At 40.2% G+C, this 278,469-nt stretch overlaps 28 protein-coding genes across 55 annotated transcripts in view; 14 read left to right on the forward strand and 14 right to left on the reverse strand.

Annotated features, from left to right (window-relative positions):
- Nucleotides 1-4,917: 4,917 nt before the first annotated feature.
- Nucleotides 4,918-10,441, reverse strand: LOC104940155 (neuropeptide Y receptor type 4). Of its 3 annotated transcripts, none has more exons than XM_019259594.2 (2): nucleotides 10,291-10,441; nucleotides 4,918-6,414 (listed from the first exon to the last, which is right to left on the reverse strand). In XM_019259594.2, the coding sequence occupies exon 2, from the start codon at nucleotides 6,355-6,357 to the stop codon at nucleotides 4,999-5,001; it is 1,359 nt and encodes a 452-aa protein (XP_019115139.1). In that variant the 5' UTR covers nucleotides 6,358-6,414; nucleotides 10,291-10,441; the 3' UTR covers nucleotides 4,918-4,998. The 3 variants fall into 3 exon arrangements, with proteins under 3 accessions (XP_019115139.1, XP_027133155.1, XP_027133154.1); XM_027277354.1 differs by lacking the exon at nucleotides 10,291-10,441 and adding an exon at nucleotides 9,731-9,753; XM_027277353.1 differs by lacking the exon at nucleotides 10,291-10,441 and adding an exon at nucleotides 8,707-8,835.
- Nucleotides 10,442-10,592: 151 nt separating this feature from the next.
- Nucleotides 10,593-12,855, reverse strand: LOC104940147 (beta-microseminoprotein). Its single transcript, XM_019259595.2, has 4 exons — nucleotides 12,767-12,855; nucleotides 11,858-11,963; nucleotides 11,518-11,620; nucleotides 10,593-10,895 (listed from the first exon to the last, which is right to left on the reverse strand). Exons 1-4 carry the CDS (start codon nucleotides 12,767-12,769, stop codon nucleotides 10,772-10,774), a joined length of 336 nt encoding a protein of 111 aa, XP_019115140.1. The 5' UTR covers nucleotides 12,770-12,855; the 3' UTR covers nucleotides 10,593-10,771.
- A 149-nt stretch (nucleotides 12,856-13,004) lies between these two features.
- On the reverse strand, nucleotides 13,005-20,114 carry LOC104939637 (sphingomyelin synthase-related protein 1). 4 transcript variants are annotated; one of them, XR_003462227.1, is made up of 7 exons: nucleotides 20,000-20,114; nucleotides 16,184-16,810; nucleotides 16,002-16,097; nucleotides 15,797-15,914; nucleotides 15,476-15,626; nucleotides 14,370-14,765; nucleotides 13,005-14,221 (listed from the first exon to the last, which is right to left on the reverse strand). XR_003462227.1 is itself a non-coding variant. In XM_010756197.3 (7 exons), the coding sequence occupies exons 3-7, from the start codon at nucleotides 16,804-16,806 to the stop codon at nucleotides 14,461-14,463; spliced, it is 1,293 nt and encodes a 430-aa protein (XP_010754499.2). In that variant the 5' UTR covers nucleotides 16,807-16,810; nucleotides 19,536-19,738; nucleotides 20,000-20,098; the 3' UTR covers nucleotides 13,005-14,460. The 4 variants fall into 4 exon arrangements, 3 of the variants coding, with proteins under 3 accessions (XP_010754499.2, XP_010754507.2, XP_010754513.2); XM_010756197.3 differs by adding an exon at nucleotides 19,536-19,738 and having other exon boundaries at nucleotides 13,005-14,765; nucleotides 20,000-20,098; XM_010756205.3 differs by having other exon boundaries at nucleotides 13,005-14,765.
- A 130-nt stretch (nucleotides 20,115-20,244) lies between these two features.
- LOC104940137 (dual specificity protein phosphatase 13) lies at nucleotides 20,245-21,322 on the forward strand. The gene is made up of 3 exons (XM_019259597.2): nucleotides 20,245-20,731; nucleotides 20,806-21,020; nucleotides 21,095-21,322. The coding sequence occupies exons 1-3, from the start codon at nucleotides 20,508-20,510 to the stop codon at nucleotides 21,301-21,303; spliced, it is 648 nt and encodes a 215-aa protein (XP_019115142.2). The 5' UTR covers nucleotides 20,245-20,507; the 3' UTR covers nucleotides 21,304-21,322.
- Nucleotides 21,323-21,714: 392 nt separating this feature from the next.
- LOC104940126 (dual specificity protein phosphatase 13) lies at nucleotides 21,715-22,916 on the forward strand. The gene is made up of 3 exons (XM_010756686.3): nucleotides 21,715-21,871; nucleotides 22,042-22,259; nucleotides 22,345-22,916. Exons 1-3 carry the CDS (start codon nucleotides 21,747-21,749, stop codon nucleotides 22,554-22,556), a joined length of 555 nt encoding a protein of 184 aa, XP_010754988.3. The 5' UTR covers nucleotides 21,715-21,746; the 3' UTR covers nucleotides 22,557-22,916.
- A 901-nt stretch (nucleotides 22,917-23,817) lies between these two features.
- LOC104940116 (dual specificity protein phosphatase 13-like) lies at nucleotides 23,818-25,942 on the forward strand. The gene is made up of 4 exons (XM_010756677.3): nucleotides 23,818-23,884; nucleotides 25,134-25,259; nucleotides 25,370-25,605; nucleotides 25,705-25,942. Exons 2-4 carry the CDS (start codon nucleotides 25,135-25,137, stop codon nucleotides 25,926-25,928), a joined length of 585 nt encoding a protein of 194 aa, XP_010754979.2. The 5' UTR covers nucleotides 23,818-23,884; nucleotide 25,134; the 3' UTR covers nucleotides 25,929-25,942.
- Nucleotides 25,943-25,951: 9 nt separating this feature from the next.
- On the forward strand, nucleotides 25,952-27,004 carry LOC109138673 (dual specificity phosphatase DUPD1). The gene is made up of 3 exons (XM_019259602.2): nucleotides 25,952-26,132; nucleotides 26,219-26,436; nucleotides 26,550-27,004. Exons 1-3 carry the CDS (start codon nucleotides 25,969-25,971, stop codon nucleotides 26,768-26,770), a joined length of 603 nt encoding a protein of 200 aa, XP_019115147.2. The 5' UTR covers nucleotides 25,952-25,968; the 3' UTR covers nucleotides 26,771-27,004.
- A 265-nt stretch (nucleotides 27,005-27,269) lies between these two features.
- Nucleotides 27,270-28,962, forward strand: LOC104940110 (dual specificity phosphatase DUPD1). Of its 2 annotated transcripts, none has more exons than XM_027277364.1 (4): nucleotides 27,270-27,471; nucleotides 28,014-28,204; nucleotides 28,289-28,512; nucleotides 28,602-28,962. In XM_027277364.1, the coding sequence occupies exons 2-4, from the start codon at nucleotides 28,026-28,028 to the stop codon at nucleotides 28,823-28,825; spliced, it is 627 nt and encodes a 208-aa protein (XP_027133165.1). In that variant the 5' UTR covers nucleotides 27,270-27,471; nucleotides 28,014-28,025; the 3' UTR covers nucleotides 28,826-28,962. The 2 variants fall into 2 exon arrangements, with proteins under 2 accessions (XP_027133165.1, XP_027133164.1); XM_027277363.1 differs by having other exon boundaries at nucleotides 27,273-27,471; nucleotides 28,017-28,204.
- A 1,027-nt stretch (nucleotides 28,963-29,989) lies between these two features.
- adka (adenosine kinase a) lies at nucleotides 29,990-38,164 on the reverse strand. Of its 2 annotated transcripts, none has more exons than XM_010756177.3 (11): nucleotides 37,941-38,164; nucleotides 35,735-35,809; nucleotides 34,558-34,611; nucleotides 32,773-32,851; nucleotides 32,486-32,658; nucleotides 32,285-32,393; nucleotides 31,889-32,059; nucleotides 31,721-31,756; nucleotides 31,506-31,620; nucleotides 31,305-31,391; nucleotides 29,990-31,221 (listed from the first exon to the last, which is right to left on the reverse strand). In XM_010756177.3, exons 1-11 carry the CDS (start codon nucleotides 38,045-38,047, stop codon nucleotides 31,097-31,099), a joined length of 1,131 nt encoding a protein of 376 aa, XP_010754479.2. In that variant the 5' UTR covers nucleotides 38,048-38,164; the 3' UTR covers nucleotides 29,990-31,096. The 2 variants fall into 2 exon arrangements, with proteins under 2 accessions (XP_010754479.2, XP_010754488.2); XM_010756186.3 differs by lacking the exon at nucleotides 37,941-38,164 and adding an exon at nucleotides 37,024-37,177.
- Nucleotides 38,165-41,026: 2,862 nt separating this feature from the next.
- On the forward strand, nucleotides 41,027-46,031 carry ap3m1 (adaptor related protein complex 3 subunit mu 1). Of its 3 annotated transcripts, XM_027277357.1 has the most exons (10): nucleotides 41,027-41,114; nucleotides 41,215-41,287; nucleotides 41,654-41,931; nucleotides 42,805-42,976; nucleotides 43,117-43,254; nucleotides 43,346-43,431; nucleotides 43,523-43,656; nucleotides 43,953-44,160; nucleotides 44,252-44,396; nucleotides 44,942-46,031. In XM_027277357.1, exons 3-10 carry the CDS (start codon nucleotides 41,659-41,661, stop codon nucleotides 45,040-45,042), a joined length of 1,257 nt encoding a protein of 418 aa, XP_027133158.1. In that variant the 5' UTR covers nucleotides 41,027-41,114; nucleotides 41,215-41,287; nucleotides 41,654-41,658; the 3' UTR covers nucleotides 45,043-46,031. The 3 variants fall into 3 exon arrangements, with proteins under 3 accessions (XP_027133158.1, XP_027133157.1, XP_027133156.1); XM_027277356.1 differs by having other exon boundaries at nucleotides 41,030-41,287; XM_027277355.1 differs by lacking the exons at nucleotides 41,027-41,114; nucleotides 41,215-41,287 and adding an exon at nucleotides 41,315-41,497.
- Nucleotides 46,032-46,526: 495 nt separating this feature from the next.
- LOC104939608 (vinculin) lies at nucleotides 46,527-70,869 on the reverse strand. 10 transcript variants are annotated; one of them, XM_019259606.2, is made up of 25 exons: nucleotides 70,354-70,869; nucleotides 64,209-64,279; nucleotides 63,006-63,156; nucleotides 62,260-62,368; nucleotides 60,792-60,914; nucleotides 59,507-59,667; nucleotides 59,215-59,217; nucleotides 57,291-57,381; nucleotides 57,041-57,188; nucleotides 56,791-56,944; nucleotides 56,385-56,560; nucleotides 56,201-56,299; nucleotides 55,023-55,213; nucleotides 54,558-54,584; nucleotides 53,996-54,195; nucleotides 53,650-53,778; nucleotides 53,332-53,481; nucleotides 53,118-53,226; nucleotides 52,669-52,971; nucleotides 52,452-52,576; nucleotides 51,616-51,801; nucleotides 50,287-50,487; nucleotides 49,076-49,279; nucleotides 48,888-48,992; nucleotides 46,527-48,422 (listed from the first exon to the last, which is right to left on the reverse strand). In XM_019259606.2, the coding sequence occupies exons 1-25, from the start codon at nucleotides 70,519-70,521 to the stop codon at nucleotides 48,276-48,278; spliced, it is 3,531 nt and encodes a 1,176-aa protein (XP_019115151.1). In that variant the 5' UTR covers nucleotides 70,522-70,869; the 3' UTR covers nucleotides 46,527-48,275. The 10 variants fall into 10 exon arrangements, with proteins under 10 accessions (XP_019115151.1, XP_019115152.1, XP_019115158.1 ...); XM_019259607.2 differs by lacking the exon at nucleotides 59,215-59,217; XM_019259613.2 differs by lacking the exon at nucleotides 50,287-50,487.
- Nucleotides 70,870-74,433: 3,564 nt separating this feature from the next.
- On the reverse strand, nucleotides 74,434-78,106 carry LOC104930408 (tissue-type plasminogen activator). Its single transcript, XM_010745192.3, has 11 exons — nucleotides 77,962-78,106; nucleotides 76,914-77,016; nucleotides 76,763-76,829; nucleotides 76,528-76,666; nucleotides 76,363-76,445; nucleotides 76,227-76,268; nucleotides 75,951-76,134; nucleotides 75,705-75,850; nucleotides 75,440-75,580; nucleotides 75,200-75,348; nucleotides 74,434-74,961 (listed from the first exon to the last, which is right to left on the reverse strand). Exons 2-11 carry the CDS (start codon nucleotides 76,962-76,964, stop codon nucleotides 74,767-74,769), a joined length of 1,197 nt encoding a protein of 398 aa, XP_010743494.3. The 5' UTR covers nucleotides 76,965-77,016; nucleotides 77,962-78,106; the 3' UTR covers nucleotides 74,434-74,766.
- Nucleotides 78,107-82,037: 3,931 nt separating this feature from the next.
- Nucleotides 82,038-89,665, forward strand: LOC104930409 (inhibitor of nuclear factor kappa-B kinase subunit alpha). 3 transcript variants are annotated; one of them, XM_010745193.3, is made up of 22 exons: nucleotides 82,038-82,363; nucleotides 83,532-83,670; nucleotides 83,769-83,863; nucleotides 83,975-84,092; nucleotides 84,180-84,249; nucleotides 84,337-84,425; nucleotides 84,525-84,614; nucleotides 84,719-84,843; nucleotides 85,137-85,244; nucleotides 85,352-85,487; nucleotides 85,601-85,801; nucleotides 86,091-86,193; nucleotides 86,483-86,606; nucleotides 86,690-86,841; nucleotides 86,938-86,999; nucleotides 87,089-87,198; nucleotides 87,671-87,720; nucleotides 87,996-88,104; nucleotides 88,229-88,376; nucleotides 88,454-88,503; nucleotides 88,848-88,947; nucleotides 89,286-89,665. In XM_010745193.3, the coding sequence occupies exons 2-22, from the start codon at nucleotides 83,569-83,571 to the stop codon at nucleotides 89,343-89,345; spliced, it is 2,202 nt and encodes a 733-aa protein (XP_010743495.2). In that variant the 5' UTR covers nucleotides 82,038-82,363; nucleotides 83,532-83,568; the 3' UTR covers nucleotides 89,346-89,665. The 3 variants fall into 3 exon arrangements, with proteins under 3 accessions (XP_010743495.2, XP_019115130.1, XP_010743497.2); XM_019259585.2 differs by having other exon boundaries at nucleotides 83,535-83,670; XM_010745195.3 differs by lacking the exons at nucleotides 82,038-82,363; nucleotides 83,532-83,670 and having other exon boundaries at nucleotides 83,975-84,099.
- Nucleotides 89,666-91,710: 2,045 nt separating this feature from the next.
- erlin1 (ER lipid raft associated 1) lies at nucleotides 91,711-99,603 on the forward strand. 2 transcript variants are annotated; one of them, XM_010745196.3, is made up of 12 exons: nucleotides 91,711-91,881; nucleotides 92,787-92,905; nucleotides 93,371-93,452; nucleotides 94,579-94,625; nucleotides 94,726-94,787; nucleotides 94,881-95,006; nucleotides 95,163-95,236; nucleotides 95,553-95,611; nucleotides 95,737-95,828; nucleotides 96,009-96,098; nucleotides 96,198-96,277; nucleotides 97,021-99,603. In XM_010745196.3, exons 2-12 carry the CDS (start codon nucleotides 92,793-92,795, stop codon nucleotides 97,195-97,197), a joined length of 1,002 nt encoding a protein of 333 aa, XP_010743498.1. In that variant the 5' UTR covers nucleotides 91,711-91,881; nucleotides 92,787-92,792; the 3' UTR covers nucleotides 97,198-99,603. The 2 variants fall into 2 exon arrangements, with proteins under 2 accessions (XP_010743498.1, XP_010743499.1); XM_010745197.3 differs by having other exon boundaries at nucleotides 91,816-91,963.
- A 3,154-nt stretch (nucleotides 99,604-102,757) lies between these two features.
- spef1 (sperm flagellar 1) lies at nucleotides 102,758-106,977 on the reverse strand. Its single transcript, XM_010745210.3, has 7 exons — nucleotides 106,746-106,977; nucleotides 106,449-106,560; nucleotides 106,095-106,242; nucleotides 105,578-105,623; nucleotides 104,491-104,572; nucleotides 104,289-104,394; nucleotides 102,758-103,829 (listed from the first exon to the last, which is right to left on the reverse strand). Exons 1-7 carry the CDS (start codon nucleotides 106,855-106,857, stop codon nucleotides 103,716-103,718), a joined length of 720 nt encoding a protein of 239 aa, XP_010743512.2. The 5' UTR covers nucleotides 106,858-106,977; the 3' UTR covers nucleotides 102,758-103,715.
- Nucleotides 106,978-107,146: 169 nt separating this feature from the next.
- On the reverse strand, nucleotides 107,147-118,367 carry adam8a (ADAM metallopeptidase domain 8a). 3 transcript variants are annotated; one of them, XM_027277344.1, is made up of 26 exons: nucleotides 117,382-118,367; nucleotides 117,008-117,315; nucleotides 115,247-115,374; nucleotides 115,062-115,135; nucleotides 114,869-114,947; nucleotides 114,203-114,279; nucleotides 113,601-113,832; nucleotides 112,839-112,916; nucleotides 112,626-112,694; nucleotides 111,974-112,143; nucleotides 111,806-111,887; nucleotides 111,553-111,695; nucleotides 111,261-111,438; nucleotides 111,075-111,164; nucleotides 110,711-110,906; nucleotides 110,536-110,614; nucleotides 110,256-110,436; nucleotides 110,078-110,164; nucleotides 109,909-109,993; nucleotides 109,495-109,606; nucleotides 109,180-109,378; nucleotides 108,800-108,847; nucleotides 108,641-108,697; nucleotides 108,445-108,495; nucleotides 108,259-108,339; nucleotides 107,147-107,944 (listed from the first exon to the last, which is right to left on the reverse strand). In XM_027277344.1, the coding sequence occupies exons 1-26, from the start codon at nucleotides 117,480-117,482 to the stop codon at nucleotides 107,900-107,902; spliced, it is 3,030 nt and encodes a 1,009-aa protein (XP_027133145.1). In that variant the 5' UTR covers nucleotides 117,483-118,367; the 3' UTR covers nucleotides 107,147-107,899. The 3 variants fall into 3 exon arrangements, with proteins under 3 accessions (XP_027133145.1, XP_027133144.1, XP_010743500.3); XM_027277343.1 differs by having other exon boundaries at nucleotides 117,355-118,367; XM_010745198.3 differs by lacking the exons at nucleotides 117,008-117,315; nucleotides 117,382-118,367 and adding an exon at nucleotides 115,440-115,577 and having other exon boundaries at nucleotides 115,247-115,356.
- Nucleotides 118,368-123,004: 4,637 nt separating this feature from the next.
- znf511 (zinc finger protein 511) lies at nucleotides 123,005-126,498 on the forward strand. Its single transcript, XM_019259605.2, has 6 exons — nucleotides 123,005-123,215; nucleotides 124,487-124,560; nucleotides 124,958-125,159; nucleotides 125,262-125,386; nucleotides 125,738-126,004; nucleotides 126,334-126,498. The coding sequence occupies exons 1-6, from the start codon at nucleotides 123,060-123,062 to the stop codon at nucleotides 126,404-126,406; spliced, it is 897 nt and encodes a 298-aa protein (XP_019115150.2). The 5' UTR covers nucleotides 123,005-123,059; the 3' UTR covers nucleotides 126,407-126,498.
- Nucleotides 126,499-127,956: 1,458 nt separating this feature from the next.
- Nucleotides 127,957-129,820, reverse strand: msx3 (muscle segment homeobox 3). Its single transcript, XM_010737543.3, has 2 exons — nucleotides 129,030-129,820; nucleotides 127,957-128,694 (listed from the first exon to the last, which is right to left on the reverse strand). Exons 1-2 carry the CDS (start codon nucleotides 129,388-129,390, stop codon nucleotides 128,288-128,290), a joined length of 768 nt encoding a protein of 255 aa, XP_010735845.3. The 5' UTR covers nucleotides 129,391-129,820; the 3' UTR covers nucleotides 127,957-128,287.
- Nucleotides 129,821-138,475: 8,655 nt separating this feature from the next.
- si:ch211-217g15.3 (uncharacterized) lies at nucleotides 138,476-151,949 on the forward strand. Of its 2 annotated transcripts, none has more exons than XM_019259589.2 (5): nucleotides 138,476-139,080; nucleotides 150,440-150,513; nucleotides 150,693-150,756; nucleotides 150,895-150,932; nucleotides 151,026-151,949. In XM_019259589.2, exons 2-5 carry the CDS (start codon nucleotides 150,506-150,508, stop codon nucleotides 151,753-151,755), a joined length of 840 nt encoding a protein of 279 aa, XP_019115134.2. In that variant the 5' UTR covers nucleotides 138,476-139,080; nucleotides 150,440-150,505; the 3' UTR covers nucleotides 151,756-151,949. The 2 variants fall into 2 exon arrangements, with proteins under 2 accessions (XP_019115134.2, XP_027133163.1); XM_027277362.1 differs by lacking the exon at nucleotides 138,476-139,080 and adding an exon at nucleotides 150,142-150,160.
- fuom (fucose mutarotase) lies at nucleotides 151,950-153,491 on the reverse strand. Of its 2 annotated transcripts, XM_027277367.1 has the most exons (7): nucleotides 153,319-153,491; nucleotides 153,037-153,105; nucleotides 152,875-152,945; nucleotides 152,667-152,765; nucleotides 152,490-152,563; nucleotides 152,211-152,262; nucleotides 151,950-152,096 (listed from the first exon to the last, which is right to left on the reverse strand). In XM_027277367.1, exons 1-7 carry the CDS (start codon nucleotides 153,401-153,403, stop codon nucleotides 152,088-152,090), a joined length of 459 nt encoding a protein of 152 aa, XP_027133168.1. In that variant the 5' UTR covers nucleotides 153,404-153,491; the 3' UTR covers nucleotides 151,950-152,087. The 2 variants fall into 2 exon arrangements, with proteins under 2 accessions (XP_027133168.1, XP_010735847.2); XM_010737545.3 differs by lacking the exon at nucleotides 151,950-152,096 and having other exon boundaries at nucleotides 152,150-152,262; nucleotides 153,319-153,490.
- A 2,905-nt stretch (nucleotides 153,492-156,396) lies between these two features.
- Nucleotides 156,397-160,350, reverse strand: echs1 (enoyl CoA hydratase, short chain, 1, mitochondrial). Its single transcript, XM_019259592.2, has 8 exons — nucleotides 160,175-160,350; nucleotides 158,415-158,612; nucleotides 158,187-158,314; nucleotides 157,659-157,758; nucleotides 157,440-157,544; nucleotides 157,152-157,271; nucleotides 156,989-157,056; nucleotides 156,397-156,890 (listed from the first exon to the last, which is right to left on the reverse strand). The coding sequence occupies exons 1-8, from the start codon at nucleotides 160,263-160,265 to the stop codon at nucleotides 156,825-156,827; spliced, it is 876 nt and encodes a 291-aa protein (XP_019115137.1). The 5' UTR covers nucleotides 160,266-160,350; the 3' UTR covers nucleotides 156,397-156,824.
- Nucleotides 160,351-165,456: 5,106 nt separating this feature from the next.
- On the reverse strand, nucleotides 165,457-172,063 carry mtg1 (mitochondrial ribosome-associated GTPase 1). Its single transcript, XM_019259588.2, has 11 exons — nucleotides 171,808-172,063; nucleotides 171,656-171,720; nucleotides 170,830-170,934; nucleotides 167,260-167,346; nucleotides 167,115-167,171; nucleotides 166,804-166,894; nucleotides 166,636-166,697; nucleotides 166,448-166,544; nucleotides 166,249-166,330; nucleotides 166,026-166,138; nucleotides 165,457-165,775 (listed from the first exon to the last, which is right to left on the reverse strand). The coding sequence occupies exons 1-11, from the start codon at nucleotides 171,908-171,910 to the stop codon at nucleotides 165,678-165,680; spliced, it is 960 nt and encodes a 319-aa protein (XP_019115133.2). The 5' UTR covers nucleotides 171,911-172,063; the 3' UTR covers nucleotides 165,457-165,677.
- A 1,243-nt stretch (nucleotides 172,064-173,306) lies between these two features.
- paox (polyamine oxidase) lies at nucleotides 173,307-178,339 on the forward strand. Its single transcript, XM_010737548.3, has 10 exons — nucleotides 173,307-173,575; nucleotides 174,605-174,781; nucleotides 175,458-175,588; nucleotides 175,687-175,874; nucleotides 176,058-176,239; nucleotides 176,550-176,719; nucleotides 177,372-177,457; nucleotides 177,562-177,674; nucleotides 177,775-177,929; nucleotides 178,020-178,339. Exons 1-10 carry the CDS (start codon nucleotides 173,395-173,397, stop codon nucleotides 178,170-178,172), a joined length of 1,536 nt encoding a protein of 511 aa, XP_010735850.2. The 5' UTR covers nucleotides 173,307-173,394; the 3' UTR covers nucleotides 178,173-178,339.
- A 2,608-nt stretch (nucleotides 178,340-180,947) lies between these two features.
- rassf4a (Ras association domain family member 4a) lies at nucleotides 180,948-198,545 on the reverse strand. Of its 2 annotated transcripts, none has more exons than XM_027277360.1 (11): nucleotides 197,926-198,088; nucleotides 193,233-193,295; nucleotides 193,027-193,102; nucleotides 185,962-186,068; nucleotides 185,478-185,554; nucleotides 184,174-184,343; nucleotides 183,740-183,841; nucleotides 183,613-183,664; nucleotides 183,111-183,232; nucleotides 182,104-182,201; nucleotides 180,948-181,410 (listed from the first exon to the last, which is right to left on the reverse strand). In XM_027277360.1, exons 1-11 carry the CDS (start codon nucleotides 197,991-197,993, stop codon nucleotides 181,341-181,343), a joined length of 1,005 nt encoding a protein of 334 aa, XP_027133161.1. In that variant the 5' UTR covers nucleotides 197,994-198,088; the 3' UTR covers nucleotides 180,948-181,340. The 2 variants fall into 2 exon arrangements, with proteins under 2 accessions (XP_027133161.1, XP_019115126.2); XM_019259581.2 differs by lacking the exon at nucleotides 197,926-198,088 and adding an exon at nucleotides 198,446-198,545 and having other exon boundaries at nucleotides 180,949-181,410.
- LOC109138668 (hypothetical protein) lies at nucleotides 194,027-195,524 on the forward strand. The gene is made up of 4 exons (XM_019259582.2): nucleotides 194,027-194,171; nucleotides 194,365-194,494; nucleotides 194,587-194,670; nucleotides 194,950-195,524. The coding sequence occupies exons 1-4, from the start codon at nucleotides 194,105-194,107 to the stop codon at nucleotides 195,089-195,091; spliced, it is 423 nt and encodes a 140-aa protein (XP_019115127.2). The 5' UTR covers nucleotides 194,027-194,104; the 3' UTR covers nucleotides 195,092-195,524.
- Nucleotides 198,546-200,752: 2,207 nt separating the features above from the next.
- tmem72 (transmembrane protein 72) lies at nucleotides 200,753-205,890 on the reverse strand. Its single transcript, XM_019259591.2, has 5 exons — nucleotides 205,605-205,890; nucleotides 202,881-202,947; nucleotides 202,001-202,072; nucleotides 201,721-201,860; nucleotides 200,753-201,463 (listed from the first exon to the last, which is right to left on the reverse strand). Exons 1-5 carry the CDS (start codon nucleotides 205,678-205,680, stop codon nucleotides 201,027-201,029), a joined length of 792 nt encoding a protein of 263 aa, XP_019115136.2. The 5' UTR covers nucleotides 205,681-205,890; the 3' UTR covers nucleotides 200,753-201,026.
- Nucleotides 205,891-231,433: 25,543 nt separating this feature from the next.
- On the forward strand, nucleotides 231,434-238,365 carry cxcl12a (chemokine (C-X-C motif) ligand 12a (stromal cell-derived factor 1)). Its single transcript, XM_019259616.2, has 4 exons — nucleotides 231,434-231,578; nucleotides 233,149-233,266; nucleotides 234,317-234,400; nucleotides 236,026-238,365. Exons 1-4 carry the CDS (start codon nucleotides 231,515-231,517, stop codon nucleotides 236,051-236,053), a joined length of 294 nt encoding a protein of 97 aa, XP_019115161.2. The 5' UTR covers nucleotides 231,434-231,514; the 3' UTR covers nucleotides 236,054-238,365.
- A 27,262-nt stretch (nucleotides 238,366-265,627) lies between these two features.
- ercc6 (excision repair cross-complementation group 6) overlaps nucleotides 265,628-278,469 on the forward strand; it is a 15,752-nt gene continuing 2,910 nt past the window's right edge. Inside the window, exons 1-17 of one of the 2 annotated variants that reach the window (XM_027277341.1) lie at nucleotides 265,628-265,763; nucleotides 266,178-266,383; nucleotides 266,500-266,728; nucleotides 266,829-266,949; nucleotides 267,022-267,136; nucleotides 268,725-269,442; nucleotides 270,820-270,951; nucleotides 271,435-271,593; nucleotides 272,530-272,665; nucleotides 272,924-273,094; nucleotides 273,386-273,562; nucleotides 275,047-275,163; nucleotides 275,600-275,695; nucleotides 276,463-276,681; nucleotides 277,069-277,179; nucleotides 277,731-277,850; nucleotides 278,102-278,196. In XM_027277341.1, coding sequence (XP_027133142.1) covers nucleotides 266,188-266,383; nucleotides 266,500-266,728; nucleotides 266,829-266,949; nucleotides 267,022-267,136; nucleotides 268,725-269,442; nucleotides 270,820-270,951; nucleotides 271,435-271,593; nucleotides 272,530-272,665; nucleotides 272,924-273,094; nucleotides 273,386-273,562; nucleotides 275,047-275,163; nucleotides 275,600-275,695; nucleotides 276,463-276,681; nucleotides 277,069-277,179; nucleotides 277,731-277,850; nucleotides 278,102-278,196 — 2,912 coding nt within the window. In that variant the 5' untranslated portion in view covers nucleotides 265,628-265,763; nucleotides 266,178-266,187. Of the gene's footprint in view, nucleotides 265,768-266,177; nucleotides 266,384-266,499; nucleotides 266,729-266,828; nucleotides 266,950-267,021; nucleotides 267,137-268,724; nucleotides 269,443-270,819; nucleotides 270,952-271,434; nucleotides 271,594-272,529; nucleotides 272,666-272,923; nucleotides 273,095-273,385; nucleotides 273,563-275,046; nucleotides 275,164-275,599; nucleotides 275,696-276,462; nucleotides 276,682-277,068; nucleotides 277,180-277,730; nucleotides 277,851-278,101; nucleotides 278,197-278,469 lie in introns of both variants that reach the window. The other variant, XM_010737551.3, reaches the window with a different exon arrangement.

Consider the following 278,469-nt stretch of genomic DNA (forward strand, 5'->3'; position numbering starts at 1 on the left):
TCAATCCATAATTTAGGGACCCGCACTGACTAATCGACTAATTGTGGCAGCCCTAGCCCTAAGAAGTCTCCTTTAGACGTTGATGTTTCCTCTTTATCTTTTTTTATCTTATGAATATGATCTGTCAATACCCTTAAATGTCACACACTGCACCTTTAAACAATATAAGATACAAATTGTTGTCTTCGTTGCATGGCAAAAACACAATGAGACAAATTAAAATTAATTAATGCTTAGATAAATGTGTCTGCCAAATTAATGTAGCCTGGCTATCCGACCTAAAAGGTTACATTGCCATTAAAAAAAAGGGGGGAAAAAAAGATAATTATGACAATGAAAACAAAATTGTTACAGAACAGCACATTTGTATGTAACTTTTATTGGCCACATAGTTTGGACACCCATGGCTTAGGGCATCCGTACAAACTCATATTATGAAACCTTTTATTTTTTTATTTTTTTATTAATCAAATCAAATCAAGTTTATTTGTATAACCCTTTACAATAGCCAGATGGTACCCAAAGTGCTTTACAACAAAGCCATAGAAACAAAAACATAACAGATACAAAGATAGATAAATACAGTCAAATGAAAATACAATTAAAATACAAAAAAAAAAAATATTAGTCATTTTTTCATTTTTAATATGTTAATACTGGCCCCTGGCCACATAGTTTGGACACCCCTGGCTTGTCTATAATGAACAAGACCACCACCTTCAACCATAAATTAACTAATTTTTATAATGTAATGTGTTTGTCTGTGATGACACACCAAAAAAAGGCACTAATCCTTCAAAAAGATAAAAAGCAAACATTTAAAGGAGACTTCTTAGGGCCCTTCTTAGGGGACTACCATGATCCAAGGATTAGTGCGTTTTTTTTGGTCTGTCATGACAGACAAAACACATTACATTATAAAAATTAGTTAATTTATGAAGGTCGAAGGTGGTGGTCTTGTTCATTATAGACATTTGGTAATAAATAAAAGGTTTCATAATATGAGTTTGTACGGATGCCCTAAGCCATGGGTGTCCAAACTATGTGGCCAATAAAAGTTACATACAAATGTACTGTTCTGTAACAATTTTGTTTTCATTGTCATAATTATCTTTTTTTCCCCCCTTTTTTTTAATGGCAATGTAACTTTTTAGGTCGGATAGCCAGGCTACATTAATTTGGCAGACACATTTATCTAAGCATTAATTAATTTTAATTTGTCTCATTGTGTTTTTGCCATGCAACGAAGACAACAATTTGTATCTTATATTGTTTAAAGGTGCAGTGTGTGACATTTAAGGGTATTGACAGATCATATTCATAAGATAAAAAAAGATAAAGAGGAAACATCAACGTCTAAAGGAGACTTCTTAGGGCTAGGGCTGCCACAATTAGTCGATTAGTCACGATTATGTCGACGAACAAAATTGTCGACAACAAATTTAGTAGTCGACGCATCGTTTGTTTTTTTTTTTGTTTGTTTGCTTTTCTCTTGAAACTGCAGGCTGCAGCTTCCACTGCCGAATCTGCCTTTCTGTCACATACACACACACCCATGTACATGTGCAGTAGTGGTAATCGGCGTCAGGCCTGACTGTACCGTAAATGATACCATAACACAGACCCTCCAGGAATTCATGATGTTGCGATTCGCAACTTCAACGCAACTTCACCCAACGCAACTGAACCCCCGTGAATTCAGGGCAGTGTTGCAATTTTAACCAATCACCGCAAATTTTCCGCAACTTCCGTGCAGTCTGGATTCTGGATTCAACTCAGCGGGTCAGGGACAGCCGCACGGTGTGGGAGGATCCCCTCGTGGGACCTCTCCCCGGCGCTGGTGGCTCACGGCTCGTGCGCAAGGTTTACAGCGCCCGCCCATCCGCCCCTTTCCGGGACAGTGAATTTACACATGATCCGATTAGTCGACTAATCGAAAAAAATAATCAGTGATTAGTCGACTATCAAAATAATCTTTTGTGGCAGCCCTACTTAGGGCCCTTCTCAGGGGACTACCACGATCCAAGGATTAGTGCAGTTTTTTTGGTCTGTCATCACAGACAAACACATTACATTATAAAAATTAGTTAATTTATGGTCGAAGGTGGTGGTCTTGTTCATTATAGACATTTGGTAATAAATAAAAGGTTTCATAATATGTGTTTGTACGGATGCCCTAAGCCAGGGGTGTCCAAACTTTCACATATGAAGTGAGATAACTCAGAATAAATTGTATGGAATTCGTTAAACCTGCACGCAGTTGATACAAATCTTGACCTCATGTTCATTTTAAACATGACTTATTATGAGTAATGCAAAGTCTGATAACATTTAAGCTTAAAACATATCACTCTTGCTCTTGTCTTTAACAAAATCATTCAGAAAGTAATATTTACATCTACAGATATAACAACAGCAGTTATGTCCTTAAAGGTTCAAATGCTTCATTATGTCAACCAAGTATCTGACAATCCTAGCAGGCCATAAATAATATATTATAAAAATGAAGCTTCGGCCTTCATGAAATCTAACCGTGTGTCCTGATTGACCCCCGGGGCCGCACTTTGGTAATCCCTGGCTTAGGGCTTCCATATGTCTGGATTCTGTCATTCTGGATTCAAATCACAGGATCTCTCCAGTTCGCTTGTAGTGACTAGACAGGCAGAGACCTATGTCTTATATTCAACATTCATTAAGTCTGTCACATCGCCCATTTTAACAAAGGCTAAACCTTTGTTTGAGGTGACCTTTAAAATGAAAATTAGAGAGTTGCGGTATCTGGGGTACTGTCCTGGACTGAGGTTGGAGTGTTGCTGACATTATGTCACCATTCAGACTGTTTTTTGGTGTCCAGGTGCAATTCACACTCTCAAAATTAGGCTACAGGGTGTTACCAGTGAACACAGACTGGTCTTCAATTAGTCATGTATTAACCTAAAAACTATTTAAAATGTGTATGTTTTACTACATATTTCTCCAGACATTTCATTGTTTTTCATTGTTTTGTTCAGTCTTTTTAGGTCGGATAGCCAGGCTACATTAATTTGGCAGACAAATTTATCTAAGCATTAATTAAATTTGTCTCATTGTGTTTTTGCCATGCAATGAAGACAACAATTTGTATCTTATATTATTTAAAGGTCCAGTGTGTAACATTTAAGGGTATTGACAGAGATAGAATATCATATTCATAACTATGTTTTCATAATCACCAGAAAATAAGAATTGTTATGTTTATATCTATAAAGGGAGTCTGCCATTTTGAACCACTTTGTTTCTACAGCAGCCCAGAAGGGACAAACCAAACACAAGCTCTACATAGGACCTTTCACATTTTTTTTACAGTTTCACAGCCACTGTAGTTTCTCCTTCATGCTTGAACCTAGAGGGAGAGGTGATGTGTCTGACACTTCACCACTAGATGCCACTAAATTCTACATACTGGACCTTTAATATAGAAAAATAAGGCATTAAAGGTAATAGTTTTAGCTGAATCTACTTTTTTGTTTTTAAACTAAGCATAATCCTACATTGCCTACAGTCTCACACATAGATCCACAGTACACGCGCAGTCATAAGTAAACTTTTGAATTAAGTGGACAGACACTGGTATGTAATCTACATGTAAGAAGACATATGAGGACTTGTACATCTTTGTAATAACCCATTCCTGTACCAACAATGGAGACTAAACCATTTTAATATCTATTTTAATATCCAGTGAAAGCCATGTGTGAACACATTTGAGGTTATCTCTTTATTTATTAAGCTTATCCAAGGCTAATTTATAATTTAACAATTGAATAAACTGTGATATCTATAAATCACAGTAATCACAAAACAAAATACACCTTGTGTTTTTCTTCACTGTAGAAGCTCACGCACCAATTTCACAGCACAAATGCCATAAATACAAAAGATAAAAATGTAAGCAATACAACAGCAGCACTACATTCATAAAATTAATCAATTACATGTGTGTCTGGTTTATCACAAAATTAATCTGTGCTCTTTTTCAGTACAACATTTCCATGACAAATCAAATAAAAAATCAACATATAAGAAAGTCTTTGTATAGCATGTTGGTCCACTAGAAGCCTCGAGAACAGCTTCAGCACTCCCACTCCAACACTTTTAGTCTGAAAGATATTCCATCATTTGGTGTTTTGATGATTATGGTGGAGAGGGCTGTCAAGGACTTAGCTGTCATAGGACATACTGTAGCTATTCAGTTTTGTGATGGACACAAAAAATGTGTTATTACTTATCAGACAGGCATTTTTTACTGAAGATGTTCTGACATGTCACAGCAGAAAGAGCACAGGTGAAAATAAATTTTCAATTTTCAAGGTCCTGGTATTGTGCATGCTGGCTCACTGTCACGCTATCATCATAATGTTAGAAAGCATCTGTGCTTTTCCTACTATGTCTAGTCAAAATGTCTGCTGTGAAAAGAAAACTGTGCTGTAGAGAAACCCCTTGTGCTCTGTATGAATGCATCTGTATTTGTTATGTTCCTTCGTTCGTTTATTTAGTATCACAATATGCAGCTTAAATCGTAAATCGAGCATGGTTCCAATATACTTTGTATCAAATATTTAAATTTTTTGACCAATTGAATTAGCAGCAGCTCTCTAAAGTCATTGTATACTGTAATTTCTTGTTAGAATAAAATTCTAAAATATGTTGATTTCCTGTATACTTACTGCAAGAAAAGGCAGCACATACTGTATACTAGTATGAAACATCTAATTGGGACACAGCAACAGATTAAAATGGACTAAAATGATACATTCTTCTGATTCTTTTTTTTTTTTTTTTTTTTAGATTAAAACACTTAATAATTTCAGAGTTACTTCAGAATAAGATAAACCAACATAGTACTTCACACTTTACTTCAAACTACTGTCAAAAAAAAGTTGCACTATCATTAAAGGTAGAACAGTTTATGTGACTACACCCTACTACGGCAGTAACCTTTAGGTTGTAACATCAAAGTCAAACTGAGTTGCTCCTACAGTTGGGAGGCACAGATGTGCGGGACACTTCCATGTGGATGGTGGACATGGGGAAATGCTCACACTCTTCTTCTAGTGGGCTACAGCGGCAGTGCAAGAGCACCTCTCTCACCTCCTGTCGAAAATTGGAGTTGAGGAAGCCGTAGATGATGGGGTTGATGCAGGTGGAGGACATGGCCAGCAGGTGGCAGAGGGAGAAAAGCAGGTTGTGGTGGCAGATAGGTAAAGCTTCCTGGTTCCAGTCTGACACCACGTTGAAGATGGTGAGCGGCAGCCAGCAAAGAGCAAAAGCCGTTATAAGGGAGACCAGCATGAGGTTGATTCGGCGGCTGTGGGTCATGCGTTGGGTCTCTGGGGTCCTGGCGCGGTCCAGCATGTCTTTGCGGTGGCGAAGGCGCACAAAAACACGAACATAACAGAGTAGGACCAACAAAAGTGGACCACAGTACTGGAACAGCAGAAGCCATGTGGTGTAAGCGAGCCTATGCTGCTGGGATGGCCAGTGCTCCAGACAGGCCTCCAGATGTGGAGAGGCAGGCATGTAGGAAAAGAGGGTGCGGTATGGATTTGGAAGCACTGATGAATTTTTGTATGTGTAAGTAACAGGCTGAGGCGGAGATGCATTGAGATAAGCCTGAGGATAGGCTTGGTGATGGAGTGGAGACTGGGGGAGGATTGGTATTACATTAGCGTAGGGCTCATTTGTGAGGAGCTGAAAGGCCAAGAAAGGTGAAGAGGTGAAGCAGGCCAAAATCCAAATGAGGACAAGTGCAACGTAGGCCTGGGGAATGCTTGGTTTCCAGCCAGAGGGGTTAATGATGAGCTGATGCCTTTCCAGAGCGATGAACACCAGAGACAGGACAGACACAGTCACAGACATACACTGGATGAATGGCACCAGTCGACATAACAGTGACCCGAACACCCAATGGTCCATTAGCGTGTATATGACAGTAAACGGGAGGCAGAAGACACACACCAGAATGTCAGAGAATGACAGGTTGCAAATAAAAATGCTGGTGACATTGACTTTTTCTCTGCGACGGGTGATGATGCAAATGAGGCCGATGTTCCCCAGTAGCCCCAGCACCATTGTAATACTGTACCACACTACGAGACAGGCTGTGAGGACAGGAGACATAGGACATAGGTCATCATGCCCAAGAACAGCAAGGTCCGAGAGCAGCTGGGTTTGATTCCCCGGCCACTCCTGCATAGACTCTTGCCTGGTTCCTTTCTCCTCCCATGGTAGGGAATGTGGAGCGGTAGAGCTGTTGAAGGTTAGAGGCAGAGCTGTCGTTGATGGAGAAGACTGGCCCGTGTTGCCACTTAAGGACATCTCACCAGGACTTCAGTGTCACCAGCCTCTAGGATCAAACTGTCCATCCCCAGCCCTCTGAAAACATGCATCCAAGACAAAGAGAGAAGCATAGAAGGTTAGACAGATATATTCACTTGCAATGCAATTGCTCTTATAGGGCAAAGATCTGTTCATGTAGAAGTGATACTGTCATTAAGAGAGAAGCACAGAATGAAGGAAACATAGGAAGGGAATCTTAAAGTCATTGTAAGATTGGCTTAAAGTCTGTGTAAAGGCAATTCTGAGATTTCTTCCAAAATGCATTAAATATATTGGAAAATAGTTGCTGAAAACATGTGAAAGACTTTGAAAAATATATATCTGAAATGTGGAGTTAGAGGTTGAAACCAGTTTTCACCGGTTTTCAGTCCAGGATTTTGTGGGCGGTCCTTAAAGGGTGGCTCGATGACACACTGAGGCCACCCTGAGCATACCCCTGCACCCCTGGCAGAAAGATAGGGATGAATTCATCTCACTCAGAGTGTCTCAAAGTTAGTCATGTCATTTTCTGAACTCATCTGACATGTTTCAGTCGCTTCAAAACTGCTGCTTGACTGCTCCCACAAGTGTCCTGGAGCTGAGAATACTGCTTAACTTTACCAGATTTTAACACCTAATTTCATAAACGTCTCGACATTTTGATCATTAAAATTTGGCTGTGTGGTTAAGAACTCTTTCTTCTTTGTCTGACAGACTCAGAACACATATTTATCCTTACTTTACACAGACTTTAAAGAAAGCATTGTCACTCGAACTTCGTCCCTTTGTTCTACTTTTAGCCATGTTAGTGGCATGGCTCTTGAGATGGCAATGTCAGTTTGTCTGTTGGTCCACCACTTAGGTTCAGGTTGAAATATCTCGACAAATGTTTCATGGCCTGACACTCATGGTCCATTTCTGGTTTGGGAACACTGTAAATGTTAAACATCAGCCTGTTAGTACAGTCATTGTGACCATGTTAGCATGTTGATGTTAGCTGACCTAAGTACAAGTCCAAGTTCAAGTTCAAGTCAGCTTTATTGTCAATACTGCAATATGTACAAGACATACAGAGAATTGAAATTACGTTTCTCTCTGTCCAAACAGTGTGAAGATGTAAAAATATATATAAAATAAAATATGAAATAAAAATAAAATAAAAATGAAAATGAAAATATGAAAAAAAAATATATACAAGCTAAAAGACATCCGGGAATAGAAAAGTCTGGAGATATAAATAGTATGAACCGTATAAGCAGAATTATCAATCTAAATATAAGTATGGCAGTATGATATAAATATAAATAAAGCAGTATGGTAGAATTATAAATTGACAGAATTTCAGTATGAACAGGTCTATAAAAATGAAATATGTAAACAGGTGTACATAGTGCAAATTGCTTTCAAGTATTTTTGAGTCTGTAAAAGTGGCTGGTGCCTTTTGGGGGGGGGGGGGGGGTCAAGCAGTGCCAGAGTTTGTGGGGGAGCGGGCGGAGAAGGAAGGGGGGGGTTTTTCCCACTCACCACCCCCATTATCTGGCCCACCCCAGTCCTCCCCCTTATTCCCCCACCCTCCCCCTCCACTCCCTTCTCTTCCTCCCTTCCCATCCCGCCCCTCCCCCCCCTCTCCCCTCCCCCCCCCCCCATCATCCACCCCTATTTCCTTTACCCCTCCCCCCTTCTCCCCCATTTTTCCCCCCCCCACCCTCCCCCCCCCCCTCACATCCCTCCCCCCCTTTTTTTTCATCCCCCCACCCCCCCCCTTTTTATGGGAGGGAGTTCAGCATCCCCAAAGAGGACACATAACAGGTTTACTTTTAGTTGGTCTAATTTTGTGTGTTAGTTGTCCACAAAATATACTTATCCACAATGAACTAGATTATGAGAAACCCTCCACTCTTTTCACAGTTTGAACCGATTGAGGGAATGAATATAAGGTACCAAAGGTCTTTCTTTTTTTGTCATCAACATTTTGTATAAAGCAACACTGCAGTTACACGAAGCAGTTTCAGTTCTTGGTTCATCTTAAGAACTCAGACTTGTCAGCTCTCCTCCCACAAATTAATCCAGTCAGGTTTCAAGACTGAACATAATAGTTTAATGACAATAAAATTACTACACATGTATTTAAGCAGAGGTTTCTATTTGAGTACACAATAAATGATGTAGTGCATCAAAGTGAAAGGGCATGACATTGTCAGAATCCTAAAAATGGATTCTGTCTCTCTCCCCTGAAACCTCTGCCCTGTGCTGTGAAAACCAGCATCGCAAAAGAAAATGAGCCTGTCATTTCCCATTAACGACACACACACTGAGCTATCAGTCACTTCACACTGCATCATTACTAACCTACTCTGTCAGTGTGTTGAGTGAGCTGCAGGCAGGGTGGCACAGCATTGATCATCCTTTGTTCAGGAAGGAAAGGCAAGCGTAATGTCACCAGTAACCAGCTGAAACAAACAACTGTAGCACAGCGGAGGAGCTGTGAACACCAGCAGGGGGACAAAAAAGGAAAAATGTCCCATTAATAAGCAAATCTGGACCTGTCATGTTACAATGATGTGGCATTGTAGGGTGCATATGCAGCAAGAAGTCACTGTGAAAAATCTCTGCAGGATAAGGGGAACACTGTGACCTGACACCGCTCTGTCCATCAGATTTTTCTTTTCTGCCTCAGTGAAGTAGTCTGTGTCTGAGAAAATGCTGCTCTCTGACAGGGAAAATCAGACACAATCAGGACCAGATTCGCCTCTATTCTTCTATTCTATTCTATTCTTTCTACATATTTTAGCCCACATTATAATCAATGTTTCTCTCAAATGTCTTCTGTAGTAGCTTTAGATCAAACATTTTGTCACACTGCATAATAATTTAACATATTCTTTATCTGCCAAAGATTCTCTGAAGCAATATCATGCCACATTAAGATTATTTTATTTGCCTTTCATACAAGTTTCCTTCTGATTCACCATGAAATATTTGTAAAATATGCTTTAAAACTTCATGAGTTCAACTAAAATTTACTTTGTAGATATGAGCAATCATGGATGGCAGAGCAAGTGTGTTTTCAGCGTGTTTTGGGTTGTAATGAATTAGACAATTTTACTGTCACACGTGCTTGACAGAGAAACAAAGAATAGAAGTCCAACCTCCAAATTCTCCTCTCTGCAGTCACTGATTCATATCTTGTCAAATAAAATTCCTACTGCATCAGTAATGTTGCTTTTCCCCCTCTTATTACATTTTGAAAATAAAAATAACCTCCTCGCCTTTTTTATTTCAGCTTTACAACAGACCACCACTGAATATAATTACACTGGAATCTGTCTGTGAATTGATTTTGCACAAAACAAGCAAACAAAACAAAACCCACCATAAATCGTTTCCATATAGAGGCTCAGGGAGTGGGACTATTCAAAACAATTTTCATCCATTCCTCCTCCTGAATGTGGAGAAGCAGGATAAGAGGCAGCAACCGCTGTAGTGTACTCAACCTGTGATGATGATCCAAGCCTCATTATTCTCTGCTGGGGGTGATAAGGGTTGTGGGTGATGCCTCCCAAGACATTATTACTACAAATGCTGTTATGAAATGGGGTTTCTGTATAATTTCCACATAGAATATGAAACATTATTGCAAATTTATCTGCATATTCCCACTAGGTTCCTGTTATCTTTTTTTATTATTTTATTTGTTTTCCAGCTGAAATTGGGTGCATATTCTCAGAAATGCTGGCTATTGTTTGAATGCATCATTTAAAAACATTTGCAGTGGTACATGAGGCATACAGTACACCTACAAATCTGAGAATCTACAAGCTGACAGTGAAGGGAGTATACATTTTAGAGCTGATCAAAAAAAAGATTTTCCTTAACAAAGATAATTATTGTATGTAATAGAATAGATTATTGTGTGTAAAATTAAGCACTCACGTGATGGGTTGGCTGTCTCTGTGATGCCAAGATGAGAAAGAAACCGACGTTCTGAACAGGTGTGAATCCACAGAGATGAGAGTTGGAGAAGGAGCTGAACATCACAACAACCAGAACGCTTTTTTTTTTTTTATCAAAGACAGCCCCCGTATAATTGGGCTGTTCAAGCCCTTTAGGTGCCAGAGACCCTCTGAGCACTAAGCTCTGCTGTCACACAGTGGTGGATTTATTCAATTACATCCTGAAAATTGATGCTGTAAGTGCTGTTAGAGAGATGGAGAACATCAGCAGACAAAGGGAAGCAGAGTTGGAGCAGGTTTTTATTATCAGAGACATTTAAAACATTTATGTTAGACAAGACTAAGGAGTCTTGATTAATATTTGATTATTGGTAATTTACTGCAATCTTTTTTGATAAAATGTAATCCATGAAGAAAGACTTCAGTTGTCCCTGATGTGTAGGGGTGACTTGGTAGTGTGTTCAATTAAGTATACACTCTTTTGTCTTGTCCGACTTCAGGACCACTTTAGTAGAGCAGGTCGCCTTGTTTACAACCAGCTCGCACTCCTCGGGGACTTCGGGCACCTCGCCTTCATCAGGGATCCTGAGAGACCAAAACAAAGAATATTACCCTCAGATTAAAAGAAAAATCAAATGGGATTCAGAGAATGTTTTTTTCTCAAATTAGGAACTGTACAAAAATTATTAGGGTGTCAGAAAAGGGGGAGGTTATTGTAATTCTTTAGTATCTTTCTTTTCCATGGAAGGGTATTTTATTTTTATGTTTCTGCCTCACATTTATATTTTGTTTGTATTTGATTTTCCTTACAGGAGATTATGACCGTTTGTCATATGACAATATTGATTTTCCTCAGCACAACCACCTCGTAGCTAAATGCACCAATATGTCAGTTTGGTGAAACACAGAATTCACATTTATTGTATTTATTACCGACAGAGCAATGTTTCTATTTTTTTCACATATGATTTTAAGATTTTGCTGAGCAGTGTTTCCATTTTCTAAAAAGAAAAAAAGAAAAATGTATTATTAAAATAAATAAGAATAAAGAATATTAATGCTAAGGGACATATTTTCTTTAAAAAACATGAAACATAAGATTTAGCCTCACTTTCTTCCCCAATACTTTTTGTACAGTCCCTTATATTGTTTGAAAATAAACATGTAATGTGATAAAATGTAATAAATCAAAGCATGAAAATCTTACTTAGTACAGCAGCTCAAGCCCTCCTTTGTACAAGAGCATTCCACGCAGTCTCTCACCCACTCAGAGCCAAAATCATGCAGCTTTCCATCCTTATCCACACACCCTACATGTGAAAAAATAAAGCCACAGTTCAGAGGAGCTGTTGGAAAAAATGTAGGGCAGTGACTAATTGGGCGTGAGTGTGCATAGGTGTAGTTTTGATAAGTTTTGAATGATGTTAAACACACAACACCGATGGACCGAAACGCAAGGATTAAATGATTTGTTTGCCTGTCAAACAAAGCAGAGAAAAGTTTCCTGGATCTGCTGCTACACTATTGTTGTTGTAATGTCGGCTCACCGTTTGGAGGGTTATTCAAATCTTTAATCACTAACTCTTCGAAGGTGCACTGAGAGTGACACAGGACAACCAGTCCCAGCAGACAAAGAAACACGTGGAGAGAAGCCTGAAGGAGTAAATGACATGAACAATTACACTTCTTCATCCAAAACATCCTTTTAATATCTCCTGAACATTGAAAGTAAGGGTGGATATTTTTCATATATTTATGCTAACAGTCACATAAACAGCAAACAATCCTGTCCCAAAAGGAAGAAAAAAGGTTTTACTGTCAGTGTCATAGCATTGGAATTGTTTGTTATTTGTTTCTGTACATATATTTCATTGCAAAAGACATTTTATCTGCAACATGCTCCATGAAAAAATAAGATTTATTTAGTCTGCGGAAGATAAAGTTGTACAGATTCACAATTCAGGTTAAGCAACATAGGCTTAATTCATCTTTTAGATCACTTAAAATTATTTGCACCTTATCTACAGTATTTACATTTGTATAATAATCTGGTTAATTATGTGAAAGAATCATTGATGATATTAATTACCATATTTTGATTTCACTACCTGATACGTGCAGAGTTACATCAACTTCTCTTCTTTTTCTCCTTCATGCATCTGTTATTTGTTGTTGTAAGACAACTATGTACTACTACTACTAGTAGTATTAGTAGTAGTAACAATAATATTAACAATAATAAAGGAAATGCTGCAGCTGGGCTAGAATTTTATCTTGGTATTTGAAGGTAAGGATAAAATATACACATCTTTTTAGAGACTAATATATCTTCTGATTTCTAAATTTATATTTCTTTTTTTTAAATTGCAATCACAGTTTAAAAAAGAAAGATAGTTCTAAGCAGATTCATAATATACATTTATAGCATCTCTAATTATAATGTGTAAAGTACATACCATTGTCAGAGGCAAGCTGCTGTATGTGAGAACTCTCCAATCTGAACCTTATATAGTAGGTGTGCACCCCTGCATATTTTTATGGAAAATATTTGAATAGTGAGGTGACTGTTATCAGATATTTGTTTTAAGGTGGGGAAGATCAGTAGGCCAAAGTTATATCACTGGTTAAAGGCACGCCCTGTTGAATTTTTAATCACTGTATGTTTAGAGTGACGCACATAAAACAAAACAGGATTTAGATCATATTTATACTCGACTTTATTCACCGAATGCAAAAAGAAACACATTAGTGAAAAAGCAGCCAAGGAAGCAGTCAGGCTGACATATAAAATCTGTTTTCTGTTACTGCTATCTGTAAACTTTTATTGCTGAGCCAATAGGCAGAGATAGACAGAGCCACAAACTGTAAACAATTACTGAGAGGATATAGTTTTGATCAACCATGACATAGTAAACATTTCGAAACTTTGTTATCCGGCTGTCTGCTGTAATAACATCTTTGTACTGTGCAATAGAGAAGACAATATACTTCAGCAAAACCCAGCTCCATACATTTCTATAGTCATTACATAATTAACAATCTGTAAAAAATTAGAAAAGCATAACACATTATAAAATTAAGATAAAGAAATAATTATACTAAGGGCTGATTGGCAACACTGAACATTACAGTGAATGTTCAGATATTTGGTTGAGTTTAACTGTGAATGTAGGAAGCCATACAATCCAACAGAGCTGCAGAATTCACTTTATAAAGTGTAAATAAAACAAAACTATAAAAAAGGAGAGAACGGGAAGCATTTTTTCTGTTGAACATCAGAAGAAACAACTGCTCCTTTGGTAAGTTACCAAAGAGGATGTGTCACCAAACAGTCATTGAAACAACTCCCAAGAAATCACCCTGAATTACATTAAATGCTGACAACCCAACCCATTAGTGAACTTTAAACATCCCCAAAGTGGAACATGAACAACGAACATTATCATTTAAAGGCAAATTAAATCTCCAAGAAAATTATCTGCTCATGTGGCTTATAGGCTCCGTAATTAACCAGATGTCTGTTTTTTTTTTTGGCACTGTGACGTTAAATATAAAGAAAACTGTTCAGCATTTTGGAAAATACACTTAATTGCTTTCTTGCTAAGACTTGGATGAGTAGATCAACACCATTCTCAAATTTGTATGCTCAATATGATGCCACTGCCAGCAGCTGATTAACTTAGCTTATCATTAAAATGGGAAACAGCTAGCCTGTCTCTGTCCAATGGTAAAATAATTCACTACCAGCATCTTTAAAAATCTGTACAAATTTAAATAGTTAATTATTGAGCTTCAAAGGTGCTGGTACTGTAGGGGTTTTCTTCAAAACAGAGCCAGACTAGCTGTATCCCAGTTTCCAGTCTATATGCTAAGCTTTTACTTCATATATAAACCAACAGAGATGAGAGTTGTATCAATCGTCTCATACAACTTTTGGATATTTCTCAAAATGTCAAACTATTCCTTTGAGAACAAGATCAGTTGACAAAATAAAGATCATCTATTTATACAAATGAAGAGGGGGGGAAAAATCCCACGTAATAAAGTTATAACCATCCAAAGAAGCAGCATCTCAAGTAAAATGTTCTCCATTCAAGCTTTAATATGACAGTCCATGCACTTTGCAGCTGATGAGCTTTGAAAGAATATCCTATCCAATGAGAGACTTCATGAATGCGGGTTTGCTGAAGGGCCAGTGGTACTGGTTGGGGACAGGTCCGTTCACGTTGCATTCAAAAAAGGAGAACATGGGGAACCAAATGCGCGCTCTCCGGCTATGCTGGTAGGCACGGGTGTTGGCTAAGGTGTGATAGTAGAGGAAGAGGCGAGTGGTGATGTAGAAGGCGATGAATACATCGATGGAGTAGTGCTCATGAGCTGCCAGGATGAAGAAAATCCCAAACAGGTTTAACACCCAGGAGATGGTGTGAATCATATTCCAGGTTCGTGGAGTGTCTGCAAGTGAGAGAAATCATTAAAGTGTGAGATTTTTCATAGTGACAACAATACCATAAAAAAGACCAACAATGAACTGATCCTACGAAGTATCAGTATTTGTGTAACCAAAGTCTGATGTAGCATAAACATAAAGGATGAACTGTAGTTTCTGTGTAGATCATCCTGCTGATGTAAATACTGACTTACACATGCAAATGTGTATTAGTCTGCTGCTGAACGTAGTCAACAAAGGCATCATTTATTCCTGTTTCAGTGGTAAATGTTAGAAACTACGGTACCCAGCGTATCCAAAGTCTGATACAGCTTATTAGTTTTATAGAGCTCCACTAAAAAACAATTAAAAATACACCAGTGAGACACTGTTGCACTGGGTGACATCATCCTCCATTATGATGAACATGGGCACTATTTGTTCTGCTGCTGTGAATTCTGCTTAGTACACTAAATTGATCCACAGCAAAGTCCTCCAAAAATGCACTATTAACTCCTATTTAAGTGATGTTTGCTAAAAAAAACATAGTGCACAGCTGTTTATAGAAATTACTGAGCCATACTGAGATTTCCTCAACAGGAACCAACAGGCACAGGCAGAGGAGGGAAGTCAGGCTTGCACATTATTGGTTTTAAATATTTCATATGTTTTCTTGATGATAAGAAAAATAAAGAATAACATCTACCAAGCCAAGCCAAACAATATCAACACTCACATTCAGTGACAAAAAAGTTGAGCATTGTGATGACAACAGTGTGTCCACTGAACATGTAGTCTCCACACGTTTGGACGCCTGTCAGAGTCATCCCAAATCCACTCCAGATGGCTAGTGCCCTTTGTATCTTTCCCAAGGTATCGCCGTACGTCTAGGGAACAGAAGATCAGCTGTCAGTCGTGCTGTGATTCACGGCGGTTCATCAGTTATCACAGTGGGAAAACACTGCAACCAATAGCAACAAGAATCTAGCTAGACACTCCAGATCTGAAAGTGGCAATTCACATCTAATCTGCACCTAATCTCATGCGTGCTTCTCACCTTACTGGCGCACTTGAGGTGCTGCCCAGGCACAGAGAGAGAGGTGACAAACATAGTGCAGCATCGAAGTAAAAACACAGTTCCCATGAGAGAACACAGGCGTCTGAAGAGAATAGACCTAAAATAGAGGGAAAAACATCTCATTCCTTGTCCAGCACTTCATAACTTAGTTGCATGATGGGAATAGCTGGAACTGTGTGACTACCTGTGTTTGTGGAGGAGCAGGATTAACAGAAACATGTAACACAGGATGACACCACAGGCTTCAGCCATTGCAAAAGCCCAAGGGATTCTGGGAACACTGTCAGAGAACAGAACATGTATCAGTGTGTAGATTAGATATGTGTGCAGGAGAATGAACTATGAACTGGAAACATGCACTTATACCTGTCCAGAAAAATGTCAGGCAGTGGTGGGTATGTCCTTGTGTCTGGGACACGTTCGTGTACAAGGACCATGACAAAAGATGTGAATCCAAACACAAAAAAGACATATACGGAACTGATGACCGTCTTCCACACCTCCGGGTCCAATCTACCAGCCAGGTGCTGCCTACACCTCCCGTTGGAGTGTGTATGACACAGTGCCGCTCCTGAACCGTATCCAGATCTATCACCATTCCTCAGCCGCAGCTCAGTCCCATTACAGGAGCGCTCACTGCCGTTATACCTCCTATCAGCTCCGTCACAGCTCCACTCGATCCCTGCGCCAGCCAGCATAAGCCCAGCAGGGATACTGTCTGTAGGCCGGAGACCCAGCTCCTCTAGCTGGGCCTGGTTCTGTCTCTGGAGACGGCGGAGGGCTATGGTCAGCCTCTTGATGTCTCCCAGCACAGTGAGGCCCAGTGGAGGTCCACGCAGGTCGGCCTCAGTCAGAGCCAGCAGGCTGAGGCCATCCAGGCGGTGCTGGGTGCACAATAACTCCACATACTCCCCGAATCCTTCTTCCTGCAGCCACTGGGCGACCTGCTTACAGCTCCAGGTGCTCACACTGTCTTCTGACGGTGCCATGCCACTGCAGAAACAGACATGCACAGGGTTAATTCATAGAGGACTTGATTTCATCACTGCCTTTGTCACTTTAGGTCCTATTGTTTGAATGTAAAACTGCCTGAAACTCACCTAATGACCTTACAACTCAATTTGCATGCAACCAATTGCCCCACTGTATAAATGAGCTAAGGCTGCTATTAACAATCACTTTAATTAGCAGTTAATCTACTCATTACTCTCTCAGTTAATCAATTTATTATAGGTCAGAAAATAGCATGATCACAAAGAACACAAAAAAACAGAAAATCCTCACATTGGACGAGCAGGAAAAAACATATTCTTGGTGTTTTTACATGAAAACGTACTCCAGCAATTATTGGATTATCAAGATAGTTGCAGTCAATAGATAATCGACTTGTTGTTTCAGCTCTGAGGATGAGCTGCTCTGTCATTTGTTCTGTGAGTAGCTCACTTACTCAGAGCCACTCTGTGTGTGTTCAACCAAACACACCATGACCCAAACACCAACAAAAGATTTGAGTTATTTTGTCAACAGGCTGCAACTAATGACTGCTTCCATTATTTTATTTTAAACCAATCAATGTGTGCTCTGCCATTCAAACTACCCATCTCAATTTACCAGAGCCCAATCTGATGTCTTCATCTAATAGTCCTGAAACGGTAAAAATCTACAATATTACAGCTGAAATGATAAGCCGATTGGTCAACCTGCAAATTTATCGTCAACTATTCTGATAATTAATGAATCATTTCAGTCATTTTTCAAGCCAAACTCTCGATCTGGATTCTCAAAAACGTTCTGCCTTGATCTTTTATGTTATGACAAACTGAATATCTTTGGATTTTAGCCTGTTGATTGTAGTCAAAGAAACAAATCCTCACTCACTGTTGTTTCAGCACTGATATACTCTAATACTACTGTACTGTGAGGCAGGCGTGTGTACGTCGTTTGAGCTCTTACTTGACGTGACCCAGGTCTACACACTGCAGGAAACAAACATACGTGTCAATGCATAAGAATAAACAATGAGCCACTAACCATCCAGAGTTACACAAAACCAGCAGAGTAAGTTCCTCTCCCACAGACTGACTCAGGTACTGATGAAACACTCTTGTTTGCTCGTGTTTTTATCCTTTGACCCTCTGATAAGCTCACCACAGGGCTGCTCGCCCTGTACTCCCTGCTGCTCCAAAGGTCTGTTAAGGGCTGAATATGACCGATACGTGCTGATTGGACAACAGATACAGACTTAAAATTACCCAAGTAAGCAGCTTTCAGTTATCAGTAACGTATGAGGCAGCACTAAGGTCATAGGGAGTCATCAATAAATGCTCATACACAGCTGGTTAGTATTTAAAATGTTACAGTAATTGCATGAGCAGAATTATTCACTGGATCTGGGAACTGCTTCAATTTTAACAAATGATTATTTTCATTCAATCAATCTGATTATTTTCTCAGTTAACAAAATGTCAGAAAATGAACTTTTTTTTTCCAGTCCAAATATTCAGTTTACTATTAAGTAAAACAGAACAAACAGGTAATCCTCATGTGAGCTGATGCGATTATTTAATTAATCAGTTAGTAGACTAAATTAATCATCAGCTGTAACATATTTGACGTTTTCCCAGTGTGAGAGTTTGTTGCTTATATTATATATTATAATAAAGGGATGGTTAGACAATTCAAAACATCTGAAGACTTCACCGTGAGTCATGTCAGAGGTGGGATTCAAACCCTAAGAGCTATCAGAAGTCACGGTCTGATTAGACAGGAAACAGCATGAAGAGAGGTGCAAAGAGGACGGAGCACCACGAGGAGCCTGGCGATGGGGCGCCAGGTGATGCTGCCGACCAGCGAGGGGCCACGGCAGCCAGCAGTCCTGATAAGCTGGAGGAACTGACCAGTCTGGTTGAGTCTCTGGTCGACTCGCAGGCATCCAGAGATGACAGGATGGACAAAGAGACAACATGCCAGGAACAGAGGTAGAGAGTTGTGGAGTTGTATTGGAAGGAGATTGGAGTATTGGATTGCGAGTATTATCATTATTGTTGTAAAGTGTTTTGTATGTGTGGAATAAACACACCTCCAGACCGCTCGGGCAAGACCGCTCGGGCAAGTTGACAAGTCACATTTTCCACTTTTTTTCCACTTTTTTCTGATATTTAATAAAATAATAATTCATAATTAAAATATAATAATAATAATAATAATAACTATTAACAGATCAATCAAAAGATATTAGGGGATTAATCAATAAGAAAAAAAATTACTGTTAGTTGCAGCCCAAATGCATTTTTGCTTGAAAAATTACTTTTAATCTACTGAAGACTGTTTAAGCTCTATTTACAAACAAAAATGTCAGATGTTATTTTAATATAATATCATCATACAGCCCAAATCTTGCATCCTTGTCTCAAAGGCTGAGTTACAATTAAGTCAAACACTTCTTTGTGACTTCCCGGAATGCATTTGAGTGAATGGGTACGAGCGTCAGGTGTAGATTACCAATATTACATCACATTATTGCTGCTTCAAACACAGGAGGAAATTCATCGGTAAGCTTAGGTTGGTCATAACTCCTCCCAACAACTAAACTCTGTTGTATGCCATCAATAATGCACATTATATGGTAGCAGGCTGCCAGTGAAGGATCCATACAGAACAATACCAGATTCAGCTAATCAGCTGATCAGTATTAAATATTTACATGTCAGTAACTCACCTGGGTAGCTGCTGCTCCGTCTCCCTCCAGAGAGATACAAGTTATTTTTAAACTAGCCTCTAGATTTTACTGGCAACATCCTGTGGCTTCTCTGCCTGTGGCTTTACTTGGGGATTCATAAGTGCCATGTCAGCTTGTTTGGCTGGCTTACAGTGAGTCACAGTGACACACAGCTGTGTGAGAGAAAGCCTTTCAGTGTGGTGCTGTGTGACAGAGAGGGACACACAATTTGACAAAGGGCTCATAGTCTGTTCATCACAGGCTCACAATGCAGCACTAGACTGCTACATTTCATCTCCAGAGACTCACATGAATCATAAATTCATGATGGTGTGGAAAAGTTAAAAACATCTTGACATGAACAAAAAGTAGAAAGGAGAACACACAAACTCACAGAAAGTACATTTAGTCACTTTAAACTTACTTTAAAAGATCATAATAAACATTAAAGTCAGCTCTCTTACCATGAATCCACTGTCACTGTGCCGTCAGAGGGTGTGGATGAGCTATCTGTGTCAACTCGCAGGACTTTTTCATAGGCAACATGCTTCTGACAACTAGGCAACACCAAACAGGAAGAGGTAATAATACACAGCACCAGTAAAGAAGAGCTGGTGGCTCCATCCAAGGCTGCTACTTTAATCACACTGACATCTGCTGGTCACATTTAGAGAAAACTAGGATCTGTTTACAGGTTATTTTTCTCTAGATCCCCCCCAAAAAGATGTATTCCCTGGACTGCTTGATTTGAACTTGACAAAAAAAAGCACAAGCAGTGAGTTTTCAAAGCAGTGATGTAATTTTAAACACATCTCCATGTGTGAGGGTCCTGTCTGAGAGTCTGTGCCAAACTGCACCACCTGTTTTTGACAGTCAGAGTTTGAGTGATGCAGCAACCGAAGCGAGGGCGACAGACAGCAGCGTGACTTAGTTTGATGGCAATAACGAGAAGAGTTTCCTCCAAGCTTACAGATGACAGACAAGAAACCAACCCCAGATGCTGTAGATGTGGTGAGATGTCAACCACAAGTCAATGTCAGCAACACAGAAACAGAAGAAGAAGGAAAAAAGTGCCCATGTGCAAACAGGACGTGGAAGACCCCGTCTCTCCAGGAGCTGGAGGAGGTTTTACACTCAGCTCCACGCTCCTGTCGCCACGGAGATGAGGTGTGGCCGAATCTGTATCTGGGAGACATGTAAGTATCCTAAATTCACACACGTGTGCCTGAATTGTTACCTATGTATGAATAAAAAATGTGTTATTTGTCAGGTTTATGTCTCACGATAAGCTTGGGCTGTGGCAGCTGGGCGTCACTCACGTGTTGAATGCATCGCATGGAAAACTGTGCTGTAAGGGGAGTGATGATTTTTATGGAACCACAGTAAAATACTACGGAGTCCCAGCCAACGACCTGCCAACATTTGACCTTTCACCTTTTTTCTACCCTGCTGCTGAGTTCATTCACCAGGCTTTGACGTCAGGAGGTAAGCTGCCTCACACATTCCCCCAGAGGTGACACCACACAGAGACGCCCTGACGTGTCTTTTATGATTTCCAGGAAAGGTGTTTGCCCACTGCGCCGTGGGTGTGAGTCGCTCGGCTGCTTTGGTCCTAGCCTACCTGATGATTCATCACCACCTGAGTCTTCTGTCCTCTGTGCGCTGTGTGCAACAGAAACGCTGGATCTTTCCAAACAGAGGCTTCCTGCGACAGCTTATAGCTCTAGACCAAAAACTGCAGGGCGAAGGATTGCATGAGGGAAAGTGAACAACCCTGCAAAAGAAATCAACAGAATAATCCTCTCTTTGTCAGCAGAAGTCAATGTACTCTTTCACGCCACATGAGAATCTCCATTTGTACCATTTACTGTATGTATACACTGAACAATTCAACTATGTCCACCCCTCTCCTCCCTTGCCTGCTCCTGATATAACAGAGAGAGTCCCCATCGCTGCCATTCTCAACCCCACCGGACCTTTGCCATCAGAGAACAGACCAATCAATGCAATAGCAATGTTAAATAACTCTACATCCAGTTAGAGAGAACTCACTGAACACTGAGAGCTAATTTTGGAGCCAAGGGGCATTCAAACAACCACCTGCTCACGTCTCTCACTGAGCTGCAGAGTCTGGCGGTGAAGAGACAGTGGACACAAACAGCAGGAGCAGTGTTGGGGACTGTTTGGAGGAGCACTCCGTGTCCCGGGAGAATGTCAGAGAGTAATCAGCCACAGGACCTGGCACTCATTAAAGAGCTGGAGCTCATCTTGGATTCCTGCACACTGGAGCTCACACCAGTGGATGAAGTCTGGCCCAACCTGTACATAGGAAATGTGTGAGTGCCTTGTGTTTGTAGAATCTGTCTCAGGGAAGCCGTCATGACCTCTGCAAGAGAGAAATTGATCAGTTTTATAGTCCTGTTAAAGTGCAGTCCCTGTGTAAGTGTTACTGTCTTACATCTTTTCTCTTCGTTTCCTGTTTGTCTCCTTTTTGTGTGTTTTCCAGGGCTGTAGCACAGAATAGAAAGACATTACATAAGCTCGGCATCACTCATGTCCTCAACGCAGCGCACTCCAAGCAGGGAAGCATCGGTGACCAGAGTTTTTACGGGAACACCTGCGTTTATTACGGCATCTCAGCAGAGGATTCAGACCACTTTGATCTCAGCCAGTACTTCAAACCTGCAGCTGACTTCATACACAAAGCCCTGAAGAGCAAAGACGGTACAGTATATATATGTGTCATCCATTGTCCCATCAAAACTGTTATAGTTTAGTACATTTTCTCTACTTTCATCCTACTCTACAGGAAAAGTGCTGGTGCATTGCATCATGGGAATGAGTCGATCAGCCACTCTGGTCTTGGTGTACCTGATGCTGCGGCAGCGTCTCACCCTGAGAGATGCTCTGAGGCGCGTCATCAAAAAACGAGCCATTTACCCCAACCAGAACTTCCTGTCTCTCCTCCTCAAGCTGGATGAGCAGCTTACATTCAAACGGAGGATTTGTCCTCTTCTCTGACATCCCTCTTTCTCTCTTTTCCCACCTCCTTCATCACATTAGTCACTTTAAGACCTCTCTCCCTTTTCCATGTGTTACACTCTTCTCTCATCCGTACAGACAACATCTGTATAATAATGATTTGCTGTCAGAATGTGTATTTTGTAGTTAGAGGTGTGAGTTTGATGGTGGAGTGATTTTTAAATTCCATATTTCTATTTTTAAGTTTCACTCCTGGGTTCGTCATCGATTGTGTTGTGTTGATATTGTAAATATCCAAGTACAGTCTCATATTTCTCTGAGGTTTGTTTTTCATATTATTCAAACTGTATTCAAATGTTACCTGCCAATGTTGTCAGGCGCGCCTACGAGCTTTGTACATACAGCTTTATGTCTTGTTGTGAATGTTGATTAAAGACATTTTATGATATTCCATTGAAATATTTTGATTGGATGGATATAAAATGAGTGTTAAACTAACTAACCAACTTTTTTAATTTTATTTGAAACTATATGCACATTAGAGTTTTGAACAGGACCTTGCTGTTCTTCCATAATCTTTTAAACCTGAGAGTTTGTTTATGGTTTCAGCCAGATCATTTCACATTAACACGGACATGTCTTCTCTAATCTAGATGGATTTTAATGTATGGACTATCACAACTGAGAGTAATGTACTGTAACTAGAAATCAGTCATTTTATTTTGATGACAAAACAAATTAGAACAATATATTATGACTATGCAAAAAAAGAGAAAAGATTGCCTCCCCCCAAAAAAAGAAACAAGAGAAATGTGGCTTGAATTCTTTCAGGCTGTAGCTGACGTTATGTTAACTGTCTTTTCATATTCGTGACAGGAGTCACAATGTGCCTGTACTTGTTGCAACATGCTATGAGAATAACCTTTGGCAGATTAGATTTATGATAAATGATTCAGTATGACGTAATCAACAGAACAAATACAGCTGAAGTTAACACTGTTGAATGTTATTCACAGGCTGATCATGTTTCTTAAAGCAGCAGAGCAGCAGGCGTTTCTCTGCTCATGGGCAGCAGCATGGACACACATGCATTCAGCGGTGTATTACATAACAGTCTGTGGTCATGGAAAATACATAAGTGAGCTAAAGCTCACAGCATAGTAACATATTGTTTATAAGTATCAGACTTAAAAGTGCCCAAACTGCTGATAAACGCATTCTGCATGATGTTTTGATACTAATGAGTGTATGATTACACAGTTATAAAAGGAAACAGGCCACAGTTATATATGTGTGTTCATGTGCGTGTGTGTTTACAGAGAAACAGAGTGAGCACAGGAGAAGAGTTTGCGGTGCCTTAATGGGAGGTAAGTTCATATGATTCAGAGTTAAAACAGGTTAGTCCTCATTTAACCCTGAGGATCATGTAAACTAGAAAACTTTGTATATAATCTAACTAATCTGCAGAACATACTTTATACAAAGTCAAGGCTTTGTGTACATATGTGCTTTCTGTATGTCTGTGTCAGTGGTGGAACAGTGGAAATAAGTCAGTTTACTCAAGTACTGTACAAATTTGACTTGTACTCTGTTCTTTCTTTTCATGCCACTTTGTACGTCTACTCCTGTCCTCCACTACATATGAATAATAAAATCAAAATATTGTACTTTACCTGTACTACTTTACTTCACTACAAATATTTGACAGCTCTAGTTTATAGTTATTTTGCAATTTTGCATACAAAACATACAAACTAAATACATTAATAAATACATTTCCCATCAGTTTATACAGGTTGAGCTGAACTGATTAGTTGATTAATCTGTTGGCCAGCTGACAGAAAATTAACACTTTGATGAAATCATTTTTCCTTCAAAAACATTTCATGGTTCCTGCTTCACAAATATGAAGATTTGCTGCTTTACTTTTTCTTTTTCTTTTTTTTTAAAGATATTTTTGTTGGCCTTTTCAAGCTTTTTATTGGACAGAGACAGCTGAAGAGTGACGGGAATGTGGGGAGAGAGAGATGGGGAATGACATGCAGCAAAGGGCCGCAGGTCGGATTCAAACCCTGGGCCGCTGCAGCAGGGACTGAGCCTTCGTACACGGGGCGGATGCTCTTCCAACTAAGCTAAATGACACCCTGCTACTTTACCTTTTAATTATTCTAATATAAAAAAAGAATATTATTTATTTATATTTATTTATATTACTGTAATCATTTTACATTGTTGGTTGGACAAAACAAACACTGTGAAGGTGTCACTTTGGGTAATCGTGACGTTATTTTTCACGATTTTCAGTACGTTTGCAAAAAAAACACACAGTGAATCAATTAAAATAATCAGCAGATTAATACATAATGAAAATAATCATTAGTTCCAGTCCAAATCAAAAGAGTGAAAACAGCTTCACCTCAGCCAACAGTAAAATTCTGCTTCAACATAAATGTACTTTCATTTTTAATACGTTAAGCACATTTTCCTGATTATATTTGAATGAAGGACTTTTACTTGTTGTATATGTACTTTTACTTAATGTAAATAATCTGAATACTTCCTTCACCGCTGGTTTGTGTGTGTGTGTGTGTGTGTGTGTGTGTGTGTGTGTGTCAGTATGTCTCTTAGGAATCCACCATATGAACCCCCCTCTGTCTCAGAGCTGCAGGAGTTCCTGCTGGCAGACAGACGGCCCACCGGACATGTCAATCAAGTCTGGCCAAACCTGTACTTAGGCAACGAGTAGGTTCACGTACAGTAACACACACGCACACACACACACACACACACAAACACACACAAACACAAACATCCCTCACTCATACAGACATGAATGTGTGATCATGTTTCAGGGTGGCGGCTCGTGACAAGGGCACTCTCCAAAGTCTGGGCATAACTCACATTGTAAATGCTGCTCATGGACCCCACAACCCCGGCCCCTGTTTCTACGTCAACACAGGCCCACGTTTCTACAGAGACATGACGGTGGATTATTATGGGGTGGAGGCTGATGATGCAATAGAGTTCATCCTTAGTCCTTTCTTTTACCCGACAGCACGATACATCAGAGCTGCACTGACCATGGGAGGTCATGCTTGCATTTGATTTTGCATGTGTATAATAAAGTGGACAAAGAGAGTCTGTTTTTCTGCTTATCTGATTCTGACAACAAATTTCCCTGTACTAGGACGTGTGTTTGTCCACTGTCTGATGGGTGTGAGCCGCTCTGCAACACTGGTCCTGGCCTTCCTAATGATTATCGAGGGCCTGAGGCTGCAGGAGGCGGTGGCTGCCGTCAGGCCGCACAGAGACATCTGTCCTAACCCAGGCTTCCTGCAGCAGCTCCGACGCCTTGACATGAGCCTGGAGAGGGAAAGAAGGAGGAGGCAACAACAGGCCCAAATGCTGTAAAGACACAAACAGACACACACAAAGCCATAAACATCAACATATGCACACAGACACACACACACATGTTTATCAATACAGAGGTCACTCAGCCACTCAGGAGGAGGAAAAACCATCTCTGACAGAGCTGAGGCAAATTCTCTGGATGAACAGGAAGCCGGTGGCACCTGTCAACCAAGTTTGGCCCAATCTGTACATCGGAGATGAGTGAGTTGAAAAATCACAACCAGCAGCTTGAAATACTGTAGAAAGATATCACAATAAATCAGTTTACGTGTGCTGTGTGTCTGCAGGTCCGTGGCACGAGACAAAACCACACTCTCATCTATGGGTGTGACTCACATACTGAATGCTGCAGCAGGTCGACACCGGATTAATACAGGTCAGCAGTTCTACAGTGATCTTGAAGTGGAATACCACAGCGTCGAAGCTGCAGACCATCCGGAGTTTGACCTCCGACCTTTCTTCAATTCTGCTGCACAGTTCATTGACAGTGCTCTGAAGAAAGGCGGTCAGTGCTCTCCTTTTTGAGGGGACAAAAACAACTCAAACACATCTAAAATCTCTCTTCCTCCTTTACTCCAGTCAAGTGTTATTAAACACACCAATCGATATATCTTCCAGGGAAGGTGTTTGTGCACTGTGCCATGGGTGTCAGTCGCTCTGGAGCCTTGGTTCTCGCCTATCTGATGATCTGCTGGGGCTTGTCGTTATCAGAGGCCATCATCGCGGTGCGCCTGAACCGAGACATTGGACCCAACTCTGGTTTTCTGGAGCAGCTCAGGCAGCTGGAGCTGAGCCTTAGACAGGTCACAGAGGAAGACAACAGTGACACATCATCATGACAGTGAACCTGCTTGGGGACATGCTATTTCACCCTAGTCAGGCACCTGTTTTATTTAAACGCATTTCCTGTTATAACTCTGGCAAATGGAAAGGTCATCTGTTGGAAGAAAAGCTCAGTCATGTAGACTAAAATAAACAACTGAATACTTCATTTTACATCTCCGGAAATAACTCCTCACACCTGTCCACAAATTACTGACATGCTTATAACACATTATGACAATAATGCAACATGCCACTCTTATTAAACTTATTTCATTTATTTTTCTGCCATTGTTTCTCATGATTCAGTGTGTTTCTTTACCATACAGGCTAAAGGAAGAGCAATCAATGTCACATTAGAGGACTCAGATTACACAGAGAAAAGCTGTGAGAAAAGCATGTGTGTGTGTGTGTGTGTGTGTGTGTGTGTGTGTGTGTGTATGTGCGCGTGACTTGTTGAGGTCAGGTGTTGTAGCCCAGCTGCCTAAAAATATCAACTTAAACACAGAGCCTGAGAGAGCAGTTACCATTCCAGATCTGTCTTTCAGTATTCGTGTTGTAGTGTGGAAGGAAGTTTCTCTCGTTGACACACACACACACACACACACACACACACACACACGCACACATTTCACACATGTCCACTGAGGACGAGCGGAGGTGCTGGTCTGCGATCCCGCTGAAGAACTTTAAGGAAGGCTTTAAACACAAGAAAGAGGTAAGTCGTTTTTTTTCTATATGTTTTATTATCACTTTATTATAACGATCAACCTTATTTATTTATTTATTTATTTCCTGTGTTGTAAATTCTGCCATTTACTTCCCCAGTAAAACGTTGTAAAAATCTTTGTATGTAAGAACATTTTTTATTGATTTGTATGTATTGTTTTATATACTTATGTATAGGTAAGATACATTAATCTATGTCTAAATTTATTTCATAAGTCAGTGAAATGCATTAAATCCATTTGCTTCCTTCATCCTCCATACTTCTGCTATAGCTAGTTATCATACTGTATAGGGTTTTATGCAACCATTATTTTTCATTACTGAATAATCTTCTGATTGTTTTCTTCCATTGATTGTTAGATCTATAAAATGTCAAAAAAAAAAGTTTTGTCAAATTTCTCAAAGAAATTAATTTTAATGTCAGAGAAAGTAAATAACCAGCAGTGGTGTTCACAAATAAAAGGCTGTATTTTATCAGATTGTGACTTTAATAATTAACAATGTTTGTGTGTGTTTGTGTTTCCTGGACAGCAGAGGTGAGTCATGTCCTCCTGTGTGGTGAATTCCAGGAGCAAGAATCCATATGCAGCAGTGCGGGTGGACCCAGAAAGTGATTACATCACACCGGGAACATTAGACCTGGAGCAGCTGTTCTGGACCGGCACCGGGGCTCAGTATGCACATGTCAACCAGGTCTGGCCCAGGGTCTACATCGGGGACGAGTGAGTAAATGCACACAGAGACTACATGTGTATTGTATAAATTTGACAAAATTCACGATGACATCTTGAGTCTGTGTGTTGCAGGAAAACAGCTCTGGAGCGTGCGGGCCTGAAGAATCTGGGTGTTACACATATCCTTAATGCAGCAGAGGGAAAGTGGAATAATGTTCTGACTGGTGCTGATTACTACAGCGACATGGACATCCAGTACTATGGTGTAGAGGCTGATGACAAACCCACCTTCAACATCTCACAGTACTTCTGCCCTGCAACCCAGTTCATCCATGAGGCCCTCAGTCACCCTCAGAGTGAGTCTTGGAGGAAATCAAATCATTTTCTGGAGAAGGAGCTTCAATGTTTTCTCTTTCTAATGAATCTTTACTTCATTTTGTTCCAGACAAGGTGCTGGTGCACTGTGTGATGGGTCGAAGCAGATCAGCCACTCTAGTTTTGGCCTACCTGATGATGAAACACAGCTTATCTGTGGTGGACGCTATTGAGCATGTGCGACAGCGCCGCTGCATCCTTCCCAATCATGGCTTCCTGAAACAGCTCAGAGCTTTGGACATCACATTACAGGAGGAGAGGCTGAGACAAAAAAGAGAGATGCAAGACCAATAGTACATCATAGATAGATAGTATGCCTGTACCTCTTCAGTTTTAATTCTGAATTTATCTCAGTTCTACAAAAACATCCTTTATGTTTATTATTAACTATTGTGTCATTAAACTGTGTTTTGTTTTATACAACCATGTCATGTCAGTCTCACAAGTTCAAATGTGAAATTAAAGAATTAGTTGTTGTTGTTCTTGTTTTAAAGTTTTTATGTATTTAGACTCTTAAATTTAACTTAAATAAAAGTATGAATATCACACTAAAAAATAAAAAAAGATCCTGCAATGAAAATGTTACTTTTGTAAAAGAATGTATATTATAAACAGGAAAATATACAGAAAGTCAGAAAAGTAAAACTACTTGCAAAATGTTCCCTGTGACTGTTATACAGTTATATATCATAGGATTATAGTTTACTTTTAAATTAATTGTATATATACAAGCAGCAAATCTGTTTTGCTTGAAAATGACAGATGATTAATAGTCTGTCAGTTTACTAATTAAGTCTAATCTTATTAATACAATTTAATATATAATTTAAAGTCAATGTTGCCCTTAGAGGTAGCGTGTAGAATTTAGTGCCATCTTGTGGTGAACTGAAAAGCCCTCACCTCTCCGTCTTGATTCAAGCAAGGTGAAATTACAGTGGCCGTGAAAGGAAAAAAGGGTCCTATGTAGAGCCAGTGTTTGGTTTGTCCCTTCTGGGCTGCTGTAGAAACAAAGTGGTTCAAAATGGCAGACTCCATGGAAGAGGACCCGCTCTCTCTGTAGATATAAAAGTCTCATTTTAAGGTAACAATGAATGTAACAATTCTTATTTTCAAATCTCAATTTCTGTCAATAGATACCCTTAAATGTTACACACTGGACCTTTAAGTATTTTTTTCACAGAGTAGGCAGCAGGTTTTGAGCCATAGTAGAAAAGTTTTAGAGCAGCAATAGAGTGGATTTTAATGTTTCTACTCTAATCTATGAGGGACGCAGTGTACATCTTACTAAGAATACAGTTGATAAAAAGTAAATCTAAACATAATAAACAAATACTTCTGTTCATAATATGAGGTTATTGTGTGAACCACTTTGTGTTAGTCTATTTGCATGAAAAGTGCTATACACATAGTCTGATTGATTGATTGAAAACACCCAAAACAGAAAGATGAATAAGCAACAGGATCAACACTGAAAGTTTTATTTGTGAATTTTCAGAATCATCAGTTGCGCACAGAGATGGGCAACTTCAGTGCTGCTGAGAGCCAGGATAAAATGTCACATAAGGCATTTTGGTGTATTTGAACATAGAAAGAATCAGTCTACTGGAAGGACAATACACATACAAGATTCACATCATCTCTTGTAGTATTCAGAAAAAACAGCACATTCTTGCCTGTTATGATGAAACATTTAGAGAGTATGTCTATATTCAGGATAGTTGTATTCAAGTATTCAATGTTGTGCAGACCGCTATAACACAAACTCGGGTGAATAAAAATGAGCCTGAATAAAGCTCATATATCACGTCGAGGTAACTTATGAATTTCACTGACACAATACAGTTGACATTTGTATACAGTTGACATTTAACAGTGATCACTCACAGGACAGAGACTTTGACACATTTCAAACAAAGTGTGCACTTAAAAGAAAAAAAGCCCATTTGGTTTCATGACTGGCCTGTTAAATTAATTAAAACAAGTCAAAATTCATAATCTGGAATAATTAATCTTTAAAACAAAAAAGTTAAAAGAATCACTACTGCACATTTTACGGCAGTATCCAAACCTCCTTTGACAGTGGTGTCCTCTGTTGACGTGTTATGGGTCTTCCCAATGTGGAAGTAACTTCTTGTGCGTTGATTCAGTCTCCAAGGGGAAGACACTTTGTGAGATGTCAACACAGCAGTCTGATGGGTGTCTTAGAAACAAATCCCAAAATGACTGTCCATGAAAACATCAAAATTTAGATCCTTTAGGTAAAGCACAATTATCACATGCCCTGGTGTTATCATGATTTCTTCACGGTCATTTACACAGAAACATATCTTCCCTTGAGCGCTGATCGTCTAGTGGCCCCAAGTGGACAACATCAAGGAGACACGACAGGAGGTACCCAACTAAACATTGATAAGAAATTGTGCGTAGATGAAATGGACGGATTAAAAAAAATGATGAGGACTGAGAATTGCAGAAAATTGTTGAAAATTGTGGAAATTATAAGTCAGTCGTGTGCGGCAGGATGAGTATGAGGTTTCAGGGTGAAGGACAAGTTGTCCAGACTGCTCATTTGAAGTTGGGTTTTTCTGGGAAGGTGCAACCTGCTTGTCTGATGATGACGTTGGCGGCGTAGTGTGCCGCCTTCACGCACTGATCCAACGGTTTGTCCTGCACCAGTTCAGACAGGAATCCTGCATGACAGAGGGAAAACTTTAAACAGGTTTTCAAAGAAAAACACCGGAAAAACAACAAAGCGACCAAATTAAAGTCTTACCTCCGACAAAGGCATCGCCTGCACCGTTGGTGTCAACAATGTCCTTGGGGTCAATCTTCAGTACGGGGAATGTCTTGACCTTGTCGCCTGAACAGACACAAGAAGAACAATTATACATGTGTCTACACTATACCTCTAACAAGGGACAAGATATGCAGATACATAAAAGTAACATGAGGAAAGAAAAACAGAAAATCTTACTCATGGCCATGGTAGTTTCATCTTTCCCCTGGGTCAAAACAACAACCCGCTGCCTCTTTGTGTTGACTTTGGGCAAAGCCTGGGCTTTCTTGGCAATTTCCTTAATGTCCTTGGTCTACAGAGAAAACACACATCAAGACAACCGCCTGACAATGCACAAAATACATCAAATATGCAGCACTGAACTTGTACAAATGTTAAATGAGTTCACTCACCTCAAACTCTTGCTCTTTAGCAAATGCAGCTGCCTCCTGTGGAGCAACACAAAAATATTGTTTTACCCACAAAGACGTGCTCTTCATAAACATCTGGTGAACACTGCGTGACCATGTGCAGCCAATATATAGAGTATCTGGAGAATGTAAAGTGAAAGTCCCTATTACCGTTTCATTGCCGAAGAGCACGTCAACGTAGGGCATGACCTGCATGAGGTTATCCTTGAAGAACTGGCAGATGAAGGGCGCAGAGAGGTTCAGGCAAAACAGCTTGTTATTTTCAGACGCGTGCTTCGCCACTTTCAGGATGGACTCCAAGGAGACAGTCAGGAAGAAACCCTGGAAGCAAATGGTGACGTTTGGTCAGAACTGATCTGCTTTTTATATCTTGATGGGCTCTAATGAATCACACTAGGTACGGTCTTTGACAGAAACTTCCCCAGTAATGTCCTGTAATTCCCCTGCAGGTCCTCTAGTGGTTACCCATGGGTACAGAGGTGAAGAGACAGTACACAAGTTGACCTGAATATCACACCATAGAGTAGTTTAGTAACTACTACTTACAGCAATATAGTAGACTTTTGCTTTTTCCACCAGCTTCCAGTTTTCTTCCAGGTCTAGATGTTTATCCTTCTTATAACAGTTAGCAGCAGCTAAGTTAGCTACCAGGGACCTGAGAGAAGGAAGCAAAATAAGAGATGAAGACATACAGAGGAGATTATAATGAGTCAATATTCACTTATCATTATCATTATTATCATCTACCTGTTATCTCCGGTGATGCAAGCAGCGCATGTGCCTGTGGGCTCTTCATCTTGCTCATAGTAGTGGCTATCGATGTGGGCCTCCTCAGCCTTCTGCTTCAGGATCTCTCCAAACTTATCTTTGCCGATGCAGCCAAAGAACGTGCCCACATTATGAGGTTCTTGGATCATCCACTGCAGACAGTGACAACAGCTCTGATCAGTCTATGAACATTTCTCACTGAGGGCAACATTTACAGATTTTACAAAGCGTCGACGTGGTTAACGGTTTGTGTGTACGTCACTGACCTGAGCAACCTTTATGGAGTTCTGTGTGGCTCCCCCGGCGTGGTACTCAACTTTGAACTTCTTCACTATCTCCTCAAATCTACACATGGAGACAAACATGCAGTTCAGATTTCATAGCCAATAGATTCAAAGCCATGCATAAAGGCCTACAATCTTTCTGTAGGCTCGCTAGCTAAGAGCCGAACAAAGGAAAAGCTTCAAATATCACAAGTGTCAATTATGGCTGGGTACTGAACATAACACAGTATACTAAGTAACCAAATTGTTTGGCACTGAAGTCAGAGTTTTAAAAGGAACTGTTATATTTTTGAAATGTGCTCATCTGTTGTCTTGCCAAGAATTAGGTAAGAAGATAGTATGAAGCTGAAGTCAGTAGCTGGTCAGCCTGCTGGTCTTGTTCTGTCCCAATCAACACAGATTTGTATACATAACAAGTTAATGATCAACTGTAGACAAAACCAGACTAGCTGCTCTTCCATTTCCAAAAATAATGCTAAATTAAATTTCTTCAAACTGTGGCTTCATATTTAATAGAAAGTGTGAATGTGGTACCAACATTGTATAATTATAACTCCCAACAAAAAAGCAAATAAGTGTAATTCCCAAAATGTCCAACTACTCCTCCAAGTATTTTTTTTCCTCTTTTTTTTAGATTAAACATTGCCACATTTAAGTCATCAAACAACGAGCAAGGTGACAGTTACCTCCTCTGAGGTTGGACTGTACACTCTGCTGAAGGCTTATTTAGTAAAACATACAACGTATGCGTGACTGATCATTGATTATAATATTGCAACCATTTACGCATGTTATGTAACAGGAGGACAGAAGCAGCGCTTCAATGTTCCTCTTGGGGCTAAAGCATCTCTGCTTTGTCCTGTTACGGAGTCTAAATATAGCAGTCATGTCAACCTACACGCAAATATGTGCATGTGTGGTTTATGTGAGTGTTAGAGACAGTGTGTTCATTGGAAAGCATAACAAGCCGACTGCTGTTAAAGGTCCTGAGACTGAGCCAGAGGTTGCAGAGGGGGGGACATCTGGGAAAAGGATATAAAAATGGAGTGGTCTTGACTGTCTATTGCAGAAATGATCTCACTTTTTTGTTTTTTATTGCTCACGGTCTGTTGGGGGAAACATATTAGCACTACAACATGAAAGGCCTTCATATAGCACACATGAAAAGATCAGTGTGTTCACTAATAACCCATCCTCTTCTCATTGAACTCCTGACCACATTCTGGACTCTGACATTGTGAATTACGATGTTATTGTCTTTACTGGCTGCGTAGATTTGTTAATTTAAACATCTGGCGTAAACATTTATGAAACTAAATAGTGTAAATGTGAATATCTTGCATTACATAAGACTCTTTCCAATGAAAAACAGATGCGAGTACTACTCATCATACACGCAACTGTGGAGAGTCAGAATACATCAGTGCAATCCGGTTACACGCGACTTTCTTATCTCCTGCTATTAAATGTTTGCTTTCCAGCTCTTGTCTCAGAGGGACTGGGAGGTGAAGTGTCCTGGTTTGCTATTGGATGAGACTGACTCTCTGTGCTGGGTCTGCTGCTCTGCCATTGGCCTTCTCTAAAAGAACGGAGGTCAATAGTGGTGATTTCTGGTGTGCTCCTGTTTTGACTGGCCTGCTCCAGAGCAGAGAGGAGCAAACCTGGTATGAATGAGGACATATTCATTTTCTCCCTGTTCATGGAAGTGTAAGAGCTCAACCACAATCTATATTCTACAGAAAGTGTTGTAACGTCGGAGATACGAACAGTGCTTTGTGTTTGTCCTCTGCCAGGATCTGGTCATTGGGTTTCAGAGTGTACCTGCAAATCATTAAAAGAAGGGAAAAAGCACATTAGTTTCTCCAAGTCTGATGACTGCCATGCTAAATTCAACTATAATGTTTTTACCCATTTAGAAAAACAGCAGCTATTTCATTCAAACAAAAAGAAAAAACACACACAATAAGAATCTGGATTATGTCTATGTGGAAAAGCACTGCAGACACGGTGGTGTTGCTGCCAAAGGGATTGTTCACTCCTTTGGAAAATGTGATTAATGAATTCATTCAGCCATTAAATCAAAAGCAGAGGCTTACACTGCGAAAGTGCCTTTGTTACTACCTTGTACCGCTCAGTCTAAATCAATATTTTGTTCAATAATAAGAAACAAAGCGCATTTTCCTCAAAAGGCAAACGTAGCTTTGAAGATTACAGGGTCTGCTTTATTCTGTGTGGACTGAATTAGAGCTGTGGTTGGTTGGTCGGTCGGTTTTAGCTTTAATCCTGGAGTTTATGCAAGGGGTGAGAGTGGACTCTGAGCTGAGACTCTTTGACCTGGTCAACTCAGTGTGACCGAGCACGGACAAACCAGAAAACTGCTACACTGACATTGCAGACTTTGTAGAGATAAATAAATGTACATGTCTTATTTATTACAACATAAGTAAGAATCAGTGCTTTTACACAAAAGACATTTTAGGCTTACACAATGATATACATTGATAAATGATTACTACTCATGTGAACATAATGATAAAGCATTGATTGTTTGCTTCGGGCAGCTACAGAGGATATATTAAAGCAATATGTCTGCTGAACATACAGCTCTGCTGACTTTGATTAGTCAGCTCTGTTGTTTCCTGTGCTCTCCATTTATCAAATTACACCATAAAACCTCATCCTCTCATGGTCAGATTGTCTCTGGGCTGACTATGTCGCATTTGTTCTGTTGTTCTGTGACTGTGTTATGTTTCTTTGTCTGTATAACTCTAAAGGTCAACATATAGTTGCATTAATGCTTTCTTGTTTTTTTGATGAGTCACTCATGTGACTACTGGTTAGTAGTTTACAACCACTTTCTAAGCCAATCAGCAGTGAGGACTACAACCACTGATGAGAGTACTTTCTTTCTTTGAGTGACCAGGGCTTCAATTCTCTAACTTACTTGTCCAAGAAGTCTTTGTCCACTACAGCACAGATGTCCAATAAGGGGTTTCCCATTCCAAAGAGTGTGTTAGCGCTGAAAAAAATTAGATAAAATGAAGACTAAGAGTTAAAACAGAAACACTTGGTTTCAACATGAACACATCTACAAGCAGTCTTCCTTCTTTACCTCTGTGTAAGATCAGCATTGTTTCATTAAACGAACTGGAATGACAGCAAACAAACATCTTGCAGAGTGTCTCGTGACGTGTCCTGTTCGTCTCTGCTTTTCTTATGAGTGAAGTTGGATTAGACTGAAGGACTGATTCGATAAAAGAGCAGAAGGCGCTCGTTTCAACACAGTGTAGGGAGAAAATCCTAAGAGCTTTTTTTTGTGTGTTGACCATTTTGCAAAACCCACAGTTTCGCTCTCATGTGACTTCAATCATGTGACTTAAAACCTTTGATTCGCACAGAACAAGAAGCAGAAATGGCACACGTCGGGAGATTTTGGAAACATGCATGACTTACCAACAAACATTACAGAAAAAAAATGAAGTGTAGCAGGGAGGATCCAGTCTGTCATGCATGTAACCATGTTATGACATTCACAGTAAGGCAACATCAGGACAGGAGCAGGCTGCATATTGTCTGTGCAATCTGCTCTTTCCTGGGGCAAGCAGCTGAGCACAAGGCTCAAGTATCACCACAAATCATAGTCCTGTGATGCCAGAAACATTATCATTCAACAGCACAGCAACTTAGACACCTCTGCGCTTTGCGTCAACGCTTAACAATCCAGCTGGAACTTGTATTACAAGACGATTATAGCAAGGTTAGTCTGCAACTTTTTACAAAGCAAACACTGTGTGCAATACTGAAAAAAAACACACCAAGAAACTGTGGTAACGCGTTGATTATGTGTCTTGGTGTCCACTTCTCTCTCATGCACGCTATTCCTTTATGTCACCACGATCTTCAGTCAGTGTCTCTGGGAAAACCCCAGATGTAGCTGGTTTCTGAACGCAGCCTGTGACAGATGTCACCTCCACATGTGCATGTGCGCTCACATTTTCCCCCCCATCAAGCCTCCGTTTCTACAAAAACACAAGACGACGCAACGAGGAACGGCTTCTGAAGAGCAAAGCGTACAGAGATGTTGCTACCCTGCCACGGTGGGTTTCACAGATACCCCTCTTATCAACATATGTGCAGCCAATATGCAGCCATGTGATTACTGAGCTTGTACCACTAAAACCAGAGACCATGCCTGCCTTTAAAGTCAGTCTCTATACATCAACGCGGTCTTACCTCGCAGAAGACATCCTGTCCCTCTCTCTGTGCACTGGACAAATAGACAAACCTGTTGAGCAGCCTGGAAAACCAGCTCAGAAAGAGCAACAACTTCACAATTTCAATCCAGTGTGCGGGTAGATCGATTTTTTTCCCATGCAACCACAGCTCCTCCTCTTGGGGACTGACTGATTGGAGGCGTCTGAAGCAGGGCGGACTAAAGCGGGCTCAGTGTCTGGTGATTGGCTTGTCTGGACTCAATCCCACTCACTCTTTTTGAAGCTTAATTACATCGTGAGTAGCGTGCTGATGCTGGAGGAAAACTCAAACGCCATGATGCTGTGAAGTGATGCAGAGTCAGATTTCTTTAGTTACATATTCAAAAAAAAAACCACGTGACTGCTTCACAATTCATTGCTGGTACAAGATGGACCAGGCAAGCTTTGTCTCTGCAGAGGAGCAATGCTTGGCACTGGACAACCGTGCAAGATATTTCTCTATGCAGCTTTTAAACATGCAGGGGCAGCTGGTGATCAAGCTGGACCTAGATTAGACACTGGCACACTAACCCAAGAGACGCCATGCAAGAGGTAACGGGACGTTACATAACAGCAGTGTAACGTTAAGTAGATGTTAGTTAAACGTTAGCTGTGTTAAACGATAACCACATCAAAGGACTTTACACCGCTCCTGATAAACACCTCCACGCTGCTTCAACACACATCTAATTGCAACACGTTCAACCTTACAACCTCACCCACACACGTTTATAATGTGCTTATTAATTATTATTATTAATGTTAGCAGTGTAACTCAAACTCGAGGTTTTGATTTGTAGCATTCAAACAGCTCACATGGAGGAGGGGGCGTCGTGTGCCCTCGCGTACCCCCAGCACACATGTTGTGTTAGCTCCGTTTGTTTAGCTTCAGGTCACCTTAGTTTGACGGGAGTCTCTTCACTCGGAGTCTCTGTCTTCTTCTCCTCCTCCTTTTTCTCCTCCGAGAGTTTTTGTTTCTTTGCTTTAGGTTCGTCTGAGGCCATGGCTGACTGTGTGCACGCTGCAGTCACCGCAACCTGTGGGAATCAAAATGCGGGGCGTGAGCCTGTGTCCTGCCCTCAGTACAGCCTCACAGGTTCAAAGTGTGCCTCCCTCGGTAGAGCCTCGCAGGTTGCCGCTGTGTGAAGACATCGCAGAGTTCCACCAATCAAAAGCCGCTATTTATTTATTTCTATTATAGCTCACAACATCGGCTAGATAAAGATTTAAAACTGCAGGTGAAGTTACGATTGAATATGAAAGTTAAACAGGCGTCTCTAGAACATTAGTTATAATATAATACAAGTTAGAACATTCATGCTGTTTAGTTCCTCTGTTTTCTCTTGATAACTAATCACAGTATAAAGAATCAGAAATACTTTAATAATCCCAAGGGGGAAATTATTTTTGTTACAATACTCAAGTATATAAACAAACAAAAACAACATATGTAAAAAGAAACCATCTATTTAGAAGATTAGATTAGATTATACCTTATTTATCCTACAACGGGGAAATTCACTTGTTACAGCAGCAGAAAGTGTAATATACACTACAGAAGTAGAATCAAATAAAAGGGCAAAACCCCACAGAAATTAAACAGACAGAAATAGCTATAACCTACACAATAAAAACGAAAAACATTCAACCTTCACTACACAATAAACATGAACTATATATATTAAAGGTATATAAAAGATCAAATTTACAGTTAAATAATGTGCAAGAACTTCAACAAGTAATTGACCATATTTGTGTCAGATTACAGAAAGGGGTGAAGATGATGGTGTGTATGGTGCTGCAGGCAGATGTTTGCAGAGGGAGGGATGTACAGGACAATGGTGATGACATGCGGGATCTCAATCAGCAGCAGATATGGACGGGGTATGGACGGGGTCCAACGGCTAGCAGTTCAACAGTTCAGCATCCGGGCTACAGAGCTTCAGAGCATGGACATGACATCACCCTCACTGTTTTGAAGCCATTTGATGTTGGCTACTGCCTTTTCCACCTCCCAGTTAATCTAAATATCGGTAAAGACGTGGATCATCAGTGGACCTAAGGTGGGCTGAATGACACCTTTAATAAGCCATCTGTAATGACACTTATCAGTCACTCAAAGCGGCCACACTGTTAATTATACATAACTTTAAGCCTTAATGTAATTTGAACAGGTCACCCTCCGTACAGTTATCATGAACAGGGAAATTAGCTATAAAGACTAAAACTGTGTTTTAAACCAGGCTGTAAACATGTTTATTTCTGCTGTGAATTTGGACATTTTAGTATGGGAGGTTGAAATGTTTTGTAGCCAGCCTCAAGTGGTCACTCTGGGAATTACAGTTTTTAGCACTGGCTTCATTTCCCAGCCAAGGAGCTTGGTTAGAACATGGTTACCCAAAATTACAGAAGCCCTAAGCAGTCATACATTTATACATTTTATTTCCTCTGTTTACACGTGATAACAGGTTAATTTCATTTGTTTTCTGGAGATCTCAAGCTATTTATGTCATTATATCAAAATAACAAATGTGGTTATCCCGAGATAATTTTCTCAAGATCTCAAGATATTGAAACGTTGTTTTACCAAGATAATGACATAATTAATTTGAGATCTTGAGAAAACAAAAGGATAATCCAGTATATTAAATTATTGCCAGAAACATCGAGTGTAGCAGGGAGTCAGTGGAGCAGGAGTCACATCCATCAGTCAGCATGGCATGACATCACGTTTAATATAAATCTCAAGCCTATCACATTTGATTAATTATCTTGAGCTCTCATATAAATTATTTAGTCATCTTTGAAAAAAAAAGTCTCGTTATCTCAAGATCCTTAGAAAATTAGCCCGTTATCTTGGGATGACAAAGTTTCTTATTTTTAAGATACTGACATAAATAATTTGAGATTTTGAGAAAACAAATGAAATTAACATGAAATCATGAGAAAATGGAGGAAATATAATGCATGAATGTATGACTGCATGGGGCTTCTGTACAAAATACATATAAGATCAAGCGAATAACTTAATTAAGAAGTAAGATAAGTGGTATAAATAGTAAGATAAATAGTAAGTAATAATTCATTGTTTAGGAAATTGAACAATAAAGTGTCCCATAAAAGTAAGGTGGATTAGCCTACATAAAATACCTAAAAGGTTTGACTATAATGTCCTGGTTTTACAGGATGAGAATTTGAAAAAATCAACATTTGCTTTTGTATAAATTAGAGGAGTCCAAACAATGTGAAGATGCCTGGGGGGCAACACTAACATTTAAAAAATGAAAAAATTACCAGTAAAAGTTACATACAAATGCACTGTTCTCTAACAATTTTGTTTTCATTGTCACAACTATCATTTTTAAAAATGACAATGTCACCAAATCTAAACCAATCAGGCGTTCACATCTTAAGTCAGATAACACAGAATAAATTGTATGGAATATATTAAATTTGCATGAAGTTCTGAACCTCATCTTCATTTTAAACATGACTTTTTATGAGTAATGCAAAGTCTGTTAACATTTAAGTTTAAATGGTGTCACTCTTGCTCTTGTCTTTAACAAAATCATTCAGAAAGTAATACTTTGTATCACATCTACAGATGGTATAGGTACAAATGCTTCTTTATGACAACCAAAAAAGCCAAATCTTCCAGCCATACACTGTCTGACAATCCTAGCAGGCCATAAATAATATAGTATAAAAATGAAGCTTAGGGCCACATGAAATCTGACCACGGGCCATGATTGGCCCCCGGGCCGTACTTTGGACATCCCTGGTGCAAATAATACTTTGCTAGATAAATCATCATATTGTTCATATCATATAGTTTATCCTTTGTTGGTCAATAAACTATGATTTGCATGTTTACATCTGAAGTTACAGTTTATATAGTGCGTGGGCTGCGCGTGCACCTGACAGACCTCGCTCAGGGCGTCACGAGCTCCTTCAAACTAAACTGTGCACGCCAGCGATAGCTGCCCGCAAACTTTGCCTGATTTAAAAGTCCGAAACTTTTCTGTTAAAGCGACGAACGGGTTGACAGCCGGGTCGCTCGGTGTATAAATGGTCTGCAATATATTTTAATACGTTAATAGTAGCGTTTAGGCTGCGTGGATTTGATTTATCGACGTGCATTTGTGACCTCGTTGTGTTTACGTGTGCATAGCTCTACAGGCGTCCCCTCAGCTCACACCTCTGCCATATTGGCACCAAGTCTGCACGATCAACTGAGTAAACAGGTAAAAACTTTACAACATTTATGAAACTGTGCACTGCTGTCTCATGTTTGGAGCTTTTGTGTCGCTGTTAGGCCTCTCGCTCTGAAGTTTGTTTGGTTTTTGGATGGTAAAAATATCCAAAGTTGCTGCTCTGAGATTGCTGAGCAGCCGGTGTGTCAAGTTACCTGAAGTTAGTCTGACAGATTGACTGTAGGTAAATGTTGACACCAGGTAACACTGCTTTGATTTGCATTGTTTTGATTTGGGCACAATTAAATAATCTATAAGCAGTTAAGTTTTTCTTTTTCTTTTTTAAAACTGCTGATTTTATGTCAGAGCATATTAACAACAACAACAACAACAACAACAATCACCTCATTGTTGCAGCTGAGATGATCCACAGTCTGTTCCTGATTAATCACTCTGGAGACATCTTCCTGGAGAAACACTGGAAGAGTGTCATCAGCCGGAGCGTGTGTGATTACTTCTTCGAGGCGAAGGAGAAAGCAGTGGAGCCGGAGAATGTGCCCCCAGTCCTGCAGACCCCACACCACTATCTCATCAGCATATACAGGGGCAAGCTCTTCTTCCTGTCTGTCATCCAGACTGAAGTCCCTCCGCTGTTTGTCATCGAGTTCCTGCACAGGGTGGCAGACACAATTCAGGTGTGATTAAACTTCTGGAAAGTGGGGAGAGAGAGAGAGAGAGAGGAAGGGGGCAGGACATGCAGCAAAGGGACACACTGAGTACCTACTGAGCTAACTGGTGCCCTAAAAAAATATATATGTACAATATGTTTTTGAGATGAAACGAGCTGTACAGTTTTGTGTAGGAATATAGTAAAGTATTTGCCAGGTAATGTGCAAGGGTTCACAGCACTATTGTAGTACTTAAGATCAGTCTTGGTTTTATCAAGACCATTTTTTAAACGCTCCAGTCTCTCAGACAAAGAAGACTCTGAATTCATCTGCACAACTGCGGGGGTATCGCTTAATTGCCTGTGCATTGTCTGATTTATTTATCATGGAGGACACATCAGTCAAATTTTCTGGAATAAAATTTTATTTCCTACTCCACGAAGAGTTCATCTGCAAAACAGCATTCAAAATATCTCACAGCTGTTCAAGATACTTTAAGGCAGTGACTCACCCAAGGAGTTTTCGTGAATAGTAGCTGCCTAAGTATACTATATATTTTCTGGTCTTGGTCTTAACTCAGTCTCGCACTACCTTGGTCTTGGTCATGACTTTGTCTCAACCCCCGAAGTTTAACAAACATAAAATGTAAAAGGTGAGCGTTAATGTAACTCATGGTGTCAGTGGATCCTAATGTGTAGGGTCTGGGTGGGTGGAGGGTGAGGGTGAGTGTCAGTGGCGTAAAGTTTGGACTGATGGACTGCAGCTTCCTGCTAGAGGGGAGTGTCTCAAAATGTTTGTGATGTCTGAATGCATCTTAAGGGATCAAATTTCACTTCCCTGAACTGATTGTATTGGAAATTGTAGTGCTGCATACGTTAACCCGTTTATTTCTGTCAACAGGATTACTTTGGAGAGTGCTCAGAAGGTGTAATCAAGGACAATGTGGTGACAGTGTACGAGCTGTTGGAGGAAATGCTGGACAACGGCTTTCCACTAGCAACAGAGTCCAACGTCCTCAAAGAGATGATCCGGCCTCCCACCATCCTGCGATCGGTCGTCAATACGCTCACAGGTAAACAGAAGTTCCCCTGACTCTGGTGTTAAACGTCAGTCTGAACTGTACCAACCTCTGTCTGCCAATCTTTAAACCAAATAATATCTGTAATGTTTATTTATACATTTATGTTCACCTATGTTTTGTGTGTTTTCCAGGTGGCAGTAATGTTGGAGATACGTTGCCAACAGGTCAGTTGTCTAATGTCCCATGGAGGCGGGCTGGTGTTAAATACACCAATAATGAGGCATATTTTGATGTGATCGAGGAAATAGATGCCATTCTCGACAAATCAGGTACAAACAACCACTTGTTTTTTTTCCTGGATTATATAATTGGACCTGGTTACTCTTTAAACACACTTGTCTCTCAATCTTTCTTCTTCAGGTACGACAGTGTTTGCAGAGATCCAGGGTGTAATTGAAGCCTGTGTAAGGCTCACTGGGATGCCTGACCTGACTCTGTCCTTTATGGTGGGTTCATTTCTTTTCTGTTTTCATGGTGCGCTTGGGCGTCTGTGTCAAAGTGTGAAATTCACTCACCGCTGTTGTTTTTTGATGGCAGAATCCGCGTCTTCTCGACGACGTGAGTTTCCACCCATGTGTGCGGTTTAAGCGCTGGGAGGCAGAGCGTGTCCTTTCTTTCATCCCACCAGATGGAAACTTCACTCTCATGAACTATCATGTCAGCTCTCAAAAGTAAGCACAGGCACAGCTGTATGTCTAATTTATAATTAAATTATAAGCAACTCTCTTAACTCTGCCTGTTATGCATGAATAATCAGCAGGAATTTTAGTTTTGTGTAAATATGTGATCTGGTAAACAACATCTGCATCAACAGTAAAATCTTTGTGCTCGTTGGGTGTCAGTGTGGCGTGAGAGTGGATCGAAATTCTAGTTTTAATCTTGTTAAATTATAGACACAAGCTGGTTGCTGTCTGTCTGCTGACTGTTTATTGTCATCGTCGTCAATTCCTTCTGTGTTCTTCCTCAGTCTCGTGGCCATTCCAGTATACGTGAAGCAGAGCATCAGTTTCTTTGAGACGGGACCTTGTGGTCGCCTAGACATCACAATCGGACCCAAGCAGACCATGGGGAAGACGGTGGAGAACATGATGGTCACTATCCACATGCCTAAAGCTGTGCTCAGTGCCAACCTCACAGCCACACAGGGAAACTACACCTACGACATCGCTACCAAGGTAACTCTATCCTGAACAATAGTAGAGGTCAGAGTGGCTTTCACTTTTTGTTTTATTGTCCTCACTGGAAGCATGTCTTATGTTCTGGTAGGTGTTGGTTTGGGACATTGGGAAACTGAACCCCCAGAAGCTTCCTAACTTGCGAGGCAGTCTGAGTATACAGGCAGGAACCCCCAAACCTGAAGAAAACCCCTCACTCAACATTGACCTGAAGATACAGCAGGTGGCCATATCAGGTAATCGTCGCTACACGACCTCTTTTAAAGTTTAAAGGTCCAGTGTGTAGGATTTAGTGACACCTAGACCTAGCAGTGAAGTTGCAACCAAATGAATATTCTCCCACACCTCACCCTCTCCATCCAAGCATACAAAAAAAGCTGCCAAATTTACAATAAAAGCAAAAGTCCATATCTAGATCGGTGTTTGGTTTGTCTGTTCTGGGCTACTGACTCAATGGACGAGGACTCTCTCACTGTAGATGTAAAGGGCTCATTTGAGACAATGAAAACAATTCTTATTTTCAGGTGATTAAACACTATTTGAATCATACTAATGAATATTTTATTCCATTCCTGCTAATAATAACTTCTAAATCTCACACACTGGACCTTTTTTAAATTCCATAAATGTAACTTGTCAGTCAGCTCTCCAGCTTTTGTTGTTGAGAACGATAATGATTATGTTAGCAGTTGCAGTAGCATGTTTGTTTGTAATGGTATCCAGTGTCAAATTAATTTGCATTATCATTGCTCACTTTGCTCCTTCCCTCCCCTCCTTACAGGTCTTAAAGTGAGTCGCCTCGACATGTACGGAGAAAAGTACAAGCCGTTTAAAGGGGTCAAATATTTGACCAAAGCTGGGAAATTCCAAGTGCGGACCTGAGGAGTGATGGTCAACAATCCAATGTGCCAAATATGGGTCAAAGTTACCACCCTGCTGTGTTAGCGCTCCAATAAGTCTTACGTATCCTCATTGTAATTAATGAACGATTTTGCATTTTAATAGCTATTTATTATGTGTTTAACATTACTTATAAAGCATACGACTGGATGGTATTTGTGGCCTGTAAAGGGAAGCCTTAATAATCAATGTGACCTTGTTGAAGTGCTATTAGTTTCTATTCAGCTGAAATGTGCTGCGTTGTGTGCGACATTCCTCTTTCTTTTTTTTGGACTATTTCTGATTATCTTTTCTATTTTTTCTTCTGTCTAACACCTTTTTCTGAGTGTTGCCCGAGGGGAATATTTTGGTTTGAAAAGGCACACTCGCAGCTCGCCGCCTCCTCGCTCCTCACTACTTCAGCACATCTATGAAATCTTACTAGCATGTTGCGTGAAAGTAAGCAGCCATGCCTTTTGAAAACCTTTTTACATACTATAAGGTAGCAAGTTTTATACTTATATACTGTATATATAAATATATATATGTTTATTTTTGAAAAATCACATGTGTCTACATTCTGAATAGCTACAGTGTGCAGATGAGGCACTGTCTTTAGTACAGGTATATTTGCACACATTCACTCTTTCATGTGGCCTTGCAAGGGTATGTTAAGGTGCTTTGTAAAGCACACTATAGCACAACCTGTATTTGATACGTATAACTTCAAAATATATATATAAGGTACACAGTTAGATCTAAGGAGAGTGTGCAACTCTCTGCAGGGCCTATATACAAGTGAATGATTCAGGCAGTAGTCTGTTATGTAGAAAACACTCAGAAATCGACAAGATCCTTACATAATCTTGAATGCAACTTCTTTACTCCGCACAAGATTTGCACAATCAGTTGCCAACGTGAAGAAATACTACTTAAAGCTCTTGTATGAAGGTGAATCTGCATTTCAGTGTCTTATAAAAGCTTTAAAATGATCTGTTTATGTGTGTCTTTTTTTATTAGCCATGCAAGCAACAATGGCACTAAGGATGGACAGTTATTTGGTCCATGATTTTGGGCCAGACTAACAATAAATCAAAAACAATTGGATGGATTACCATGACGTTTTGAATGTATCCATGATGCCTAGAGGATTCATCTAAATTACTTTGAGTATCCACCTTTTCTTCTAGTGTTGTGGTGTTGAGTGAAAAGTCTTGGCAACTAGTGATGGATGATTACCATGAAATTTGGTACAGTGTCCCGCCTCAGAATTAGATTTGTAGATATAACATTGGTAACATTTGGTTGCACCACCACAGAAACAAACTGATAAACATTGTACGTGTTAAAATGATGCATGCTGGTATTGTGGTTGTAAGCGTGTTAGCATTCATCTTAAAGCTTCTCTTTAGTACAGCCTCACAGAGCTGTTAGCAGGGCTGTACACTCTTGTTGTAAAGAATACTAATTAACAGACGACTCCCGACGTCATTATAGTCTTTTATTCTTCCAAGGCACAGCAGATGTGTTGGCAGGGCTAGAAGCTATCAGAATACATTCAGGGTGTAAATGAACACATCAAGTACACACAGAAGAACACCCTGTCGCTCTCAGTGAGGGGGTCAGTGACTGCTACATGCTCAGTAGGCCCAAAAAAGATGAAAATGCAGTTAACATTCTGTGCTGCTGTTTAAAGAGCTCTCTAATACTGTTCAAGTGAAGAGGCTTCACACATACACAAACAAATTCTCCATTTAACAGTTTAATTTGCCCAGCCATTGTAAAAATATGCCTGAAAGGTTGTTTTAGGAATGAAAATATGCATTCACTGATCTGATTGCATATAATATTAAGTTACCAATCATGAATCGTTAAACTGCTGTGTAATTCTTCCAAACAAAAATTCTCTAAACCTAAAAAAAAAAAAAAAATCCTGCCAGACTGGCATCAATGATTAATATCATTAAAAGGTTGTTTTTGTTCTCAAACCACCGGGGTTGTTTAGAAAATCTGAGTTAAAATTATGTGTCAGAGCATTCAGTGGGACTACTGAGCTCACACATGGAGAAAAGTCTAAAAATAGGTTGAAGGCGGTCTAATGTCATTGGTTTTGATCGGTTTTGAAAAGAAAAATCCAAACAGTTCAACTGTTACAGAGATAGTGCAGAAACAAAGCACTACAATTAGTAAAAAAAAAAAAAAAAAAAAAAGCAGAAACAAAAAACAAATATATAATAACAGTACTTAAAAAGTATTTCAGGGTCTCTAAAGAAAATAATCTGTTGTTTTGTGATAACCTGGATTTTAAGTGAACTTCATGAAGCATACAGTAATGTAAAACAAATCCTTTGGCATTGTTCACTGTGAAAGTTAAATAAAGTCCAGCAAAGAATTCAAAAACACACATTAAAAACATCTCACTCTGACTTACTGTCACTCATACCGCAACAGTCAATCTTATCTATTACGAGTCAACCTTCCTGCAATCAACAATTTTTCAAATTATACAATCACTTTTGAAAACTGTACCATTTACCTATAAGTCCTAACACTTTTAATCCAGAAGACCGTTTAGTTCTTCAAGTATAAACATCACCAGACAGCGGCGATGATGTATCATCTTTGAATTCATAGATCTTCAGTGAAGAACATCGTTATAACTAAAAGTAAACATGAAGAGAGAGCTCATCGGCCCACACAAGACTCCACACTTTAGTGTCAGTGTATAAAGCTCATATCTGAGTGTTGTCCATAAAACAAATAATTACTGTATATACAATAGACATTAAGAAACTCCCACTGAAAAAGAACTGAATTAAAAGTAAATATCCTCTAGGAGACACGTATCTTATTGTCATCATTTGCCTTTAGAAAATAGAAAAAATTCTCATGCAAAAAATATATACCTGGGATTTGGATAAACTCTTGTAACACAACATACCAAAAATATATATTAAAAACTGTCTCCGATTAGCCTGCGTGATTCCACACATACAGATAAAGGGAACTGGAGAGCAAAGCTTAACTCACTCCAATAAATGAAACCTGCTTATCTAATGCTTCCTGCTAGACACACCCAAACTACAGCAGAGGATGGATCAAAATCACCTGTAGTCTCCTCCCTGAGAAAGTGCACATGTTTACTCATCATGATTAGACACATTGCTACTTTTACTCAAGGTGTGTGCGATCGGTGCCAAGTTAACAATGTTGCTAGTTTCGGTTACCAGGTTTGTTTATTGGTACCAGGGGGTCTTGCGCACCCAGCGAAGGGTGAATCCTGCATCTGTGCGGATCTTGATGGAGGCTGCTTCTGCCTCTCTGACAGTCTCCTTCACTGACTGCATCAGATTCTGGGCATTATGGACCAACATCTCTGTGGCCTGGTGACGGAAACATTTGGAAATGAAGCAGTTAGTTGTGAAATAACAACAGTGATAGGACAAAAATTAAGCCAAGTGGAAGTAGCAGTGCACATTTATTTAAATACCGTACCATTCCAAGTACTATTTTGAGGTACTTTACCTAAATATTTACATTTTCTGCTACTTTATAGTATAATACATGGGGAAATATTGTACTTTTTGTTTTGTTGATTCAAATTAAAAACACAAATACAGTCTATATAGTCTTTGGTATTGTTTGGTAGTGTTCTGAATTAGTCTCTTTTTTTTACCAGCAACATCAAAGTGATGTGCACATTAATGGATCAATAATTAGAATTCAGATATAGCTTTTATAATTGGTGATCAGTATCAGTAGACACTCTGAGCTGAGGTGTCTGTCTCTGGAGAGAGAAAGTTGGATCAGTGCACCACTTCAAATTATGTGTGGTTTTGTGAGTTTACCTGCTCTGACTCCTCTTCACTAATGTTTGTCCGTCCCAGCATGGTGGCTTTAACAGTAGAGAGGATCTTCAGCTGAGTGCTGATGGTGGGGATTCGTTCACACACCTTTGGAAGGAGAGAAGTATATAAATAATATTACATAGGGGACTTTTCCGTAGGTGTTTGTGCCTGTATGAGTTTGTCCTTACCTGTAGCAGATTAGTTCTGATGCGTCTGTCGGTGCACTGCTTGGCCACTTCTTTAGCCAGTCTTGTCACCTCATCCGAGGCCTTGGCAATGTCCTTTGCGCACTGAATCAGGGCTCGTTTGTTCCCACTTCCACCACGCACCAGCCGAGACATTTCTGCCATTAGCAGAGCCATCCGCTTGGCTGCTGCAATGATGTCGTTACCCTGTGAAGAGGGGTGAAGAGGGTGGAGAAGGAAGTAGTAAGAGCTGTGATCAGGATACTGTAGAGAAGCACGGCTTTGGATAAGAGATGGGAATGCAAAGGAAACGTACTGAGTCATGTTTCCACTTATTTTTCTGATAATACTGATGATAATCAAGGTGTAAGGAGCGGAAAATGGTGTTATCAAGCACCAAATGGATGCTAGTGGTTTATATGAATGAATGAGAATTACAAAAGCAAAACAGGCACTAAATTTAAAAGCAGAGGAATGCATGCAGTGTCAGTTAGCATGTTCTTCAACCCTCATGGAAGAAGATTATTCAGAAATAGTAGTTTTGGAGGGAAACAGTGTTGAGGTCCTCACCGTCTCCCTCACATCACAGTCAACTTGAGGTTAGTAACCATGAGGTGATGTTCACAGCGATCAGTACACATCCTGAGACTACGAAGCAGAAGCAGGTGATTATATCAGGCAAGCAGGCACTCTAATGTCAAAACTACATCACCCAGAAATCTTTGGGAAACTGTCATCCATGGCTTCACAGGTGGGCCAGACAACAAGTGATTGACAACAGCGATAACAGCGCGACAGAGCGCCTGGCTCCTCCTTTAAACCACTTTACCTAATCGTGAACATAAGGGAGGGACGTGTGAAGCCAGTACCAGTTTATCCATGTGGTGCAACAAACAAACTTGCCATTCCAACAATCCTCGACCTTTAGTACAACCTTAGCATGACATCAGCATAACCGTGTGTCAACCATGTCTGAATGTGATGTAAAGAGTGTGAAGAGTAAAAAAACAAAACAGCAGCCACAGCTGGTTGGAGGTTTCCATGGTAGTGGCAAATGCAGAGCTCATCACAGCCACAGTGACTCAGCTAGTGCTCCAAAGGGTGTTTCTTTGTCCTGCAGGGCTTCCCTGTGTGTGTGTGTGTGTGTGTGTGTGTGTGTGTGGTCGGTCAAACACTGGTTGTGTGTGCACTCATGTGCATGTATGTGTGCAGACCTTGCTGGACCACTTGCGCGCCTCCTGGTGGAGAGACTGGGCAGCTGCCAGAATGGGTTGATTGACAGGCTGGTTGGAGGGCATCATCAGCAGTTCTGGCTCATAGTCATCCTCACCATCAGTAAACTCATCTTCATCATCTACCTCCCTCTCCTCTACTGCCTCCTCATCCTCAGGCTGGGTGGGGCAAGGGGGCTGGGGCTGGGGTTGTTGGTGGTTGGAGGAATAGGGAGGGAGGCAAAGGAGGGTGGAGGAGGAGGAGGAGGAGGAGGAGGAGGAAAAAAGGAGGAGTATGGAGAAAAAGGGGAAAGCCAAGGATGGCATGAGGGAAGGAAGCATGGGAAAAGGAGGCATTTAGTACAGTATGAGAGGCACTGGGTGGAAGAACAGAGGACAGGAGATTTACAGGAGGGAGGAGGAGCGAATACAAGCACTGTGAAGGAGCAGGGAGAGGGGAGGTGAAACTGCACACACAAAGATGGGGGAAAAAAAGAGGAAAGAGGAGCTGGTTCGGGTTGGTAGCAGGTGGATGATGGGCCTACTCTTGACTCTGGCAGTGGCTGAGTTGACAGTTTCTAAAGCTTTTTGCACAGTCAAAGAAGGTGTAACCAGCAGTTGGTATCCTTCTTGTGTATTTAGGTTTTTGTCTAGCAGTGTGACAGGAAACTGAGTGCCATTACAAGAGATATTTTGTGCCTGGTTTCCAAAGACACCTCTGATGCAAAGATCATTAAACAGGTGTGGAAAAAACTGCCAGGAGAGCTATAGAGGGGAGAACGGTTATGAGCTTCACAAAGAGAGCCAGAGGGCATTATTCCTGAGTAATCAAAGGTTATTTACACAGAATAATTGTTCCCATACACGGTTCCTCCACACACAAAAAACTGGACACACACATACATATAAAACATAGACACCAATAGGGATGCAAAGAAGTCAACTGCAAATATAGTGCACATGTTCTCTACTTTTGCAATAGATGGGAGGCTCGATTGTCTCCACAGATGACTCTTTCTCTTATATTTACATTGTGTATGTGCATGTACATGCAAACACCTCAAACAGATGACAGTTTCCAGTTTCCCTCTGAAATTGGAATCGAGCCACTGATCTCCACATTTCAGCATCAATCAACATCAATTCAAACGAGTGTCAACCGAGAGAAAAATGTACATATTGTGAGTCACATCTACTAATGTGACATGAATACATGACCACCGTGACTAGTTTATTTTTTAGTGTATGTATGCCACTGATTTTGAAACAATAAGCAGTTGATGGGGTGAATATGCGAGCTGTATATTTCTCTGTGTGCTTGTGTGAACTGACCTTGCTTGACCACTTGCGTGCCTCATCGTGCAGCTGCCTGGCGGCCACCATCATGGGCTCACTGAGCACCTCTCCAGCCTTCTGCTCTGGGAACTCTTCATCTTTCTCCTCAGGAGGAGGGGGCCGTGGTGGAGGCACTTCGCCCTCTGGCAATGGGGGCTTGGGTGGTGCCTGCTCATCACTAACCTGGAGAAAACACACAGAGTTATATGTTATATATATGTATATATAGCTATGTAGATCAGGAAGATCAGGGGATGTGAGGGGTAAATATTGAGATCATTTCGTGTGTATGACTTTTGTACCATCCAGTAGTACCAAAAAAGTCTACACACTGGGGCTTTGCTTAGTAACTTAACACTAGGCTGAAAAAACGTTTGTCCCTGGTTAAAAGTTTGAGGCCTTTTATCTCAACAGTCAGTATCACTGTGGTATCAGGACTGTGTGTGTGTGGTTTGATCAGATTTGAACAATGTATGTCAACTGTCAACTGTCATCGCCTATCTCTCATGTGAAATGACCCAAACTGTTGTTTGTTTATTCAAGAATTACTCATAGTAAAAAGCCGAGTGGGAAAATAGGTTTTTGGGAGCTGTAGATTCAGATATTTGATTACATTTTATCCAGTCTTAACCTTTTATTGAATCTACAGAAATGTATCTACATCTAGATTCACATTTACAGTTACACCCAAGGGTTGCAGCTCCACTGGAGCAGTATGAGGTTCAAGGTCACTGCTACCAAAAGAAAAGACATTTTCACTTACACCATCTGTATTAATGTGTTCATTTTTATGAAGTGCTTGATCATTTAAAATTTTACTTGAATGTGCTTACATGGAGCTGGTCCAGGTCAGGTGGTGGAGGAGGGAAGTCGGGCTCTTGGGGTTGGAAGGCTTCTCTAACTTTTCCGACTGCAGCCAGGATCCTCAGACACGAGTCCAAGTAGGCCTTTTGCAAAGCTGTGGAGGAGAGGATGACAAATAGACAGATAATTATGTAAATAATGTCATACAGCATCTTGAACTCTTGTTTGCACAGTGTGTTCCCGTACCCTTATCTTGTATGTTCCCAGCCACCGCCTTAGCATCCATCACCATGGGTGAGATGGTGTGTGAGAGGATGTCTGACGCGTGTTTCACCGTGTCTCTGAAACGCGGATCTTCAGAGTTCTCCACTTCTCTCTTAGCCACCAACAGGACCCGATTAGCTCGTCTTGCTATGCTTGTTGCCCCGGCAACAAGCATTTGGGGCTGAACATTCGCCATGGCAACACGGCACTTATCAATGTCTTTCTTTATAGCCTCCTCAGAGGCATCTAACAGAGATTTGGTGTCGATGGCCTCATCCACCAGGCCTGAGAGACACAAACACACACACACACAAATGTTAATGTAATGTGGGAGATCTATTTGTTGCAGGCTGCAACTGCTACAACTACTTTACAAATATAAAATCTATCAATAATTTAGGTAACTCAAGAAATGTTGAGAAAATCCTCACCAGTGAGTTTCTCCACATTGTCAATCCACTGGTTCTTCATCGTGTCAAAATGCTCATATGCTGCTTTATTCCCAGGATTCTTCAACAAGATCCGAGCAGCAGAGGTCACCTGGTGCATTAACAAACACGTCAGACTGCGTAAGCTCAGTCAGCTACATGTTTCATCCACGTATGCAAGAAATTAAATCAGAGACAGCAAAACAAACATTAGTACCTGTGGCGTGAGCTCTCTGGCATGTTTCACAGCAGCGTGTATGCCTTCTACTGTGCTCTTATTGCCTGTTCCCACGGCAGCAGCCTTCTCTGCAGTCGATCCCAACCGACCGGCGTGGGTCTCGAAGTTCCCTGCACGCTCTTCAAAAACCTATAACAAACATAAAATGATAATATGAGTTTAGTGAGACAATAGACGTGAACATCTTTGATTGGGGTCTCATTCTTTGTGCACATCTGGATGGTAATCACGAGAAATAAAGCTTAGAGGATTCATTGCTGTAAACACATTTGTCACCAGATGTCACAGATTACTGACCTCTCCCCTGTTGGGGGCATCGGGGGGAGCAGTTGCAGCCACAGCCAGCAGTTTGATAGGGGTGGTGGTGTCACTGAAAACATCAGATACTTCTTGGGTCATCACCTCCTGCATGTGCTGCCTCAGGTCCTGGTATAAGCAGAAGATGTCAGTCCACTAGGTGGAGCTCTGCACCAATAGTTTTCAAAATCATGCATCTCACACACACAGCCCAATTTATTTGTTGCTGCAAATGGATGTGTATCATTTCATTCAAATTTAGCCTGACATTTGTGGTATATTTGGAAAGATCTTCTCGATCTTTATGATATATATAGTATGCATGTTTGTGAGACTACTAAGATACCTTGAGGCTGTCCTGCAGTTGTGCGGCTGTAGCCCGTGCATGAGGAGCCTCAGCCTCGCCCCTGCTGGCCATGTCTGCCAAAGATGTCATTAGAGCCTCCGTTCGATCGCAGCGTCCGATCATATCCTGACGGTACGGGCCTAACAGGCCTCCTGCCAGCCTCTTCCCCTCTCCAACCATTCCTCTGATTGCTGCCTGACCTGAGGAGAGACACAGGGCAGAAGTCATTGTCACATCAAATCTAGATACCCATATCTCCTCATCAATATAAACCCATATTTCTTTCTTCATGTCTAAATAAGGACATGTAATTGTTACATGTCCTTATTTGAACATGGAGCATCTCTAAACTGTGACGCAGTGTGTTTGTGGTTGTTGGTAACATGGTCTGAGTACTGAGAATAAAAAGGTGAGAAATGACTTCATATATGTTTTCTTGTAAATTAGATAGGAGGAGGCTCTATTTTACGGTAAATGCTCGCCTCTATAGGGTGGTTTAGAGGAATTATAATTTTAATATCTAAAGAGTGATCTTCTAAGAAAGTACATGGTAGGAGGGTACCTGTGTTCCACTGTAGTATCTCACACTCTGCTCCCAAAAGGAAGCATGCAAGAAGATAAGAAACAATACAATGACAAAACAGGAACAGGAACAGGCATCAAACAAAGCATTAAAAACATTACAATTGCCCCTAAATGACTAGTTATCCAGGTTAGTCATTCGGTGATTCATGCATGAGATACCTCACTGTGGGCATTTAAGGAAATGGCATCAGTCACCAGCCCTGTCATTTTTGCACCACATTCATAACGAGACACTTTGCAGTCTCCTAACGGACCACAAACACCTCACATATTTCAGGATCCCTTAACTGCCGGCTCGAATCCCAGGTGCTGCCATAACCACTTTCACACACTCTCCATCATCCACATCGGCTGACAAAAGGCATGGAAGGTCAGAGCGTTTATTTTTTAACCAAACTAGTACATCATCCCTCCCTAGAGCCGTCATCCAACCCACGCTCACCTACTCCTCTGTCGTCCACTCCGGGGTTGTTCACCCAGCGCAGGGCCTGCTCCATCTTGCCCTCCAGAGTGACGGCAGGTTTAGCTGGTCTCATGTTGGCTACGGCTCGGTTGGTTTTGGACTGCAGGGTCAGCAGCGCTGCCCCAATCTGCTTTGCCAGTGCACGGGCCTCCGGGCTGTCACCTTTACCCCTGAGACAGTAACAGAGACATAATTTGAGGAAGGAAACAGAATAGGTAGTGCTGGAATTAGCCATTAAATACAGAATCCAAACCCAACACTGTTTAACCTCTTAAGCCCGAGCCTCTTTTTTTCAGCCTCTGGTCGAAAATGACATACCCAAAGAGTATATCTCTGCAACTGCTAATTTGCCTTGTGTTGAAGTTGTTTTCGGTGTTTGTGAATATGTCTTATATGTGCTTGTAGCAGAGTGTCTCCTGTTTAATTTAATGTGCGATATGACTGTATTGTTACATGATTAGTACAGTGTTTCTTGCTTTTTGTTGTGGAGTGACTCCAGGGTCCCCCAATTGAGGTTAAGAGGTTAAAGTCAAACCCCTGTTAGACATCACCATAAAGGGAAATACCACTGTCAACATACATTTTGGAAATAAAGATAAAAAGTGTTTATCAAGGAAATATATAATGATTCGTTATTATTTACATATTTAAGACCAGAAGAGTGAAATATTATTTACACACATCAAAATATTTCACATTTTATACGTGTAGCATTTCTTTTGTGGCCTTGTACAGTCAGTACAGTCCTTATAAGATCACACAGTGTTTATAAATCTTAATAGCCACATATTATAAATGTCTTCTCTCCTAGACATGAAAATGTACGATGATCCCTAAAATCTTCTTGTGTACTAGCACAGTCACATTTTTCTCCTTTTAAAGTTTCATCGTTTTTGTGTGAATCTGGAAAACAGCTGGGTCGTTTTACGTTTGCATGTTTATCTCTTGTTTCCTTTTATGGTCAGTACATGCAGTGGAAGTGAAACACGGAAAATATATATTCCTAACGGTGACTCATCTTGCTGTGATTTACTGAGCTACAGTACCAGATATGAAACTCAGTGACAGGAACCTTGAATTTTGTGGTATTTTCCTTTAGGCACTACTAAGCTTTGACCCTCCACCGTGACCCCATCACACCATATTCAAACAGAAACCTTATTGTAGGACTGATGCCCAGGGTTGACAGGCAACAACACATTTTCCAGGCAGGAAACATATGCCAGCCTTTGGTGACATTATGATTCAGTTTGAGCCTACAAAAAGAGGGTCTAAGAATTACATTAAGCATTCACAAAGCATCATCATGGTCATGCACATGCTGGAGGAAGGAAAGCGTACTGTCTGCGTAGCTCCATAAGTCTAGCAGTGAGGCCTGCGATCTCACTGATGGAGCGCAGGATGTCATCCCTCTCTCTGGGGTCTTCACATAGATCTGCGATGCGTTTGGCCTCTGCTAGTAGTGCTCTGATGTTTTCTTCACCCTCAGGACCGCCGTTAGGATCAGCAAGCCAGGCCTAAAAAAATGCCATGTCATCTGATTAAATAGATTTAACATTAATCCACCACAAGACAATATCAAGGTTGGGAAAATGTTACTAAACATTATATATTTTAAGCATTTAGCAGTTACTCTTATCCACATAGCTTTGAGAACAAGAGACAGCAATATACTGTGAGGAGGTGTCATTCACTGGGGAGAGGGTTAACATGGATTACTGTGTTTGAAGCTGTTATTTTATCTGACCTGTGCAGCATCCAGCCTTCTGGCAATGGCCTGCTTGGCATTGATTAGAGCCTCCAGTCTGCGAGCAGCACCATCCACCTTGCCAAATAACAAGTCTAAGCCCTGTGAGCACTGGCCTGCACGCTGCACACACCCTGGGGTCGGGCCCTGGCCTCTGCCATGAATGAAAGACACACAGGGATGACACATAAGGACAAAAATGCATTACATGAACACAGGGAAGTAAAGAACTCTCGTACAAATACACTACCTGGCTCGTAGATCCGCGATCTGGTCAGTCATTTGTCCCAGAGCTTTAGCAGTTGCCAGTATGTCTTTTCTCTCCTTCCCAGCACACAGCTCTCCAACTTTACCAGCTTCATCCAGTATCACACGCAGGGCGACCTCACCGGGGTCTCCTGGGGACACATGTTAGATGTTAGACTACAGGATCACTTTGTGGTTCTAACATCTAAAAACCTGATTGAGTGTCTCAGCAGAAGGCGTAAAAAAACTATTACCTGGCTGTCCATGGGGGTCTTTGAGCCAGGTTTTAGCTTGTGCCATCTTTGACTCAATCAAAGCCAGAGATCTCTTCAAAGCCTCCATATCCTGAGATAAAGACAAAACACAGCATTGTGTATAGCTTTGTCACAACAGCAGCAGCGAGTGTACAGCTTTAAATGATGCCATGATAAAGAATTGTCTGTGACGACTTGAGTAGTTTTTTATTATTTAGTGTTCTTACAATTGATATGTTGGCTTGGTAGGTTGTGAGCCCACATTCAAGGAAAAAGTGTTACACCAATAAAAATACCTAAAACAATGCATTAGTCTGTGTCTTAATAGTTGGCACTCTAAGCCCTGAGGCCTTTTTTTTTTGCCTCCAAAAATTGCATCACAATCACTAAAAATGCTAAGTAATTTTCTCATAACAGCTCAGCCCTGTAAGCAAACACTCCACAAACAGGTGGGGACTACTTTCACCTGCGGATTAATACACATTTGCTGTGTAAATCAGTATTTACAGCAAGAGGGCTGTAGATGGTTATATCAATGTCTATAGTATGTCAACCTTTGGCTGCACAAGTAATCCTTGTTGGATCAATTGATTGTTGGTTTTCATCTTTTTGTGTGATTTATTGACAACAAAAAGAAATCTAAAATATCACCAGCTTTAACTAATGGAAATTTGGGATTTAATTATCAATTTATTGATAATCTATAAACATTATAGCTGAAAACTTTGTAAGGTTTACACTGTGTGTTAGTCGGCCATGGTCACTGTGTTAAAAGTGTTGCAGCCAAATGTACCTACTTAATTGTGGGCTCACAATCTATCCCGGAAGTTACTTTTATAAATGTTTATTATCAATCTGTAAAGCAGTGTTCATTTAAGCATAAATAAAGCCATTAGTAACAACACAAGCCTATAAGTTGTAAAGCAGCTTTCAACAATTCTATATCGGACGATTAATTAAAAGACATGTTGTTAAAAATAATATTAATTACGATAAAGGGGAAAATTAGATATTTAAGGGAGGATGACGACTTCACATCTAAAATGTCACAAACTCTTTTATTGCTTTGTAATTGACGGAGGGAAAAAAAAGACCTTTTCCAGCTCAGAGGAGAATGAACCGCTTAAATGGAACCGTTCAATACAGCCCCTCTATTATGGATGTGCCTGGACACCAACCAGCTTATTTCTATAATTCATGACCTGAGAGGAGGGCAGTCATCGTGCGCCAGCAGTTTCCCCACACACCGACAGTAAGTGCTTATCACAGCTTATACACAGAGTATGCGGTATGTCCACAGCAAAAAAACACACACACACACACACACACACACACACTCACACAAGAACACAAACAAACAGATCATTATCTGAGGTAGCTGTGTGCAGAGAAACATGCAGGGTTACAGGTTAGACTAGTGAAACAGATCTTAACTTTAATGGTAAGTGATCTCATGACACAATGTGCCCAAAATATTTCCAACAATTGTCCTGCCAAAAACAACATCTTATTGTGCTCCTGACAGCTCTATGATACTGTAAACATCAGCAACACGAGAAGGAAAATACCACAATTGAAGATGTACTGAATTTCTGAAGCAGTTATTGTTAAAAAATAAAAGTTATTTAGCTTAAAAAACTTAAATAACTGTCATCTGTTTCAAGCCATTTGACTCAAATGGACATTTAGAGACAAACAGATGCACATATAACAATATAGTGATGAAGTATGTGTACTGAACATCATCACGTCAGGTAACAGTCAGTGGAATAAAACACATGACGCACTTATTTTTAAAAAAGCAGCATGACAGATACGTATGTAAGCATGAGGACATGTTTCCTTCTTCCTCTTTCTCTCACACACACACACACACACACACTTGCATGCTGGAAACTGCAGAGGTGGAGAGAAACAGGCTTACCTTCTACAGGGAGGAAAAGAATGGAGGAGGAAGGTAAAGAAAGAAAAGAAAAAAGAAAAAACCAGGAGTTATACTACCGAGCGAAAAGAAAAGTGGAGACAGAAAGTAAAGAGTGAATTTTTTGGAGATGCTCTCTGCAGCACAGAGGGATGTGTGGATAGAGTGTGTGGCTATGTGTGTGTGTGCAAACAGGCACTCCAAAGCAAAAGTGATTATCTGAGTTGTTGTTTTTTTGGGGGGGTGGGATATAAAATGGAGAAAATCAGAGTTTGAATGTGCAGTCTGGTCGTACCTTATTAGCCCAGGCGTCTTCATCCCATGTGGTGAGCTGTAAGACTCTTATGATTTCGCTGATTTCAGCGCTCATCTTTTCAAACGTGAACCTTCTGTTCCTCTCCGCCTCCTCCACGCCGGCTCCTCGACTGCTCTTGGTTGCCACAAAAATCTTTATAGCTGAGGACAGAAACATGATTACTATCAAAGTAACATGTTCTGCCATCAGTCTTTAAAGCTGCATTAGCTCAATTTTTGGCCACTTGGGGGCAGCCAAGCAGATACAAACCAATATAAGTTTTCACTGGAGTGGTGTTTCTGACCACTTGATGAATGTAAGTCCAATATTAACTCTCCTTTTAGCTCTGTTTTGGTCTCCACCAACTCCTAAAGGAAATATTTGGCTCTTAAGCTACTAAATACGCCACCACTGCTGTGTTTCCACTGCATAGTACAGCTCGACTCAACTCGACTCAACTCGAAATAATACCTGGTACTTTTTTTGGCATCATCTCGGTTGAGTTTCCAGGTGAGCTGAGCCAATTGTAAACAGTGGAGTGAAAACACTGCATTCCACTCATTGCGTCTCATTGTTTGCACTCTTGATCTAGGATTTTCCAAACTTTTTTTCAGAAGTTGGTCCTTGCTGTGACAAACACCTACGCCTTCAACAGTCTCTATGTTACTGTGTTTGTGTCGTGCTGAAGTTATGTCACAGCAGTTTATGATGATGACTATGACCATCAAGTAAGAATCACGCCTAGATTGAGCAGAAAAAAGGAAACAAGGCTTATGCCCACCAGGCGGTGACTAACTTGCTTAGCATGTAGTGCACAGTGTACAGTTTGTCAGAGCTTTTCACTAAAAAAAAGGCAAAATACTGGGGCCAGAAATGTGAGAGTGAACCAAAACACAAAAGTTTCAGGCTGAAAAACAAAAAGATAATAAGAGAAACTATGCTGAAATGTTACACAGTGCTAGGTGAACGACCGGCGACCCTTCTCACATTATAAAAATATTGATTATAGCAATTTGTTCGTGATCTTGCCAGATCAAAAAGTTTCTGACATTACATCCATTATAATGTACAGCCTACAAAAGCTGCGACAGTGTTTCTCTTCTCTTCTCTGGTGCAGCATACAGTATGAGAGAGAGCAGCTAGTGGGCGATGTGTGTATAGTCAGTCTGACATCCGTGGCAACTAATGACTGTAATTATCAGCGTTGCCATAACAACTGGTGGATGCTCAGTGACCTGCACTGTCATTTGCACACAGTCACACAGACACAGTCACACATACACACCTGATATAAGAACAGGCAGCAGCTCTTTGACAGTGTTCATGGAGTTGATTAGCATCTGTCTGTGCTCTTGGTGCGTCAGCTCCTGCTGCCTCTCCTCAATCATCTTTGACATTTTGGTCATCCCTGAGGAAAAGAAACACTTTATTGTTCTGCAAAAGTTAGTGGTTACCAAACTCAAACCAAACAGCGGGTCTGAGCAGCAGCAAATGGTAGTGACCTTGGGTTTAGCATCACAATTTTAACTACACTTGAACAATCAGAGGCCAAGGGCGTCCTCCAGCGTATTCATCGGTTGAGTAGTTCCAACACATCAAAACAGATTCATTACTTCATGAATGACCAATCTCGTACAATGACGGCATCGGTCAAGTGTGAGAAAACCTTGGCATCAGATTTCTACCAGCTCATTATGCCATCGTGCACTGACAACACAATTGACCTTTTACCTCTGATGATAAATAGTCTGCTTATGGTCCCGCTCTCTGCCAGTGAAAACACTCTGATCTTTAATCACAGCATCTCAGTGTCAGAGGAGCGCTCATTTAATTTAGTTTTTCATCCTGAGAGATGAATATTTTAACCCAGAGAACAGTCCAAAACAAAGGTTGATTGCACAGTTCATGTTTTAGTGGTGGCCCTCTATAAAGCATCATCACAAATGGCTAATAGTGTGATGCATTTGTAGAGTAAGAGTAATTATCTGGACAGCTTACTGAATGCATACTGATTTTAAGACACAAATAGTTTCATTGTCAAATAATCTGATGATTATTTGCTTCATTCATTGATGTTTTAGTGTATAAATGGCCAGAAAATTGTGAAATATGTCCTTCACAAGTCCATGGTGACATCTTCTAATTGCCTGTTTTGTCCGACCAACAGTCTAAAACAGATATTTATTTTACTATCACATAAATTATCACAATTTAGAAGATGGAATATTTTACTATCACATAAATTATCACAATTTAGAAGATGGAATGAGGAAATGTTTGGCATTTTTTCTTGAAATCTTTTCTTGTTTTACCAATTTCTTTTCAATTTTTGTTTTGACTAAGTGTTAGTGCCCTGCCCATGCTCATAACAGATATTTTTCAGATTTACTGTAAACTGGACATTAAATATAGGATTTCTAAATATAATTTGAGTCCATTTATTGCTCACTTGGTTTGTTAGCAGTAAAACACACCTGTTTAGTGAGATACTTTATATAAAAGATTTAATTTACCTGCAACATTTCCTGGTTTGATTCTGGCTGAGGACTCTCTTACCATATTATATCTCTCTTACCATATACTGTATTCCCAAATACATTTTGGATAAGGGCGCCGTGATTATCTGTGTCAAACTGTATGAAACTTCACCCATAAGTGGCATTTTATAAACCACATGGAGTTGTCCTAACTGAGCAGCAGCTTTAAAGTAGTAGTTTTCTTTCTTTAAAAAGAAAAGGAAAACTCCTGCTGACCTGGTCCCAGGTTCTTGGTGTAAGTGATGAGGTCCTCCATGGTCTCCACCACCTCAGCTACTGCCAGATACTCTAGGATACCTTTACACACACGTATTATCTTACGCACCTGCGACACAACACACACATAATCATAAGCAGATGAGAGCATGTATACGGGCGTAAAACAGGCTGATTACGATGATTAGAGACAAACTACTTTAATGAGAACAAAAATTCAATGTGTGCATGAGCTTTTTTTCATTTCCTGATGTTTGTGTGGTGTTTTTGTTTGTGTGGTATGTGTGTGTGTGTGTGTACAGTCTTGTGATGTACGTCTTGTGACTGTGAGAAGATGTTCAAAAATGAAGCCAGTGGTGAGACGTGGTGAGCATTATCACGTGCCCAATGTGACTCCACTTATGGAGCTGCCGTCAAACATTCAACACACACACCATCCAGGCTGGTGCATAGCATATCCTCATACACACACATACACACACAGCCAGTCACACACACAAACACACATCCTGAGTTATGACAGAGGGAAGTCATTTGATCTCAGTGATTAGATCTGGCTGCATTTGAGACTCCATTACAGACTTGCTCTAAGCTGAGTTCCTCCTTCCTCTGTGCAGCTATATAAAGCTTTATTTCCCTGAAAGATGCCACACCTCTGAAGTAAGAGTGATTCTCAGGACACACACATGGATATAAAGACACAAATAACACAACACACACACAGGCATACACACAAACATACACACCTCGGCCTCGTCAAAGGTAAGGAGCAGGTCCGACGTTCCGGACAGTATCCCTCTGGATCCATCGATCAGGTAATCCCGTGCAGGCACAGAGTATGGATCTGCCTTTAGCATCTGAGCCGCCTGGACGAGCTTAGAGCTCGAATTCTCCACCCTGAAAAAAAAACACAGCTTTAAAACACAACATATACATTTAACAATAACAATTTACCACTTTGTAAATCACATAAATCAGATCTTATATGTGCCAAAGAAAGCCATCTGCCACTCGGTTAAAGAAACTGCTCTCGTGCTAACAACAGATGGTTTCAGGGCTTACAATATTCAAGGAGATTTTTCTGTTATTTCTGCATTTTAAAGGTCATATAAAGCTCCACATAAAGAGCTGTTAAACGGCTTTGAACGTCCTGTAATTAAACCTGGTATTCACAGTTTTAATCTGCCAATATCTCATTAACTATGCCAAAGCATGGTCAAAGTTTTGGGCTTTAATGTCTAGATGAATGATTAGTTTAACCTGAAGAGGGTGATGGATTTTAAAAGCACTCGAATAAAACCAAGTCCCTCCTCTTTCTGACCCCCATTGGTCAGGGTATCAATGGCTGCTGGTTCATCTATATTTAGGCTGGTTCACATTCCCACACGCCCCCCTTCTAAGCCCCGTGAGTGAGATTTATGGTGTAATGCCGTGTGTATGTGCGAGTGGGCCCGAGAGAGCAGTGTGTGTGTGGATCTGCTTGAGGTCTTCAAACTAATTGGAAAATTAAAAGACAAGCAACAACAGACAAAGCAATCACGCAGAGGCGGATTATATCAAACGCACAGTAAAAGTACGAACATACACACAAATGCAACACACACAGAGTGAGCAAACACAGCCTGATGTCTGAGTCCAGGAACTGCTGAGTAGCAGCTCTCTGTCGACAGTTCAGCTCTTTGGATGCAAGCTGGAAAACAACAAACAGCCTCTCAGAGGCCTGGATGCTGGAGTCTGACAGTCACCCGGGCCCAGCCTCAGAAGTGGCTCTTTGTTGCAGCTGGGAACGCAGCCACGTTTCCTGACATTAAATCGGCTGGAATCCTCTTTTTAACAAGTGCTCTGTCTGCTGAGATAAAGTGGATCATTTCCATGATTTTGTCTCTGGGTATTTCTGTGAGTGGCTGTGGGTGAGAGAGGGACAAAGAAGCACTAAGAGACAGACTTACTTGATAAACGCAGGAGGCATGTCTCTCTTCATCACCTGGTCCTCGGTGGTTTGAACTGTCTCCTTCCCCACCTGCAACACACACGGATGGACCATTTATTTTATTATCATTAGCTGCAGCGAGACAGTAAATGGTATTCAAGCGAGCCCTATTAATAGTCTAAAGGGTGAATGGGTATGTATCAATTCACACCTATTTCAACCATGCGTGCATGTCATATCTTTAAAGCTTTAGGGGATGCAGTTCGAGCTGAGGTCGACTCATCTGTTTTTCTACATGAGGGCACATTGGAGTAAAAACTTTAGAACTAATTTGATGTAACTTTACAGACCAAACACTTGTGTGTGGCCGTGAAGTGGAGAAGTTTAGTGCTGATAAACACAGCGCCAGTGATGCAGAAGATGTTTGTTAGCAGTGTAATAATCATTAAATCAGGCACAAATGATATTTGGGACTCTGTAACAAGGTTGGTTTATTTTTACTGAGCAAATTGAACCTGATAGTCATGACTGTAAGTATTGATTTTTCTATTACAGCTACTTTATTTTCTCTTTCTTCTGTATCCCCGAATGTTTTCTTCCTGAATGTGACTCGAACTCCAACCTTTGACATTTTTATGCCCTCATGTGCACTGAGGAAGCTGATTATATATTCTGTATATTTCATTAGCACAAATTTAATATTCACATGTATGTGTAATCGATATGATACATACCAGTTTCTAACAAACAAAAATAAGCGTTTATGTCCTAATGTGCATATTATTGTATATATAATATCTACTTTTTAATTTTATTTTTTAAATTTTCCACATCTTGACATTGCTGACTATCACTTTAACGTTAACGTTAATTGTTTTTCATCTAAATATTTCTGTTATTTTCTGTGCGGCCTAGATTTTGGTTTTATGTCTTTGGAAGTTAGATCTTTTGAAAACTCTGAGAGTTTATTAGCTGCAAATTCATATCTGATATAAAATCCGGCTCGTGGAAGTAGAGTAAGAGCGGTGCACTGTCATAAAGTCAGTAATGAGACGTTCATCAAAGAAACAATTTCATCTCTCTCATAGTTTCCCAGTTTTGTCATAGAAATTGTATAAATCACTTGTAAACAGACAGTGGGTTAAAAATGTAAACACAGACACACGTCAAGGTTACATTACTCATTTCTTCTGCAGATGTTTGAATAGTGACGCGGGTAAACGAAAAAAAAAAGCATGTCTCACACAACACACAAACATGCACCTACACACACACTTGAGATGCGATTTCGCTGAGATGATGTCTGTTTCTGCTGCGTGGATGAAAGTCTGTTAATAGACTTTCTGGCTCCAGAGACTCAGGAGGCAGCCATCGCAGTGTGCGTTCAAAACAACACAGTTTCACCTACTGCGATCCAACCAGTCTGCTCTTCACGTGTGATTTATTTTCAGTTTTTACAGACCATTTTGCAATTAAAGACTCTGCTGACTTCCTATTCACTGTGGCTGGTAACATAGCAAGAAACCCAATTACAGTTGCTCCTCTTTGCCAGTATTACATAAAAAATGAATGTCATTATCAGTAATAGTATTTTATTTACTAAAGAAACAAGAAATATAGTGTAATAAATGTTTCTATCTTTGTTGAAGCAGTGTAAGCAACACAAAATAAGTATGAAAGGATCAGTCTACTGTAGCTCAAGTTTTAAGCCTGAACTTGAACTAAACACCAGTAAACCTTTAATCCTCTAAACAACGAGGACACTGACCACATGCAGGGATAGTACTGAACGTCTATTTTGTCACCTTTCTCATTTCTTTGTATGATACTGTATCTCTGCTTTGTCACTGTGACTGTTCATACACACTGATGATGTGTTTTAAGGGATAAAATATGTTTTTCTGCAAATTTCCTTGTTTAAAAGAAGCAGGGAGATTCCCAAGTCTAAAATGTGAGGAATGCAGTTCTACAAGTCGAGCATACACTGATGAAACTCTCCAGATGAGCTCGCCAAATCACATCAGGTGACTGATCAAAGAACTGTGTGAGTTTCCTGTAAGCAGCAACGCTTGGCATCAATAATACATAATTAATGAAAAGTTAAGTGGTTTGCCGGACACACTGACAGCGTGATGTATGTGTGTGGTGGCACAGACCGAAAGGTGTGCCTGCTTCAGCAGGAAAACAGACGACTGTCAGTCAAAGCTGGCACAATACAACCTGGTCTCATCTCAGATCTGCAGGCGTCAGCTGTGATGTGGGTACTTTTAGAAAACTAACCTCCTTTTAAAAAATCTTCTCCTGCAAGTAATTACGCATTATTTTTATTAGAGAAGGTGGCTTTGGGCTCAGAGACAATGACCACACATTCACAATATCAGAGGTTCAAATTTAGCTGTTGCATGCCATCCCTCTTCTCCTCATTTCGACTTTCTAGTTCAAGTTCGCTATCAGTTCAAGGAAGAAATCCTCCAAAAATACATTAATATAAAAAATCATGGATATATCAAGGATGTTTACGATTAGGATAAGTAAATTATTTATAACATATAAGAACCAGAGCCTGAACTCGAGACCAATTACTATTCGTCTTGTGTCGCATTTGAGTTGTCCATAAAATGAACGTAAGTCAATATTCACTCTCTCTTTTTATCTCTGTTTTGGTCTCTTCCAACTGTTCAGGGAAAATGCTTTAATGTTAAATGCTTCAATATGTTCTCAGCTACGTGTAAACCTTGTCTTTCTGCTGTTTGGTGCGTATAGTACAGTATATCAGATGTATGTCCACTGCTGCTGTGAAAGAGAGGGAACAAAAACATTAAAGTTGCAGGCTGTGGGGCTGACACATAGTGATTTGATACATTAGTGTAGTGTAGTACAGCTTTAACTATGATTATACACTAACCATTTCAACACTAGAAACCACAATAAAATGTAAAATAAATGATACAATTCTGCTCTATAATACAAGCCAGGAGTAGATTTAAGGCAGACTGAGAAGCAGAGGGGATGTGTGAACACACAGCCAGAAACTCATCCTGGGTCTGCCAATGAACAAGAAGAGATGGAACGTATTTACATGGTGGAGCAGGCTGAGAGCAGTTGGTGTGTGTGTGTGTGTGTGTGTGTGTGTGTGTGTGTGTGTGTGTGTGTGTGTGTGTGTGTGTGTGTGTGTGTGTGTTCATGGGGGGTGGAGGTGGGTGGACTATGAGGCTTGGCAGAGTCTGGTCTGAAGACGCCAGAGATACTTTCCCTCCCTCACAGGGTGCCGGCGTCCAACTGAAAGTGGCTGTTTCTCTTCCTCTCTCCATCTTCTTTCCTCATTCTGCATCACGCTGTTCGACAGTTTTAGCTGACAGACCTCGCATCCCTCCTCTCCCTCTCTCTCTCTCTCTCTCTTTCTCTGCTCTGTTCTGTCAGTGTGTGGTTACTTCACTCAACAGTAAATCTATTTATTCCTTCCTTCCCATCCCCCTTCTCAGACATGCTCAGGATCTATGTTGACTCCTTCAGGAGCAGATACTTCACAAACACCACTGTGGCAGCTCTGTCATCAGCACAACTTCTGCAAGCTCACACTTTCAACCAAATACACCAGCAGCATCTTTCAGACCTTTAGTTGAAAAGGCGTCAACCCATGTGCAACCATTGACAGATTTAAACTGACACCATCTTGCATGTGTGAGTGTCTAAGTGTCTCAGTGACCTAGATTTTAAGTACCCCCCACAGCCAGCCCACCCTGGATGGGGTTAACAGTGTAATTGTATCAGTGTGCAGTGGGACTCTTGGGGTGATGTTGGCATCTTGCTGTATACTGTGTTATATCTTAGCTCAAACTGCACAGGTGTAGAAATGAATCAGCTTTCTAAAATAAAGCATGCATGCTCAGAAGTGTGTGTATTTTGGCTTTAAGTGTCCTTTACATCCAATTAAGTTTATCTACCCAGCAACCAACCACTGCTGATTTTTACAGGCTATGTTCTCAAGCACCTTTTGTGCTCTCTTTCAGCACCTTCTTGTCACCCACTTATTAACTTTCACTCCTCTGTCAGTGAACTACGCTACATAACCATTCATCATGTCTTCTTCAGCTGCATATGTATGCATTTAGCTGTCGGGGAATACAATAAGCTTCAAATCTTCTAGGAAATGCTCGCAGCTGACGGCATTTTAAACTTCTTATTGCATCCAACTTTTCCTCTGTTGTTTCATTCCTCTGCTTTATACTAGAATCTCTCCACACTAATAACATTTCCTTTGTCCAGCACCTTCCAGTGTCACTGTGTCCTCAGCCCTTATCTCTCCCTGTAGCCTTGCGTCTCCATCATCAGAGACCCTGCGACATGCCCGAGGCTGCTATTAGCCTCCTTCTGCTTACCGTCTGGATGGATCAACTGAATGGATCAACGAGGACAAGCAGAGAAAGAGAGAGAGGTGTGCCCTGTGATAGCAGTGGGATATCAAGGACAGCTGGATCGTATCGCACGAAAAAGGGGATTTTTCCACAAAGACGCACAACTGAGTAGTCATTATCAGTTAATGGGATATTTATCAAAACGATCTTATGTGACCTTGCAAAGGAAAGCAGGAGACTTCATTTACTGCAAGTGGTTTTAAAGCAACAATTCACACAACAAACACTATAAAATATCTTTTCCTCTTACAAATGGCAGACTATCCATTCATATAGTTTCCATAGGACGTCTTCAAACTGCTGAAAATCCATTTAAATGGATGGACTGCACTCTGATTAAGAGGAAAACAAAACGTTGGTGTGTTTAGATGAGCAGTCCCTTTAAAAAATTATGACTAATAATGTGCAGTTTGTCCTCTTTATGTTGTAAAATGCCAAAATTGATGCCATGAATCTTTTTCCACACTTACAATGTCAGAGACCACTTTAACTAAGAAAATAATGGAAGATATTCCAGTCACTGATGCGCAACAGATGGACACTGACAATAAGATAAAATGACATTTTTCACAGCTGAAATGTATTTGTTCCACTTGAAAATCCTTCTGACTATCCTATCTACATGTTGAGTAATATCACAGAATGCATTTAGCCAAGACTTGCGGGTCCAGCCAACAGCTTTAGTCCTTTTCCAGCACTAATGCAATGCAGCAACAAAGAAGTAGACTAAGCCTGTTTAAACCTTGATAAAACAGAACATAGACAGCTCCATGGTTTGCCAAACCAGCGTCCTGATGAAGTCTGCTCCACCAAGTGTGGCCTCCCACACTTGGAGATAAAGTCTAAAATTAACAACTTCAAACATCTTTCTTTTCTCCCTTTTCAGACTCAATAATTAAAGCCAGTGTTTCTTTCTGTTGCTGCTTTCTTATGAGTGAGTGAAGCCCAGTCGCCCCTGCATCGATTAAAAACGACCCCATGCAGCATTAATGATGTGGTCCGTATTGATTTTTCCAGTCAGTGCATACAGAGCATGCATCAGTGTCTGACTGAAGTTTTGCTATACAAAATGACCATTTAGACTCAAGATGACAGAGAAGAAACGAGACTGAGGAGTTGGGGAAAAGAGAGAGCAGGGAGGAAAGTGTGGGAGTTATAGATGAAGGGAAGAAGTGGGGTGTGTGTTAGATGAGTGTATTTATTCTCTGTGTCATCTGTGCATTTGCTTGTGTGTGTGTGTGTGTGTGTGTGTGTGTGTGTGTGTGTGTGTGTGCAGGAAAGAGAGAAAGATGGGGGGGGCACGCATCCTGTTAATTCAATCAACACTCATTTTCTTCCGCCCCACAAACTTCATTAAGGTCAGCGGCCATCTGATTATCAGTGGGGTCAAAGTTTTTTGTCATGTTGTGGTTGTGTTGCGTGCGCACAGACGCGCACCGAGGCGCACAAAAAAAAAAAAAAACTACTGCAGGAGCTCGTGAATCACGCATGAGCGTCAGCTGGGTGCATGGCAGTTTTATATCATTTTAATGGCGAGCAAAGATCAAGATGAGGGTTGCCATAAATCCAGCAGGACTGCCCCACAGAAAAATAATGAACTGCACCATGTGTGGTGACCTAACATTTTTAATAATTTATGATATTAATTAAATGCAATCCATGATCAGTCATTGCATCAGTGTGTCTCCACATATGTTGGGAAGTTTGCATGATAAATGTCACCGGTTGGAGTGAGAACTCGGGACTCACCCGCACAAGGTTGCTGACTGCCGCCTGCACCGCGGCCACCGGCACCGTCAGATCTGGGATGGCTTTACCGTCCACCTCCCCCTCCTCGTGCATGATGACCAGGTGGGAGATCTGCTGGGCCACCGGCTCCAGGATACTCTCGATGGTCTTGGTGTGAAACACCGGCATCGTGAACGACTTTTACCGCAGACCCCAATAGAAGAAAAGCGACTGGTCGCTCCAGCACTGAAGATCCCCCCTCTCTCCTCTCCTCTCCTCTCCTCTCCTCACCGACACAGGCAGGAGGACAAAATCCCCAGTTATCAGTCCAGCTCCTGAGACGAAACCTTCATGCGTATCTCTCCCCTCCCGGTGTGCACCGTCTCTTCGGTAAAGGCTGGACTCAGACGGTCGGTGTCCTCCGGTGGGAGCGACCCAAATCGTGACAGAAGGAATCACCGCCCTCCGCCCAATCACAGCCAAGGAATACAGCTGCCAAGCGGGTTGGTGCTGGTGTGCACTGACGCCCCCCCACACCCACACCTACACACACACCCACACACACACACACACACACACACACACACACACACACACATTGCAAGTGAGAGCGCTTCCCAAATTACGTCATGCGTGCCAGTGGCCCCAAAAGGGAAAGTGCTGGGGTAACATAATGAGAAGAGATTGTGATAAGATATGGGAGAAGGCGTGTGTGATGAGGAGGGGGCTAACATCTACAACAAGGCAAACATGATTGTGTTTGGGAGCTGCTCCTTGCTGCCAGGTAAAGATCAGCTTCACATCTGTGAAACCACAGAGGACACTGCTGGAGATTGGACGAGGAGCTGCTCCAGAGCCTGTTATATTGAAGAAAAATGGGGTTGTGTGTGTGTGTGTGTGTGTGTTTTAATGAATCTTTAAACCTGCATCTGACACATGATCTATGTTCATTAAACGGTGGGTCAGGAGTTCATGTGTCCAGGCCTAAATGTCCAGGTCTAAATAAAGACCAAGGATTCAACTTGCTGCTGGCTGCAGCTGAGGGAAGGAGTCTCTTCAACAGACGGAGACTCACGGATCCTGTCCTGCACCGCACCCATGCACTGTTTCTCCAACTTCTTTGCTTTGAGGCTGTCCCGCTGGTTTTAACACCTACCAGACAGGTTGCACTTGCACTTAAAAACGAGTGTGCATTAAAGCAGTTCTTTTGCTGTCAAACGCATTAAAAAGAGAAAGAATCTGATTTGTCCTGTGTTATCTGTAACCTTTGTGTGTGTGTGTGTGTGTGTGTGGGTGTGGGTGTGGGTGTGGTTGCTGGTAGGGTTGTCCCTGCTCCTCAGATCTCCTCAGATGTGTTGGGGAAACCAGAGACCCCAGCAGAAAAAACAGCAGTATTTATACCCCTGAGACCTGGTGTTGACCAAAGAGCCTGCAGCCAAGAGATCCCTCTGTGTGTGTGTGTGTGTGTGTGTGTGTGTGTGTGTGTGTGTGTGTGTGTGTGTGTGTGTGTGTGTGTAGATAAGCGTCTGCAATCCAAACCAGAGTGACTGGACACTCCTCTCGTCTTCTCTCCTCTCCTCTCCTCTCCTCTCCTCTCCTCTCCTAAGGAATTGTCCTTAAAGAGGAGTAAGACTCATACATGCAGCATCTCAAATCCATATATGGGTTGAGGCAGAGTAGAGGAGCAGTAAAGTAAACTGGTCTCTGTGATGAATTGAGGGGGGATAGAATGAACTGTGATTGGCTCCAGTGGCGTTGCTGTGAACCATCTGTATATGTGGACTTGTCCAAACAGACTTTGATAGAAAACACTGCAGCAGGTTGCTTGGAGAGTTTTTGAAGTGGCCTTTCAATAATGACGTGATGACCAGTTGGATTGTGGTTGCTCAGTGCAACAAAGTGTACTCAGATGATTGCACCACAGTTTATCTTGGATCTCTCCACGATGTATTTGCATTGATTGATTGTTTGTCATTATTGGGGCGCCGGTGCTTAGCGTTCTCATGGCATGTTTCTTTTCTGGCAGGGGGTGCTGAGTGTTGGAGGTATGGGGTATTAGACAGAGAGGTGTGAGTCAGTGGACAACTGAACATGTAAACACTCCACACTGAGACTTTCCTGGGAGTCATAAGTTGTCTGACAAGATGTGATGATCTGCAAGAGAACCATATTTAGTAGAACTATACTGTCATTTGTATGATGCTGCATATGACCAATCGGTTCTTGTTGAATCCCACAGTAAATATTCTTCCTTGAAACAACACAGCTGATGTTTACATACCCAAAGTAATGTCATACATTGTATACATTAGCTCTAATATACTGTACCACTATTGCATTGAGACAGTACAGTAAAACAGCGATGATTATGATTAAATTAACTGCCTGGGTTTTTATGCCTTGTCTGCATCATGGGTCACCCGACAACTTTGGTCCAGACTGAAATATTTTCACCACTAGTTGATGGACATTCATGAATCCTAATGACTTTGATGACCCCCTGACCCTTCTTCTATTGACACCATGATGTTCCCCTAGAAAGAAAGAAAAGAAGAAAGTTTCCCTCATGATGGATTGTAACTTGGATTGTGACTTTTCATCTATAGTAATGAATAGCATGAATGATGATATATTTCATAATCATATTCAATGCATTGCAATAACAGCACAGAACAACTGATAAACTGTACATTTAACCCAAATAGTGAATATATTGACTGTAGAAAGTTTGTGTAAAAATTAGTGATTTGGGTGCATTTTAAGCAGATTATTTCCTGTGAATATTGCATCAGAGATTAGTTTTCCTCATATTTTTAGGGGATGAAGGTTGTGTGTTCAGCTCTGCACTGTGCCCTTAAGATTATATCTTTAACAATCATCTAAACTGTAACTCCTAGGACCCTCAGGTTGGGAACCAGTGATCTGAACTATAAAAATAACACTTTCGATTTAGTTTTTCTTCACAGAAATGAGTGAAATGCAGCTATATGGGACTGCTGAATATATTTTGTGAAAATTTTCTTACACCGCTTAAAGTCCAGAAGGCCTCGTGACCCCCTGTGAAGCTTTGGCGACCCTTACTGAAGGGTTCGGACCCCTAGGTTGGGAACCAGTAATCTAAAGCACGATCATCAGGTAAAGTTGTCCAGTACTTTGGTTTATGATTAAATATATACAAACCTATTGACAATCCCATCAACCACAGCTGTACTTTGCCTTTAGTGCTGCTGTTAGCATGCTAACTCGCATAACTAAGATATTGAACATGGTAAATGTTTTGCCTTCATAACATGAGCTCGCTAGCATGCTAAACCTAAACTTTATTCGTTAATTCATCTTCATATTCACTCTGTCTTGCTGAAATAGCTTTTGTGAAAAGTACACTGATTACACTGACACTGTAATCCTGAGCGCTTTAGTCGATGAACAACGTCGTTTATTTATGACCTGAACTTTATCCCAGTCTCTATCTCTCCAGCACAATCAGATGAGGAAACATTTTGACAATGCAGGGGGCAGAGAAAAAGATGTAGAGCAGTTTATTCAGCAGAAGAAATAGGAGATAAAAATGACAAAAGATTCCCGAGGTTTCACTCCACCAACACCTTCTGTAGGTTTTAAACAATGGTGACAATTATTTGCAGCTCTTTGCTGGGCCCATAAAATGCAAATAGAGTAGAAGTCTAGATAGATGTTTAGTGGGACAATTCAAAGGATTTGAAAAAAGCAATGGAACAAAACTCAACGAAATGCTTTTGAGGAATCAACAACATGACATGTGGTAATTGAAGAAATAAGTTCCAAATTTCATATTTAGTATCTCTAGGTTCTGGTAACTTACTGAAAAGTCCCCAGATTTGCCACACCCTGACCCATTCACTGTTTCGAAGTGTGGATTAAACTCTATGAAGATACTGACTCAGTTTGTACCACCATTGTTTATACTATAATACTTCATGTAATGTTCAGTATGTTTGAAGCTACTGAGCTGACTGAATGTCATTTTTACACAGCACTGCCCCCAAGTGTCTGATTATATTCATGCACTGGGTTCCTGCGAGTGTTGGTGTGCTTGCAAGAAGGAGAAAATAATGAGCATGATGAATAGTCAATATAAAATCTTTATTAATTATAAAAAATACATAACAGCAGGGCCAGCCTTCTTTAATAGGAAATGCTTATATTAAATAAAATTAGATAAATAAACTTAAACTTAAACTTATATTAACTTCTTTCAGACATCCAGCATGAAAAGGTTTGTGCACAAGTAATAAACATTATTACACACTATATACAATACAAGACATTTAAATAAACATTTGCTTTGCACTGTTACTGTAAATCTTCACTGAACCGACAGCATGATTACATTCACAAAGACGCTAAAAAGCTGCAACTAATGAAATGCCCAACAGGTGACTTTGTGCCAAAGCTTCATTTCATGGGATACATTATTCCGCTGGTGAACTTGGAGAGCCCTGCATTTTCTGCGATCCACTTGTTGTAGTTTGTGACCTGCGTGTAGACTCCTGGCTTGTTCTCCCTGGCACAGCCATCACCCCAGCTCACCACCCCGAAGAGAAACATCCGACCTGACACTTCACACACCAATGGACCACCAGAGTCACCCTGTGACGAGGAGACACATCAGTCAGTCACAGCTCACAACATGAAGCAAGAAATAGTCTGAACCAACATTTATATAATAAAAATTAATTTCTCTGTACAACGAATCTAACAGGAAATAGAGTACTCTTCAGATCTGCTTTTAAGCTGATATCTTTAAAGGAGAAGATTGTTGGCAGACAGACATGACTTTTGAACATCCTCTTTCTCAATGCACACATGCACACATATTCATGCTCACCGAGCAGGCATCGGTGCTCCAGTCAGGGCTCCCAGCACAGAACATGTTCTTAGTGATGAGATCTCCATAGTACGATTCACTTTTACAGTCAGCCTGAGAGATCAGTTTCACATTGGTCTGTTTCAGGCTGTTCGAAAAATGCCACGCCACTACAGAAAACACAGTGTCAGTTATGAGAAACCCTGAAATACCTGGAAGATCAGTCATGAATCTGTAGGTTAGAAGTTTTGCAGTACATACTTTGTCTCTCCATCCCAAATCCTGCGATGCTGCACTGAAATCCTGCAGGAAGCTGAGTGTGAAGTGGCGGGAGGCACACGGTCCGTGCAGATGCTGACTTCATCGCACATTCTCCATTTTTACTTCTGATCTTCAACAGTGCTGAAAAGACAAACACAACCATGAGTCCTGGACACAATGCACCCTTCTTTATCTTTCTTACTTACACATGCACACAAACACACACACACACACACACACACACACAAAGTACGAGTGTATGCACCTATGTCATGGTTGAAGTTGCCATCTTTGTATTCTTGGTGGATGATCAGTTTTTCCACAGTGAAGCGCTGTTCCTTCTCAGCGTCCTCTTCTTTGATGTTCGTCTTCCCCAGGTACACAGACAGCTGCTCGATGTTAGTCTCATTACTGAACAAAAAAACACAAATGGTTAAAGCATGTAAACAAAAGCTTCATTATAGCATGAGAATTGCAGTGGAGGAAATGAGTGTTTTGTGTTTTTCCTCACCCATCAGGGAAGCAGTGTGCAGCCGTGACAACCCAGCATGGCGAGATGAGAGAGCCACCGCAGTTGAAACGTTTACCCTTCTGTAAAAATATAGCAGCTATCCATGGCTGTGACTCTATAGGTGTGAAAGAACCACCCACGATTTTATTCAGCCTCCGCTCAGACCTCTGACCACAAGTCAGCTCTGCAGAGACACACAGTAAGAGTCAGTGAGCATCGATGAAGGGACACACGACACATCATTGAGTTGGAAGTGTATTTGAACAACAAAACTACCTGTATCCACAGCAGTTAGTGGTTTCGCTGTTGGTGTAGAACCTGCGTGGGAGCAAAAAACAGAGTTTATTAGAAATAATCCACATCAAACAAACAATATTTTGAATGATTTTTAAATTCCCAATGTCAGCCTTACATGTGGGAATATGACAGAATTCCCTCACAATCCTCTTTCCTCTTTGGACACGGCACCATGGCTTCAAGCTCTGGTCAGGATTCCTAGAATTCAAGTAAAATAATATTTAAAAAATGACACCTCTGCCGTTCTTATCTACATTCCAGCCGGTGACTCAAAGTATACCTGCAGTAATTATGGTTGCCCAGTCCCTTTGAAGCTCCTTGAGGTTCAGAAAACCAGCTCCAATTGAGACATCTTCTGTTGCGTGCTGACTTGGAAACAGATCCTCTGTAACTGCTCCCATCCCCAGACAGACAATTCACTGAAGATAATGCAACAAAAGAGACGAGAACATTTAATGTCTTTGTTACCAGATACAGCAGATGGAGATTATTAAGAATATGCATTGGTGTCTTACGTTCGGTTGTTTCCTGGGACTTAAGGGACAAATTCTTTCTCGACCACGACTTTTTTCGTGAAAAAGCCTGAGAGGAGGACAGACAAACTCAGCTTGAGACAGACTCCCAAAGGTGTGAATCTTAAACTTACTTCTTCTTATTGTTACTTACCACATCAACGCTAAGTGCTGCAAGCAAGGCGGCGATGACTAACAGCTTCATCTTCACTTCTGCTTTTACTTCTCCTTATTGAGATATTTTTGTCTGTGATGAACTACAAAAAAAGAAACAGGAATTACAGAAAAGGAACAACACAACATATCTTATGTTAGAAGTTAGAGCTCCTTTGCCCTAATATGGAGTTTATCTTGTAGTGCATCACACGACATATAACAACCACGTGGTTGGACATGTGGTTTCTGTGTCAGTTCTCACAGTGTTACACTTCTGCTGTTTGCACATGCACATCTTCTGATGAGAAGAAGAACTGTGCTGTGAAGCGCAACAGATAGAGCATGCACCCTGTGTGCACTCTGTACTGTTAACATCATCTCTATCTGTACAGTGAGTGCAATATCAATTTAGGTTAGCTGATTACTGCAAAGCATGTGCACAGCATTACATCACATTTGTTTTGCGATGCATACAGTTCAAACACTGAATTTCAAGATATTTCTGGGACACGATATCAATTTGATAATGACTAAATAAAATAGTTGCATAGATAAAACTTTTAAAATTTCACTTTCATGTCCACTGCATGAATTTTGTGGACATGCTTTTGTCTTTTTTAGTTGAATACATTTTGTTTGCATTGAAATATTAATTCCTCTGTGTTTGTGTCCTTTCCCCTATCTGTGTGAATCCAGTCTTCCTATATGTTTACCATCTATATATAGTTTGGTCACCCAGTTTTCCTGTACTTGAATTATAGGCTATGTTAATCTAGACACAACATGTATTGCATTTCTGTCTGTCCTGGGAGAGGGATTTCTTCCCTACCCATTAAAGGTGTTTGGGGTAGTTTCCTCCATCTAAATCAAGGGTCTAAGGATAGAGCGTGTTGCGTGCATTACAAATTGTAAAACCCCTCAAGGCAAATTTGTGATATTGAACTATGCAAATAAAAATGACCTCAAAGTATTCACAAATTAAACTAAAACAACCTATATTTTGCTGAATTTCACAGTCTAGGCAGCTTTGTTGGAGATATATTTACCTTTCTGTCCAAGCTTGCAATCCTGAAGAAGCTCGTTGTTATGTCTTCCAGCTGAGATGTTGTTATCTCCTTCGTATCCTCTGATATGTGCCTGAGCTGTCGCAGGGCTCTTGCTTCTAGTTGTTCTGGTGTTGCAGTGCTGACACTCCACCAGATTCCCTTCCTTTTAAAAACACACAGCCTACAAGTGGGAGGGCAAATGCTGCTCAGCATAGACCATAGAATTTGTCATGTCCTGTGACACATACAACCCCCCACCCCTCCTTCCACTCAAACCGCAGAAATACAGCTAAAATGAAAACAATGCAGAAGAGAATGATGGGCTTCAAATTCATAATACATAAATTGACAAAAATTTATTTCGAACAAAAAACTGGATTGTAGACACTACAACACATGTTCAGAAGAAAATATACTTTGTCATAGGCTTAACATGATGTCTCAACTGAAGTATCTTAATCTAAACACACTGAAGTGGTTTCGATGGCATCAGCTCCCCGTTAAGTGTCCCCTTTAAATATCCTCTCAAGAAGACGTGGAATAATATAATTTGTTTCCACAGTATATGTCGATGTTACACATATATTTACACATATTCTGTATTTCCTGGTCCAATTCTCCATTTAAACACTAATTGAGTAAGGACCCTGATTTCTTCATGTCTTTTACATCATTAGACAAATCTGTGGTGAATTTTCCAACAAATTTTAAGAGTCATGAATTGAGTTATTTCCTCTGTTGAATTTATGACAGCAGTAACACTACAAGTGACCACATTTTACGCTCTACAATGACTAAGCTCTGTTCATTAGAAGTAAAGTAAGATTAAATCGTAAAAGCTGATGCAAAACACAGCTGCAAAGCTTTCAACCACATCAAGTAAAATTCTTACTCGCTTACAAACTGTTTTTTTTCCCTCTAACAATATATGTAAGTCTTTACAGTCCACGGTATATTGCAATCTCCTTCAACCATAACTTTACAGAGGGCAATTGTATATTTTTTCCAGAAAAGAGCTATTCATTTTACACTCCACAATAACTAAGCCCATGTGTTTGCTCACTAAATTCATGTGTTTGTTTGAAGTAAACTCTGGAAAAAGTGGCCTTTTTCCTGTCACAAACAATTTAGCATTCACTTTAAAAGCCGATGCAAAATACAGCTGCCAGCTTTCAACCAGATTAAGTAAAAACGATCATATTACTGCTTTAGTTCCTTTTTTAGCATTGTAAACTTCATCTTACATTCATGACCATACCTGAATGCCTACTTTTGTAAAAACATTTCATTTTTAACTTGTTCATGTTCATTACTGTCATTTGTGCAGCACTTTGTGACATGGTTAAAATAGGTAGCGCATAAACGAGTTCTTGAACATATAACAAGCAAGACAATCATTATTCAAAGGTTATTTAATGGCACAGAAGATCACAGAACTTAAATACATAAATAGATTTTTAACAATAAATATATGATGCTGTTTAAAGTTGATGTAATTTCCTCTTAGGCTGACCTCACTGCCTGTATACTAACTTACAGTATACATCCTCTTGAATCATTGAAGTTTTGCACATACAGTCATTAATCAAGCCCATATAAAAAAAGATTAAAAACCAACTTAGTGAGTTTAATCAACTTCTAAATTAGATTTGAATAACAGAGCTGCTGCCTTTCAAGACATTTCTACATTTTTTGCACATCTTATACTTATAATGTACCACAACTTCCCCTAAAACAATAGACATTGTTATGAATTGGGCATGGGGATTTCTGGACTAAAACCTCTGACGCCGGTGTTACTCACATTTCCTCTGTTTTGATGTGACAATAGACCAGATATGACACCTCTGTGTAATGCTTAATGGACCGGATATTTTTATGGAAAAAGCATGTAAAACGTGCATGATGTCAAGTGAGGAAGCATGAAATGACTCAACAGCAATCAATTAATTTATTGGCTCTATGTAGCCTTCTCTGATAAATGTCTCATGTTTTCCAACACAGGTGTTTCATCAAAAGAAGAACTAGGTATTACACAGAAATAACCCAATCCAGGGAATCCCAGGACATTTGTGGTGAAGTCAGCTGCAACCCTGAGGGTTTTATCTTGTCATGTTGGCTTGAGTCTCTTGTTTCACATGCTCCTGTCTGGACAGTAGTTACAATAGAGGGGTGGGTGGTGTCTTCAAGCACGTGTTTCCTGTGAACAGATGACATATCCTCTTTTTACAGAAGAATGTAGACTTGGGATGAAGTCAATCCTCTATCTCTATTAAATAAAATAATCTTCTTTCCTCTGTTTGAAGAAAAGTAACAATAATCTTTGATACAATAAGTCTCCTCCAAATATGGTTTAGTCACATCCTGTACTCAAACATGTAGAAGCTTGAATTCTACGTCTGTAGGCAGTGTGAGTTTGAACATGAAAAAATTACACTGAGGAAGGAAAGAATGCAGAAGCAGGTCACAACTCAAATCCCTTTTTTTTTAAGTCTTATCAGATATGACAGTTAGAGCTGAACACTTGTGAAGCCAAGAACCAGCTTTGTTAATAAGTCTTAGTTTGCACATTTTTTTTAATACGTGTCTCACCTCACATCTGTAGGTTCCAGAGAAAAATGGATGATTTGTTGTTACTAATAGTGACTGATCTTCACTGCATCAGCTCTTACTGACCACTATTAGGATGTCGTCACATTTCCTGACTCAGCTCATCTTTTGTTTGCTGGCCTCTCAGTTGATACAGTTTTTACTCACCATTGTATCCCATATGAAAAGGCGGGATGGTCCACTTTAACAATCAGAAAGAGGATGCACTGTACATTAGTTATCTATAAGGCTGCACTGGTAAACGTAATTACCATAAGTTAACATAAATCACAAATGCTCAAACAATGCCAGACACTGTCTCTTAATTTAAAATACTTCATAAATTTCACTATCCCAAGCTGAAAACACACAACATATATCCTAACATATCCCTTGAGTGTGCCATTCCTAAAATCCAACACTTTATTATAGCTTCATAACATGCCCCAAAATTACTTCCTTTGAGAATATATGAATACCCAGAACATTTATCAATTATTCAAGGAAGCTCACCAAAACCCAGCAACAATTCTTCTCCTGTCTTATGCCATGGAAAGACACAACAGTTCCCACAGCATGTGTTTATGTGCCAGTACATTACATGAGGAAAAGAATAAATGTATATTACACGACAGACTCTCACGACACAATATGATTTGGTGACCTCTCACATTACACCTTACACGTAGATGCTTCTGACCTGTGACCTAAACTCATAGTTATGCCTTAGATTTTACTCAGTAACTAGGTGTAGAGTGTACTTCTACTTCATTTTATTAATTTATTTAAATTGAATTTCCTTATTTTGTTTGTCTCTATGTGCCCTGTGATGAGCTAACAACTTGTCCACTTTTTCCCGCCTCTTGCCCAAAGTCATCTGGGATCGGCTCCAGCCTCACCGTGACCCTGATGAGGATAAGCAGTTACAGATAATGGATGGATGAATGGATTTTCCTTATTTCTTTATTGTTTGTTTTATACTGTTTGATATACTGTTTAAACCTTATATACAATCATATCTCTTGTATTACATCTGTATATCAGTATCTATAATTGTATAAGACTGTATCTTTATCATGTTTCTATATAAATAATGATTTTCTGTATGGATAATCTTCTCTGTATGTGTTTGCTGTGAGTTCCTCTGTTTATTAGTGTTATTTGTGTGTGCATAGGTCTCTCTTGAAACGAGATCTTGATCTCAGTGCATCCGTTTAACTACAACTACAAAACACACATCTTTATTGGTTTCATATGTGCCACTATCAGTACTGTTCAGCTCTGCGCATGTGGCTCCATCTAGTGAACAAGATAAGACCCTGAAAAAGTGTTAGAGGCTCTGAGCTGCTCCTTGCATTTTTGGTCACAGGATTTTTTTTTTTTTAAATAAACAGTTTACACTTTGTCAGCTCATTTTGACGTGAGTGGGCTGGAGGGGAAATCCCAGCGGAGGGAGTAGTCCTGCAGAAAGCATGTCCGCTGCGCTGCCGAGACACGCATGCGCACAAACACCGTCTGCTTGTCAGACTACACTTTCACTTTGTGCACATATCGAGCTGTTCGTCTCTGTCTTTTTTTTTACAGCTTTACAGCCTAAACTATAACAAAAACTCAACATAACCTTTGTCTTAAAGGTCGTGTTTGATGGACTGTGAGGTGTGAAGGTATAGCAGTCGCTTCGGCTCTTTTATTTTAACACTAAAAGACGCAGACGGACCGTAAACAACAACACGGTTAGCTAACTTTGAAGCAACAATGTTCTGACATGTAAAGTGAGCTAAGTGTCGTCTGTAGACTCTGACCTTCTGCACAGGTGAGTTCATCGTGTTTGTGAGGCGAGGTGTTGCCTTTTAATGGACTTTTTAAGTCAGTATAGTCAGAGTGTCTTTGAGTTATGTGTCCTCATTGGAGCCTAACATCCAAAAACAACAACAACAACAACAACAACTAAAGGCTCTTAACCTTGGGTGTATTAGCACAGCTAATGCTACAGAGCAAACACTGCAGTGCAGAGCAGGAGGAGGATTAAAGATCAAGAGCTGGGCTCCTGCAGCAGCAAAAAAATATATATTCATTAAGGTAAACACAAAAATCTATGTGCAAAACTGGAATATGAATATGAATCTAATGCAGAAAGCAACTGTGAAATAGCTTTGTTAGGATTTTACAGCCTGTTAAACAGAGTTGGAAATAAGTTACTGACATTTGTGATATTCTCTCATCCATCTAAACTACGCACAAAAAGTAAGAACATTTGTGTTTGATCGTTTATTATCCTCATCAGGAGCTCATCCCGGCTGACTTTCACACTCACATTCACACCTGTGGGCAATTTAGAGTCACCAATGAATCTATTAAGTGCAAGTATGTAGGGTGAATAAATGTGATAAATGTACTGTATTGAATGTCCGTTCTTGTGGTTATGTTGTGGTGTCTCTATCTGTCTGTGTATCTATGTATGTATGTCTGAGGCTTTGTACAGATGGGAGCAACAAATGTCCTTGTAAGGACAATAAACTATCTATCTATCTATCTATCTTTCTATCTATCTATCTATTGTCTTTGGGTTGTTGGAGGAAGCCGGAGTACTTTGTTGTAGATCTGTGAAGATGTTTCACCTCTAGAGATCCAGGTATTTAGCTCAGGTGGGAATATTGACCAGGCCATTGTTGACGAGGTCAAAGATCCCACCTAAGGTAAAGAGAGCTTAGTTGCCCCAGATTTAACCCATCCCGAAGAAGAACGACCTTCACAGACCTCGCACCCAGTGCTAGCTGGGATTATCTCCATCCCCCTGTGACCCTGATTAGGGAGAAGTGGTTATTCAAAAATGGATGGTGAATCATTTAACACTGTTTCTCCTCCATAGAGGATGAATAAAATGCCTGAAGAACAGAAGTCTAAATCTACTGTGTGGTCCATAATGTTTCCGAGCTGTAACAGATTTATTATTTTGGCTCTTTCTTTGCCGACGTCTCTAGCAGACTGTTGCCGAGCTGCTCCAGCAGACCTCACACTATGACGACTGCACTCAAACAGAGCCAGCAGTGTGGCTCATGGGAGATGAAGGAGAGACTTGGAATGGGAGGCTTTGGGCATGTCTACCTGTACCAGCATCTTGTGAGTTGTGTCATCCACCTGCATGCCGATGAGAACATAAATCCCGGATCTAAATTTATTCTTGGCTTGGTGCTGTTCCCTGTCTGTGTTCGGAGCAGGAGTCGGGAGAGAAGATTGCTGTCAAACTGTGCCGCCTGGAGCTGAACCCGAACAATAAAGACCGCTGGAGCAGAGAGATTCAGATCATGAAGAAGTGAGTGTGAATCATCTGCTTGTGTTCCTGAAGTAACCCATGAGCAAATTGCATCGTACATTTTCTTCTTGTCAAATCATTGCTGTATGTTTGTCTCTCTTTCTATGAAAGGCTGAACCATGTAAACGTGGTTCAGGCCAGAGAAGTTCCTGAAGAGTTGAGCTCCATTGCTATAAATGACTTACCTCTGTTGGCCATGGAGTACTGCTCAAGAGGAGACCTACGCAAGGTACCAAGTGGGTATTTTATAAAGACTTTAAACTATTAATAGTCCTTTCAAACATTGCACTATTAACTTCTATATCTTTTTATTTAGGTGCTGAATAAACCAGAAAATTGCTGTGGGCTAAAGGAGAGTGAAGTCCTCTCCCTGATCAGTGACATTGGTAACAGCTTTTACTTTGACAGCAAGTCACTGTTATCACATGTAAATGTGTGATGCATATAGAATGATTTGTTTTTTATAAACGCAGGTTCTGGTATCCAGTATCTCCATGAAAATAAGATCGTTCACAGAGACCTAAAGCCAGAAAATATCGTGCTGCAGGAGATTGATGGGAAGGTGAACTCACTTCCTTTTCTTTATAGACATACAGCCTATGCCTATGCAGCCCATGCTTTTTTTTGTGCCTTGCTCTCATTATGAAATTCGGTTTTCCAGCTTGTCCATAAACTCATAGATCTGGGTTATGCAAAAGACCTGGATCAGGGCAGCCTCTGTACATCCTTTGTTGGAACTCTTCAGTATCTGGTAAGTGGTCAATAAGTAATGCATTGCACTGTAACTTTTGTTTGTTTGTTTGTTTTAAAAAGATTTGAAATCTTGCTCTATAAATCTATCCACATGTGTTACAGGCTCCAGAGCTGTTTGAGAGTAAACCCTACACTAAAACTGTGGACTACTGGAGCTTTGGGACAGTGATCTTTGAATGCACTTGTGGCTTTCGCCCCTTTTTACACCACATGCAGCCTGTACAGTGGTGAGCACAGCAGCATAAACTTTTTGTCTGTATTCTCTGACATACACATTAAAACACATTACTTTGAAATATATATTCAGTATATTGCAAAACACACACACATATTGGGAAGACCTTATAATCTTAAATACTATAGTGAATGTCTGTACACTATATATTTATGTATAAATCACAGTAAAAAGTTACATTTAAATTTTGATGTAAGAGTGTTACCTCAGTATATAATGATACTTGATACTTCAGTTTGGTGTATTCTCAGTTGTCTCTGGTTGTGTGTTTTCCTGCTTTTGTAGGACAAGTAAAGTCAAGAACAAAGGTCCCAAAGACATCATGGCAGTGGAGGACATGAACGGAGAAGTCAGATTCTCCACACATCTTCCATATCCCAACAATCTCAGCAGGTAGAGACAGAAAAAAACACTTTTTCATCAGTCAGGCATCCCTCATCAACTTATATCTAACCTTTGTGTATGTGTGTGTGTGTGTGTGTGTGTGTGCGCGTTTATAGGCCGCTGCTGGAACCAACCGAGTCTCTCCTGCAGATGTTGTTACTGTGGGACCCTGCAGCACGTGGTGGAGGACTGGATCCTGAGACAAACAAGCCGTACTGCTACACAGCACTACAGAATATTCTCAGCATGAAGGTAACATGAACTTTGTCTGTATTTAGACTCACTTAAGCCAGATTTAATTGAGTGCCATTATGGTTTTATGTATGCAAAACAAACCCCTGCACTTTGTTCCTTGACTCCACCAGGTGATTCATGTGTTGGACATGACGTCAGCCCAGCTGCACTCGTTAGTTCTGGGTGCTGAGGAGAGTTTACACTCCCTGCAGCTTCGTCTGGAGACGCACACTCAGACGCACATCTCCCCACTGAGTCAAGAGCTGCTGCTGGAGACGGGAATCTCCCTCGACCCACGCAGACCGCCCTCACACTGTTTGCCAGATGGATTGGTATGTGACACACGTAAGCAAGAACATTTAATGCCAAACAGACCCAGCCACAAGTACATACGCAGCAGAAGACCTACTTATTTTGTTGTTGTTTTTGTCTATTCTGCATTTCACTGTGTGCGTTATTTCTGGTAAATCCAATGGAGTTTTTTAAACCACTTTTTTGCCATCAACTGTATTTACTTAAATAAATACGACAGACACACACACACACACACACACACACACACACACACATACATACACACACACTATAGTATCCACAGTTCAACTTGCTCTCTGCTTTCAGCAAGGCTGGGATAGCTCCATAGTTTTCCTGTTCGATAAGAGCCTGACCAAGTATTCTGGACCACTGACTGCTAGACCTTTGCCAGACAGTGTCAACTTTATCGGTGAGATATATAACTGTGTACAGTGCTGCAATGTCTTACCTGCTTACCTGCTGAAAGTCTACTGACAAAAATGTTTAATTAATTTGTTTAAATGAATAAATTTCATCAACAGCTTGTGAGATTTATAGCTCCTCTCCTGTCAGTTTAGTGTTTGGTCATAAAGACTGGTGTGAGATCTTTGCTTATGTTTTTAGGCCAAAATACTTTAGTTATAGCAAACTCTTTGAATTTGTTGTACAAATGTGTGTGATAATTGTGTGTGTCTTTTGGGAACTATTTGTTGTCACAGTTAGGGAGACTAAGACTCAGCTCCCACTGTTTGCACTGAGAAAGGTGTGGGGGGAAGCAGTCAGCTACATCTGTGGACTGAAGGAGGACTACATCCGCCTGTACCGGGGACAGAGAGCTGCCATGTAAGTGCACAACCACACACACATACGTATATACATGCACTCACATGCTGAAACATCCTTACCTTATGCTTGTGTCTGTGTAGATTGAGTCTGCTGCGTTACAACACCAACTTAACACGCTACAAGAACCTGCTGTTCTCCCAGTCACAGCAGCTCCAGGCCAAACTGGCTTTTTTTAAGACCAGCATCCAGCATGACCTTGAGCAATACACCAAGCAGAGACACACCGGCGTCTGTGAGTGGATGTTAATCTCCTGCTGTGATATATAATTAAAAGTCATTAGTGAAGCTTAAAGTGAGTTATCGGTTTTTGTTTTATGTTTTTTTTAAGCTTCAGAAAAATTGCTCAAGACCTGGCAGGAAAATGAAGAGAAGGCTGACGGGTTTATGAAGGTAGGACAGTTTAATTCATAGCAATTCAACACAAACTTACTTACAGTTATTTAAAAACATTACATGCTAATGGTGTCTCCCTGCTGTAGGTTGCAGATGTGGGATATCTGGATGAAGAGATAGTGGCTGTACATTTTGAAATTGTGGAGTTGCAGAGGAGTCCATTTGCGAGGAGACAGGGGGATGTAATGGAACAGCTGTAAGTATCTCTGCTATATTTACACTTTAATCACTTCCTTAAACTTCAAGTCTTAAAACAATAGTCAGATGGCCAAATGTACATTTAAACAGTTTTAGATTGCCTTAATTGTTCCAAATGTTCATATTATTTTGAAAGGACTGACTGTCCAGCCACTTCCGCTAGACACATGGAAGAAATCTTTCAATGGACAGTATGAACAGGGGAATTTATTATATTACAGCCACCAAATATTGTGTCAATGTATAAATGGACACCTGGAACCTGTTTTAAGCCCTCATACAGTCATATGTTGACCATTCCTGCCACCTGTGCGCTCAGGGCAATCCAAACTTTTCTTGTCTGTTGTTTCTCGTTGATGGAGCATGCTACCAATTCCTACCAGATTCCAACCGACTTGAAAAAATGTGAATCTATTCTTAAATAATAAGTGGTGTACTCACTCTCTCTCTCTTTCTTTGTATTTTTTCAGAGAGGTAAAGGCCATTGAACTCTACAAGCAACTGAAAGCTAAATGCAAAAGTTAGTACAAATTTTGACACATTTTTCAGTGGACACGGGTAATAGGGGCTCTGCTTTTTTTTTTTGTCTGTAGCCAATTACAGAGCTGCTGAATCTGATTATGCTTGTTGCTATGGATACCATTCAGTTGTATAACAAATAAATAGGATGGCTGGGAAGATGTGCAGGATTGACTGAACAAATGTGTTCATTGTTATGATGGCATGTAGTATGTGTTTGCATGTACATGGCAGGTGATACTACTTGTATGATGATAGAAGTGTGTGTTCGTACAGGTCCTGACCCTCCACATGGGTACAGTGACAGCTCTGACATGGTGAGGACCATACTCCAGACAGTTCAGAACCAGGACAGGGTGCTGAAAGACCTGTACACTCACCTCAGGTAATTTATATGCACAGAATAATGCAAAGTTCAGCAATTATTATTATTATTTTTTACATCCTTCTGTTTGTGTGTGTGTGTGTGTGACATTTGTGATTTTCCTATTTTTTCTCTTCTCCTGTAGTACAATTCTGGTGTGTAAGCGACGCATTGTTGATTTGTTCCCTAAGTTGGAGAAGGCAGTAGGGAACATAAAAACTGCAGAGGCAGCAGTGATGCAGATGCAAATGAAGAGACAGAAAGAGTTCTGGTACCTCCTCAAGATTGCCTGTGTGAGTATATAACAGACAAAAAGAGGCATGAAGTCAGATAATACTGTAGCTAACAGAGTGTGTGGTTGTGTATTTAGGCCCAGAGTAATTCTCCATCAGAGTCACTCGTGCATCATTCTGCTGACAGGTAAGACGTTTATAAATCTCAACTCTATGTCACAGAGTTCAGTTGTATCTGTATCTGTGTATTAAAGGGAATAGCAGAATCAGTTGAACGATGAGCTGCTGGTTTTTGTAGTAATCACAAAGCTTCCACAAGAGGTCACCCTGTGTACTTTAGTAGCCTGTACATGCATATTTTTTAAGATAATAATATGGAGCCCTGAAGTGCTGAAAGATAATATTTCTTCTGTTTCTTTTTGTACAATCCGAACATCTATTGTGTGAGAGGTGGAGTGCATCTTGGTTGGGTTGTTATTCTCTCACAATATACATATGTACATTTAATTTAAAGTCTTTTGTGCCTTTCAGTGAAACTGTTCCTCAGTTACTGGATGAGAATCAGCGTTATCTGAGTCAACTGACTTCTCTGCTGCAAGACACCGCCCAGGACATGGAGCACAGCGTCATGGTATGGCATACTGGTATGAGGGAATGTGTTGGTGCTTGTAAATAGATCCCCTTAAAGGAACAACTTGCATAGACACACTCGTCATCATTTCAGTTTGACATGAGAGAAGGAATCTGTAAAAAATCTGATTGATTATTGTAAATATTATTTGTTAACATTACATGTACAATATGGTTACAAGTAAAATGTAAACAAATACAGTATCCATTAAATTCAGAATGAGTGTGTGTTTACAAATGACAGTAAAGGTCATCCGTTTGAATATTAAATATATTGTCTTTGGTAGAATGAAGAACAGTATGTTTGGTAATACAGTAATGTGTTTGTCCTTTCTCCAGGAGCAGGACTGGAGCTGGACTCAGTATGGAGCGGTGAAAGGCCAAAGTCAGAAGCTATAGAAACCGACCAAAGATGCAGTGTTATGAGTTGAAGATATATACTGTAAAAAGTGCCTTATCAGAGTTACACTATCTGAAAGGTTTGTGATTCCATACTGTGTAATTTACATACATGTAATGCTGTAAGACAGTGTGTGGAACAGCATGATGTGTTAAGCTATTCTTGTTTTAACTTAAATGTATAATATTGAATTTTAAAAGATGTTTCCAGCTGTAACCAACATTTTATTTATTTCACTGGTAATTTTGATTAGAGTGAATCGTTGCTGCTGATAAACTTTGCATGAAGGAATGTGAATAAATTTTATAAATGTATGGCACATACACCATCTTTTTGTCTTTGTTTAAGCAGTTTAACTGGATTTCCTTAGAGTTAGTTTGTCTTTTCTCAAAGTATTTGGTTATTCACATTCACACATGGACCAGACAACTCTCTTCACCATGCAGGAAATTGCTTGTTTATAAGACCCAGGGTTCAAAATTCTTTCGAGAGCTGCTGAAATCTAAACAGCAAGGAGGACAAACAAGAGTTATATGCATAAAATAACATAAATAAATGCTACAAAAATTAAGTGACTGGCGCTGTTTAAGGCTGTGTAGTTAGGACTTTTCACTAAAAGAGGAAGTATCCTGTTTTGTATGTGGCACATTATTTGGAAATTATACAAAATACACAGTATGCAAATCAATGCTGCTTCTTCAGCTGTTGGTTGACTCATATACTGGACTTGTCTGAGTATTAAGTTTCACATTTAAATCAGCAAGTAGGGTGTTTAGTTTAGTATCTGAGGTGAATACCAGACACTGAAATAATGATACACTACAGTACTTTTATCACTAAGTGTTGAAAATAAAAAGTTATGTTTAACTATTCATCTACTGTTTGTAATTTGAGATAGGCTCCTGGCATTTTCCTTTATTAGTGTCTATTTTTGAAAACGTTTCTGTCAGTTTAATTTCAGTGTAAAAATATTGTTGGTTTGAGCAGCAGTTTTATTTGTAGTGGTGGGTTTATTTATTTGTACATTTGAATAAAACATGCACAGTACAGTATGCCCACTTAAGATTTGTAAAATAAGAAATACAACACCAAAATGTAAAATATATTCACAGAGGCATTCACATATACTGGATAAACCAGAAAGCCTTGTTCTTTGTCGTGTCTAAACATCATAAGTATGCAGCATGAACTCAAGGCCCTTTTGTAGGGAAGTCGGACTGGGTATATTGGGTATATAACCCAATTATTGACATATTCAAGGGTGTAATAATCCTCCCTAAAAAATTACAGTTCATATTTTGTATTTTTTATCATGTGGGTTCATATTCCCAAAATGGCATTAAAGGGTTAAATTATTTATGAAATAGATGAAAATTTGATAATTATGATTAGGACTGAAGTTGGTCAAAAGATTTAATGCAGTGAAAGTGAAAAATATTCACATATAATATTTTTATAGCAGTTTTTTAGAAGAAAAAAAACCTTTTTGTATTAAACGGTCGCTCGCACAAACTTTTTTTGAGGGGAGCTCAAGGCTTAAAAATAGGTAAGGTGTGCAAAGGTTTTGCATCCCAAGTTTAAATTGTAAATTTATTCAAATGGTTTGCCATTTTAATCTGTAATCAAAATAATATACATATATATAGAATAATTTAGAAAACAATGGCAGTGTTCTCTAAGAGTCACACTTCCACGAAGTTGCTGGTGGTGTGTGTCCCTAAAAGTAAAACATTTAAACATGATTTGTGACTGTGAACAGGGGCGCCGTATAGGGGGGAAAAGTTGACATATGTGCAGCTAAGTTAAAAAATCTGCTGTTTTCATTGTTTTGAGAGGATGATGTTAATTTATTATGATTGAAAATGTAATATATCTCTAAGTTCGTTCACTTTTCTTTTTTTTTAATCATTCATTAATGTTAAGAGAAGTTTCCATTTTTAAATTTTACAATAAAAATACATTAATAATAATAATACATTTTATTTTAAAAGCACTTTTCAGGGTACTCAAAGACACTTTACAGAGAAGAACATTAAATCATCAAAACAATATAAGATAGTGCACTAAAAACACATTTTAAAAAGGTGTGTTTTTTACATTGATACTGTAAAACAAATGGCCTTTAGCACATTTGTATGGTGGCTTTTAATCTTGCATCAAATAGTGAACTGCACTGCATACTGTATGCAGACTTGCATGCATGTACAATAGTAAATATTGTGCTAGTACTAGTATTGAACTACAAGATGCAAAACAGTTGCAAGCCTTTAATAATTAGAGTTATGTAAAGCTTTTGATGGGATAGTTAGATCCTAGAGATGTGGCAGCTGATCTTTTTGTCTGTGAATGTTACTATCTATCTTCTCCTTTCTCCTCACTGATGCCATAATAATAATAATAAAAAACGAAGAATACCGGACTGCACCTGAAGGCATCATAACACAACGAGTAAAAGCGAGAGCGAAACCCGTGGGAGGCGGGGTGAGGGGGACGGGACAGTACGACCAGAAGAAGGGAAGACGCATCGACACAGTGGTAATTTCACTCATCACAAACAAGTCCTTTTTCCATTTCAACGCCTACATACTGACAGTTTAGCCTCGGCGCGGTGTGTGAGGTGAGTTTACTCGGTCACTGTGCGCTGGTAGCGCGGCGGGCTAACGTTAGCATCGAGCTAAAGGAAACTGACCCCGTAATGGGAGCTAGCTGAGCTAAGCTAACCCGGGTGTAACTAGGTGACGGTGTGTGTCTGTGTGTCTTTGCTATCGCTGTGAACATGTGTGAGTCAGCTCACGCCTTCAGCCTGGCGGATTCATTGAAATTAGACAGAAGATAAGCTCGTTGCCATGTTAATAGCGAGCTGATCGTGCAGGTTTGCGCTAGCTGTTAACAACTGTGTGCTACTCTCTCACCAGCAGCTGACTGTAACTCACTGCTCTGCGTTATTATTACCACACACACCAACCTTAAGTGTTAAAGCAGTCTCGTTAAGCTGTGAACTGTTTTAAAACTCGCCTAAATGTTTGAAGTGAGCTACTTTTACATGACTGTGTTGCGTTCAGGTGTCTGACCTGGGTGCACCTGTGTTGAAGTCAGGATACATTACATGTACTAAAGATAACCTGAATGTGCAAAGCCACACACATGACATGGTGTTTAACACGGTGTGTATCTCTACTGATGTAACAGGCGTTTACTAAAACAAAAGCTTTTTAAAACCACAATCCATAAAGTTAAATCAACACCTGTCTAGGACGGTTTCAACAAATCAGAACATTAAAACCTTCATGAAGGTTGGATTTATTTATCGCACGGCTGTTATACCTAACAAAGTGGTAACTGCTGCTGACAGCGATCGCAGGCGTAACAGTGCCCCGAGTACATAATGTTGTATAAATACTGCAGTGTGTTTATGTTTCCCTCTCTCTCTCTGCCTCTAGGTGAGGATGACGATGCCGCATGTAGGGGCAGTGTTTGCTGCAATAGCAGGAGTAATGGCCATCGTGTTGCACTCCTCCATTCACAAGATAGAGGAAGGACACCTTGCTGTGTACTACAGGTATCACAGCGCCTGTTGACACTTGACCCTTGTTATTATTTGTAAGAGGCCTGTTTCCTGATAATGATACATATACATTCAGCATGGATATGGAAATGTTATCTGAGATATGTGTATACTCCAAAGAGGACATCACCACGCTCTTGTAAGTGTGTTTGTACAAATGAATCAAATGTGACACAGACAGATCCATAACAGGGATTAAGATTAAACTTTACTTGTCAAAACAGGGAGCTTACACATAAACTAAATTAAAGTTTACACCTACAACATGAAATATGGTACATAGCCCAGATATTAAACCTTAATTGTTGACAGTGTCTGTGAGACGGACAAAATTATTCAACAAAAATATAAAGGTACACCCTCAAAGATCACTGTTACAGCTGAATAAACAGCTTTCTGTCCTTTTGCTTTGTTCACTTTCTTTAAATAGACCAAATAATTTGTGTGTATTTGTTTCAGGGGTGGGGCACTGCTGACTTCTCCCAACGGTCCTGGATATCACATAATGCTGCCTTTCATTACCACGTTCAGATCGGTGCAGGTAAACTTACCTTTCAGCCCTGAAACTTTTTAATTAATTTATTTAGTTTGGTCTCTTAGCAGAGACATGTTGAATGTAGTGGTCAACCAGAAGTTGCTGCGCTTGAAAACCAGAATGGTGTCTTCTAAAAATAAATCAGCTGCAGCATGCAGACAGTTGTTAATCAACCGTGGCTGCAGTGGGTTTTATGCTAAATCCATTGTGCTACTAAATATGCTTAGAATAAAACCTTATGTACCTGATCTTAATGTTTTAATAAAGAGAAAACGTTTGTAATAACTGATAATAATAACATAATAACTTTGGATCTCCGTTAGTTGTGACCTGTGCAACAGCAACTGTTTCATAAAGAATATAACTATGAAAAATGATTCCCATTTATCCACTGAAATTATTATTAAATCCATTATCGCCTTTTGTTTGCTTTAAAGAGGAAATTCTATAAATATCGCATTTTTATTTCTTTACATTTTACATAACATGCCAACTTTTTTGCAAACAGAGTTGTACACACTGGATCTAAAACAAGTATTGTTATGAAAATTTTTAAGGAAGAACCCTTGAATAAGGAGGACTGGATTCAAAGTATCAAAGTTTAAGTTGAATGTATTATTCTTGTACAAGAAGGAGCGTTTCACAGCACAACACACAAAAGGAGGTTACAAAAAAAAAGGCTGCCTGAGGAGCTCTGTCAGTTGGTTCGTATACAATTTTCTCAAAATGGGCTGTCTCGGACATCTCCCCACTAACAATTCCCTTTTTTGGTTTTCCGCTTCGTAATGAACATTGTGTTTCTTGTCCAAAATGACACTTCCCCTAACCTGTCTCTCTTGTCCTTAAACTATTTTTAATCATCTCTCCCTACCAGCCTCAGTAAACACATGCCAGATAAGGAGAGTGGGCGAGACATGCAAAAGACAGAAAACACACACACTCTCCATAAGAGTTAAAATATCTGCACCCCAGTATACTCCTAATTTTTATAACAAGTATACTTTATCTAGTCTTGCACTTTTATAAACTTTCTATAAACATACATCTAAAAACATGTATGACCCTGTATGGTCGGACAATAATCTTGATTGTTTTGAATTCTTGAGATTTTTTTTTGCTGTGTGTGTTTCAGACGACACTCCAAACTGACGAGATCAAGAATGTGCCTTGTGGAACAAGGTAAAACTGAGATTATCGATCTAGCTGTTGAGAAATTGATCCATTTATAAAAATGATTAGGCATTTAACAGTTTTCTGTTTTGTTTTTTGTTCTTTTCAGTGGCGGTGTGATGATTTATTTTGACAGGATAGAAGTGGTTAACATGCTGGTCCCTCTAGCAGGTACAAAACCGTCTAATGTCCTGCAACACGTTGACTCATTAACCGTCCCAGATGCTTGGCAATTTACTGTCGCCTTTGTTTATTTGTTTGCAGTCGTGGACATTGTGAGAAACTACACTGCTGATTATGACAAAACTCTAATATTCAACAAGATTCACCATGAACTCAACCAGTTCTGCAGTGTACACACACTACAGGAGGTCTACATTGAGTTGTTTGGTGAGTACACTTTTGTATTGAAACAAATAATGTTGTTCATTGTCATTTTAATGCAGCACATAGACGGCAGCTTGTAATGCGTTGATTCCTGAAATTCCTAAAATGTGACATGCAGCGTGTTGTGTGCTCAGACAGCTGCTGTTTGTTGTCTTGCAGACATTATCGACGAGAACTTGAAGACTGCGTTGCAGAAAGATCTTAATATGATGGCACCTGGACTCACAATACAGGTATTTAAATACACACAGTGTATTAGTATTAAAGAAGGAAGTAGAAAGACAAATCGCATTGACAACTACTGTAGAAGAATCGGGCTCGCTCAAGGCAGGCTGCAGTATACTGGATAGAAAAGATAATTAGGCATGTTTGCAACGGCATAGCTGCAGAACTAAGCATGTCTAAGACGTAGTTTTGCTGTAGGCAAGAATGATTGTGATTGGTCAGCTCTCTGTAAAGCTTATTTGCAGATTGACTATGAGCAAAAGGTCAATTTCTCTTTCTCTCTCTTTTTTCCCCCCTCTGCACTGTATCAACGTCCTGATAAAGGCAGTCCGTGTAACCAAGCCAAAGATCCCAGAGTCCATCCGGAGGAACTTTGAACTCATGTGAGTTTGTAAATCTGTATTTACTGTCTTATTGAATGTTTCAAATTCTCTCCTGTTCCCCACCCACTCAGTTCAAGTTAGGTCACATTTGCGAGAACCGTGTGTGTGTGTGTATATATTTGCAGGGAAGCAGAGAAGACTCGTCTGCTGATAACCGCTCAAACTCAGAAGGTGGTGGAAAAGGAAGCAGAAACTGAAAGAAAAAAAGCCATTATTGGTAAATGCGTTGGTGTTTAACTGTAAAAAAAAAAAAAAAAAAAAAGAAAAAAAGATTGGTTTGCATTTGCATGAGATTTTTAACCATTTCCTCTATTCCAGTCACTCATGTGTAACCATACTAAACTTTAACTTCCACCTCCTGTACAGTTGTTGATGCTTTTGTTTCTCTGTCCCTCAGAGGCTCAGAAACTGGCCCAGGTAGCAGAGATCCATTTCCAACAGAAGGTCATGGAGAAGGAGACGGAGAAGAGGATCTCTGAAATAGAGGGTTAGCTTCACTGCTTTCTGCTTTCTTCTGTGCGGGGTAGCATCTCATGAACTGGTCCGTCATGTGTCTGTCTCATTCAACACTGTCTCTTTGTTTCAGATGCTGCCTTCTTGGCGAGGGAAAAGGCAAAGGCTGATGCAGAATATTACACTGCTGCCAAGTTTGCTGAATCAAATAGGGTAAAAAAATAAAATGGTGTTGACGCTGTTTCATACATAAACACACACACAACATCTAATGTAGTGGGGTTGAAATAATATCCTAATATAGTAAGGCATTTTTGTGATAGCTACAGTATAAATATTATAATATGAGCTGTTCACAGGGTGTTTTGGCAGCCACAGATTTCTGTTCCTCTTTAGAGATAACCGTCTGATCCGAGTCCTTACACAAACTGACCGACATTAATGATGTAAGTCAGCTGTCAGAACTTTAACCAACTTTTCATGTAAATGCTGGATTGGTTAGACATTTCAAGGCAAAATAATAGAATGTTCACCGACAACCATTCTTTTAATTTAACCTCCCTTGTATAGTGATCCAGATCGCTCTGCTGGTGAAGGATGGTAGCACGGGGCTGTGATGGCACCCATAAACAGGAACTTTATTTCCTCTGCAGCAGGAAACACAATAGACAAAAATGTAACTAACTGTTAGACTGAACTCTTTAGCAAAACTAAATTGCCCTCATGCAGAAAACAGCTGAACTGAACACACCACACCTTTTACCCAGCGGTAAAAATGACTCATCTCTATCGCGTACATGTCTGGCTGGTGATCATCAAGCATTTTTGAACCAGATCTTTCCAGCCATGCTGTACTTTGTCAGGACACATTAGGATTCACATCATTATTGTCATGAAGAATGATAAACCATAATCTAATCCTCACATACTGTTCTCTGTCTTCTCAACCTTTACAGATGAAGTTAACCCCTGAGTACTTGGAGCTGATGAAGTACCAGGCCATAGCTTCTAACAGTAAGATCTACTTTGGCCAGGAGATCCCCACCATGTTTGTAGAAGGAACCGGCAGCCCACCAAAGTCTGCACGCTCCTCTAATCCCCCCCAACAAGACTTAAAGCACGATGGGCAGTGAGTCCACAGCTCTGCCTCTACGCAGGACAGGAGAACCTGATGAGGACTCTTGTCTGTGAGGTGGAGAGCACTGAACTGAAGATGATGGGTGGGATAGCTTTGCAGCTAGTTTGCTGAACAACACACTTCAGTCTTAAATCAAAATGGCAGAGAAAGATAAGGATAATTTAAGAACAAGCTGAAGAAGGCAAGATAAAAGGGAAATGTTGTTTTTCATCTTCCAGTCTGGAAAAAGTTTTAGGAATGAGAACGATGCCGTAGTTTAAAAAGCAAATCAAAAGCATAATAAGTGCTTATGCCTGGGATGGCGACAGCAAGTAGTCGCCCTAATTTACATGTGCTTGCAACCAGTGCAGTGTTTAACTTTGCTGTTGGATCTGCATCCATTTTGTTTGTTTGTTTGTTTGTATGCAAGAGGAGCGGTCTGTGATGAAAAATTCTATATTTTTGAGAATTAATTTCTGGTTTAGCTGAACTGGAATCGACAGGTGACACTAATTAAAAGCTGGATGGTTTGGCAAGTGTGTAATGTAGGTTGGTCGTCTCTGTGCCATCAAATCTTCTCTTTCAACACGAGTCAGTGTGAGGACTGTTTAATCAAACCTCTTATCGAATGCTGCTTGTGTATGGATTAGTTAAGATTGGTTTTATGCAGTAGTTAGAGCATTATGCAGAGTCACTGAGAAGCGAGCCCTCCCCCTCTCCCCCCTTCATTTCTAATTGGCTGAATTTAGAAAAGTTTAGTACTATTCTACAGATACTCAAGTCTTTGAAGTTGGAGGGATGCCATTGTGTCTTCAGTTTCTATAGTTCTATAGTTAATATAAAGCATCATTAGATTGGTAGTACTGTAGTTTTTGTTCTGTTAGCTTGGTGATAGTTTGGTGTCAGTACCTGTGGCTCGTGATAGAAAGACTCGAGATGCTGCACTAACATCCGTTGTGGAATTTACTGTGAAGCCAACTGAGAGAAAAAAAGGGTTCTAAAAAGAAAATCAGATTTTCCTCGACAAGATAAATCAAGTGGTCAAAAGTTAAATAATATAGGAAGCAGTTGAATAACTGTGCCACTTGAAGAAGAAGTAAAAGTGTTCTTTGTCAAGAAGTCAGTGCATCTTTCTTTCCTCCATCTGGTTTTGATTATCGGGGCCATGCATGTGGAAAATTTGTAAAGGCTTGATTCAGATGATTAGTAGTGCCTGCGATTGTCTGCCAACTCTGTACAGCTTATTTAGATGTGGTTGGAATGTAAATTCTCAGGAAACTGACTTTTATTTTGATGAAACAGCTGCTCAGTGTTGGTCAAAATTGTTCATTAAAATTGCCAGAAAAGAAAGCATATGTTATGCATGTTCAAATCTGTTAATTGAATCTGATGACTCAAGTTGGAACAGAAAATAATTATTTGATTTAATAATAATAATAAGCAAAGTTCTGATTTAAATGAAAGAGTCCATTGTCTACAACACTTTCTGTTGGAATCAAAATTGGCGTGGTGCCATTTTTATGATGCAGTCACCATTTAAACACACCATCTATTTACAGTAGGTGCCTGAGAATAAAATATTATTAATATAATAATAATAATAATAATATTGAATATTACGAGGATGTTGGTCTGTCAGTATAAATGGTGTAAAGAAAAGTTCATTTCCTTTATTGATGTTAACATTTTTTTATAATTTAAAAATGGTTGGACTGCAAAGTTTTTCATTCTTGGCTAAAATAGATCATTTCAAGGATTTTAATGGTAACACACAGCTCCTAATTAAAACAGTAACATACACTTAACCTCTGGTGAGTTTTATATGACAACACGAGTTTCAGTACTACATTAAAAACATGCTTTTTTTTCTATTTAAAGATGAATGTTAATGGGCTTAACTAAGATGCAAGTTGGTGCTAGTTCTTATTGTGTTTGAGCTTTTTTGGATTTTGCTCAGCTTTGTGTTTGAGAAACATGGAAATACTTCCAATATTCAGAAATCGAGCCTTAAATGATAATGGGTTACCCCAGACTTAAAGATTCAGCGATGATTCTCATAAAATAAAAAGCTCCATTTGAACCTAACTGTGAGACTTTTTGAGAGCGAAGGTGTACGTACTGTATTGTGCACCCTCTTCGTAGACTCTAGCTGAGAAAGCAGCGGACACTACTAGTGTTTGGAAGATGTTGTGATGTTTACTTGACCTCCGAATGGTAGTTAAAGGCATTTGTTTTGGTGGTGGGTTCAAATAAAGATGCAAAAGAGGGGTATGAATCACTCATGAAAATTATTTTGTGGTCAATATTTTGTACAATCTGTGAAATTCAAACATTGTCTCCTTGTTTTAAAAGGTTTATATGCAAAAAAAAATGTTTTCACGTTTTGACAATGTTCTTATGTAAAATAAAACCTATTTTGGTACCTCTCTTCTCCCTATGTTGATTTGTGTGGGCATTGTGTAGTGTGTGTGGAGGCCAACAGGAGGCGAGCTAACACCATGTTAAATACTGAATTCTCTGATTCATTGTGGACAGGTTTATGTGATTCAAAGACAAACAAGACTAAATTATGGCTCAAAGAAGGGTCAATGAGATAAGTAAGTGTGTGGAATGAAGTTTACAGATATTTAAAGCTGTGAGAAGTCAGACTAAAAATCAACACACAAAAATCAACTGAGATTATGTGAATACTGAGGGGGAAAGAAAAACATCTGAGTAAACATTTAAAGAAGAGAAATGTGAGAAACTGTGTGGGATACTTAAAGTACATACAATATTCTAAAGTTTGGATTTTAAACTTAGTATTGACTAAAAGAAAGGCCAAAATGTACTTTATACATTCACAAAATTAGATTTTTTATGTATATGTTTTATGTTGATGTGTTTTAAGTTTACAAATGGTGACAGATACATCGCTGCATACACTCAAAATCTTATTTGAGCCTGTACTAAATCACTGTTATTGAGATTCCCCCCAAATATTTTATTAAAAAAGAATTCATATGATGTGCATGTGCTGTCTAGTCACTAATTTGAAGTTATTGGCAACATGAGGTTGATTTATTTAACACTGAGTGAAAATACAGGCACAATCCATCAAATGGTCCCTGTTGTTCAAACCCACATAAATTGCTGTAAACACTACAAATATAAAACATGTGTCTGTTGAGTTTGTAAAATGGTCATCCCAAGAGACTGACTCTAAACCCTAAGTCCTGCCCTCAGCAAGGCCAGTCAGCTGTTCACAAAAGCTTTCCAGGAAGTATTCAAAGAGTGTGTGTGTGTGTGTGTGTGTGTGTGTGTGTGTGTGTGTGTGTGTGTGTGTGTGTGTGTGTGTGTGTGTGAGTGCGTGTGATGACCACATGAGGGATGGGTTCTTCTTATGACCCCTCAGTCCCATACAGAGATCTGGTATCCTTTCACAGCCAACTTGTCAGTCGTTGCTTTCTGAGGGAGGGTGTTTAGTTTTAGTCTGGCCGCAGATCAAGGTTTTCCTGATGTCAGGATCTGTGAGAAATACGGTCATAGAGCATTTTTCAGAGTGTAAATAAACCTCACTTGTCCTAATTCTGTTTGCTTAACTGTTTTTTGTGAATGTCTGGTGGTCTGTGCTCATTTTAATGGGTGGTCTGATATGATGTGTCAGGGGTTCAGAGCCAGTTTAAAATCCCCTCTCTCTCAGGAAATGGGGTCAAGGTCAGTTTTGCTTCTCCTGGATGAGCCAGTGCTTCTCTTTCCTTCCTTTTGTCCCTCATCACCAGATCCTGCATGATCCTTCTAGCCTTGACTCCTCCCTGGAGCTGCCCCTCCCCAGAGACAAGGGTGTGGTCTCTCATCTCCGAGTGTATGGCTATGAATCCCTTCCCTGAACAGCAGCGTGATACTGAATATGATTCATCAATAGCTGCTCTGTTCTGCAGTTTTCTCTCACATTCCTGACCTGCGTGTGCATTGGATCTAACATTCATACAAAGAGCATTATCTTTGCTTTTTCTCAACCTGACTTCCTCAGGTTGTGATCCTCAGGATGGATTTTGTACTCACTACTCAATCAGTTTAGGTCTAAACCTAACTATGTCATTTACTGCATGCCTGTTTGTGCTTTGCTCTCGTTTATTTCCCCGCTGTTCTAATTATTAGTCAGCCTATAAAGGGGCACTGAGCATGAGGAGTGTGACTCAGCCTCTGAATGTCTATGTCTTGAGTGTGCCTGAGGGGAGTTCACTTCTGGAAAAGTAACCCTGATAATATCATCAGGATTACCTTGGGTTAGGACCCAGTCAGGATATGTAGTGTTAGATTTTGTGGTAAATCCACAACTTTGGTGAACATCTACCTGTAAATTTGCATTTTGCAATTTGCATTGTTTACCAATAACAAGATATGTTATTAAAGAGCCAGCGAGTCCAAATGGGAGGAAGCTATGAGGGCTGATTAGCTGTGTGTCACAATCCACTTTTCTGTAACCTCTACAACTCTATTGGAGTATAAACTGCTCCACAGAGGTGGAATGGTTTTGTTTTCAATAAAACTCTTTATTTAATGACATGATGTATCATCCTGATAAAAAAAAGAGAAGTAAAGACTCAGTACAGAGGAAATAGAAAGAAGCTCCTCTCACTAACTCGCTTGCCAGCTAGTAGTTTACCACCAAGCCCTCCTAACAGTCCACGTGTCATCAATCCTCTGGAACAAAGCATGTCATGAAGATGGCAGAATAATCCTGGTACGACCAGGCCTTTAGGCTTGATCCCTCAAATAACTGAAATAGAACTTGCATTATAAACTGTGGGCATGGAAGGTTTAATGAAATATTTTATTGAGTTACATTTTGGAAACAGTAGTATTGAGTGTTTGTGGAGCTTGACTAATACTGAAGACTTAAACTCAGGATATCTCTCCTTCTCTCTATTGAGATGGTGGGAACATACAAATACCTGGACTGGTCAGACAACACAGACATCCTGCAGTGCTGAGATCCTTTGTGGAGGACTTAATCATAAAGGTAATGTTTAAAACAGGGAAATGAAGCCATTAAAAGCTGCATTACGTCTATGACACTTAAAAAGATACCAGAGTTTCACAGAAAATGAATGATGTAATTTATGACTTGCAAGGATGTCACAGTGTACATACACCTCACACTGCATGTCATTTTATTTGCAGAAGTTGGTTTGCATACTTCCCCTATAGAAGTCGGGGGAGTATTAGCAAAGCTGACATCATCAACAACTCCTCTCACTCCCTGAATGACACTGTGGGGGCCTTAAGCTTCTTCAGCAAACTCCCACCATACTCCCACCATTTAAGAAGGAGTGCTACCACAGGTCCTTCACTCCAACAGCTGTCAATTACTTTTTTTCTTGAGTTAATTATATGTACTGTTGTATTAGACAAATGGGACAAATTATATAAATGATATTTTTATATACACATTTTGTATTTTGCTAAATGTTGCCTACTTGGAGTGATGAAAAATGTTTCAGTATCAATACAAATAATAATAATAATAATAATAATAATAATAATAATAATAATAATAATAATAATAAAGAGAAGAAGAAAGACTTGTTACTCAGTTTATTGCTTCAAGCTTGAAAGGTTTGATTGGATGGTATGAAGGTGATCAACACAGCACTCAGTGACAGCAGTAGGCTGCTAAAGGTCATCTACTCCCGATACAACTCAGTAAGATCAAAGTTGGCATTGCTTTACTATATTTGGTCATCATACATTAAATATAAAGGACACTTGAAACAGCGGAAAATGAAGCCATTAATAGCTGCGTCTGTCTATCCACTTAAAAAAGGAACCAGAGTTTCACAGGAAATGAACGATGTCATTTATGACTTGCAAGGAAGTGACAGTGTACGTACACCTCACACTTTTTTTTTTATTTCAAGAAATTGGTTTGCACATTCTGTAGAAACTGTAGAGAGTTGAAGTGAATTGGTGATTTATTGAGCACTTCACAGTCAGAAGTCACAGGGTGAGTAAAGGCACAGTCGGACAGTATCGGTAGATACATAAACACCTAACAAAGAAGTATTTGTATTAAGCAAACAAATCCTCAAAAAAAAAAGGCTGATAAACCCTTTACAGTATGATCTCCTTAGATAAGATTTAAACACAAAGACATAATATGCAATATCTGCAGGTAAACAATATTTTTATTAGAGAAGGCTATAATATGAACTGCTCTTGTTAGACCATATTAAACACGGTTTAATATCAATGGTTAAGTTCTCACATTCCTCTCTTGTAAATGTTGTAAGTAATGTTAATAGAATATAATTACCAAACACCTGCTTTTTCATGACAAAATACACACTTTGCTTAGAAAACAAGACAAAACACAACACGTGTAATCCCACTGGTGCATTTCAACAGGTCTGATGCATTTGACAAGGAAGGAGAACAATCTCAGACCTTACTATGAACTGATCCTTGACAGAAGTTTTTTAACAAAGTAAGAGTTTATTGGAGGAGTTACACGGTTGTATGTCAAAGCTACTTCTGTATATAATCTTTGTATCAGCCTTTAATGCCTTTTGCCTTGTACGTCTCCAGATGCCGGTTCAGATCTTCAATTCGCATGTCTTTCAACTGAACCAGATGCTCTAACCTGGTCACTTTCATCTGCAGGATCTACACACACACACACACACAAAGACGTAAAATGTGGTGAAACTAGGTAGGTTTATTTCTAAAGTGTGAATGTTCCTAAGCAGTAAAAGCGCACATTTTAGTGAACATGCTGCGTTTGTCTTAACATGCAGATGTGGCTACAGAAAAAAAAATTAGATCTGCTGAGTAGATACTGATTCATTGACCACTGCTGACACAGCTCATGACGCATATATCACACATGCATCTCTCTCTCTCTCTCTCTCTCTCTCTCTCTCTCTCTCTCTCTCTCTCTCACACACACACACACACATCTGCAACAATATTACTGGTATGACAAAGCTCTTCCCTTACAGGATATCAAAACGGAAGGTGATTTTTGTTTGCAGATGTTCTGCCAGTCAGCTGAATGTTTCCTGGGTTAAAGTGTGTGTGTGTGTGTGTGTTTGTGTGTCTCTGTGTGTGTGTGTGTGCCTGTACCTCCACGGTCTCCTGTAAATCCATGACAGCTTGCTCTTTTTCCCGCAGGATTTGCCGTAACTTGGGGTCCATGTCTGTGTAAAACTGCACTGCATTCTGCGGTTTACTATACAATAAAAAAAAACCCAAAGAAAACAAAAGAAACATTATTATAATGAACACTGCTATTTAAACGACATTAAAAGCAACATTTTGATCATACCCTTTTTTTGGTCTGCTCCTTTCATCTTTTTTTGCTTCTCCTGGCAGCTGAGCCAGAACTTTTACTTCAGTCAGACGAAAATCTGAAGACCACAAAACAAAACTATAACATTTTTCCAACTGTTATGTGAGTTAAAAACGCAGCTGTTGTTAGAAACCTGCAAGGATTCATTCAAAAAGAATCTTATTAGTCACAAATAAGGTAAAGGGCAAAACAGGGAGGGGAGATTAGAAGACAGAGACAGAGATAAATTAGGAGGCCTACAACGTCCAGCAGTGCTGAGCTCAGGCCAGCGATAAAGGCCATCTGGTGATGTTAGGAGTTGATATGAAGGCCTGAGCTGTGCGTCTGATAGTGGATAGGGTGTAGATGGAAGAGGAAAAGGCAGAGGGAGGAGGTAGTGGCCTGAGGTCAGCTTTGCAGGGTAGTTTTAGGAACAGATGAGGTGTGGGAAACGGAAGAGAGACACGTCACTGTAAGGTTCTCTAATCAGTCCCCTCGGATGTCGGGAAATGTAGTTATGTTTGTGTGTCTGTGTAGTCACTGCCATCACTGGTAAAGATGAGGATAAATCGAGAGTTGTTAGCAGAGCACAGCAGAACAGGAAAAAGAAAACAGGAAGCAGATGAGATCTTGCAAAAATCATTGCAAAACTTTTACAGGAGTCACTAAACTGTCATCTGGGAGACAAAGAACACCTCAGCGAGTTTTTAATATGCTGATTTTCTGTTTGTTAGCTGACAACAAACATAGTTAATCACACTATTAAACAGTCTAAAATTACACATACTTCCCTCCCTGTTCTAAAAAAAGGACAATTGTTGGATTGTGCCACTTCAGTCTGTGTTTTAAATTGAGTGTGTCAGCTAATTCACTGCACAGATGAGACTAACAAAAGATTATATCTTGCACAAGGCGTTAAGTCAGTTGAAGTTGTGAATTCAGCAGTCTCAATTACACAATATACATATACACAATTTCCATATTTGGCTGTCTTAGTTGCAATTACTTCTGAAGAAACTGCCGTCCTGTAATGCAAGTCGCGAGATATCAGAGGAAGGTATAAAAGACAGAAATACTGCGCTACCTGTATGAGGTTTCTCCTGGTTCCTGGTGTCGTAGTATTCCAAATGCTGAGTTAAAAACAAAGATGTGGTTATTTTTCTAGCAATAATAGTTTATCACAACTATTAAGGGCAGTTGTTTGATTCACACGGAAAAAAAGCAGACCACACTAATTAATATATTCTGTAATTAGCATTCAAGCAGACAAAATGTGATCATAATAATATGCACAGACAAACCTAGAGTAAATGAGTGGAGAAACATTGTAAATGCAGATGCCATCCAGGGCATTTAAGGTCACTGAATGATGTCAGTCATACGCTGTGACCTATTGCAGTCACCATGTGATGTAATGACTCTCTACCACCATAAACAAAACACCAAATGAGTGAATATCTTTTGTGAGAATGGGGTTTATCTACAGACTTAGATGTACAATCAATGCCAAGACACTTTACTAAGCCTTATGGTTTTCCCCTCGATTTGTCACCTGTTTGTTTGTCTCTAAGCACACATACGCATGAACATATGGTACACACCGGGATATTCTCTGTAGCATGCTCCAGTTTCTTGTCTATCTTCTCCCTGAGGGCGCTCAGTACAGGCTCTATCACTCCTGCAGTGCTCAGTACAATTTTCCTCGCTGTCTCCTCGGGCACGTTAAAGTTCAGCTTGGAAAACACTTTCCTGACCAATAAAAATAAAGGATTAAGAGATATTAATTGGGATGATTTTTTTTTTTTTTAGTGTGTGTTTGTGTACTCTGGAGAGATGTGAACATATACAAAGTCAGATTGGAAACATTTAAATGATTCAAACTGGGGTTCATCTTCATGCAGTTCTTCATTAGACATGCAGTTTGAATAAACAAATAAATGTGACCGGTGTCTTGCCTGTTGAGTAGGTTCCAGTTACTGAACTTCTGCTGTGAGGAGTTTGCAGGAATATAGTTGTGCAGGTCAATAAGCTTTGGGAAGAAATAGTTTACAACCTCGGCAGCCATCACTACAATTCAACAGAGAGGCAGGGTCACAACTAAGCAAATAAACAAACACACACACAGACAGACATTTGAGCCACAGAAGAAGATTGTAGCTGGAGATAGCAGTCATATTACTCCTGCTGCTTTTGTTTAGTTAACCCACGACCACCCTGTGGACTGCTAAAGCCAAAGAGGCTAAATGAACTACCTCCGTCACTGAAGTCTCTTGTGATGTGTCTTTTGGGGCGGGACAGAGGTATTTTGTCTATCCACGCATACAAATCCTGTAGTTCCTCTTCGTTCAGCTCTCGGTCCATCATTATTATTATTATTATTATTTTTAAAGAGACATTTATTTCAGGACACTTTGTGAAAGACCAAAACTGTTAGCTAGCTCGTTAGCTTCCCTCGACAACAAGTTGTTTACGGCGTTGCTAGGCGACCCCTCAAGACAACGCAACGATTATGGCGTTTTAATATAAAGACGAATAAAATGGATTCAAACAGTGAATGTGGCGATTGGTTTTTATTGTAAGCTCCTTTTTTTTTTTTTTTTTTTACAAAGACTAAAGACAAAAAAAAAGAAGATCTCAATAAATAGGAAACACATTTTCAGTTCAAAGTTTGCAGCACAAATGAAGGCAGAATCCTCACTGTCACAATCATTGGCATTTAATGAGTGAAGGACTTCATGTCTGCTGCATAGAATATGCTTTATAAAAAAATCCCTTGAAGAATTACAATCAACATGTATTGAGTCAACACAAAAAACAAAAAAACATCTGCATGTAATAATCCAGTCTCACAAAGTCAAGCATACCTAAGTTAGTACAAAAAAAAAAACAAGTTCAAGAATATTAATCCATAACTGTAAAGTGCCCACATTGGTGCAACATTTTAAAATCCCTTAACAACATTATTTCTTAGAAAAGCAGTACCAAAACAGTAACAGTTAGTAAAACACTCACAGCATCGATAGTGCAATTGCCTCATGAAGTGTTCACATATCCAAAGATCAGAGGCACAGAGACATTTCCCTTAAAAAGCAAATAACATCATCATGGCAACACAGCCATTTGTCATTTATAGAGCACAGACATCGAGTCTGTCAATCACGCCTTCAGGTTTTCATCAACATACTGAAGGCTTACATAAGCAAGACACAGGCGGCGATAATCTTCTAAAGTGAGATTACAATTGACAGAAAAGCTCTGTCACTTATTGTTGATGATCCTTCGGTGGATCTTGTTTCAACAGACGAGCGTCTCCTGAGAGGATTTCCAAGTCTTTCTAGATGAGACGACAACAGTGTCCTCTGTCAGAGGATCTCAGTGTTTACACCAGGCTGAATTAGTCGCGCCATCATCTGGGTCTGCTGGGGGGCTTCAAGGCAGTTCTCCCTGCAAGCTGGAAAAGCAAACACTGTTAACAAACATGCTACTGATGAGCTTCATGACCCTCAGTACCACTAAATTCTTTCTCTAAACTCCCGTCATCTGTTTCTTGGTCATCCAGTGGTGGCCAGGAGATGTTTATGTGCTTAGTAACTCACTAACACTGTGCTGCTGCTTGTTCATTACACTGCTATGTTGAAACAATGGTCAAAACCACAAACGTCTTTATGAACGTGAATGTCTTGAATAACATCAGGAATGTTTGAATGCCATCATGGGGGATTTAGAAGTAGTCTGGTTGACTCTGGCTGCTGCCTGAATACATACCAGCTGAGTGTGTGGCAGTGGAGACTGGACTGGCGAGGGCTTCGGCTTCACTGGAGGCATCGGAGGCCTTGGCTTCGTGATCTTAGAGAGAACATATTTACATTTCAAACAAGTGGCAAGAACAGTTACACGTGTGAAGATGAATATATGAAAATTGTAGCTGAAGTGACTTGTCATGACACTTACCGGTTTTGTTGCAAGTGGTGGCAGAGGTCTGGATGGAGGTAGTGGCTTATCCTGATGAAAAAAAAGAGACAACCAACAATGAATACATCATTTGTTCATTTTAATTGTCACAGACGATCATACAGGTATAATCATAGTTAAATGCAAAGCAGAACAAACAATTAGAAATAACTTAAAATCCTGTATGAAAGTTTACCTCAGTATAGATTGGCTTGGTTGAAACAGTTGATTGATGCATGTACGGCCTTGCAGTCTAAAGAAAAACACATATTTACTTTAATATATAGTAGACAAGCAATAAGGAGTGCAATTGTACATAAATATTATCACATTTAAATAAAGTAGATCAGATTACCTGTTGACTCTTTGATGGCTGAGGTCCAGCTGGGACTTTCTTAGGTGGCTGCAAGAGACAAAAACCGAGATGAGTGCAAGCACGAACTTGATTAATCTTTTTTAATCATATTTTGTTTGTTTGTTTGTTTGTTTGTTTGTTTGTTTGTTTTGCAGCATCATTACAATAATTGCAGATCCGTGATTTTGATTCGCTCTCCTGAAGCTCATTGGTTGTCAGTGTGTAGCTTCAAATTTGGGCCAGTTTTCCAAAACTAATAACCACAATGACATGGTTTCAGTGCAGACTACAGATGCCACAAATGCAAAAATCAAGTCTAATGTACAGGATAAAAGCTAACACGTGCAGTGCGTTAGAGTCACTGTGGTGCTAAAACTCACCTCTGGAACTGCTCTGCTGGGCTTGAGTGCTCTAGTATATGGAGTGACAGGAGCAGAAGACAGAGATTTACAGGCTTGAGTGGCTGAAGACTCCACAAAAATAGGCTGGCTGATGTTTGTGGATCTGAGATGTGGGCTGCCTCGTGTACTGCTTGAACGAAACAACGGGTTGGACTGACCCGAGGTAGACTGGAAGCATCTATAAAGAATACACACAGAAGCTATGATTACAAAGGGGACAAAATAAAAAAAGAAAATGTCGTGGTGTGACTCAAAGGACATAGCGAGTTAACATAGTGAGACTTGCTCCTGTACCTCTTTGCAGGTTGCTTCTTTTTGATGCAGCACATCAAACTCCCGATAACCAGGACCAACAGCAGAAGTACACCAACCACCACCGACACAATAAACACCACCGGACCTGCCTCTGTACACACACAAACACACACATTGCACCACAGAATGAGCATGTAACAACCTACGTCACCCACTCAGTAAATAAAATGTACTGTAACACCATTACTGCATTTGTACAGACTAATAGGGGAATTCCATTAGATCAGTGTCTGTTTGTTCTCATTGGAACAGAGCGCAATTGTTTAAGAGTCTATGAGAAATCTACTTCAAGTATTCAGTCCTGGTGAGAAACAGCAGAGGAGGAACAGACACAGACAGCCATGTGGTCATTTAAAGGTCAAGCATACAGAGAGGCAAACACATGTATGTTACCGTCATTCTGCTCTGAGTGCGGCACATCACAGAAAGGCGGGGCCCAGCCATGGTCGCAGTGACACTTGTTCTCATGGTTACAAACCTGCCGGAGGTCAAACTCACAGTCAGTCATGTTGGTGTGGCTCTACAGTGCTCTAAAGTGTTGCGAGGTTAACAAATTTCTTACCCCGTGGTCGTTGCATTTGGCAGAGCATTCGTTCGTTCCATACGCTTTTATGCTTTTGATGTCCTGACACCGTTGATTGTAGCATACCTGAAAGACATTGTGCAGACATTGAGACAGGAGGCCACAGAGGTTGTGTTCATCCTTACTTCTAACAACAACATGGACGTTTTTTTCTTACCATATTGCTACCACACTTGGTACCAGTAGGCACCATGGGCAGATCTGCAGGATAGTTGTCTTCGGGTTTCATAATTGCCTCATTGCATGTGTCTCCATTTGGTAATGTTTTGTAGGTCTTCGAGGATGTCACTGGAAACTCTGAGCCTCCGGAGCAGAAAAGTGTCCCACAGGATTGATCTCTGTAACCAAAAGCCATAAAGCAATGACTCCCAGAAACCAACAACAACACTATATTAATATGCACAACGATAATACTGTTTTGGCTTTTCATTACATACCGGCTTAAACACCTCTGGCCAAATGTCTTTCTGCAGTTTCCCTGGCGGGAGAAACAAGCATCTGCAGCTACATGAGCATCTAAATGGAATCAAAACAGACAAGATGGCTGCAGAGTCCTGATGTACCAGAATCAAAACATATATAAACAGATTGATGCACTGGTAAAACACTTACATGGCCCCCAAAGTCTCTTGCAGTGTTGCTCCCGTGAAGGGCACTGTCCATTAAAGCAGTATCCTTTGCCACTGTTGCAGGGCAGGCCATTTTGTGTGTAGGCATCAGTTGGACAGGAGGCCGAGAATCCAGTGCAGTATTCTATTAGGTCACAGTCTCCTGCCCTTGGTCGGCAGACGCTGTCTGACGCTTTCAGCTGCAGAGCAGAGAGAAACACGGCTGGTGATGTACCGACTACTAAAATATGTACACTTGCACATAACTGGCCAGATGGCACAGTCAGACAGTCTTTTGCTGTATGGTACCACAATTAGCATGATTGTGACTTCACACATCTAGTGAGGACATAGTGAGTATTTCTTACTTGGCAGCTTTCGCAGCACTCTCCCTCTGCACACTTGGCTCCTTCAGCAAGTTTGCAGGTAGTGGCGTTGCAGCAGGGATTCTTACATTCCTATAAGACAGAAAGAGGGATGGAGCATATTACATCCTAGCTTCCCTTGTGTGCTTTGGTTATGCGTTTGTGTGCATGCACCCTGTGTGAACAAACCTCCACAGTGCCGCAGTCGCACTCCTCTCCAGGCTCCAGGAAGGCATTTCCACACACAGGCCCTCCATAGATGCGATTAGTAGAGGGAGTATCCAGCAGACAGGCAGGGTTGATCTCCTCTAAGAACCTGCTGAGCTGCTGCCGACTGCAGCTGCTGAACTGCTTTGGATACTCAAGGCTAGGAGAAGAGAGAGCAAGAATAGGGGAAGAGAAGGTTACTTTCAGCTGTACTTGGGTTAATAAGAATATTAGATTCAGAGGAGTTTATGTGTAGGTGAAAAGGTGTATTTACCCAACACTCTCAGACATGATGCAGCCTCCTTTCGATTTTGAGGTACCACAGAAACAGCTTTCAGTATCATGGGACAAACCCAGGTTGTGACCCATCTCATGTGCCATAGTAGAGGCTACTCCAATTGAGTTAATGTTATGGTCCTGTGGACAAATTAGAATAGAGTAAAACTGTAATCAAGATCGCATAATTCCAATTAATGTCCTTTTAATTTCTCCGCACAAACTTTACAGTTCTACAACAAAAAAAGTACCTCATTGACAGCTCCAGAGTTAGCGGTGCACATTGCATTGACGTTTGCTAAGCCAACAGTGGAACCATCAAAGTCCACCCCACTGAATAAAGAAGAGGAAAACTGTTTAGACACCTGCTCTAACAGCTTAACACATCATCTTAGGCTTGTCTTTTTAGTGTGTCTTACGTGATGAACTGTGCATTGTCATGTTTGGTCCTCGGCAGCAGGTTCTGCTGACGCCACTTGAGAAATCGGCCAAGCGTGACTTCAGGGACAGAGCTGACCTCTATGTGATCTCTGTCAGACCAGATATCCAGACCGACCAGCATCACACGGACACCCATGGGGCGATACAGCTGAAACAGAGCAGCATGTTAGCACAAACTGAAAAAGTGGAAATTCCCTCCAAACTGCCAGAATTAGTAAGTAAATAGTTCAAATCATTGGTTCATCTATAATCGTGTCACAGGAAACTACTGTTGGGTCTAGTGCTGTCTGATGGCGCATTCATGCTGGTACTACTTTTTCAGAGTATGCATAGAGGATTGTGTGATATGTGTGAAAATGTTCAGCTTAGGTGTGAAGATTCACAGTCAAAGTTAGATTTTCACAGTGAGAGAACTTTCCTTTCATTTATTGGTTAGATTCCAGTCAGTAAAGGACAAATAATATCAGGAGAGATTACTTAGATGTGGCTGTGCTGCATTGTGAGCAAAATGTAAGTCTTATCTACTGTCATGGGAAAAAACCCCACTAAATGACTAAATAACTGGTAAACATAGGAACACTTAATACTTGTTTTTTTGTTGAATAATTTACTACAGAGAAACAAACATACCTTGTCCACATGGTTTACTACTTCAAGCACTCTGGCCACTATTGTCTTCTTACTGCCAAACTTCTTGTACTAAAAAAAAGATTATTCACATTAGTAATACAAACAAATCAGACATTAAAGGTATTCAGTCTTTTGCTTAATGGTAAATTAATTAACTGATTAATAACATCTACAGTAACTCAGTCAGAGTAGGGAATCAACAGGGAATCAAACCTCTGTATTGTCCACCACCACAACCAGCTCCACTGTCCTGGGTTTTCCTGTAAGGTCTTTTATCTGAGCACTGCTTTTCTGAAAAGGTGAAAGATATCAACAATAATAAGTGCTTTTAACAGAAATAAAAAAACAAAAATTAAAACCAATCTGCACCACCATAAAATATAATCCAGCAAATAAAACTACAGTAAATAAAACAGAGGTATGATGAAAAAATAAAGACAAAACAAAGAAAACTCAGAGGAACTGGGAAAAAAAACTTTGGTTTAAGGATATTTAATATATACCAATAACTGACTGAGTTTAAAGTAGAGTTTCAGTGTCTCAGAGTCCAGTTTTGTAACTTTATCTATTAAAATATGCAAAATGATGCACATTGAAGCTGGCTCACACCAAGTAATCATTTCCAAATGTATTAATTTATGATCTGTTATGTCTCTCTTGTTTTCTTGCTGCCTTGTGTATTTATTTATTTGTTCCCCTTGGTTTGATCTTAAATCAATGTTAAATTGAACAGGCTACCCATCTTCAAAGGGCAACATTTTCAAATGATTTTAAGTCACTGATTAACTATCAGAAGCACACTTATATCAAGGGGAAGGTGCTTTTTTGCCATAAATATGATGTAGCTACGTGATGTAGATACACATTACTTTTGTTAAATGTAACAATGTAGCACAAAATACTGGATATCAGATATGAGCTGCAGGCTTCAAAACCTGGTGTATAAGTGTATGTGTCCACACTGTGTGTCTTTACCAGGCTGCTGAGCTGGAACAGTCCAGACGGATGAGCTCCATGATCATAGAAAGTGGTCGTGTTTCCATGGGAACAGGAGCTCCTCTTCCTCCTCAGGTGTTTGTAGTTGTAAACAGCATGAAGACCCTCGTCGCTGTGAGCTTCAGAGTTCTGTCTGTTGTCCTGCTGTCCTGCCTCGGTGCCAGCCAGAGGCTCGATAAGGTACATTTGATCCCTGAGACGCACAAAGCCCCTGTGGTACAAAACAGGAAGTTCAGAGTGGACAAAGCACACAATTTCTTTTTCTTCAGCATATCTAAGTCGCAAACAGATTTATTTAAGTCCCGTAGCTATTAATAACAGAAATATATTTTATGGCAGACAGAGAAGTTTGCATGGCATTTGTTGATTGGGTTATAGAAATTTAAGACACAGAGCTACCCACAGTCGTAATGGTCTTTGTAATGGAGGAAATAGATGCTGAGGATCCTATCTTTTGATTGGACAAACAGTCTCAAATCATCATGCGATTAATTACATTTACAGTCTACTAAATAAAACAATAATCTTTTTTTAATTAGAGAAACAAAATGGGGAAAAAAAGTACACCCAGCAGTACTTACTTGATTCCTGAGCACAGTCCAATGCTGGCAGAGGAGTCCTCCACTCCCACAATGTGCCCATGGTAATAGCAGTGAACCTGAATAGACATCCATTATTTGTCACAGACTCAATGTAGTGATTTCACCTCACACTAAAACTGCAGTGTAATCTGATAAGAAGATATACTGTACTGCATGTGTCATAGTGACACTTAACCTTATATGTCAATTCCGCTTCCACATTAACCATAACAGCAATTGCAATGTGACACACGAAGAGGAACTTTGTTATTGAGAATTTTTTTGATCATCAGAAACTTTTGAAATAAGAAAAAATCATTGACACACATTGCAAAAAAAAAAGAAAAAAAAAAAGTCCAAAACCATCGAAACTGGGTGTGGAGGTGGCACAGGATATCCTGTACAGTATATGCACTGATGTCTGTTCAGTTAAATGCAGTGGTAATTCATTATGATAAGTCTAAGTTTAGTACCTTCAAAAAACAAAGTCAGTGTTTGTATCTTCCAACTGAGCATCCAATAAGTCTACAGTCTAAATATTCAATATAATATACAACTTTTTCAACTAACTAAAAGATGCATGGCATTATGATGCAAAAAGATCATACAAACAGAGATCATGTTAATGTTAGCGAAATAGTGGTGAAAGAATGCAAAGCTACATACCCCAAGATCTGGAGTAGATGTGACCTGGGTGCCCTGATCAGAGTAATGTGTCACAGAGAAGGTTTTCCCGACAAGATCTCTGAAAAGAACAGTTTTAAATGTCATGATAGAAAGCTCTGTATATGTAAATATATATAAAAATAGCATACACAAAATACACTGCTCAGAAACTGAAAATTTCAAGTTTTCTCACTTGTTCTTTTCCAGGTACAGTGTGTAGTTTTGCCCTGCAATCGCCAAAGAGTACTGGAGAACATCAGGGTATGTCTACAGAAAGAGACAAAAGAGGAAGTAGAAAAAACTTTTAGCACATTTTTAAAATGTTAAAACGATTTAAAAGCGAAACTTAAAATATAAAAATAATAGAGTCTATGTTACCTGATGTGTAGCAGCATCATTAATGAGAGATGAATCCCTCAGCCTTTGAGGTATCACTGGTTGGTATTTCATCACATGAGGTAGACTCCTCACACTGTCCGCAATCACTCCTGCAAGTATCAGGGATGCTTTATGAGACAAAAAGAAAGAAAGAAAGTAAAAAGAAAGAAAGAAAGACAAAAAAAAGTCGTACCCCGTGAGAAGAAGAAAATCCATATAAAATATCCAGAATATGTCATGTTGCTCTACCGGACGGACTGTGTCATTGTGCGCTTGGCAGTCTGAGTGAAATACCGAAGATCTTCAGTTCTCCGCCCTCTCTGCTGTGTAATATCCTGAAAATTACCATGTGAGGCTGGGAGACCACATGAGTCACATCCCGAGCCTTTAGAAACTTTAACTTTGTTCTTTAGTAAATGAATATGAATTGTGTGCGGTTATGAGTGTCAGACTTTTTATTATTTTAATCACAGACATGTTTTCTTTGGGAGATTGAAAAAAAGTGATGATAAACCTCACTGTATAAAAATGTATAAAGGTTATTTTAATAGTTGCTTTGTCCTGAATTTTATCTCTGTTGTAGTTATTCTCACAAGTTGTTATAAGGCTATTAGATTATTTGAAACTTGTATTGTGTTTAAGACATCGCTCTTCTTTGATTAACAAAATACTCTGGTCTCTTCCCTATTTATCCCTATTTATTTATTTATTATTTATAATGTAAGCTATTATATTTTACTGGGCACACAAGTAATATTAATTAACAGGAAACTACTTATTATGTATTAATAATATAAATTAACCAGTAGCAGACCCAACACGGAGCCCACTGTGGCCTTTGTCGCCATCTATTGGTAAAATGCCAGATTATGACAGTGATTATCATGTAAGATAGCACCACAAACATAACATTTAAGTTAAATGTAACTTAGCGTGTTTGCTGTGTGTGACTTGTGAAAGTGAAAACAATAATTTTATGCTGCTTTATCCTGACATTTAATAGTTTACTGCAGAGGGGAACAGACTAGTTTACATTGATTTTACATATCAGAACAGAACAAAAATGACCAACTCAAAGGTTTTTTAAAATCACACTAAAAATAAACGTGTTAACACTGAAAGGACCAGTGTATAGGATTTAGTTGCATCAGGTGATGTAATTGTTGCATTGCAATCCCCTCACCTCACCCCACCTGCTCTTCCTAGTATGAAAAAGAAACAACAGTGGCAAGAAGTGAAAAGCCTCACTTAGCCCCTCATTATTTGAAGGTTATTATACATAAACAGAAACATAGTTATAAGCATAATATATAGCCCAAATCTAATCAAATACCATCAGCTGAAAGCGGAACATAATTACTCTGCACATCCACCGTCGGAACTTAACAGTGTGACATCCAGCGGAAGTAAACAAACTACAGCTGTTAGCAGCGTTAGCTCTGTGCACGCCACGTGAATGAATAAAGTGGAAGACGGCACAGTTAGTTATTTCATTTGTAATTAAGCGACAATGTCTTCAGTTGAGTGTTTGAGACAGTTTGTGAACGAGCGACTAAATGCTGCTGCTGAAGAAATATTTGGACTTTTTCAAAAAACTATCGTCGAGTACGAAGAAGAGATCTATCGTCAGCGCAAACTGCTGGATATCGTTTGGAAACCTGAAATAAAGTTACACAGGATAGGTGCGTAAAACTTTTACTGGTTAATCATTTATAACCATAGTTGTTAGATTCATCAGTAACGTTACTGCTGCTAATTTACTCGCATGTCTACATTTCCTCTTCACCATCACAGTAGTATCATATTCCTCTTGTTCTCTGTCCCTCCAGATCTCCAACAGCAACATGTTTGTAAGGAGGAAGAGGAGGAGGTTCTCTCTGACCAGCAGCTCTGTAACCAGGAGAGGAGCTCCAGTCTGGACCAAGAGGACCCAGAGCCTCCACAGATTAAAGAAGAACAGGAGGAGCTCTGCACCAGTCAGGAGGGAGAGGAGCTTCTGCTGAAGGTGGAGGTTAATACCTTTGTGGTGACTCCTACTGAGGAGGAAAGGGATCACGGTGAACCAGAACCTGAACCAGAACCTGAAAGTGACCACGGTGAACCAGAACCTGAAAGTGACCACGGTGAACCAGAACCTGAAAGTGACCATGGTGAACCAGAACCTGAAACCGACCACCAGCTGCTGTTGAACAACTTTTATGCAGCTGAGATCCAAGATCAGAAAGGATACACGCATGAAGACTCTACTAAAGATGTAGAGTCAGAACAAAACAATCAACAATATGAAAACAAAAGTCACAGTACCATCGTCTACAACCCTAACTTGTCAGGGGCTGACAGTATTATTCACAAACAGTCTTTTAAATGTAACACTTGTGGAAAGGATTTTAAGTATAAGTCATGTTTTCTGAGCCACATGAGAAAACACACAGGTGAGAAGCCGTACCTTTGCAAAACCTGTGGGAAAAGATTCAGTGACCTGTCAATATTGAAAATACATCAAAGAGTTCACACAGGTGAGAAGCCGTATCACAAACAGTATTGTAAATGTACCACTTGTGGAAAGGATTTTAAGTATAAGTCAGGTCTTCTGAGACACATGAAGACACACACAGGTGAGAAGCCGTATGTTTGTGCAACATGTGGGAAAGCTTTCATACAGAGACATAGTTTGACAGTACACCGACGCATCCACACAGGTGAGAAGCCGTACACCTGCAACATGTGTGAAAAAACATATGGCTACAGAGCTGACTTGAAAAAGCACATGAAAAAACATACACTTGCAAATAATGGCAACTTTCACACATGGTGCTTACTTTACAGTCCATGAGAAGAGCCAACACTGCTGAGAGACCTTTGCAATGTTTGGCAAAACGTAAAAGTCGCAGGCAAGAAGCTTTGTATTTGCAAAACATGTGGGAGACTATTTATTTCCAGTGGTTCGTGTTCAGAACTGAAGAACTCACTAACTTTTGTATGACCATATGAAAAGTTCTATTGCTCATAAATGTGTCTTATTTTTGCTGTTTTATACTGTACACTACTTCACTGCGTCTGATTTATAGCTTAATTAGCAAATTAAATTATCAGAATTTGTGAAATGTTTTTTATACATAATGTGTATGTTATGGAATTTTCTATCCTTAGGTTACTTGAGGTCACGTGTGAGCCTTGTGGTCTTCGGCAGTATTAATTGTTTGTCTTTGACTAGGTGCCACCATATCTCAACACTGTGGTGGCCAGGGTCGAAGAGACCTATTGCTGCCTTCCTAGTCATAATAGATAGCTTGTTGTTGCCGTTCCAATCTGCGTAAGCGGACATCTGTGTCCCCAGACTAGAATATGTTGACAATAACACCTCCAAGAGTAAAGACATTCTCTTTGACTAATTCTGGGGCGTATAGTATTTGGGGTGTGATCTTTGGGTTTAAAGTATATCCACCATCACGAGTTCGTCAGAATGGGAGACCGACTCAAGCACTTCAGGTGTACTTTGAGAGTGTCTCTAGTTCTCCTTGATCAAGCGTCAATAAATAATACAGCATAAGACATCAGAGGCTCCTGAACACTTTCTTCCTTCCTGACCTCACCATTGACCTTTGACTTCAGCAATTTCTCCACAACAGTGTATGTTTGTATATACACACACACACACACACACACACACACACACAGACATATTGAAATAAAAGTCTGCAAAGTCTAAATGTTGTGAACTTTTTGGAGCGCTACTAATATACAGCTCTGTGATCAACACTGCTTGCTAAAGTTCTGATCTGTCACGATACAGAAAGTATGGATTAAACAAAACGACATTTAATTGGGTCACAGAGTTATATAATAAACAATCATCTTTATTTTCTTCACTTGTCTCTTCTGATTGAAATAGATGTATTCATTAAAAGCTTGTTGGTCCTATTGCGGCTTTCCAAATCCTTTAAAGTCGCTGGAGAGGCTGAGATTAGGTCCTGTATGTTTCGTATGACGCACTGATGCTCAGAGAAGCACGATGAGTCCAGGTAAGTTTTTTAAGTATTTAATGAGATGAGATAATGAGATGAGATTTAATGTAGACTGTTGGCATGTATCACAAAGCAATCAAACTAAACAAAAAGCGGTCAACAAAAAATTACAGCTACCTAACCTGCCTCTCTCCTACCCTAGTGCAGGTGATTCAGCCCCTAATGTAACCTACGGCTATCATCGGCTGGCACCCATGTGACCCAAACCACACACATCCGTCCATAATGATGACGAGGTCTCCCACAACAAGATTCCTTTTCACTCCTGTCAGTTTCTGACGCTCCTGTAGTTGAGGTAAGTATTCCTTAACCCATCTCCTCCAAAACAAATCATACAGTATATTGAACCGGTTTCCACCTCCTATGTGCATAAATGTCTGAGGGTTCGAACACTCCTGGTGGCAATGTTGGTGAGGTCTTCAACAGTAGCAGATGATTTGGCGTCAATGCTTCCAGGTCATTTGGATCCATGGAGGCTTTGGTGATTGGTCTTCTGTTTATTATGGCTTCAATCTCACAAAACACTGTGTGAAGGCTTTCCTCATCCAAGTTTTGTACTTTCAGGGTTGAATTAAAACCCTTTCAAACGGACCGTATCAACCGTTCCTAAGCTCCCCCATGATGTGAGCCAGCAGGTGGATTAAAGCACCATTGGATTCCCTTTCGAAGCATGACATAATGGATCTGCACCGGATTCCACTGTTCGATGGCCTTCCTCAACTCTCGTTCTGCTCCTACGAAGTTCGTTCCGTTGTCAGAGCGTAGCTCCCGAACTTGTCCTCTCCTGGCAGTGAAACACCTGAGTGCATTAATAAAAGAGTTGGTGATGATGCAACTTCGATGTGTACAGCTCTGATGGCGAAGCAAGTAAATAGAACACCGTACCTCTTTACCATGCTCCTTCTACTCTTAACCTCAAAAGGTCTGAAGTAATCAACTCCCACACAGGTGAATGGTGGTTCATCTGGAACAATTCTTTCATGAGGCAAATCTGCCATCTGCTTGTGAACTGGCAGAGCATTCAAACAGCGACAGGTGATACACCTGGCTAGCACTCTCCTGATAGCTGAACTCAAACCAGCTATCCAGTATTGCTCTCTCAGCTTAGACAGCATATGGTTACGGCCACCATGTCCCACTTCCTGATGTACATGCCTAAGTAAGCGCTCCGAGATGTGAAGATCTTTCGCTAGGATTATAGGATGTTTCTCTTCCACAGGCATAGACAATTTACTGAGCCAACCACCAACTCTCAGGATTCCATCTTGTAGCTGTGGGCAGAGTTTATGGAGGTGACTGGACTTCTTAACAGGCTGCCCTTTCCCAAGACCGATTAGCTCTTCTGGAAATCTCTTTCCCTGGCAGAACTTGATGATGGCTAGCTCAGCCTGGTCCAGGTCTGTCACTGTGAGACTCCTGTGCACCACTGTCCTCTTAAAATCCTTCATCTGCCTTTTCCACAGAGGATGCCTGTTGTTCCTTGATGATGTCAGACTGTGCAAAGGTCAGATGTAACTGTCTTCTCTTCTTTACACACGACATGAGCCAGCTCTTAATCCTCAAGAGCCATGCCACTGATTTCTTTAGACTTGTCCAGGAGGAAAAGTACTCAATCAAGAGAGTTACAGGTTCTTCCCTGGCCTGGACAACATTCATTGCAACTCTTTTGATCTCAGGGTCTCCAAGTGAAATTTGATTGAGGTCTTCCTGGTCAGCAGGCCATTCACTCTCGGGCTGCAAAAGAAAGTAAGGCCCTGACACCCATATAGCATTTGCGATAAACATGTCAACTTTCACGCCTCTGGAGGCTATATCTGCTGGATTGCTGCTGGTATCCACATACCTCCATTGAACTGAACAGGAAACCTTGTAGATTTGTGGGACCCAGTTTGCAACACTTTGAACCGTGAAGTCTCGTTCCTGATATATTTCAGAACAGATGTGCTGTCCGCCCAGAACACTGAGTCCAAAAGATCCATCTGTAACTCCTTCCTCCCAAGCGTGTCAATGCGGCTGGCCATAGTTGCAGCGATAAGCTCCATCCTGGGGATTGTAATGCATTTCAAAAGGAGCTACTTGAGTCTTTCCCATCACAAAAGCACTGTGTACTTCAAAGTTCTTGGTTTTCAACAGCAGGTAAGTCACTCTTCCATATCCGTGTTCACTGGCATCACAGAAGTGATGCAACTGGGCTGAAGTAACTTCTCCAAAGCCTGGTGGCTTCAAACATCTGCTGACCTCAAATCTGCCCAGCAGATGCAGCTGCTGCAGCCATTCTTTAGAGGCTGACTCAGCCACAGTGTCATCCCAGCCTATCCCTCTCCTGCACAGGTCTCTCAGTATCTTCTTTGCTGTTAAAACTACGGGGCTCAGCATTCCAAAGGGATCGTAGATTGAGCTGACAGTCGAGAGGATTCCTCTTCTGGTAAGTGGTCTCTCCTTAAGCACAATCTTGAACTTGAAAGAGTCTGATTTAATGCTCCATTCCACACCCAGCACTCTCTCTACAGGTAGCGAATCCAGCTCCATGTCCAACTCTTTAATGCCTTTTACTCTGTGATTCTCTGGGATGGCTTTCAGCACTTCAGGCCTATTACTCATGCACTTTGTAGGAGAAAATCCACCCTCGGAACACAAAGAGACCAGGTTCCTGTAAAGCAACACTGCTTCCATCTCCGTGGCCACTGACACAAGGCAATCATCCACGTAAAAACAGTGCAATAGTTTATCCACTTTTTTCTCACTGTAGAGACGCCCGTAGTCCTCTGCACACTTTCTGGGAGCGAAATTGGCACAACTAGGAGATGATGTCGCCCCAAACAAATGCACCTTCATCCGATGCTCAGTGGGTACTTGCTTCACATCCCCCATAGACCACCAGAGGAATCTGAGGAGGTCTCTGTCATCTGGTAGGATCTGTACCTGGTGGAACATGGATTCGATATCAGCCATGATCACAACTGGTTCCCTCCTAAATCGGGTCACCACCATATTCAGAGAGCTGGTAAGATCAGGGCCCTGCAGAAGTTGAGCATTTAGTGATGTTCCTTGATATCTTGGGCTAATTTTATAGTAACAAAAACAAAAATGTATTAATTATTTGAAGGTTATTATACATAAACAGAAACATAGTTATAAACATAATATATAGCCCAAATCTTAAACACTGGACCTTTAACAAATAGTAACTCTCCTATAATTTGATTACACCATATTTATTTCGGAATATTGACAGAATAATTAACATAATAAGATTTTATTATTATTATTATTATTAGTATTATTAGTATTATTAGTATTATTATTTATTTATTTTTAGCAAGGAACTAACATGACAACAAACAAGTATAATAAAATCACCACACTGTTATTGCCATTGCTGGGGCCCCTTGAGGGTTACAGGTATCCTGTCTTTGTTAATACAATAAAAGTAGTGCCTTTTATTTATTTTATTTCATTGTTGTTTTTTCATCCTTCTACTGTCTACTTGTGCAGCACTTTGGAAACCTTGTGTTTGCTAAAAATCGTGCTATATAAATAACGTGGATTGGATTGAAAGGCTGTACCATGTAAGGAGTATAACGTTACATGACATACATGAGGAACTGTGTGGATGTTAAGTTTTTATTTTACTTTGTTGAGTGTTTCCAAACTGTGTCTGGTCTGACCGGTTGGTGGCGACAACGAACCATTTATTTCATTTGACAAGCGCCAAAACAGAAACATTACGCCATCATTCAGCGACAATCACAACAGAAAACTCTCCAGTTTGGAAACGCCTGCAAACGATGCAGCAGCCAGAGTCTGTCCGTCCTCTAATAACAGAGAGACACCATCCGACAGGAGACACACACGAGCGGAGACCGCGTGAGACTGAGGAGGGAAACCCGTTCACCTTCAGCCCGCAGCTCATCCACCTGCACAAGGACCACGAGCTGTTTGAGGTAACATAGCAACGGTTAGTTAGTTAGTTAAAGGTCCAGACCTTTATTCACAGACTATGGAAGAAGTTAAATATAATTGTGGACTATGACTCCCACAAACTCCATGAGGTGCTGCACAGACTCAGGAGCAGCTTCAGTCAGAGACTGCTGGCACCAAGATGCTCCACAGAGAGACACAACAAGTCTGTGAGCATCAGTCTGTACAACACCTCCCTCAAAATATCACACACTCTAAGTCCAGTCCAGTAGTGTTTGAACTGGCCTGTGCAAAAGTGAAATCTTCCACACATGCATGCTGCACTTTAACAATCAGTGTATTCTCTGTACAGTCTCTCAAAGACTAAAGGTTTTAGATTTACATATTGCATAGTTCACTGTCACTGTTTTTTTTATTTTACTGTTATTTATACATGTGTGTATAGTGTTAAAATAGGATATCGTATAGGTGTATAGGGTTAAAGTTTTGTTTTCTTGCTATCACTTACTATCTTACCATTTGGGAGATGAGGTAACAAAAACAATTTCCCTGCGGGGAATAATAAAGTATTTCTGATTCTGATATAATATACATAACATTTTCCATTAGTGTATAATCACCTGGAAATATGAATAATTTGGTTTCTTGTTACCGTACAATGACCCCGTGGGTCCTCTAACACAGAGGCCACCATCTTGAGCGGTGGTAATAACTGTAAATACCCCAAGCAGTCGGTTAAGGCTGGCTACAGGACATTTCAATCTCCATAAGCGCCCATATTAAAATGTCTGACATCACAGCACAAATAAACATGTTTACAGCCTGGTACAAAAAACAGTTAATTTCCCTGTTCATGACAACTGTGTGAATTTAGTTTTTCTGTTCAAATTATGTTAAGGCTTAAAGTTATCCAAAAATAACGGCATGGCTGCTTTGATTGGCTTATTAGAGCACCCAGGTGTCATTCAGCCCACCTTAGGTCCACCAATGATCTTCATCTTTGCCGATATTTAGATTGACCAGGAAACAGAAGAGGCAGTACATCCAATATAGCAGTGGCCAGCGTCTCATAATTTCAACTTCAAAATGGTGCTTCGGAAACCTGTGGGTGATCTCACTCAAGCGATGTCCATTCTTTATAGTGCCTTTTGTTTTACACATTTCCTGGCCTCTGTAGTTGCTCCTTCACACGAGCAAGGAAAGGGCAGCTACACTACTAGATGGCACTAAATTCTACGCACTCGTCTTTTAACCTACCCAAACTAACCCACCCATATGTAAATGGTGTTTACAGGATGGAGACATTACCAGACACATGTACCTGCAAGACCTCTACATTTCTGAGGCAGATGACAAGCCAACACTCAGGTATGAAAATCATTTTATATCTGTGATTGAGCGAAGTTTTTTTTTTTTTAGCATTTCAGTTAACAAGCAACAAACTGTGTAGCCCATTTTATTCTCAGGAAGATGATGCTCTTCGCAGAAAAGCAAAGGATATTAAAATGTACATGGTTTAGTAACAAGCAAACATCTGAAACAAAGGGGGTTGAAGCAGAAGGACAACGGCACACACACATTAAAGTCCTCCATGAATATAGTAGTAGGAAATGGTTAAATAAAGAAGTTTAACTATTTTTTAATATTAAACTTTGTAACTTTACTAGACATACTGTATGAACTGTAACTATATATTTGACTAACAAACAACAAATTGCGCACCATTTCTAGTAACAGCTGTGGATGTTTTTTTGTCTTTCCTCAGTGTGTCAGAGTTTGCCTGTCACATCTCTGGCTGCAGTGCAGTCTTCAGCACTTTGGAGGAGTATGAGCACCACTACAACTCTCTGCACAGACATGTGTGCTGCTCCTGCCGTCGCTCCCTGCCGAGTGCCCGACTGTTAGACATTCACATTCAAGAGTGGCACGACTCTCTCTTCGCTATCCTCGCCCAGAGGCAAGATATGGTAAGTCATTTTAAAAAGCCATGAAAGTGTCCCTCTTAGGCATAGATGAATACTATGGATTGAAAGATAAGATTTCCCTGACAGATCCTTCACATTTTTCAGTACCAGTGTTTGGTGGAGGGCTGTGGACAGAAGTTCAGGACTAGTAAACTCAGGAAGGACCATCTAATAAGACTTCACAAGTATCCTCCAGACTTCAGATTTGACAAAACCAAAAAGGACAGAGGGTAAGCCTGAGGTTATGTACTATTTTTTGGCCACTAGATGGCAGCAAAACGTTAGTAGAAATAATACTCTATGCGAGGTTTCACTCCAGGAGAGCCCATGTTATAGCAACCATGAATTTGAACTCTTGGAGAGTTCATTGTTTCTATTTTCACTCAACTGTTTCATATTCTTTTGTTAAGTTATAGAGTGAAATCCTCTTTATTGAAGCCAGTGTGTAACTGGACTATAAAAACTCAGCTACCTTATGAATTATATTAATTGTTTATTATTGTATCATTTTTCTGACTCGAGTAAATCCTTATGTTTTCCTAAATACCCTTGTGTTTCTAATATCATATCTTGGTTTCCAGAACCCGAGAGACGAAGAGACAGCAGCAGAAAGACACGGCCATGGAGGTAGCGGACGATGTGTGTGAGTCCGAGGGTGTGTGTGAGGTTATGTGTGATGTGCTGTCCAACCAACTCGAGCACGGGGAATCCATGGAGACGCATGTGTCCCAAGAAGAAGCTCGCATGGCAAAGTCTGACTCTACTGAGGAGCATGCAGATCTTTCTGCTGCTGCTCATGGCGCCGGGAATACAAGCACAGAGTCTACGAAACCACGATACTCCTACAGGTTAGTCTTTAAGCAAGTCTGTTGCAAAACACTGTTTATTCTGAGGCCGTTTAACCCTGTACTAACAGACACTAAGTCTGCCATTTTCAAGATGTTTTAAGGTGGAAGTTCAGTGCAAGTTTTTAGATATTTCATAAAGTATAAGGTAAAACTTGTGCAATTATGTAGTTAAATTTGGGTAAAACAAACTATAGGATGGCTTTTTTCTATTAGTTGTGCAATATTAAATACATAAAATATATGGGACATCTTCATAATGTTTACTGCAGTTTTATTTAAATGATAAATAATCTGAGATACAAAACAACCGCCGTGTTCTTGTCTCTCAGGGTGCCCACAAGCGTGTGTTTCGGTCACGGCTCTGTCCGAGGCTTCAGAGGGCGGCGAGGACGGAGAAAATGAAACATGAGATCTATAACTTTATATGTAATTAAATATATTTACTGTTATCTGTGTATGTGACTTGAAATAAAATGTTTCTGGAAAAAATGTGATTTGTGCAAATGTTTGTTGTGTATACATGTACGTATGCTGTGCATTTTTTTGCTACAAGGCTCCCTTCTTACTTCTGTTCAGGACAAACAGTGTTACTATTAATGTCTGCCTTTGTATAAAAACTTTATTTTTCTATCATTCTCCAAAAAAAAAGGAAAAAAAAGACAAAGAACATCCTATAGGATGCTGTGGACATTGTTTATACTGTGGGAAAGTTTGCCAAATTCATGTGTTGTACTTGTAAAAGAAAGATGCAGTAAGGCCATATCTAAATGTTTGGAGTGGATGTGGAAGTTTTTGTGAAAAGAAACACGAGAATTCAAAATTTACATAATAGATTTTAATAATTGTATAAAACACCTTTTCACCCATCAGATATAAAATACACTGTACATTATTGACCGATGTGAGTCTATCAGTCATGTTTAGCATTTTAAGAGTTTGCAAAAATAGTTGATGACTTTTATTTACATTCAATAATGAAACTGTGGTCTTGGACTTTTAAGAGCTCTTTGAACATCTGTGCAAAAAAAGTTCTCCTTTTGAGGTAATGCAAAATAAAAAATACAATTTTAAAATGACAATTTAAAGGATTATTGTATCTGAAACAGGGAAGATTATTAAGAAGTTAGAAACAAACAGAAGTTTTGTGGTTTAGATATTACTGTAATAGTAAATTTACCTTGAGAAGATGAAAACAATTTTTACAGGTTTGATTTCATTCCAGCGGTAAGTAAAAGGCACTAATGAACACTTTATAGTCTTCTGGTTTTTGTTATTGATTACACACTGTTACAGATATGCCACATGTTATAATTATATATATGGATATGCTTTGCACTAATTGAAGTGTGTGTTTTTGGTAGAATGACTTTGAAGCAATCTCTTAAGCTTTGGATAATTTCGGTACAATATAATCAGACTTGTATCATTAAGGTTAATATTTATTGTACTGCAACAGGCTGTTGGTAACTTTCTTTACCTCACCACCTTATAACTTTGAGTTTTATTATGTCTATATTAACCACAAAAGTGTGTTTTTGAATGTGGATGACAAAAATATTAATGCTCTACCAAATTTAAAAACTGTCCTTTTCAAGATGAGAAATCTTTAAAGGCCTATGAAGTAAAACATTCACATGGACATTTTTGTGAGTTATTGCTTCAATCCCAAAGCTCATCTTCCCTTGCGACATTAAAATGACTTCAGTAACATAAAAAACATGGACTTAAGTAATTACAGAATAAAGGCTCCCAAAACATGAAATCTGAAAATTTTATCCGGAAAAAAAATAAAAAAAAAATAGCTCAGTGAGAGTCCGTCATTTAAAAAAAGAAAAGATAAAAAGAAAAAGAAAAATACTTTGCTGGATACTCTGCAAAAATGACAATGTTAACAAATAAATGACCGTAAAGTAAATCAAAAATGACAATGTTAACAAATAAATGACCGTAAAGTAAATCTTTCATATATTTTTATTAATGTTCATAGAAAATTAATGAAAATCTATGAAAAATGACAGTCGAGTGAAAATATTTCACTTTGTTTCTGTTCCACGTTAAATGAAAATACTTTGTTTTAATTTAAGGCAGGCTGCTCTGCCAATGTATTTGTGTGAAAAATATTCCTCACACTTTATTCAACTTTACACCATAACGAAAAAGTATTTTACATTAGATTTCATATAAGAACTCAGGACATTATTTTGTAGTATTGGTTGTTTGCTGATTGAAGGCATTTTTTTTAAAGGCAGCTTTCCCGGCGATGCAGTTCAAAGTTAGCGAGGGTTAAGACAAGTAGTACATCCCATATGGTCCACTGAATAGTCCTGGGACAGGTAGGGCAGGCCGTGGTCCGTTCAGGGCCCCGTACAGGGACGGTGCGCCCATCGGTGCGCTCAGGGGGAAGGGAAAGGCGAAGGCCGGCAGCAGCGGTTTCGCGGCCAGTTTAAGCTTCTCCAGCTCGGCCTCCTGCAGTCTCTTGGCCTTGGCCCTGCGGTTCTGAAACCAGATCTTGACCTGGGTCTCTGTGAGGCTGAGTGAGTTGGAGAACTCCGCTCTCTCTGCGATGGAGAGGTACTGTTTCTGACGGAACTTCCTCTCCAGAGAAAGCAGCTGAGATGTTGTAAAAGGAGTTCTGGGTTTCCTGTTGTTCTTGTGTTTCCGTAGATTGCATGGGGTCGGGCTGGGGAGTCCTGAAAGTACATTTAGAAAGTCAGCAGTGCATCGGAGAAAAAGGTTCTGTCATATGGGTTAACTTATCTCTGAAAGTGGCTTTGCCAGTTTGGATTTTATATTGTGCATGGACATCAAATACAAAAAAGAAATGTAATTATGAGCATTTTTTTGCAATTATCAAAGGTCATCATCTAGATATTTATCAGTGTACTCTATTAGAGACCAGGGCTATGAAATATTTTGATCATTCGCTATTTCATGCACGGTTGGATGTTTCCAGAAAAAAGACTGCTGAAAATATTAGCACAAGTTTTTCAGAGCAGAAAGAAGAAATAGAGTATCCTTCACTCACTTGGAGGGGATGCGTATGGAGTCTGACTCCAGGGACTCGTCTCCTTGTCACTGAGGTCCACCGCCTCTTGTTTGGACCGATGGAGTCCCCTCGGTGACGCACACTCGATCTCGTCTGCCCGGGGACAGCATGAACCAGGCTCGGGCGAGTGGATGCTTCTGTCCGGCGTCCTGTCCGATATGAGTGATTCCACACTGAAAGGCAGATCTAAACTTTTGGTTTTACATCTTCTGACAGATGACATGTCCAGCTCGTCAGTCCCCATGCCACCAGCGGCTCGGTCCTTTGGAGAGGTCTCCCCCGGATCGGCCGAGGGCGTTGATCCCTGCGCAGGATTCATTACGCACGACTGAGGTGCCATACAACCAATTTTCCTGCCGCTTTCTCCGTTGCTGTTTTTGTTTTCGTGTATTCACTCGAGGGAATCTGTGTTATTGCTTAGCTTCCTCCGATGTTGCGCAGCTGCGTGGTAAACTTCAGTTTTTACGCACGGACTTGCCTCTCTTCCAGTGAAGTGCCATAAGTTCCTCTCTCATCTTGCCGCCTGCCTATCAGTCTGTCGATGTTTCCACGTGACCCGGCTACAACAGTTTCTGATAGGCCAGGCTTGTAAAGACAGTTTTGTGGTCCACTTTATGTGTCTGTGGTGCCTTGACAGACAAACCTCCGATCAGGGGCGGAGTGCAGAATTCTGAGTCTCCAAAGTAACCCCCCCTCCAGGTGTTATCAGTCACAACAAACACAACCAACAACCATAGAAATGATACAAATCGTAATTTTATACTTTTAAATTGACATTTTATTTTCTCTTATTTTGATTAAATTCAGCTAATATAGTATTCTGTTATTTATGTTCAATCCAACATGGACCATCAAAAATCTTTGCTTAAATAACTTACTCTACTCTCACTAGCTGCACTAATTAATATTTTTTATATTAACAGTAGATCATACGACTAAGTCTAATGCAAAAGTTGTGGATTGTAGTGTAGATAAAGAATTATTACCCAGCTCTATGGAGGATTTTAGCATGGTTTCAAGTCATTTCATTGCAAGCCCCAACATTACTTTTATTCACTCTCACCGCTGACATTACCTTGTTACATACACCTTGTTTTCATTAGCTGCTCAACAGTTTCTAAAAACCTGATGTACACTACCTTCCCAACACCAAATGTCTGACAGCCAAAGTTAGCATCTAACTGGTGAACACAGTGGAGCATTTAGCTGCTAAAGAAACAGATATTTAGGAGTTGGTGGAGACCAACAGGTACACAAACATGACTCCTAATGCATGTTAATATTACTTTGTGCCATCTTAGAAATTGTTTGCTACTATGCTCATCAGCTTGTTGATAATATGTAAGTGTTGTGTTTACAGATTGTTCTGTGTTCTATTCTCAAAAAAACCCCCATAAAAACAATGAATGTGGGTTTAACAAAAAACTGACCCCAAAACATCACCAGATGAATAAAAGTATACTAGTATAATTTATTTTTTACTATGTTACCAACACTGTCGTGCCATTGCTTGTGGTAGGGCCTCGTCTAAAAAGTTGTGCTTGAGAATATCTTGACAGTAGTTTATCACTGTGTTTCATTAGAGCAGTAAGGCAATCTAGGCTGTGATTTACACTACTTTTTATACTCTTAAGAGTTATTATCACCATAAATTTCTATCTTGTGACTTGTAATCAAATTATCTATGGCTGTGTATTGCCCATATTTCAACCTATTGTGTTCATTGTCTGCAGTCCCTCCGAGAGACAGTAAAACCACAACTAATGTTACAGAGGCCTATTGAAGAGGCCCATCCAAATTGGTTTTGTTTTTCAGCTCTTCAAATCAAGTCAAATAATTTCCAGTGAAACTCAATATGTGCAACCTTTTTCTCTCTCATGAGATCTATTGTTGGGCCTGCAGCAGCACACTGACTTTATGTCTGTAGGACAATTGGTTAAATGAAGTTAACTGTTTCTCTCCCCGAGGTACATTTCAGCTTTGATCCTGCTGCGCCTGGCGCCTGTCTGCTCTCTCTCCCCCTCTCCCTCTCTGTGTGACAGTGATAGATCGCTGGGTAACCATACAAGCTTTCAATGACTGTAATTTAGTGCCCAACAACATTACATTCTCCTCTATTTACTGTGAATATTACCACTCTCACTCTCCTCATGTTTGAAAAGGGATGTAGGGCTGGCTGTAATGTTTTGTTTCTCTTCCATTGTTTTATAATGAATAAGTAAATGATATTTCCTGCTTCACTCTGAGTTGCACGCACATGCCAGAAAAGTCAGCAATGAGTATTTTGGTTTTTGAGAAAAGAAAATCTATCTATAGCACGATAGCTCCCCTACGTTTTTTTGTATAACCAAGCATCCCTGTCATTTCTATGTATTCTTTTTCAATATATTTGGATAAAACCAGATTATTATTATCTTTATTTATCTTTTGTATTTTTTCACATGATGGTGTTTTACCTTGTATTATATTGTTTTAAAATAGGGACAGCCTAACACTTATAATTATTGCACTGTGTCATCGTTAGCATTTGCTAATTGGCAATAAACACAGTGCTAGACTCATGGCATTGTCATTATTTTTGCAGGTCATAACCTCGCAAGGTAGTTGAACTTGCGAGATCATGAAATCATGCGAGAATCTATCTTACTTCAAGCTACGTGACTGTCCTGTGAGTAACTGCTGGCAGCTACAGCGTGAGTTTTGGCATCAGTTGTAACACAACTAGAGAGTACTTCTTCATTGAAAGAAGAACAATGACAGCACTGATGGCTTCTCTCGATGGAAAAGATATTTTCGCACTTCTACCAACTTTCTTTGGTAAAAGTTTGATTACAATGTATGATTCGTTAAACTGATCAGTGAGAGTTCATCTGCGATAGACAGATGATTCATTCAACCACCTGCCAAGTTTTTTGGGTTTTTTTAGCCCCTGCTCTTTTCTAAACCATTTCCAATGACTATCTAGATGGTTCAGTATAACAAACCTTTTTTTCCTTTATTGGATAGTGTCAGGTGAAGAGGCAGAACACATGGGAGCGGTGGATGGCATGCAACAAAGGTCTAGAATTGAACTGATGATGGCTGTGACCATGCAGCTATGCAGCATGACCTGTAACCTTACAAATTTCAATTTTGTCCTAATGATGGCTCAGGATTAAAAGTCAAGGAATCATAGAATTATCAATAACAAAGTTATCAGGATTCTGGAAACAACAAATGTTTTTCGTATACTTATGCCAATTCATCCTGTAAATGTTGAAATTATTCACTAGATAAGTGAAAACTTTGACCTGTCTGTAGCACTAGAGGAATAGTCAGTGGTCATAGGCTCTTGGGTAATATTCATACCTTATACTTCAGTTTATTACTTTAGTTTCTCTTATGACTTGAGAAGCTTCAGCTGCCGTCAACTACTCTCACAAACACTTACACACACATTTCTGCACACCTTGCCAAAATGGGGAATTGTTTAAGGAGGTAATTGTAGTTTCCAAAAGAGTTCTGCTTTTGAATGAAACATGTTGAAGCAGGCGCTATATATTTAATTTTTAAATCATTCTCTTTCATGAGAGTTGGCAGGGCTTACAGCTATCCTAAGTAAACTTTGGGGAGGGGGCTGGATTCATGTGGGATAAACATTTATGAAACACGCAGCGGGGAACTTTGCGGTGAAAGTGTATCGTCTTTAAAAGAGACGGGAGGCCTGCCTGGTGAAGCATAACAGAACATTATCCTGTGTCTGAGTGGAACTGCCAACATTGGTATGTCAAATGTGAGGTCACAAACCTTCCTTTATTTGACATTTACAATTAAATTACCATCTGTATGAATTCTCTTTATCTTCACTGACAGAATGAAGTGTTGATTGCCACATGCACAAGTATCATATTTATAATTTGGTTCATGTCATGCAGAGATGTGACCGAGTCAGCTTTACTCCTGTTGTGATCTTAAATTGGTCTCTCGGCTTGAAACACAAGTAACAAGTCAGGTCTCACATCCAAATGTAAATGACAAGTGTGCAATCACAACTCATACCTCAGTTCACTACCACTTTATTGTCTGAAATAAAACATATCTTGACATTTTAGTAGCATGTTGTATTTTAAATGAATCAAAGCTATGCTGTTTCATCCTCATTTTATACACAATCCAAGTGAAATCTCTGTACGACTGGAATTGTAGTCAGACAAGATTTCAGTTCATAACTCTTCTAGTTTGCGTATCATCAGTGAGTTTTTCTGTGACTAGTTCATTTCCTGCCATCACATGACTGTGTCACATGGCAGAATCAACGCGACACGGAACAAAGATAAAGCTAATTCTCCCTTAACAGCTGCCATCACATGCACTGTGATCATTTACTATTTTGTTAAACCTACTTAATAAGCACCAATTATCATTTAGGCAGCACTCATACTGTAAATTGGCATGATTGATATGCATTAATTACTGAAAAAATAAGGTCAAATTTACGGGCTCACTTGGCTCCAGCTCGGTTTCACTCAGGCCCGGTCATGCCAATCATGCCAAAGAGGATGTTGAGGGCCTGAGGTCTTCCCAGTGATGTTTCTCCTTATCTGATCAGAGCTTGAAGGGAACTGCAACAACACGTCAGCTTTGATTAGTTGTTTCATTTTTCCCACCGTCAGCACATTGTGACATGTAAGCTGCTACTCTTTTTGCACCCACTCAAGGTCAGGCCTAACCTGTCAACCGTGGAAAAAGTCAGATATGATCTACTGACCGTATAACGTACTTAAATCTTCTCCTTCCTCCAACCTGCCTCAGGTAGTGCTGAGCCTCAGATATCATCTGAGAACACTTCTCAGGGTGTCACAGAGTAAAACGTGACAGAAGGATTAACCCAGAGTGATTAAAGGCCACTTAAGGTATCAGTGTACTTCAAAGAAAGTGCTTGTTGGATGGTTGAACAGTGTCTGAAAGTTCCTCACCCCACACTGCTGAACTTCTCTCTCTAACTTTATTCTTTCAATCTTCTGTCACTTTTTGTGTAAATGCCTTCTGGAAAAATTGTTCGGGGTGGTGCACCATTATCTCCATTTGAGCACTCACCACATCCCTCTCTGTGATGGTCCACCTTGCATTAGATTGCTGCCTCATAGCATCAGATGTGGCTGGGTGACACATTTTACAAACCTGTTCTTTCCAAGCATAATCTTGCCTTTGGGCGTTACTTGAGGCAGGAATGAAAATACATAATAACAGTAAAAGTAAGCCTTGGGCAACTTATTAGGGCCCGAGTATGGCACGCTGGGGCGAGGCCCTATTGGATTTCAAATGCTGAACGACGTTTAAAAGTAAATCGCATTTCCGACAGCCCATACCCCCTCGAAAACTCATGAAAATTTGCCTACCCCCCCAATGTTGGGCATAAAATTACGCATTTTGGGGGTCTCACACATGGACGTACGCATATGGCTCTACGGCGCCACCTAGGTGTGAAAAATTTGGAGGGAGTATGTAACATGCCGAGACACACAAAAAAGTCTCTTGTTGACCCGGGCTACAGTGAAGCGTACAGCATCAAATTTTTGTCAAAGTTGGACTTTTCGTGTTTTTGGGGTCATTTCCAGGGGTCGCATTTGAACGAACTCCTCCTAGGGATTTCATCCGATGTGCTTGAAACTTGGCGTGTGTGTTCTTAAGGCCTGACAATGAAAAGTTATCAAAATCGTAAGTTTTTGCTTTTCTGTGTTGGAGGGGCGGGGTCACAAAATTTGCCGTGTTTTTGTGAAATTTCGACATGCTATAACTGGTGGCGACAGGAAGTGTCATATTTACTTGACGCTAGCTTTCTCCAGAGTTTTGGAGTTTTCATGAGTTTTCATCAGAGGGCGTGGCCGTGACGGCGGGTCAAAGTCAACGGTGCCGATTTTTTCGAAAAAACATGAGACTCCATTGACTTTTTGGCTGATTTTCAGGCAAAAGTGTTGGGCTATGATATACTTTCTCAGAGCTGTCTGAAACTTCTTGTGGTTGTTAAGACCAATATTATGCACAATTCGGCTGCATAATATCATTTGGTGGGCATGGCAAAAACGCTCCATAGCGACCCCTTGAACTTTTCTTTTAGGCAGCCCCGCCACAGTTTTGGACACAGAGTTATGAAACCGAATTGTAGAACATGGCAAGACCTACAAAAAAGTCTCTTGCAGCAATGGGCTATGATGAACAGGAAGCAAGATATTTAAGAATGAAAATCACAATTTTTGGTTGACAAGGGGGTCATATTTCAACGAACTCCTCCTTGGGATTTTATCCAATTAACTTCAGACTTGGTAGGTGTGTTCATATAGACTTCCTGAGTAGAGGTTATCAAAATTATGAATTTTGAGGAAACGGTGTGGGCGTGGCCATCTATAAAAAGATTCAAAGAAGAAATTGGCAGGAAGCACATGCTGATGGCTTGTGATTCAGACCGATGTTATGCACATTTCGACGTGCGCACATGTGCGAGGGCCCGGCCATCGTTGCTTGCAGCTTTAATTTTTACATTTCATCTTGTGTTATGTATCATAGTACAGGACAACCAGGTGGACCACAATGACCACATCTGAAGAAAAAAAACAAAAAGTCACATAAATTTGTGTTTGTTTTAAGCGTTCATTGTGAGGATGATATCTTAGTCATTTCCTTCTTGAGGAGGACATGCTGGGGACTCACATAGCAGATGACGCTTGAAACCTTTGTAATTACCCGATGGGTTGTTGATTGGTTAAGTGCTTTTCATTTATCCTCTATATGTTAGCACGAGTCTGCTGCCAGGGGAAAGCGTTGACAGGCGAGCAGCGACCGGGTTATTATGCCTCTGTGTGTTTTGTATGTAGGATATTGGGTTTGGTGACAGGAAGGCGCGTTCCACATGGCGTCTGACAGAGACGAGAAGAGTGGTTAGCTGATGGGCACTCGGCAGTGAGTCTTTCCCGCAGTGCCAGGTGCTAACAGGTGAACACAGAGATATTGTTGCTGTATTGTTGTGATCTGGGGACAACCGGAGGGGGACAAAGGGAATCGGACACCCTCTCTGGACCTGGAGCGAACCAGGGGTTAGGGTGAGCTCAGTGACAGTGCTGACAGCAGGGGGGTGGACTCGGATGGTAGCCTGCACTCAGTGATGATAATGATGATGATGATGTTAGAGGATGACCCACTAACAGAGGCTAGTGATGTAAAATTATCATAGGCTCTTTATTGTCTGGCTATGATAGCAGACGTAGGCGTTGTTAGGATGAGGCTGATGACAGCAGATGAGCAGGGGACATCACAGGGCTAATGGAAGTAAGAGAAACCTGACACACACACAAAACACACACTCAGACAGAACAACTCTCCCCATGCAGCGTCTGAGTCTTGAAATATAGAGAAGCTCAGCTATAAACTACTGAAAACGTCTCTGAGTGTAATGAGAGCAGCATTCCAGTGGTTCACTGTGGGACACAGAGGCCTTTCAGGATTTGTAGCTATTTTGTGGTCGAATGAATTGACTGGAAATGTTACAACATATAATACATACAGTATTATCTTCTTCACTCCCATTCTGTCTCTTATCTATTCCAGTTCCTCTGTTTCCCCCTGCAGTCTGTAGGTTTACATTGAATGAAATCTCACAAATGTCTCTGCCACAGCCTCAGTATCCCACTTTGCCTCTCAATGAATTGCAGAACCAAGTCAAACCACAGCACAGTGGGAGACGTTACTGAACACAGTCTGGTGTAGCCCCACTGGAAGCTGAAAATGGCGTGCTGATTTGTGTCAAACAGCTGTTGCTGATTCACCATTTGCAAATTAGGTTAAACATTTCCCAACAATATTAAAATTGACTTCTCTGAAACCACTCAAGTGATGGCAGCTGCACTGCAACATGCTGGGATAATTTAAACTGTGACAAATCACACAGCAGCACCTGTTGAGAGATGACTGGTCCTCTGAGACACTCAATTAAAGACAAAACATCAACTCATAGTGCTCAATTCCTAATTTTTAGACTATTACACCTCTTTGAGTTGAAAAGGAGACTAATAATGTTTAACAACTCCTGGTACAATACATTGCAATACTTAGTGTGACTAGTATGTGACTGAAAAATGTATTACAATGTTAGTTTGAACAGTGGTGACTCAACAGTTAATACTGTCAGTTTGTTGTCTGTCAACTTTGTTATTGACTATATCAAACCCTGTATTATGTGTACCACGCAGTGAGCTGAGTTAGGTTCCACTTTCATGTCTGCACAATCATATGTAGCTGCCAGTTAGTACAAAGACAGGAAATGGGGGTGGGAGGGTGGGAACAGCTAGCTTGGTTACAGAGTAAAAAAAACAATAAATAAACAAACTATAAGGTCTTAGTGACCATCATACTCAGACCAGCGGATCTTGGTACCGTTGGACAGAGCCAGGCTAACTGTTTCCTCCTGTTTTGAGTTTAGTTGTCTTGGCAGAAATCACTAGTAGAAGATGGTGTATTTTTTTTTATCCAAGAGCAAAACTGAGAGAGAGAAGTCACTTATTCGCTTATTTTTCAGTTGCCAATGAGTATACCCACTTCTAAATTCGCTCTGATGCATATCATGTTGTGCGAGCTGGGATTTTTTTTTAGGATAACGAAGACATGACATAGTTGGACCAAAGGATGAAGAAGCAATAACTTATATTTCGTTCATTTATAGTTGTCTCACTCACCCATCTGTCGGCCAGTATTTATTGCAAAATCTGCACTGTCTTCTGTGTCTGTGTTCATTTTATAAACATCTTTATTCCATGAAATCAAGCAGCAGAGGCTAATATGCAACTGTTTATTGGCTAACACATAGCATTATACTTCATTGGACAGCTTGTGACAGGCCACTACATCACTGGGTATTACACTAGACTTAAGAAAGGACTTCTGATACATTTTTCCTCAGAGCTTGTGACTCACGTTGACTTCAAAAGATGTTCTTGTCAAGTCGATAACGTCAATTAATTATAGTATCATCTTGTACTCGAGACTCTGATCATCTTGACCACAGAGAAGGCCGAAACTGGAACAAATCGGGGTTACATGCCTTGCTTTGGGGCATTTTTGCGCCTGCTCTAGATGGTGGGAATAACCCTTGGCATTCGCTTCCCCTCATGCAGATTTTTCAGGTCATCAGTGGATTTGAAGCAGTCTGACGTTCTGGTCACACGCCTACCTCTTAAACAAATTCTTTACTTTAACTCTTTTTTTCATCTCATCTCTTCATGCGAATACAGATTCTACATTTAAAATATATTGTTCGATTAAATAATATTTAGGACACTAACCTGTGTTTGTGTGAGAATGTGTGCCTGTGATCTCAGCACAGTGACAACCTGAACAAATATGCTGAGTTGATTCTTCTGAGATTACAATAGATTCCACGTCGTCTCATGAAGCTCTGAAAGAGATGGGAGGGCACAGCAGAGGCCCCTGAATAAACAACCATTAAATTCTCCCTACGCCTCTATGAGGAGAACATTCAGACTTGGGGCCGCGCTTTAAACAAACCGAAACACAAGCCAGACCGAAACAGCATTAAAACATAGGGAAAGGGAAGATTGTTCGAAAAAGGAAGCCCATTTACTTTCACTACTTAATCTTTTAAGATTGGACGATTGGGAAAAAAAAAAAAAAAGAGGCAGATTAGTGGACAGGCAGATAAAGCGAGGAAGATGGGCGGAGGGAGAGAAGAGGGGGATGAAGTGGATGAAGGAGAAGATGAAAGCTTTGTTGTGCTGATGCTTAATGAGCTGGAAAACACAATTGAACTTCTCTGACTGTGGAAATTGCTGTGAGGGCATCGTAAATTAGCGCCAGTGTGGGAGCTAGCCTGCTGACAGAAAAGGGGCTTTGTGTGGTGAAGGCTTCTTCACAGGCCTGCAGTCACTGAGATCCTCACAGCGGCATCGTGGCTCGATCTGTCGCACGACAAGGAGTTTGGCGGTTACTCTCGAACATGGACAAGGCAACAGTTTGGCAGCATTTTTTGTGCGCTCCTCATGAGGTGATTCATGTTCTCTATTCTGCCATCTTACCTGTTGATCTACGTTTGCCAAAAAAAAAAGAAAAAAAAGAAACGTTATTTACCTCTGTCGACCTGATCTAAAGCTCATTTCTATATATGTGTCATGCTACCTGTGGATTATTATTATTAGGCCAGAGAAAAAAACAGACAGACTGAGATACGACATAGTGGGTAAGGGAGAACGGGAGTGAGGAGGAGATGGGTCTCACTCTTTTCTAATATTTAGTGAACTCCAAAGGGTGACTCTTCATTCTGGCTTTGCAGGCTTGGCACATGCCTTCTGTTACTAAGTGGCTTCATATTGAAAGGCTCTGCGGCCGCTATTCTCTCTCCCACTGGGTGCCAGCCTCTCTGCCCTGGCAGCTGCTGGGCTTTAGAATAGACCCATAGTTTCCCCTCTGCAGGTGAGCTGCACAGCCAAAACAGGGCCCCTCAAAGGCCTTTTCAGTGCCTCAATAGGAAACTGACTTGGGGAGAGAGGAACGGGCACACAATGGTCGCCTTCTCTGGACATAGAGAAGATGGAGATGAGCTATTGGGGTGCTGCTTTAGTGTTGCTTATAGCCATGTCGAGGAGAGGTGATGAGAGAAGAGAGGAGAGGATGAGTTCCCCCTGTTAAGTTTTTGAAGGCGTGGTTCGTTCCCCTCAGCGTTTTCTTTTTTTTTTTTTTTTAGCTCTGCCGCTGCAGTGCAGGGATGTCCCGTCATCCTGCGTCTCCGATGTAATTGCCGTGCCTTTGAAACCTGACGAAACAAAATGTTTTTTCCATGTCCTGCGGTGGTGGAGGGGTGACACTCACTTCTATCCACACCTCCCCTCTCTCCACCCCCCACCTCCCCTCCACTCTCATCCCAGACCACTAGCTCCAGCAAAAGTCTTCCCATGCCGCCATAAAGAATGCACCTCCCTCTGCTCCCTCTCACCTCCTTTTCATCGTTTGCTTTTTAACTTTTATTAGCAACAGCTTTCACTGACACATCAAGAGTTGGCAATGGAGAGATAGGGCAAGGGAGGGGATGAGAGATGGAGAGAGAGTTTAAAAGTGTGGGGATAAACAGGAGTGATGAAGGAAGGAAAGGAAAAGAGGGTTATCCTTTCTCTTTGTTGATAATTGCAGCATGTCCACATCCTGTCAAACTAGAACCAAAAACAAAATTACAATTTGACAACCTGGAATCTCTGAATCTCTGCCTTCAAATTATGACTGGGCACTAATTCCTATCACATTCCCCTTTTAACTGATTTGAAACCTCAGCAGTCCATACGTTATTGATTTGGTCATATACCACTCCCTACACAAACTGTAGCGGAAAAATCAAAACATTCATGTTTACCTGTTACTCAGCAGCAAGTTGTATCTTCAGGGCTATTTTCTTGATCTCACAGATGTCTACTATTTACCTGGAATGATAAAAAGTGTGAAACTAATGTTAAAAGCCAACATTCCCACAGCCTGCATCACTCTGCTGAAAACATTTTATCATTCCTTGCAGAAAGTAAACGTCTTTGTGGCAACAAAAGAAACATGCTTCAAGATACAATCTGCTGTGGGACAGCAGATGAAGTTTGCTTAGGACACACTATATGCCTGAATCATGGAGTAACCTCTGCAGTGCTGATGTCACAGATGGGTATGATTATTCTTATGTCTATATAAACAATAGAACAAACTGTTTGTTGCATCTCAAAATAAGTTTAAAATGATTAAGATTAGATATCAGTGAAAGAACGTGTAAAGTATATGTTGACTAGACATCCAGTAATATTGGACAGTGGATGTAGTGTACAACAGTGAAGAAGAAAACATGCTTTTAGTTCTGTTTCTGAAAAGTTGTGCTCAGTTTGTGGAAATACTTGGTTTAAACGCAATGCCCACCCCCCTCCCAGCAAAGGTGTTCTCATGCTGTGCAATTGCGAAAAAATCGTGGAAAATGTAGACCGCTGGTGGCTGCTGGGCTGGCTGCAGCATTCCAATAAAATTATACAGCTTCTTATCACTTAACACTTTTTCGTCATTGATCTCTTTTAGTGTCCCTTCAGCGAATACGTTTCGCCTCGTTCCTTGATGATTAAAGCTACTAGTTCTTCTATGATGGGTTACATGGGTTGTGTAATTAATTAGATGAATCAATTACGCATTAGTTTGAGTTGAATCGATTTTTTTTTTTTTTTTTTTGTAAAAGTGATAGCCCCATCTCAGCATGAAATCTCAACTCTTAAACATACACATTTCTTTTAAAACTTGTGTGATTTTGTTCTGGTATACAGAAATATTTCCATAGCATATTCTCTGGTTATTGTTTACCTTTCACATGAGATTTTAAACATGCAGTCGTCTAAGAGATTATGGAGCCTTTAGCTGTCTAATATAATTAAGTTGGGTAAGAAGATGCTATCAGTCCCTGTCTCATTTTTCCTCTCTTTTCTTCCTCTCTCCCTCCTTCCTTCTCTTCCTCTAATCAGTTCCACTCTGTTATTGCTGGCCCCGGGCTGTTTACCTCTTTGCTTAACTGCTTTCACAAGCATGAGACCAAAAGCCTGCTCGAATGTCTCCACAGTCACTGTGTGGCTGACCTTACGGCGGTTGTTGCCGTCATTATGGAATCAATGCTCACTGATCTTACGTTCCTCACACCTTCTTAAACCAGGAATCGTTTTTCCCTCTGAAGTGAGTCAACCGTTTTTTAAAAGGTTAAGTGGTGAATAGGGGCTCTCAGGGGCTGAGTGGACTGACAGAAACAAACTGTGACCACAGCCCTGTAGGACATTTAAACGCTATGAAATCCAGGACAGACAGTTCGACAAAAGTTTTGAGGACAGACATGCTCATGAATGCACCATGCTTCATGTACTATTTGCTCTGAGGTTTTGAGAAGAAAGAAGCATTTTCTGCAGTTAGGCCAGCTGGGAGTGATTTAGTGACATTAGTAAAATCCTATTCTGGCAAGCATCTATCCTCAGGGATAGTTTCATAGGGCTATGTAAACCAATAATGTAATAGTAACCTTTTTTAGTGAGATTCATCATGTGTTGGCTTGTTTGCAGAGGACACATTGGGCATCATTACTGTTAGTTTAATTTGAAAGGAGCACTGTGAGTTTTGACTCTCCTGATATAACATTTAACTCTCTTTATTGTTATAGTTCCTTAAACACACACAGTATTCAGTACAGTGCCTTCCACTGCCTCTGAGATACAAAAAAAAACAGGACCACAGAGGCCTGCTATGTTTATGTTACAGTTGTAACTTTTTCTAACATGAACTGCAACATTTCATGGCAAAAAAAAAGTTGTTGTGTGCCTGTAGGCCAGTACAAAAAGCAAGTCTGTAACTGTTAACTCTGCTTTGTGCACCTTTCAGCACCCCACTTGAGTACTTGATCCTTGACTTTCTCCACATCATCATCACATCTCAGTACAAATGATAAAGAAGAGAACAGATTGAATATTCCTCTTAGACGTAATGTCTTCAAACATGCAGTAAAACACACCTTTGAACCGACACTCGCCAAACAAAACAAGATTCTCTCTTACCAAACCTGCTTCTCAATAAAAGAAACACAATCTCAACTTTGCGGCAGATTTGCTTTTGCATGCTATTTAATAGGCTTACAGCGAGTAAGTGGCAGCAAGTTATCACGTATCAGTAATAGTTACCCCTTTTCCTTTCATGCTGTGTCTCTCTTTACACTGCTGTTGTCTGCGTTCTGCAGGTATGTAATTATGGTTTGAAAAGGTTGGAGCCAGACTTTCCACAGAGCACAGCGTGGGAACAAAGCAGGGGTCTGGGATGTGAGGTCAGGGAGCACAGTAGCTGTACGGTGGCTACAAACTGCAGAGATAGACATCTAAGGAACAGTCATCTTCAAGAAATGAAAGTCTGTTCGTGGAGTGGATTCGAAGGTCTGACTCACATCCTCTGACTGCGGCGAGGATAGTTTACGTGGCGCTGAATGATATGTAATGAGCAACTTTGCAATCCGGCATGAATAGAGGTTGTTATAGTAGCTGCAGTTGATGAACGATGCATTACATGTAACAGGAGTCCACAAATCCGATTACAATTTGTCATTTTGACACCGCACAATTACTGAACACAAAAACACACACATAAAGAAATCTCTGAATGATATAGGGGGGCAAATAGACATTGTAAGTAGTTACTAAATATTGGAAATAACACAGATGAGATGAGATAAATGTTGATATATTATTAGATATAGTTCTTTAATATCTGTATTTTTTGGAGTTTGTTAGATTAAAATATGAAACAATTGTACAACAATTGTCTGTTGAGTTCAACAGCATCACATATTTTCAAATCCAAGATGCATTTTTTGTTACATTAAATGCAAAGTCCTATCTTATCTATAAGTATTCCCATTTCCCTGCAATTCAGATGATATAATGTTCTTGGAAAACATTGATCCTGATGAGAAAATATAAAACAATTCTTCTTCTCTGTATTTATAATACTGGGCCAACATCATAGGAGGTTAAACATTTACAGAAAAATCTATAAATCTCTCTATGAGTCTACTTCCTGTTCTCCTCGTGGCCTCATAATAAACAGTTTTGTGTTTTTAATTTATTGTTTTTTTTATCATAGTTGTCATTAGAGTATGTAATGCAACTTCTTGTCCTTCTCTCCCATAACTTTTAAGATCAGTAGGTTAGGAAAAATTTGGGACAGTCTGTCGTTGCTGGAAAGTTTCTTTCTAGTATGATACTACAGATTTTGAATTTTAGGGTGCTGGAAAACTTACATCAGATACTTTTAGGACAAATTGGTCCCTCTTTGGTAGGAAACAACATTGCTGCAATGCCAAGCCTGCAGATGAGAACAGCCCTAGAAGCACTGCTTCAATTAGTTGCGGATAAATGATGACCAAAGATTAAGTAATCATTTTAAGTGAATCAGCTTGGTTTGACATTCTTTGTCACCAGGGAGTCTGTAATTATCCTCTCAGTGTGTAGCAGAAAAAAATCATCGCTATTTGAAGTACGATGCACAAAAGGAGGCATAAATCACATTCCCTGACAAATAACAGTCTTTTCGAGGCTGAGCTTGCGATTTCAAGGAGTGTATGAACTTGGAAAGATGAGAGTTTTGTCAACTGATCATATCTGTGCAATATCCTTATTTGTATTGAGAGAAAAAAACAAAACAGAGGAGAGAGTAAAAAGTTTCATCTGCCGACATAACTTCACAAAGCAGGCACATGTTTCTTTAATAAGGATGAAAGCGGTGTGCTCTTGTAACCGGATCTCTCTGTAGCAGGCAGCTTTCCATCAAGGAACAGCAGGATCCTCTCTTTAACCCAGGAGCATCAGGACAGATGGGACCGTGACATGCAAAGAGACACAGACACAAATTCAGAGCGTGACAAACACTGAGAGGACTTCTGTGATCTTATGGACACGATGTGTAGTGAATGCTAAGGGAAAGGGCAAGAACATCTGTAACACCTGTACTCACTGTTAACACCTGTATCGCCCTCGCTACCCTCTGTCGTCTTGACAGTGTTTCGCAGGATGTGCTCCCTGCAGGGCGCATTGAGCTGACGGCTCTGTGATGAATTCAGTGGTGCTGGGGGTCGGAGGTTAAAGGTTAGGGGTACTCCAGCTGGCAACCAGGGCCGCAGTGGACTCCAGTGAGGAGGCATTCAGTGGCTGGAGCAGGAGGGGGAGAAGTGGGAGGCAGAGGAGGGGAGGAGGCCGAAGCTGTTTCTTTTCCTGTTTTGTTTGATGTACTCCACCCTCAAGGCCTTCTCTTTTTCCCTTTTGGCATAAACCATCACTATTCTTAAAACACTGAAAAACAAAATCCCACATGTAGCACTGACTTGTATAGATTTTTATATTAACAATGGGTCACGTGTGGTTCCGTCCAGCTCTGTGGAGCTTTATATCGAGGTTAAGCTCATTGCTTTGGTTTGCTGGCCCGTAACTTTACGTTTTTTGGTGTGTGTCAGTTTCGGTCACAGCAAGCAGCTGTTTTATACTGATAAAGCTCGAGAAAACCATTGTGCACTACCTGCCCAGCCAACAACAACAAAAAAAAAAAAAAAAAGAAAAAATTGTGACTATCGACATAGTTGTAGACCAAATGCAGAGCTAAAAAGAGAGAGAATATTGTACTTATATTTCAGTGTTGTGTTTACAGTTTGTTTCCACTGCTCCCAAGACATAAAAAAATAAGTTATCGTGCATTTAAAGGAGATAACAGATAGATAAATATGTGCTAACTCTTCTGTGAGTGCACGTCAGTGGTCAGGTTCCTGAACTTCCCTTGTTTATCCTGTAGAGGGCACTTCTTTTAATTAATGAGCCAGATGTGCAAAGTGTTGGCATGATGTGGGTTTCATTTAACAGAGTTTTCCAAAACTTTAGTTCTCCTCAAGTGGAAAAAAGTGTTTAATGAGAAGCGTCCAAAACACAGTAAATAGCCATTAAACTTACTTTAACAGCTCCCACATGTTTACTGAGTTTATGAGGGGTGTGATTGAGGGAGGATAAGGGTGTATGGCATGTTTGTGTGCGTGCGTGTTTGAGAGAAAAGGGGAGAGAGAGAGAGAGACCACCTGAGCTTCGCCTCTCATTATTGCGTCTATATTATAATATTTTCATGGTTGATACACGCTGTCAAAGCAGGGTAATGGCTGTGTGTCAGCTAGCGTTGCTAATGGCCATCTTTCACACAGATACTCAGATCAGCTTTTCAGATTAGCCCCCCCTGGATAAAAAAAGGTCAGTCATACTCCTTTGCGTCGCCTCTCCAGCAGACAAAGAGCTTCCCAGTCTTCTGTCATCAGTTACATAACAGACAGAGGGGAAAGTTCCTCTGTCTGTCTGTCTGTTGCAGCTCCTGGTCCACCTCCCCTCATCCACCTCACTTGTCATCAGCGCTATTGTTGCTGAAAAACTGTCTCAGGCATCACATGTGGAGCCAGATAGTCAGGTGGCTCCAGGCCCCAGACTGACTGGCTCATCGCTCCCCTCATTTTACCCCACCTAAACTCCCACCTGTTCACAGAGGAGACGTTTTATTGAGCATTAGCACTGAAACATGTTACAGCTGAAGTGCTTGCATGCAACTGTTGAGCAGATGGCTCACTAATTCTTTCTGCGGCCACTTCATAAGTCTGACGGCTTCCTTGTTCAAACCATCGTCACAACATTTCATGTTCGCCTCTGCTCTTCCATGGAGGTCCTTCCCCCAGCCCTGTAATTCGTGCGGTTAAACTCCATCATGAGATGTCTAATGTGTGTTTAATGGGTGTTGGTGAGGCATCAATTAAGTTAATTGTAGATCATTGAGTTAATTTTAGTTATTTAGAAAACCCCAGCTTTACTAAATGTTGTGAGTGTGGGGGATATGACGGAAGAGTGTGAGTAAAGACAGAGGGGTGGTTAGCCTCAAATACAGCCCTGTGCTCCGGGACGACCTTTATAGGATTTACTGATAGTAATGACAGTGATGATGAGGTTATAGTGCTGATGATTGTTTTAGTGTGGAGGAGTGACTTTTCTTTTTTCATACGAGGCGTACAATATGTTCATTATCACATTTCAAACAGCGATACAGTTTGCGTTGAGATTTGGAGTCTGATGTCTTCAGCTGATTGTCGCCTGTTAAATATTCTGTTTTCTATTTGTTTCTTTGCCAGTAGAGAAGTCTTGATAAAGATGCCACTTTAAGTCAAGTTGAAACATGATGGATGCATTCCTCAGTCCTAGCAGTAATAAGCAGTTATTGGTTTTGGGGCATATCCAGGACATCAGATCCTGCACTTAAAGTTACAATTTGAAGAGAGCGCTGTCATCAGTAGCAATGACATATTAATCTACTATATCTGACTACACATTGTGCACGTGTGTATGTAAGTAAGAACTTCAAACTGTGCACACATGCATTCATGCTCATCCACACACTTCACTGCACTACACCTCATGCAACAACTGTGTAACAGAAACATCAGGCTAAATGAAGCCAAGATCATTTATTTAAAAATGGGAATTCAGTCAAATATTCATTTTGGTGGTTTCCCCCATAAATTGCTGCAAGCTGCAACATTTGGAGCATGTTTTCTATCCCAGATTTACGGGCATAAATCATGACTTAATGCTGCATTTAAATAGTTACAGACAGGCAATTTATTCTTGGCTCACTCCTTGCATTTGTGCAATAACCTCATGTGACTATGTGTGTGTGTTTCACAGTTTATTGGCAGCAATCATTACTTGCTGACAACTCCCATTCGTTCTGGTCTTTATTGATGCTCTCACATTTTCTAAAAGGCTTGTCGTTCAGATGACGCATGCGCGCACACACTTCGCACACACACCTAACCAACAGGAGATTACAAGAAGAGGGAAATATGTTTGCTCTTACACTTGGCAGATCAAACCAAGCCTCTCATGACCTCTGGAGGTGTCAGGGCACACTTTGTACACACCACTTCTAAAGATTCAATTATCTCAACATTACCTGCAGCCAATTTGAAAAAGGAGAAGCTGGAGAGAGTGCAATGTTAGAGGCTCATTAAGAAATATTCCACCATCTTTCATGCTTGTTTTGCTTCCAGGCTTGATAATTGCACTACATAAACTTCTTTACCACCACAGACAGGTAAATACAAACCTGTAGTGGGTCATATATCATCCCAGTGTGATACAGTAACACGTAACTGTATGTATGGTTTGTATCTATGGGCAAATCAAAGCGATATATTTTGTTTTTTGTTTTTTTGATTGCAGGTTATTTTTTTTTTATGTATAATCATTGGGGTTTTTTTCTAGCCTAGAGACAAATGTAAATTTTAGTGGCTACAAAATGAAGGTTCTATATTTTTGGAAACACACCTACTTGCTTTCTTGCCAGGAGTGTATTGCTCCTATAGTTTTATAGTCAAACCTGTGCCATGGCAGCAGCTGGTTAGCTTAGCTTAGTATAAAAGCAGTAAACTCCAGAACACAGCTACCATGGCTTTGTCCAAAGGTCAAATGTCCAACTACTAAAACCTCCTACTCACTAATTAACACATTTGGTGTAATTTGTTTAATGCAAAAAAACATGTTTTACGTGAGTTACGTAAAAAAAAATAGAAATAATAAAAATGGAAAAAATTCAATATTGAAAACAGGTATATTTAAAAATGCTTTTGAATACATTTCCTTTAAATTTCACTCACTGGTGTTCATTTATATTGCTCCTGTGTTACACACACGTACCATTGCTACTCTGAAAAACTACCTTTCCTGACTTTTCTACTATTAGTACGACTGCTTTTAAACCTTACAACACTTCATCACCTTATTGGAGTGACTGAGACACAGTTCAGTCCCATTGGAGAGCGACTCATTTGCTGAGCTGCAGCACTCTGCCAACCAGAAACCACAGAGGAGAGCGTGTTTTCCTGTAAGCCTGCGGGACCATCAGAAGTTCAGGGAGCAGAGTCATGTGGTTAATCTGTGCTGGTAGCTGCTGGGCTTCACATGAAAGCTGTTTCACTGATGTGTGCAGGACATAGGGGGGGTGAATTGGTAGAAGCTTCAGCACACTTTATCCATCAAACCTTCCTTCACTTTCAGGGCTTTGGAGCAGCAGGATGTCTTCTGCCAGGGTTGTGGTTTCTGGGAGACAGACGGAGCATTTCCATAATGGCTCACATCCTCCATGTCAGTTTAACAGCCAGCGTATGTTTGTCGCCAGTATGAATCTGGCAACAATGTATTTATGAGAGTCTTGCTGAGAGTTAGATGAGAAAATTGATGCCACCATCGCGCCTGTACAGTAAATATTAAGCTAGAGCTGGTTAGTTTAGTTTAACAGGAGGAAACAGCGATCCAGCTCTATTCAAAGGTAACAAAAATAGGCCCATCAGCAACTATAGAGTGCACTAATTTCTACGAATTAATAATAATTGTAATTAATCTGTTTAATGTAACAGGAGCCTCATTTAAATATATATAGAAACCTGGTTTGTGGTTTCACAAAGGTACTTTTGGACCAAACCATACCCAGTTTCACCCTGTTTCTAACTAATATCTAACCAATTCCTGCCCGTAGCTTCGTACTTCATACTCATACATACAAATATGAGATTGGTATCAATCTTCTCATCTAACTTTTAGCAGCAAGACAATAAGTAACTATATTTACTGGATATGTGTAACTATTCCTAAGTGTGGAGTCTGAATACAGTAGTAAAAGCTGAATCAAATGATTCCTTGTCAATATTTCAGTCAAGACGTGTGGTATTTGTTTGCTGAGGCAGAGCCTTTTTTGGGTAGGAGACAGCAGACCACTCAGTGACCTGGGAGTGGGGCTAGTCGAGGGGTAACATTGGACTTGTACATATGGATCTGATAGAGAGGGCAGATAACCAGCAGACGCGGTGGAGCCATCCCTTGAACAGAGCAGGAAGTGTGTGTCTGTCTGCGCCTGTTCTACTGTACAGTGTGTATATGTGTGTCTGCACATGTGCTGAATCCTGTTGTCATGTGTCATTATTAGGCCATACGTTAACTTAATGACTCTCCTACTGATGTATGAAAAGTGAAAGAGGTGTCTCGCAGCGGCTTGAAGGAGGGAGCGCCACATGCTGAAACACTGAGCTGAGATGAAATCGCATTCTTGAAGCATTAGATTAGTTTAAATTAGTTTATGGCAGTGTAGATGTTTAACATAGTCTCAAAGTTAAAAGCTTTCTGCCTTGGCTACATATCACACACCTTTATTCATATAATAAGTTGTAATTTAAACTACTTATTTCCCTAAAGCCAATGTGAGGCTGTTTCAGCCTGTGTTTTAGCGCGTGATAAGGATCTAGGCATGGCCGTAGATTAGAGCTGACACATTCGATAGCTCCTTGAGTAAGCGTTGTGCCTGGCACTAAGATCACAGACCAATCATCTGCCTCCAGTCTACAGTGGATGTGTATGTGACGGATAATTAGTTGTTTTAAACGACTGAAGCTGTACACAGGAGGGAGTGAGTCTGCGTCTGAGAAAGTTCCTGTAGAAGAAAGCCATGATGTGTATTGTTGCTTCATGGTAATATCATACATGTACAATACTCTGATACAGCTCTAAATAATATACATACATATACACACACACACACACACACACACACACACACACATATATATATATATAAGCTGAGAAACTATAATGTTAAAAAAATGTTGCTAAAGGTTGTTTTATTACTTTCAAATGAAGAGCCACTTTCTTAGCTTTGAAAATTAATTACTCGCAGCTGACATGCCTGTACCCTGTACAAAGGTCGGATTGTTTTATTGGTGGAACTTTGGACTTTTTTTATTTCCACAGCAGGTAAACTGAAGTAAAAGACTCCGTGTTGGTCAGATCTAAAACCTCGTGCTCAAACCAAGAACCATGTTGAGGTAAAAAAAGTTACAGATCTCTTTCAAATGGTGACTCTGATTGCGGTAGTCGTTAACCTGGTTATAATGTTTAACAGTGTTTAGATTACACTGGTACAGAATTTTGTTTCTTTGAAGTATCTGTTGTGTAACGTCTGTCATAAAGTCTCGACATTAACCCTGAGTCTCTTCACTCGTAGGTTTTCTTTAATCGTGTGTCTTTCTCTGATATTTGGCATCACAGCAAAGCCATTTAAACCCGGGGTATGTATATGTTGCTCCTGGCTCTCCACAATAATACACTGTACAGCCTCAAATCATATGATAAATTATTCTGGATGAATTTAAAATGACAAACATGTTTTGGACCGCAGTCATGTAATATCTGTGCTCTTTTCTCAGAATAAACTTACAGATGAAGCATACCAGGACGTTGTTGTGTAAGTCGTAATTTCCTTTAACTAAAATGAAAGTCAAGAGTCTTATCTTCGACTGAGGAAATGCAGGCTGAGATTGCGTGATTTTTATTTCAGGTCCATGGATGACAAAGGAAAGATGTCCTGGGGAGTGGAAGTGGAGCCTCCAGAGGACTTGGATGAAACTGACTTTGCCATCGACCCTCGCATGAAGATTTGGAAGAATATGATGAGCAGCGGACAGAATAAACCCCTGAAGGCCGGAGAAGACTCTGATAAGCTGTTCCACCCTTCAATGACCGATTTAATCAAATTTCAGATGCAAAACCAGGGAGTTTCTGCTTTTCTCTCTGCTTCAGAGCACTCGCAGAAAGATGACTCGCTGAAACTCACTGAAGACTCTGACAAGCTGCTCCACTCGTCAGTGAGTGATCTCCTCAAAATGCGTATCCAAAACCAGGGAGTTTCCGCTTTTCTCTCTGCTGCAGAGCCCTCGCAGAAAGATGCCAACATGAAGTCCTATCAGGAACCAGAAGAGGATAGAGATGACATCGATCACCCTGCTTTCAGTGACTCACTGAAAGAACCCGAGCAGGACTGGGAGAAGGTGGTGCATGAATATCTGGCCCCACTTACGGCTCAAAACAAAGGTGGTGCAAAGGTCCATGTTGTGCACTCTGAACCAGAGATGGACAAGGACGATCTATATCATCCCAACTTCCAGCCTGTGCAGATGGAGCCGCTGGGACGTGAAGTAGTGGGTGAAAATGCTGCAGCTCGGGTCGAAGAGCCATTTCAGAGGAAGTACAATGAACCAGAAGAAGATCTGGATGATCTCTATCACTAGTGATCTTTTCAACAACTCAACATGTATTGATCCTTTCATTTATTTCAAATCAGACATAGTTTATAAAGATAAATAAATAAATCCTAAGTGTCATTTGAATCCATTAAACTGTCCTTAATAATCTGAATGAACAGATCTAAATCTGAAGTGTTGCTCATGTGTATCCTAATAATAAAGATACTTTAACACACTCATCAGGGACTCCATGTGTTTTATTGAAATGTATGTACAAAGCAGTTATTTATAAAGTACAAAATCATTCTGCTCAGTGTAAACTGGAGATTAATGAGATCATATTTACAGTATTAATTACATATAAAACAACTGTGAATTTACAGCTCCTGGTGGAAAATAAACAAAACTGAAAATTAGTTTTATGCAAAAAATTCATTTATTCATTCATTCATTTATTTTCATTAGACATGTGTCAAAAATTAACGTCAGATAATCATTACTTGAGGAATGACCCCCTTCTTCAGTATCAGGTTACCATACAGAGCTGTCTCCCTGTGTAGACAGAACAGAGGAAACAATGAAAGAGAAAGTTGTAAGCTGTATTTTTAAAGACTTTTAGACATTTCTGTTGTGCAAAACATAATATCCAATTAGTAAAATTAGATATTAGCCTGGCTCCAGACCTCTTAATGAACAAGGTTTCTCTAGTAGTAAAAGCCTGCGTACACCGAATGAAGCGATCAACCACAACATTTAAATGCGGCAGAGAGAATACACACCCTGTTGCCACAACAGCGTAGGCTTTCTTGGCTCGTTCATAGAAAGCAAACCTTTCCACCTTCTCAAGCGGAGCCTATGTGTAAACAGAAATCAACACACAAAATATCAAAAATCAAAGAAGTTACTCTGTGTTACCTACTGAAATATTTAATCGGGAGATGGACAAGCCATTTTACCGCAGACCCAGCCTGATGTAGGAGTGTGTTGTAGGTGTCCCACACAGGGACAGGTAAAGACCTCAGTTTGTCACTGTCTACCAGATCCATGACTGCGGCCTGTGGACACAAATTAATATATATTCAGATGAGATTTAAAATGTAGGCTACAGTGTCATTAAGAAGACATCACTCAGTGGTTTTAGTTTCAGATGTATGTGTCCCGTACCGGAGAGGGGACGTAGGTATCTAGTGGCAACAGCTTTAAAATGGCCTCCAAAAGCTGTGGGATTCCCAAACCTGCATGAAGACACAGACACAGCTGGAAAAATAAACTCACTCTCACACTCATAAATAATTTTTTATTGACAGATACATGTTAATTACAAACCATCAGCTCTTATCTCTGTTGGACCACAAGCACAAATGGAAGATGATGGAAAGTTTGCATCAGCAAGAACTGAAAAAAGAAAGACAAACACCGAGTCAGTGAATGACTACATTTGTAGTTATGTAGCTGCAGGTAAATCATCACGTGATCAGTCCTGCTCTGTCACCTGTCACACTGCTTTGTTGACTTGAACTTTCATTAGCCTACAGGCTGTACAAATGCTAAGGGCTAGCACAGCCTACGTAGAGAGGCGAGCTATGTGTATGTGATTAAATATCGTACCCAGTTCATCGCCGTGGCCCATTTTAGCGAGCGCGTACAGTAGTTCAGGTGATAAAACAGAGGGGACCCCCTTTAACACGACCATCCTGAAGCCTCACGGAGACAGAGAGGCTTAACGCGAGGAGAGAGCAGTCACTGCAGCTTACTTCCGTTTTCGTTTCCCGTAGCTAGCCGACATGCTAGCTCATAAAAAACATCAAATAACCGCCGTTAAACGAGAAAAGATCCTCGCATATATATAACGTTGGGATACACTGTTTGTCTGTCAAGACAAATTTCAGACTGTTTTATGTTTTGGTAATCCTGACGGAGTTTTTTTATTTTTGTTTTTGTAAGCGATATTATCTTGCTTCTTCGTAGTCTTTGTTGACAAAACGCGTCACACGTGATCAGGAGCTCTTCTCTGATTGGTTAGAGCGGCTCTCACGGCGAGTCTCTTTCACAAAGTTTTAATGCGATTATTATAGACCCCTCGCTCTGTCTGTAAGCCTAATTTATATCACAGTTAAATCTATTTTTATTCGTAATATGTAAATATAATGTTGGGTTCAAGCTAGAGTAAAAAGGCAAGAAAAATATGCACTACGAAAGTGTTAAATGCCTTAATTAGTATGAAATAAGGCAAATATTAAGCTTGTGTTCGGTTAATTATCTTGAACTATGTGTCACTTTTGCAAATAGACCCACATTAAAAAAAAGCTATCTTATGACTCTGAGTAGCCCGAAACTAGAAAACAGGGTGGTGTATTAGTCCGACAGACTTCATATTCGGTCAATCTTCTGTCTATGTTGTTTCTGACACCCTTGGGTGGGCATAATTCAAAACAGACACCGGTGAATGTGTGTTATTCGGTCTCTGGTGCCAAAAATGTGAGATAATGAAAATATTTGTCAGATGAAAACCACTCCACCCGGCCTGTTTCATCTGAGCCAGAGAAACTCTCAGCTGGATGGCAGAAAAAAATGCTGAGGAATCCTTTCCAGGACCGCAGATCCTGGTTCTAGAGAAAGAAAAAAAGAAAAAAAGAAGAAGAAGAAGCGGATCTGCATATAAAAAGGCTTTTATAAAAGTCAAGTCACACTTTAGCATTGCAAGCTTGTGGGGTTTATACACTGAATTTACAACCCGTATACAGCTGCTGTTAATAACCAACAGGGGATATATGTTGGTACTTTATTGCGTGCTTTTAATCTACAAATAGCCATATATGTTTATAACATTTCTGGATCCAGACCTACAGTGTATTTTGCATTATTCCTGTCTTCTCTCGTAGGAGGATGATTTAAAAAAGCGTGTTTTCTTCTAATTGTGCAGCCACCAGCAAAGAACAGTCATTATTTGCTGTAAGGAACTGTAGGTTTATTATTAACTTTACGGTAATTCATTCCCAGTGAGAAGGGATTCATGTTTTTGTAGCTGCTTCCTTTAGTTTCTTTACCAGCTTTTTCTTTTTCTTTTTTTTTTTTTTTTTTTTTTTGGGTTTGGGAATTTTTTCCAGGTTTTTCTTTTTTTTTTTTTTTTTTTTTTTGCTTCGAGTTGAGGAATTTTATCCAGGAGGATCTAAAAATGATTTGGATGTAAAAACACAGATAAAGTCACCAACATGGCCGAGTGGCACAGAGTAGTTTAGGAATATGAGAGTGATTTTTGGAGAGGGTTTGGGAGGCTGCTGGGCAGGAGAAAAGGCCCTTGCAGGAGCCAGGCCTGTCTGCCGGACTGAAAGCCCCTTTCTCCCGATCTGGACCCATGCTGCTCTCTCTTTATTTCGGCTTCTTTAAATGAGTTTATCACGCTATGAGGGTCTGCGCTGCCAAAATGTAACGTTTTGCCCCCTTTGTCTGTGTGGAGAGCCTCAATTGAGTCTACATTTATTATTTTGACCTTTCGGTAGCCTCAAAGAGGAGCTTCTTTTCGGGCTGGAAAACACAATCGTTGAGCTTTCTGCAGACTTTTGTGCTTCCCTGCAGAGTGAGGAGACGAGTTTTTTTTTTCCTCCTCCTTTTTAAAGTTTTGTTCCAGGGGGGCTGACAAGAAAGCAAGCTCCAGGGGAATATTGAATGAAAATAAAAATCAATTAGGCCATGGCCTTGTGAAGATATGGGGCGCCGCCGTGTGAAGATCACAGAGAAAAAAGGTGCCATGAGATGATTGGAGCGGCTGAAGAAAGTGCACACTAACCAAATTTGTTCTGGTGTTTGCTTTGAAGTCCAAATTATAGTTTTTATGTGTCCCCGAATATACTGATAAATATCACCAGCAAAGAATTGATGCACAAGAATGATACAGATCATTATTTAAGGCTATTCTTTTTATGTTTTAGTAATTACAGAATTAGATTGAGGGTTAAATCTGACATTCTGTCTGAAGGTCTGTCTGCTGTAAGAACTTTAAAACTCAAGGCCTTTTGGTTATTTGCTGCTTCCCATATCAGTGCTGACAAATTATGGCCTTATTATTATTTTAAGTTAAGAAATGTCTTTGATACACTGATGAAAAGATGTTCTCTTAATTACAAAACATAATGCTAGAAGGCATCATGTTTAGCATTTATGATGATTTCTATACTTGTTTTATTATATTTTTAGAGTATTTTAATGACTTGACCTTATAGCTGTCACTTTACACCAAATTAAGCGCTTATCTGCACACAATCCGGTGCGTGTCAACGCAACAGGCCCCTTTGAATTTATTGACCATGTTCTAGTATTTGATTGGTTAAACAGCTCAACAGCCCCATCTGGTGGTGTGTGAAGTCTGTTCATCTCTACAATAAACTGGACTGGTCAGACATGGTCAAGGTCATCTCCACTTGCCAAAGAGATTTCATTGGAGTGTGCAGGACTGTTAAAAACTTTTTTATGACACCGCATCTTCTGACATCCATCATGAACAACTCCTCTCACCCCCTGCATGAGACCGTGGAGGCCTTAAACAGCTTCTTCAGCAACAGACTGCTTCTCCCACCATGTAAGAAGGAGGACTACCACAGCTCCTTCATTCCAACAGCTGTCAGACACCGAAATAACATCCCCTTGTCTTTAACAGTAACTTTAATAAACGCAGTAGACATCTTTCCATTTCTGTTCAAGTCTCAGTGTCAGTACTGAAAACCACACTTTATTTGTAAAATGTACACAGAAACAATTTGTCTACAAAATGCAGACAAACATTTGACAGTAAAAATGAAAAGGCAAAGTCAGTACAAGTTATCAAGACTGATTCATCCTCCTACTGGCTATAATACAGTTCACATGTAAACCCCCTGCACTCCAGCACCCAGACATCTAAGATGCCATTTGATTTTGATACTGAGCCTCAGCAGGCGGGGGCTTCACTGTGATAAGACACTCTTGCACACTCACTCAGTGTCAAATCCGAATTCAAACAGCTTCTATGTTTCACTGCCCTCAGGATTTTTGCATCGTTCAATTTATTGCAGATTAGGAAAAAACCCAGTGATATCAGGAACTTTGTGATGTTGGCCGAACTCTTGAACTGCTCTTTATTACTTGTCCTGGAAACTGGCCTTTCTCTTCTCCACAAATGCTGTCATGCCTTCCTTACGATCATCCTACAGGAGGAAAAAAAACACAGGCACATATCAAGATAGGACTGTGATCATCAGCGTTAACCCCTGTAACTCACTCTCAGATAGGCTTTTCTGCTCACCGTAGCAAAGGTAGCATGGAATAAACGCTTTTCCAAACGATTCCCCTCAGCCAAAGTTAGTTCATATGCTGAAATCACACAGAGGAACAAGTCAGACGACACTGAAACCTATTAACTTTACTACGTTTTATGATATTCATCTCTGCAAAATTAATTTACACACCCGCGTTAACAGCCTCTTTAGCCATAGCAGAGACCAGTTTGGAGTTGGAAGCAATTTTCTCCCCACATTTAACAGCTTCAGACACCAACTGATCCACGGGATAAACTTTACTCACCAAACCTGTGAAACAAAAAGATATAAGATCCTGAATCAAGTGTTAAAGAATTGTAAAAGTACAGGTTACACTCAGCAATGTATATGTAAAATATTAATATGAAAAGAGTCAGAAGAATTGTACTTAAGCTCAGTACTTGAGCAAATTTACTGTACCACCACTGCTGCTGTTACCTGATTGTTTGGCCTCTTGTGCATTGATTCTGTCTCCTGTCAGTACCATTTCCATTGCTAGAGATTTACCCACCGCACGTGTCAGCCGCTGGGTGCCGCCCGCCCCTGCAGATAGACAGAAAGTCATGAGCAGCTGTTCCGACAGCAACAATCAGGTAACTTTAGAATGAGGAAATAAAGTCTGAACAGGAAGGAAAGAAGAAAGAAACGAGTCTTTACCAGGAATGGTACCCAACAGGATCTCTGGTTGGCCGAACTGCGCCTTCTCTCCAGCGTAGATGATGTCGCACATCATTGCCAGCTCACAGCCTCCACCCAGCTGCAACACACATGGAAGTGAAGAGATGTTCACTGAAGCCCATTGTACAATGACTGGCCTCACTTTTCATGGTGTCATTTACATTTTGTGCATGCTGAACTGATCAAATACTGGATATACCATGTTGAAAGTCACACTATATGGACAAAAGTATGTGGACAACCCTGTCTTTTTGGTTGGGAGCTGTTTTATGGTACCCTTAGTTACAATTAAAGAAAATCATAAAACTACAGCTGTATTCAGTGATATTTTACACAGTATTTCTGCATATGTTTGGCCTTTTAAGATATGTGCAAGTGAAACCAAGACAGAGTTCAGTTTTCTTTACTTTTTTTCTTTCATCTGAATATAATTTTAACATAATACTTTTTATCTGTAACTTCCCACAATGAAAAAAAAGATATAAATGAAAGAAAATAGACCCTCACAGCAAAGCCATTGACAGCAGCAATCACAGGCTTCTTCACTGTGGACACTCTGTTCCAGTGAGCCAGAAAGTTTCCACCGTAACACTCCTGGAAGGTTCGATTCTGCATCTCTTTAATGTCCGCGCCCGCTGGAAAACACAGTCGTTGAGCTTAATACCGATACATGATTGTGAACAGCTTATTGTTCATTCTCTGCTCAAGCACAGAAAACACACTCGGTTCCCTCACCGGCAAATGCTCTGTCGCTGCCGGTGATGACGATAGCTCCGACATCGCCATCAGCTTCAAAGACATCCAGGGCCTGTCCCACCTCCCTCATCAGCCCGTCACATAAAGCGTTGAGAGCCTTGGGCCGGTTCAACTGGATGAAACCAACATTATTCTTCTCACCTCGCTTTTCCACCAGAATATGCTCATAATTACCACCTGCATGCAGAGAGAGAACCAAGATAGATTTTTAGATCCTTATAATACCACAAACAATGAACTTTAATACCTGTGTATAGAACAATGATGCCTAATGATACAATTTATCACATTAACCAACCTAAACCCAGATAAACAGCAGAAAATGGATGGGTGGATTAAAATACTGATTCATTTAAATTACTTTAAGATATTAAACAGAATTTGGATATTAAAATGTGACCTGACAGGCTGCAACCAGATTTTAAAAAACATGTATCCAGAATTAATATTACCTATGGCAAGCAAGAGAAAGTACTTTTTAAATCAAAGCCTTCTTCATACTTTTAACAGCGTAATGCTTTTTTAAAAACTTTATAGACCTGTATATACCATGTGCACTGCTTGCATCAGCTCATTAACTGGGAGTAGTGTGGTCTTTCAAACCAGGTGACGGGTCACCAAAGTGGCCCGAGTTGAGCCAACTGTATGCTCATGATAGAAACACTGATAGGTGTGGCCAAGATGAAATCCCAGTTAATCATTCAAGAAAAGGTGAAGTCTGACACAGAGGTAAAAGTCTTCTGTCAAGACTCTTCCACTTATTTTGGATAGGTTACACGTCAAACCAAAAAAACGTCTCTCAAAACAGGAAATCCAGTCTTAAACTTGATGTTTAGGGGACACTTTTTGACAGAATATTTCAAGGTTTTCTGCCCACAGCCTGACTGTAGATGTCACATTGTCCTAAGAGATACAATAATACCTTACCTGTTAACATTTGCCAATCACTAATAAATCATCCTTTAAAAAGAATACGCAGATGACAGACGGACAAGTTGGGGGCATAATTGAGTTTTGTTTTTAATATTTGTGTGTTTCCTTAACATGATCCTGTAATTCTCATTTTTTAAAAATCTTAATAAGGGTAGATGTTTTCTTCTTCTTTTAATTAGTAAACTATCAAGGACTTTTGGAGTATATCTACATGCATGTGCAGCGTCAACGTGTCATGTGTCATGTATTGTATGTTGGTGTGGACCCCAGGAAGATGAGCTAATCGCCCTGGCATCCTGATCTTTAAATAAACAAATAAACAAATAAACAATCTGTGGAGCAGCTTCAGGATTTTACTCATCACTACAGTATGATAATATAAACTCTTTGTTATGTAATGTAAAGTACATTTTTACTTCAGCATTCAAATTGTCCTTGTATTTTTATTTTAAGTTGTCTTTTTTTAACATCTTGAGACATATTGGAAACAAGTGTTTGCACCTTAACTTATTATTCATGTCTGAAATCCATAAACCAACTCACAAATAACATGCAGGCTGCACAAAGTTACAGAAATGAGGCATGCACATTTAATTTTAGGGTGTAATTTACCTTTTAACTGTGTTAACAAAGTGTTACATATATATATCTTCCATCAAACTGCACAAATACACAGAAATGTCCAAAGAAACTCAGGTTGGCCTGCAGCTAGCAGCCTTCACATGCATGACGCAGGTGTCCTGACATTGTGGCACAGCTGCTTGTTCATGCAGCCACATTCAAAAAAACAGTTTCTAACCCCGCACCTGAGCTGTAGAGGCGGGCAGCAGACAGCACAGCGGGTGCTGCTCTGGAGGTCTTCAGGAGGGCCGCAGCACTTCTGCAGAGGAAAGCCATGACAGTCAGTGTTGTCAATGAACTTGCTCCAAGATCGCCTGCAGCTGGTTCCGCTTACGTCTTCTTCTTCTTCAGCATTGGTGTGTTTTTAATGAGGAGTGAACTTTCCGCCACCTGGTGTCTGCGTGTGTAATTACATCCTTTAATCCATACCCTCTCACTTTTAACCCTCGAACTCTAACATTAAAATTAGTAATATTTTTACCCGATATATTATCCCGGATAAAATACAGTTTTCATCAATTTATGTAAAAGTACAACTCTGTATGCCAAATTGTAGTACTCTTCTTTAATTTCCCAATATACAATATCACATAAAATAAAATAAAAAAAGGTACCATGGGGACCCTTTAAAAAGGCAGCAAAATTATTGCAAATCCTAACGAGAAATTTCCTAACAAAAATAAATAAATAATGGAGTTGGGAACTTTGGTCCACCCATTCCTGGGACATGTGAGCCTTGTCTGGTGATGGCACAGTCTTTCTGTTTTAAATTGTAGATAGACAAAAAAATGAAAATCACCCAACGTTAGTGTTCTAGGATTAATGAGATTATGCGGGGGTTGAAGAAGAGAATAACATCAGTTACTTACAGTGTTTAAACTCTTCTAATAACCCATATGTTTTTCTCAACACAAAATCAGAAAACAACACCTGTTTGTATGTTCTGTGGAAATATACCCCAGGCTCCCCAGCCATAATTGCAAAATGAATTAAATTTGTTTTTTTTAGAAAGTTGAATATATTTGACTTGGCGTTTCACAAGGCTAAATGTAATCCCAGTTTTTCTTGCTCTTCATTGGTTGAAAAGTATGTGTATTTTAATTGGGTTAATTTATATAAACTACTCATATAAGTCGAAACAATAGCCTTCTGATCCAGAATATCACCTATAATGAAAATGTAATGCGGTTTATATGCCTAGAAGAGATTTATGCAGAACAAAATATTAGTTTGTAAAGTTTTTTCATTTTATTTTATTTTTATCGATGTTTTGCTTGACACTCGTTGATTTATGTGGTTTGAGGTTTGTGTCAGTTTCCAGTATTTTGACACTATTGAGGCTCAAATCATGTGTTTTTGTTTTTGTTTTGTTTTTTGTCAAAACGACAAAACGACGCTCAGCGGTTCAGGAGATGGATCATCCAGACGCTGACCACTGGGCGGCGGTGTGAGCCCAGCTTTGAGATTGATACAGTCTGTCAGAGACTGGAGCTGGATTCTCCACCGAAACGTACCTCATCAAAACTGTGGTTAATAATGTTTATTATAGCTGTTTGTGTTTTGTTCTGTATGATCCAGTTTGATACAGCACACGGCCCATGTCACTGCTCCACTTCTCCACCATCATCGTTTTTTTCATCTTATAGATGTGTCATGACAGAGATCCTGACCCACACTGCATTGTGGAAAGTGACAAAGGCACTGCAAAAGTTACCGACCCTACCCGGCTCTCACTGCGGCGGTCTGAGGCTGTTTTCTGGGACAGACTTCACTGTAGTGTCGGTAAGAAGGACTGGCCACGTCATGGGGACTTTTCCACATAAAGACACGACCTCTCTCTCTAACAAACTGACACAAACCAAATTTAACTTAACAGTGCATTTGCACTGACATACCAATTTCTAACCACTAGATATCACTATTACAAGCAAAGTTACATATTGTTCCTTTAAATAAAATCTTTATTTGTATCGAGCCTGTCTTATATAACATACTCTTTTTTATTTGTGCTTTTTTATTGTTTATTCCTGGGTAAATTATTCAGATCTAAAAATCAATGACAATCATCAGATATATGATATGAGGCTTACAGTATTATTTGAATTTGATTTGTTGTCCTAGTGATGCCAAAATATATTATGTTATGTTAATTATGCTTAGATGATTTTACTATGAAACACATGCATTCTTAATAAAACAGATTATATGAAGAGATCAGAAAATAAATAATATTAAGTTATTAGTTATGTTTATCAATAGCAGCCAAACACAGCATCATCATAATTTTATCATCATCATCTTAACCTGCTTATACATACAGGAGACGGAGAGATAAATCATCTCATCCCAGATTGATTAATTGTGTGAGCGCGCTGCGCGTTCTCGCAATCTTCTGCGTGAACGAGCCTGCATCGTCCGTGACAATCTCCTTTCATCTGTCCTCAACAAAAGCAAGGATACAAACACACGCAAATAAGGTGAGCAGCATCCATGACAATGAACCGTTTAATGTGGGTGTTTGTGAATACGCTGCATGTCTTTAAAATGGTGGTGTGATTCCTTCAGGCTACAGTCGCGCACAGGCTAATTTATGAGAACACAGTGAGATGAACATCATGCATGTGTGCATTTGCATTGTACATGCATTTATATATGATAACACTAAACGTGAAATAATAATAATGTATGCATCTTTACTGGCATACTAGATCTCTAATATATTTCAAACGGTGGCCTATTACTTCACAAACAATCTTCTGCCTTATTTTTTAAAATAATAAGAAAAAACTGAATTATTTCACGTATATGGATGCTAAAAGCCAACAGAAAATTTCTCTGGTGAGCATATTTATTTTTAAACTGACCTACTTCAACGGAGAAAGGCAATCTGCAGCACAAAAACATCTTTATGATGATGTTCAACAACAACACTGAACACTACAAGAAAATCTCACGTCTGTTCATCAGTGGTATAATCTGATTTCTTCAGTGTTGTTCAGGATATATGTCGTAATATGACCCGTTTAGTGTGATAATCTGAATATGATTAAATGTTCTTCTGTGTTTTACACCTCCATACCCCAAACAGATAGATCCTTTCTCCATTTCATATATTAAAGGTCCAATGTGTCATTTTTAAGGGGATCTATTGATATGCATATTACATGTGCATGATTCTGCATATGGCAGAAATGGAATATATAATAACAATGTTTTCATTAGTGTAAAATCATATGAAAATAAGAATCTCTGTGTTCACATTATCTTAGACTGAACCCTCTATAAGGAGGAGCGGGTCCTCTTACATTGGAGCACACCATTTTGAACTGCCATGTTTCCACAGTAGCCCAGAATGGACATCATTTCATATCTATGTTTTCTATGAGTTTCATGGCCACTGTGGGTCCTCCTACATGAGTAAAGAATGGACAGGGCATGAGTGACGTCACCCATAGGTTTCCGAAGCATCGTTTTTAAGCTAAAAATATTAAGGCTGTAAACATGATTATTTTTGCTGTGAAGTTAGACATTGTAATACAAGCGCTTGTGGAGGTTGAAATGTTTTACCACTTCCACATTGGCTTCATTTTCCAGACACAGTGGTTGCTCCTTGGTTCTCCTACATGTTTAGGGGCTTTGGTAAGGCAGGGGGTATTCAGTTGGTTGCAATCTACAATCTAGATCCCACTAAGTCTTACACACTGGGCCTTTAAAGGTGTAGTATAACCAGCACAGGTAGAGCTAAAATGAGCTTCTTCATTATGTCTTCTTCCTGCACAGATGTCAGGAATGAACCAGGTGGTTGCAACATGCTGGACTTGCCTCCTACTCTTTGCTTTCCTATGTGAGCCTGTGCTGTCCAAGGGCGGTCGTGGAGGTTCTCGGGGCTCCTCTAGGGGCTCCTCCTCCTCCTCCCGCAGCTCCACAGCGGGGAATTACCGCGGAGGAGGCCCCTACGGCGGGACCCGCTCTCGCTTCAGAGCCGCAGGGCGGACGTCTCCTGTGAGGGTGGCGAGTGCAGCAGCAGCAGGGGCGGCAGTGGCGTTAACAGCGGATAAATGGTACGCGTCTGCTTACCGCCGCAGCAAAGCCGACAGCTCAGAGGAAGAACTGGATTACTACAACAGCACCAATTACTTTGATGCACTAATGTCTGGATCAACTCAAAATGGATCTTCTCTCTCTCAACTGGTTTCTATTATTATTGCAACATTTTCCCCCAAATATGGACTCTTACTGGACAGTATACTGTAGATGATCATGTTATTTTTTTTTAGGATAAATTCCTGACTCGGTCTCGGACTTTGCTTCTGTCCTGGATCTGACTATAATGTGCAGGACTGGCTGTAACCTGCACCGGAAAGACCAGTTAGAGGTGCAACAATCACAAAAACCATCACTGTACTGTATATTTTTTTACACATACTGTATAATCATCTATAGCAACGGGCAAATGTACATTTCCAGCACATTATGTGACATTTCACCCTTCAAAGAGTGCTCTTTTGTCAAAATCTACATGTCAGTGTGACAGAAAAATGGTGCAAATATTGGAATTACTGTAGTTTCTTTCCTTATAAGTTTGATTCCTATATCTAACTTAAGAAAATATTTTCATTAGTTATAATGGTATAAAAAATATTGTAAGTGTACTGCCAAACTCATTTGTATCTTAAAAATCTTTATTTTCTTAATATAGACAAAAAATGCAAAGTGAATGACCAGTTTCACTGCTCACTACAACTGAGGATAATCATTAGTATGTATGTATTAGCAGATTTGGGTCTAAATATAAAGCCGGGAGTTTATGTAGGACACTGAAGTGCAGGTGACCCGTCATTCCAGTAGTTTTCTGTAACAGAGTAGAGCACCAAGTTGGCACCAGCAGTTTTATTTTTGTTTTTAGAAAGAAAAATAAGTCAGGTTTGTTTTTTTACTCCATTATTTCTGCAAATCTTTATTTAAAGACTGGATTGAAAGATTTTGCTCTGTATCTGAATGATTTCTCAGATGTGGCCAAAAAGATGATTCTCTAATAAGATGAGACAGAGTGTTGTGTTTTGGTAAAGCTAAACTGCATTTTCCACAATCATCTCAAATATCTGTGCAACTTATAGCCTTTTACAACACTTGAACTTTAGCTAATTCACTTCTCAGATCTGTGCACAAACCACGTCACAGCTGGGAGGAGAAGAAAACAAACTGCTGCTCTCACTGTTATTCATGTCTCTGAAGGTTTTCACGGTCTGTCGATCATCCCAGAAGAGCTTTTTACCTGCAGTAGACACTCAGGAGCAACAGACTGTTCCATAACTATAAGTGCACTCTATTATATGCTACAACACTTATGTACATAATAAAAAGGATTTGTTATCACTGTCTTTATGCTAATAAATATCCTGTTTTCACCGTGCCAGATATTTAACTCATGTATTCTAAAAGCAAAGCTAAAAAAAGAAATTCATAATCAAGTTAAATTCTTTTATTTACAAAGGTCAAAGTGCTTTGGAGATTTCTGTAAAATCCCCCAACAAAACAGACTTCATCTTGTCCCCAAAATGTCAAAAGGCATGAGGACAGAAACGCGCTATGTTCCCTTGAAGAATTTTGTGGTTAAATATAAATCCTTCCAGGTTGAGGGCAAACTGGAAAAACCCAGAATCAGTCTCTTCATTAAGACGGTTCAGGTCAGTCCAGCATTACTAGTCCCAGCTCTCCTTTCCTGAAGGCTCTTATGAAGTCGTAAGCTGCTGCTGTGTAGTTTGGGACAGTGACAGTAACGTTCCCTGAGGGAATAAGATGCAGAATAAGACTGATATGACTCTCATGTCATGAGGTAAACATAAAGCTACTGCAAGCAGCTTGTTAGTTTAGCTGGAAACTGGGGCATAGCTAGGCTGGCTCTGTCCAGAAGTAACAAAATCTACCAACATCACTAAAGCTACACACTGGACCTTTAAATGAGCTAAAAGAAATAACTTTTCAGTAATACTCTATGTGGCAGGAGCATCTGTAGGATTAGCATTTTTTTCTTACCCACTCCAGTAATGGCTTTGACCCGTTGTGTCTTTCCGAGTTTTACAGAAATGCGTTTGAGGACATGCTGGATGTCATCACTAGGCTCTTGCAGGTCGTATCTCTCCACATAACTGTACACAAACACACATACAGTACACAGTCACAGCAATGTGAAGCAAAAGTAATACACCGATGATATGTATGTTCACTCAATCATAATTTAGGGGGTGAAAATTCCCACCTGAACTTCCCAAGCCTGTTCAGGGAATAGAGTAAGTAGTCTGCAATAATGTCTTCACCCACTAAATGGTCCAGAATAGTTCCTGGAAAAAAATATATAACTCTTAAAAGAGACAAATGTGGCAGAAATTCCTCTGAATATAGTAAAACAAAGTGTCCATGTGGAGTTTCCTTAATGACAAAAATCCTGTTCTGCTCACCACATAACGCCAGCTTCATGCCTGTTTCAACACTCTCAATTTTAGGAGGCAAGACTCCTGGTGTGTCCAAAAGATGCATTATGGGTCGCTCACACACCTGAGAATAAAGAACCGTTAAAAACACTGTACACATGCGCACACGCAAACATGAACACATACACAAAGACAAACACGTCCTCCACACCCACCTGAATTTTCGTCAGGACCGCTTTAGTTATACCTGGCTCTCCACCTACACGAGACGCACGACCTGAAATTGGTGTGTGATTACAATATTCAATATTGAGGAGGTGAATGTTGAACTATCCCACTGAATCAATGTCCAACAACTAATTACACATATTATTATTACATACCTTTTTTCAAGTTTGTTCTTCTTAATGAATTAATAAGAGATGACTTCCCCACATTGGGCACACCGATAACCATCAGGCAATAATCTGTATTCTGAAAGATTTATAGAACAAGGTAAGAGTACAGCAAGTATCTTGGTTTTTAACTTAAAATCTGAATCGCGAAAATATAATAAGGATAAAAGTGAAAATAAATTAATTCATGTGGAATCAGCTCCACTGAGGATAAGGTTTCTCCACCAGCGAGCACTGGCAGACGTAACATTTTAGATATTAACTAAAATATATTATCAAACTGCCTGGAGTGAGCTCACCTCATCTCTGTTAAAGCGTGGTTTGTTTTCAATAATTTCCACCACCATTGGTGCCAACTAGAGAAAGTAAACAAAAATACTTTTTATTCCATATCAGCTGAGGGAAACAGTCAAATGTTTAGTACACAGTAAAGATGACCTTTACCTTTTTGATGCTGTCATCTCTCTGCTTCAAAGAGTCTGTGAAGAGAACATTTTTCACACCATTCTTTTCGAGCATTTTCAGGATTGTCTGCAGTGAACGTAAAAAAACAAAACAATTTTCTCAGTGATTTTAAAATGCAGATGACATTTGTTCGTTCGTTCGTTTTCTTCCGCTTATCCATGTTCGGGTCGCGGGGGCAGCAGCTTCAGCAGGGAGACCCAGACTTCCCTCTCCCCAGCCACTTCTGCCAACTCTCCCAGGGGGACCCCAAGGCGTTCCCAGGCCAGCCGAGAGACGTAGTCCCTCCAGCGTGTCCTGGGTCTTCCCCGGGGCCGCCTCCCGGAGGGACGTGCCCGGAACATCTCACCAGGGAGACGTCCAGGAGGCATCCTCACGAGATGCCCGAGCCACCTCAACTGGTTCCTCTCGATGCGGAGGAGCAGCGGTTCTACTCTGAGCTCCTCGCGGATGGCCGAGCTTCTCACCCTATCTCTAAGGGAGACCCCAGCCACCCTGCGAAGGAAGCTCATTTCGGCCGCTTGTATTCGCGATCTTATTCTTTCGGTCACTACCCAAAGCTCGTGACCATAGGTGAGGGTAGGAACGTAGATCGACTGGTAAATCGAGAGCTTCGCCTTTCGGCTCAGCTCCTTCTTCACCACGACGGACCGGTGCAGAGTCCGCATCACTGCAGAAGCCGCACCGATCCGCCGGTCGATCTCCCGTTCCATCCTTCCCTCACTCGTGAACAAGACCCCGAGATACTTGAACTCCTCCACTTGAGGCAGGATCTCATCCCCGACCTGGAGACTGCACTCCACCCTTTTCCGGCTGAGAACCATGGCCTCGGATTTGGAGGTGCTGATTCTCATCCCAGCCGCTTCACACTCGGCTGCAAACCGCTCCAGAGAGAGCTGAAGGTCACGATCCGATGAAGCCAACAAGACTAGATCGTCCGCAAAAAGCAGCGACCCAATCCTAAGGCCACCGAATCGCAGCCCCTCGACGCCCTGGCTGCGCCTAGAAATCCTGTCCATAAAAGTTATGAACAGAACCGGTGACAAAGGGCAGCCCTGGCGGAGTCCAACTCCCACGGGAAACAGGTCCGACTTACTGCCGGCAATGCGGACCAAGCTCTGGCACCGAGAGTAAAGGGACCGGATAGCCCATATCAATGGGTCCGGAACCCCATACTCCCGGAGCACCCCCCACAGGACCTCCCGAGGGACACGGTCGAACGCCTTCTCCAGGTCCACAAAACACATGTAGACTGGTTGGGCGAACTCCCATGCACCCTCCAGGGCCGCGCTAAGGGTATAGAGCTGGTCCACAGTTCCACGGCCAGGACGAAAACCACACTGCTCCTCCTGGATCCGAGGTTCGACAATCTTGCGGACCCTCCTCTCCAGGACCCCCGAAAAGACCTTCCCGGGGAGGCTGAGGAGTGTGATCCCCCTATAGTTGGAGCACATCCTCCGGTCCCCCTTTTTGAAGAGGGGAACCACCACCCCGGTCTGCCAGTCCAGAGGCACTGCCCCCGATGTCCACGCGATGTTGCAGAGACGTGTCAACCAAGACAGCCCCACAACATCCAGAGCCTTGAGGAACTCCGGGCGGACCTCATCCACCCCCGGGGCCTTGCCACCGAGGAGTTTTTTGACTACCTCAGCGACCTCAGCCCCAGAGATGGGCGAGACCACCACGGGGTCCCCAGACTCTGCCTCCTCAACGGAAGACGTGCTGGTGGGATTGAGGAGGTCTTCGAAGTATTCCCTCCACCGACCCAAGACGTCCCCAGTCGAGGTCAGCAGCACACCGTCCCCACTGAACACAGTGTTGATAGTGCACTGCTTCCCCCGCCTGAGCCGCCGGATGGTGGTCCAGAACCTCCTCGAAGCCGTTCGAAAGTCGCTCTCCATGGCCTCACCGAACTCCTCCCACGCCCGAGTTTTTGCCTCCGCAACCGCCGAGGCCGCATTCCGCTTGGCATGCCGATACCCGTCAGCTGCTTCAGGACTCCCACAGGCCAAAAAGGTTCTGTAGGCCTCCTTCTTCAGCTTGACGGCATCCCTCACCGCCGGTGTCCACCAGCGGGTTCGGGGGCCACCGCCACGACAGGCACCGACCACCTTACGGCCACAGCTCCGGTCGGCCGCCTCGACAATGGAGGAACGGAACAAGGTCCACTCGGACTCAATGTCCCCCGCCTCCCCCGGGACATGAGCGAAGCTCTCCCGGAGGTGGGAGTTGAAACTCTTTCTGACAGGAGATTCAGCCAGACGTTCCCAACAAACCCGCACAGAACGTTTGGGCCTGCCAGGTCTGACTGCCATCCTCCCCCACCATCGGAGCCAACTCACCACCAGGTGGTGATCAGTTGACAGCTCCGCCCCTCTCTTCACCCGAGTGTCCAAAACATGTGGCCGCAAGTCCGACGACACGACCACAAAGTCGATCATCGAACTACGGCCGAGGGCATCCTGGTGCCAAGTGCACATATGGACACCCTTATGCTTGAACATGGTGTTTGTTATGGACAATCCATGACGTGCACAGAAGTCCAATAACAGAACACCACTCGGGTTCAGATCAGGGGGGCCGTTCCTCCCAATCACGCCCCTCCAGGTCTCACTGTCGCCGCCCACGTGAGCATTGAAGTCCCCCAGAAGGACGAGGGAGTCCCCAGAGGGAGCGCTCTCCAGCACCCCCTCCAAAGACTCCAAAAAGGGTGGGTACTCTGAACTGCCATTCGGTGCATAAGCACAGACGACAGTCAGGACCCGTCCCCCCACCCGAAGGCGAAGGGAGGCTACCCTCTCGTCCACCGGGGTGAACCCCAACGTACAGGCGCCGAGCCGGGGGGAAACAAGCAGTCCCACCCCCGCTCTGCGCCTCTCGCCGGGGGCAACTCCAGAGTGGTAGAGCGTCCAGCCCCTCTCAAGGAAACTGGTTCCGGAACCCACGCTGTGCGTCGAGGCGAGCCCGACTATATCTAGCCGGTACCTCTCAACCTCGTGCACCAGCTCAGGCTCCTTCCCCGCCAGAGAGGTGACATTCCACGTCCCCAGAGCCAGCTTCTGCAACCGGGGGTCGGACCGCCAGGGTCCCCGCCTCCGACTGCCGCCCATCTCTCTTCGCACCTTCTCCCCCCTGAGACCCCTCCCATGGGTGGTGGGCCTATGGGAAGGGGGGCCCATGTCGCCTTTTCGGGCTGTGCCCGGCCGGGCCCCATGGGTAAGGACCCGACCACCAGGCGCTCGCCAACGAGCCCCACCCCCAGGCCTGGCTCCAGGGGGGGGCCCCGGTGACCCGCGTCCGGGCAAGGGAAACTTGGTTCCATCCGTTGTCATTTTCATCAGGGGATGTTGAGCTGCGCTTTGTCTGGACCCTCACCTAGGACCTGTTTGCCTTGGGTGACCCTACCAGGGGCATAAAGCCCCCGACAACATAGCTCCTAGGATCACTGGAACACGCAAACCCCTCCACCACGGTAAGGTGGCAGCTCCAGGAGGGGAGGGGAGATGACATTTGATGTGACTCTACTAAAATTGCATCAAGACTTCTTCTGACCTGCTTGCTGGACAGATCAGCAAGGTCCATCTTGTTGAGAACTAGCAGATGCGGTCTGACATCTAAAGTCTCCTGAAACACATGGTTTCTTCCAGAGAATGGGATGTGCTCAGTGTTAAAGAAAAAAACAATTCTCATTTTACCTCTGCAGTAAACAGCAGCATGTTCGGATTAACCTGTTCAGACTCCTAAGAGCATACATGCTACAATGCTACCTGACCACAGATTTTCTTTTTTAACACATTCATTTAGGAATATCAAATATTTAAGCATAAAACTAAAAATGATTAATCACCTAAAACTAGAGTTTGGAGTTTTTTGGAATGTAATGGAGTTAACCATGACGCCACATTGATAATCAGACCTAGACTAGAGATAAACTTGGTTTATCTGACTACACTGTCAAAAAAATTGTGTTGATCCATAACACAGCAGAGTTTCTTTTTTGCATATTGTATTACCATGCTTATTGACACCTTTTTTCTGTGGCCATGTGCACTCCAAACTAAACCTGTTGTAAAAAACTGCAATAAACTATTACAACATTTCAACATGTGCATAGACTTTACACATAAATAACAGCGCTACATAAATAACATGTCATAATAAAGGTACGTGACTTAGACGGCTCTTACAGTTGATGATCAATGCTTGATGATTTAATATATTATGTTTGGTAAAGACATGCATGTTTTGCACAGTATATATAGATACTATAAACAACAGGCACTGAAAATAACACAACAGTAATGCCATGGTGACATAACCTGCATGTTAAATGTGTAATTAAATGTCTAATTAATGCACTAATTTAAAAAAAGGATATTCTGGCATCGTGGATTTCTATAATACAGTCCACTTTCTTGAGGTTGGATCTCATCTGCTTGAGTCCTGCGAACAGTACAGTACAAATCATTATCACAGCGTGCTCGCTTTACACATTTGACACATTGTGGAAATAACTCGCAGGGCTGTCACCTTTAGCCATGTGTCCGGGGAACCAGTGAGCCACGTCCCGGCCACCGAAGTCGAACACGGTTCTGAATTTGTCGACACTGCGGAGCGCCTGCTGCAGTTTCATGACACTAAACTAAATGTGACAACAGCTTCACACTTTCTAAATTACAGATTTATTCTGACAAGACCTCTGCTGTACGGGACATGATGCTGAGGTGTCACACTGTTTACATGCCGACTCGGATCAACCATTAAACATCTTGGTTCCGCTTCTCCTTCTTCTTCCACTGTTTTGCAGTTTATACACTAATTACCGCATTGCTGCCCCCCGCAGGATAAAAAATAATTACTTTAATCACTCTGTATTGCGCTGTTATATGGGTCAAATAAAGATTTAATACAGGGGTGTCCAAATCAATACTAACATTTTAAAAATGAAAAAAAAAATACCAATAAAAGTTACATATAAATGCACTGTTCTGTTACAATTTTGTGTTCATTGTCACAATTATCCGTTTTTTTTAAATGACAGTGTCACCAAATCTAAGCCAGTCAGGCGTGAACAAATCTAAAAAAACATTTCTTTCTTTCTTTAACATCTGGAGTCAAATAACAAAGAATAATTTGGATGGATTACGTTAAACTTGCATGAAGGTGATACAAATTTTAAGTTCATGTTCATTCTAAACATGACTTATTATGAGTGATGCAAAGTCTGCATGAAATCTGACCATGGGCCGTACTTTGGACATGCCTGATTTAATATTAATATATATTTTTTAAAAGCCTTGATCACTTAAGATAATACAGTCCATTCTCTAATATAATGGCAGGTGGCTACCAGCGTTAAAGTCTGTTTAAAGTAAGAATACATATGTGTTCTGAGTTTCATATCTCTGACAGATGCACACAGGCAGCATATAAAGGAGAGAACTCTGCGAATCGAGTTTTATTTTCACCTTGATCGAGTGTTTGTTTGATGGAGGTTTTAAAAATTATTTGACTGGAATACCTAGCCACACTATTGACAGCTGGTTTGTTTAATGAGAACTATAAAACTATAAAAGTGCCACTACTACACTTTAAATGATTGTATGTATTGTATGTAATATCAAAAACAACATTTTTAGAGTCGAAGATTTCCAAGCCCTCAATCCGAACTTTCTTTCAAATTCTTGAACTCTCTCGATTCAAACTTTTTGCCAGGTTGCAGCAGGTTTTGGATTGGTTTGGAGAGCGTTTTCTATGTTATGCCACCTTGTTTTCAAAGTTTCCGATAAATATTTTTCAGGAACACGCTGCATCTGTTGCATTTATTAATGTACTCTAGCCTTCTCTTCAGACTGTTGCATCGCCACAAATCATCTGGAAAGGTTAGAAATCTCTTCCTCAGAGTTTGACAAAATAGGGGCCCCCAAATAGCATCTTTCATCGGGACCTCAAAAACAGCTAGAAACGGCCCTGGCTTCAATAAACAAAAACCCAAAAAAAAGACTTTTATTTTGAAATGAAAGCAAACCGGAAGCCATATGTTTGTCGCTCCCTCGTTGGTCACACCAGGAAGAAAAGCAGAGATAACTCAGGTTAACGGTGCTGTCAGTGTGTTTAATGCCATGCTGTGATAAAGAAGAAGCCATGTCTCTGAAGGTGAACGCTAAAATAGTGATAGTCGGTTGCGGGATATCAGGAATAGCAGCTGCACACAGGCTCGTCAAAGCCGGATTTCATCATGTGAGGATAGTTGAAGCCACTGCAAGAAGCGGAGGACGAATAAAAACAGGCAGACTGGGTGAGAGACTTTATGTGCAATGTAATATCTTTAGTTTCACTTCTCTGGGTGAGCTGCAACTTTTCCTGCGCAGGTCATAGTTTTCCAGTCCCCTGCAGAAAGTCAGGCGTTACCTTGCAGCAGGCTTTGCTCTTATCTCTGGTCCATAGTGCATGGACGAGCTCTGTCAGCTGTTTTAAAACATCATGTTACAGTTACAGCTTATGGTTAGGTTAAGAAAATAAAATATGACCTGGTTTCACCTTGACCTGGATAAACAGGGTCTACATACTGGACAACCCTCTGCACAACAGGTTCACCAGGAAAGTGTTCAGTGACCTCTGCCCCCCTGGCCATAAGACTACACCACAGGACTGAGGAAACAAAAGACAATTTCACATTTAATTGCACAGATTTTTAGACATTTTGCACCACAAGTCATGATTGCACTACCTCTGTGATGCTGTGACTTTTAGTTATTTTCTACGGTCTAATTTAGTTGTATAGGCTTTTTATCTCTATTTCTAGTTTCAGTTCACTAATATATATTTTTATTTTTAAAATTAGTTTTAATTGGTATCTTTGCACATTTTTAATTGATCTTTAATCTAATTTTAATGTATGTTTACTGTGTCTCATGTTGCTACCGGATGTCTGAATTTCCCTCGGGATCAGTAAAGTATCTATCTATCACTCTTTGTAATACAAAGTCAGGGATATATTTTATTTATCTATAAGTATCAGGTGTATCTAAACAAGTTGCAAGGAAGCTTGGTATTGTCATTCATTATTCAAAGAGAAGGTGTGGGAGTTTATAAGTTATTCTTCTTCTTCCACTCCTTTTCAAATATGTATTTCTATGTTTAAATGTTTTGCCTTACTTATTACATATTCGAAATAAACACTAAATCAAAATCTATCCATGTGATAGCAATTAATTACTTGTATTGATTAATTTTTATTTGTCTGGCTTGGCAGCAATACGCAGCAATAATATATAAATCATGTGACTAACTGATAAATATGACTTATGAATTTTCTTTTCTGTAGGTGATAATATTATTGAGATAGGGGCAAACTGGATCCATGGACCGTCCGAGGAGAACCCAGTGTTTTGTCTGGCCCGTCAGTATGGGCTCTTGGATCCAGAGGCCCTCACCCCAGAGAACCAGGCCATGGACATCGGAGGCCATCCCCCCTGGGTTCCCAACGTCTTCACCAGTTCAGGTGTTTTAATCGTAACATAGCCTATTGATATTGAGTTAACCTTTCTGACACACTGAGTAACAGGTAAATATCTGCAATGGCAGGATACTTTTCATTATTGATTAATCTGTCCATCATTTTCTTGATTAGTCGATTGGTTGTTTGGTCTATAAAATGTTTCCCAAAGTGCAAGGTGACGTCTTCAAATGTTTTGTTTAGTCCACAACCCAAATATTTTCACTTTACTGTCATAGAGGACTACAAAACAGAAAATATTCACATTTGAAAAGCTGAAATCATAGAAAATTTACATATAAAAAGACTCAAAATGATTAACCTAGAATCAAAATAGTTGCAGATGAATTTAAAACTTGAGAAATGATCAACAAATTCTTGCAGCTCTAGTGGGATATATTTAATTCAGTGACTCATAGAAAATGATTGGGTGCTGAAAGAGTAGCAAGGTCTGCCAAACTCTAAAATAAATGCTTAATAAGAAACTGGACAGAAACAAGCATTTGAACAGAATAGACTGAACTCAAATCAATTACTGCATGCTTGTAAATATCTTTTTTCCATTATTGTATTTATTCCAGTGTTTGATTTCTTACTGTAGTGTGTGAGTGAAGTGATATAAGTCGATAATCCTGCTGACGTCTTTCTATTTAGTATTCTGTGCGTTATGTAATGTGTGCAGGACGGAAGCTGAATATCGAGGACGTCGCACCTGCTGTAGAGATGTTCGCTGAGCTCCTTGAAGAAAGTTCAGAATTTCAGAGTCAGGGAGGAGAACCGTATGCCAGCATGGGAGATTTCATACGATCAGAGGTACATTTTTCTTTCAAAAACTATATAATAACAATACTGACAGTGTCTTGCTTTAATAATAACCCGCATCGTGTTTTGTTGCTTGTTGTGTGGTGCAGGTGCGACGAAGAGCAGCAGAGAAGTGGAAAGATGTTGATGCAGCTGCCATGTCTACGCGGCTGCATGTGGTCAGTAACCTCTTGAAGGTGGAGTGCTGTGTTAATGGTAGTCACAGCATGGATGATGTCGGCCTGGGGGCCTTTGGCCTATACAAGACTCTTCCTGGACTGGACTGCACATTCCCAGGGTTTGTACCCCAACTTTGCATACATGCAGTGTACCATTTATTTGCAATTGCTTCTCAGGCACACAATAAAGATGAAGAAACAGATGTTGCTCTCTGCGGGTGTTGGTAGTTTACCGTAACAGATTGTTACGGCACACATGCATGTGCCCCATTGACTTAGACATTATTTTTTTTCTTGTGCAGTGGCTATGAAGGTCTAATCAAAAACTTGATGTCGGAGCTCCCCGGTGGTTTAGTGACCTACAACCAGCCTGTGCACTGTGTCCACTGGAGCAACACAGAGAAGAGAGAAAACCCTGTGGTGATTGAGTGTGAAGCTGGAGAGAGGATCACTGCTGATCACGTCATTGTCACAGTACCTCTAGGTAGAATCAGATGTGTTCATGCCACAAACACAGATTGATATTTTCACTGTTTGAAGTTTGGTGGAATTACACAAACTCAACTATATGCCCCAACAAGAATTATAAAGGTTTAATCTCTTTCCCTTGTATTTTTATTAAGCATTTATAATACAAACATACAATATATAACTAATAGGCGGGTCAATCAGATGTCTAATCAAGCAAAATAAGTAACAACACGTGTAAGTGGACGATGGGTGTAAGTACATATATTCAGGTTATTCAGTACTGAGTGTAACCTAATTTGTTCTGGTTTGTTCTGTTTCATCAGGATACTTGAAAAAGCACCACTCCACCCTGTTCCGCCCTCCTCTCCCTCTACACAAGCTGCACTCCGTCCAGAGACTAGGTTTTGGAACAAACAACAAAATATTTGTGGAGTTTGATTCACCATGGTGGGATGCTGACTGTGAGGTCATCTATTACTTGTGGGAAGATGAGGTAAGATGTGCAGTCATTGGATAAAGGTGGACTTTTACTGTAAAACACATGCATACATGCTCAATTACACAATTGTTTGTTCTTAGCTGGAACACACACATTGAGCTCCAGGCTCCCACACATCTCTGAGAGGAAGGGGTGGCATGAGAGTTTTTTCCATGACTCCCTGAATAACTGGACACAGGCAGCCAGGGATCAGTTGGCTCTTCCTCTAGCAGTGTGGTTGACAGTAGCCGGGGTGAAAAGCCTCATCCACCTTCACCTTGGCTCTGTAAAGTTTCCTTGTCTTTATCCGATAAGTTTGTTACGTTGAGCTCTCTCTGTCTCTTTCCATACACTTCCCCTTCGCCTACACAGCGCTTGGCTGGACACCATGGACAAGTATCTGTGATTTTCGTTATGTCATCCCACATAAAAATCTTGGTTACATCTGCCATGTGATCAAAAAGCTTGATAGGCTGTCAACACAGGGATGATATTAAGAGATGTGTTGGCCCTTTTAGTGATGGTGGACTGAGAAAAACATGTTTAGATAGTAGGGTGGAGGTCTAGACAGTGTAGCTGACAGTCTTGGGTGGGGGTGGACTGCCATGAAGGTGCTTATCTACCCCAAACACTCAAACTGTCTGTTTTATCTCTTGTCGTGATTCAGGATGCCATGGTGGACCAGGTGCCAGACGTACAGAGATCCTGGATAAAGAAGTTGTTTGGCTTCACTGTGCTCAAACCCACTGAAAGGTTAACAACCACATTAGACACACAAATGCTGATGATGTCTGCTTAGTTAATTTATGATGCATTTAACAGAAAATAAAGAGAAAAGTTTGTGGTTTAACCTTCAGATATGGACACGTTCTGTGTGGCTGGATCGCCGGGCATGAGTCGGAGTATATGGAGACACTGTCTGAACAGGAAGTCATGCAAGGCGTCACACAACTCATCCGCAGGTTTACAGGTGTGTCTAAATAAGTCACGCAAACATTGAACAACCAATTCAGCCTCAGTCCTGGAAAAAGATCTCCCCAACCAATTATGGACAAACTTTGTGTGTTTAGGAAACCCTACCATCACCCCGAGGAGAATTCTGCGCTCCCAGTGGTTTCATGACCCCTGGACATGCGGATCCTACACTTACCCTGGAAGAGGCTGCTCATTGCAGGACCTAGAAAACATGATGGAGCCCCTGCCTACGAAAACATCGCAGGCACAAGTACTTACATGTTCATAGTCGAACACATATATGTGCACCGAGCATACATACCAACTTGACTCTTTGTTTTAACTATTTGATGAATTTCAGCCCCTGCAGGTGTTGTTTGCTGGAGAGGCTACTCATCCCTGCTACTACTCCACCGTCCATGGAGCTCTTCTCTCTGGCTGGAGAGAGGCTGATCGACTCATCTCTCACTACTCCTCCATCAGTCCATCTGAGCTTCCCAGGTCAAAGCTTTAAAAGAACAACGCTGCTTTGAAAAAAAAAATTCATCAGCTTTATGGCTAAAATCTATAATTGCCTGCTGTTTATTTTAATCAGTCATTTAAAGTTTTGGAAAGTTCGCCAGCTGGGGAAGTATGACACTGCTGATATCAGAGCATTAAAATAAAAAGTAATCCACACAAGTGATCAATAAAGATATATTTTCATTTAAAACATTAAGGATACAGCTTTAAATATTAACCAATGAGAGGCATCTGTATTTTTTGTGAGGAAAAATGAAAGAATGAATGGTGAAGGGAATTACACATGTAGTAATCCTCTTTACATATCAGCCTAATAAGAATGCAGTTCTAAGAATTTCTCATGATTTTGTATCTGTAAATTTGTAAACTTTCAAAAGATTTTATACAGTTTCCTCTTTGATGATCCTATTATTGATTATCAGTGACTGTAATCTATTTTGAGATATTGATAATAAATTTATTATTAAATCATTTTAACTCTTAAGTCAGTTAGTACATTAATTTTCACAAGCAGTTAAAATGTTTACAGTTTGGCCAGAAGGTGGCACCACAGGAAAGACAAACATTTGTGTCTTCATAGCGGTAACTGCAACTGGAAAACCTGTATTCCAAATCTGTTTTACTCATATAGTGTGACAGTGTCTTGTTTTATAGAACTACAGGCAACTTCCTATTCTGTCCTCTAAATAGATGTTTGTCCAGCATCTATCTGAATATATGAAAGTGTTCTGATGCACCTGACGCACACATTCAGTACAAAAATGTGATTTTGTCATCAGTCTTTCTTTGTTTCTTTCACAACTTCAATGTGATGTGCTACATTTTCTGCCATTCATTGCGAATGTCTTCCCTTTTCAAAGAACTTTGTAATTCCACTTTAAGAAACAAAAGGAAAACAATAAGCTTACTTACCATTTTCATCCATACTAGTGATTTGGATGCAGCTACAGGTTGAGACTCACCTGTGAATGTGTAGAAGAGTTGTGATCAAATATCTGACCTCCTGCTAAGGAAGTATCTCTATATATTCTGACTTGTAGCCAGTGATCCAGCCGCTCCAGAGGAGTCACATGGATGCACTGCTCTCTGAATTTCCTGGCAAGCTTTAGGTTCAGGTACCTAACACCTTTTAAACCTTTCAGAGGATTTGAGCACAGTGAATGCTGACATCTTCCTAATCAAGGATTTGTTTATATCTGACACCTGGTCCAAGATGTCCTCCTGAAGACACAAAGCATGTTAAACAAACAATTAACATTTTTGTTTATTTGTCTCTGATTATTAGGGAATAAATACATTAAATCTAAGTGTTCTGTGTGCTGTGCGAACCGCCACAGAACAACGAGAGAAGTTCTGTCACACTAAATAACATTTAGACGCTGGTGCTGTGCATGCGGTGATTCATGGCTGCACTACAGTTTTCAACAGTTTGACTGTAAGTGCTTCACGACGTGGTGGATAAAATCTCAGACTTGCTCATCATGAGAAGCCATTTCAGTCATTTGCCAACTTTGTTTGTGAAGGCTATGCACTCCCCTTCAAAGTTGTTCTTCTTGGTTGGTAAATGGTTCACCACCATTAAAGTAAACAGTAACAATATGGTACTATGGAACAGCTGAGAAGGTTTCAGAGGGGTGTGTACACTGGATGTGACCAAATGGCTGTTTTATATAGTTATGAATTTTAATCCTGGCCTGTCTGTATAATTATATAGTGAAATATCATATTTATATATCAAGAACAAACAATGTACCCAACTTCTTGTCTTTGTCATGTCTTTGACCTGTGAGAAATCACAGCAGGTTTGTGGCTACTTGCCCGTGCCCTGCAGACAGTGTTGACCTGAGGATAAAAGCTGTCTTTAACTGGGTGCTATGCATTTTAATACTACAATATTTCATATCCAGTGTCAGCAGTGAAAACACGTAATGGCCAGGATCAGCGTTGTCTATGATAATACTTGTGCTAACATCATATATCCAATCCAGGTATGGCTGATTGCTCCACATTATTTTAGATGCATGCTTATTAATTCAGACAGGCTACCAAGACCACAATATGAAGTTTATATATAGATTATATAAAGTTTAGTTTATATGAAGTTTTTTCCCAGGAATATGAGAAAAGAATACCTTTGTTGTACCTCTTTCAGTATGCAGTGGTCAGTACCCTTGGACCAATTAAGAGTGTTTGTGGCCTCTTTTTTTGCAGCACACAGACATAGCTGGCTTAGTTTAGCCACCAGTTTCACAATGTCACAATAGTGTCAAATGCTGAGCTATAGTCTGTGAATAGCAATGTGGCGTAAGTATTTTTTATCCTCGTGATCTTCTAAGACAGAGTGCAACAGAAACTGTTGTTGTTGAAATGTGTGCGTGTGTGTGTGTGATTTATTAAATAACAATAATGGTCACCTGACTGTAGGTCAATGTTTTAGGCCTGGGTTGCTCCTGAAAATATTACAACAGTCTTGCTGTTTGTGAAACTGTGGGAAAAAGGAACAACCCTCCTCTCTCAGGATACCGCCATTGTATAATGTTGATAGGTTCACACACAAATCGTACACATACACACACACAATCTCTCGCACACAAGAAGAAACACACACATACAGACAAAGCTCATGGGAACAAGCTGGCAGAGAAGGTCACTCAGAAGAACAATGCTAATCTTTGCTCCAGTCACCGTGGAAGTACAGGAAATAATAAAGATTGCTGTTTTCTTTGTGGGAAGTCCGAGCTGAGTATTATGTTTGGTGTCAGCAGAGATCCAACAGCAGTTATAAAGGCCATACTTAAACTGATTTATTACATAAGAAATCAGAGACAACATTACCAAAAACAGCATGTATAAATATTCATATTTGCAGTAAGAATTGACATACAAAATGCAAATATATTATTAGCAGAGATATCAAAGCAGCAATACACTCCATAGTAATAACATTAAGAAAACTGGTCATACAAACTGTTGAGATATGTAAGTCTAAAAGTCGAAGCACATCGGTGTATGATATGGTTCTATTGCAGCCTTAACCTTTACATTCACTACAGCATTTGGAAATGTTCCCATCATAAATCAGCAATCATTAGTGTTGCACCCACCCCTTCCCCTCACACACACACACACACACACACACATTGTTATATCGTGCATACACTCATACTCTGTCACTGGTGTGAGCACTGCCTTCGAGTTGATGTTGAATCATAGATTTCAGAGCACTGTACCTGCAGTGGTAAGGAAACATACGTGATTAAAGACCCTGAAACACAGACACTAAAATTAACATTTTTTCATAAAAAAAGAATGCTATAAACAGAGTGCTAAAAGCACAACTACTTATATATTTCTTTCCAAATGCCAGTTGCATTTATTATTTTAAGGTGTTGTAAGACCAAAACCAACAATGTATTACCGGGTCTCCTTCCTGACCCTGTCTGTAGCTCTCAGCCCCAAGCAACCGTTCTTTAAAAAAGATTTATGTCTCAAGTTGCCCAAGATATGAAACTGTAATGATAATAATAATAATGATAATAATAATGACAACTCTTGACACTAAGAATGATATAAAATATATAATAAATCAACAGGCTCATCAATTGCAATTAGTGTGTGTGTGGTGTGTATAAAAAAAATAAATCATATATCTGAGCCTGCAAGTAAACTGTTTACCATAAATATCCCTCTAAGGTTTACAGAGATGAAATCTTAGTCATATGAGTTTATGATTACACAGTCCTGCAAACAGTAAGTGATGAATGTTTCACACAAACACTGTCCTCACTGAAGGCCTTGTTTTTGTTTTGTAATGCCGGCAGAAGACACAGATATTGGTTGCACATAATGAAATATACGTGCACAGAAGGCTTTGTGTAGAGTTTTGTAACCCAGTTTGCTCTGTAGAAAGACTCATAACTTACTTTTTGGTTAGTTTGCTTATCTCCCGCTCCTCTTCCTCTTTAAGCTTCTCTACAAAACTGTCTAAAACAGGTATCTCGAATTTTATGTATTGGGCAACCTGGGTAGAAAAAGATTCAGACATATGAGCACAAACAAGCCATGCATCCATACTGTAGATACACAGGCATCAAAATGCAATTTCATACTTATTTTCTCTGTCCAAATAAAGAAGAAAAACAATAAAAATAAAGTTATACAAGGTCAGTTTATCAAACCAACCAACTAAACAACTTTATTTCCGTAAAATAAAACCCCAAATATTTAACGTTAAATTACGCTTAAAAAAAACAGCAGGGAAATGTGTTTCCAATTATTCTGGATGATACAGAGTGAACAAGTTTTCCTCCAGGGCTTTATTTCTGCTGCAAATTAATTTTGACATGTTCTTCAAAAGCAACCCAGAGTTTCTTCCTGGAAGGAAACATTCCCCTTGAATATTTCAAATGTCTTTTATTGCTCCAAGCAACAAAAAACAAAACTTCATTCATCTGCATGGTGTTGTAGTACGAGCAGAAATAATAGGAGGATATTTCAAAGCAAAACTATGACTGAATACTAGATAACATTAGCTGTAAATAAAAAAAACCCCAATAATTTTCTCAATTGCAAAAAAGTATAATCCGTGTCTGTAAATCATTTGCGCATCTGATCTTAATGAGACTACCCGTTTAAACAGAGGATTAAATAAATGTCTATGAGAGTAATTCAGTCATAAACAATCTGCAGCCACATTCCAGTTTTATTTATATTACTGTCACCGCCACAACATACCGTTGACCTATTGTTACATCAGTCCCGAAACAGGATATCTTTCCTCAGCTTGCTAAATTTAACCCAACTATCTATAATTGGTCCATTGTATCATTGTGTGTCTATGTTGAGAACTACACCAAAAACGAAAAAGAGGTCACGTATCGTGAACAAGATGAGAGAACGGAGAGAGTGGGGGCAAGAGGCCCAGACTCACATCATACGTGACTTCCTCTCCCAGGTCAGCCTCTGTGATGAGGATCTTGGAGATTTTCTCACAGGGTCCATAAAGCACACGAGCAACCAGCGGGTATTCACCGTCCCTCAGTCGGGTCCTCTCTGCCACGTGATAGTGAAGGAAGACAAATGATCTCAAACACACAACAAAAAAACAACCAAAAAAAAACATTTTCCTAGATAGCAAATATTTTGGCTGTATTATGGCATACATTTGCCATTTTTGGCTTTCTTTTGGCATTAAGAAAGCCTTTTGGCTTAACTGTGGTATGATTAGGGTTATCCATAATTGATAAGGAAGAACCAGCAATATATGGCTGAGTTAAGGCATGTTTATGGCATGCCAGAAAATTGGGCGTGAGCGGGAACAGCTGATTTGGGCCTCTTCTGCCACCCATAACCTTGCCAAAAGATTTGGGCCAAAGCAAAGCCAAAAGATTTTTGCTGTCTGGGTTCTATTGATACAATGACAATGAACTTACCGCCAGACTCGTGCACCATATAAAGGACAAACTCTTCAGATTTATTCTCCACCTTAAAAGACACAAATACAGATTACTTCTATTTTAAAATTTTAATGACACAACAACTGAGGGTCTTACTGCTTACCCTAAACTTGTGTAGCAGCAGGTTGAGGACTTGTCCAGTTGTCATGGAGCTGTTTACTCGTACGTTAGTGACTGACCCATAAGCTGGAGTGAATACAGATGTCTGGAGGCGAGAAAGACAAACTTGTGACTCCTAGATTTCAGTAGGGATTCGTGGACTTTGGATATTTTGAACAGGAAAACAGAAAGGAAATCCCTGCAGCTGGAATCTGTTCAATAACAACACACTACATACTGTATTCAGGAGAAACTGATAAAGGGACTCATTGTACTGTACTGTGGCACATTAATAAAATCTGCTCACAGCAGGCAGCTGTGAAACTCAGCACAGAGAGTACAGGCACACCCGCACAGGAAACTTCTGCCCCTCTGCACCTGGAGATGTGTCAACAACGGGATACATTAATGCGTGTGCTTGTGTTCTGTTTATTGTACCTTGTGGTTGTAGAAATGTCCGTTGATGGAGAACCTGTGTGTCCGCAAGCGCTGCAAGTCTCTGGCAGTGTGCGTCTTTGACCTCCTCTGAACTCGCATGAAGGAAGCATCACTCCTAGTCCTCAGCAGCTGAGGAGAATCCTCTTCCTCCTGACCACCCACGTCACCACCTGGGGGATGCACGTTGACAAAAATACACCTCTCTTACCACATGCATCATTAAATATGTCAGTATATGGTGGAAGGAGTACTCAGAACCTGCCTCGCAAGTAGAAATCCTGCAGTTAACATACTCATTCTGTAGTAAAATGTCCCTATAAGTGTAAGTGTTCCTTTATATTTCCATTTTTTGTGACCCATATTTTTAATAATCACAAACGTTTGGAGGACAGCATGCTCATTCAAACTTATTTGATGTAACTGAATCATGTAGTTCAGATTAGCTTGTTTCGAAGGAATGAACAAAACTGATTTATGTGGCAACCTTTCTTTAGCTTTAAAACAAATCATTTTTAGAAACTATAGCAGTCTCTGTATTTGTTCTTAAACTGTACAGCTAGTAGTCATCATTTTATGCTGACATAAAATGATGTGAAGAATAAAGAATCCTTTACTATCAAGCGAATGTAATACGAATACATGTTATTTTGATGTCATCCCCATGATATTTATTCATACATGAGAATATCACCACCATCACTGGATCTTATCTAAATGTTTTCTAGGTTTCATTACAAACACTTATCTTGTCTCTTAGGGTGTATGTTATTTTTTCTAATCTCATCCAATGTGTTTTTTAACCCAGATGTTTGACAAATTAAAGGCAACTTGCTTGTAATTTGCACATATGAATCTCTCAATAACTGAAATAAAAACACAGAACCATTTCAGCTTAGTTGTCAGGGTTCAGTGTTTCCAACAGAATTTCAAATCCTCTCAGACAGCATTAAGATCACATGACGAAACTTTAGCAAAACCCAAATTAATGACTGCAATGTCAGCATGGTGAGAAAATACAAATGTTCTTCAAATGTTATCTGTGGTCAAGAACACCAACCATGAGAAGTCATCACGTGACAAAACTCCTTAAAAAGGTCAACAGACGCATGACTACCCAGTCTAACCTTTGTTGTTTATAGTGGTGATGACGATGGCATCTAATGGTAATCTCTGCTCACCACGTGTGTCGACCTCACCACTTGAAAAGCACTTGTGGAGCTCTAGTCTGTTTCAGCATGTGTTTATAATCTACTTTAATCCAGCATGTGTTTGTGTGTGTCAGAGAATGTCTGCACGTTTCTCACCAGCCGGTCCACTTTCTCTGTCCAGTGAATTATTGTTTGACTCGGCTGATAACTGCTTTGCCAGTATGCCATCGTTTCTGTGGAAATACAGAGGGGAAATGTGTTCATGTTAAGATTCCTGCTGCTCTTTACAGCATAAACTTAAAATGCATCTTGATATTCTTCAGAAATAACATTCAGTAGATCTTAACTCAAGGTCTACTTACTAGCTTTGGTCGAGAGCTTTCACCTGCATCTCACATCATTGCCAAGAAAAATAAAGCTGACTGAATCTTTAGTACAGAAACATCATGTGCTGCACAAATGAAAGGAGTTTTTTTCCCCCAGTTTCCTTTAGTAAATATACAGGGTGGGGATATAATAGAGGTGAGCTGTTAGAGTTTCTAAGCTATTGTGTGTGAGGTCCCTGTTGTAGTTACAAGACCCACATCTATTTGTTCAGCACATGAAGGTGTGTGTGTCAGCTTGGATCAGGTTGTCGTACCTGTTGAGACGAAATCTTTCATTGTCATCGTACATCTGAAGTCTGATTGGTCTCCGCAGACCCCAATAGATGTTCAGCAACCCCTCGAGGATAAGCTCTCCATCCTCCTACAAACACACACACATAACAATAATTATCAGCACTCGTGGTCAGAAGGGATATCCTGCTGGCCACCCGCCACAGCAGCTCAATATCAGGTGTACGTGCAGAAACAGACGCACACAGCATTCACAGGGTGCACCCTCTCTTCTTGGAGAAAGCCTGTCAGGTTTGACCCACCCATTTCTTTTCTTTTTTTTACACAGTACAAGGATGAAGTCACATCTGAGAAGGCAAGCAATAATGAGAAAAGAAAATGACTGCTTTGGGTCATGTACGTGCAGGGATGGGGGTGTACAAATAAACTACAAATCAACTATTATATTATATCAAATATTACACAACAAGTGTGACTGTTGTAATCACAGATGGTCACAGAGCAGTTAGTCCATTTGGTTTGCTTGTTATCATCATCATCATCACGAACATCATTACCCTGTCTAATTTGATACCACAGAATACTACGCAGATTTTTTAACTCAAGTTCCACTAATGGAAAAGTCTAAAAATCAGTTTGTCACAGAAAGTTTTTACATGATTCACAACCACAACCACAACCACCTCCACTCCACTAAATCCTACACACTGGTCCCTTAATGGTTGATGTTGCACCACACCTTTATTAAAAGTTCTGAGTAAAAAACTATAATTATACAACAATCAGCTCATGGCAGATAAATGGTGAAAAGATTATCTGAAGATAGACAGACAGACATACTGACTGTGAACCTTACATGTAATTTTTATTTCTCTGACAGAGAAATTGGCAAAAACAAATGTGGCTTCAATAATCAAAGGTCATCTAGAGGAAAACTGATCAAAATTTAGGTTGTAGGTAAAACTGTACAAACTGAGATTTAGTGTAAAGTGTTGTTATCTTGGAGCTGCATTTAAACAGCTAATGTGAAGATCTCATATTGCTTTAAGAGCCACATGATTGATGATTTCTGGTGTTTATACACACAGCTTATGGAGTTAAACTAGTTTTTCATGCTGTCTGGACCTGTAAACATATGTTATATATGTTTATATATTCATGTTTTCTTGGCTTTAATTTGCATGGGTAACTTTTACTTACGGTTCTTCATTACATTAGAGTTGTACAGTGGCGGGCTCAAAGCAATCCATAACAATAATATAATATATAATATTGACAATCACTTTAATGCTGGAATGTCAGAGAAACGAGAGCTGAAATGGGTCTGAGGTGAGGCAGATTGCTCCCAGGGCTTCATTGTTTCTGGAATATAAACATTCAGACCAGCTGCACCACTGAACCTCGCTAACCCACCACTCCTGAGTTTCCTGAACAGGCATGAACACACCCTCACACACACACACACACACACATAAATTCACAGAGATTTGTGGAAGGTCAGCCGAGCTATTTTTGGAAGGGGCGGTTAATCGCTCTGCCTCAGTCTGCCTCTATAAAGCCTGGATACGTGCATCTGATCCAGTCATACTGAACTGAGCGGACCAGACATCACTGTTTCACTCTGCATGTCAAACCTACAAGTCAAGCATCAAAGGTGAGAACGCGTCTTCTTCTTTTTTGCTCATTATCAGCTATTATTTAGTATAGGGAACTTACAATTTTGCCATTTCTACAAGGAATTTAAGCAAAATTATCAAGATCAAGCAATTTCAACATTACGTTTTTTTTTATCAAATAAGGATAGAAGGGCATGTGTAGTTTTCAGTTTATTAGCTGTACTAACTAACTAGTTAAAAAGCTAAAGGGTAAAAGATAGCAGGAAAAACAGCATATGTAGATGCATTGTTTTTTAGCAGCACAGTCATAGACCCTAATTAAAATCACTATCTAAAATCACTGTCTGACTATTTCATTTTTTCTTTCTTGCTGCAGCATGAAACGCAGGCGGTTGTTGCTCTCCCCGCCTCTTCTACCCACCATTACTGAGACGCTTGAGGACTTGCCTGTCCATCCCTCATCCTCCCAATCCACCCAGAGCTCCCAGTCTCTAGAGGACTACATGACCAGTATCCAGGCGCTTGCTCGACCTGTTGAAGCCCCAAGCTGTGGCCCCGTGAGACTCCAGAGGTCCCCCAGGCCGCGGCTCTTCTCAAAGGCTCCGATGAAGCTCTCTGTCTCAACCTCACTTCCTCGCGGGTCTCCCCGCACACTAAGGACTTCCAGACTTTACAGTCTGAGTGTAAACAGCACAGAGGATTTTTCTCTCAAGATGGGAAGAGAAAAAGACTGCAGGGGCAAAGACCCAGTTGACTGGTTGTTTGGACAGATAAGGACTTGAAGGGAGATGATGTTGTTGTGGGAAGCCCTGAAGACACTTTAGTGGAATATCTCATCAAACAAGAACCTGCTCTGTTTATGAAGATTAACACTATGCAGTGTGTGATGGGACTATTATGATGCCTGGTGAAGATTTATTTATTTCTTTGCACTGAGGACTCAAGTCTACATGTTTACGCTGTTTAATATTTTGTATTGTTTCTAATAAAATACTAAAATAATCATGAAAATGTTTTTCTTTGTTGTTTATAATATTGCTTGAGAAAATAGCTGTAGATCATTACATCTCAAATCCATCTGAAAATAGATTTTCAGCTTTTTAAATGTGAAAATGTGTTTCTTTCTGTCTTGTTTTCTACAGTAAACTGAATCTATTTTGGTTGTGGACAAAACAAAACATTTGGAGACATCACATCAGGCTCTGGAAACTTGTAATAGCTACACTGACATTTCATAGACTAAACAATGAATTAAGAAAATAAACAACATATTAACTGATAATAAAACTAATAGTTAGTTGCAGTTATAGTTAACATGCCACTGTCAGGTTTGCATTCAAACTGTCTGACTGACTCTCAGACGGTGTGTCTACAGGACAATGGTGGAATGAATAATCAGTATAGTTACTCAGTTAGTTATTATAATTTTGAGGTACTTAAGTATTTTCATTCTATGCCACTATACACTTCAGCTGTTATTACCCATTGGTGGTAAGTAATTAAGTACATTTACTTTTTTGCATTTTGAGGTACTTGTACTTTACTTCAGTACTTCCATTTTCTGCCACTTTATACATGTACTCAACAACAATTCAGCAGAAAATGTTTGTCTGCTTCTTACTGCACTACATTAATTTGATAATATGTGTTGCTGTTTATTTTGCAGATTCAGATTAATAATACAAAATATAATTAAAAAATAAATTATAATGTATAATTATTGGTTACGATAATTGACTTTAGTGATCCCAAAACTACCCAGCAGTATATAAACTAGTTCATGTGTAAGCATCACTTGAATAATTATAATTCAATAATAGTAGTAGAATTTTCTGCATAATTGGGTACTTTATGTACATTGCAAATACTGATATATATATTTTTTTTACATTTACTAAAAGTACATATAGTATTACTATATTTACTTAAGTTGAAGATCTTAGAGAGTATTTTTATTTTCACTGCTCTTACAAATCTATATTAGAATTATCTTATTTGACCTTATTAAATATTAAATGACCTGTGGTAATATAATAATATTAACAATATATAATATGCAATAATATAACATTCACAGGGGACATTTCATTGAGTACATTTTGCAGATCACGTGTCCATATTTTTACTTACATAAGATACACAACAGCAAACAGCTCCCACTGCCATCTAGTGGTAATCAATGGTGGTGAGCTTTTAAACTAAAAACTACCCAATACAGCCACTAGAGAGAGCTGCATGCACAGAGATTGATAGTTGAGGTTATGTCAGTGGACAAGTACAGACAAACATCTTCAGCCTCTCCTGTGTGTGTTTTACTGAGCCCAGTGTTGACTGACCTACATCTTTAAGCATTATATTTCCCACATTATAATCTGGACAGATTATTTAATAATAGCATTGTTCGAGGCTAAAAAGACTTCCCTTTAATCAGACATTAAAGATTTACAGTCCTTTTAGTAGACTGAGCAGATCATCCATGCATACTGAGCAAGATAGTGGATCCAGCAAGGTCGCCGCTCTGCAATCTGAGCAGTGAACAGAGAGAAAACCTCCAGCAATCTGTATCATCTACAGCACACTGCAGATAATACAGTTGTACCAGTAGCAGACACACATGTTAGGGCTTGTTTTCTCCTCTAAGATTCACTGTTTACTATGAACGGTGCTGAACCTCTAAGTAAAAACACCTGACACATCTTCCCATGATCAACACGCCACCACCCAACTACACCTGCAGAACGTGATTATGACATCATCTTGAATCAACACTTACACTGTAAGTCATTGTGCCCTCAACTGCCTCTTTCCACTGCTTGTTTTTCACATGAATCCCTAATCACAAGACAATTTTCTAACATGTCCAAACCCTTGTATGCGTATGTCACACTGGCTCAGAGAGTTTCAGACTTAAAGAAGAACTTTCCGTTGATCTTGCTGTTCCTCCAAAGTGTGTTACCTCACATGCTTTAATCTAACTATTCCACTGTGAACCACGTTGAAAATCAAAAGCTTTAAGAGTGAAAGTGATAGTGACCTTTGTGATTAAACTACACCAGCCAGTGCAGTTAATGTTAATCATTCACTCAACATATCATTCATTACTACACAATAGAGTAAACTAAGGAGCTGAATGAGCTCTGCGTGTGGAGGCCTAAGAGATTGGGGGAGAAGGGTAACTGTCATGTGTCATGCTGAAGCATTCACACTAAATACTCAGAAGTGTCGGGTATTTATGACCACAGTGAAGCTCTATCTGGAAATGATGCTGCATGATGTCTACGGCTGGTTTTCATTTAAACTCCTTCATGCAGTCACTGAATTTTCTAGGAATTCACATTAGAGGCTGAAAAACGTTGGTTGTCGGCCAGCTTACCCAAGAATGTCACTGCTGAGTAATGCTTTATCCCACAAAATCCACAAAATATCTAATGAGTCACTCTTGAGTAACCTTTGGCCTGACTACATAATGAGCTCTAACAATGTCAGCCGCTTCATCTTGATCATATACCATAATGTAATATATGTACATTATAGTGAAACCACATTTGTCTATTGTGCTTTTTTTTTTACCACCACAAAGTCTACATCTGTTTTGAGGTGGGAAATCTTGGATTGTTATGAGAAAACTAACTTCTTCATGAGTTACGGAGCAGCTGTATGTTGTGTTTAGGAAAGCAGACCCCATTCTGATTATTACTCCCTTCACACAAGAGATAGACACATAACACAGAAGCCTCTACAGAGTCAGATAACAATGTCAAAAGTTGAACAGCTACTGAATACACTTGAGGGGAGATTTTTTTGTCAGCTGCTGTTTTAAGGCCAAGAATAGTTTTCATGGTTTCATGTTTTAGTTTTAGTTCTCACAGTACTGTTTTGTCTTGGATAAAAACTTGCCATTGCTCAGCGTGCACATGCCACATAAGGTGCAGAAGGACTGAAATAGAAGAGATCCTTCAAATAAGACAATAAAACACCAAAATTGCACTCTATGTGTACCTGTAGATTATTACATAGAAACAATGAGACTTGACAACAAAAAGTCTTAAAATTCTTTAAAGCTACCAAATACCAAGACATAAACAAGCCATGAATTGCTCTGATATAAAGAGTAGAGCTTTTTTTTTTTACATTATTAATCAGGAGCAAATATCAGATCATCAGACTGTGTTGGTTTTGCTTTGCAGCTATAGTAAAAACAGCATGTTTTGCCAGCAACTACAGCATCTCAGTCACACTAGACTGCGCTATAAATTTGCACAACACATACAGAAATAATGAGCTCTAGGCTAGATCAAGTCTTCCTGTGTCTGTGGGGCTAATTTGTGTTTACGGTTACCATTTTTGATGAACAAAGTTACAAGTGAGTCATGGTCACTTTTAGTGATGAGTCATTGTCCTCTTCTGGCTGAGAAGCTTAACTCTTACTTCACTTTGTTCTACATCTACAACAAGTTATTCTAAAATTCTGAACTAAATCTATTAATCTGTCAATGAATTAACATGTTTTGGTTAATTACTTGACATTACAATAACATAACAATTACTGACATGTGTTTTCAGTAAAGTTATGTGGTGACACACTGTTAAAATCCCACATAAAAGCTTCACAGTCTTCAGACGACTGATGACAAATTACAGTGGCGTAATGTAATGTGCTGAGTCATTCTCTATATTGTGAGATCATAATGAGCAGAGTCCTGTTTTGTATTTTCTCATCAATGTTCAGTAAAATTACACTTTTAAGAGGTTCAAGCTATTTTTTATTTTTGGTTATTTACATTAATATTAGCTCCTCTGTTGTACTTGTGTATGTTGGTTGTACCCATATTGTGTCTGTGACAGTGGGGGATTTTTCCCTGTATGAGATGATGTATTGGATCTGGCTGGGGGGACAAAGAAGAGGGACAGATCATGGTCACCCTGCCCCTACTAACACATAATGTCTTACTCTCAAAAACCTGCTGTTACACAAAGGGAAACTCCTGACCATAAAACCCATAGAATGATTATCAAACAAATAACTAAAGTGCAGCAAACAGCTTCACAGACATACCACAACAGCAAAACGTTTACTGTGAAAAATACTTTTCCAAGTGGTTAGTGTATATGACGAAGAATCTGAGACCCCTCCCATTTCCATTTTGAAGGAAAAGGGGGCTTTTTGAGGTTTTGTCAGCCATTTGGCATGTTGGAAAAGAACACAGGAGTTGCAGGTCTGTGTTGCCACATTGGCAGCTCACTTGGTGTTTTTTGTCCTTGTTATCTGCCTGAGAATCACAATGTTGGTTTAACTGGTTCCAGTGTTTCTATGTGTGTGACCCATTTTACAAAGCTGTATGTCTTGGCATCCAGCACAGCCGGACATCCTTTGGGTAATTGTCAACAACTCTCCCTGTTTGTTTATCTCCCTGTTTATCGTGCACCTACACCTCCTGTCAGGTGATGTGCTTGCGGCTGAGCATTTGTTACCTCACGTGTCCTCAGCTGGAAGTTTTTCCCTTCGTGGTAACAGTTGTAAGTCCTTAGCAGTGACAAGATGTCAGACCTGGATATGAACACAAGAACACAAACGGTAGCTTAACACTCATTACTCTCACACAATGCAGCAATCTAATACATGTAATCACCACTGTCATTGTACTTTGATGTGTAGTGAGTGAACTAAAAGCACTTACTTTGGTATAAGTTTCTCTTCACTGAGCTTCACATATGTCTGACTCATTCTGACCAGAGCCCAGCTGTGGCAAAAAAACAAGAGAGATAAACATAACATACACTGATGTCTAATTCAACTTATAAGAGAGTTTATAAATTATATTATATATTATAATATTTTTAAAGATAACCATAGAAATATATAACAAAACAATGATTTATGAATATAAAATATGTAAAATATGCAGATTGATCTGTCATATTTCATTGCTGATTAGATTTGAGGATAGGATAGTTTCGTTTTATATCAACCACTTGTGGATAAATGGCTCCTCTTTGTCAAAGCAAGGACAGGGATTAGGAGAAATCACATGATGTTATTGACACAGAGCCAACAGACACCTAATGCCATGGCAATGCTCAACAAAGCCCGGAAAACTCCTCCGTGTCTTCTGTGTCAAACACAGAAACTCAAGGTTACCTCCTCCTCCTATGGTGGAAAGCTTTTTATAATTAATTAATGGATTAATAGTGATTAGAAACACTTCTATGGCATCTCTTTCCAAAGAAAACAACTAATCTGCAACACCGGTGTCCTTTTTTCTGCAATAAACTCACATGCACAGTGAACAAGAAACAAACAAATAGGAAAGCTATTCATCACTGTGTCCTTCAGAGTGTCGGATCTTTTCTGACAAAGTCAGAGGAATGGTGTTCCTGATCCCTGCATCCTGATTCCTGCGTCTTCATTTTTTTTTTAGAGTGAAAGTGCCAGTGGGAATTTCCTGGTTTGGAAAGCCCAACTCTGAGTGTGTGGGGGAGGAGTAAGGGTATAAAAGAGCAACATGTGGCTCTGGGTCTTAGTCTTGTCAACACTCAGCTTGTGTGCAGTATGAAGCTTTATCTTCAGTCAGTCGGTCAGCTCGCCTTCCTGAGCCTCTGCTATGTACTGATCATAGGTAAGAACCTATAGATTCATCTGTGCTTATTTCTATGTGTATTTGTCTTTCATAAAATCTGGATCCAATCAAAGTGTTGTTTGATTTAAGCAAAGCTGTCTGACCATGTGAACTCGCAGCGACTTAATCTCTGCTCTTGTTGCACTGAATTGAATTAACCTGTAATCCTGTTACCGTGTCTGTGTTTGTGCAGTGAGTCAGTCAGACAGCACGTTTGTCCCGGGAAGATGTCTGTGTCCAGAAGCGCAACAGGGTGTCAGAGGGCAACTAAAAGATTTCACTGTCTACCCAAAGAGCCCCAGATGTCACAAAGTCACAGTAATGTGAGTACCAGATACTGCATACACAGAAAGAATCCATGCACACACAAACACATCCAGATGAGTGTGACTAATGTGTGTGTTTTCTTTCTCAGAGTGATACTGAAGAGTAACAATTCATCAGTGTGTTTGGATCCAGAGGGACGGATGGGCAAACAGCTAACTCGCTGCTGGAATAAGTAAGAGCATTGATCAGTGAAACTTAAAATCTTGCCTCTGTACAGGTTGCATAAGCCTAAGAGACACTATAGTTTTAGTGAGTACCTGTAATTTTGACCAAGGTAGAGAACAAGAAGCCGAGCAGTGGCACCTTTTTTAGTTCTTCCATAAAGAAACATAGAAACATATCCAAATATTTGACCATCTTGGTTGTAGGTTGTCTGATTCTTACTGCAAGAGTATCAACTCACAGCCCTTCCTTCGGACTAAGTTTCTGTACTACTGTGTGTGTTCTCTAGAGCTAAGAAGTTGGGTCGTGATGTGAAGTTGTGCCTGGGAAGGAGGAGAGGGAAAGGAGTTCAGCGTCGCCGCCAGAAGAGCCGAAACCAGAGCAGGAGCCGAGGCCAGAGCAGAAACACAGCACTGACTCTTAAATCTTAAAAATTAGCCTGGAGGACGTTACTTCATGGAGAGAAAGGTGTACCTGCATGTTCTTACCACACTGTGAAGTCCAGGACACCTGAGGCTGTTCAAATAAACAGCATGCAACGCGTTCAATAAATGTCACACAGCTCAAACATCAAGCTCCCCAAGTTGTTGACTAGGCTGTAAATCCAACACGTTCACGCAACAGCAGTAGGGGGATTGTTTTCTCTGTTTAAATGTCTGATGTGATGTTGAAAACTTAGCCCTGGAGGCTAATAAATAACTGTCATAAATGTTAACAGTTTAAGCTTTAAAACACTGTTAAATGGTCAATGTATTGTTTATGTGTGGTTCTGTGTATGCAGCTGGAGAAGACAATTCAAGAGACTTAGTTGGCTATTTATTTTTATATGAACACTGTTTTTTAAATAAATATATTGGAACTATAGTGACTCTTTGTGCTATTTACTGATAGAACTTTTGATTATCTTTAGAACTAAAGGATGGGAAAGATGATTATTTCCTTTGCAGGATATGAGTGGTCACTTAACCCGCAGATTCAGTTTAAGTTAATGAACTACAGGATGTGGACTTAGACTGAGGGCAGGACAAAGCAAACATATCTTACTCAAAACATCACAAATATCCTGAAGCTATAATTTGCAAACTGTGTGTTGTTTTATAATCTGAAGGTATAAAATATCTCTTTCCATGGCACAGATTTAGAAAGGAGACCCCTGGTTCGTAAAAGCATTTGCTGGAGGTGTTTTTGGACACAATACCTGTTATCACAGGTTATAATTTGATATTTTATAGACTACTGTTACACAACAAAGGCGTCTACTGTAAGTGATCAAGGTGTGGACTGTTGAATGGGGCTGTTCATGGAGGCTTGTAAATGAGCAACTCTGAGGTTTCTTGTAAAGCATGTGACCGGATAGATCCAAAGTCGTTATGAGAGAAAAAAACACAGACACACATTCTTAATAGCCTAGTTTTGCCATCCACGCATCTCGGTAATAGAAAGTGAATAGCCAAGCTGTGTACTGACCTGTTATGTTTTTTTTTCACCTAAACCACATTAATATGGACTGCTGCAAAAATGCTATGTGATCCTATAATCACACAATGCTTGAAAGGACTATATATTATAATACTGTAATACAGAAAGTGAAAGTAAACTGCCCTCTAAGATTGCTTTTGGCACAGACTACCTGGGGACTTTTCATAGTTAATAAGTTGAAGTGAATACAAAGAAAGCAGTTGTGTCGGGTCAGTTTTGCCTCTGTACCTCTGTACTTAATCTAAGTTAAGACTGAATACTTCTTCCACCACTGTTGAAATCCCATTTACAACTTACATTATCGTTTTTCATCAAAAACATCTTCCTGCAATGTAGATCAAAGACAAAGATATATATATATAAATCATGAATAGGTAACAGGCAGGCACTTATAGCAGTGTGTTTTTATTGCTCTTATCACTGTGTAGTGGTGCTGTAATCAGAGGTAATATATTACATGTTTGCAGTAGCTGAAGCAAAACTTGAATCAGTGTTACTCAACATGATTTTGAGTATTTATATTCACATTATAAGTCAGTGCTGTGATCTGACAACTGTGAGGTTTGTTGACATAATCGAAAAAATTACCAGAGAATAAAACTCACTTAATGAGTAATAACCTGAATCTGGCGAAAAAGGTAGAAGTGGTGGGTATATAGTAGTATGGTGAAAGAAATGCCAGATTCCATCTTCTACCTTTTCTAACTAACCACAAACTAACTTTTACATTTTAACACTGGGTTGTGCTGCCATCTAGTGTGTAAAACAATATGTACCTCTGACTTGTTAAGCAGCAGACAAGGGACACTGTGAACTTTAATTTGGATTAGGATCTCTGACACCAGCTACAGGAACCAAGCCAGCATGGTAGTGAACAGACTTTAGAGGAGTATTTACTCCAAAGTGCTCATGGTTCAGTTATTGGTTTGGACTCAGTACATTCTGAGATGATTCATGTAGTTGCAGTACATTATTTGGTCAAAGAGAAGTTGAACAGTTACAGGATTACTAATCTATTTAATGCAAATGCAGTTCCACTTTGATACAATCCATTCTGATCTATTGCCAGCACATTCATGATATATTTAACCCAGTTCATTAAATCCCAAAAGAGGTACCAGAAATAAACTCACATGATGCACATGAAGTGATTCTTTAGCATTTCCTGCAGCTGAAACAGAAGTCACTTTAAAGGGAAAAAAATGCTTGCATGAGCAGTGACGGTCTCCAAAAACCAGGAAACAGACTGCCCAGTACTAACCACACCACTGTCTAACTGGGAAGTGAACCCGGGGGTGATTTCTGCTAAACAATGAGCACAAAAGATGGAGGAAAAGACTGATCCTCTTATTAATGTACAGCTGAAGGTTCAAATTCCTCTCCTCTAGTTTATCTAAATAAAAATCCACCTAAATCTTTATGTTTATTCGTGAGGCATGAGCAGCACCTATAAGCTCCCCTCCTCCCTCCCTTTAATGACCTTTGCCCACCTCCACTTTCATCCAAGGAGAATGCTGACAATGTGGGTCCATAATGGGATGGTCAGTCTATCTCTCATACATATTCATACATGATAATGTGTGTATAAATATTCCATAACTTAAAGTATTCCAGTCTGTCACAATTACTATGAATTATTCAGCCTCCACACATGACTGCACAGAAGATAGAGCAAAGGCTGGGTGCTGTACCAAAAAGACAGGTCGCTCATCATATTGGACGACGTTCAGATTGAGGTGAATCTACACAATCCGTCTCTTCTATTGTGACTAAAATTAAGCGTTACCTCTTGTATGTAAGCTCCCTCGGTGGACAAAGAACCTTCATTGCAGGTTTGCTAATTGGTTTGATCATCGCGAGATTCGTATCCAATTATCGCACCTATTCTGGCAGCTGCGCCCGAAGATCAATCCATTCCCATGCGTAAAAATAGTCAGGACAGCTCCAAATGACGCACACGATGCCATTTCTGGCTAAGATTTAAAAAAACAAAAAACACAAACATCTAAATTTAAAGACATAAGCAAATCACTTGCTGGAGAATCTCATATTTCTGTTGCAGGCTGCAACAAACGTGTAGTTTTACGGGATTAAATCGGACGAAAAAGGAAAGTTTCAAGTCACCACTGCATTCATAATACAAATGCAAGACACTGAATTTACACCGTTAGCAACCTGCATCCAACTTTAGAACATCTCTTGTCAGCAGGGCATTGTGTTATTTTCAGCTTTTAACCGCATGGTGCTTCCTGATCTCATGGTATAAACATATCCTGCAGTATAAATGTGCTCAGTTTGAGTCTTACCATAGCAGAGTGCGTCCTGCGTCTTTCTTCCGTATCTCCACCAGCGATGTATCCCGTTTATCGGTCCTTATCAGTCTTCATGCCTCCCTGGTAGTGCGGTATTCAGAGCTGGGGGATCAGACAGACACCAGGATGCTCCAATAGGAGTCCGCACTGATACGCCTCAGCCAATCAGCGTTAAGCATGAGCGGGGCGAGCAGAGTCAGGGTTACATACGTCTCTCCTCTTCATCAAGGTGCCTGTGTGCTGTGCTTTGGCTCAGTCTCATCAGTCACAGCAGGGTCATAAAGTCTGCTCAGCTCAGCTCAGAGACGATCAGCTCTGAAACAACCAGAGTTTAGTGATTTTGTTAGTTTCATCTATAATTTACTGAGTATTTTGGATCCTGGAGATGGATTTCCTTCTTGTTATATGTTGTTGAGTTTTCACAGATACAGACTTTTGAAACATAATTAGATGTAAAAGGTTTTCATTATGGAGAAAAACAATGAAGGATTTGATCAACTCTTCTCAGCAGATTTTGTATCTGTGCTGATTGAAGTCACATTTTAGTGTTTACTTTAATCCTGTATCATGCTTTAGCGTTATGAATAGAAGCTTTTGTAACTTGTAGTCCTCTATCTATTTTTGGGTTTGTGAATGTTTAAGTGTGTGCTCTTGTTTGAGGAAAAAAAACACATAACAAATACTTTTTTTGTCTGCCTTTACATATGCAGCCATAAGAAAATCCAGTTCCTTCAACACAGCCCCAACTAAAGCACCTATCCTGTTTTTCCCCAGCTTGGCAGTAGAGGAAGAAGTTCTGTGACCTGTTAAGATTTATTTCTCCCATCCTGTTTTTGAGCCTAGATCTGCAGTCTAGGAAACTATTGTAGGGTGGAAACACAAAGTGTAGGAAGTCTCCCTCTCTCTCTGTCTGTCTGAATAGGATTTATGATTTTTACCATGCACAGAGGAAGTAAATTGTTCCAGCAGCTGAATAACTTCCCCCACAGAGAACAACTCATTCTAAAGGATATGGGTATGACAAAGTTGGGGGAAGCAGGATGGAAATACTGACGTTATTTTCCTCTCTCCTGTTTATTACTGGGTCACTCAGCTGCTAATTGACCAGAAATCATTGTGAAGCTGATAATACAACCCCGACTCTGGGCCAGTGAGTGGCCTCAGCAAACTCTGGACAAAGACTCTCTGTTCTACACATAAAACACCAGAACAGCTCATCCCTCCTGACTAGATTCACATGTCATGCCTTTGATATATTGTGCAAAAAAAAAAAAAAAACAGGTTTAAATGGTTGAAAGAATAAATGTCACCACATAGCTCCTGGGGATAAAATTTGTGTCAAATATGGAGAATGACCTAGTTGTTTAACCTACAGGCTATTTTTGTGAGTGTGTTTTCTCTTCTCTTCTCAGTGAGGCGCTTTCTGATGAATGAGCCTCTCTGCTTTTATTGATTCTCTCTTTAGCTTTGATGCTGCAGAGAGATTGCCTCTTAAGGCGTTATATACCTACAGTTCAGTGAACAAAGGACTGAGGAATACAGTGTGTGTACAATGTGTCTGTGTGTGTGTTTTGACAGAACAAAACAGTATTGATTTATGACCTGAACAAAAGATAAATGTCTGTATAGAGAAATGTATCTTTTGTAGCGTGATAAAACAAAAGAAAAATAAATGAAATGTTAATACAAGCTCTTTTTTTTATCACAAATATGCTAATTCCAGGTTTGATTTATAGAGCTTGGATCTACGCGACACACACACTATTAATTTTAAAAATGCACAGCATATGACATATTATTAATGCATGAATATATACTTGTATTTATGTATGGTATGTTGGCACATTAGATATGTTTTGGTGAAAGCCTATGGTGGCACTCTGGTGGGTGATCTGATGCTTTTCTCATCACCATAATAACGTGAGCACTCCTCCCAAAGCTCCGTCTCCATGGTCACCGCTCACACACGACAAACACACAATGAGGAGACTTGAATGTGACTAACACATGCACCTGCACAAGCTCTTAATGCCGACTACTCTCAGTCACATTCGTGCGTGTTTTCTCTGACGCTGAATGAATGAAACAGTTGATCTAATTTATTACCTTATGAATAATGCATGCTGCAGTAACTGGATTGGATTGCTCCCTGTTAATGTCTGCTCTTCAATCACAGACAAAAAGCCACCCACGTGCATTTGTAAGGTACAAACGGTTTAATTTCTTTGGATTCATAAGATCAAATTGTGCTCAAAATACTTTCATTTTGTACAAATAGATCTCTCTGAAGTAAAAAAAAAATGCACAAATGTAATGCAAATCAGTCAAACAATTAATAAAAAAAATCTAATAATCCTCACATTTTACTTGTGTAATTACACAAAATACACAGTACCTTATTATGGAACACTCACAATGTCTCATTTTGGCTGGTCGAACATTTTGTAATGTTATTTTCAGCTAAAAGTCTGGCCCCGTGTAGCACCAGCACTCAGTCAGTATGAATACATTGCACATGCTCTCCTTTGTGTGATATCAGTAAGCTGAGGAGCTCAATCTGAGCTCAGAGGGATGTTCAGTCTGCAATCATAGGTGCAGTGTCTGAGGTGGTGTCTGGCTCTGGTTCACTGTAGCAGTCCATCTCCTCCATCTCTCTCTCCACTGGCTCCTCCCTATTTCTAAAGCATATCAGCCTCCTTTCTTTCCATCTCCTCCTCTGCCTGTCTGTGGCTTTAGGTGCTGATGTCTGCTCCAGCTCCAGCATGGCCTGCACGCTCTCTCCTCTCTCTCCCGGGCTGAGGCAGCGGTCTCTGGTTGTGAGACCCAGTTCCCCTCCTCTTCTTCCTGTCCCTATGTGGAGCAATGCAAAATTGCTGTCTGAGGCTCCCTCTGTCACACACACCGTTGTCAGGCTTTGGTTGCTGTGGTTCTCTTGTGGGCTTTTGGGAGACTTAATCTTTGTTTTCTTGCTCAGTATGAAGTTGAAAAAGGCTGTTACCAGAAGCATTGTCCCTGCAATCAGGAAATCAGATTTTCTATTTCTGTGCAAACACACAGCAAACATTTTGACATGTCACAGTAGAAAAACACACACGTAAATAACAAAATGAAAAACAGCTGAATTCCATTTAGCAGTTTCAACTTTCAGGGTCCTGATACTGTGCATGCTGGCTCATTATCACAGCTTACTGAGCCCTCATTAATGGATGTGCTTTTCATACTATGTGACAAATCAAAATTTGTTGTACTTGTAGACATTTTTTGTTTACCTGGGATAATTGCATGCCACACCAACACAGGGTGCAAGAAGCAAACCACTGACATTATGGAGTAGTAGAGGAATTTATGGAAGCCTCCAATGCGAGCCATCTTTCCCCACAAAACAAACACCTGCCAGTCTGGAGGACATCTATAGAGAAGAGAGAACGAAGAGAACCGATTCTTCTAAAACAGTTTATATGACATTTATGGTTGGTTGAGATTTATACTTTATGTGGTTTCTCCTCTGTGTAGTTGTGCAGCTGTTACAGATTACAGTTGTGTACTCACGGCAGACACATGAACAGAAGAGCATCCAGGAAATACGCCAGCTCCAACATCATGATGGCAACAGATGACACTCTGAAAGGAGAAAACTGTTTAGAGCCAGATGAAAGTGGAACCGTCTCGCTGATAAAAATCAGTAAACTGAAGCTCTAAATATGTCACTTTGTGTATTTTATCTAGGAATGTGGGTCAAGACTGCATTTTCTTAATTGTGAAAGATGTGAGTAGCAAGAAGAGGCCTCACATCAAAAAAAGAGATATTACTTTCATATGGTGCAAAGACCTGATATATTTAAGAGTTGTGTTTGGTGCTGCTATGCCCCCTTTTCTGTTTAAATAGTCTGATAACCATCTAATCCAGTGAACCAGAAAAATGCCCCCAGACTAACCGTCGTACACTGGCCTCTGTCTAAAGAGTTATTGCTTGTTATTTATTGTTATTGGGAGTTAATGTTGTGTGCTCCTGTTTGTGTGTGCAGTGTTCATCTGTATTTGTGCGTACTGACAGAATAAACAGTCGTGCATTTCTTGAGTCCTCTGGGAGATGTTTTCCTGCGGTGCTGTGGGAGTTTGGCTGTAAGCCACAGAGATAATAAGAAGCAGCACTGAAGCCTGGTCTCCTTTCTGCCCTCTGCACCTCGCTTCATCCCTCTGACTCCTTCCCAACACCATCTTGCAAGTGTGTGTGTACTGTGTAGTGTATGAGTGATTATGAAGGCAAGTATAGTATTGTAATTGTTTTCTACTAGCCCTCATGCCACATAAAATCTAATTGTAACTCGGGAATGCCACTAGTTTATTCTCAAGTAGGCCAGAGTCAGGATCGCTTAGGTAGGTTGTTGGGTTCCACTAGTGAGATCCACTATAATACCTAAACACTTACAATAGGTAGATGCCGAGGCTGTTGAATTCACCGTGATGAAGAGTCTCCACTCCCACAGCACACAACACTGAAAAAGAGCCAAGAAGACTATTTCATTATTTTTATTCTGAGTGTTGAGCAGCTTCTGTCCACCAGATGTCAGACTTAGTTCATGTTTTTCTTGTTAGTCAAACGCAGGGTTGCAGGAGCTGGAAAACTGGATTAAACGTGATTATGATGATTAAGTGTAACTTCTCAAACTGTTAATGTTTCCACTGTGATGCAGCTTTGTGTTGTGCTGCTTTTACTGTTACTATTCTTGAGTATATTATTCATATATTATTATTATTTATATGTTTGGTATATTCTTACAGCCATGTTTGTATTTAGTCATGTGTAGTAATGTTTGAGTGACTTGAATTACTTGAATTATTAAATGACCCAACTTGAATTAAAATTTTACACTTCAGGTGCCAGTAGTGAGTTGATGTCATAAGTTATATTAAAGATATTTAAAGAACACTTTGGGTAATTATTGTAATTGCTTCCACCATGGACACCAACATTGTGGTAATAGCTCACTCATGCTGGTAGTTATCATATCACCGCTGGTAGGTTAGGTAATTTTATTTGAGTGGGTGCTTAACACATCACAGATCTTCTCAACACTTGTTTGTGAAGTGCTCATGAGATATCATGGTATGTTAACAGTCCTTCCTCTGTGTCTTTGGCTTATGAGTAATAAATAATACAGAACAATATTTCTCCTTCTGTCTCTATTTTGTGTCAAATTAAAGTAGGAGCCGCTGATTTAGTTTGCCTGCAAGATGAACTTTGCTGCACTGCCCTTGAACCAGATGCTGAATCACTCATATTCACATTTCACATTTTGGGAAATAAGGTTAATCACTTTCTTCCCCAGAGATAGATGGAAGATTGGTTACACTCCTGTTTGTATGGTAAATATGTATCTACCCCCAGCAGCCAGTTCGCTAGAAGAACAGAGTCAGAGAGTCAGAGTCAGAACAGCAAGCCTGGCTCTGTCCTAAATTAACTAAATCTACCTACCAGAACCTCCAAAGCTAACAAATTTAAATGTTATAGCTCATCATATCTCATCTTTACTTTAGCAACAACAAACTGTGGTTTGTGCAAGGCTATTTTTTCGCCGGACACAATAACTTCCTCATGTTTTGTTGTCATTGTGAGGTTGCAAGACAACCAGCTGGTGCTTGTGGAAGTTGTTGCCCTTTACCAGGAAATAGTCCAGCTCACAACTCCTCATGAAACAGAAACATGTTATTTTTATGCCTTGGATTAAACAAGCGAGTTACAAGTATAACTTGTTAAGGTGAAATGCTGGTACGTTTATCGCCTTTGGACAGAGCCAGGTTTCCATCTGTTTCCAGTCTTTTTACTAAGCTTAGCTGTGAGAGTGGTATCAATCCTCTCATCTAACCCTAGGCAAGAAATCTAAAATGTTGAACTATTCCTTTATTGTGAAGAGTCCCAAATCTGGGAGTGCTGACAGCAAAACACATTTGAACACATGGGGCGACATAAAATTAGATGACAACAAAGCCTTTAAAAGTATAAAGAAAAGCCTGTTATATTAACCAGTCTCTTTCCTGTGAGGACAAAAGAGAAGAGAAGCATGGTTAAGTGCTGAACGCCACTAAACACATGGAAACAATTTCTCTAGCTTGCTTACCAGAAACTCAGAGATAGAAAATATACCAGAGGGAAATCAGGGGAATGTTTTCTGGTAGTTTATGGAGTGTGAGAGGAATTAACGCTGCATATAGACCAGCCGCATATTAACATACTATATGTGTTCCATGTATGTCTGAACACAGAACACACACAGAGGCAGACAGGCCAACGCAGACAGACATGTGAACACGTAGACGCAGAGACAGAAGCACATGTAGACATACCATAAACATACATACACACCTATAGAAACATTGCAGCGAAAGCTCATGTAGGTGTGAACGTATAACAGCTTGTGATCATACAAGCCCAGTAACCCAGCTGGATACAGAGACTTGGTTTTGGTGTGATGCGAGGCACATGTCTCTTAGTAAATGTTCAGTGTCCGCAGCTGTTTGAATTTAAGTGGAGGGGGTCCCATATTTTTTGAAGGAGGCAGCAACCAGAGAGCTATTTCCCCCATGATGATTTAATGTGGCAAAGAGAGCTGCGTGCAATCTGTCCCTGTGTGCCTGAGGAAAACAGAGGGATACTAATAGCAAAGTTATGCATGATCAAGTATATTTTTATAAGCTCGATATATCAGTCAAGTCATGGTTTGGTGGTCTTGGAGGTCAAAAAAATACCATTAAAGAATCAACCTAATGTTCTAATATTTTGGGGTCATGTAATCTATAAAAAACAAGCTACCCAACACAGAACTTATAAAATGATCCTAAAAAAGTGACACTTTCAGCATAGATGGTCAGATATCAGCTTTCATGACAGATAGAATGTAAAACAACTATTACTCGTACTGCTACCACTGCTACAATTTTGCTCAATTTTAAGTCCTTATTAAGATATTTTAACAAATAATACAGTAGCTCCTATTGCAGAGCTTATCAGAGAGATGCTATGGAGTCTATTGTGTGAATCTGCTAACCCATCCAAAGAAATAAATCAAACCCATACTGAAACAATAAGAAACACATGACTCTGCATTTTAATCCTGTTATGTTTTACTGTACTGTGTTTACATTTACATCTTACCTGTTGCCGTAGAAACACCAAGGATCCTGCAGGCACACTCCACTACAATCCACCAAACGCTCTCTGAGTTTCCCATGACCTCAAATATTTCCCCCACTTCACTATTTAAAAATGTAACCTTCGCGGTTCTTGAACACTATCTGAAATAGTTGGTGACCTAGAAGTGACTCAAGTAGATTTCTAGACACATAGCTGACTGTGTGCTGGATGGATGGCTGTAAGAAAGCCAAAGTTGGGCATGCGTGCCATGATGTAGCACCTCTAAGACTAAACAAGTTTAGTGAAAGGTTTGTGACTCAATGCTCCTGTTGCTAATCAGCCTCTCTCTCTCTCTTACACACACACACACACACACACACACACACACACACACACACACACACACACACACACACACACATTAACATGAACAATAACAATACCACTTTCAGCAGGTTTAGCATTCCACCTTGTATCTCAAGGTGAATTTGTTCAGTTCGGGGTCATTTGTGAACTGAATCACGTTTGTCATTAGAACTGGTTAAAAATTACCTGTGAAGAATTAATATAAAACTTACTCTCTCTCTCGCTCTCTCTCTCTCTCGCTCTCTTTCTCACACACACACACACACACACACACACACACACACACACACACACACACACACACACACACACACACACACACCTACGCATGGATAACTGTATACACTATACACTCCTCTTGTTTTGCTCTTTAATTTCATCTTTCTTGTTAAAATTAAAAAATGAATGATTTCGTGCAATCAAACCATAAAACACACTTTTTACTTTCCAAGGTCACAATCATGCATGAAGCTTCCAGTTTTGGCATCCATTCATTGGAACATGACACATTAGACATGGGAATTACAAACTATGCTGCAGCTTACGTCAGTAGACAAAAACGTTTTCACACTTCCAACAACAAGTTCTGCAGCGTGCATTTTTACTTTAATGCAACACTGACTCTCTGATTGTTGTGCATAGTGTAACAATACAATGGATATTGGATAAAATACCACAAGAGCCAACAGAGACCCTTTGACTTACACATGCATAAATGCAAGCCCACATAATCGGCTGAGGCAGGTTTTGCTGAGGCGTAAGCTTGTTCAGGCACAGCGGAGTCCTATTTGAGCAAGCCGTCAGAGTCACAGAGCTCACACATGCACACACTCCCTGACTCCTGGTAGGGGCCAAAATAAGCTATATAAATCTCCTTAAATCCCTAACAAAGACACTTTTGTTTACTGGTTCCACTTGTTTCCGGCATAGCACAGAGGTTATTTGTGGCATTTATGGTATAGAGTATAGGTGAGTGTCTGAGCAGTGCTGCAGAAACTGCAAATGTGTAATGAGAGATGTAATACTATAATTTAAATGGTGCTACTTTTCTAGGGATGGCAATGTTAATGTGTCGATATGTCAACTATTTTTTTCTGTACTACATTACACTGTTTGTTCAACTACTGGATAAATTGTCATGACATTTTGTCCAGATATTCAAGGTCCCTAGAAGATGAAGCCCACAGACTTTGTTGACCCTCTGACTTTCTATCAGTGAGGTTGATATTTGTTTAACATTACATCTGGTGAGGTGTCTTGACAACTACTAGATGGATTGCCATTGCTCAAAGTGCCAAAGGAACATATGCTAGATACATATTCTTTGTAGAGAGCTCGTAACTGCTGGCGTCACGTATTACATGCTTTATAGACAGAACATTATTCTTGCTTAATAGATCGGTATTATCCCTTGTCTTTGGCTGGTACTGGCCCACATCCTGTTCTGGCATGCTTTTCTATCTAGCTCTTTCATTCATCAAGACCCCCCTCCACAGTTTGACAACTTACCCTCCAGAACTGAGCTGAACAACATCAAGACAAAAATGTACAGCTGCAGACTTTATGGTTTATTAGCGATTTGATTGTTTAATCACTTGTTTTGGATAATTGATTGCAGAAAGAAACATGCAGAAATCTTAATGAAATCACATGCATGTTTAGAATGCAGCGCATGAACCAGACTTTCATGAGCTAGGAATGTATACTGTGCTTGTATACTGTGCTTGTTAACTGAACCTTGCCACCATGGCTCACCCCAGTGGGCTGTGTGTTTATGTATATTTGGCATGCTTGGCCCTCATGATAACATGAAAACAACCTTATAAAAACATAATTTATGGTAATAAGTCACTGTGTATTGTGAGGGGATCGTTGCTCACATTTACTGTACATTGTGAGTTTTATGGCAATTGTCAGGATATGCCAGAGGGTGGAGTAGTTTAAGTAATTGTGACTGATTGCCATCTTGTGAGACTGTAAATCTAATGTTACAGTATAAATACAGTCTCATGTTTTCATTTGGTCTGTGCAGCTATACGGACACATCCACATCTCCTCTCAACATTCAGCTTCACCCAGCCTGACCTACGACCTTTCACCCTCTTCCCAAACTTTTACTCGCTTGCTCACATGTTCTCTCACCCTGTAATCATCCCTATGTTATGCCTCCTCATCCTCCTCCTCATCACGGTTTAACACCATTCCCCCTGATTTCACTGTGCCCACGGGCGTGAGACTATAGAAATTAGCCATGCCTCTCTCTCTCTCTCTCTCGCTCTCTCTCTTTAAACTTTCTCCCTCCCTCCCCCAATCCAGCCTCTCTCAGTCCGGCGTGGGTGTCTGGTGCCTGTCAGAACCAGTGAAAACAGCTCTAATCTTAATTACACTAGCAGCTTTATTACCCTGCTCCATTGTTTTGCTCAGGCAATCTCTCCATAATCACCTCCTACAGGCTGTTTTATGAAAAGCCTGAAGGAGGGCTGTGAAAGATACCTGAGAGACTGAATTAATTTTCTTTGACTACTTCTTCATACTATTTTTTAAATATGAAGATTTAAACCTAACTGGACACGCATTGACTATAACACCTCACTGCGGTCTTAAACACTCTGTACCTCACCATGGTGGAGCCTAATTACTGGATTTACAAAGGCACTGAGCCACCTAGTGTTTGAGAGATGTTAGTACACTGCAGCTATGAAGTAAGCTGTCATAATGATTTTGATTTATGAACTATTTACATGTTGACAGTGACCAGGACAAAAGTTTCTTGTTTCTAACCTCTTTCTCTTATATAATTTGTAACAATACGGAAAGGTCGAAGCATCACCCAGAGAGATGAAGCACAGACGTGGGAAGGAACAAGAAAAATATGTGGTTGTGAAACAGATATGATTCATGGCGAAGCTTTTGTGAAGACAGAAGGGATGGGTAACGTCTGCCTGCTTAATGTCTTGTAGTCAACACAGATTATGTACTGTACATCATCACATTTTGTGATACATATTTCACAGTGTTCAGACCCCCCACAGTTTAAGGAAGAATAACAGTGTTTATGAGCCACTTTATAAGAGCACATCAGGTTTTACGTGATCAGATCACATTTCTGCAATGCGTTTATGTTTCCGTAGCAACAACCTGTGCAGGACTGAGGCATGGAGTCAAACATTTTTGAACACACACTTTGAACTATTTAAAATTGCAATAACTGATTTGTTCAGCCACTTCAGGGCAACTGAGACAAGCAGTAAAGGTGATATGACAACTATTACCAAATAGTTGACTACCTAAGGGGCAGAAAACCCCTCCTTTCCCAATTTTGTAACACTTGATTGGGAGGTTGTTGTATCCGACCATTTTTGCAACTTTGTGAAACTGAGACACTTGTGATTGGCCGATTATGTAGGAGTGAGCTTTTCCAGCAAACTTTTTCATCTTTACACAACTTTTTTTGGTCACTTTTCATGTGTGCAACCAAGATTATTGTTATTTTTTATCTCCACATTTAGGCAATGTTGTGGTCACTCCGCCTTCAAATGCAGCTGGCGCAACCATAAACACATTTGATTTACGATTAGGTCTGACAGCATGCCAAACTAGTTCTAATGAGCATAACATGGTCCTTACACATCCAGTAGACATGAAGCAACATAAACATTCACTTGGTGTCCACCTGATGAATGGAAGTAAAACATTTTTTCTCCTTCTGGGTCTGTTTTGGACCCCAACATCTCCTGAGTGTTCAGTAATGAAGAGCTAAGATTTCTTTTCTCAAATGGTGAAGGCACAAGATAGTTGTCCACGGAATTATAATAATAATAATAGGTATGTAGTTGTCTTACCCATCTGTGGTATGTATTGCTCCTCCTCTATGTTCTTTTATGCAAATTTTATAATTATCCTTACTCCCTGAAGTCAAGCAGCACGTATTTAATGACAGTATAAGTATATGTACAAATACTACTGGCCCATTTTTGAGTACATGTCTCTATTTATAACACAGGATGGGACAGGCTGCTTTAAAAATTTGGGGCATAAATTGGAGTGAACAAAGACTGTTAGGCCAGAAAACAAAAACAATGAGCTGAAAGATGCTAAAGTGGAGCTGAGAGTATTTGGAGAGTGATGTAACAATTTTAGGTTGGTTTATCACCACAATGCCTCTCACATACATGTAGTGAAATATATTGATTGTAGCCAGTGCTAATCTATTGGCTTGCAAGTGTAGCCACATTGAGGAGAAGGAGAAAAACAGCATACATGGTAAGGTATGCCATGTGCTCACATGTGTTTAATTTTGATTGGCAGAGTGTGACTTGGCCGAGGTGTAAAAAGTCTTGATTTCTGTTCACACAAGATGCAAATGAGCTGGCTGAAGACAACACGGAAATGTCCAGCATCCATCAAGCCAGATTCCCACGTACCATGTGTGCATATACTACTGTGAGTGTTAATCTTTGGCTTCTGGGTTGTTAAATTGAGGCCAGCTTCGCTAATGCATAGTCAAATAAATAATTATTCCCAGTTTCTTTTCCAAAGCTAATGTTGAACTGTCATGTATTTTGTGCTTCAGGTTTTGATTTGAGCGCTGCTGAGTCAGGACATTTACATCCTCTGCAATAAGGGAATAGGACTTTGATCTGCTGTGTGTATTCAGCAAATACCGCTGAGGTCATCTGCTGTTTTGTGGTGATTGTGTTGGCAGATCGCTCTTGGTCCCTTCACTTTAAATGATAGTATATCATGATGAGCGAAAACAGTGTTTCCTCATTTTCCCATCATCCTGTTGCTCATAACCTGCCTCCATCCTTAATGTTAAGCTTTATAGTCTGCTGCCTTTCATCTGTCCTCCTTGTCTGTCATCTGTCTTCTCACCAGCTCACGTTCAGACCTAATGAACAGAAACAACTTAACTCTTTTGTTTCTGATAAATGCCATTAGATGTGCTGACCAGATGAGTGAAGAATTTCTAGCCTGATGTTTTTATACAAGGTTATAAACGTCAGCAGTTACAGGGCCATACTCCTATACATACATATATACTCCTTATACATTGTCTAACAGAGGCTCGGTTTAGGAACGCAGTATAAAATGAGAGGGCTATCCCTCCCGAGTGTTCACATACACGCACACACACACATACATGTGCACACACAATTAGATTCACACACTGATAGAGGGAACTGTAAGCAATTCAGAGTTTGGCCTTGGTACTGAGGGGTTCAATTTTTTTTCTTTTAATTTTTCTTTTTGTATGAAACAACATTTCTGTCCCATGAGCAGTTATTCTGTGGTTAGAGTGCAAAGTCTTTAAAGATGGAATATTTGCCCTGTAACCAAGAGGTTGCAGCAGAAAGCCAGGCTCCACTGTTCCCTGTAGACTGATGGCAGCCTCCCATATGGCCGGTTGGCCCATGTTGGCTTTGCTACAGATGCCTTCTTCAGCAATTCAAATCTGACAGGAGGAAGTGGATCTAAAATGATTTAAGAATATGAATAAAAGATTCGACAAAAGCCGCAGTATTCTTCCTTCAAAACATATAGCTGTGTAGCATCATCTACCCTGTGATAACATCTGAGATGGTGCAGTATTTCACTGTAAATACAAAAACTGTTTCATGACATAGTTCAGTATTCTTTTAATGACATCCAAACCTTAGTCATAAAAATCTGCTCTTCATTTCTTCCTTGTTGCAACTCAGGAGTAGAGGAGAAGCTTTCACGGTAATCTGGCCTGACTGTAAAGATTTTCTGAGGAGGTCCTCAGAGACAGAAGTCCTACTAAAAACCTAGAGCTTTCAGAAAACAAAAGAAGAAGAGAAAAGCGAAGTAAAGTCAACAATCCTGAATACACCACTGAGTACAATACACTATAACAGCATGACAGTGGATATGGAAGGTTGTTCCTTCCATATCCACTACATATCCAGTACATATCCAGTACAAATACTGTTGTATATCATAGTGCAGTGTGTGCATGTAGGATGATGGACAAAGCTAATCTGCAGGTGTTGGATGACCTCCCATCACAGAACACACTGAGCGTCTGTTTGGAGTTAAGTGGAAAATCCTGTTACTGTATCGTCCATTTGGGAGCAGTGAAATACAGTCATGATCCACATATATATGGTCAATATAATGAGATAATACAGTTAAAAGTTACAAAGACACACTATAAAAAGTTTATATTTTTGTTTTGAATATACCGAATACGTAACAGGTTATATATGCATGTGTGGAGGGCTGGCCTGGGCTGGCATTCAGCTGCAGGAGAGAGAGAGGTGTAGGTACGACTCAGGAGAGCAGCGCCAGGTGAGGTGAATGACACAGCTGGAAGTGTTTGTTTAAGCACTCTTTCCTTTTTAACACAGTATCATGGGAGACAGACACACAGAAGCCGGGCAGATGCGCCAGCCTGTTGTACCTGGAGAACATGTGCAAGAAATGCTGTGCAGCCAGGAGCGCGAGGAAGATGTTTATTTACTGTATGAAACTGTGTATCAGAAAAAGTTAAATAAATGAATCATTCAAATGAATCATCTGACTGATTGAGCTGTCGGGCTTGTAACTGTAACGGTTTTAAAGATATTACAATTAAAAGTTATATTAATGTAACTAATATTCTTAGAGGCCAATCACAGCTTAAACATCTTTTGTTTAGTGCGTGTATCAACATCTTGTGTGTCTCGTGTAACATAAGGACACAGGTCCAAGTTGCAAGTGTGTTGTGTTAGAATAAAATAAAAAGCAAACAAAATATATAAAATGTCAAGGAAGTCTTGACTATCATGACAACAAAATGCAAAACATAAACAAATTGTTTCAGCAAAGAATAAAAACAGTCTTAATTTAAACTTAACCAACATACAAAGGACCCATGCACGGTACAAATGCAGCCAACTGGCATGCAACCCATCGACTGTGACTTTATAATGATGTACTTATGTTAAAGTTTGTCTATACCCTGTGTCTGTGTGTATGTGTCAAGGCCACAGATCAGGAGTAAATTTAAAATCCTCAGAGGCCCAAACAGATGGTGATCCATTTTGTGTTTTTTATTTCTGAGCCGCTAAACCAGACCAAAGAAAGCACAACTCACATTTGACTGAACATAATAGATTTGGATTTGACGCATGTTTGAGAAAGTTAATGATTCGAGAAAATAAAATGACTTTGATTGGAATAAATTAGACTGTGTCTAGGTGTGGTCTTTGTCCTTCAGGTAGTGAAAAAAGATACCCTGTACAGTGTACAATCTTCTCCTAAAAACATGATTCTTAATCCTGCGGCTGACTTTTACAATTTCCAGCTCTGTCTGAAAACAATAAATTGGACGATTAAGTTCAAGATCCAGGTTAAGGAGTGGAATCATGTCTTATTATATGCCACATTATAAACACTATGTTATTAGTCATGCCCGGTGCCCTCATACTGAATATCAAAAGAGAAGCCATCATCCTCCCAATCCTTTACACATGGCTGTGTTTTATAAGTGTGTGCAGTGGTTGGGGTGACGGCCACCCTTCAGCCTGGTTAAATGTTTCCATGCAGTCGTGTTTTGTTAACCGCAGCTGGTTGCCCAATTGTACCAACGAGGAGAGGCCTTGATCAAGGACAGCCTGCAGTGGAAGATCGCTTCGGTTGATAGTTTGCAAGTTTGCATGCACATGCTTAATGCGTACGTGAAAACGGATGCATTTATGCACACATGGGTGCAAGTTGTGGAAATAGGTTGAGTTTTTGAAGAATATAATTAGTGTCCGGAGATCAAATTGAATGTTTTTGTTCGATTTGTGAGGTAGTGAACGTGGAGTCAAATATCATAATGAGACAGATTTGTTAACTTTATTATTAGATCAGTTAAAAAATCTGAATAAACATCATGTGGCCAAAGGCAGCAGTTCAGCTGAATTCTCTCAGGGTACACTGACTGCTGGCTCGAAACATGAATTTAAATGACTTCATAGCAAAAGTAATTATCTGCAGTGTTATGAGAATAGACAGAGCTGATGACAGAAATTCAGAAATGGTTTATTTTGGCATTCAACAAACTTGTAGGGCTAATGAGAGGAGAGCAAAGGTTTTCTTTGGTAACAATATGACAGAGACATTATGGTAATAACGGCTACAGCATGTCCTGAGTGTGTACATACTTGTGTGAACACCTGTCACACACATAAATCAGATCAGACTCATGAGTGGACACACAGGAAGAATGCTCTCTAATGACTCTGTTTCCATAGTTGGATGTGTTAACAAGCGTTGAGTGACAACAGCTGGGCTTTAAAAGTAAAAGAACATCATGCTTTATGATCTAAGTAACCAAAAAAGAAGTGAACATAATGTATTTTCTATGTGTAATCTATCCACAGACCGTTTTTGCCTTTTCAAATGTCAAATACCACAAGACCAAATCAAAATGCATTAATACTTCTTAAGATGTTTCATGTCTCTTGATGTGGTCACTGAGCGGAAACAGCATCGAATAGAGAAGTAAAAGAAGGCGAACCATGAATTGAAAAGAGTAAGTGGGCCATGGAGACAAGATGGATGAGAAAGCGACCACTGTCAGAGTGATGTGTTTTGCTGTGGTGTTGGATAGATGTATGCCGGTCTCCTGCCATTCCCACCTAACCTTTCACTGCCCCTCTCTGAACCTGTGACCCTGTTTGACCACACAGAAGAGCTCCATCAGCAGGGTCATGGCCGCATATTAACCTTCTCTACTGCTCTTACTTCATTGCTGGAAAACATGCGTAGAAGTGCAAGGACATACTTAACGCTCAACAGTCTCCTTGCGACCCTGACATTTTGGGTCATCCTAGCTTGGGCCATTTGCTGTGGCAACAAGAATTCATGGTAAGGGGGTCAATGATTTAATCAGAATATTGGATACTCTAATGTACAAGTGGGATGACATGATGTGAAGCGACAAAAATCGAAGAGGGGGAGCGGAAGAAGAAGAAGAGATCAATTGAAGTGATTGGTGAAAGGTTAACAGCGAGGTCAGTGTGATTTCAAGAAGCCAAGTGCTTGCACAGTGTGAAAAAGCAAAGCTCTCATTTCTAGGTTTAAGAACAAGTGGTGAAAATGAGGTGCAAGATCCCAAGAGTCCCCTTTCAGCTAAGGTCATTTGTCTAAATGGAGAAACTCAGCACAGTAATAAGTCATGCATGAAATGTGTGTTTATACTTAACAAGACACAGCAAGAAAACACTTGAGTTTAACATGTTCTCCATGCAAACGGTTACACAAATATGAAGGAACACGATACTGTTACTGTAATAACATGAGTAGAAATTACTATAATTGTTTCAGTTTCCCTAGAAATTGAAACTTGGTGTTATTCAATGGGGGTGTAAGGATTACCCAAAAGTGATTTCAATTGGCTTCTTCTATAATGTGAAACTGTGGGGCAACTCCAGACCCCAATATCATTATTTCTAAAATGTCAGCTTCTGATTAGAGCAGTTCTGGTTTTCATCTAGACAAAGAGTTGTGATTTCCCCATAAACAACTGCTGTAATTGCTCTTTTTTTAATAACTGGAATCCACCTGCACTGAAAAAAATCCTTCCCATTCCCAGAAATCGAAAGGCAGTTTTCCAAGTGGCATGAACACCTGATGACTTTATAGTTTGTCCTCCTCTCAACCTGTTTTTTCACAGAGTTAGGGCCAGAGGGCAGTGTGCGATTCAGCAGAGCTGTTAACCCCTGCATCTGCCTGACTCAAAGCTAAAGAGCAATAAACATGCCTATAGGTTAACAAATATATATAGCTCGTAATTCTACATACAGCACATATTTTCCATGAACACCGTGTGTTTAACAAAATGAAACATGCATTAGTTCATTACAGTATCTCAGTATATGCTGCAGTAGTAAAAACAACTAGAAAACTAGAACTAGAATTTACATTTACAGACAACTAAATGCAAATATGTTTTGAATTTGTATTATATTTTCAACGAACATAATGAGGAAATGTTATTTAACATGGCAAGTCTCAAAATTGTTGATACTGAATATATTGGTAAAATATTCACTGATAAGTATATGTTTATGTAAAATAGGCAATATTTCAATACATCATCAACTTGCAGTGACTAAAAGCATTAAGTGACTTCAGACATAAGATCTTTTATCAACACTATAATATTATTAATTTACACAATCTTTCCATATTCTTAATCAAAGTTATCTTGTTGCCTATACCTAATCAAAGGCCAGCGTCGGGAGGCAAACTCTGGATTCTGGTGTCACTGTTGTGCACTTTGTACGGCCAACATCCATCCCAGCAACCACATGCAATTCCTGCATGTTACATAATTCTATATATGTATTTAATTCTCTCAAAGAAATGTTGTCTCTGAACATAATCTGGCACCACAACTTAATTATGAAAACAGTTTAATACAAACAAAATTTCAGGAGACAGGATTGGTGTAAGCGGGCTCATTCTAAGGTAATGAATTATTATTATACAAAGAAAACATTTCTGCCATATTTATACGCCTAAGTTTTACACACCAGACCTCAAAGTACTATCTTTAACACAGGACTTTTACTTGTAATGCAGTACTTTCATGGTGTTTTTACTTTTACTTTTATTTAAGTGAATGATTTACACCACTGCGCCCAGTTACTTTTCAGGATGTGACATAATATGAAGTAAACACTAAAGATTTTATTGACATTCTCAGGAGAATACTTCCCATGACCTCAGGGAAATGCAGCACGCTCCATTCAATCTCCACATGTGGTATGTGAAGATTGAGAAAAATTTGTCTAATAGCTGGCCAGTGATGCCTGACACTGCACCTTGTCCAAATTTCACGGTCACTTTATGTGATGGAGGTCGGACTATGATATATCCGTACAGCCCTGACCTTTAACACTGTGGCCTCTGGCGACCGCACACATTCTGTGAAAGAGCGATCCAAACATGAAGTGGGATTACAGCAGGAGGTTTGCTGTCGACAGTCACAGCCCTTTACATCTTGACTCAATGCTGTCACTCTTCTCTGTATCACTCCATGAGGCCTGACTTTAATTTGGCATAATGCATTACATACCATACCTGATGCATTTAAAATTGCACGACACACAAGTACAGTCAAACAATAATACAGACATTACAGTTAATCATATGTAGACTTGGAGGGAAAGCGAACCGAGTAAAACAAAAGTTTCACTTATTTCATCATCTATACACATGCACACAGCCGGATACACACATGTAAACACACATAAAGCCCCTTTTCTCCTCATGCACACACCAACATGTGCCAGACCTGATGCAGAGGTCATGGTTTCTCTTATAAAAACACTGCTAATTGGTGTATGCATCATACAGTTTGTCACATGTGGGGGGAAAAAACACAAGAGCAGTGATTACAGCAATGATTTTTAGACGTCTTTCTGACTCTACCTTTTGTACTAAGAAAGCAGTTATCTGCAATCGTAACACAAACAAACTAAGCAAGCTTGATAGACGCGTTTCTTGCGTCATCATCATAAACAGTGGTTGACTTTGTTAATGGTAAGTAAGTGTTTATATTTTCTGCTGAACAAAAAATCAGTTCATAACAGTTGCAATGGCTTCTTTTTTTTGCAAAATAGATGCATATCTTCTTCTGGAACATGCGTCACAGTTCATGTAGTAACTGCAACTAGCATGAGGGTGAGCAGGTTTGTGTACTGATAAGTCAAAGATGTCATCAGACAGTGAACTGCATGAACGCCTATTAAAGACACCTATTTAATTTCAAATCTGCACCTGGTTTATTCAAGCACTGAGCAACCGTTCATGCCCATGTTGATTTTATAAGTCTGAACGCTTGATGTAGACCATCACCCACGCTTGACAAAGACCAAACATACAGAGAGGCCAAACAGTTCTCTTTTATATGTGAAAAAAGGCAGATTTGCTTCACAAATTGAGTCTGTGTTTGAGATGCTTCCCTGAGGACCCCATGAAACAAGCCTAACCACAGTCTAAACAAATACCAGACAGATAAACCTGCAGTGAACATCTTTCACTGACACAAACACATACATAAACTATACACACAAAAGAGATATAATAAATACATACTGTACTGTACAGGCTATACAGAAAGACAGAAATACAAAACACAAGTTTTATTATCATTTATCAGCTGTCTAATTGATTACAGACCTAATTAAAATGGACTTAAATGTATAATAGAGGCATCATTAGGAATTAACGAAACAGTAAATCCCCCTTTTGTTTTGGAATAAAAAGTCTACTCAAGCTTTTTTTATTTATCAAATCAATGTTGCATTTGTTTTTAATCATAACTTGGCCATCATTTTATTTCTAAACAGTAAATCTGTTGATGCAAGTAAATAATGTTTATTACCATACTGAATTAATAAATAAAACTGATTACGACATCATCATGAAAATAACTGATGCCATGGCCTTTGTCTCTGTGCGGAGCTTTTTCTTAATCCCTTTCAGAATATGTTTAATTGTCTGAGACCACCACATGCTGCTATACCTTCGTTTCCAGAAATAGTGCATATGAAGGCTCAAGGTGACGCGAGCGCTTGCTGTAAACTAACACGGCCAGTTTATAGTTACACAAGGAGACTCCTATGTTCGTTTCAGGAAGCTCATCGTAAATCATACATCAGGGGACGAGCTTAAGCACAGCTGCCTTGAAAGCCTGTTTAACCACCATCCAGCCGTAAGCTGTGGTCGTGAGGCCGGTGTGTGATCCCAGTAGCCCTGAACTGCTGCACGTGGGTGAAAGCTGCGTTTGACAGTGTTTGTCCTAAAGGACATGTTGGATTATGGTGGGATAAAATGGCCTCGGGCTGTCTTCACAAGTCATAACTGCTTGAGTGGAGCGCTTACTAGTGTATGTGTTTGGGGGGCGACAGGAAACCAGCCTAATCCATCAGGATCAGTCCATTAAGCCCCAGACAGATTCAATTAAAGGAAATAATAATTACTTCTGCCACAATAATATAACAGCAATGCTGTCTCTGACACTTAAGCACTCGCAGCTTGACATACAGTCAAACATTTAAACATGGAAGAACAATCACTGTTTTTTTGTCCCACATTTCTTCTTGAAAACCATGCGGTGGGGTGATTGTGATTTCACGGATGAAAACATAAGGGGTCTCCTCAACAGAAAACAAATGCTGCTCTCTGTGCTTGTTAAGCGTTGAAAATATCTTCCTCAACCCGAACTGAAGTAGAATGTTAATAGGCTTCAAATTAACATTGTTTAGTTGTCCAAATACTTCTAAGTCTTTCCACTCAGCCTCAGCCAGCTGCAAAAATATGAACGATTTTCCCTCAGGGAGTATAAACTTTCATTTCATACAAGAGCCCTATGGCAGACACGACAGACAAGCCAAAGCAGATAGAGTTCAAACCTTAGAAATAAAATACGTAGAGGGGACACCTAATATATCAGGACAATAGAAACTGCCAAGTAGAGCCTCAACCACAGATATGGAACCAGTAGAAGGGAAGCTCTCTAATCTCTTCCAGAGGTAGCTGTCATGCGTTCATATATAATCAGAGTAACATTTTTTACTTATTTTGGAGTGAGATGAGAGAGACGTAGATATGATAATGAGGCTTTTATGTCTTCAAGATTTTTGAATGTTATGTTAACTGCATTTCTATACTGACTGTCCTAAGCACTGGATCATTGAAAGATCTTAAAGGAATAACTCTATATGTTGCAAAAGGCACTTATTGTCAAGAGTTACATAACAACATTCATACTGTTTTCATATTTCTCAACCAGCAGTCAGCTTTGCTTTGCATAGAGACACACAGTCAGCAGTTTACTGTATCGGGGTCAAGAAATTGTCCGACACATCAACACATAACTCCTCAGAAAATTATGAATTGTGTTTTTTATGCTTTGTTTTTCTTAAACGAGTTAAACACACAAGATACGATGTGGTAATTAGTGAGCTTAAAAGGTGGTGATAGGTAGATTTTGTTACCTTTGGACATGTTTCCCCCTGTTTTCAGACTTTATGATGCGCTAAGCTGCTGGCTTTAGCTTCATAATAAGAGGACAAATATCAGTGGTATCCATCCATAATTTTTTCTTCTTCAAATTGTAACTTTAACTTCTTAAACTGTTCAAATTCAAGTCTGATTATGTATATTCATCACAGACGTTAGCAAACTTCTTTAATCCTCCTGTAACTTGCTTGGTTTTAAACAGCCTCAGCAGACAGTATAGCCAACAAACCATTCAGCCATGGTTCCTCTGTATCCTTTCATTACCAGTCAAACAGAGGGTCACAGAGTCAGCCCAGCTCCACAATGCAAAATCAATTCCTTTTATCTCTGTTTAACCCTTTTGTGGCTACTATAGGTGTCAAAATGTGACTGAAAGAAAACAGTTCGTATCCCCTCTTCCTTTGCCCTTTCCCTCATATCATCAGGTTTTATGAGATTTAAGATAGCACCTTGAAGCTCAGACGGTTCCCAGAAGCCCCCTGTGGGTCCTGAGGCCTGGTCAGCCAGATTACCAGCAGGCAACCAATACAGGGTCACCTGGTGCTGCCCTACCCCTGTCCCTGCCTGGGAACAAGACATCTCTTATCAAAATCACAGTGTGACACAGACCTGCTAACCAACCTCACCTGATAACAGTGATTCAGAACGGGCAGAGGAAGAGAAGGGGGTATAAAAAGGAATTGCAAGGCACAGTAAAATATGGAAAGGAAGAGATGCATCAAAGAGGGCAATTAACATAAAGGGCTTTATCTCTGTACTAAATTCTAACCCACAGTTTCATAAAGTTACAGGTGTTACAAATGATACAAACAGAGGCTTTTGACTATAGCCTGTACGACCACAACTCGACCAGTGAAACAAATACAAGCTCCTATGCCTCAGCCTGGTTAAAGATGGCATATGGATGCCTGCTGTGATTGTGAGGGATGTCTGGAAGGCAGACGGGTTTAATGTGTGTATGTTCACCGCAGGGCTCCTTGTAGTAAACCCTCAACATCATCACCGGCCCACGCTATTACAGCCCAGTTAAGATTTATGTCCATGTTTCTCTGTTGCTCTCATATTTTGTCCCTGAGTATGTGTGAGTCATGTTAATCCAGACAATATGCATGACCACTGTTACTTAATACATGTGGAAATGATTGTTGGCTATTTCAGTTATATTAAGTGTTATGACTAAAAAATAAAACATAATGAGCTTGTTGAAAGAGAGAGAAGGAGGTCTGAGCAGAGATTTGTTCCACTGATTGGTCTCTGTATTTTAATTCTACGTGTCCTCTTTAATGGGATTCAAGTGAAAGCCACAGTAGCTGAATAGCTGCCACACAGACCCGACAGACAGACATACAGTTCCAGTCAAAGCAAGCTCAGATTTCAACGGCCAGCCAACATCTGAACAGCAGATTATCACAGCTTCTTGACCATTATACACCTCTTGAATGGTCTTCATTCCCCATTAATGGCATCCATACATTTGTAAAGCGAGGAAGTGAAAGAAAAGGTTGCAAGAGAAAAAAGGAGACAACCTTATTTCACATTCACCTCCCGAAACCTTTTCACTGCACACACAGCCCTCAGACACAAAGCTGCTTTTGTCTGAGGTTAACAAAGTCCTGTTAAGGTCCAGAGGCAAGACTACTGGGAACCATCTCACACACACTACACGTTATACTACAAAGAAAGGTTTTATTAAATGTATAAACAACTGTACAAATAGATCACCTTAATACATATTAGCAATTGTACGGTAACTAACTATAACATAAAACATATGTTTTCATCTTTCCTGTCTATCTTGACTGTAAATCTTGTTTAACTTACCTCTCCAAGGCCAACGTTAACTCTCATCAGTATGTGTTTCTTACACATTTGAACAATATGCCATGTCTACATTCATAACATTAAAAAAAGTGTAAATGTGTTAAAAGTTTTGCATCCACCCTAGTCTTAGAAGATTTAAACATTTGCCATCCATGCATACTTCAGTGCATGTGGAAAATACTGAAGTCTTCTTTTTCCTCTTCTTTTAGTTTGTTTGCGGTTGGAAAATGCTGGTATGGGGCATTATCACTAACAAATGCAGAAGAACCACGGTTAAATGGATTTGACATTGTGACAAATAAGAACAGATACTTAATCTTGGCCTGGTTAAAGTGCTGTTCTCTCTCTGTTCTGACTGCACAAATATGAAATACTGATTGGTTAAATAGTACCTGTATCTCAAGGCTAACAATAACTTTGCCAGTGCTTCAATGAGATTCTTGATCAAATCTTTTTATATTTGTGTAGTTGTCGTACAACAGAAGCAGAAAAATATGCCAGTAGAAATAACTCTTCACAGAGAGAGCCTCGAGGAAAAGAAAGTTGGCTTCTTGTGTAGATAAAAGGCCAAAACAGCAAAAAGAATTTATCTACGTTAATATTTACATGATCTAAAACGAATTCTAATTTTAAACTTAACCTCAAATTCAAATCATAACTCTGAATTGGATTAGAATAAAATAGACTTTGTTCATTTTATACTCACATGGTCCTCATCAGGACAGAATATAAAGCAATACACACACACACACACACACACACAGATACGGGCACACGCAAAGTGCATGCACCTTGTGAGTCTTATTGCAATGAGCACAACCATCCTTCAATTCTGTGTGGTTAAAAGGACATGACAGGGGTGTGAAGTCATTGTTGCTGGACAACAGTCTGGAGAAGATGGATGAGGAGAGAGAGGAGGTAAACTTGTGAATGAGCTGCTATCCCCTGTAAACCTCACTACATTGGTCTTGCACCCACCCCCCCCGTGAAAAATAGCCCATCACTGTAGTTTGGCACAGTGAGAGCAGAACACCAAAGACATTGGAATTGGCCCATTGTGGGTTTGGAAAGTCACAAGCAGAAATCTAACTATTTTTCATCTGTCATTTTGTCCTCTGAAGTATGGGACGAACAGATCTCATTTCACCACCAGAAAGAGAAGTCATTTATTTCTGTTTTCATTCAAGAGTGCTATGGGATCCTCAAAGTATGTACTTAATCTTGTAAGTATTCCTGCTACAACAGAAACAAATTAGTTCCCAATGAAAGTTTAACGGTTTCTGTTGCACTTCATCACTGTGTTTGGCAACACCTACTTTTACGAGCAGAACACTGAGTCCTTGGTGTGTCAACCAGTGCAGACATGCTGAGAATAGGTGTGTGTGGGAGTTGCATTCATGATAAAGGAAGATGTGTGTGTGCGTGCATGTGTGTGTGTGTGTGTGTGTGTGTGTGTGTGTCTATGACATGTTAGCAGTTTATGACCCTAAAGCATAAAAACATTGGACCAGGCTTGCTCAAGTGCTCAGGCCACATGCAGAGCAAGTTGAAAAGAGCACTTGTAGTGGTTGATTTGGCTCTCTTCAAAGACCACCCATAACTGGACTTCATGCACTGTACTGGCCCAAATCTAAGATGACCTTGATTATAAGACATTATATTATAAGATCCCTTGTTTCCAAAATTGTTTTTTTTAAATACAAACGAGTTGACAACGTTGCTAACACAGCCAAACATCAAGCAAGTGCAGCACCACAAGACATTACATCAAGCTACTTACTATTCTAAACCCATCTTGGCGTCTGTATTTCAGCCTTGCAGACGTCCATAGTATCTGCTAAGCACAGTAACATTGGCTGCTTGCCCAGCTCCTGTTCTGGCATGACACTGGTCCCACCCAAACATTTTCTCCATGACCATATATGTCGACCCCCAAACCAGGACCCTACAGTGTACTGCATATGCAGAGGGGGCCAAAACAAACAAACAAACAAACCTTAGTAACCAGACTAGCAACCACTGTGATGCTTTGAGCTAACATGCTTGCAATGGCCAAGTATGAGAACATAGTGTTAGCATTGTCATTGTTCAGTGTGTTACCAATCATAAGGCCTGCAAGACAGATTTAGCCTGTAGCAAATTAATAATAAAAACGGGCAATTCGCTCATTCATCATTGTCATACATTTTTTATTTTTTATATCCCTGATCTGAATTTTTACAAGCAGAAAAACTCACAATTGAGCGGTGAGCAGAGAAAATAGAGACTTCTCCACTGTGTTGCCTCACTGATGAAGATACCAACACATTTTATGAGGCATTTTGCTCCCCAGTGATAATCACTTTATTCCAAAACACATATTTTACACCAGTAAAGGCCGTGAATCCCAAAGTGGAAACACCAATCAGATCAGAGGCTGTTGCTGAATTATGGTAACCTTAGTTTGAAGGGGGAATGTACAGAGGATGAATTTAGTGCAGGACAGGTCTCTGATTCACTCTGCATTGTCTAACCTCCCAGAAAGAGTTAGCCCTCTCTCTGCTACACCTCCACGCTGTGGAGACTTAATGAGGAACAGAGCATGGTTACAGTCACTAATCAAAGCCAGCTCTGGAAACAGACCTTTAGCTGGTTGCTCATTTCTCTCCCTCACCTCTTGTTACTTTGTCTTTCCTCTACATCATCTGTACTTCTCCTCTTGCCCCGTCCTCTCTCCTCACCTGTCAGCGACCCTGCTTCCTGTTTTCTCCCTATTCTGCAGGTCTTTTCCGTCACGTACCCTACTTGTTTCTCATCCACTCAGAGAACATTGGTGACGTATGCATGTCGCTGATAGAAGGCCTCAGGGATCACACGGCCCATTAAGAATAAAGGAGCAGAGGCAAATAACTTTAGGCCAACGAACCACCATGTCAACACAAGTTACATATTCACAATCCCACTCCACAGTTCAGTTTTTGTACAACAAATGCAATATTTTTTCCACATAAATCCATTTTTCTATCTTTATATACATCCATGTTTGTTTTTGTGTCTTTGTATGTTTGTATGCATATATGATTGTGTGTGAGTGCACATGCAAGTCGATCTGTACACATAATCCACCTCATGTTCATTTATGCCTTCATGAAAAATCACAGTCCATTTCCCAGCTGGGGAATAACTTCAAAGGCGCCATGCAGGATGAATAGCATGTAACAATATCTCGTATTTGTTCATGTGAAAGAGGACAAGATACTCTGTCTCTGCTTCTCTGCTGGTGCCGTTTCCTCACTCTGATTAATAGGCCTTTGATTGCAGCTACAGACCTGTGCCCAAGCACACACTGCATGGCTGTCTTACTATTATAGCCTGCTAAGTTACAATAAGAGCACATAAAGGTGACAGTCACATTAAGCTGCTCCATCATTCTGATTGACAGCTGTAGCTTTAACTCTCTCTTTAAATGCTCTTTAAGTGTTTTATGTAATGACCTGGGCATGGAAAAGCAGTAAAGAGACAGCAGCTGTGGAGTTACGGCTCAGTGGAGCACTGAGAATAGAAAGACATGGGGGGGTTGTCCCTAAACGGGGGGTGGCAAAGCGAAAGGAGAAGGATGTGGCTAAATTGGGGCAAAGTGCTTTCTTTACAATTACTCTGTGATTCCACGATAATTGATCAGTCTAGGAAACGATATATGATATGTCCTGTGCACTTAGAGACTGGATACTGTAATGATTGCTCCACATTCAGGGTTTTACTGTGAATCTTGTCAGGATTGACAATCTGCAGATTTAGCTGGAATTTCAACAAAAACACAATTGTGTTTTCTTTTTTCACCAAAAATCAATTTATCAACCTTCTCATTAGCCTTTAATGAGTTTCTGATACGAATTCCAAAATGTAAACACATCTTTCTGGGAGAGTGAGGATGAGGACTGTAGATGGCCTCATACTGTCAGAGTAAAATAAGAATCCTGCTAATTTTTTATGGCCTGGGCCAGTTTATTGAGTTATTGAATATTTACTGCTGGTCCTGTCTGCCAGAAATAAAAGTTGTTTGTATTTTGTGTAATGAACAGGGGGAAAGGGGAATAGCAGTGGTGAGAGGCCTGATGCCCCATGGGCTTACTAATAAAATCATGTTCTTGTCAGGTGTAAGAATTCAAACAAATATCACTGACAGACAGTTTATCATATCTCCAAAAATAAACAGGAACTAATATATGTTTTATGATTATTGCATTAAATGTAATTCCTACCAAGCAGCAAGCGTTGTTATTCACTTTGTTTAAACTAAGAATCTTTACATGTTGATTTATGCCTGAGCGGCTTTCAGCTGTTTTTGGCACTCGCTCACCTGTTTCAGCATCTCTCGCAGCACATTGCATGGCCACATACCAGCTTAATGACAGACAGGATCAATATAGTGGATAACAGTTGTGTTGTTTGACACACACGGATGGGTGAATAATGAAATATTAACAGGCTCCATGTGTTTTTCAGGCTTTTTATCACACAAATGGATCAGGTTTAAGGACAAGCCGAAAAAACATCAACTGTGTGAGGATGCTTTGACTAATGTAAGAGCCAAAAGAGGCTCAAAGAAATATGGAGAAAGGGATTGTGTGTCAGTGCCTTTGTCAAGGATTAAACATGTGGTTGGGACTAAGGCATGAGGCATATTGTTTGTGTTGTGGTTTTCAGTTTGAGTGACAAAATAAACTGCAGGAGTTTTTGCTTGTGAGAAAAAAGTGTGTTTGCATATGTGTGTCTGTCCTGGTATTTAGTGTGTGTTTATGCACAGTTGCAAAACAATAATCTACACACGTGGAGAAACATGTTCTGCGTATATATACAGGTTCACGGTTCGCTGCTTTCAGCTTATACAGAATTGAGAAATAACAATACAGAAAGAAAACTAAACCAACATGTTTTATAGATTAGTCTGAACCCAGGACATTTTCTCACAACCTATGCTCCAATCATCAATATAATGACGTATCCTCTCTAAATGTTGTGAGAGTGAATCACAGGTCTCTATGACCCACTGAGAAACCTACTCCAGAGAGTTTTTCGGGAATAAGAATCAAAATGATATACCGCAATAGCATTCCTTCAATTTACAAAACCCGTAACTGCATGACAACAGTATATCATCAGTCTTTGACTTCAAAAAGCAGATTCAGCAGTGTTACCATGAACCTTAATGTATCCCTAGGCTCCTCCTGGGCAACATCACAGAAGCAGCTGAAGAGTTTTTGTTCCCGTGGCCACCAGGTGTCAAACTACATGGATCAACCTTGCCAGCTGTAGTTCATGTGGCTCATTCTGGCATAAACTCACAGCTGAAACCATAAAAAAACTAGCAGAACTGACTTTAAACCTGACTTCATGATTTAATGGAACCTGGGAAGACACATTTTTTATTTACCGTGTCTTAACAGGTATCTGACTGCAAAAACCCTGCTGTTTGTTGGTAATATAACTCTAGTTTCTTGCCTGCGGTAACAATAATATGTTTTTGTGCACAGCAAGCCAAAAGACACAGGATAATGGGTCATGTGCAATTTATTGCAAAAATTATAATTTTGATTAAAGCATGTGATGACAGCATTGTGACGCAAAAAGGATTTTTGTGTGGTTCACAAACTTTGGAAGGACAATACAGGAGATTATAACTTGATGCTGTGATATATCTAATTTGAAATAAGAAAAGACAGAGCAGAAATTAGCAAGAGCAGCAAGGGAAATCTGTAAACAGTGCCTGCTTAGGAAGAAAAGCAACAAAAAGTGTTGAGTCTGACCAGAAAGAAATAGTGAAATTTTTCCGTATTATTTGACTTGGAAGTTTTTTGTTTTTTTTGAGAGATAAAATTATACAGGAAGTGTTTTTTTGCTGTTATATTTGTTTATTGGTTTAAAACCTACAAGTGATTATAAAGGCACTGTCCAGTGCATTGTTTCTCTTTTGATTCAACATCTATGGCTGAAGACTTTGTTGACAGGCCATTGAGGTGGTCCATATGGCGGTATGAAGGCACCGGGCTCGTGACTCTCTGGAGGATGTAGTGGAAACCAGACAAAGGCTCAGCCAGCAGGCCCTCAGCCTCACAGAGCCTCAATGGAGAAGTGGCAGATCCCCCACTGAGGCCAGTTGCCTGTACGTTTTCAAAGCAAAGTGTGATCTATGGAAGCTGAAGACTCCAACATAATACGTTCAGCCATCCATACTCCTGCCTCCTGGGTCACGTGGTCTCTCTTTAAAGGTGAATAGTAGGTAAGGAATGTTTAACAATCTGTTGGCATATGACAGATTCATGTTTTTACAAGCTCATCATCGACAGTCTGCAAATCCATTTACCGTTGCAGAATGATGTAATGTGAGCTTTTTAAATATTTAGATAGGAACTATTAAAAAGTAGCTTTGTTTAAGTGTTATTATGATGAGGCTGCCTCATGTGTGTAGATTTGAAATTCAGAAGTTATGAGACTTATTGGGCTCAGAATCTTTGGTACAGTAGGTACGTGGTTTAAACTGTTTTTGCAAATGTGAGAAAGAAATATATAACTGTACAGAAACACACACAATAGAAATTAGCTTCCGACATGACTCAGAAGATACATAATGATTTGTTCTTTGAATCACATTTGCTTTTTTTCCTCGTTCTCCTTTATCCACAGTTTTCTTCCTCTTTGGCAACACAAATATATTTACAAGTCATGGCAATAATGCAAAAGTGAAACTGAAAGAGAGAAAACAGAGAAGGATAAAACAGCCAAAACAGAGTTCATCAAACTTGATAGTCGTAAACATTCTCATGGTTTTTCGTCCGAAAAACCCCCCCAGAGGACACCTGCTACGTGTTCGGAGCTTCAGAGAAAAACCTGACGTGTGATTTACACTTGCAGTCAAATAAAAGTGCTTACCGTGTTCTCTGAGAGTACAGTAAGAAACGACCTGCAGAGAGCAGGAGACGGAGCCCCTGGAGTGAGACCCCCCAAAACAGACAGACAGACAGATGGGCTACAGAACAGGACACCACAATTTTTGTCAGACAAATATACAGTACCCTGCACAGGTGTGAGTAAAACATAACAGTGTATGTTCACTGTGTGCAACTTGCACTCAAATCACTAAAAACGAATCTTGCAACATGCATATTCATTCACTATCCAACCCCAAAATATCCTAAAATGTGAGTGTGAGTCAACACTTTCTTTAAGTTTCTGTATTAGAGAAGATACTCAATAAATCATTTATATAAACAAATCCTGGTGAAAAAAGAAGGTTTTAATTTCGGGAAGATGCAGACCGCGAACTTGTTGATGCAAGAAGGATGAAACAATTGGGCAGGATGTGCTGCCAAACTGTTATAGTCCATTCACCTCAGTAGACGAAAGTAAATCTTGCTGATTGTGGCAGAAATGTTGAAATACTTGGATCTTCTCTGACTTCTCTCCCATGACACAGATTGGCCCCTATTTACAATACTCATGTGTCTGTATGTGTGTGTGTGTGTGTGTTTGAGCCAAATTACTTCCATTTGTATTTGTGCTTGCGCAAACCACAGCACACTTTTATTGTTTGTGCAGGCTCACACAGGTCTGGGAAGGGAACGGGGAAATGAATGGATGAAAAAATGCGTATTGTAATAATTTATCAGAAATCCTATGTGAGAGTGGGCAGGTTAAAGAGCTGTTGTGATAGGTGGAGCTTTGATCTGAAACCCTCTGAAGTCACCTTTTACTCCAAGCTGAGACACCCAAATACTTTGGCTCTCGTACTGGGCTCTTTTCCTCTTTGCTTATTCTGTCTTTTTCCCCTCTCTCTCTCTGTCTCTTACACATACACACACACACATACACACACACACACAAGGCCTGTGAGAGAAGTCAATATGTGGCCATTCAGCTGCCAGCTGATTCTGCTCCATACGCCCTCTCTTGTCTGTCTGGTCTCCATGGCATCATCTATAATGACAGTCTGAGATCCAAAACACCGACAGTCTGCACTGTAGGGACGCACACAAGTATAGGTTGTGAAGTGCTCTCACAACCTATACTAACATTTTGAATGTACTATACATTAATACTTAATCCTTGAAACAGATATTGCCCATATTACTTACATCTAGGTGGATTTGTACTTAACACATGATGCTGGCTGGGTGCATTAAATCACAAGCGTAAAACTCTGTTATTCTCCTTGAACTACCCTTTTCTATTCCTCACTCATTTTCATGAGAAAATGTGCTGTCAGCAGGTGGTTCACTTTCCCACAGTTGTGCGCTGAAAGGATATGTCTCCAATAGCTGTAAAAAGAAAGAATAAAAAACACAAAAGCAGCCACTCTTGCACATTTTTCATGTTGCACTGCGATTCACAAAAATTCAGCAAAACATATCCTCAGTCTATGTAAATACATGCTTTTATATAGTACTCAATGAAAGATTTAGGGATATATTTATATTGTGGAACTGCATTTTGTTCAGTTGTGTGTATTCGGCTTAGACAAGTCTGTAAAGGTATTTCAGGTATTAAAGCATTTGAGTAAGTCAGTGTGTAATCAGTGCAAAAGACAAGGCTCATTTATGTTTTCATCTCAGATCTCCAAGAACAAATGTCTGCACCCACACTCAAAGTACACATTTACTCATATAACACACACATACACTGGAGTGTTGGCTCTGGAAGATGAAAGCTAAACGTCTGGAAACAGATTTCACATCTGCATCCCATTAAATACGCTAATAATATCCCTAAACAGTAAAGATGTGCATGTACACACACACAAATTTGAAATTTTCTGCAGGCTGAATAAAGGCAATTGTTTAGGGATTTACTTAAACCAAACACACTGGGAGGTGTGTATGTTGTCGTGTGTGTGTGTTTTGTTTCTATATCCCCCTTGTCTATTTATTAGAGCATCAACGTAACAGAACACTTCACATTCAAGTGAGTCCTCTCCAGTTACACTTTTAGCTTTTAATTAATTTGGGCCAATGAAGTCCCCGAGAAGACAATCCATGACTAAAAACAAACACATGAGTCCAAATGTCTACAGTCTCCTGTTTCTTTTCATAGCTGCAGCAACACCCAGAAGGACCATGTAGAGCAGAGGAAAATTTACTGTGTTTGCCTGGGGGGAATTTTTTTTTAACTTGTTTTCTTACATTATTTAATTAATCTAAAAATACAACCAAATTAACTTGCTGTAAAGTTTGATGGTCATACCAAGAAGTATTCCATAAATTACTAAATTAAGGCACATGAGTTTTAAATCATGATAAAAAGAAGACGTGTGTGTGTGTGGAGTGGGGGGTCGTGATGGTTTGATGCGTCTCCATTGAACCCTGTGCGTAATTTGGATGCCTGGCAGTCAATTTATCCCGAGCTTACCCCAATAAAGCAGGAAACAAATGTATATTTTACAAAATAAAAGCACATAACTCAAACATTGTAGAGTAAGTAGGCTTTAATCACTTACATACTTTGAAGAAAAATATATCATAATATGTGTTGGTTTGTAATTTGATAAACTGCGTTACTTGTTTTGGTGCAACAAAGCAAGTTTCCTGTATTGCTTTTATTTTGGTATCAAGTACCGGAAGTGATGGCTGTTTTTCTGGCTGGCTTTACATTGGTGCGTAATTTAACACTCCGCCGCGGTCCTGTCTGCCACAGCTCCTCTGGACTTTACTCTGAGCAGGATCAAATCTCAGTGGCATTATCGCAGAATGGATGTGAAACTGCTGGCGGTCGTGGCTGCGTTCATGGTGATATATGCGCCTCCATCACAAGGTATGAAATTATTGCTTTGCTGTGTTGTTGTTTCGGGTTTATTTGGACTTTTTGTCGCTGCTGTCGGTGTAAAGTAGACCAATGGTTTTATACAAGTTATTATAGGTTGTTTAATAATCTTATTTTCATTATTTCACTATCATAGCCCTTAAGAGTTTTTATTATTATTATTATTATTTTTTTTAGAAAACTAAAAGATTAAAGACGCATCAGTGCAGGAGAGTGTTAAAATAAGCGTCTAACAGATTGAAGCATTTCCATTCCACACCTGTTGTTTAATATTTAAATTACAATTGTTTTATGTTGATCCAAATTTTTTTTAAAGTGATGTGTTGTAGTCTCATTTTTAGTGACAAATCAACCAAAACACAGATATTTAATTCCAATGCCAAATTCACATCAAAGTGCAAATGATGCCTGACCTAAATGTCAATTAAACCAGTGACCTCTTTATTTTAATGAAAAATATTATTTTTATGCCACAAATGTTAATGTAGGCTAATGAATGCGTGCGCTTCTGGAGTGAGAAAAACCATTTTCCGCCGTGCGTAAAGCTCCAGCATGCCGTACATGTGGCTCCAGTAAGTAGTGAGAAATCCGCTGTCGGATCACCGACCAACGTGTGTATTTGTTCGGCTCTTTTGTTTTCTTTTAATTACGGGCAAATGAGGCATCTATAAGACAAAGCCACAGCTACTCTACATGGCGACATCAGTCACGTAACTTGAAGGTGTTGCTCCTTTTATCATGTTAATACCATGAGATCATGTGTAAAAAAAAAAACCCAATTACCATAAGGTTTAATCTACAGGCCTCGCGGTTCTTCTCACCATCTGTTTGTGTCAACAACAGTTTCTCTTTAAATACTCACTGACAAGAACATGTTCGGTCCTTGTCTTTAATACTCTGAGAGCACTTACACCCACCTGATACTTAATTTCATGTATTTTCCCAACACTGTTAGTCTGATTAACCCAAAGTGTTGACAAGTAGGATAAAAAAAGAAAATATAGTAGTCTTTATTTTTCCACATTAATCAACAAATCTAAAAGTTGAGGTTGTAGTGGAAAGTATTCTCATCTATCACGAGGTTTAAGGACCACACCACCTACTGTTATGATTGACTGAAAGACTTTGTGGGTCCTTGTGGGCATACACTTCTGTGTGTGTTCTGTGGGGCAAGCAAAAGAAATAAATATGATTTTGATTTAATGTTGGCTCTGGATAATGGATTGATGAAACATTCTTCTGCCAATCTGACAAGACTGAGTAGGCCTGCAGTGCAGGGGCTGTTTGCGTGTATGAACAAATTCCTGCAGATTTGTTTAGTGCCTCTGCACCCACGTTTAAATCTGTCAGAGAGGATGTTGTATATGGATTTATTTCTTGTCTGTATTATTTTCAGATTATCTGATTGTCGTAATCACTGTAATTACTTCTGTTCAACAGAATATGTCTAGCAGTTTCTACATGAGCTCATCGCCGTCATCTAATCTGTTTTATTGCATTCCTTGAAGCATGCTTTACTGGAAATGTGTAACTGAGACCCATCTCTTCTTCTCTTTCTCAGCGAAGCCCATCAGCCTGGTGGAGAGATGCTACTGTCGCTCAACAGTCAACAACATCCCACGAAGCTACATTCGAGAGCTTAGGTTCATCCACACGCCCAACTGCCCCTTCCAAGTGATGTGAGTATTGTTTTTGACACCGGTTTCAGTGAGTGACACTCACACAAACACATAACAATCTTTTCCTTTTTTTCTTTTTTTTCCCCTGAGCCTTAAAACGTCAAAACAGGTTTCCTCCTTGTCGGGCATTTCTCACCATCAATCTCAAAGAGGTGGCAGGCAAGAGAAAAGAATTGTGCATGCATGTGTACACACACGCCCCTTTGTCACTCGCTTTCACACACATGCACAGAAAGCTAGTCGCTTTTACCACAGGCCGACTGGCGCATCCACAGGAAGTGCTCCATTTGAGTATGAGTAAACGTGAAAGGGAGGTGGAAATTGGATGCAGTTTTGTTTTCAACAGGAAAGCAATAATTGTGGGTTTGTAATTGGGTTTGCTTTTCATTTGCTTGTCACGCAGCGTTTCCTCGTCATACTGCGCTTACAACCTTAAGGTCTGATCTAATTCGTTTTTACGGCTCGTGTGGACTGCATTTACAGATGAAAATGTGCAGCAACACAGGCACAATGCCATTGGTCACGACGGAGCGGAAACAAGAGGAACAGCTTAATGTTAAGAAATGTGAGAAACAGCATTGGCAGGTCTTACAAATACACAGGAAGAGAGAAAAACTGTTTTTAGTTACTCAAAACCAGGAAGAGGTATGATATTCCACATAGGGACATTTGATCCAGTGGTGACCCGTTCTGTAAATAACCACAGGGTTATGCTGGTTTTAGAAAGTAGCCTGTAGCCACATGTTGAAGGACTGACCCCTCACGCTTCATGCACATTAATTGGGTAGTTCAAGGGTGAAACTTTAAGGGTACGATGTTTGAGAAGAATATATGTAACAGCATCACATGTAGGGTAAAAGAGTGATCGGTCACCACTATGAAAGAGCTCTCAGTGTGTGTCAAACTGGCATGACAGTGTTAATTCAGTCTGTTTAATAACAATGCATCAAGACACCTGATGCCACAGATTTTGCATAATTCACCCTTTTATCTTCAGCTGAGGCATTACTAGCATTTATTGACCTTTTCTCTCTTTTTTTTTCTAATCAGTGCCAAGCTGAAGACAAGCAAAGAGGTGTGTGTGAACCCCGAGATCCGGTGGCTGCAGCAGTACCTGAAGAATGCTATCAACAAGTAAGTTGCAAACATACCAGGCTGATTTTGGTTTTGGATTTAGTGTTTTCTCCAGTGTGTTGTGTCAGTTGTCAACCTTGAACAGGTGTACAGCGCTATACAATCACTTCCAGTCTATAGAATTTAGAATAAGTAATGCAATCACACAAAATGTGCATCTATCAATGGGCCATTGTGAAAGCAACAGCTCTTAATAGCCCAATTTAAAATGGAGCCCACAACTTAAGACATGCTGGTGCATGACCAAGTGGGAGTATGGACTGGTTCCATTTTCACACACAAACCATGTTAAAGCTGCTCTCACTAGAGAGATGTTAACAGGTTTAATAAAACATGGACTAATACCACAGTCAATAACTCAATATAGAGTTAAATTTCTCTTTTGGTCACTTAATGTAATATGAAAATTGGTCTGAGATTGAGAAGGCTAAAAGTCAACGCCAATATCAACTGTCTCCTTCCTGCCCCGAGGACACTATACTGAAAAAAACAAAAACGTTGGCACCATAAAGTTTATAGAAGGGATCAAGTTGCCATCCTGAACTCTGTGCAGTCATATCGTGGGGATGCATCACACTCTCAGCGTGTCGTGGAGACAGCAAAAGATGCAAAAAGTGAATTTCCTGTCTTTCCACAGAATATTAATGCGCTCCCGCTTTTACTGACCCACAGAGGATGTTAATGTCACCCCTGTGCTCCATCTTCTGACACACACACACACTAAATATCCACTGACTGACCCGCCCACAGTCCCGCAGACAGACTGTCTCGAGGATGATTGTGGAGCCCTTCACTGGCTGAGGTGTGAGCGGTCCTCTGCATAACAAAACAGCCCATGCAGAGAGTAGACGGTGGCCATTTAAAATGGATCAGACCTAATGTGTTTCCAATTACACATACATTCAAAGGGAAGGAGGGACAAACTTATTTACAATGTGTGTAACGGAACACAATTGTAACTCATGCATTATGCTACTCTTTAGCCTGCTAAACAAGACCATGATTACCTTTTTTATCAGCTGCAATGCATCAGCCTCGGAGGAGTATTACTCCAATGTCAATAATTAAAGTGCCCACCCAGATTCGAGTGTTTATACAGTTTATATACAGTATGTGCACTGGTATGTGTAAATCACACCGCAACTGCTGCAAATGAATGTTCTGCAAAATTAGATCTTACACATTTTTTTTTTTGATTTACCAGAAATGGAGTGAAAAGTTTACTCTTGGAAAGACGACAATGACATATAAAACTCAAAACTGAATAATGGAAAAATAAAAAAGCAATAGTCTAAAAGGAGAACCAGCATGGATAAATTCAGCTTTAATGGGCTAAAATGTTAAGTTCTTCATTACAGGTCAACAAACATTTTGGCCCTATAAACTTGAAACAGCTGTTTCATCCAAACACATACGCATAAATACTCATTTATTTCCAATATGGTGTTTACAAGTTACATTTTCACAGCCAAGTATTTGTCTAGATGGACATAATACAAATTGGTCACTCAGCCAGAGTTATGTTTCAGCTCTTAACCATGCATAATCGTATACCATATTTATGTCCTCATTTTCTTCACATCTATTTTGTTCTTATAAAACTCAAATTTGCTTTTCCCTTCTAGGATGAAGAAATCCAAACAGGGGAACTAAAAGTTCCCGCAGAGCTCCTCCTGAGCCATCACAGCCATTTAACATGTGATATGAGATCATCTGGTATGTTGTACAGCACTTATCCTGGCTGCTACACTGCAGCCTTTTGCATGGAGTAAACCTGCAACTCATCATGAACACTAATCCACCAGCCCTGGCGCCGTTTTCACCATCTTCACCATCACCTCCTTCACCACTTATAGAGATCATAGATGTTATTACTGCAAAGTGCAATTATATCTGTGTGTGTATGTTTTTCTAACTATAATGTATATACTTTTTTGTTAATGGAGTTCAACAGTAAAGAACTATTTTTGGAGATTTTCTTGTCCTTTGGCCTCTCTGTCATTTAGGAAAAGGGATCTACCCTAGGTTCAAAGTGTTTAAGGGGGTAAGATGGAGGTCAGCGGGAGGGTTTTCTTCGCAACAAACATGAGTTTGTATCCCACAGTCCTGTGGACTGCCGAGCCAGGAGATTTATTATAACTAATTCTAAACATGAGATTTGTTTATCCTTATAATCTGTGAGTTTAAATTGTACACAATGATGAACAGAAATGTATAGTTTCAAAGGAATGGCAGAGCGGCAGAGTTTGCCAAGTTGTATTCAAAGTTTCAAGTTAATTGGCACCATGGAATTTCAAAGGGTGCTTACCCTGCCCCCAGACTGAATATAAGATGTATAAAAGATCCTAGTAAAAATGGCAATTACAATGTTTTTGTGATGGAAGTTAGGATGCCAAATGAGCTCGAGCATTTCCTGAGCTGTTCTGCGGCTGTGATTACACAGCTCTGTGTTACCCAACATGTTGTTATTTTCTTTTTCATTCTTAGAGCAAAGCTGAACATCTGGATCCCAAACACTTTTAATTGAGCAACCAATAAGTCGAAATTTACTGGAAGCATCAAACTGTGTCTCTTAACAAGAGATGTTAAGAACAAGTTGTGTCACAGTTATCTGTCTTGCTAAATCGATGTCAGAAAGTTTAAATCATGCTAGATGGATTCTGACTGAATTACAAAGAAGGGTGTACAGAAGTTACCACATCAGTAATTAAAACACGATGTTGATGCAGTAGAGAAAGTAGTACTGTAGAACCATTACTGTCAATGAATAGATCTACCTACAACTGTCTTGCAGATAGCAATGCACTTTATATCTGATGTATACAAAATTTACTATTACTCACTAAGTCTGATCATTAAATTCTGTCTTTTGTCTTTATATTTTATGTTAATTGTGCCGTTTCTATTCTGTTCTCTTTGGTCATTGAATGTGTAGTTGCATTTAACATTCATCTATTCATTTAAATCTCCTTATGTCATATGTAAAATTAATATTATACAAATGTTTTATTTTTGTACTCTTTAATGCATTTATATATTAAATCTAAACATTTAAATTAAGGAACTGTATTCGCACAATTGACTCATCCAGACAGTGTTTTTAGTAAAACTTGCATACAGTTGGTCAGTAAAAAAAAAAGGGAAATCTTTAAAATGTTGGTTACTGTTACTATTGGTTACTATCGTAATGTATGCTTTCCTATACACGTCATGAGCCTTTACAATATAAATACACAAACTGATGCACACACAGTTCAGTTAAGTGACTCCTGTGCTCAGTGTATAGTGAGCTTTTCCAGGGCCAGCACACAGCTGCTGTAATCTTACTGTACTGGTCAGAGGGTAAATCTGAAGACTTTGATGTGCGGACATGTGTTTAGCTTTACTCACAAGGGCAAACGAGAGCCAAGGACAATGATCCTGCCTGTTATTTAACTATTAACTCAACAAGCGACCATTAGGAAAACATTAGAGCTAAAAGGAATGAACTTTTAACTTCCCTCTAAGGGCATTGTGTGAGGTGAGGCATGAGATACATGAGTACAGAGTGGTCCACTGATTGAAACATCAGGGAGATATAAAGGGGTGGTGGGTGGAAGTCCACAACCCATTTTTCTGTGTTTACTGATTGGCTTTGAAGTGGAGGGATAAAAGCAGGATCAACAGCTTTTGTAGGAGGTAAAACCATTGATTTAGCCAGTGATATAGCTCTAGTATGCCACTTTGGAGTGGGAATCAGCTATAATCAATGTATGATTGTGTTAAACTCATATCGCTACAGGAATCTGCAGGTAGCAACAAGTATTTTCCTCTCCAGTAATGTGAAGATTGGGCAGCTTGTCTTAAGTCACATTTTATCAATCATACGGAGGATAGATCCTCAGATCTTACAGTACTTGTACTCTGAATAAAATATCTTTAAAACTGTTCACTGAGAATATTTCAAATAAACTTTATAAAACAAATATCTAACATGTCGTTTGCTTTCTATCATCAGTATTTGACCATGCATGTAGCTGAGAGGCTCCATTATCACAGATCTATGTGGGCTGCACAAAAAACGTACATGTGTGACATGTCTTCTAATTGAAAGCAGTTGTTTGTAATAGTTCAAAACCCATTGTTTTCTTGGGATCACTGCCAACAACCACTAGTTAAACCATGCAGGTGGTGTGACTGGTGCCATGAAGCCTGAAATGTAGTGAAAGGGGGATGTAAAAGGTTTAACTATATATTTATGTGCAGATCACATTCACCTATAAATGGTAAAATGTGAAAAAATAAAATGCAAAAAATGTTTGAAAAACATCACACATTGCTTGTAAAACTAGGTCATTCATATAAAATGTGTTGTATCTGAGAAATAAAACAGCCAACGTATACATTAATGAGGATTCTTCCATAAAATGTCTCCAATAAACAAGAGGCCACAGAAATTAAATGAGCCACATTAAATCACTAATACATCTGCACATCAAGTTTACTGAAGCGTAACAGAACACTGTAATTAAATTAATAATTGGCAGATTTACACAAGTGATCTTCCTCAGTAGCATGTTGGTACTTGAGGCTAGCTGGGCACCAAGCCTAAATAAACACACCGCAGATCTGCTTGCCTCAATATGTTTCACATGTCCATTCAAGCAAAACCTGAGAGACAAGCTCACAAGCGCCATCAGCTGTGTCTCACTGCCACTTTAAGATAAAGAACAACTGTTAAAATTAGGAGATTAAAAGTAAAATTAAAGTCTGTGTCGCAAAGCTGTGTTTTATGCTATTGTGAAACATCCTGAAAAAACCCCGAAAAAGAATAAAACTGAAAGCTAGTCAGCACCTTGGTATGAGCCGTACAGCTAGGGCTGTATTGATTTACTCAAAGGCAAAGGAATGTGCGAGACAGGAGAAGACATATGAAATTCATATTCGGCATTGCCTTCAAAATTCTGCTGGGGTTTGGAGTTCAACCACAATGTCAAAAGGAAGACTGACACCTTGACAGACGAATAGAGATTTGTCATGTGACATGCAAGGAATGACACATAAATAAGGGACGAGTGGAGTGCATGTGCTCATTTAACTTACAGTACATGTTTCCTCCATCTTTAGCTGTAAGGGCTCCCAGATGTGCAGCCAATGAAACTCCACTTAGTGGTTATTCATCATGAAAAGCTGAGCGTGAAAAATATAAAAATTTTAGCGTGTACGTGAGTGTCTATGTGTGCGTGTGAGGGTAAGAGGGGTTATAGAAAGCCACTTCAAGAAATTCCCAGTGAACATAGCTCTCCCCGGTCAGAACGGTTTTTAATAAAAACTACAAGGTGGTAAAGTTAACCTGGGGTCAGTTTTGAATGTTTGTGTGTATATCCATGTATCCATGTATGATGTCACTTCCTAACTCTACGCCAAGACCATTAACTTTGCTTTACCTCCAGCTGGCAGCTGAACACAGCAATTTACAGGCCCTTATAGATTGTCACCACCAGAAATGTCAACGTATCATGAAAATTGCCCCGCGGAGCTCATTAGGTGGTCAAAATGCAGACACTTCTTCGTCACTGTGGTCGGACCGTGGAAGAGTAAAGTACCGCGACACAACAATAATATCTCAGACCGAAATGAAAACTATCGGGCCAGTTACTGAGCAACTGTGATCTAAATCTTGTGAATAGTTTGCGGTCCTCTGAAGGTCTGATTATACTGTGCTCTGTGAAAAGGCAATATGGTTTGCATGTCTTTTGGAAGAACTTCTTTTCCTATAGTCACCGCCACATCCACACATAAAGCAAAACATATTTATGAAACGATGTGTGCGTTGTTCTGCTGAACTTATCTTTCTGTTTTTGTTCTTTTTCTATTAAAGCTAAGAGAGAATAGACACATTTTGCATTAAGATTTAATATCCCAAAGGAAAACTGTATTTTTTGTTTCAACCCCCTCCCAACAATTAGCTCAGAGCAGCGGGTCAGCTACTGCAGGGCAGACACTTGGCTGTCATGTGGGATTGATCTATAGTTTTTCCGGATGATGGGTTGTCTCATTCCTTGGCAAACAGCTTTAGACTTTGAAACAGTATAACAGAGACAGACCATAAAATACAGATGAAGTGGCACATTTAAGATTAAGGATTAGAAACCTATAATGCTATGAACTTTAGTCTGAGAAAGAACTGTGAAGTTATGAATATATTTAATATGAATAAACACACTGAAATTATTACTGTTCCATTGTTCCATTAACTGTCAACAAGCCCCTATAAATGTGGAAGAGAAAAATGTTCACTTTTCAAACATGATCCTGACTAAGAAAACTTGCATACCTGATGTAATGTATCACTGTGTATTTAGGATACATATCTTACATACAGTGCTGTCTGCAGCTTTTCCCTCTTTCAGATAGGTTGATTCTTTCTCACATCACATCGGAGTAGATATGTAAATGTGCTCATTGCCTGCACACAGAAGAAAATGCATCTAATCCTGCATAAAGAATTCATTTAAACAATACTTTAATTCTCTCAGAGCTTTTTGTGTGTGTGCCCTGTTGTGTGTGTTTTCTTCCCGCTCTCTCTCAACCCCAGCGTACCCTTTTTGTTGTTATTTACCCCCCCTGTCCGAAACCAGGCCACTGCCCTTGGGCATTGTGTGCACCGAAATCACGCTCCCCAAGGGAAACATTAGCAGAGTCATAGCTGTTCTCATATCAGATGACCCGCAGCGCATTTCCACCAGCGCACACTCCGACTCTGAAAAATCCCGAGTAATGATTTGTAAATGACTTGTTGATTGTGCAAAAGAGGGGGCCACTGAGCACTGTTAATTGCCTTAACACTGCCAGTGACCCGCTAGAACATTAATCACAATTATGACAAAATTACTCAGCTGAATGTCTCAGAAGAGTTAGTTACTGCGACGGATGTTGAAAGTGACCAACATGCAGTGTGTAATAACAGCGGCATGTGTGTGTCTGTTTGAGAATGAATGGGAGGCTAATAGAGGGGCCCCTATGAGCAGTTAAAATAGCCCTCCTGCAGTCTCTCTACCTTTCATGTGCTAATATTGCCGAGGTTATGAGTCCCAACACTATCCATCTTCACACAGATGTTTGCAAGGACATGGGGCCTTCCTTCCACACAATAACACCAGCTACGATCCAAATTCCTTTAGTGTGATTCTGTTTTCAAACTCAGGAGAAACACAGCAGACCCTGAATGTTAGGTATGGATGAGACACAAAGGAGTCATACACTCAGGGGACAGTAGGAGGCCTTGGTCTGCGGGGCCCAGAGACGCCAAAACACCACCAACTTCAAACCTTACCCACATATCGCACTCTGTTTCCCTTCATCTCCATTCCTTTCAGGATTATCACCCACATCCTAATTGGTTGATATATCCATCGTGCCTCCATGAATGGCGTGTTGAATGTCTTCCCATATTTGTAGCTCTGAGTGCCACGTGACAGCCAAAGAGGGGGAGATAAAGAAGACCATGAAAGATGTGACTAACCATAAGAAGAAAGGAACAATTACACCATTATCTGGAGATGAAACCGATATACTGTACTCGCCTCATCTGCAATACCACAGACTTTTTTTTGCCATGAGTCCGATCACTATAGAGACCCCTCTGTTGGGCTGCAGTGTGACTCAGTGGTTTAGCAAGCTGTCCAGATGTGACACACAGGGAGGTCTAATGCCTAATGCCATCCACCAACATTGTTCATCATCAAACAATTACATTTTCTAGAAACAAAGCAAAGAAACGGTTGATTTACCCACAGTACATCTGAATAGCATTTTGTTGAAAGTGATACGCCACAAATATTTTGATTTTCTTTATTTCATTAGGTAGTTAGTTGTGTAGCTGTGACCTGATTTAATATTTGACAAAGATTATTTGATCTCCAAAGACATGACTCTGGTGGATATTAAACCGAAATATGTCTAGATTGTTGGTTCTTTTGGGGAGATTTTAGATATTTGATTTGTTTGTTGTATATGTGATTGAATTATTCAGTGTGGTTAGTCATTTCTCTAAAAATGATTTACTTTACAGGTTATTAGTCACGGTAGCAGCATGGCTTTATAGGGGGCCAGTCAGTGGGTTCACCACGTTGAACAACTGAATAACTATTGGCTGCACTGCCATGAATTTTTGGTCATAGACTTTGGTGATCCTTGACTTTTCACCATCATGGAGTCCCCAAAAACAGAACTTGAACAACAGCTTTTTAAAAAAAGTTATTCAAAAAGGAGGACGTTGAGGTTGAGTGAGTTGATCCAGAGTTTTGTGGTGAAGTAGGACAGACAGAATGAGCTGAAATGGTGACAGGCAGACAAATCCAGGGAGGTGTGAACCCAAAGCAAAGAGAGAAAAAGGTCAAACACAAGCAAAAAGGCAGTATTCAAAAACTTGAGTCTGAGTTTTGGATGTAGTGTGTAGAGTATAGGCTCATAGAGCCACGAGTGTAGCTGTAGACTCTTAGTGATTGTTCTTATCTACATTTAGCATCAGTATCCTAATGACTATATTTTTTCTGTAATGAGTCAGGCAGCTTTTGATGATGTTTGAGTGTTGAAAATTAATCCAACCTTGAATACTGATCAGAAGAAAATCAATCAGTCTTCAGTCAGTCTTCACAATACTGTTCAGAACTGTAATCAAATGTTCAAAAAAAGAAAAACAGGAATAGTATTTCCACTTTCATTCATATCTGGGGCCTTTCCAGTCCGTATCCAAAGTAAAGGCTGAGCCAACACAAGAAATCCTTGCCCACTCTGGATGACGGATCAGAAAAAGATCCAAACTAAACATGATCTCATATCAAACAGATGCCAGCTCCAGTTTCTCACCGTTTTTTGACAACCTGCCCTGCAGTGCCTTACACTCAGTTTGTGGGAAATCCAATCACACCAAGAAAGTGAAAGTGAAGTGGTGAAGCTAAAGCTATAAGCACAGAGGAATATTTAAGACCATCCACCTTGCAGTTTGCTGGTGCATTTGTTTATCCATCTGGCCGACGTAATGAAGCCTTCCTGGAATCACGTCTATTGTTATAGGAGAACCCGACCTCACAGACAAACCAGTTGTCTGTTGCAGTTTACACAAAACACATCAAAGAAACAAGAACAAAGGCTTTCTAATACCCAGACTGAAAGGAATTCCCTATCAATCTGGTATGAATTGTGCGATACATAAAGGAGATCTTGTAAGTTGGCTGGTTATAGCTGGCTCCGGCATAGAAGAATAGTGTTTGGCTACTACCTGTAAATAATAGCAGGCACTATTTTAAGGAGTAAATTAATTTCCTTCACAAACATCACAAATTCAATTTGGTGCAATCAGAAAGCTAAATAATTGCAGCATGTGTGTTCCACTGGGCGTTCCTCTGACAAGTCCAGGTTGTACAGCTCACGGAAAGAGCGTCCAAGTTCAGTTAAGAGTCTGAGCAATGAACTTTAATATTACAACACCGCTGTGCACGCCAGCTGAAAGAAGTTGGACGCGACAGAGACAGATCTGACATGGCTCTCGACTGTAAAGAAGCTGCAGAGGAGTGTTTTTCCTCTTTTGGCCTCTTTATGGGAGCTCACAAATCAGGAAGCAGTTTTTCACTGTTTCTATAAGACTGATCTTAAATGTATAGTATAACACTGACGCTTCAAAAAATAAATCTTTCCATTCATTCCACGTATAAAAGCTGTGTACATTGGCACAGAGACCAACAAAACCATACATGCAATGACTCAAAAAAAGTAAAGAAACAAACTGAAAGATAATTTACAAACCACAAAAGGAAAAACTGACATCTAAATCTGCGACATCTAAAAGATGCAGCTGGAGCTTTGTTAGCAACACACTGACGTAAAAATCTGGAAGATTAATTATCTGTTAAGAGACTAATTATATTTATTTAACCAATATATAAATAGCAATAACAACAATGGGTTTATGTACATTTCATCTGTTTAAATCTTGTATTTTCAATATAATTATTTGTCTGAAGGTTACTTTCTGGATTAGTGTGCTTCTCTCATTCACACTTTGTCTGACAGTGCCAAATACTCAAATGTGTTATGCATGAAATATGTACAAAAAAAGTTAATTTTCAAAAACGAATATTTCAGTTTTTCTTTCTTTATTCTTAATTTTTATTACTTTCTGTGCACTTGAGGGAATATCAATCAAAGTGGTGTTGGTTTATTAGTTTTTTTGTATTGCAAATAGATTAGATGAAACGGTGCAAAACACACTGATGAAACAAAACAAGTTGGTTCACACAATAAATAAAAGAACACCAGATTCCCTCACTTGCAGTACTTCTGGTCGTATTCAACAATCAGTTTTGGTTTTCTTTGTCAAGGTTTTGAGGCACGGTATCTAACGTTTCAACCTTATTTTGTGGTGGTTTTGTGGTGTGGAAAAAAATACTTTACACACTTTGGATAATCCACAAAGCACAGCAGGAACGGTTTTAATTGGAAGTACTCATAAAGACAATTATTGTTTTAAAATTGAAAATACATTTTTGGAACAATAAAAAATGAAATATGCAAAAACATCTCCCTAAAGGAACATTGTTTGATTCGACACAAAGCTCACAGGGTAAATGTTTGGTTTCCTTAAAATGGTTCACGGACACGAATGCTTTTTTAATGCCAGCATCAAATAACCTTTGTACTCTTGTATCTTATTGTTGCTACACTTACTCCGGCTCAAACGGTGATCTTTCACTTTCCCAAGCTGGAAACTTAAACAAAGCTGGCAAAGCAGCCAACATGTGAATCCCAGAGTGTAACTAAAGATGTCTGTCCACCTGCAACATGAGGTTGAACTGTGATGCTGTTTCTTCTCAAACTCAAACTGTCACATGCATTTAAAATTAACTGCACTGTCTTCGCTTAAGTGTATTTTTCCTTACAAACCACAGCTAGAGATGCCACAGTGCTGAGTATACTTTTTCAAGTAATCAGAGCCTGCAGTGCTGCGGCCCAATTTGACGACTTGATAGCTAGAAAAGGACAGTAAAGTAAAAGCAGATATTCTCTGGAGAAACATCTAGTGACTTTCACAGCTCATGAAGATTTTATTTATGCTCACAAAACACTTTACTTTTTATTTGTTTGTCAGTCATTTAAAGGATTAGCTTGCAATTCTGGAAAATACACAGGAATTTGCTTTCTTGTGGACAGTTACCCCACTGGGCACATCTCTGTCACGTCGTGGCTGTGATGCTGTTTTGGTCAGTCCTCCATGCGACTTCAACCCCCAGCGGGAGCGTTTCAGAAGCGTTTAGCCCGCCAGGCTTTGTTTACTTGCTCAGATTTGGTCATTCCCCTTGTTTTATGTGCTTCCAAATATGCTTCTATGTGTGTAAATGTGCTACATAGTTAATTTGTTTAGCTTTTGTCTTTTTTTCCAACCGACAGTTTGCACAAGGTTTTTTAGTTTGAAAATCCACCAGATTCTCTATGGTGTTTCAGTGTCTGGCTTCCGCCAGCTCGAGCTGCTCTGTGCAAACTGACACGGGTTGCTTGCGGTGTCCGTCAAAAATAGAACGGCCGCATATTCCCTGCGGAGCCGAGCAGAGGCCTGCTTCTCGGATGCTTCTGAACCGGTAGCCGATTGGGTTTGAAACATTGACTAGAATGGCTGCATGTCGCTGCGGCAAGCGCGACCCAACCCAGAGCATCCGTGCCCGGTGGAATTTGGGGGTTAGGGCATGTTCACATTAAAGAGTAATGGTCTTTTCAGAAGGGGAGCGATTAACATGCCTCATAAATTATTTTCAATGAGAGGCGAGCAGGTAGGTAAGAATGGGTAGATAATATGACCAACAAGCAAGCCCGACACTGTGAAAGTGTCCTGGTTGAAGTCATCTCACGCACATGACCACCTGTTCCCCTGAGTTGAACTGTGTGAACTGTCTTTTCTCCTCAACTTCTGTCTGGCACTGACCACCATAATGAGAGGCTAATCCATATTTAATTGCTGCTTAAACAGTTATTGGGACAAAATCAGGGGGGCATCATCATTTTTCAACCTGGACCTTATTTATTCCATGTTTTTGTATCAGAGTGACAAATGAGGTTTTATTAAATCAGTATTAAGCGAGAGTGCTGCTGCATGCAGAAATGAAAAGGGCTACAATGCAATTCTTATGGGAAATTGCATACCGTCAAAATACATCCATTAAATGGATGAAACGTTTTACGTCCTTTCGTTTGTTCCACTGGATGTCTAAACCAAATCTGTCTTAAGACAGTGAGGTTACTTGCAGGAAGCCAACAGTGGAAACGTAAGCATACTAAAGCACCGTAGAGGAAGAATTTGTTTTCTAGAGTACAGAAAGCTTAGTGTTATGTCAAAGATTTCGAATGTCATGGTTAAATATTTGGCTGATTTGGACAATGTGGATGGTTTCAGAATGTCACCCACAGGTTTCTGAAGAGCTGTTGTCAATACAGACCAAAACCATTTTTGTACCAGGGTGTAAACTTGTTTATTTCGGCTGTGAAGTTGTATTGGCATTGGAACTGCAGATTTTGGCAGTTGTGTGTGGAATTTTCTCTGTAGGTATTTTTTATATTTCCGTATTTCCGATGGTGCACAATTGCCCGAAAGGATTACATGCCTTGCATTTTGTGGCTGCAGTGCTCTCACTCAACACTGGACCAAATTTTAAATTTGTTATCCCCATTGGTTATTTTGAAGTTGAAAAATACCTAAATGATCATTTAAACTGTTTAAATCTGTAAACACACAATGCTTTTTTTTCTCTGTTTAAGTCTTCAGACTAAGACAACGATTTATGCTTTGACATATTACTGATGTGGTTCACTGTGGACAGAGATCAAATGACCTGGAAACACTAATCTGGACACAAATCATTTTCAAACAAAAACAGTATAGCTGAAGTGTAAGATGTAAAGATTGATACCCCTGTCAGGTCTGTGCTGTACGTATGGTTAGATTAGCTCAGTATAAAGAATTGATAAACCTCCCTAATTTGTATCACATTTTTTGATGCATACAAAAAACTAAGTGTAACAATGGCACCATTTTACCAGTTGGCTGGGCAAACTGTGAAGCCACCACAATCCCCCTGTAAAACAGTTAATTGGTGTCTACTCAGTTTTTGTACTGATTAAACAAACAGGATATAACACGGTAATTTGTGAGATTTTGAGATGCTGCTCGGTGGATTTTGTTACCACTGGACAAAGCCCGGTTCACAGCTTCCTACCTCTTTCCATTGTTTATGCTAAGCTAACTGCTTCCTGCTACATATTTAGTATACAAACTTGAGAGTGGTATCAATCTTCTCATCTAACTCTCCGCAAAAAAGCAAATGAGCATGTGTTCCAGAATACTGTCTCTTTCACAGATGATGCTATAATCTAATGCAGGACATTACTTGGAAATAAATTTTGCAAATGACAACAAAACCAAAAACATTTCCAGTTGAGGTAAGTTCTCAGCTCTCTTGCCTTTTGTCTGTCAGAGTGAAGTACAGTTTGCATCTTTGTCAAACTACCAGCAAGCAGCCAGCCATATCCATCTTTCACATGCTCACTGCCAGTTTCTCAAGGGATGTTTACAGAAACAGTCATGTCAGCATTGACAACCTCCATTCCTGACAGACCCTCATATACCCACTTGCATGCTAACAGGGTCCCTCCCACCTTAAGACGGGCCATCATTTTCACAGTTGTGGACAAATCTCTGTTTTTTCTTAGCACTTAAAAAGCACTGCTGTGACATCCATTTCTACACTTGCTTTTGATGGTTAGCTCAATACACAATTGCTCATTTGAGCCTTTGACCCCCTGCAGAGATTTTATTACTTGCATCCAACCGTCAAGAGTTAATAATAAAATGACTGTTGTCAACATGTCATGAATGCAATTTCAAACGCAATAACACTGACACAAAAGTGAAAGCTGTGGTTAATATCTGTCAAAACAAAATGTAAAACAAAAGCAACAGAACTGACAAAAAGGCTTTTATGTGCAGGTCTATAAAAAAAATGAACTGACAGATTTTATTGCATATCTTTGTCGTCATGTGTCCTGTGACGTTACAGGTCAGAGCTGTGCAGGATCGATGAGTTTGCTGACAGTATTGGACGGGACAGCTCATCACATGATGCATAACATTCTTTAATGGATATAAAAGAAGATGGAATCTTTAGGTGAAAACGGCTCCTTTAACTTTAATGTTAAAAGACATTGATGTCAGCGTTCAGTAATAAAAGTGGAGGGAGAGAACCTGGGTAATAATTTAAAGATGTAGGACAGATGTGAAATGTGGAGGAAGGAGGAAGGGAAGATATCTATCTGGCCTCCCTTTCAACACAAATGAAAGGATTTGAAGACGAGAGAGACTAAATAATAAGAGAAGGGAGACAAAAGAAATTAAATAAATTGGGAATAAAGCTACAACAGAGAAAGCAGAAGAAGAATCAAGCTTCCTTTTGTTGCAGTTTATGAAAAACACAGTGTACTGAAGGTGTGTGTGTTTGTGTGTGTGTGTGTGTGTGTGTGTGAGAGAGAGAGATGAGTGGCTGCATTGTCTGTAATTTCCTCTGAGGTGAAAGAGCATCACACACCTTTTCTGGCCTGTTAATTTCACCCCAGAGATTGGAGCAGTTATTACAGTCCCATTCAGTAATTACACTGCAGTCCAGAAAGTGCTTAAGGTTACATCCATGTTATCCTGTCTGCCCAGCCCCCGGGATAACCTGGAAATTGCTCTCAGTGCTATTTCTTATGAACTTATTGCTTTGGTTCTCAGTGTGTATACTGTGGTGCTCATAAATGTGAAACTGAATCCAATTGCACAAACAGTAATACACAGAACAAATCTAAAACAGTTTAACGATCATGAGGGTTCATCAGGGACATAATGCCTGATTGCAACACACGACAGATTTTTTCTCATAAATCTTTTTGGTTCTGAAAAAAGTGATTTCAGTACTCTCATGTGAAATCCAATCGAGTTCTTAGAGAATTTTTTTTCCCAGCACTTCATATCCAGTAAAGCATGTCATTTCCCACAAAGCTTAAAGAAAAGTCGTCCTCGAGTTCTCATGCTGTTTCATTTTAAAAGAGCTTGATCCAAAAATAGAAATGCACAATAATTAGCATTCTGGGGCTTGAAAGAATGAGTTCACTATGGTAGCAGCTCTGTAAGGCTGCAGGCAGAGCAGTGCTTTGAGCTAATGCTAACGTCTACATGGTGACATACTCACAATCATTTTTTACCATCTGCACCATCTTAACTTAGCGCCCTGGTAGCTCTAGTAGAGCATGTGCTCCATATAAAAGGGACGAGTCCTTACCACAGCAACCCGGGTTCATTTCCAAAGAAAACACAAACTTTGCAGGTACTAAAAATGAGATGCAGCCATCTTTTTTTGCCATTCAAGTGTAAATATTAGGATTCCATCAAACAAAATGAAGATGTGTACATAAGCAAAGGAAACAAGGGCTGTATGTGTGATGCTTTCATCCCAGAACATTACTGCATGGATAGAGTAAATGTTTACAGGAACACAAATGGCTTGATTGGCTCGATGGCAATTTTTTTATCAGCAATGCTGCTCATACTGAATTCCAGTAAGTCTCTATTTAGTCTAAGATGACTCAATTGCAGTCTGACCTTTATTTTTTATTTCTTTTTGCCAGTGTCGTGTTGAATTTCGTGTTGAACAGAATGTAATGCAAAACGCTCATGACAGCAAAGTTAGACATGAGCAGGTCATGGACCGTAAGGGAGAGAAAACAAACAGAGAAAAACAAACAAACACAATAAACATCATGTTCATGTAGGGATGCCAGGCCACTGTGCAAAGCTCCCTGCAAACCAGGTCTTCTGTGCAATCTGGAAGGTTGTTAAGCACTGTCATTCCCAATCAAGGCTGAACTCCAGCGCTCCATCACCAAGTTTTCTCCATACCACAGTAGGAGGTCTGGGCTTAAAACATTGAAACAAAATGCATCTACTTGCTAATAGAAGAAGTGTGTTCAAAAGTATTTGCTAGACACTTATTTTTACCAAAGAGAGAGCTAAGTAAGACCTTTCCCAGAACACCAGAGGACCATGCCAAATACGATGATTATAAGAGCCCACCTCCTTCCTCTAGGGAAAAGAGGTCCTGCACTTCACAAGGAGAAGACAAACCCAGGGATCTGACCTTTATTGTTAACAACAACAAATGTAGTTTCTGAATAAGAGTACAGGGGGAAATTAGTTCTTTGTGTCAGAGGAAATGCACCATGTTGAAAACTGGTTCAGATGAAAGTTGTTGTGAGTAAAGATATGACCGTGTTTTGGAAATTGCAGTGCTTTGGGATGAATCTTTGGCAGACTTTTTAAAATCTGTCCTTGTTTAATTTTGTGTTGGAAATACCAAGCACCCATCCACCCACACACACAGCAGTGGGGCAGTAGCTTCTTTCTCTTTTCTCTATAGACAACCACAGACCCTGAGATCTGGAAACGTTTCACAGTTTGGTCTTGCAATGATGCTTCACAGTGATGCACCAGCCACTACTCAAACCTACCACCACAGGGAGCGAGGATTAAGTCACTCTAGAGAAAAGGAAAGCATTTAATTTTCATGAAAAAAACAACTCTCAAGGAGGAGAAGACTAGTTTGTGAAAGAGTGAAAGATTGCACCATAGAGACTGACCTCCAAAGGACAAGACAGTTTCTCATATTATGGGAAAATATTTTTTTCCTCCACCGACAAGGTTATGTTTCTGGTTTACTTTGTTTGTCTGTCTGGATGGATCAGTAGGATATCTCATAAATCTACAAACAGATTTACAATTTGTTTTGTCAACTGAATGTTGTTGCTCTGTTGACAAAAGATATTATTTTGACAACAGAATCAAAAAATTCGAGGAACAATCGATTCGGTTTTGGTGGTGATCTGGAATTTCAAATAACAGATAGACACTCCCTAAACCATAGACCGCTGGGGAATGTATGCAAAGGGAAGAAAGCAAACATTAGTCATGTCTTTAGGCATAAAAGGATATTGAGCTCAGTGGCTAAGACTTGTGTTTACATATGAAGCAAGAAGATTTGACAAATTGTGTATACATCCAACACACACCAGTGTTGATTTCTTTATAAAAACTATGAGCAAAGATATATGCAAAGAGACAGAAACAATCAAATGTATTACAATTTTAGCTACAATTTAGCCGTTTGACACACTTTGGTAATCTTATTTATCTTTTTTTATTTTCTTATTTTCTTATTTATTGTATTTCAGAAACTATGAATCTCTGCATGTTAGCTAGGTAGCTGGTTTTTGAAGCAAAATAGTATCAGGTTTATGGAATAAACTAACTAGTTGACAAGGAGCAGTCACAAACCCAACATTTACATAAAGTCAGACTAACATATAGCCTATAATGTGCTGTGGATGTGAATGTGCCATCTAAATCTACGCCTAGATGTTCACTAAAGTAAAATAGTACTGCATTGTGTTTTGGCTGCTTGTCTCAAGCTTCACCCAGACGGTGAGACTCAAGCTAAATGAAAATCAGGTGCCGGAATAAACACTGACAGATTTTTGTAACATATATATTACAGCTCTGGAAATGACCTGTACAACTTCAAAGTGTAACACGCTGTCGCATATTATAGGCACATTACAAAGCCACATGTCCATATGTGTTGTATTGCGTTAACTCCTCATGTATGATATTTGCAGTTATGACTGTGGAGAACGCAGGAAAAGGATTCACCATCACTCCAGAGGGATGAGCTCTCTGGGGAGGCACGGTATCTGTTAAAACAGATATTGAGTTTGTTATTTTAGCTCTGGGAGGGAGAAAGGATCTGTTTTCAGATGTACCCGCAGGGGTGCTGGTGTGGATGTTTATTTGTCTTTCCCAGTGACAGAGGCTGTTATCAGTCACTAAAGTTTAAGTTTGAAGGAATCACCAGCAGCCTTCCGCCACTGATCATAATCTAATAATAAAACATCACCTGCAGACGGTGCTTAGTCAAACTGACTGATGTTGCTACAACAAATATATACTGTGATCAAATTAAGACAACCAAGCAAACACCCATGTGAAGTGATAACTAGCAGCCACAGTGGGTCACATAGCACGTTTTCAACAATTATTTTAATAATAACAACAATAATAATAACACTAATAATAATAATTTCTTAATTTTACACAATTTGTGACAATTTTTTATGTATTATATTATTACATTTCTACATACATTTTTGCAATTAGCCAACATACATCATCCTATTCCTAACGAAAATCCTAAGACAATTAGATCATGTGACTCAAAAATGCTCCACTTTGACGAAATTAAATTAGCTTGACGTGCTGACAGCTCCTCCAGGCAAGAGACTGACCAATTCCAAGGAAGGGAAACTGGGATATATTAAAAATAAATTTCACCGCAGGGTTTGGAAGCTGCTTTTATCGCATGAAACTGTGGTCTGGCACTCAGTCATATTGGCTGTATCTCACCACATCTGTTTTTTTTTTTTTTTTTTAAAGAATCAATAGCAGAATCAATATCTATTGCGGGTAAAACACATTACAAAAAGAGTATGTCAAGGTAACTGTTGTTTCTTGATACTACATTGCAACCATAGTAGCATCATGCCTGAAGAAGCATGTCAAAAATGCACAGCTTGGACCTTGAGGCTGATACAAACTGCATGTCTGCATTAGAGGATGTTTAGATGTTTAGTCTCAGGACCCCCAAACCCTTCAGGCAGAGTTGACCATGCGGGACCCTGAAGCCCCCCCTGATCTTTAACCTCTCAGAGGGGCTCCGAAAACATGGACGCTCATGCATTTAAACAAGAAGATAGACTTATAAGTTTAAAGGAAGAAGAAGAGGTGATGGGAAGCTGAGAAGGAGAGGCAGCAGGAGCCAGAGGGAGAGGGCAGTGGAGGGGAAGAGAGAGCAGGACAGGAAGGCAGAGTGTGGCCTTCAGTAGGCGTTAAGGATAATAAAGAAAGGCTTAAGAGGGTTTAAAAGCTGTTGGTGGATAACAGCAGGACAAATGAGAGGTCCTTGCAAACAGCAGCACTTGACTGACCCCAGCTGAGTCAACAACATCACCACGGGAAATCTGACTACCTGGATGCAGAGAGGAGCAAGAGGACGTTGTTGCTTCTCCACAAGTGTGAACATTCCTTGTCATCATAGATAACATGGATCCTTTTGGTGTTTAATGCCTTATTTAAAATGACTTATAGTGCACAAGAGATATTAATGGGGAGAAACTGTCACTGATATAGTTTAATTTATCACCGTTATCTGTGTTTAGTATAAATACATGTTAAATGTGAGTGATATATCAGTGATGTTATATTTTAACATGACAAATCATGTTGTAGTTTTTCTATCCCATATTCCTGACTTTTGAAACTTTCCAAATGGTCCTGACATTTTCCATAAAGGGAGATTTATAATGTAAAGGCTTAGTTCACAGAAACCACTCCAAACTAAAGCACAGTGGTACTTGCAGTTATGCAGCTATTTTTTATTTATTTCTTCCAGACGTTTTGAAGAGTTACTCAAGGCAAATGGAAATTTTACTAACCTAACAGTGATATGTCTTTATGCAATATCCAGCATAGATAAGAACGAGTTAGATAAGAACATCAATACCACTCTCAGTTAGCTTCGCTTGAAACTGTAGAAAACAGTTAACAGCTTGTATTTGTACAAAAAAGTAAAAACAATACTTCACTTCATAACAGTTATGTGTTAGGCCCTTTTAAAACCAAATCAGGTGCTGTGGCAAATTGCTGCAGGGTTGTGTGGCAGTGTGTTGGTAGTGTTGGGGGTGTGTTTGTTTGTGATTAACTTAACTGCTATGAAACAATTACAAAATAACTTTTAACCTGTCTGATTCACATGATACTGGTGCTCCCTCTCTCTCTCATTCACTGCCTATGTCGCTCAACCACTGCTCTCTCTCTTAGAAGAAGAAGAAGAAGATGGGTACATGAAATAATGAGTATCATGGTTTAATTTATAAACTTTGCCTGGATAGCGTTTAGTTTCTGATCTGCCAGGCTGCATGTGGAGGGGTTTGACCAATCTGATTGTTGGAGTGGCCGCTAAGAATATTTTATTAAATAAGCATATTTCTAAAATGCTGAACTATTGTTTTAAAGGTTTCATTCAAACTACTTTTACTGGAAAAATAGGAAAAGGTTTTCAAAGGATTAAATGCTTATCCCACATAGCTTTTCCCAGACCTAATTGCAGCCCAGTCCAAAGAACAAATTGCCAACCTATTCAACATGTCACTGAATCAGCGTCAATTTTCTTTCTTAGGCATTTTAAGTGTGGTTTTTCACTGGGCATTAGGCCATGGCAGTGTTTCCCTTGAGGGACATTGTATTGAATGACATTATGAGCACTGTGTGCCAATGCAGCAATGAGAACAGTGACAGCGCCAACATTCATAGAAACCTATTTCAACTTTCTGTTATTAACTGAAAAACAGAAGGAGACGGATGTATTAGATCAGACAAGAACACAAAGTGAAAGAAACATCTGTGTTTCATTTCTCTGGCAGCCAAAAAGCAGTCCACTTTACTAAAAATATTTTGCATCCAAACAACAGATGTGAACAATGTCAAATCAGCTGCTTTCTTCTGGTAATTGTCAAACACATTTCCTTTTGAAGCAAGGCTTTAGAGCTGATGAGCAGGTGAGACCTCACACAGTATGTTGGTGCGCTGCAACTGTGTGTGAAACTCAAATTTAAATAATGAAAGAATAATGTTTTATTTTTCTGCAAGGGGGCTACCAAAGCACAGCTTTTATGGAGTATGTTTTATTTTTTTGTGTGGTCTATTGCAACTTAACTGAGCAACAAAAAGATGCATGTCCTTAAATCATTTCTTTGAGAGCTCTGGCATACACTGGCAGATGCTCTCTTTGAATGAAGACATCAAAAGTAAAAGATGACGATTCCCTGGTTGCATATCTTTTTACACCCAGAGGATAGAGAAAATAAACACAGTTGTAGTTTGCTTCATTGCAATGCTGCTTTTCTCTCTAGGCTTCATTTTTGTTGGCAGTGCCTCTGACTCTTTCTGTTTGTACACCTACTTTTTAGATCTTTTACCAAAAAGAACAAGTTGAAAATTACCAGGAATGATCTGTGACTTGAGTCTGAAGCATGACACAGTTCTTCTATATTTTTTTATTGTTTACATAAATATGAATAAGATAAAATAACCTATAAACTTATTTTATAAATGGAACTAATACAATTCATATAATGTGACATGTTGTTAAATTGGCAATATACTATCCACTGATTAATGTACACATATTTATGACATGAATAAACTTTTAAAAGTTCTGTTTAAAATGATGACTAATGAATAATGATAATTAAATTCTGATGGTCATTCTCAGGTTAGACTAAGGATCATTGTTTGTTCCTTTATTCTTAGCCAGCTTTTATAATTTACATCAGTGTTTCTAGATGTAATCTCACTAAAGACTGCCAAAAGTCTAATTTTAAAATGAATGTGTTTCAACTCTAAAACTGTTATGGTTGTTGGCTCCACTCACTTCAGACTTCGTGAGCTTTAGCTGTTTCCTTCTGTAGAAATATCTCATTTCCAACTACCTGATCGTGCCATAATGCCATGGGAACATTTATTTTTGAACAAATATGCTGACTTTGCTAAATGGAAATGCCTAGAACATTTCCTCTTCTCAATGTCACCCTCACTGTTGCATTTTTTTTTTCATATTAGCACATTAACCACAGCAGCTGCAAGTTTACTGTTTAAATCCAAAAGGCCTATATAGCACATCACTGTGGGTCATCCAGATATCTGCCAAGACAGATATATAAACAAGAATGTGGTACTGACAAAAGATGTGTTACTTTGCATATCAAAATGTGAGCTAAAACAATCAACAGCCTATATATAACAAAAGTGTTCAATATCTGAAAAAAAGTAACATTATAAATGTACAGTAGATTTATTTTTTTATACAGAAGAGATCTGGCCAGCGCCTTCCCAGAAATACTTTATTTACACTGTGTGATGAAGTGTTGCATTCTTCTGTTGTTCCCAATTTTCCTGTTTTTCCTCTCACCATGTATTGCCTCCCCTCATGTCCACTCTGAACAGACCCCAGGTCATCAGGAACATGTGGTAAGATAACAAGACCTCCATTAACCAGAATCATGGCTCCCCTCAGGATATTACAGAGCAAGGCAAAACTCGTTCTGGACAATAAAAAATGTCCTGACACAGGAAACACAATAGCCTGCACTGAAAATCGACAATAAAAATGGCATGACCTTAAGCACATGCTTCTAAACTTAGTCCAGTGGATGGGTGCTAGAGTCACAATGTCTGACATGAGAAAGTTCAATGCTCGCAAAACTGAAATGAAAGATAACTGAGATGACAAAACAACCAAAAAACATCATCCATCTCAATAGAGGCAAAACAATAATATTTCCTTGCATAACATCAAAATAAAAGGCCTTGGATTCTTCTCATGATGAACTGTAAAGCTGCTTTCATGATACAGTTGGTACAGTGTTGCAGAACGTGCAGTGTAATCAGTTAGTGAGTGAGAAGATTGATGCCACTCTCATGTTCGTGCATTAAGTATGAAGCTGGAGCCAAGAGGTGGTTAGGCTTAACCTCCCATAACATTTCAGTTTGTGTATGGTTTTAAGATGTAACATGTTAACTCAATTTTATAGGAGTTGATAGATGTTTTTAAATTTTGGACAGATCCAGGCAGTTTCCCCCTGCCTCCAGGCTTTATGTTATGCCTCCTGGCTCCAGCTCCTTATACATAATTCTCAGATATGAGAGTATCAGTGTTTTTATCTAACTTTTGGCAAGAATTCAGAAAAGTATATTTCCTGAAATGTCAAACTATTTATGTAAGAAGACATGAATGAGTACTTAAAGATAACACCCTGGCTCTAAACACCTACTCACCGATGCAGCTGACAACCGTCAAGGCCCCTTTACGACTGTTTACTAGAGGGGTTCAGTACATGTGTGAACAAATCTGTAACACCAGATCTTCAAAGTGAACTGACTATAATGAATCATCGTTGTTACCAACTGACAGAATGTACTACTTATGGTAGAATCTTATTAAAAGCCACAGAAACCACTAAAGTCATGCATCCACTTACTGGTGTACATACTTCAGGGCATTTGAACAGTTATGCAATTGCTTATAAAAGAAAAAAAAATACATAGCCTGAACTGAACTGAATAAAACGATTTGGAACAGCAAAGTGATTAATAATTTCCACCTCTACTGCTCACGTTTATCCGGAGGTAGGTCTGCTGCCCACTTCTTCAATTAATAATCCGTGCTACAGGAAGTCAGCAGAGCTGAGTGATGAGAGTCAGGAAGGAAGAAGTTGTTAGAATGGGAGGAAGGGTACATGGTTGGCAGCATCAAGTAACTGTATTTTCCAGGGTTGAGTCCCTTGTTTGTATTAAAGGGCAAACTGCCGGTACAGAGGATGTGGTGGAAGAAAGAGGATGCACAAAGACACAATAAGATGGAGAAGAAACGCTGGCATTTTACCGTTTCTATATTTGTTCATTCCCTTTCTCCCTTCCTGGTCTGAATGCTCCCTGCTGACCTGTAATACACAGAAAGCATTCATTTTTCCTCACTGACATGACTCCTTTGCTGATTCTTCAGCCCAGAGCTGATATCATATTGGATTGCATAGCGGCTAATAGACTCCTGGCTCTCAAGCATGATACTTTATCTATTCCAGAGTTGGCCTTTCACTTTCCCAGTAATACTCCTCATTTATCTGGATGTGTCTTCAGTGTATATACATAAATCTGCTAGACTCCTGGCAAGAGGTGTGGAGTTGCCTCAAGCTATACAATAAAAGGTCACATGATGGTCACAAGCTCAGGTCCTTTATATCTTGACACAGTAGACTGTGCTCACCCAGCTAATTCAATGTACTTTTTATGCATTGACAGGACACAAAACATTTGTAATCAGAGCCTGATGTGCAGTGCATTTTCCAAGTCTCTGTTAAAAGTCTAGAAACCAGAACACGTAGCCAGGACTTTACAAGAAAGTGACAGAGAATACTCATTATCGACCCAAATAAGTCACCGCTGAACTTGGATTTGATGCTATGTAAAAAGGATTTGGTGTAGCACTTCATATATTCTTCTAATGCACTGGGGTTGTTTTACAAGATTGGTCATTGCCTCCCACACATGATATCTTTGTGCAGCTGGAAATACTTCTGAATCCAAGATTAAAATTGGGTCTCAGAAGACGTCAACCTGTTTGATTTGGTCCACAAAAGATCAGATAATCTGGTCATGACTTTTGCGGCCTTAGTCAGTTTTTCTCATTGTGTCATTCTAACAGCAGATTAAAAAATTGGTTACTCACAAATAAATTCACATGCGATTTAATTGAAAGTATCTGGAATGGATTATTTAAAACTCAAAACAAATACCATTTGTCTACACCCACAGTACACAATAATAACCACAGGCAGCATGCTGCAAGTGTGAAGAGTGACACGGTTTCTCTGCTTTTTGGTCCACTGGGGACAGCCAGGAAGCCAGTTAGTCCTTCCTGTTATCGTCCTAAGTGCAGCCAAAGCTTCTAAACCCTGCGGGTCTGCTCCTGGCTGCATGGTGTGAGGCGTGCTTCTAATCATGCTGAGTGAGGACAGGGGCCATGTCGGTGGGGATAAAGGGTAAGTGTGGCAGAAGGGCAGGAGTGGAGGAGTGAATGGCTAACAAAGCTTTTGGCAAATTTATGACTCCCAGAGCAGATGGGAGACTGGTCCCAGCTCCTAGGCCATGAAGGCTGCCCTGCCTGGGCTCAACTGATCCTACCCTGGAGTAAATCAACCACTCAAAACTCTGACAAACTAGGAGCTACCCGAGCTGCCTATGGTCCCTGTGCTATACTCACATAAGCCTGGTGTAAATCAGATGGGCATCAGAGAAAGGGGGCGGCAGACAGAAGGAGTGATGGACAAAGGGCTCCCTTGAGGCCTCAGTCCTGAGAGACACAAAGCCCTCTGCCTCTTATCAATGCGTGGTTTTAGTTGGCTTTGGGCAGACACACCAACTTACTGCACGCCCACAGACCATCCTAAAACTGAACAATAGAATTAAAATACCAGTTTTTTTATTAGTCTGAAAAAAACACAACTTCAGACATTATTTATGTCCAATGACTTTATGTATTTTTGTTTCAATGATATCGTAGTACACCACACACATATCATATTGGAGTGATCCCCTTGAGCAAGAAACTGAATTTCAAATAGCAAGTGCCAAATTAATGTAATACAATATGTTGCTCTTGTTATTGCTTAAACACACATCTCACATTCATAAATCTTCTTTGGGTTAAGAATGTTTACTGACCTTTGTATTTCTGAAACCTTTTTAAAAATGATAAATAAACTCATGAACGCATCTTCACTGCTGTAAAGCTAAGATAAGACCAGGTCATCTTTTGCTCCTGAAAAGTTAAAGTTTGGGCCCAACAGCAATGATAAACTCACTTTTAATTGGAACTAGATGAAAGTTCACTAAGACAAGATGGGTTTGTGAAATAGCAAATTCCTGCGAAGAAGCAAAAAAAAATTCTGTCGCTGTGATTTATTTATTTTGGCGGGAAATTCCTTTTTTAATCACTTTGCTTGACACTTTATTAAACAATCCAGGATATCAATCTACTGTACATAATGTAAGTGTAGAGTTGGCAAGAATTGTTGTTTCCTGTTCCCAGAACATCCAGTATGTCTCAATACGCTGACAGGAAGAGAGAGTTTTGAACTTAAAACTTGACTTAACCTTTGCTACTCAGCTTTGTCCCACTCACTGATCCTTTTGGCCTTGACCTTGGTGTCTCAACTTTGATTCAGTGTTATTATTAAAGAAATCCTAATCTTTTCACCCTTTTTCTGGAAATATGCTTAGAGACACCAGATTTTAAATAACAAGGTCATCTCCCAGCATTATTGTTTGTCCCCTTATGAACCTTAGTATGATTACTTCAGCAATGTACGACTTGATCCAGCAAAGCATCAATACACATTTCTGTTGTTCTGTGCTCTATCACTTTATTCTAAATCCGTTATTATGCCCATAAAGCTAATTGCCCGGTGGGAGAGGTCCCTGGTGTGCAGAGGTCCCCCAGTATAAGTTGTGTGTGTTCAGCACACATTTCTGATGATGGTGCACATGGTTTTGATTAGACGGAGAGAACAAACACACAACAAACAATAGAGCTGTTCAAATGTTCTCTATAGATGTAACCCATGTGGGCTAAATAGTATCAAACCTATCTAGCACCACAGGGTAGCGGCACAGAGAAATGTGAAGAATCTGACTATGACTGCTAGCGTTGAAAGGCATGGAAAATCACAGCTTACAGCCAAATAAGTTGGAGACACTGAGCACTATTGCATTTGACATTTGGAAACATTTTAGTAGTGACAGGGAATAAGTGAATATTATAGGTCCAAACTCGGGTGATGGAAATTGTCAGTATTCATTTACCTTGAGTCTTGATTCGTATGTGGTTTAAGAAAGACCCCTTGACACACTACAAGAATTTATCATCTGAATAAAGACATCAGAAAGTCTAATGACAGAAAGACGCCTGGGGAGAAGGAGGATGAGACACGATGGGGGTACCCTTACTGGGTTTGCAGACAAATGCCAGAGCAGCTTAGTACAGGTGGTCATACACAGAAACACACACTCACATTCAGACACATAAAATTAGGGTGTTTGGGATTTGTTCCTGATTACAAACAGGATTTGATCATAAAAGTTGACAAAAATTCTCTAAGGCCATAACTCAGTTGAAACCGTTGGGAGACTAAACAAGACTTAGTGGACTGGAAGTTTTCCTGTTGTAGGAAGTTAAATCTCCATTCATCTTTTTTCTCACTTCTCTGTTCCCTGTCTTCAAGATCTCACAGAGGAACTACTGTTTTTACAGGGGACACCTACCCAGAGTGCATCTATCATCAGCTTGGCAAGTGGGTGTGTATGTTTTAACAATTTGTGAACCAACTGGAAAACAAGCAGCATGAAAAGTGAGATAAGACTAACTTTAGGATGTGAAGTCACCAATCTAGACATTTCTACATCTGTTGCTCTGCATTCACTCTGCTTGTGTCAGCTCGTGTTTCAGGCCATGCTCTGTGTCAGGGCACCGCTGCCACTGTGTATCACCAAAACAGTCCTGATTCCATTTATGTGGCTCACAGCTATCACTGGCTGGAGTCCTCCAAACCACATCTAAGAGAAGACAGTATTTATCACTCGGAGAGCAAATGCATACCCAAGCTCTCTCTCTCTCTGTCTCTCTCTCTGTCTCTCTCTATCTCTCTCACACACACATACACACACACACATACACACATACACACACACACACACACACACACACACACACACACACACACACACACACACACACACACACACATACACATACACATGCATGTACACATACAGTAAACTGAACCCACATTGCGGTTCTGGTGGTTTAGTGTGACGTGTCACTGTACCACACAGGCCTCATCCTGATTCTTTCTGGTGTGGTTTTGGTTCCAGCTGTGTTCGAGGTCTGCTAAATACACAATTATATGTGAACTCCCAGTAATGTGTCCGCACAACTTGACCTTGAAGAGGTATACATAATGTTTGTGTTTGGCCCTGGTTACAACCAGTTTGCATGCAGGTGTTTTCCCCGTGCACCCTAGGAATCCATTTTAAATCATTTATAGGGAGATAAAGATTAAAACCCATTTCCTTGAGCTCAACATTTTGGACAGTTCACCTCCGAAACTAATTTCGTCAAGACTTTTATAAGAGCACAGTAGTGTACAGATGCTGTGTGGTTATGTGCCCGCAAACGTACATAAACACACACCTGCTGCTGAGTGAAATCACAAGCAGATGGATTAGGCATCTACTGTAACATGGCAGAGGTCTGATGCACCCGGATGAGAACCCAGCCCACCCCTGTAATTACTATCAGACACACATACACACACACAGACATATACTAACTGGGACAGGAGAACACATGGCAGGCATTAGCACTGCCAATATGGCCACACACGTGTAAAGTGCAATATGGCTTGAATATACATTAATATAGACATGACGATGCTTTAGTGATGTTGATTTATTAACCAGTCTGCGGCTTAAGAAAACATCATGGTTCTTGTCTCTTCCTACTTAGACCCTGAGGGGTTCACTCAACCCAAAAATTAGAACCAAGTGCTTCATTTAACTGCACAATGTTGCAGACTTCACCTGTAGAAATGCAATGATTTAAAGGCCCAGGGTGTCAGATTTAGGGATCTATTTACAGAATAAGGCAGAAATTGAATATAATATGCATTACTATGTTTTCATTTGTGTATAATCACCTGAAAATAAGAAGCGTTTTGTTTTTGTTACCTTATTAGACTTTTATATCTACAGGCACCATGGGTCCTCTTGGACTCCGTGTTTCTACAGTAGTGCAGAATGAACTAACTAAACACTAGCTCTAGAAAGGGCCTTTTGTGGCCACTGTCCTTCACGCTAGGAAGGAGAGGGTGAAACCTAGATTTGTTTATGCACATGGAAGAAGGTTGCTTTCAGGACTTTCTGGTCCTTTAACAGTTAGTGTGTACTGTGCAATATGGAAGCATGATGTAAAGTATCACTCTGTGTGTGTGTGTGTGTGTGTGTGTGTGTGTGTGTGTGTGGCTTGCATACATGGATATGTTTCTATTCCCACAAGTTCATCAAGTTTAAATTTAAGACTATAATATAAGACAATATTATTATCTTTATTAATCCATAAATTGTGTAGGCTGAAATAAAAAATAATTACAAGTGAAAACAATGGCAAATAGACTTGTATTTATACAGTGTCTACTGACCACTCAACATGTTTCACTTTTCACATTCATCCCTTTAGACACATTCATCCACTGCGGGCAGAGGCTGTCATGCAAGGTGCCGACTGCTGAAGCTGTGCTTCCTATCCAAAGTGCTCACACACTCACATGCTGACAGCACAGGACTAATTTGGACATTTTGGCTGGGTACAGGAGCTGGGAATCAAATCAGTGACCCTCCAATTACTAGATGACCCACTCTACTGAATTAATGCATTTACACAACAATTTTCCATCTAGTGATATCCTTTAAATGTATAAATGCGTTCCTTGAGAAGAAAAAGCATGCAGGCTCAGGAACAGCTTCCTCAAATTCACTTGAGGAATGAAGTGTGTGAGAAACAAAATGCCCTTCAGCCGTGGATTTTTTGTGGAGTTTAGAGCCAGAAAAACATCAAATCCAGTCCAACTACTCTGAAACAAATTAAACTGTACATGTAAATTTTGACCACATAAAATGCTCACATATCCCTGTTTTACTTGGGCACACACAACAAAACACATTTTGCATTTAAATAAAAGAATCTTTATAGAATGTGCAAAACTAAGATGCAAATGAAATTCAACAATGCAGTTAACAAGATCAGTGTAGCGCCAGTCCACATTAAAAATATATCAGAGAAAACCCTTACTTAACTGTAACCATAATACACTGCGGTATTGCGGTAACAAGACAAGTCAATAAGCAGCTGATTTATCAACGGCAAAAAACACAAAACCCTGTGAATGTAGGGGAAAAAACCTCCTCTGTCTTTGTAAAATGATTTCATCCTTGAGACATTCGTCAGGTTACGTGCAGCTGATGAAGGCCATACAGACTAAAAACACCCTTTATCACAGCGAGGAGGACAGCATACAGAAGATAATGGATGAAATACAACTTTACACTCCATGTACCATCTGTGAAAGTGTGCTACAATGTCTTGTGTTACCTCAATCTATGCCTGTATGCATAAAAACACTCCTTATGTTGTGGAACTCCTAAAAAAGTCCCTGAAAATCAAGCCCCATCATGCTTTGCACAATATTTTCTCTTGCTCCACTTGTTATCTCACTGTCAGGATGCAAAGCAGCAGAGAGCAGGGCAGTGTGTTAACATCACACCATTGCCCCCTCTGGGATTTGCACTCTACCCTCCTACACCCTATAAATCTACTTACTGCTTGCATACAAAGAGGCAGGGTCCTTCACATACGCTCATGCCTACATATAAAGTTAAGATTGACAGCTTTGCCACCCACTAAATTCTGTGAGCTCGGTGTGGTCTATTACCTAACTTTGCCTAAATTATGATGTGCAGAAAACCCAGGGTTATATATTCATATCATCGTCTTCTCCTCTGTGATAAAAGTTGTCAAGTATTACTTAAATAAACAGAAGATGGAGGGCAAAGCTAGACAGGGTTTACATTCTTCTCTGCAGCTCAACCTTACAGTCACAACATCTTGTGAATGTTTCACTTTTACTATTTCCCACCATAGGTGATTCATCAGCACCTTGATAGTTTATTTTACTTATTCTGACTCCTATCTGTGGCCCTTTATATCAGCTACCCAGACTGAAACCTACAAAGAACACTGCAGGTTTTTACAGGTTATTCTTACAGTGACACACATTCTTTCTGGTTCAGTACTTTCTAAATTCAAATCTCTACAAGTCTCTGGAGAGGTAAATGTGGGTCACCTTCACTGGTTAGGCAAATAGACGACGTGTCTCCATCTTCCTACACGTTCTGAGTCGAGGGTGACAGCAATATCTAAACCCATATATAGATATGTCTATTTACACAAATAAGGCTGTTTGCTATGATTGCTGGCCTTTGCTCAGTCACTGACTTTTTTTAATTAAATCTTTTGTTTATTGTTTCAAGACACTGGAAATAAACATCCTCTAAGATACAAGTGCTCTGTTCACGTTTGCTACATTCATGGAGAGCAGGCTTTCCAAACCTTCAAAAAACATTACATTAAAAAGAAAATGATGCTTTGCAGAAGAACATAAGTTTTAAGATTTGGACTAGTATTGTGGATCATGCAAAGTCTGGATGATTGCAACACACACACACACACACACACACACACACACACACACACAAAAGTCCCAAACTTTCTTGTTCTCATACCTCTAACTTGTTCCCATGCTGGTTAAGCAAAACAAAAATCCAATGGCCAAGAAGATGTGGTCCAGTTCATTTAACTGGGTTAAATGCTCCGCGATCTTGAAGTGATTTCGTGGCGCCATCTAGAGGTCAGAGGAGCCCGCTGCAGCGAGCCAGCAGGGGGCGCTGCCCCGCAGAGAGCTGCTCCGGAAGCTCGTCCCCCCAGCAACATGCCAAACCAAGCCGGGGATGTTGTGTAACTACACGGTCTGTAAGTAACGTCCGTCACTGTCACTTGCACACTCGGTTTAATATCACACACCTCGTCTAAACACACCGATAACGTAGTGACTACCTGCGGTATTAATCTGTGTTTGTTATTTAAACCCGACATGCTGCTGCTGATGTTAGCTTAGCAGGCTAGCCTAGCCACGTAAACAATGGACGGCTGAGAGAGACTTCAGTGTTTCTGACGCTGCTCAGCCTTATTTCAATGTTATTCACGCTAGTTTTAGTCTTCTTTCACTCTATCATTCATTAGAAATATTATTTATTTATTATTTATCACCTTTCTACGTGTTCATTTCATTTACGCTAAGCTAAAAACCTGCTAAAACATCCTGTATTAAAGTCCTACCAAGGTTTAGGAGTTACACAATCCGTTTGATTTGAATGTTTCAGCTCCATCACGATGCCTGCAGAGGGTTCAGAGGACCAGGTGCCCTCCTCTCTCTCCAGCCCTGCCAGTGCTGCCCTTACCCCGGGAGGGGCAGAGGAGGATGGGGCTACAGGGGGGTCAGCAGTCAGCTCTTTGCCTCAAAACATCCAGGGCTCCGAGGCTGCTGCAGCCTATCCTGCCAACACTGGACCCGATGAGGGCAACAGTGGTGAGCTATGCAAACTCTTAACAGCGAAAGAGAGGAGGAGTGAACATGAATGGCTTTGCACTGACGCAAACCCTCCTATTTATCTCTCCTATATTGTCATTTGTGGTGTGGTACAGGTGGAAAGAGGTCCGGGGCCTTGCTGCACATCAACCGTCAGCGTATCCAAGCAGCATCTGCCAGTTCTGGGGCTGATGAATTGCAGGGTCTCGGTGTGGCTGTGTACGACCAGGATGTCCTTGAGCAAGGTGTCCTGCAGCAAGTGGACGAGGCGATCCACGAGGCCAGTCAGGCTACTGCCAAAGCCGATGCTGAGAAGGAGTACGAGTCTGTGCTCGATGATGTCAGGTAAAGGACAGTAACTAGTTAGTTTATATACTGTATGGGTTTGATCACATGTTACAATTGCACTGAAAATGTTATGTTTTTAATGGTGTGTGTGTTTCAGGTCTGTGACAACATCTCTGAAACATATCAACAAGATCATCGAGCAGCTGTCTCCTTATGCTGCCTCCAGCAAAGATATCAGTAGGAAGATTGAATCTGTCAAACGACAGAAAGAAAATAAGGTAAGGCATGGTATGATTTACATTATAATGCTATGAAAACATAATATTGATGATGAACCTTTTTTAATTCAGGAGAAACAGCTGAAGAAAGTCAGAGCCAAACAGAAGAGACTTCAGGCCATTCTGGGAGGAGAGGACACCCAACGGGTGGAAGCTGAGCTTTTGGCAGAAGATGATGGAGAGGAAGGTGAGGTGTATTTCATTTTAACCTGTGTTTTCTTTTCAGTGTATTGACTAAAAGCATTGTCCACTCATTAATGGGGGGAATCAGTACTGGGCCACAAGGCAAAAAAAAAACAAAAACATGCTGGTAGATAATGTGAAACCACGGTCATATTCAGAACAGTGTAGCGGAACAAAGCAAAAATGGAAACAATGCAAAGCATTAATACCAGTTGCAGTTATTGTGAGCAAGAAGGCGGCGGTAAACAGAGTGGTTAGGGAAAAAAACGACTTCATTGTGCAGTGAATAGGAATATCAAGATGTTACATTGTCTGAGGCCCATCAAAACAATTGAATGATATTTTATTAAAATCACAATATAGCCGTTTTTCTTTTATGATTACAAAACTAGCCATTTGGCAGGTGAACAGAAAAGATAATTTTGTACCTCAACAAATACGATCCTCGTGATACTAGTTTTTTTTTTTTTTATCTGAAAATGAATTTTATGGTGCAGAAATGATCATTTCCACTAATTGTGAATCATGTCACAGTCGTAATACCATGTCAAAATAATTAAAATATGATATATTTTTTTAAACAAAAACAGTAAAACAGTGCATGGGGTGTCATTTAGCTCAGTCGGTAGAATATCTGCCCCATGTACAAAGGCTCAGTCCTTGCCGCAGTGGCCCAGGGTTCGAATCCGACCTGTGGCTCTTTCCCGCATGTCATTCCCCGTCTCTCTCTCCCCACATTTTCTGTCACTCTTCAAGCTGTCTCTATCAAATAAAGCTCAAAAAAGGCCCAAAAAATATCTTTAAAAAAACAAACAGTGCATAACATTTTCATACTGAATTTTGTGACAGCTGGGTTAGATTTAGTGTTGAAATGTTTTTTTGTCCTGTTTATTTTTTGCCACTTGACACTGTTTACTGTTCTGTAAGTGAGATCTCTTCCTATCTGGTGGATGTGTTTGATACATGTATTGTAAAAATCCGTCCATAAAAGTGTCAGTAGACATTTTCGAATGCTCTTTTAAAAAGAACACAAAACCAGCCTCTAATTTGCTCCCGTAATAACAATTTATTCTAACATTACGCTGCAATATATCCACCCAGTACATAAGGAAATCTGTTTGACATACACAATGCTTTGTTTTGACAGAGCTAAAAATGAACCAAATAAAAATCACCTCGATGTCACTGAGGGTTGCAACTATAAGGACGAACGTGTTTGAAAGCTGCAACTTATGAAGAGCAGAGTCGCAGGTGTCTTCTGCCAAATGTGATTTCATTGTTGATTTAATCTTCGCTCCTGAACAAAACACATGCAAATATACTTTTGTTGTAAACAAAGTAGTGTTTGTTTATATTCAGTGTTTCTCAGCAGAGTGTATCGAGTTCATCCTTCAGGCCTAACAAATGTGTTCAAAGCTGAAACTGGCCAGCACGTACACATCGTCTTCCTCGCGTCTGCACGAGATGCAAACAAAACTTAATGCTAATCCAAACATTGCTCCATAGTGCTACTAGTAGTTCAAAAAGCTCTTTAAAGATCTATACTTGACAGTTCTGTATCTAACCTTGCTTGTGTGTGTGTGTTGTTCCAGAAGCTGGGCCGTCCACACTGGGCAGCATGCTCATGCCCTCTCAGGAGACCGAATGGGAGGAACTTATCCGGACAGGTCACATGACTCCTTTTGGTACACGAATCCCGCAGAAGGAGGTAAAGAAGGGGCCTCGAAAAGTGATGCTTGCTGAAAACTCGGCCTTTGACCTGTATCTGGCGGATCAGGCCAAGTTGGCTACTGAGAGGAAAAAGGGCCCTCTTCTGAAGAAGAAGAGGAGCTCGGGACTCAGTCCTGATGAGGAGGCTAGGAGAAAAACCAACAGAATTAAATCCTCGTCCAAGGACAAAAAAATGAGGAAGCGCATTCGAAAGCTCCAAATAACTGCTCTGAAGGCCCATCCTAAGGCTCGGCCTAAAGCTGAGCCACAGCTCCCTAAGCCAAAGAAGAAGCATCACACAGAGGGCGAGGAGACAGACAGTGAGGGTTCAGAGTACCTGCCCAGTGATGAAGGCATAGATCCTGACCAAGAAGAAAGAGAAGCCATGGAGGAAGGCTTTGGGGAAGATCATGAATCGGAGTATGAGTTGAAACCATACAAGAGGAAAACTGAGGGGAAGGGGGCAAAGAAAGCAAAGAAAAAAGAGGAGAGCGAGGAAGAATACTGCCCTGAGAGTTCAGAGGAAGAAGAGGACGAGAAAGCCAAAGACAAAAAATGCAAAGATGATGGAGATATTGAGTACTACAGACAGCGAATACGGTATGATCGTGCACCTGCTGTTTTAAACTTCCAGTTTGTTGTGGTTATGGTTGGATGCAAAAAAGTTTTCATCTGCAAAAGTCTTCACATCCGCGCCTGTAAATGACATGCTCACCAAACACCAGATGGAGCTTTGAACTTTGCATCACATTTGCAATAGCGGCGGTGCAAATGTGCTATTGTTATTCCCTTTAGTTAAGGAGAAAAGCAGTCGGTTTCTGCTGGCTCCATAGTGCAGAAGGAGAGTTAATCCCAGATGAGATTGGCAGCTGTTTCTTGACTAAGCAAATTCACTCCCTGCTCTTCTTCTCTCTCTGCTCTCACACTGGCCTAATTATCCTCCTGCACATGGTTTTATACACTCACTCACTCTAATGCTCAAATTAATGGAAGAGCAGCCCTAATGAGATTTCATATTTATAGCTGCCAAATAAATTGTGTTGGCATGTGTCCTTTTTCTACACTGCAATGATTGAATGTCAATTCAACAGCATAGACATGGCATGGATGGTGAGGCTAGCTTATATGAGGAATGATATTATTAGAGCGGGCGGTATTTGTAGTTGGGTTGGGGGGGTGGAGTGGGGGCAGAAAAGTGTAATTAACTGAACCAATGCTTAGTCTTGACTTAATTAGAGAGTGTGGTCTCTCAGGCCCAGCTAAAGGACCAGTTTCGTGGCAGGGTGACAGGACCAGGCCCAAATGAAGATGGATTCTTATCCTCTCCACCTCACACCTTTCTGGGGAACTCGCACTACTAATTGTCTGTATCAATCTTCATTTGCTGCGCGACGACTGTGCCTCTAACTGCCCTCTCTCCTGCACCATTAAAACTCTTCTCCTTTACATTTCCCTTTTTGCTGTAGATGTTTCACCGCTCAAGGGAAATACCCACAACTCAAAACATTTGCTATCCATACACCTGTGTAGGCAAGTCTTTAAATAAATCACTGAGTGCAATGGGTGCAAATGAAACATCTATCCATCCATGCATTCTCTTTATCTGCATACCCTGTTTAGGTTTGCTATGCATGGAGTGGCTTGGTAAACCCTGGACAGGTCACTAGTCTATCACAGGGCTAATACCTATAGACCGAGGTATCCAATATGAAACATGTTTAACTTGAAATGTGTCACTCTCATTGAGCCTGGATCACCAAATGACTTTAATTTTGGAGGACTAGCACAATAAAACACTCCAAGATTAAACTGACAGCGTGCTTTTAGTCTTGACACCCATGTTTAAGGGGAAGCATGTCTTTGATTTTTGACTTCTGGCTTAGCGAGTTGATTGTTGAACAGCCCCGAAAATCTTCACAGTGAAGTAGATGAAAGATCCGCTAGAACTTAATTAGCATGTACTTATTCTCTTACTAGGAAATGGAAGCGACAGCGTCTTCGAGAAAGGGAGGCGAAGAGGGAAAGAGGCGAGGAGCTTACAGATGACAGCGATGAAGAATTTGACGAAGGCTTCAAAGTGCCCGGTTTCCTCTGGAAAAAACTCTTCAAGTAAGTTCTGAGTTATCCTAAATACCCGCACAGTCTTTTACAAATGTTTTCAACTGTCAGCTAAATGATTCATCAAAAATCTGTGTACTCTGCGAACAACCTTTGTCCTGAAACGATGACGATTGACCAAAGAGTATTTGATCAAAACACCATAAACCTGATTATGTTACTGATACTATAGGTCACTAGTATTCATTGGTATGTTGTTTCGTCATACCAACATCATCTATTGGTGGCAACACTTAGAGTTCAGCGTAGTTGATAAACATACAGGAGGTTTGCTAAGCCTATTTTGTGGATTTATAGTAGTTATAATATATATTTTCACTGTAAGAAACGTTTGCTGGTAGGCATTTAGTTATTTGCTCTGACACTTAATGGCAGGCATAATTGAAGCAGTTGAAATGCGCTGTGATTACCATCCACTTGATTTTGCTGTGACTCACAGGTGTTTTTAAGTTTCTGCATATGTTTTTATCACAGGTACCAGCAGACAGGTGTGCGGTGGATGTGGGAACTCCATTGTCAGCAGGCAGGCGGCATCCTGGGAGACGAGATGGGATTGGGTAAAACCATCCAGGTCATCAGCTTTCTGGCCGGACTGAGCTACAGCAAACTGAGGACCAGAGGATCCAACTACAGGTACGCACACACACACACACACACACACACAAACTGTGGCCAGAGACTGTGTGTCTGTATGGTATGAATATTTGATTAGGGGGATTTCTGCTTGAGAGTGTTCATCTGAATTATTAAACATGTTTCAATTATCAGACTCTTCACTTTCTTACTGCAGACATCAGAGAAAACACTGACACTCTGTATGTGTGTGTGTGTGTGTGTGTGTTTGAGAGAAAGTGTGTTAGAGTAGAGGGAGTGTCCTCATGAACACTTAAAATGAATTTTGGACTCATGAAGTGGGTGTGGAACAACAAATCACCCACGTAAAGCATGATGCAGTGGTGCTGATAATCTGGTTTTACTGCACTAATGACACTCAAACATTTAGGAGGTGGAGCTTCCCTGATGGTCAATACTCTGTCTACTATAGACGCCCACAAATTGATTGCTTGCAAACTCAATTATGGCCAAGTATCAATAGCTTCCACCAGGCAGAGGTTCATACCAGCCCATTAGTGTATCTTTGTGTGTGTGTGTGTGTGTGTGTGTGTGTGTGTGTGTGTGTGTGTGTGTGTTTGACAAAGCTCTTGTAAATCTTCACAGAGGAGCTGAGCATGTGTCCACACACCTTCTTTGATTCATTTGTAAGGCGCAAAGAGTGAATGGAGCTTTGTAGTGAGATCCTTCTGCTGTATTATTGTACACAGACGCTTGCTCTGTTTCCCCAGTGCCAGTATACATCATGCATTTACATACACTTCAGGCAAGCAAAGCACATTTTCATTTTCACTTCTTCTTTATTTTCTATTATTTGCTATAGAAATGATGACTGTAATATGCTAATGGAATTTGCTGACATTATCCAAAGTTAAATGAACCCAGTGTTCCCTTGTTACCCATCTTAATCACAGGTCTGAGATTAAAGATCTCTGTTCGTTGTTCGTTTGGTTGTAGGTATGTTGGTCTAGGTCCGACAGTCATTGTGTGCCCAGCTACAGTCATGCACCAGTGGGTCAAGGAGTTTCACACCTGGTGGCCTCCTTTCAGAGTGGCCGTTCTGCATGAAACTGGCTCTTTCACCAGCAATAAGGTAATTGTCTGTTCTTGTGTGTTGGATTTTCATATTCATAATTTAGTTAGAAAGTTTTCCACAGGGTCTTTTTTTCCTCTGGGGGGCACTAGAGGTCTGTTTATGCAGCATTATCTCTTCACTTTCTCCCCTCTCTCTTTAAACCACATTAAAGGGACATGCCCTACTTCCATGCTCAAGCTACCAGAGATGGTTATGAATTGAACTGACAAAAACCTGCGTTGTAATGTGTGTTTTTTTTTTTTTTCTATGTTGCAGGAAAAGCTCATTCCAGAGATAGCATCGTGTCATGGTATCCTGATCACTTCCTATTCAGCTGTGAGGAATATGCAAGACACTTTGCAGCGCTGGGATTGGCACTATGTTATACTGGATGAGGGCCATAAGATCAGGAATCCAAATGCGGGAGTTACCACTGCTTGCAAACAGGTATTATTTCAGACACATTCATTCACATTTTAGTTTAGTTATAGAGGTACAGAGTAACAGTGATTTTTGCTCATGATTACATCAACTTTGAAAAGTTGAAGAAGTAATACGTGCCTTTTTAATTTGCGTCAGTTATCTCTCTATACATTCTCACGCACCATCAGAGCTCATGTTCCTACCTTTTAAGAAGCTATTTACTTCCATTCATTCTTTGTGCAGCAACATCATGTTAGAGAATACTATCGATCTTTTAGGAATATGTAACATACTTTCTCTTTTCCCCTTCTCTAGTTTCGCACTCCACACAGGTTCATCCTGTCAGGCTCTCCCATGCAGAACAATTTGAAGGAGCTGTGGTCTCTGTTTGACTTTGTCTTCCCTGGCAAGCTGGGGACGCTGCCCGTCTTCATGGAGCAGTTTTCTGTGCCGATCACAATGGGAGGATACAGCAATGCCTCGCCCGTACAGGTCAGGATTTGTATAAATTCTGCCCTGTAATCCTCCTCTTAATTTTTAAAACGTCAAAGCGTAGGAGTAAAATAACTTCATTAAGAAAAGTAACCCATTTGAGAGCTGGAATACATTTTCAGAAGATAAAAGCAAAGCATAAACCACGTGTAAAGTCTGACCACAAAAGTGTCATTGTGCTTAACCTTGTCTTTTGGATTGTACAATTTGTTTCTAACTTTAAATGTTTTAAATTAAAAGGTTCAAATGAAATCAAACATCATTTTAAAAATGGAATAAGGATAACACAAAAATCCATCAGGCTTATTTGCATTGTCATCCAAAGTGAATGAGAAGGGAAGGAAAATGATAAGTATGATGAGTAGTCAGTTAATCCAGTAAATTAACCTATAGCCGTAGCACAGGGAGGGAGCAATGAAGGGCTTAAGTGTCACTTGACAACAGTAGTCACACACGTGCATGTATGCACAATTTTGGAGAGCTAGATGGAAGCAAGTCAGAAGGAAAGATAGTGGAGCACCGGAGCCATTAAGTGCAGTGCAGGATAATGTAAGTCCATGCAAAGGAACTTCAGTACATCCCTAGTGTGTGTGAGAGAGGGAGAGGCTAAAGTGGAGAGCCAGTGAGCTAAATTGTAGCCCTTTGTCATTAGTGTTCAGTCGTTAATAACCCACTGACTGTATGGATTTAATTATTTAAGCTTGCTATTGATGCTTCTTCCGCTGTCGATAATAAAAACCTTTACTAATTATTAATGTTATTAAATGGTCAGAGAGGGCTAAGCTCTGCTGCCTTATCCTCTTCTCGAAATTCTCAGAGCAGCAGAGCAGGCCCTCGGCTCATGTTTATGTGTATGTACAATCAAATGTATAGGTAAAACCGTATGCGGGTGGGGCGGGGCTGGAGGGGCGGTGGGATCCATTACTTTGCACCCCCATGTGAATCCACTCAGCAGATTGTGCAGGGATCACTGGATCATCTGCTGCCCTCCTCTTCTTTTCCACTCTGACCTCCACTGAGCCTTAAATCTGACTGTCTTATTGTCCCCCCCAGCTGTGCTGAGTGTGTCTTTGATGCCTCTGCAGACCCCTAGTGAGTTAATGTTTAAAAGGCTAACTGGCCTGTAGCACTGACTCCAGATAAGGCACATTTGCAGTGGGGCTCCTAGTGTGGGGTGGGACAGAGTGTTTCTCAAGGTCCCGTCTCTGTTTCCAGTGAAGCTGGACGCTTGTAGATGTAGTGGTAGATGAAAGAAGAGGGTCTGTCCCTCGAGACCAACTCCGATCAATGTTTAATGGCTCGTACTGCTGAGAGGGACAGCAACATGAGGGAGGTGATGAAAGGGGGCGGAAGAGGGGCTAAACGACGATCATGCCTCAGGAAACATCCATCCTGACAGGTGTGAGTGTTGATGTGGTTGTTTTGCTTTTGTTCTAAAGCGGCTTGTTTTGTGCTAAAAGGTCTAACTGTTGTTGTTTTGTCAGGTCCAGACGGCGTTTAAGTGCGCAAGCGTGCTGCGGGACACCATAAATCCTTACCTGCTCAGAAGAATGAAGGCAGACGTCAAGGCCAACCTCTCCTTACCTGACAAAAATGAACAGGTATTCATCATTCTCTTTAAGACAATTGACCCTGTTCTGTCTACGTATTGAACAGCCTCTCACGCCAGCATCTCTTAACTGGGGAGGTGTTTATCTGATTGGATGTGACTCTATGTGCCATGTCTAAGGAGTATTTGATGAATGTGCATGGCCCTTGTCAAAGGAAGGCAGCTAATAAAGTCCTACTAAAGTAAAAGGAGCAGGTATTCATTAAGGTGGCCGGTCCCTGGTCTGTCCTCGCCGCTGATGCTGGTTGACTCCTCAGTCCACTTCAGCTCATTAAGTCAGTCCCTCAGGACAGCAGTGGTTCCAAAAAACACATTGCTTCCCTCTAATTTCTCTTCACACACACTGCACTTCATCAAGGGGCTGTAAAGCGGATGTTCACTGCTCATTACACACTCTTACACAGCCCTGTGTGTTTCTGTGTGTGTAGGTTCTGTTTTGCAGATTAACAGAGGAACAGCGGCAGGTGTATCAGAGCTTCTTAGATTCCAAAGAGGTCTACCAGATACTAAACGGAGACATGCAGGTAAGCCTCCGTGTTCACCGTCTTTGTTTTATGGTTCTTCCATTCAGGCTCTTTGTGTTGGCCCCTGCTGCATTATAAGGACAAGCAGGGCAAAACTCTCAGTCAAGTGGAAGACTTCCAGGAACAAGACTTTGCTTATTCATTATTTAACCTCCTAACTGATGAATATCAGTTCGCCTCCCTTGCTTACAGGTCTGTGTTTTTCTGCACCCCTCGAAGCGGCATCGGTGGAATAAAACCATTTTTTGGCCATGTAAATTTTGTTAAACCCCTAATAGCTTGACTTAAGTATTCTTTAAGGTGCTCTCTTCTTTAAGGATGCTGTGTAGTTGGTCTTCTCACATTAGTCAGACCCTGGAGAGAGAGAGACTCGACCATTTATCACCACTGACCAAATGGACGTGGTTGGAGAGCCAGCGGTGACCAGCAGATTGTACACACACACACACACACACACACACACACACACACACACATGCTCTTATAGACATATTCAGTGGTCACTCTCAGTCCATTAACCACCATTACTAATGCAGTGACCACTGGGCCTTCATCAAGAAACACAGCCTTTATCGTCCGTAAATAAATTATGTAACTCATTCCTGTAGACTAAAGTAAATGTGTTTATTTGTTTAAAGGTGCAATGCTGTAAAATGCAATGATATCTTCCAACCTTTTATATCAGTTTTATCACCCGTGACCAATTCTGTGTTCATAAAAGAAAGCCCTCTATTAAGGAACCTTTCTTCTTTCTTCGTGCCGTTTAGGTATTCTCAGGTTTGATAGCGCTGCGTAAGATCTGTAACCACCCGGACCTGTTCTCAGGCGGGCCCCGGATGTTGAGGGGAATCCCTGAGGACCAGCTAACTGAAGAGGAACACTTCGGCTTTTGGAAACGCTCAGGAAAGCTGATAGTGGTGGAGTCTCTGCTGCGTCTCTGGTTCAAACAGGGCCACAGAGTCCTGCTCTTCACTCAGTCTAGACAGGTCAGGAACACGTTGCTCCGACTGTCTGTTTCACCTAGCGATCACTTTTCCAATTAATTGTCATGATCACTTGTAAGTGTTGTCTCTGCATTTGTTCTTATGTACGTACAACCTCCGTGCTTGTAAAATTGCATGTGTGCGAGTGAGTGAGAGAGAGAGAGAGTGTGTGTATGTGAGAGAGGCCCCAGCTGTTGCAGTCAATACCAATGAGATTATACCTCAGAGGGAACCTGAGACCCTCCCTGTCGGTATCTCTGTCCATGTAATATTAATCTGCTCTAATCCTTTTAGAGATAATCCAAACCTCAGCCCCTCTTTCCCTCTCTCTGTTTCTTTCCCTCTCTTCCTTTTCTCTCTGCTGTCTTCATCGTTTCCCTCCTTTTCCAGATGTTGGACATCTTCGAGGTATTTGTGAGGGAGAATATGTACTCGTACCTGAAAATGGACGGCACTACAACAATAGCTTCCCGACAGCCTCTCATCGCTCGCTACAATGAGGTAAGGATCAGTCATTCCTAATGGCTCTGAGTGTTTCCCATGAAAATCCCGTCCTGGGGGACAAAATGCTTCAGTGGAACCCTGCACACCCCGAGGTGGAAACACTAATTGATGACAATCTGTTGTTCAAACTGGTTGTACCTTATTGTCTCTGTCAATGTACGTCTATCTTCAGAGGAAAGAATTTATAATTATAGCCAATAAATAGCGATGAAACCTTCTAAATTCTCACCAGTATATCATAATTCAGTGTGTTATTATGTAATCACACACTGCATTATTATGGAAATTTGAAATTTCTACTCTGCAGTCAAGTAAGCAAAAGCCCAGTTTAGATTAAATTATTTGATTCTCTTCAAATAGAGTAATTTAATTTGAGACAACGGGAGTGTTGTCGCACTTTGATATTACATTACTAGTTAACATATTACTAATTAAATTTATTGATCTGATTATACCCCCAAAGTGATTATGAAAAGGGGGTATAAAACTGGACATGATTTTCATTAATCGGTGACATTTTTTTCCGCCCTTGTCTTTTTTTCTTACAGGACAAATCCATTTTTATCTTCTTGTTGACCACTAAAGTCGGAGGTCTGGGAGTCAATCTGACTGGAGCCAACAGAGTCATCATCTATGACCCAGACTGGAACCCCAGTACCGACACACAGGTTAGACAGACAGACACACACACACACACACTCAATAGTTCAAATAAAACATTTACTAGGCGCATTATTTATTTATTTTTTTTATGATTTTTCTTCTTATACTTATGTACTTGTGTTATTTGCTACTTAAAATGAACTACATTTCCAGTTGGACACCAGCTTTTCCTGCTTCTCACCTTGAAAAAAAAACCTTGACTGTGTGTTCATCATTCACCTCAGTCATTTATTTGTATGTTTTGTGTTTTTCATAGGCACGCGAGCGGGCATGGAGGATCGGTCAGAAGCAGCAAGTGACGATCTACAGACTGCTGACTGCAGGGACCATTGAGGAGAAAATCTACCACAGGTCAGAATGTGTTTTTCTTGTTTCTTTTTTCTTTTTGACACATGATACTCAATCAAAGAGGTTCTAAAAAGTTCTTTTGTTCTTTCTCTCGCCTGGTTTTGTATTATAGTTATCCTTTCACTGACTTCACATGTTCATGAATGTTGGTAATAACATGACTAATTGCTCACATCACCGCTGTATTGCTACTTGCACCATCCCAGTTCTCAGTAATTGAAAAGCTTTCCTGCATTATTAAATGGCCAATCTAGGACTTCTAAACGGTTGCTCTGT

The sequence above is a fragment of the Larimichthys crocea genome, chromosome III, assembly GCF_000972845.2.
Source record: "Larimichthys crocea isolate SSNF chromosome III, L_crocea_2.0, whole genome shotgun sequence".
NCBI classification, from domain to species: Eukaryota; Metazoa; Chordata; class Actinopteri; family Sciaenidae; genus Larimichthys; species Larimichthys crocea.

Excerpts from the sequence above, each read along its gene's own strand:
- LOC104940137 (XM_019259597.2), top strand. The coding sequence starts at position 20,508 with ATGACAGACAAGAAACCAACCCCAGATGCTGTAGATGTGGTGAGATGT. Across the intron at positions 20,732-20,805 it reads AATCTGTATCTGGGAGACAT|GTTTATGTCTCACGATAAGC; the intron begins GTAAGTATCCTA and ends GTTATTTGTCAG. Across the intron at positions 21,021-21,094 it reads CCAGGCTTTGACGTCAGGAG|GAAAGGTGTTTGCCCACTGC; the intron begins GTAAGCTGCCTC and ends TATGATTTCCAG.
- paox (XM_010737548.3), top strand. The coding sequence starts at position 173,395 with ATGCCATGCTGTGATAAAGAAGAAGCCATGTCTCTGAAGGTGAACGCT. Across the intron at positions 174,782-175,457 it reads CAACGTCTTCACCAGTTCAG|GACGGAAGCTGAATATCGAG; the intron begins GTGTTTTAATCG and ends TAATGTGTGCAG. Across the intron at positions 175,589-175,686 it reads GAGATTTCATACGATCAGAG|GTGCGACGAAGAGCAGCAGA; the intron begins GTACATTTTTCT and ends TGTGTGGTGCAG.
- adam8a (XM_027277343.1), bottom strand. The coding sequence starts at position 117,482 with ATGCGTGTATCCTTTCTGATCTTGGATCTCAGCTGCATAAAAGTTGTT. Across the intron at positions 115,136-115,246 it reads ATGATGCTGCTACACATCAG|ACATACCCTGATGTTCTCCA; the intron begins GTAACATAGACT and ends CTCTTTCTGTAG. Across the intron at positions 111,888-111,973 it reads GACAATGCACAGTTCATCAC|TGGGGTGGACTTTGATGGTT; the intron begins GTAAGACACACT and ends TTCTTTATTCAG.
- echs1 (XM_019259592.2), bottom strand. The coding sequence starts at position 160,265 with ATGGCTTTCCTCTGCAGAAGTGCTGCGGCCCTCCTGAAGACCTCCAGA. Across the intron at positions 158,613-160,174 it reads TGCCCGCCTCTACAGCTCAG|GTGGTAATTATGAGCATATT; the intron begins GTGCGGGGTTAG and ends CTCTGCATGCAG. Across the intron at positions 156,891-156,988 it reads TCCATGCTACCTTTGCTACG|GATGATCGTAAGGAAGGCAT; the intron begins GTGAGCAGAAAA and ends TTCCTCCTGTAG.
- msx3 (XM_010737543.3), bottom strand. The coding sequence starts at position 129,390 with ATGGCACCTCAGTCGTGCGTAATGAATCCTGCGCAGGGATCAACGCCC. Across the intron at positions 128,695-129,029 it reads TCCATACGCATCCCCTCCAA|GACTCCCCAGCCCGACCCCA; the intron begins GTGAGTGAAGGA and ends ATGTACTTTCAG.
- adka (XM_010756177.3), bottom strand. The coding sequence starts at position 38,047 with ATGGCCTCAGACGAACCTAAAGCAAAGAAACAAAAACTCTCGGAGGAG. Across the intron at positions 35,810-37,940 it reads GAGACTCCCGTCAAACTAAG|CGCTAACACACTCTTTGGAA; the intron begins GTGACCTGAAGC and ends AATTTTTTTCAG. Across the intron at positions 31,621-31,720 it reads CTAAAGAGCAAGAGTTTGAG|ACCAAGGACATTAAGGAAAT; the intron begins GTGAGTGAACTC and ends TTTTCTCTGTAG.
- LOC104930408 (XM_010745192.3), bottom strand. The coding sequence starts at position 76,964 with ATGAAGCTGTTAGTCATCGCCGCCTTGCTTGCAGCACTTAGCGTTGAT. Across the intron at positions 76,269-76,362 it reads ATTCTGTCATATTCCCACAT|GTTCTACACCAACAGCGAAA; the intron begins GTAAGGCTGACA and ends GCTCCCACGCAG. Across the intron at positions 76,135-76,226 it reads ACTAACTGCTGTGGATACAG|AGCTGACTTGTGGTCAGAGG; the intron begins GTAGTTTTGTTG and ends GTGTCTCTGCAG.
- si:ch211-217g15.3 (XM_019259589.2), top strand. Across the intron at positions 150,757-150,894 it reads CAAAGCCATTTAAACCCGGG|AATAAACTTACAGATGAAGC; the intron begins GTATGTATATGT and ends CTCTTTTCTCAG. Across the intron at positions 150,933-151,025 it reads GCATACCAGGACGTTGTTGT|GTCCATGGATGACAAAGGAA; the intron begins GTAAGTCGTAAT and ends TTTTTATTTCAG.
- LOC104930409 (XM_010745193.3), top strand. The coding sequence starts at position 83,569 with ATGACGACTGCACTCAAACAGAGCCAGCAGTGTGGCTCATGGGAGATG. Across the intron at positions 87,199-87,670 it reads GGGGATGTAATGGAACAGCT|AGAGGTAAAGGCCATTGAAC; the intron begins GTAAGTATCTCT and ends GTATTTTTTCAG. Across the intron at positions 88,504-88,847 it reads GTGCATCATTCTGCTGACAG|TGAAACTGTTCCTCAGTTAC; the intron begins GTAAGACGTTTA and ends TGTGCCTTTCAG.
- LOC109138668 (XM_019259582.2), top strand. The coding sequence starts at position 194,105 with ATGAAGCTTTATCTTCAGTCAGTCGGTCAGCTCGCCTTCCTGAGCCTC. Across the intron at positions 194,172-194,364 it reads CTGCTATGTACTGATCATAG|TGAGTCAGTCAGACAGCACG; the intron begins GTAAGAACCTAT and ends GTGTTTGTGCAG. Across the intron at positions 194,495-194,586 it reads TGTCACAAAGTCACAGTAAT|AGTGATACTGAAGAGTAACA; the intron begins GTGAGTACCAGA and ends TTTCTTTCTCAG.
- cxcl12a (XM_019259616.2), top strand. The coding sequence starts at position 231,515 with ATGGATGTGAAACTGCTGGCGGTCGTGGCTGCGTTCATGGTGATATAT. Across the intron at positions 233,267-234,316 it reads AACTGCCCCTTCCAAGTGAT|TGCCAAGCTGAAGACAAGCA; the intron begins GTGAGTATTGTT and ends TTTTCTAATCAG. Across the intron at positions 234,401-236,025 it reads CTGAAGAATGCTATCAACAA|GATGAAGAAATCCAAACAGG; the intron begins GTAAGTTGCAAA and ends TTTCCCTTCTAG.
- rassf4a (XM_027277360.1), bottom strand. The coding sequence starts at position 197,993 with ATGATCAAACCAATTAGCAAACCTGCAATGAAGGTTCTTTGTCCACCG. Across the intron at positions 185,555-185,961 it reads GAAAGATTTCGTCTCAACAG|AAACGATGGCATACTGGCAA; the intron begins GTACGACAACCT and ends GTATTTCCACAG. Across the intron at positions 183,665-183,739 it reads TGCTGCTACACAAGTTTAGG|GTGGAGAATAAATCTGAAGA; the intron begins GTAAGCAGTAAG and ends GTGTCTTTTAAG.
- LOC104939608 (XM_019259606.2), bottom strand. The coding sequence starts at position 70,521 with ATGCCGGTGTTTCACACCAAGACCATCGAGAGTATCCTGGAGCCGGTG. Across the intron at positions 60,915-62,259 it reads CACCAAGAACCTGGGACCAG|GGATGACCAAAATGTCAAAG; the intron begins GTCAGCAGGAGT and ends TCTTTTCCTCAG. Across the intron at positions 48,993-49,075 it reads TCAGAACTAATCTGCTACAG|GTGTGTGAACGAATCCCCAC; the intron begins GTAAGGACAAAC and ends CTCCTTCCAAAG.
- LOC104939637 (XM_010756205.3), bottom strand. The coding sequence starts at position 16,806 with ATGGCACCGTCAGAAGACAGTGTGAGCACCTGGAGCTGTAAGCAGGTC. Across the intron at positions 16,098-16,183 it reads CCTGACATTTTTCTGGACAG|TGTTCCCAGAATCCCTTGGG; the intron begins GTATAAGTGCAT and ends GTTCTCTGACAG. Across the intron at positions 15,627-15,796 it reads ACCTCAAGTGCGCCAGTAAG|ACGTACGGCGATACCTTGGG; the intron begins GTGAGAAGCACG and ends TCTGTTCCCTAG.
- LOC104940110 (XM_027277364.1), top strand. The coding sequence starts at position 28,026 with ATGTCCTCCTGTGTGGTGAATTCCAGGAGCAAGAATCCATATGCAGCA. Across the intron at positions 28,205-28,288 it reads AGGGTCTACATCGGGGACGA|GAAAACAGCTCTGGAGCGTG; the intron begins GTGAGTAAATGC and ends TGTGTGTTGCAG. Across the intron at positions 28,513-28,601 it reads GGCCCTCAGTCACCCTCAGA|ACAAGGTGCTGGTGCACTGT; the intron begins GTGAGTCTTGGA and ends ATTTTGTTCCAG.
- tmem72 (XM_019259591.2), bottom strand. The coding sequence starts at position 205,680 with ATGGGAAACTCAGAGAGCGTTTGGTGGATTGTAGTGGAGTGTGCCTGC. Across the intron at positions 201,861-202,000 it reads CTTCTGTTCATGTGTCTGCC|ATGTCCTCCAGACTGGCAGG; the intron begins GTGAGTACACAA and ends TCTTCTCTATAG. Across the intron at positions 201,464-201,720 it reads GTGGCATGCAATTATCCCAG|GGACAATGCTTCTGGTAACA; the intron begins GTAAACAAAAAA and ends TCCTGATTGCAG.
- znf511 (XM_019259605.2), top strand. The coding sequence starts at position 123,060 with ATGCAGCAGCCAGAGTCTGTCCGTCCTCTAATAACAGAGAGACACCAT. Across the intron at positions 125,160-125,261 it reads TCGCCCAGAGGCAAGATATG|TACCAGTGTTTGGTGGAGGG; the intron begins GTAAGTCATTTT and ends CACATTTTTCAG. Across the intron at positions 125,387-125,737 it reads AAAACCAAAAAGGACAGAGG|AACCCGAGAGACGAAGAGAC; the intron begins GTAAGCCTGAGG and ends CTTGGTTTCCAG.
- fuom (XM_010737545.3), bottom strand. The coding sequence starts at position 153,403 with ATGGTCGTGTTAAAGGGGGTCCCCTCTGTTTTATCACCTGAACTACTG. Across the intron at positions 152,766-152,874 it reads ATACCTACGTCCCCTCTCCG|GCCGCAGTCATGGATCTGGT; the intron begins GTACGGGACACA and ends TTGTGTCCACAG. Across the intron at positions 152,263-152,489 it reads TACGCTGTTGTGGCAACAGG|GGAGACAGCTCTGTATGGTA; the intron begins GTGTGTATTCTC and ends CTGTCTACACAG.
- LOC104940147 (XM_019259595.2), bottom strand. Across the intron at positions 11,621-11,857 it reads TTTGAATAACCCTCCAAACG|GGTGTGTGGATAAGGATGGA; the intron begins GTGAGCCGACAT and ends TTTCACATGTAG. Across the intron at positions 10,896-11,517 it reads GGCTTGAGCTGCTGTACTAA|GATCCCTGATGAAGGCGAGG; the intron begins GTAAGATTTTCA and ends TTGGTCTCTCAG.
- LOC104940116 (XM_010756677.3), top strand. The coding sequence starts at position 25,135 with ATGTCTCTTAGGAATCCACCATATGAACCCCCCTCTGTCTCAGAGCTG. Across the intron at positions 25,260-25,369 it reads AACCTGTACTTAGGCAACGA|GGTGGCGGCTCGTGACAAGG; the intron begins GTAGGTTCACGT and ends ATCATGTTTCAG. Across the intron at positions 25,606-25,704 it reads AGCTGCACTGACCATGGGAG|GACGTGTGTTTGTCCACTGT; the intron begins GTCATGCTTGCA and ends TCCCTGTACTAG.
- LOC104940155 (XM_019259594.2), bottom strand. The coding sequence starts at position 6,357 with ATGTCCTTAAGTGGCAACACGGGCCAGTCTTCTCCATCAACGACAGCT.
- LOC109138673 (XM_019259602.2), top strand. The coding sequence starts at position 25,969 with ATGCACACAGACACACACACACATGTTTATCAATACAGAGGTCACTCA. Across the intron at positions 26,133-26,218 it reads AATCTGTACATCGGAGATGA|GTCCGTGGCACGAGACAAAA; the intron begins GTGAGTTGAAAA and ends GTGTGTCTGCAG. Across the intron at positions 26,437-26,549 it reads CAGTGCTCTGAAGAAAGGCG|GGAAGGTGTTTGTGCACTGT; the intron begins GTCAGTGCTCTC and ends TATATCTTCCAG.
- mtg1 (XM_019259588.2), bottom strand. The coding sequence starts at position 171,910 with ATGAAACTGCAGCAGGCGCTCCGCAGTGTCGACAAATTCAGAACCGTG. Across the intron at positions 166,698-166,803 it reads AAGAACAAACTTGAAAAAAG|GTCGTGCGTCTCGTGTAGGT; the intron begins GTATGTAATAAT and ends CACCAATTTCAG. Across the intron at positions 166,139-166,248 it reads AACAGGCTTGGGAAGTTCAG|TTATGTGGAGAGATACGACC; the intron begins GTGGGAATTTTC and ends GTTTGTGTACAG.
- spef1 (XM_010745210.3), bottom strand. The coding sequence starts at position 106,857 with ATGATGGACCGAGAGCTGAACGAAGAGGAACTACAGGATTTGTATGCG. Across the intron at positions 104,573-105,577 it reads CCAGGAGAAACCTCATACAG|ATTTTCGTCTGACTGAAGTA; the intron begins GTAGCGCAGTAT and ends TGTGGTCTTCAG. Across the intron at positions 103,830-104,288 it reads ATTTACAGGAGACCGTGGAG|ATCCTGCAGATGAAAGTGAC; the intron begins GTACAGGCACAC and ends GTGTGTGTGTAG.
- ap3m1 (XM_027277355.1), top strand. Across the intron at positions 42,977-43,116 it reads GGTCGTCAATACGCTCACAG|GTGGCAGTAATGTTGGAGAT; the intron begins GTAAACAGAAGT and ends TGTGTTTTCCAG. Across the intron at positions 44,397-44,941 it reads ACAGCAGGTGGCCATATCAG|GTCTTAAAGTGAGTCGCCTC; the intron begins GTAATCGTCGCT and ends CCCTCCTTACAG.
- LOC104940126 (XM_010756686.3), top strand. The coding sequence starts at position 21,747 with ATGTCAGAGAGTAATCAGCCACAGGACCTGGCACTCATTAAAGAGCTG. Across the intron at positions 21,872-22,041 it reads AACCTGTACATAGGAAATGT|GGCTGTAGCACAGAATAGAA; the intron begins GTGAGTGCCTTG and ends TGTGTTTTCCAG. Across the intron at positions 22,260-22,344 it reads AGCCCTGAAGAGCAAAGACG|GAAAAGTGCTGGTGCATTGC; the intron begins GTACAGTATATA and ends CCTACTCTACAG.
- erlin1 (XM_010745196.3), top strand. The coding sequence starts at position 92,793 with ATGACGATGCCGCATGTAGGGGCAGTGTTTGCTGCAATAGCAGGAGTA. Across the intron at positions 92,906-93,370 it reads CACCTTGCTGTGTACTACAG|GGGTGGGGCACTGCTGACTT; the intron begins GTATCACAGCGC and ends TATTTGTTTCAG. Across the intron at positions 95,829-96,008 it reads AAGAAAAAAAGCCATTATTG|AGGCTCAGAAACTGGCCCAG; the intron begins GTAAATGCGTTG and ends TCTGTCCCTCAG.